This window comes from Xiphophorus hellerii, chromosome 2 (assembly GCF_003331165.1).
Source record: "Xiphophorus hellerii strain 12219 chromosome 2, Xiphophorus_hellerii-4.1, whole genome shotgun sequence".
Classification (NCBI taxonomy): Eukaryota; Metazoa; Chordata; class Actinopteri; order Cyprinodontiformes; family Poeciliidae; genus Xiphophorus; species Xiphophorus hellerii.
Genome location: NC_045673.1, coordinates 223851 through 463969, shown reverse-complemented (window position 1 = coordinate 463969; position 240119 = coordinate 223851). Strand labels below are relative to the sequence as shown.

At 44.2% G+C, this 240119-nt stretch overlaps 16 protein-coding genes and 2 long non-coding RNA genes across 30 annotated transcripts; 4 read left to right on the top strand and 14 right to left on the bottom strand.

Moving 5' to 3' along the window:
- Positions 1 to 2211: 2211 nt before the first annotated feature.
- LOC116708647 (fibroblast growth factor 23-like) lies at positions 2212 to 4603 on the bottom strand. The gene is made up of 3 exons (XM_032546577.1): positions 3540 to 4603; positions 3139 to 3242; positions 2212 to 3055 (listed from the first exon to the last, which is right to left on the bottom strand). The coding sequence occupies exons 1-3, from the start codon at positions 3703 to 3705 to the stop codon at positions 2681 to 2683; spliced, it is 645 nt and encodes a 214-aa protein (XP_032402468.1). The 5' UTR covers positions 3706 to 4603; the 3' UTR covers positions 2212 to 2680.
- Positions 4604 to 6994: 2391 nt separating this feature from the next.
- LOC116708651 (fibroblast growth factor 6-like) lies at positions 6995 to 13486 on the bottom strand. 3 transcript variants are annotated; one of them, XM_032546591.1, is made up of 4 exons: positions 12775 to 13486; positions 12246 to 12349; positions 7405 to 9169; positions 6995 to 7357 (listed from the first exon to the last, which is right to left on the bottom strand). In XM_032546591.1, the coding sequence occupies exons 1-3, from the start codon at positions 13088 to 13090 to the stop codon at positions 8993 to 8995; spliced, it is 597 nt and encodes a 198-aa protein (XP_032402482.1). In that variant the 5' UTR covers positions 13091 to 13486; the 3' UTR covers positions 6995 to 7357; positions 7405 to 8992. The 3 variants fall into 3 exon arrangements, with proteins under 3 accessions (XP_032402482.1, XP_032402491.1, XP_032402500.1); XM_032546600.1 differs by having other exon boundaries at positions 7608 to 9169; XM_032546609.1 differs by having other exon boundaries at positions 6995 to 7299; positions 7608 to 9169.
- Positions 13487 to 17112: 3626 nt separating this feature from the next.
- Positions 17113 to 32031, bottom strand: LOC116708501 (solute carrier family 45 member 3). The gene is made up of 6 exons (XM_032546369.1): positions 31863 to 32031; positions 24598 to 24889; positions 20823 to 21013; positions 20095 to 20752; positions 19194 to 19459; positions 17113 to 19092 (listed from the first exon to the last, which is right to left on the bottom strand). Exons 2-6 carry the CDS (start codon positions 24866 to 24868, stop codon positions 18700 to 18702), a joined length of 1779 nt encoding a protein of 592 aa, XP_032402260.1. The 5' UTR covers positions 24869 to 24889; positions 31863 to 32031; the 3' UTR covers positions 17113 to 18699.
- Positions 32032 to 36133: 4102 nt separating this feature from the next.
- Positions 36134 to 53689, bottom strand: ferry3 (FERRY endosomal RAB5 effector complex subunit 3). 4 transcript variants are annotated; one of them, XM_032546397.1, is made up of 15 exons: positions 53050 to 53676; positions 52731 to 52922; positions 51872 to 52017; positions 47374 to 47555; positions 46633 to 46732; positions 46444 to 46568; positions 46128 to 46234; positions 45845 to 46042; positions 44744 to 44872; positions 44033 to 44101; positions 43756 to 43958; positions 40325 to 40382; positions 39628 to 39695; positions 37062 to 37182; positions 36134 to 37019 (listed from the first exon to the last, which is right to left on the bottom strand). In XM_032546397.1, exons 2-14 carry the CDS (start codon positions 52909 to 52911, stop codon positions 37090 to 37092), a joined length of 1659 nt encoding a protein of 552 aa, XP_032402288.1. In that variant the 5' UTR covers positions 52912 to 52922; positions 53050 to 53676; the 3' UTR covers positions 36134 to 37019; positions 37062 to 37089. The 4 variants fall into 4 exon arrangements, with proteins under 4 accessions (XP_032402288.1, XP_032402296.1, XP_032402280.1 ...); XM_032546405.1 differs by having other exon boundaries at positions 36134 to 37182; positions 39538 to 39695; positions 53050 to 53689; XM_032546389.1 differs by having other exon boundaries at positions 36134 to 37182; positions 53050 to 53674.
- A 539-nt stretch (positions 53690 to 54228) lies between these two features.
- Positions 54229 to 66179, top strand: e2f4 (E2F transcription factor 4). The gene is made up of 11 exons (XM_032546454.1): positions 54229 to 54643; positions 61388 to 61497; positions 61914 to 62075; positions 62641 to 62684; positions 62755 to 62819; positions 62889 to 63074; positions 63644 to 63758; positions 64192 to 64323; positions 64408 to 64455; positions 64555 to 64599; positions 65402 to 66179. The coding sequence occupies exons 1-11, from the start codon at positions 54479 to 54481 to the stop codon at positions 65515 to 65517; spliced, it is 1188 nt and encodes a 395-aa protein (XP_032402345.1). The 5' UTR covers positions 54229 to 54478; the 3' UTR covers positions 65518 to 66179.
- A 56-nt stretch (positions 66180 to 66235) lies between these two features.
- On the bottom strand, positions 66236 to 70934 carry LOC116708706 (uncharacterized). The gene is made up of 3 exons (XR_004336745.1): positions 68810 to 70934; positions 66636 to 68023; positions 66236 to 66343 (listed from the first exon to the last, which is right to left on the bottom strand). It is a non-coding gene; the product is annotated as an uncharacterized LOC116708706 (long non-coding RNA).
- elmo3 (engulfment and cell motility 3) lies at positions 66261 to 82313 on the top strand. 3 transcript variants are annotated; one of them, XM_032546327.1, is made up of 21 exons: positions 66261 to 66366; positions 70941 to 71049; positions 71515 to 71555; positions 73368 to 73440; positions 73828 to 73878; positions 74360 to 74529; positions 75300 to 75399; positions 75466 to 75617; positions 75693 to 75771; positions 76342 to 76392; positions 76481 to 76603; positions 76800 to 76922; positions 76995 to 77099; positions 77191 to 77299; positions 77379 to 77515; positions 79897 to 80060; positions 80148 to 80260; positions 80337 to 80441; positions 81108 to 81187; positions 81263 to 81343; positions 81412 to 82313. In XM_032546327.1, exons 2-21 carry the CDS (start codon positions 70972 to 70974, stop codon positions 81622 to 81624), a joined length of 2148 nt encoding a protein of 715 aa, XP_032402218.1. In that variant the 5' UTR covers positions 66261 to 66366; positions 70941 to 70971; the 3' UTR covers positions 81625 to 82313. The 3 variants fall into 3 exon arrangements, with proteins under 3 accessions (XP_032402218.1, XP_032402216.1, XP_032402223.1); XM_032546325.1 differs by lacking the exon at positions 66261 to 66366 and adding an exon at positions 67845 to 67958; XM_032546332.1 differs by lacking the exon at positions 66261 to 66366 and having other exon boundaries at positions 70941 to 71397.
- Positions 82301 to 90134, bottom strand: fbxl9 (F-box and leucine rich repeat protein). 2 transcript variants are annotated; one of them, XM_032546341.1, is made up of 12 exons: positions 89825 to 90134; positions 88605 to 88706; positions 88402 to 88536; positions 87371 to 87550; positions 86126 to 86431; positions 85325 to 85541; positions 85089 to 85246; positions 84808 to 85023; positions 84505 to 84720; positions 83980 to 84197; positions 82884 to 83023; positions 82301 to 82670 (listed from the first exon to the last, which is right to left on the bottom strand). In XM_032546341.1, exons 1-12 carry the CDS (start codon positions 89870 to 89872, stop codon positions 82492 to 82494), a joined length of 2115 nt encoding a protein of 704 aa, XP_032402232.1. In that variant the 5' UTR covers positions 89873 to 90134; the 3' UTR covers positions 82301 to 82491. The 2 variants fall into 2 exon arrangements, with proteins under 2 accessions (XP_032402232.1, XP_032402239.1); XM_032546348.1 differs by lacking the exon at positions 87371 to 87550.
- A 1470-nt stretch (positions 90135 to 91604) lies between these two features.
- On the bottom strand, positions 91605 to 104486 carry LOC116708440 (cyclic nucleotide-gated cation channel beta-1). Its single transcript, XM_032546317.1, has 20 exons — positions 104124 to 104486; positions 102931 to 103165; positions 102690 to 102704; positions 102090 to 102125; positions 99604 to 99702; positions 98258 to 98421; positions 96501 to 96677; positions 96215 to 96423; positions 96029 to 96079; positions 95840 to 95926; positions 95678 to 95742; positions 95256 to 95378; positions 94363 to 94504; positions 94136 to 94295; positions 93961 to 94058; positions 93774 to 93857; positions 93579 to 93697; positions 92859 to 93005; positions 92585 to 92783; positions 91605 to 92264 (listed from the first exon to the last, which is right to left on the bottom strand). The coding sequence occupies exons 1-20, from the start codon at positions 104359 to 104361 to the stop codon at positions 92049 to 92051; spliced, it is 2664 nt and encodes an 887-aa protein (XP_032402208.1). The 5' UTR covers positions 104362 to 104486; the 3' UTR covers positions 91605 to 92048.
- Positions 104487 to 107425: 2939 nt separating this feature from the next.
- Positions 107426 to 119399, bottom strand: LOC116708570 (uncharacterized). The gene is made up of 15 exons (XM_032546446.1): positions 118911 to 119399; positions 117862 to 117919; positions 116484 to 116505; positions 116354 to 116399; positions 116170 to 116275; positions 115928 to 115947; positions 115737 to 115848; positions 114748 to 114772; positions 114568 to 114661; positions 113991 to 114097; positions 113826 to 113886; positions 112979 to 113054; positions 112861 to 112885; positions 108750 to 109059; positions 107426 to 108676 (listed from the first exon to the last, which is right to left on the bottom strand). The coding sequence occupies exons 2-15, from the start codon at positions 117916 to 117918 to the stop codon at positions 108469 to 108471; spliced, it is 1269 nt and encodes a 422-aa protein (XP_032402337.1). The 5' UTR covers position 117919; positions 118911 to 119399; the 3' UTR covers positions 107426 to 108468.
- A 2871-nt stretch (positions 119400 to 122270) lies between these two features.
- Positions 122271 to 131105, bottom strand: LOC116708494 (matrix metalloproteinase-15-like). Its single transcript, XM_032546358.1, has 10 exons — positions 130197 to 131105; positions 129640 to 129788; positions 129212 to 129334; positions 128832 to 129124; positions 128587 to 128748; positions 125386 to 125711; positions 125180 to 125318; positions 124642 to 124792; positions 124461 to 124576; positions 122271 to 123867 (listed from the first exon to the last, which is right to left on the bottom strand). Exons 1-10 carry the CDS (start codon positions 130350 to 130352, stop codon positions 123428 to 123430), a joined length of 2055 nt encoding a protein of 684 aa, XP_032402249.1. The 5' UTR covers positions 130353 to 131105; the 3' UTR covers positions 122271 to 123427.
- A 1527-nt stretch (positions 131106 to 132632) lies between these two features.
- Positions 132633 to 138961, bottom strand: zpd (zona pellucida glycoprotein d). Of its 4 annotated transcripts, XM_032546475.1 has the most exons (11): positions 138210 to 138961; positions 137817 to 137986; positions 137707 to 137743; positions 137527 to 137634; positions 135264 to 135472; positions 135033 to 135190; positions 134839 to 134953; positions 133345 to 133469; positions 133090 to 133273; positions 132912 to 133017; positions 132633 to 132843 (listed from the first exon to the last, which is right to left on the bottom strand). In XM_032546475.1, the coding sequence occupies exons 2-11, from the start codon at positions 137835 to 137837 to the stop codon at positions 132722 to 132724; spliced, it is 1185 nt and encodes a 394-aa protein (XP_032402366.1). In that variant the 5' UTR covers positions 137838 to 137986; positions 138210 to 138961; the 3' UTR covers positions 132633 to 132721. The 4 variants fall into 4 exon arrangements, with proteins under 4 accessions (XP_032402366.1, XP_032402376.1, XP_032402357.1 ...); XM_032546485.1 differs by lacking the exon at positions 138210 to 138961 and having other exon boundaries at positions 135033 to 135187; positions 137817 to 138203; XM_032546466.1 differs by lacking the exon at positions 138210 to 138961 and having other exon boundaries at positions 137817 to 138202.
- Positions 138962 to 138963: 2 nt separating this feature from the next.
- Positions 138964 to 140538, top strand: LOC116708701 (uncharacterized). Its single transcript, XR_004336742.1, has 2 exons — positions 138964 to 139684; positions 139783 to 140538. It is a non-coding gene; the product is annotated as an uncharacterized LOC116708701 (long non-coding RNA).
- Positions 140539 to 140671: 133 nt separating this feature from the next.
- Positions 140672 to 155585, bottom strand: nup93 (nucleoporin 93). 2 transcript variants are annotated; one of them, XM_032546321.1, is made up of 22 exons: positions 155440 to 155585; positions 154181 to 154380; positions 153921 to 154038; positions 152468 to 152530; positions 149951 to 150079; positions 149366 to 149440; positions 148186 to 148278; positions 146630 to 146769; positions 146424 to 146556; positions 146100 to 146257; positions 145864 to 146029; positions 145695 to 145788; positions 143833 to 144024; positions 143632 to 143758; positions 143478 to 143550; positions 142388 to 142432; positions 142147 to 142263; positions 141940 to 142058; positions 141715 to 141832; positions 141564 to 141647; positions 141063 to 141191; positions 140672 to 140962 (listed from the first exon to the last, which is right to left on the bottom strand). In XM_032546321.1, the coding sequence occupies exons 2-22, from the start codon at positions 154357 to 154359 to the stop codon at positions 140852 to 140854; spliced, it is 2463 nt and encodes an 820-aa protein (XP_032402212.1). In that variant the 5' UTR covers positions 154360 to 154380; positions 155440 to 155585; the 3' UTR covers positions 140672 to 140851. The 2 variants fall into 2 exon arrangements, with proteins under 2 accessions (XP_032402212.1, XP_032402215.1); XM_032546324.1 differs by having other exon boundaries at positions 140672 to 140959.
- A 1680-nt stretch (positions 155586 to 157265) lies between these two features.
- On the bottom strand, positions 157266 to 159158 carry steep1 (STING1 ER exit protein 1). Its single transcript, XM_032546567.1, has one exon. The coding sequence runs from the start codon at positions 159072 to 159074 to the stop codon at positions 158397 to 158399; it is 678 nt and encodes a 225-aa protein (XP_032402458.1). The 5' UTR covers positions 159075 to 159158; the 3' UTR covers positions 157266 to 158396.
- A 6604-nt stretch (positions 159159 to 165762) lies between these two features.
- On the bottom strand, positions 165763 to 166367 carry mt2 (metallothionein 2). Its single transcript, XM_032546647.1, has 3 exons — positions 166222 to 166367; positions 166085 to 166150; positions 165763 to 165964 (listed from the first exon to the last, which is right to left on the bottom strand). Exons 1-3 carry the CDS (start codon positions 166244 to 166246, stop codon positions 165873 to 165875), a joined length of 183 nt encoding a protein of 60 aa, XP_032402538.1. The 5' UTR covers positions 166247 to 166367; the 3' UTR covers positions 165763 to 165872.
- Positions 166368 to 177658: 11291 nt separating this feature from the next.
- On the bottom strand, positions 177659 to 180257 carry anapc13 (anaphase promoting complex subunit 13). Its single transcript, XM_032546634.1, has 2 exons — positions 180034 to 180257; positions 177659 to 177860 (listed from the first exon to the last, which is right to left on the bottom strand). Exons 1-2 carry the CDS (start codon positions 180130 to 180132, stop codon positions 177735 to 177737), a joined length of 225 nt encoding a protein of 74 aa, XP_032402525.1. The 5' UTR covers positions 180133 to 180257; the 3' UTR covers positions 177659 to 177734.
- Positions 180258 to 181044: 787 nt separating this feature from the next.
- pierce2 (piercer of microtubule wall 2) lies at positions 181045 to 182422 on the top strand. Its single transcript, XM_032546626.1, has 2 exons — positions 181045 to 181134; positions 181946 to 182422. Exon 2 carries the CDS (start codon positions 181957 to 181959, stop codon positions 182263 to 182265), a length of 309 nt encoding a protein of 102 aa, XP_032402517.1. The 5' UTR covers positions 181045 to 181134; positions 181946 to 181956; the 3' UTR covers positions 182266 to 182422.
- Positions 182423 to 240119: the final 57697 nt, after the last annotated feature.

The following is a 240119-nucleotide window of genomic DNA, read 5'->3' as shown; positions in this document are numbered from 1 at the left end:
ATTGCGTACTTTTACTCCGATACATTTTCAATGTGTGGTTTAGTTACTCGTTACAAAAAAGCGAGAGAGAGAAACGAAGTGTTTTGACCCCACCTACTGATTAGCAAGCAGGCTACCGAACAAAGTCGTAGCCTGCTTGCCTGGCTTGTTCATCACCTCCAATAGGATACACCTGTTTCGCTTCTCCCATTGTTGGGGAAATCAGAAATCGGAACACCTTGCATCGGGTGGGAGGGGGGTCGAACAGAGAAGAGTGCTGCCCGCACTGACGCGGCTCAGGGATTACGTGACACGCAGCGCCGTGCCCTATAATCCACTGTAAGCTATGTAATGTGTTTTGAGGCAATTGACCAAAATCCCGGACAATTTTTAAATTCCCCCCGGACATCTTTTTAGGTCTGAAAAGTAGGACATGTCCGGGAAAAAGAGGACGTCTGGTCACCCTAGTTCAATGGGGGACAGAAGCCATAGCGATAGCAATTTAGACTAAATTTAACGAATATAGGAAAGGCATGCAAGTTCAAAACCACAAACCATTAACATGTGCTACTCTTTAAAACTGGAACAATTTATTAGCAGGTTTCATTTTGCCTGCACTTGGTTGGGTACATTATTTTAAGTTTATTTGACAAGTTTACCAAGATATAAGAAATGTCATTCAAACTTGCCTTGTTTTACTTTTTACTTGTACTTTTCATTACATTACTTGAGTACATCCATTTTTACAGTAATTTCCATACTTAAGTACAAGAAGTTTCAGATACTTTAAGACTTTTACTCAAGTAACATTTCAGTCAGTGACTTCGACTTTTACCAAAGTCGTATTTTGGAGAGGTACTTGTACTTTTACTTGACTCTGAGATTCCAGTACTTTATACAACACTGGTATTAACACACACAGCTCATCACACCCCGTCAGTCTGGTTACATTTGATTTCATGGGAAATGTTTCCATATCAAACTCCTCTTTGTTAGCATGAAGCTCCTCAAGGACTAAAGCTTCAGCGACCTCCGCTAGCATCAAGACTCGTTTTCTCCCGTCTGTGGAAACCACCACAGCAAAACGCTAAGCTGCTAATAACGCTAAGATGACAACAAACTATCTTAGACATGAATTAGTTGTGTTGATAATCTTGTTTTTGTCATGTTTTGTGATTGTGGAATGGTGAGTTAGTAGAGAAAATGATGGTAACTCTGGTAACTCAGCTAGAAATAAAGACAACAGACGGCAGAAAGACGAGGACCCGACAAGAGACACAGGTGGATTTAAACACTCAGAGGGAAATCAGGGGAACGAGACACAGCTGAGATCAATCAAGGGGTAGACGGGACAACACAGAGACTCAACTGACACAGAAACCAAACTAAACACACAGAGAACTCAAATCCTCACAGTTTTTAGCCTTCTGCTGATGTTAGCGCTGTGTGCTAGCTGTTAGCTAGAGAACAGAACCTTACTTCGAGTTTTGAAAAGTTATTAGATAAACAGCTGGAACAGTTTTAGTCCTGGGGAACACATGATCCAGATGATCAGTACGTTCTTGGCGCTAGCGTTAGCTAACCTGTTAACCATGCTGAGGTTTTCCAGACGTGTTCGTTCACGTTGAGTCGTTTTCTGGCTCCAACGTGTCAGGCCGGATGGACGAGTCTACTGCTGGTCAGAAACGTTTCTGCACCGGCAGGTAATCATATCTCTGCTATCAAACTGCAAAAATGGCCGAACAGCAGGGGGCGGGGCGGAGCTACTTCATTTGCATTTAAAGAGACGGCACCAAAACGAGTTGCTCTCAGATGAACTTGGGGTCAGAGGTCAAAGAGGAATCTGAGGAGCTACAAGAACCAGGAAGTCAGCTTTAAATAGACCACAACTGGAGGGTTCAAATAAAGGACTGAAAGGAACATTTGTTCACTTTGAAGGATTTTTTGTAAAAAAAAAAAAAAAAATTGTCAAAAAAGCCTAAATTAGTTGATTATGATTTATTTGTAAAAGCAATAAAAGGGTAAAACATTCAAGGGGTTGAATATGTTTTGCAAACTGAACTATCTGCAACTTTTCAGGAGCAACGCAGCTAAAATCTTTGCAGTGGTGGACGGCGTTTGGAGGCGAGGAGACTTAGAAAAGGTGAAACTCCCGCGGCGATTCGCTCGTCTTCCTGGTCTGATTAAAGAAGCTGAAGAACTTTTCTGGTTTCATGCATTTTTTCTACTTTTTATTTTCTATCAGAAATATATAAATAAAAAACAGCTCACAATAAAAGAAGTTATTTTACACATCTCAATAAATAAATATCTTCATTGCTGAGACTGTTGGTGTCCAGCACCGGATCATTTCTGTTTCCTGTTCTATCATTCATGTCTCTTTCTTAGCATTTCAGTGAGAGTATTTAGAGTTTTTGTACATATGTGAAGAAAGCGTTGCCTCATCTGGCTCAAGGTTTAAAATTTAACAGACAAAAGAGGTTAAAGGTCAGCAGGAGCAGCTTATCCCTCATCTGCTGTTCAAACAGAGGCGCTGGAGCCTCAGTGATCAGATGAGACCTCAGAGAGCGTCTGATTGGAGCGCAGCAGGCCGGCGCCGCGGACAGGAAGCTGGTCCCACTTGGTCTCTGCGTGTTGCCCGTTGCTCTGCAGCGCCAGACTTTCTCCCTGTTGCTTCCTGAGAACCAGCAGCTGCAAGACGTCACTCCTGCTCTGCTCGCTCTGCGATGTTCGTCTTGACGGGACTGCCGTGTCCGTTGGGCCTCAGCACCCGCAGCGGGTCGTCACAGGAAGTGATGGTTTCCTTGGAAACGGCGCCCGCCTGGTTCGGCTCCACATCCTTCACAGGAGGAGACGGATGGGATTCTGTTCTCAGAGGATCGGACGGGTTCACCTCCTCGCTCCTCCTCTGCCTCTTCACTGACCGACCGTCCGGTGGCGCCCCCCGGACCGCTCCTGGCCCACCAACCCCCAGTTTGACCAACCAGTTCCTGCTCACAGAGGAAAACAGGTCATGGCGCTCAGCCCGCCTGAACCAAATATGTCGGAAGAGACAGTGTCCTCTGTCCTTCTGTCTCTGTCATGGAGACAAACAGACACGGTTACTGAGATCTGCTCTGTTAAGGTGGATCTGTTAAGGTGGAACTGGAAGATACTCACAGACTTGTAAAGTTGTCCCTTTATGTCCACACACAGGAAGCGTCTCCGTCTCAAGTCAAAGATCAGCACCCAGCTGTCGGGTGCTGCAGCTACCGGCAGAATGACTGAAAAATGATTCAACAACAGCAAATAATTCAGAAAAATAACTTGTAATTACCAGGAATATTGTTTGTTTAGAAGTCATGAAAATAATCAACAAGATCTGAAATTCCTTCAGAAAGATTACGTTTGTCTGAAATTGTGAAAAATATGTTTGTCTTTCCAAACATATTGCAGGAAAACTGAACATTTTGGGGAGTAAAATGTTGTGAATCTTGAAGACGCTTCAGTTTGGATCCGCTGGGAGCCGTTTGGGATCCTGGCAGCGATGAAGACGATCGTGGAGTCAGGAGCAGACTCACCCAGGTGAGGAGCGTTCGGTCTCAGATCCAGGCGGAGGCGTCCCAGACCGGCGGGGGCCGCGGCCTTCGCGCCGCCCGCCTGCGGCCGCCGCAGCCTCGCTCTGCTCTCCGCTCTGCCACAAACATGCAACACAATCAGGAAGAGTGTGAGGGGAGTCAGCTGCATGGTTCCTCTCCGAAGCTCCAATGTTCTGGATGGTGAGAGGGCAGCTTCTGCAGGAGGAGAAAGTCCAACAGGCTTATTTAAACAGAGGGTCAATAAACCGGCTAACTGATTTACCAAAATACCTCAGAGCCTCCCTGCCCTGCTGCAGCTGCTGCAGCTGCTGCAGCAGCTGTGGCCGCCCGCCGCACCGCCAGCCTCTCTCTGCATTTATACACTGAAAATATCAACATTTTACAGCATTTATTTGGACTTTTCTGCATTAAAATGAGATTAATTTATTATAGCATGAAATGAGTTGATACTTAAAGAGATTCTGCTCTAATGATGTTTCTCTGGAAGGAGCCGGGTCAGAACCAGAACCTGTTTGTTGTGGCGACGGGGTCGACCCAGAGGAACATCCAGAACCATCGCACCATGCTGAGTCACAGCATCAATGATTCACCCCCTGCTTATTAATTAACTGTACACACTTCCGCTGCGTAACGGAGAACGAGCTGTAACTCATTTTCTCACGCCGCCGTCTTTCGGTGACCTGCTGACCTCATCGCAGCTAGAAAACACTTTGACTCTCACAGCTAAACTCCACAGCTTCGTGTTGTAAAATGATCCTGACAAAGTTTAATCCCCAGTGAATTATGTTTCCCAAAAGGATAAAATACAAAACCTGGCAGAAATATTCACACCTCTCAACACTTTTCTTCTTTAGTTTAGTTTATTTAGTTCATTTTGTTCTGGGAGGACGAACCGGAACACAAAAATATCATTTTCAACTTTTACTTCCTAATTAAAAATAAGAAATGTGCATCTATTCAATCCCCTTTAGTCTGACACCTCTAAATAAAATCCAATCCATCATCTGGACAAGGAGACAAGATGGACCACCAGGATAAATATTTAGTTTTGTAACTAAATATTTAGTTTAAGGCTAATGTTTGATTAGCAAGCTAAATAGTTCGCTCAGATTTGAATATTTAATTATCAGGCTAAACATTTAGCTTGCTAATATTGTATTTACTTTGTAACTGATATTTTTAAAGTCATGGTAAGATAATGTACCCAAATTACTGAAGTTCATTTTTGACCGTGTAACTTTAGAAACGGCACTGGTCACATTCCATCAGGCAGGGTAGGGTCAGCCAGGCGGTTCCGGTTCCGGTTCCGGTGCGTCTCGGTACCGCTCCCAGAAGTAAACCCCGCACTGGCTGCTCTGGCAGGAAACACGGCGGCCATCTTGGAGCGGTCGTCTCTCCTACTTGGCTAAACCGAATCAGCAGCAGGAGCCTCAGCACCGCCGGATATTTTTGTTCATATCGACGAACTATTGTCGTGAGATCTCGGGGGATAACGTTTCACATATTAGTGTTTATATTTTGTGAATAGAATATTACTAAACTGTATTTATGTCCACCGGCAAAATACCAGCTAATATTAGCTACAGTGCTAACGGTGTAACACCGGATACAGCTATGAAGGCTAACTGAGATTTAGGAAATCTTAAAAAGTTTGAATTATTCCCTGACATTGATTCAGATTATGCGACACGAGGAGGCAAAGACTGTTATTAATGTGTAATTTTTTGACTCTGTCTACAGTAAAAAAGCTCCAGTTTTAGTTCTGAAGGTTTTATAAAGACAGAAATGTGTTTAAGGACAGACGGATTCACTGCTGATGGATCTCTGAAGCTGAAAAACATGAATAAAACATATATAGTGTAAAGAAAATAATTATTGTTTGGTGCTTAATATAGCTAATCCACGACATGTGTAAAGGTATAGCCAACACTTTAATTTGGAATAGTTTCTGTTGAGCAGTTGGGAATTCAGCAGACAAAGCAGGGCCTTTTTTCCTCCCCCTTTTGACAGACACAGCAATAAAATTTACAATTCCGAGAGAGCAGAACAGACTTCTTGGCGCCTCTCGGCCAGGTCGGACGGAGATGGGCACGAAGTGGTTAGATAAAAACCAGACATCGGAGCTGTAAAGAAGGGGAGTTTCCGGGAGTTTCTAAGTTTCTAATTGGTCAAAGAACGGAACGCCTTGACTGCATATATTAAATAGGGAAACACCTCTTTCATTAAAAAGTACAGGTCAGCAAGCCAGAGAGAGAGGTTTTTTCCATCTTTTCCTCCACATTTTGGGCGCCTTTGTCTGTCTTTTGTGTTTCGTGTTGTCTGTTCTCTTGTCTGTATAAAATGTATATCTCTGTACCTCTGCAGCTTTGTTGTCGATTGCTTTGTATGAGATTAAACTCCGTGATCTGTGACGTCAACACGTTTTGTTGTTGTTTCGTTTTAACAGCACGCGGTTGCGGGTCGCTCATGGAGAACGCCGCTCGATCCCGGGCAAAAGGAAAAGAGGAAGGATCCAAAGGTTTTGTCCAAAGCTAGCATTTAATGATCCTCATTTTTTAATAATAGATATTATGTATATACGCATGTGCATGTAAATATGTGTAGTAAGTATGTGTCCTGACCCGGTGCTGGTGGTACCGCTTGCTGCTGAGACGTAATGAATGCAGAAGGTCAAACAGTGCATGGCCTGCAGTGTGAAGATGTTGGATGGTAAATGTGTTTATGACATTTTCTACAGAATCACTCTTCTTCTCTGAAGAGGCTCCATATCAGCAGCACAATAGACGGGATGCAGACATTGGCAGGGCTCAAATCAAAATGCATCCCCTCCTGTATTAATAGACTGGACAGTTATTAAATGTTGATATTAAATGTTCTACACCTCTGTTTCCTCATCCGTTAAGCTATTGTGGTGTTAAAAGAAAAAACGGAGAACATGTTCAACAGACACTGACTGTAAAATATTGGACTCGTGTCTCATTAAAGGTGTCAAAACCGGATTTGTTTCAATTCATCTGCGACATAAAATCCACCTTTTTATGGCTTACATGGTTAGGAAACATGATAATGTTACGAATATCTTTCAACGTTTCCTCTTCGGTCATATTTCAGTCCGTTTTCTCATCAATATGCGAGTTTAGAGCGACAGGCCATGCGCTTCTCGGCATAACACCTGTTCATGTCAAAGTTCACCTGCAGAAGGTCACGGTGAGTCTGACATCCAATCAGAGAGCTGAGAAACTTAAACTCCATAACATTTATTATCAGAGTATCACGAAAAATCATGAAAACTTCGGAACTACTTTACATTTTTACTGTAAGCTGAACAATGCGCTTCCATCCTCTGACCAGCAGAGGGCGCTCCACACTCACCTTTAGTTTCTCCTCAGATCCAAAAATTACTGAACCGAAACAAAACCTGGAAGAAATTCAGTGGAAAAGATTTTACAAAACAATTTTTATTTTCATCACAGGAATACAAGTGACTGCTGTGCACAGCACAGACGTACAAAAATAAAAGGAAAACTATTTGTTATATAGTATTTTTCTCATTTATATTTCAGAAACTGGAGAAATCCGTTTTCAAACTAATTTACAATCATTTCAACAATCAGAACTAAGGCAGAAGGTGAGGTATTAAAAACAGGAGGAAGAACCAGGAGCTGAGCGCAGGAAGCTGAAACAAACAGGCTGCCGCTGGACCAGATACACAACTCTGACCTCTGGCTGACCTCCAGCTGACCTCCATCTGGCAGCTGACCTCTGGCTGACCTCCATCTGGCAGCTGACCTCTGGCTGACCTCCATCTGGCAACTGACCTCTGGCTGACCTCCATCTGGCAACTGACCTCTGGCTGACCTCCATCTGGCAGCTGACCTCTGGCTGACCTCCATCTGGCAACTGACCTCTGGCTGACCTCCATCTGGCAACTGACCTCTGGCTGACCTCCATCTGGCAGCTGACCTCTGGCTGACCTCCATCTGGCAACTGACCTCTGGCTGACCTCCATCTGGCAGCTGACCTCTGGCTGACCTCCATCTGGCAGCTGACCTCTGGCTCACTCAGATGCATCTGGAGGTTGAAGATGTTTTTTTTCTCTGTTTCTCATGAGTTTTCTCCAGACTTTCACTCTGAAACAAACCCAAAGCTGCCGACAGATTCCTCTGAGCCGCGAATAACAAACTGACAGAAGCTGCTGTCAGCTGTTTAGAGAAAGTTAGGAGGAAGAACGACCACCTCACCTCCTGCACAGAAACCTGCAGTGAGTGAAAATAAGAACATTAAATAGAAAAGTGCTGCACCTTCATTTGGAGATAAAGTTTAAAAAGCTACAGGTCATGTGTCTGCGCAGGCCTAAAGGTCATTCAGGATCGTCTCCATGACGACCTGGAGTCTGTCCTCATCACCTGGCTGGAAGAACCGGATCCAGTTTACTGAACCGACTGCTACAACAGAACCAGAACCGGGTCTGAACTCCTCTCTGCTACCAAACCCCTTTGTGACATCACTTCCTGTAACCAGCCAGAATGCTGTGGAAAAGTTTTCAACCCCCTTCAGATTTTGTTTTCTCCATCAAAATGTTTCAGGTCGTTGAAATCAGAGCAGAACTGAACGTTTGGTACAGCCAGCGATCGGGTCGGAACCAGAACTCTGGAGTTTTCCTGATGGATCAGGAGAAACGTGGAGGAGTGAATACTTTTGCACCAGCAGAAACAGGTTCAGAGCTGGGGGTCAAAGGTCACGGCGAGGTGGACAGCTGCCAGGAGGGGCAGCGCCCCCTGCTGGGCTCCTTCTGCTCTGAATTCAAGTAAATTATGCTGCATGAAAAAATGTGAATATTAAAACCAAACCAGCAGATTGAGCTGAAAACCCTGGGATTAATAATCCGGGATTAATAATCTGGGATTAATCATTTGCTGCTACCACAGCAACAACATTATTAGTAATAATAAATAAATCAGGATGAATTATGAAGAACCTCAATAATCTGTTGTCAGTAACCTGAACACTTCAAAATAAAAGCCCAGTCGTGGATCCTCAGGAACGTCAGACCCTCCAGGAATTGGGCTCTGGCTCAGGGCGGCATGACGCCGGGGTCGCTGCTATTTCTGACTCCAGATCAGCATTTCTGGTATGCGGGGGGGGGCTCAGCTCCTCCTGACACAGAAACAGGAACAGGAAGGAAACTGGAACAGGAAGGCCTGTCCCTAAAGTAACCCACCGACCCCCAGGAGGAAGTCCTCTCCCTCCTCTTCCTCATGATGAAGGTGCTGAAGCGTCGCACAGCTGGTAGTAAACATCAACCCGCTCCTCCTGCTGCAGTCCGGTCCAGGTTTTCAGGCCTGTCCAGGTGTTTCTCACCTGGGATAATAATAATAATCCACATGTGCAAATCAGTTTGTTATTGCTGCTTTCTGCCCTCTCTGTGTCCTGCCTCATATCCGGGGCAAGAAGTGGGTGACTGTCATGGCGGTGGTGGCCCTGTTGCCCCTCTTGACGCGGCCATGTTTGCTGAGCGCTATGAAACAGCCGCGGTGCGCCGCAGACTCGTAGGCGTTGTAGTTGTTGGCCAGAAGACTCTCCCTGAACTTACACTCATCATGGAAGACGGTCTGCAGGGACAGGAAGGCGAGGCAGAGATCAGACCTCACAGCCGCCATGTTCAAGATCAAAATGTCTTTCTGCAGCACAGAAACCATTTCAGCTCAGTTATAGATATTATCATTGATCCTCCTTATCAGCCAGTGCAGCACGCGCAATTAATTATTCAAATTAGTTTAAAAAGTTTTTTTATCCAAGAAAACCCAGCAGACAGAAACAGCATTCCTCATTTACTGATAATTACTGATAATTATTGAAGCTCTTGTGGAACAAAACATTGGAGAAAATGGAAAAAATGACATTTCCCATAAGTTTTGTGTTTAACATCATTAACAGCCCAGTTGCAAACAGTTATTTTAATAACTGGATGTTAAAGTTGATTTTTCCTGAAAGTGAATCAGGTGAAGCTGAACTAGAGCCGTTCTGGTAGATCAGGTTTACAGATAAAAAGTTTTTGTCTTAAATATTTTATATTAGAAGACTTTTGGCTTCATTATTTCTCTGTGTTGTTCTTTCAGTCTTTACGCTCCAATTAATAAATCACTAAATGAATAATTGATTCATTTTGATTAATGTAATAACAATGAAACATCTTCATCCCACCAAGAGGAAAGTTTAAATACATTTAATTAGGTCCAAATTCATTTACATGTTATTATTATTGAAATATCCATTTTCTAACACCTTGACCTCCAGAGGGGTCAGGAGGAGCTGCTGACTCCAGCGAACGTTCCGGGCGAGAGGCGGGGTCGCCTGGACAGGTGACCTGTCTGTCGCAGGGCAACACAGAGACAGGACAAACACACACACACACACACACACACACACACACACACACCTAGGGAGAATTTAGAGAGACCAATTAACCTGACAGTCATGTTGGGAGGAAGTCGGAGAACCGGACAGAACCCACCACCCACAGGGAGAACATGCAGACTCCGGGAATCGAACCCAGGACCTTCTTGCTGCAAAGCAACAGTTCTACCTACTGTGCAATTAGTTGACAATAATTGTCAACTAATTTAGTAATTGATTCATGTTAACTGGAGCAGAGACACTAAAAGCGGTTTTAGGCTGTTTTCTTGACTCCATCATTTTTCTTTATCATCTCCACTAAACATCAAATGAAACTTGAACTTTCAGTTTCACCTCCAAACCAGTTCCCATCTGGTTTTAATGGCTGTAACAATAAATAAATTTAAATACCCTAATATTTTCATTTCCTCTCTCTTGTCACCGAGACAGAGCAGAAATCCTCTGCAGCGCTGAGCGAGCATGTGGCCTAGTCCAATCACTTATCAGATGCTCAGGCTGCTCACTAGCCGACGCTTCATCACTCAGAGTCGGATGAGCAGCCGCATTCTCACACACTCACACACACACCCCGGGACATTCCTGTCCGTCCTCTGGACACGTCCCCCACCCACCAGCTGCTCCTGTCTGCACTAATATTATTATTATTGTTATTATTAATAACAAGCTGAAACCTCTAATGTGTTGCTTGGATTCAGTTTGCAGAAAAATCTTCCTGCAAAAGTATTCACACCCTGATTTATGATTTTTCATACCAAACCCGTCTGAAAAGTGTGGTGTGTATTTATATTCAGATTCCTCTGGGTTTGTCCATCTTCACAACTTTGCAGATTCTCCGGTGGAGTCAGATCTGGACTTTGACTAGACCACTCTAACCCATGAATCAGCTCTGATCTGTCTGCTCTGGTCGTCCTGCTGGAAGCTGAACTTTGACCCCACTCTCAGCTCTTCTGCAGGTTTTCTTCCAGGTTTGTCCTGATTCACCCTCCCACAGCATGATGCTGCCACCACCATGCTGTGCTTGAGTTCTGCTCTCCTCTGACCCGCCTGGTTCCTGGACCCGAGCCGCTCCATCAGGGCCGTTCCTGTTATTATATGATCACATGTTAAATCTACAGTAACGTTTCTGTAAAACCTCATAATTCTGTACTTTTCAGAAATAATTCCAGTTTGGTTCAGATTAAAGAACTACAGATTAATTACAGATTATTTGTAGATTAATTTCAACAGAACAATAACAACACATCAGAACCTATATTGGGATCAAGCGATCTTTCAGATATCCAAACCTTGAAAATCAAGAGTAAATAAAAGCATTAAATATCAAATAATAAAACAAATAAATGTTGCAACACATCATACTTTTATTATTTATTTATTACACTAATAATGTCTAAAGATATTCTAATTTCTCTCTCTGCTTCTGATGCTAAATCTCATTTTAAAATGATCATAAATATCCGTTTCCACGGAAACCTCTGATCGGCATCATCATTATATTAATATTAATAATCTTTATAATAATCTTTTATATTAATAATATTCCTTCACTCTGGCTGCTGACTGAACCGCCTCTTGTGACGTCACTCGTCCATTTTTACATCTGGCTGTTTCCGGTTTTATTCTTTCCATCTTTAAACGTGAGTTCACGTTCTGTTGTTGCAGAACCGAACCCTGCTCTGAACTGACCCAGAACCAGAACCTCCTCCCTGACCTCTACAGAACCGGAACCAGAACCGGACCTGCTCCATCGAGTGAGGAGGGCTGAAGACAAACGCCCACCACACTTTTTAGATCGTGTTGAGAAGCATGCAGGATGTTTCTGTTCTGATCAGTGAAATGCGATCCAGTGTGAAGACTTCTTTTTTTTTTTTTTTTTTTTTTTTTTCTCCGAAGAGTTTTTTTTTGCGGCGCTAGTGGCTCGTATTTTTTCCACAGTAGGCAGACAGGAAGGAGGGTGAGGAGAGGGGGGAAGACATGCGGCAAAGGTCGTCGGGACCGGGAGTCGAACCCGCGACGTCCGCGTCGAGGATTAAGGCCTCCAAACGTAGGGCGTGCTAACCCCCTGCGCCACCACAGCACGCCCCTAGTGTGAAGACTTCTGCAGGTACCACCACCCCCCACCCCACCCCGGGACCAGAACGGCCAGTTCCCTGTGAAATTAGCGCCGAGGCTTTAACGGGCCCCAGGGGGATTCCCACGCTGCACCTGCTAGCCTCATCAGCGGCCTTTAAATAGACCTTTCTGAGCTGGCGGAGCTGCGGGTTCACCTACCGTCCCGTACAGCCTGCCGCGGCTGTTCATGGCCACGAAGCGCCCGCTGCGCAGCCCGAACAGGCTCACCACGCCGCGCTCCACCGTGGAGATTTGGATCAGACCTGCAGCGGGACAGAGAGCGTGTTAGAGCGGACACAGAGGACACGCCGTCCCGCTGGGAACCCCGCAGGGAGCCGCGCAGCGTGCGGGGCCTTTGTTCCGCATGCTGCGCTGCATCAGGCAGGAACTGCAGCAGATGCATCAGCGCATGCACTGCGATGCATGGGGGCGCGCGCCATGGCTGCGTAAAAATAAGTTGGGTCTAAAAGCGTCCATACATTCATGACATGGCTGAGGAGGAGGAGGATGAAGATGGGCTGATGATGCTTGTTTTTAATAGCATCACATTCAGAAGAAATGTAATTCTCCCAGTGAAGAGCAGAGGTCACTCATGCATGTTAACGGGGGCCAGCGAGGGGCCAGCGAGGGGCCACCTGCTCCGCTCCAGCCTCCTGCCTCCCCGCTTCAGCCCGGAGGAGGAACTCACTGTACGGGTCCTCGCTGTGCGCCCCGCTGATGCCGCCGTCGGGGAGGACCTGCAGGTGGAACCCGATCCCCACGTTGCAGTAGAGCCTCCGGACCCGCTGGATGCCCAGCAGGTAGTCAGTCTCCCAGCTGAGCTCCGGTTTCTCCCCGGAGACCCACAGCACGGAGCGGGAGAACAGCGTCTCCCAGCGCCGGTCCAGCGGAGCCGCGTCCGGCGCTGGCGCCCCCGCCGCGGCTCCCAGCAGGACGCCCAGGAGCAGCGCCGCGGTCGGCGTCCAGCAGGACATTCTGCCGAGGAACCTTTGCGCAGCGGACATCCGGTTCGCCTCGGGGCCACGTGCTCCAAATTAATGAGCCTAAAAATAGCGCGCCCGGTGTCTCTGCTCAGGCATGGCGGCGGCGGCGGCGGCGGCGGCTGGCTGGCTGGCGAGCGGCGGAGCGGGGCTCCGGAGCCCCGGGGGTCGGGAGGAGACGAGACGGCGGAGGGCGCGCTGGAGCTGATGGAGATGCTGCTGCTGCTGCTGCCGCCGCTGGTGATTACCATGGTTCGCAGCTCCTCTGCGCCCCGCTCTCTCTCTCTCTCTCTCTCTCTCTCTCTCTCTCCCTTCCTCTCTCTCTCGCTGGCTCTGGTTCCGCCGATCCTCCGGGCCGCCTGTTGAGTCACCGAGCAGCCCTGGTTCTGGTTCTACCCGGGCCGGGCTCCCGCATCCCGGGCTGACATAGCGGCAGTCTGCGCCAGATTAGCGGCGGTCAGCGGCCTGGGTCGTGGTGGGGCGCTGCGGCTCCCAAATTGGGCCGGACGGGCGGTCATGTGTCCGTCCGGCAGCTTCCTTATTTAGAGTGAAGGAGTAAAAACAGGCCGGCTGTCACCGGAGAGCAATGACGGCGCTCTGGTGATCCTCAGCCGCGCAGCTCCGCAACTTTTCCCTGAAAAAAATAAAATAAAATAAAGGTTTTCTGCATGAATCGACGCGTCAGGTGCGCCGGAGAAGTCAGGTGGTGTTGGGGGAGGGGCGGGGGGTACAAGTCCCCCAAGACAGCCGGAACCAGAGCCGCCCAATCAGATCCGGTGTTCATCCAGACATTTCTCAGCTCAGGAGGAAAAGCAGCAGAAGAACCAGGAGGAGAACCTGATCGGCCCGCATTCCGGGGGAGGGGGGGAGAACAGCTTCTCCATGTAACAGGCAACAGGCGGGGGCGGGGGGAGGCCCGGTACCTGCAACACTTCCTCCACATCTCCAGCAGATGGCGCCATTTCCGGTTTAATTAAGTCCAAAATGTTCCATTATTTGTATAATTTAATTAGAACTGAAACGATTAATTGATTATTGAAATAATAGTCAATTAATTTAGTAACTGGAGCAGAGACACTAAAAAAGGCACTAGACTTTTTTTGACCGTCATTTTTCATTTTTCTTTTAATCCTCCATCATCAGGTCGCTGAACTCAGTGACACAGAAAACATTTTCCCTCCTTCTCTACTCTGCTGCGAACAACAGAAACAAGAAAATAAAAGTAGAAAAATACAACAGAAAAAAGAAGAACAGCTCACAATAAACACCACAACAATAATTATACAGCTGAAAGACCATAAAGGTGGACAAACATTCAAACAAGCAACGGAACCGAACCGAGTCAGGACATATTTAAAACTACACAGGTTGACAGTCACTATCAACGGCCGGACCGGTCCGGTCCGAGCCGAGCCGAGCCGGTCCGAGCCGAGCCGAGCCGAGCCGAGCCGAGCCGAGCCGAGCCGAGCCGAGCCGAGCCGAGCCGCAGGCACACAGCGGATTCCAAGTCTCATCAGAAATGTGTATTCCAAGTTCTTCTGACCATTCTGCTCTGATCTCATTGAGCTTTACTTTATTTAGTGATGAGATGCTACACTGCCTGGCCAAAACAAAAGTCGCCACCAAAAAATGGTCACACACTCTAATATTTTGTTGGACCGCCTTTTGCTTTGATTACAGCCTGCATTCGCTGTGGCATTGTTTCAATAAGCTTCTGCAGTGTCACAAGATTTATTTCCATCCAGTGTTGCATTAATCTTTCACCAAGATCTTGTATTGATGATGGGAGAGTCTGACCACTGCGCAAAGCCTTCTCCAGCACATCCCAAAGATTCTCAATGGGGTTAAGGTCTGGACTCTGTGGTGGCCAATCCATGTGTGAAAAAGATGTCTCATGCTCCCTGAACCACTCTTTCACAATGTGAGCCCCATGAATCCTGGCATTGTCATCTTGGAATATGCCCGTTCCATTAGGGAAGACAAAATCCATTGATGGAATAACCTGGTCATTCAGTATATTCAGGTAGTCAGCTGACCTCATTCTTTGGGCACACAATGTTGCTGAACCTAGACCTGACCAACTGCAGCAACCCCAGATCATAGCACTGCCCCCACAGGCTTGTACAGTAGGCACTAGGCATGATGGGTGCATCACTTCACCTGCCTCTCTTCTTACCCTGATGCGCCCATCACTCTGGAACAGGGTAAATCTGGACTCATCAGACCACATGACCCTCTTCCATTCCTCCAGAGTCCAATCTTTATGCTCCCTAGCAAACTGAAGCCTTTTTTTCTGGTTAGCCTTACTGATTAGAGGTTTTCTTACGGCTACACAGCTGTTCAATCCCAACCCCTTGAGTTCCCTTCGCATTGTGTGTGTGGAAATGCTTTTGCGTTCACAGTTAAACATACTCCTGAGTTCTGCTGTTGTTTTTCTTCGATTTGATTTGACCAAATGTTTAAGTAATTGCCGATCACGATCATTCAGGATTTTTTTCCGACCACATTTCTTCCTGGAAGACGATGGTTCCCCACCATCCTTCCAGTTTTTAATGATGCGTTGGACAGTTCTTAACCCAATTCTAGTAGTTTCTGCAATCTCCTTAGATGTTTTCTCTGCTTGATGCATGCCAATGATTTGACCCTTCTTAAACAGACTAACGTCTTTTCCACGACCACAGGATGTGTCTTTTGCCATGGTTGTTTAAGAAATGAGGAGTTACTCATTGCATCAGCTGGGGTTAAATAACTTGTTGCCAGCTGAAAGATAATCGCCTACGCAGCACTTATCCAATAGGAGGCTTGTACCTATTTGCTTAGTTAAATCCAGGTGGCGACTTTTTTTTGGCCAGGCAGTGTATTATACATTTTTGAGACGAGAACTCTACAGTTTGCAAAATAATGTCCATTGGGAAAGCAAAGACTGATGTTACGAACAAAGTCACGAATCTGGAGATATTGGAACAGGGAGGAGCTGTAAACTAAATTTAGAGGAATAAACATCAAAGGTAGTGAAAATAAAGGTCACTAAATTTACTTGAATCTGCTTTCTTGGGAAAAAACAGGATCTGATATGGATGGCAGGAAAACCTGGTTGTCACACATGGGACTGCAGACAGAGAAGTTTGTCATATTAAAGTGTCTAAATTGTGACCATATTTTTAGGGTTTAGTTCACCATCATTTTGACTGTGAAAAAAATCTTCATTTTATTTTTACCCTTCCATTTTTAGATAACACTGAGATATTCTGTTGCTTTTCATTTCTTTGGTCTTATTAACATTCAGTTAATCCAGATCCCGTCACACATCAAGCGGATGAACATTTAACTTTTACTCTGCAGGGATAAAAACACAGACTGATGTGAAATGAAACCGACTCACCTGCTGGTCTGAACGACCTGAATTCCCTCTGATTAGATTCACTATTTTAGTGATGATTTTCCTGCTTCCTTTCACCATTACAGTCCACAGAGTAACTTCTCCTCCTTCAGCTCCATGTTGTCTCTTCAGCAGCAAATGATCCTGGATGATGGATCCCGGATCTCTTGTTTGTTCTGGATGGATTTTTGCTCAACGCGCCACTTAAGCCAAAGTTTCTCCTGATTTCCTGTCAGTAACGCTGCGCGCTGTCATGTCAGAGGTCAGATTTAGAAGCGATTTATTGATTGATTGATTTCACTTGCCTCTGCTATGTACTCTGTGCATAAAGCTGAAAATATCTGTGCGGCTGCCAAAGTTAGGGGTGGAAATCGTAACTTTCAAAATTATGGACGGCCTCCAGATTTTGGTGTTTAAAAAAAAAAACAATCAAATATAGAAAATATTTGGTTAAGGAAACTCAGAGAAGCTCCAACAGCAGGAATGTGACGTCGTTCATATCAGTGGAATAACAAAACATGTCTGGATTGAAATAATTTTTATTAACCTATGTTTTCAAAGAGACTGAAATCTGGGTTTTTGTGAAAGAGCGTGGGAAGTGTATCACTGAAATAAACCAACTTTTGTATTATTTTTTCTTAAATGATCTTCAGACAGGAGACATAAGTGGATGATAAACGTTTTTATTATTCTGTATAAAATCTGTTTGGTAACAGCTGGTACAGAGTATAAAGAGGAGCAAAATGAATTCATATCAAAAATATCAGATTTGTCTTTAGTTTCAAACAGGATATTTGGTTTCCATCGACCCGGTCGGACATTCAGAGGTAAAGAAGGATGAAAACATGACGGATAATAAAACTGACTTCATATCGCCAGAGGTTGTGAGATGTTTATGAAATAAATTAGCTTTAAAGTTGTTTTCTATATAAATAATTTATCTTTCACAGAAAAGCTTTCAGCCCAGAAGTCTGTTTGTTTCAGCAGAATAAATAAATCCATATTTACATGTTTAATAAAGAGCAGGCACTTCTTCAGCCACCTTCCTCCTGACTGCTGCCACGGCAACAGAGTCCTGAGTTTCACCTCAAGGTGGCGCTAATGGGGGGGGGGGGGGGGCTTCTTACCACACACACACACACACAAACACGCACACACAAGTCTATCGGGCTCTGGGTTCAGCCTCTGTTTTTGGTCTTTTCAGGGACAGTTGCTATGGAGACGGTATCCATGCACTTCTCTGCAACAAGCCCATCTGGCGTCCTGCGTTATCGTCTGGATATGCAGTGAGATGCAAACCGTAACCAGGGCAACGCAGGAAACTAAGCAGGGCAGAGGTCAGTGTGTGCATGCTACCAGTACTCTGGACCAGTTTGAACTGGTTCCACAGCAGATCCACCAGCAGTGAACAGAGAGAGGCTCACCTGACCTGGAGCTGGAGGAAATATTCACTCCACTTTCCTGTCGCATTAAACGCCGCAGATCAAACTAACGGTCAAACAAGCCGAGAAATCTCTCCAACCCCCAGAGTCCAGAACCGCCTGGCAGCAGGAAGTAGGCCGAAACGCCAGTAACACCAACTTCATGTCTGCGTCTGGAACTACAGTCAGACACGGTGGTGGCAGTATGATGGCCTGGGCTGCTTTGCTCCTTCAGGGTCTGGAAATCGGCAGAACTTCTGGAGGAGACGATCCGGAACAGAAACGTCTCCAGATGGTCTGAAATGCCGCTAAATGGTTAAGTTAGCGTTAGCATTAGCGCTGACTTGGTCTTCCCCCTCTGTCAGACCTGGCCACGCCCCCAGCCTCTCCTGGCCCCGCCCACCTTGGTGGGATTTTTCAGACTGGTAGATGTTCCTTTTAATAAAACGAGATTTTGCTTTAAAATCTAATTTTCATATTTTTTCAGCCGATGAATGACCGATATTCATCAAATATTAATATTTATAACTGCATCAACGTGTTTGACCCTTAACCCTAATGCAGCCTGAAAACGGAGGACAAAACAGAAACAGGTGCTAATACTTTGCCTTTCCGGGCCTTAATGGGTCAGAACTTCATGTTTATGGATAAATATCGGGATCTGGACTCAGTGGAGACCTTAAGAACCAAATGGATCAGAACCAAAGCAGAACGGTTCTAAATGGTCCAGATGGAACCTGGAGATTATTCAAGTGGATGGTGTTGCTGCCGGTTCTACCTCAGGACGCCTCCCACCCCCAAAGGCATTGTGGGTAAAGCAGGACCTGACTGCCTCAGCTCTGGAGGTCCTTCTGGTCGAAGACGATGCGGGTCGACAGGTAGATGGCGACGGCGCCGAAGAGGGCAGAGCTAGCGATGTAGGCGGTGACGGATCCGGCCAGCTGGACGACGGCGCCCATGAAGAGCGTGGGGATGACCTGCGACAGGAGGAAGGTGCTGTCCAAGATGGCGAAGTCCAGCCCCACGCCGCGCTGCTCGCCGCCAGCCTCGCCCGCCTCGCCCTGCTGGAGGGGAAAGCATTCAGATTCGTCCTGCCTGTGGAGAGGCGGTTTGTGGTTCTGGACCCCCCCCTCCTCCTCTGCGGGGGTCAGGTAGACGGCGTCCCGCCCCGCCGCCACGCCGTTGCTGCTGTGCGAGGTTCTGGGTTTCCCCGGAGACAAGTAGACCTGCAACGAGACGCAGCGACAGAACGGTTAGCACCACCGTCTGGTCAGCACTGGGGGGCGCCAACACCTTCCCCTCAGCACTGGGGGGCGCCAACACGTACCTCCTTCTCCTTGTGGTAGTGGCAGGTCAGCGTGTACGGGACGGTCTGCAGCGTGGCGTAGGCGAAGCCGGTGAGCGCGGTCATGGCGGTCACCATGACGACGCTGCCGGACAGGCAGATGCCCAGGGCGGACAGCGTGAAGCTCACCATGCTGCCCAGGTAGACGCGGCGCGGACCGAAACGCCGCAGCAGACGGCTCATCGCCAGAGAAAACATGGTGGACGTGGCGCACTGCAGGAACAGGCCCAGGCTGCCCATGCGGATGCCTGAAACAGAGAGGACTGGGTCAGAACCAGACCTGGGTCAGAGCCGGGTCAGAACCCAACCTACCAGGCGGCCTGCCAGGTTTTTGTGTTAAAAATGTTAACAGGTCTCTAGCTAAAACATCCAGCAGAGGCTGAAAAAAGGCAAAATACAAATAAATATTAATATTTTTGCACTTCAGCTAGATTCTAATTAAAGGGGCAGTATCCCATATGTTCCAAGCACACAGAATCACTTTATAGATCCAGTAACTATATTACCTTCAGTTGTTATTAAAATGCTGTACATATCAAATATAACTTAAAATAATTTTGACTTTCTAACCCAACGGCTTCAAATTGGGCCTATGTCTCTTTAAGAAGCTCCTACTCTTCCTAAAACTCCGCCTTCAGGAAGTCATTCCAACATGGCCATCACATTTTAATAGTCCCAGCACTATTATTCATATAAACTTTATTACTTTGGGATTATTTAAAGAGTAGGAACACAGAGAAGGAAAGAGAGAAGGGAAGGATCAGGAGACATGATCTGGACCTGATCAACTGATGCTAACTGATGGATGCTATGCTAGATAACAGAGCAGGCTTATAGCTGCTGAGCCATTAGCCAATCAGAGAATGAGGAGAGAGAGTCTGACCTTCATCGTACCGCTGCCGTGCCACGCTCCCCAGCGCCGCGCTGGGGACGCCGCCGTAAAGCCCCTCCCCCACAAAGTCTGTGTAGAACAGCATGAAGGACATGACGGCCATCCAGCTGCAGAGCTGCGCCGCACACAGCTGCCTGATGACGCGTGGCACGCGGCAGTAGCTCCAGAAGATGGCGGGGATGGTGGTGCGGCAGGTGCGGAGCAGGCAGAGCAGAGGCCCCGCCCCCAGCAGCCGCAGCTTGCACCTGAGCTGGGAGAAGCAGGAGCGAGGGAGTCCGCAGCACCCCGCCTCCCTGGCGCCGCCGCCGGGCTCCGGCCGCGGGCCAGACCGGGCCAGCCCCGAACGGGACGGCTCCTCAGACACCTTCATGGTGACGATGACGCTGGTGACGAAGATGAGGATGAGGAGGGAGAAGAGGCACTCGGCCTGGCCGCCCAGGTAGGCGGCCAGCGGGCTGCGGCTCCAGTCCACGGCGGGCAGCAGGTAGCCCACGCAGCCGCCCACGCTGACCATAAAGGAGAACATGGCGAAGGCCCGGCCGCAGTCTTCCTCGTCCCGGTACAGGTCCGACAGCAGCGCCTCCAGCGGCGTGAAGCACACCTGGCCGCAGAAGTCCAGCAGGCCCACGCCCAGGATGAGGAAGCCCACCTGGAGAAAGGCAGCAGCAGTCAGAGGACGGTTTCCCAGCATGCTCCAGGGCCGACGGGATCCCGCCCACCTGCAGGGTCCGCTCCGCCCAGGGCAGACGGGCCGCCAGCAGGTCGGCGTTGGGGATGATGAAGAGCGCCAGCAGGACGCCCAGCGACAGCAGCCAGATGAAGGGCCGGCGGCGGCCGTAGCTGCTGTTGCACTGGTCGCTGGCCGAGCCGATCAGAGGGATGAAGAGCAGCCCCAGAACCGGGCCGATACCTGCCGACACACCGGGGAAACCACAAGCATCACAGGGACGGACTCCCTGCTAAAATCATCAGGTTTCTGAGCAGAACTGTTCCCAACATGATCCAGTGTCTGTTAGTCAGAATGTTCATAAGTAAGTGACCTGCAGGGAAGAATAAAGGTGATGCATTTTAACACCAGCACAGAACGACCTGTCCGTACAAAGAGACAGCCCATCTCATAACTGAGCAGTAATAGAAATGAGGAAACTCAAAGTGAAACTGACTGCTCGACCTACTTTCTGAATTATGTAGCTGATTATTATCTGAGCACTTGGGGCGCTTGGCAATAGCTGGTGAACCTTTGACATGGCAGATGTAAGGCAGGGCGTCCTGACGGAGCAGAAAGCTGAGTTTCACAGTAAACGTCCATCATTCAGGACCAGAGAACATCAAAATGACGCATATCATTCAAAAACATAATGGTTGACATATTCCATAATGCCCCTGCCTTTTCTCAGCCTCCATCTGCTCAACACGAGCTCTTCAGAACGCCAGCATGCAGGAACCAGCTCACTGAGATGTTCTGCTCTCCCTGCAGAACATCTGCAAGCAGAGGATCCATTCAGGCCAGCCGCCGTTCCTCCGTTCTGCCGTCATATCGGCTGCTGCTACAGAAGGACACCAGCCTGACGCTAGCTGCTTCTTCTCCATGTGTGCCTGAATCTGAATCTGGCTAGTTAGAAACCACCATACAAGAGTTAAAATCAGCAATCAGCTAGTAAGCCTGTTCTGGGATCACCTGGTATCCCTCCATCCTCCACTAGGGGGAAAGAAAAGAAAAGAACAGTAAATCCTACTGGTTATCCTACTGCTCAGTATTAGGGCCGTAGTATATGAAAAACAAAAAATAATCCAGTGAATTTATTCCAAAAACCGCAGAAATATTCAGATTAATCTCAGAAATGTTCTAGAAAAAACTCTGGAGGTTTGGGTTGAGGTTGGAGATGTGAGAGCAGCACGGAGGGAAGTGACGAGTTCGTTTGAAGAAGCTGGAGGAAGAGCTGGACAGCAACAGGACGATAACAGTAGTCAGGGTTTCCCCTGGTGCAATATAAGGCTGGCGGCCCGCCATGATTTAGCCGCTATTTATGTCTTTAGTAAAATAATAATAATAACTATAATAAAAAAAATTAAAAACACAATTTGTTTTTCTGTTTTTAAAATCCGGATTGCAAACATCTCTATTGCTGTGAGTGTTTCAGTGGCGGAGCGGATTAATTCCTGAAAGGTAAGTGTATAGAACATAGTTTTATAGTTTATGCATTTAAAGCAGGACCATTCACTCCGCTGGCGCCTCCCGCGCTGCTGCTGCTTCATCTCTAAAGTTTACCTCAGCGCGGATCGCGCTCCTCCTTTCACTCTAACTGGACTCAGGCTGACCTGTATGGATATTTACATCAACCCCCTGTGAGGAATTATGATTCTTTCCAGAGTTTTTGATCAAGTTAGGAGTGTAAACCCACCGTGTTAGCTCTGGTTGTGCAGCTCTACGTGAACCTTAGGATTAACTTGTAGTGGCTTTCAGAGGAGCGTTGAGCGAGAGGTGAGAATGATTTATAATTGTAGACAAAGAAATTTGCACAGCTTTTCCATCTCAGCGTGTGGCGCTGTCTGCCCTGTAAAGTTCATGTCTGTGTCCCGGTTGGTTAGCGGTTAACTAACCAGCGCTAACCTCATCATGCAGGTTCAGCCGGTGAGGAGTTTTCGCCTCGTAGTCACGCTTCACGCTGGTTTTATATTATTTTTAGTTTTATTTTTCCATTTACGCGATGCATCAAATCATACCAAATGCTTTGTCCACTTAGTCAGACAGAGTTAATGCGTCCAGCCGCGCAGAGATCTGAGAAACTCGTCCCATAAACTGGAGCAACCAAAACAGTTTCTGTGTCTCTTGTTAAAAACTCAACAGACAGAAATGTTAGAGCTGCTAAAGCCTCATTAGCAGCATTGAATTAAATCTCAGTTTGTTGCTCATCTCTGCTCAGTGCAGCAGATTGAACTCATCCTGCAGGGCCGGTCCCAGGCTGCATGAGGCCTGGGGCAGAATCTGACCTAGGGGCCCCTCGTGCTGCTAAAACCATCAGCACCTCTAACAGCTTCTGGGTTGGATTTAATCTGGGAGAGAGAGAGTAGATTAACTGGCCAAACCAAAAACAATCAGTTATAATTACAGTTTACTAATTTCTATTTGTGAACAAACAGCTTAAAGTCAAAGATTAAACTCACAGCATCAGATTGTTGCTATGGTAACACAGCAATTTAACTATGAATATTGTTCTTTGAACTTTTACAAAGTAAACTTGCCAGCTCCTTAAAATCTTACATATAAATGTTAAACAATTTAAAATATTTTAATTCATGTATACTGAAACCATTAAATCAAATTCAGCAGCATTGATAATCAAATGTTACATTTATTTATCTGCGGTCTGTGTAAAAAGTCTCATCCTGTAAAAACTACAGGAAGTCTTCATCTGCATTGGCTCCATTCCTGAACTGCTGTCAGGGGCCACACAAAATCATTCCAAAGCCCACAAATGGCCCCTGAGCCACACTTTGGACACCACCTACATAGACTCTATGATGCTGATGGTTTCTATTGAAGTTTGGGTCCCACAGTGAGAAAGTAAACAACAAAAGCAAGCGATGAAGAGTCTGTTAGGCCTCACTGTGGCCAGACTACCTGGAGCTTGTCACCAAAATAAAGAACTTTTAAAAAATCACAGGCTTTGAGTTCAGTGGAGGACAAAACAGAACTTCAACCACCAATAAATGTCCCGACTTTTAAGTTTCCTCGTACAAAAAGAAAGCGTCTGAACACAGAGACTGTTTATTGTAAATAAGATCGCTTTCACATCCAAGTATCAGCCGATCGCCGATCAGCCAACGGTGAGGATCGGAGCGGATCGATCGGTGCAGCTCTGATGGACCTTCTGCATCTTCCTGCTACTCTGAGCGCAGCAGACAAGTCCTGAGTGAAGCCCCGCCCACCACCCTAATATGGGCATAGACCATCACCTCAAACTGCGTTACCATGACAGCGATCAGCAGCTAACAGATTCAGCATCAGGACCGAGACGCTCAGATTTACTTTATCATCATGTTTCTGAAGCAACGGCTGCTGAATAAAAATGGCAGAATCAGGTTTTCTGTCCCTTCTCTAAACAAACAAATAATGATTAAAAAGAAGTTTTTAAAACTGAATCTCAGTCCTTTTTGACCAATCAGAGCCCAACAAACAGACTGATTGGTTCATCAGGAAAACACTGGCATTAAATGGGAACATAAAACTTCTGTTTGTAAACAGTTTGTGTTATTATGATGTTGATCTCTAAAGTAGAAATGCTCCTGATGGTGTTAAATGATATCATTTCTGCTCATCAATAACTTATTATTAATAAATTCAGAGACTTTGGTTTTAGATTCCTAATTTTTACATAAAGGTGTTGCTTTAGTCTAAATGTTTAAGCAGATTTATTCATGCTGATAAATCTTGTTGGTGTTTTTATTGCGGCTGTGTAACGGAGAGGTCAGAGGTCGATCTGAGAGTCTCACCCAGCACCATGGTCATGTAGCGCTCCTCCACCCCCGCCTCCAGCAGCAGCGGGGGGACGTAGGTGATCCCAGCCGCCACGCAGATCTCCAGGCCGCAGGTCAGCGAGTTCAGCAGCAGGAGGCGCCCCTGGGACCGCCATCCAGACATCGCCTTACCGCCCCCTACTGGGGACCGGGCGAAGGGAGGCGCTAAGGCGGGGTGAGGTCCGGGGGGGGTGGGAGGGACAGCAGCATAGACAGGAAGTTGTCCCAGACCGTCTGGAGGACTCATCTTCTTCTCCGCATCGTGGATCTGAGGAGCAGAAGAAGGAAATCAGAGAGGCTCAGATATCAAGATCAGATCTCTGGTTCTGGACGGCTGGACCAGAACCTGTCAGTCAGATCGATTGTTTTATTTCGCCTGATAGAATATTCCATAACTTCACTGCACAGCATTCTGGGAGATGTAGGCAGAGAAAAGGCTTTAGCCGCTCAACCTCTCTCAGCGAGCTAAGCTAGCTGGGCAGCATCAATTAACTCACTCACTCTCTCTGGTTGCCTAGCAACCCACTCACTCTCTAGTTGCCTAGCAACAACACATTGAGTAACTTGCGCAGCAGCAGTTTAATGTTTCGTCACCGCGCCACAAAACTGTATAAAAATAAAAAATTACAGTGTGGAGAGAAAACTGGATAAAACAGAAAAAAACAGGCTCTAGTTTAACAGAACTTCAGATATTAAAAAAACAACTACCGTATTTTTTGGACTATAAGCCGCTACTTTTTTCCCACGCTTTGAACCATGCGGCTTATACTGTATATGTACGTTTCCAGTTTTAAAAAAAACTTTGTGGATGGAGCTTATAGTGAGCTGCGCTCTATAGTCCGGAAAATACGGTAGTCAATAATTATCAATGTTGACTGATAAGAAACCCTTATATCTTGACAGTTAATCATCTGTTCTGGTTCTGAGATCCACTTCAGAGAACCAGGCAGAACATCCCACATGTTAGCACAGTACCGGGTCACAGCAGCTCCTACAGCCTCCATTAATAATTAGTATGGATTTTATTTAGAATAAAGAAATATCAAACATGGACCTTAAAATATTAGGGGTGAATAAATATCAGTCTAAGTTCAGCAACAAAAATATTTATAGTTTTGTTGGGTTGCAATCTGTTAAGTGTTTTTCTATCCATTCGTCTTTCCAGAGTTCCTCTGATCATTCGTGAAGCTCGTTTAGAAATCTGGACTGTGGACGCCAACATTAGCATCAGCTGCTACGTGTTTAGCATTTAAATGCTATTTTATGCTAGCGTAGCTTTGGATAGGCCAAGTCCTTTTAGCAGTCTTATCCACAATCAGTTCAGCAGCAGAAATGGAGCCGCTCCATGGCTGCTGTTAGAGGATGATTTATGAGCGGACCGCAGGGTTTCTCAAACTGTGGTTCCCGGACCACTGGTGGTCCTCAGCCTGAGACCACCGCATGTTTCTGGCGTAGCAGAAACACGCGGATACGAAGATTCCAGCTTGGGACTTTGGTATGAACTCTGCTGAACCCTGATGGACTCGGTCATGTGGCTGAACTTTGACCTTGTCTTCACTGGACTCTCTGTATCTCCATCATTCACTGAGGAGAAGGTTGATTCAAAGCCAGCAGACTGTGGAGCGTCTCCTGCCTCTTACCCCACAGCGTTACCCCCCTGCCCTCCTCCCAACATGTGGTTGCCTCCATCCTGGTTTGACGCTTTTTCCACTTCTTTCATAAAAATCTGCAGATATATTTTAATATAGAAACCTGCAGTTTTGGCTCTGCAATAGTTCACATAAATATCTGACTATCTGTTCAATTCAACTATTGCATTGAGTTCTTATTACATCGCATTTTTTGGAGCTCTGTGACCTTTGACCTGACAGTTTTGGCCCATGTGACAAAAGCATCAGGACAGCTCTGTGTTCAACGGAGGCTGATAGGCTGCAGTGTTTTGCATATCTGCAGCTTTTTACTGCCTATTGTTACCATGAGCGCAGCGCTGTGGACCGGCCGACCGCTCTGGTAGCCATGGTTACGCCCCCGTCAGGCCCAGCGTGTCCGTAAGAAGCTGCATGCAGAGAGCCAGTGGAGGCTGGAGGTCAGGAACCAGGGAGGAGAAGCCACCAGGAGGCGCTGCAGCAGACAAACCTGCCTGACCACCAGGACCCACAGGAACATGCTAATGTCCTGCAGACAGCGCCCCCCGTCTGCAGACAGGTTGTCCTGCTGTCCAGCTCCATCAATGAGTTCAAAATATTTCCTTCGACCAAGACCGATCTGAATTAATTGCTTTCATTTCTCTGGTTTCCGTTTGTTTTGGTCCTTTCTGATTACGTTCCAGTACTGTCTCCATGGCAACGTCAGGACATCCTGCATTGTTACAAAATGGAGGCCGACAGACAGCGAACGTGTTTTATTTTTTGTTTTACTGATTCTGAGTTGAAGTAAATCTGGATTCTTGTGATTTTTTCTCCTGTTAAACACAGAGATTCTGTTGGTCCATCAGGTCCAGACCCGAGTTCTGATCCAGGACCAACACCGCTGCTACACCGCCACTCAGGACTGAAGAGTCCATCGGCGTTCCTGATGTTTTCCCTTCCTTCATCGGGACTGAAGCGCGGTCTGCTGTGCCTCTGAATCCTCGGCTGCTTAGACGTGTAAACGCAGAAACTATAGAATACTTCATCTGATTATTATGTCATCCAAGTCTCCATATTTGTTTTTACTTCATTTTATGGGACGCAAGAAATAGTTTATGGTAAGAAATGAAGGAAAATTAGACATTTCTCTAAATAAAAGTCAATGTGTAACAACATGATCTTATTAATTTAATGGAGGCAATAAAGTCCAAAACTTGGAAGTAAAATCTCTAAAGTTGAGAGAAACCAGCAGCTCAGTTTAATAGATACTAATGAGGATTTTATTCCTTGTGTCCTTAAAACGACAGGGCACTAAGGCTGGGGCCCGGGGGGCCACGGCCCCTCACTTCTGGGGAAAACTAAATGAATAGAAATGAATATCCATCATCAGCAGAATAACAGAAACATGTAATCTGGAGGAATCCGTCCTTCCTGGTTTTAATCAAGTGGCCCAAACATTCAGTTTCCTGGGTGGAAACATTTACTGGAACATTCAGAACCTCATAAAATCTGTTTCATGATTTCCCAAATTCCACTTTTTCCGCCTTAACCATATTAATTAAGCCAGAAAGTGTTTAATTACGACATGAATCAGGAGCCAAATGTCCACATTTCCTATTAACGGCGCTGTGGATCAGCAGAAACGCTGAACTGGTTTGCTGGGTGTTTAAAAGGATTTCCCCTGAATTGTTTGAAACATTATGTGCAAAGCTGGAATCTCATTTTTCACATTTTAGAAAAGAAAATCAAACTTTTAAAATGTTAAGCGTTCAACTCATCACTAAATATTTGTCACATTAAAATCCCTGCACACAGTAACGGCTTGTGCTTCTTCTTGTTTAATTTTCTGACCCAGACGTCGCCATCATGTTGGTGTTTTGATGTTTAGCTGTCAGGTTGCTGCAGCGCTGCGACTTTAACCTGAACCCAAAGACGAGCCACGTTAGTTTCTCTTTCCATGAGAACATCTGAGAGCAGCAAACCTCCAATAAACGGATTTATTTAAACCATTCACAGCTAACAGCTACTGCTAGCTAGCTGGGACTCTTCTCCATTAGAGGTCGTCATGGATACGGGCGCCGCCAGCCGACCGACTGCTGACAGAACACAAAGAAACGTTCTGATTCAGTAAACCCGCTGCCAGAACCGGGACTGGACCTGAACCTGGACTGGATCAGGACTGGATCTGGACTGGACCTGAACCTGGACTGGATCAGGACTGGATCTGGACTGGACCTGAACCTGGACCTGGACTGGATCAGGACTGGACCTGGACCTGGACCTGAACTGGACCTGGACTGGATCAGGACTGGGTCTGGACTGGACCTGAACCTGGACTGGATCAGGACTGGATCTGGACCTGGACCTGGACTGGATCTGAAATGAATCAGAATGTTTCTTCCACTGAACTTTCCTCCAGATTTCAGACAAATGGACGTTTCTCCAGGAAAGTCTCTCCTGATTTCAAGCCACTTCCTGTCAGTCCAGAGTTTCCTCAGGCCTCCTGCTCTGCATGTTTTCGGTGTTTCACCTGGACTGAATCTGTGGTGATTATCAGCCTTCTGCAGATCTTGATGGTCATGCAATCATTTGGATCAGCTGTTCTGGAATAGAGGCTCATCTAAAACATGCAGAGCAGGACTGAGGACTGGAATTGAGAAGCTCTGTGTTAGACTGATGATGTCATGAGGAATTGGTTTGATTCCAGCTGTCTCCTGCCACATGTCCATGTGCCCCTAAGCAAGGCACCTAACCCCCAACCAGGCCTAAACTACTCAGCCAGACCGCAGCAAATGGACCAAATGAACAGCAATAATGAGCTGAAAACCCAATGACAGCAGCTACTATTGAACAAATATGAGACAAATCTGAACTTAATGATTTTTAGGGTCGAAAAATGAGATGATTAAATGCACATTTTTAATAATCAACCCTGAAAAGAAAGAGGTTATGAACAAAACAAATTCAAGACAGTAAATGAAACTGAAGTCCTGTTGAGATGTGAAGAATGAATATTTTTAATATTTAGTTTTATTCCTTCAGCTACCCTGTTGAAAAGAAATCATTTTAAATCTCCAGGTTGTCACAGAGCTGCAAAATGTCCCCAGAATGGACCCAACCGCCCCACTGACCTACACCTAAACTGACCCAACCACCCCACTGACCTACACCTAAACTGACCCAACCGCCCCACTGACCTACACCTAAACTGACCCAACCGCCCCACTGACCTACACCTAAACTGACCCAACCACCCCACTGACCTACACCTAAACTGACCCAGCCGCCCCACTGACCTACACCTAAACTGACCCAACCGCCCCACTGACCTACACCTAAACTGACCCAACCACCCCACTGACCTACACCTAAACTGACCCAACCGCCCCACTGACCTACACCTAAACTGACCCAACCGCCCCACTGACCTACACCTAAACTGACCCAACCACCCCACTGACCTACACCTAAACTGACCCAGCCGCCCCACTGACCTACACCTAAACTGACCCAGCCCTCCATTATTCTATCAAGAATTGATTCATCTGCAGTTTTTGTATTTAACCACTCAAGCTAATTTCATATAATATTAAAAATATGTAACAAAAATGAATATAAATAATTCAGTTTCATTTTCTAAACCAGACAAATCTGAATTTACTGCCGAAAATGCAGCAGCAGCACTTAGTTTATGCTGGGTCATGCAGTGTAATTAATTATAGTAAATAAAAACTTAAATAAGCCTGTTTGACAGTGTAGGATGGATTTGGTGACTATTTTGTCAATAAACTGATTACCAACTGGCTAGAGAAATGAGCTTAATAGGAGATTTTTCCATAATGTGAACTGGGTGAAGCTAAAACTGCCACTAGAGTTCTCCCCGCTGCCGTCAATATCACAGAGGGAAGGGTTAGGCCGCCGCCACACAGCCTGCAGAGCTCTGCTGCCAGACCCAGGAGTGGCGACAGCACCAGATGACCCGGCCCTGCAGACAGGCCAGGGATCGGCTGCAAGAGGGCTCCCTGTGCCTGCCAGGCAGCTATTGGGTTATACTGGAGTAATAATGGCTTAATAATGGTTTAATAGTGATATAATGATGTAATAATAGAGTAATAATGGTTTAATAATGGGTAATAATGATGTAATAATGGAGTAATAATAGTTTAATAATGTGTAATAATATGCAGGATTCTCCCCTCATGAAGTTTGGCTGCTGAAGGCCTGGGGGTTTGGGGGTCAATCTCTGCTCTGTTTTCAGCAGACGATGATCTGAAAACAGAGCAGATTTCAGCAGAGATCTGAAACTGCTGAATCTGTTGCTGTTGCAGATAGAAATGTGCAGATAAATAAAATAAAACTACTGAGAATGCTATATTTTGCTGTTCTAGTTAATAACAGAACTGTTATTAACTGTTATTAACAGATTACTGTTAAAGTGTAAGTCTGACAAAAACTCACCTGAAGATCAATTAATTCTTGAAATTCGATCTTATAATGTGTAGCTCATGCTTTCATCTTTTACATCCTAAAAAGCTGCTGGTATAAGCACTTCTTAATATTAATAACAAATCATTTATAATGTTTTATCTGAAAAAGAATTGAAAAGAAACTTTCTGGCTGACGTTCTTAATGAAATAACTTAGAAAAAACACTCATTAAAGATGGTTAAATATCTAAAACATCTTGACATTAAAAAACTACTTGTAATGTTTGTGTCAATTTCACATAAAAAAAATCAATTAAAAACCTGTCATTGCCTGATATCTGAGCAGCTTCTGTCAGCAGAATGAATCAGTGACTTTGATTCATCAACTTCCTCTGGACGTTTGAGCTTAATATCTATTCAATATACCAAATTAGATTTAAATTGGATTTACTGATGTCTTTTTGGCCCAACAAAGGCGTTATTGTGAGTTAATTAACTGATATTCATTCTAATTACCAATCAAAGATCGTTTTTAGGGATTTTAGGGATGGCTCACACGGACTAAACGTCTCACTGACCTCCTTCAGACCTGCTCTCGGTATCGATTCAAAGCTTCACACTTGCTTTTTTTTGGTGAAATACTCTAACAATCATAAATGTTCTGCCGGTCCGGTTCAGTACCAGTAGGATGGAGGGTCTGTTCATCGAAACAGCAGCGCTTTCAGTCCTAGAGGAGTTTGTAACTTTCCACGGGGGTCTCCTCTCCACGACCTCCCAGATAACACAGACAAGAACCCTTCCCCGGGTCCGGTTCGGATCACTTTCTGCCATCATGGCACTCAGAGGCGTCAGCGAGCACGGAGCCCGGTGTTCGGCGCCGCCGAGCGGACAAACTTTCAGAAAGCACCACGCTGAGGCGGCTGGAAGCGGGCTAACCGCTCACCTTTAGCCGCAGGCTCCACCGCGATCCCTCACGTCTACTGCGGGTCTCAGCCGAACCGGGTTTAAAGGAGAAGAAAGAAGGACGGCACCGAGCGACCATATATGGGTTAAATGATGAATCTGTAGCCTGCGGTTTGAAGGCGGCGGATGGTTGGAAAAAGACTCAATGAACAAGTTTCAACACTAACGGTTAAGTTAGAAAGTACCGAACAACGAGCAGCCCGGGGTTTAAATGAGACCGGTACCTTCACAGATGGGATTCGGAACCGTGGTGATGGACTTTCCTGAGCCGAACCTTCTCCGTGGATTCTGCGGGGCTCCTGGAAATCCACGCCGCGACTCGCTCGCTCCAGACGGCTGTTGCTCAACTTCCAGCGAGCCAACTACCCAGCTGTGACAACAGCCGTCAAGCTACTGTTGCTGTGGAAAGCGACATCCGGCGTGGATTTTCAAAATAAGGCCACAAAAATTAAACAACGCTTTATTCGCTGATTAATAAACAAACTGTTAAGCAGATGCGTCCGTGATTTTACATATGTGTAAGAAACCCTAATTTTCCACATTAAACAAGAGGCACTGCAGTAAATGTTAAATGATCTTACAACCGCCGTCAACAAGCTTTTCTTTTGTAAGCCAAAAAAATGTGGCCCCAACCGGAAGTGGTAACAAAAAGCTGATAGAAAATTACAGATATGAATGCAAACAAGTAAATCCCACCAGAACCTGGTTTACTCGTGCTGTAACATAATCCAGAACAACCAGGCAGATGTTGTTATTTTTAGAAATGAAATAATTAAAAAAGGAACCTAATATGTTATGATAATACGATTTTAATTTATAATTATAACTTTGAAAGTTTCTGTCTGTTAAATCTGCCTTTGCAAGTCAAACCATGACATAGCATCCCAAAATGGGCACTTTTAAAGTCAACATTTTGACTAGTCATAATTTTATGGCTCAATATTATGACTTTGAATCTCAAATTATGACTTTTCTCATAATTGATTTTAAGTCAAAGATTGCAGTCAAGCTTACTTTGAAACTCCTAATTATGATTTTTAATCTTAATTGTTATGATTTTTGTATGTTCTAAATAAAAATTTGAAGCACAAAATTAAGACTTAATTCTAATCTTGACTTTAAAACTCATTAATTTTACATCCAAAGTTGAAAAGTGAAATTAAAATATGGTGTCTCCTTCTACTCTCATAACTCTAAATAAAACTGTGTTGTTACCAAAACAGAAAACTAGCTCTGAATATCACCCACACATACCACTGACAACACAGAGGTGGCAGCATCATGCTGTGGGAAGCAGGTCAGAGGTGGTGGGGAGATGGATGGAGCTAATCAGGACGATCCTCGAGGAAAACCAGCAGAGGAACTGAGACGGGGTCAAAGTTCACTTTCAAACTCAACAACCAGCCTGAACACTCAGAGATACTGAGCTTGAGGCTGGAGAGAGTCCCCTGCGGTGGAAGACATCACATGTGGTTCCTGTTCCCAAGAAGCCAAGGCCATCCGACCCAGAGGACTACAGACCAGTTGCTCTCACATCTCATGTGATGAAGGTCATGGAGAGACTGGTCCTGGCCCAGCTGAGGCCTCAGGTGAGGATGTTTCTAGACCCCCTGCAATTTGCCTACCAGCCCCACTTAGGAGTGGACGATGCCGTCACCTTCCTGCTGCAACGAGCACTTTCGCACCTGGATGGTGGAGGAGACACTGTGAGAATCACATTCTTTGATTTCTCCAGTGCCTTCAACACCATCCAGCCTCTGCTGCTGGGTGAGAAGCTGCGGAGGATGGGTGTCGACGACTCAGTGATCTCCTGGGTTACTGACTACTTGACAGGCAGGCCACAGTTTGTCCGTCTGGGCAGTGTCCTGTCTGATGTGGTGGTCAGTGACGTAGGAGCTTCACAGGGAACTGTGCGTTCTCCCTTTCTCTTCACCCTGTACACCACTGATTTCCAGTACAACTCTGAGTCATGTCACCTACAGAAGTTTTCTGATGACTCAGCGGTTGTCGGGTGTATAGGGGATGGAGGGGAGGGGCAGTACAGGACACTGGTGGACAGCTTTGTGGAGTGGTCTGAGCAGAATCACCTGAGGCTCAACATTAGTAAGACCAGAGAGATGGTGATTGACTTCAGAAGGAAGAAGATACCTTCACGGCCACTAAAGGTCAAAGTGGAAGTGGTGGAGGAGGTGGAGGATTACAAATACCTGGGAGTTGTAATCGGCAACAGACTGGACTGGGCATCTAACACTGACGCTGTGTGCAGGAAGGGGATGAGCAGACTCTATTTTTTAAGGAAGCTGAGATCCTTCAAAGTGTGCAGCAAGATGTTGGAGACCTTTTATCACAGTGTTGTTGCCGGCGCCATCTTCTTTGCTGCTGTGTGTTGGGGAAGCAGAATCAGAGCCAGCGACTCTAATAGACTGGACAAAATCATCAGGAAAGCTGGCTCTGTACTGGGACTAAGGCTGGAGTCCCTGGAAACTGTGGTGGAGAGGAGGACACTGAAGAAGGTTCTGTCTATTATGGACAATAAACAGCACCCTCTCCACCACATAGTGGACAGACAGCGGAGCACCTTCTCACATAGGCTGCTCCAGCTCCGCTGTCGTAGGGACAGATACAGGAAATCCTTCCTGCCACATGCCATCTCACTGTACAATAAAAGCTAAATCATTGTTCTGCACTAATCAGTCCGATTTTGCACAACTGCACTGTGGCACACTTGCTGTACATATATTTACATATACAGTACAGACCAAAAGTTTGGACACAACTGTGTGTCCAAACTTTTGGTCTGTACTGTACATATCTGCATTTTTTTTTTAAATCTTTGCAAGGACTGCTCTTAAGTTGCTTTTTATATTAACAGCATTTCATATTTTTACAATTTATAGCATTTTATATTTTATTTTTAATTTTTATTTTATCTACAACTACTACTCAGTGGTAGTTGTTATTGTGTCTTGTCTCTATGCTGTAACTGCAAAGTAATTTCCCTCCTGGGATGAATAAAGTACTTCTATTCTATATGTTTAGACCAGAGCTGATCCAGGAATTAGAATGGCCTAGTCAAAGGCCATATCTGAATCTGACGGAGAATCTTTGGAAAGACTTGAAAGCTGATGTTCCCAGATGTTTTCCATCCATCTAGCAGAGCTGAAGTTGTTCAGAGCTGCAGCCAGAGGAGGCTCTACTGAGTTCTCTCACTCTATTAATTTCCTTTTTATTTTTTCTCTTTTCTCATATTTTGCCTTTAATAATTAGTAATTACTGTCACTTTTTTTAAATCATACTTTGACTTATTTTCCTCCAAATATTTCCTCTCTGCATTTTCTCCACTCCTGTTTTCTCCTTTGCATTTACAGATTTCTTTGTTCTTTTTCTCTCTGAATCTTTTTAAGAGCTGAAATAAAAACCGGCAGGAGATTCAGGGTCAGCTGCTCTCCTAGTGGTCAACGCTGGCCGACTCTGCAGGTTTTCCTTCCCACTTGTGGTCACAAAAGCTGACTCTGGATCGCCTCCCAACTTTTTCATTTTAACTCTTAAAAAGAGTCAGAAGGAAAAAGAAAAGAGAACATGAGAACAATTGTAAGTAAATGGAACGGAGAAAACAGGAGTGGAGAAAATGCAAAGAAAAAATATTAGGAGTAAAATAAGTTAATGTGTGATTTAAAAAAAGTGAGAGCAAACTAAACAAAAATAAAATCCTGAAAAATGGAAAAAATAATGTATTGAAATAATAAAAGGTGGCGATGAAATGGAAGATTCAACCAAAGCTAATGTTCGGTTACATCCAGAGAGTAAACCTCAGAAATGATTCTTATTGAAAGTCCTAGCAGATAAAAATAAAGACATAAAGTTCTGTCTCTCATGAAGAACCAGGCAGCAACACAAAAACAGAACCTTCCTGTAACTTTGGAACCGCTCCTCCTGAGAAAGCATGTGGTGACAGTGGAAGGAAACAACTCAGTTTAACAGGAGCAAACCTGGAGCAGAACCAGAGCCAGTGAGAACAGCAGGGATTTCACTACAGCCTGGAGCGATTTAATGTTTCACTCCCGTCTCCGCGGTGAAACAGAGCCAGGTTTTATTGGAAATGGTTGCTTCACGTTGATTTTGTTCTGGTCATTCAGGATCTTTTTCAGCCGGGTAAGAAAATGTTTGAATATTGAGAAACTCTGCAGTTCCTGGCGGCTCGGCGTTTCGCCGCTGTGAGCCACTCATGGATCCTCTGGCACCCAACCAAACATTAGAGCCTGGAAACAAACCTGCAGAACAACGACATCACTCTGTCGGCCATCTTGTTTACGGCCTGGCTGCCATCTTTAATTAGGCCCGAACTTAGCTGGGGTTTAGGGCCTCATGTGGATCATAACTTCAGCAGAATATTGATAAATAATCTTCATTATACCAGCAGAGAGGCTGAACAGGTCCGATCAGAACCAGAAACCTCCATCATCCAGTTTCCCTGCATCCATGAAGAACGCACAGCTGAGCTCTCCGACTTTATTATTATTAATAAAACATTAATTAGAAATACAGTAAATATCTTTATGGACTCACTGAGGGCAGAAGCAGAAAAATAATCCCAGGTGGATCGATGCTTGTTCAGATTATGAAAGTGGGGAGTCGTGTGTGTGTGTGTGTGTGTGTGTGTGTGGGGTCTCCAGTTTGTTCCTCCTCTGTATTTAGGAACAGTGCCACCTACTGTTGGAGGGAAGGAACATCTGAATCGTTGAATATTCCTAAAATAACGGACCAAATAATTTTTTGCAAATATAATTTTGGCTAAAAATGACTCGGTTCGTGATTTTAGGAAGGTGAAAATATGAAATGATTTGCTTAAGTAGTGCAGAAGTCTGGCTGGGGAGCGTCCCAGTTCGTGTTGATCCCCAGTGGAACCGGCTGCGTTCCTTTTAGATCAGCAGCCAGAATGAGATGAATCCAGGAAGCTCAAATCAAATTTCCCTGGAAAAAACAATCAGTTCATCCAAAAAACGTATCTTTCCAGAAGCTGGAAGAGATGAAAGCGGATCAGAACCAGAACCTCTCCGGTCCGGATCCGGTTCTGCAGGTTTCTGTTGAACCAGCGGGAGGAACTGTGGAGGAACCAAATGTTCTCCAGAAGGATTTATTCACCAAACGTCTGATGTAGAACCAAACCGGGTCAGGAACGAGGATGTCCTGGTTCTGATGATGTCTGGTGGACCATCAGCGATCCGTCAGGCAGAAAAACATTTTCATTCATTTCGTTTCAAAGCTTCCAGGTTTTCTGCTTCAACTCCAGAAATCTGGACGGATGAGAGTCTGACCGGGATCTCCGCTCTGCTGCGGCTGTGAAAACCATTCCTGATGACCTGGGCTCATCGGGTCGTGACCTGGGCTCATCGGGTCGAGACCTGGGCTCATCGGGTCGAGACCTGGGCTCATTGGGAATGGTTTTCCTCATCAGTGCTTTGAGGTGAGCGTCAGAGTGGAAGAGACACGGAAGATCTGAGGCAGCATGTTGCTCAGCTGGTAGAACATCTCCTCTGAAATGCTCTGCAACACAGAGAAAGATGGCAGCCGGTCAGAGGCGACCTTTAGGACCTCAACACTTTGACCTTTAGGACCTCAACACTTTGACCTTTCAGTCAGTTTGTTCACTTTAGTGAAGTGCAGCTAATTTCCCGTTAATCCTGCCTCTTATCCCACTCTCAGCTCTCCTTCATCCCAGTAATCACTGATCTGTAATCCAGAACTGGTCAAACACTCAGCTTCCTCCTCCTCCTCCTCCTCCTCCTCCTCCTCCTCCTCCTCCTCCTCAATCAGCTGAAGCCTCTCTGGCAGGCGGCCAATCAGAGAGCAGTCCAGCATCTTCTGCTGTAAAATAATTCAGACTGTCCGAGTGTCGCCTGCTGATAGAAAAATGCAGATTTATAGGAAAATATATTCAAATGTTGCTCTGAAAATACAGAGAATAACAACATGAACTCCCAGACTGCTGATGTCAGAAAGCAGCGTGGAACCGGAGAGGTCGCTCCTAAAGGTCGGCTCGGTTTTTCTGCTGCATCGTTTAGAACGCAGGCAGGTGTGTGTGTGTGTTGCATTGTGCGTGTTGGCCTTGAGAGAGTTAGTTGCGCCGTTCTGTGAGCCAGGTGCATCACACTTGCATGACTGTTTATGGAAAGCCAAAAGTGCCACTTTTGTCACACTTCAATTTAAAAAATTCTCAAAAATCACAGTTTGACTCCATCCATTTTCTTACACTCTTGTCCCTAGTGGGGTTGGGTTAGGAAGCTGCTGCCTCTCCAGCAAACGTTTCGGGCAAGAGGCGGGGTCACCTGGACAGGTCGCCAGTCTGTCGCAGGCAGTTTGACTCAAAACGCTCCAAAATAGAGAAAATTCAATCAAAACGCCAAAAATGACATTTATTCAGACGTGGGGTCAAAGTGGTGTTTTGTGGCACTGTTGGCTTTCCATATGTATCTATGTGTGGTTTTGTGTGGCCGGCCGATGAGGTGCGTTGAGGATGAGACTCTCCGTCTCTCTCGGGTCTTCCTCTGGACTTCGTAGCTCCTCTTCGTCACGCTGCAGTCCAGCTTCTCAAACCCAACAATCAGCCGCATAGTAGTGTTGGAAATAAGAAACAGCAGCTTCTAGTCTGGAAAGATGTAGCATCTGCATTCTGATGCAGCGACTGTCCTGCACATGTGAGCCCCAGAAATAGGAGATTATTTTCCAAATAACGTAGAAATATTTCATCGTTTTCCAGAGTAAATAAAACTACTCTAAATGTTGAGGTTCAAAATAAATTCAGAACAAATGCTTCCAAATACATTTAGTCTGCAGCATGATTATCATGCGGTGTGACGCTTCAGTGTATTTTGAACAGGCAGTAACTTGGGCAGCCTGGTGATGAAAAGGACCAGCATCTCTGGAGGAAAGCCAGCAGGTCACAGAGTTAACACTCTGACATCAACAGTAATTATTATTATTATTTACACCTGGTTTAAATATTTACTCATTCTGAAAACTCATTGCTGCCGTGTGGCTAAGTGTGAGCTAACTGCAGGCTAGCTGCTCCAGCTGGCTAACAGGGAGCTAATCTGATCAGATTAGAGCTAATCTGATCAGATTAGAGCTAATCTGATCTAAGAAGATCAGATTAGATCAACGTTACTGTCTGACGGGCGGCGCAGCACAAACACGCCACAGCCGACTAATCCAAGTATTCACACCTTGCTGATCCACGACGCCTGGCATTCAGGTCACTGGCTTCATGTTTGACCTCTGACCTCAGCGACAGGTTAAGTCCAATCAGCTGGACTCCGTTTGGTCTGGAGAAATGTCTCACTGGGATCAGTGGGAACAGATCAGCTCTTTATGGCAAAGGGTGGGATACTTATGAACGTCTTTTCTTAGTTTTCCATTTTGAATCCATTTGCCAAAGTAAAGTTGGTCCCACATTGTCAGAACGAGGCATCAGGAGTTAAGAAGATCTGGAAAAAGTCTGGAACGAAGCCAGATGTGGAGAAAGTGAAGCGGTGTGAATGTCGACTGTAAATAAACTGAATTAATCTAAAATATCTTGTGAGATTAAGAGTTATGTCATCCTGCGTTTGCTGTTTAGATAAATAAACCAATTTGTGCCACATTTACACTTAAAATTGTAACTTATTAAAGCCGTTGGGATTAAAAGGTTGGATAAAGTTTGAAATAAAACGAGAACTCCATGTTGTGTTTCTGATGCATCAAACGGATGAAAATAAATCATTTCAATCTAAAATGCAGATGAATGAGAGTTTGGGAAGGAAGAACATTAAAGCTCATCTATCAGCAGCTGCGACCTTTGCCCTGGAAGCAAATAAATCGCAGGTCAGCTGGTTAAACACGGAACCAAAGGTCAAAGGTCACCTAAAAATACCCAGAAGCTCCTGGCTGAGTGACGGTAAACGTAGCGCTGTCAGGTTGCCATGGTGACAGCAAACAGCCGCCCGGCCTCACCTTCGGCACCAGGAACTGAACGGTGCGGGAGATCCCTCCGTCCCACGAAGCCATTTCCATCATAAAACCTGGAAGCAGAAAACAAGAACAGAAGATTACGTTTACCTTCAAACATGATTAAACATCTGGAACATTACCCAGCATGCACTGCAGCCTGCAGGGTTACGCAACAATTCAAATTTATTCATATCTTCATATTTACTGACACACCTGGTGAAGATGCATGAACAACCTAACAATAAATTGATTTATTTTGCTTTGTTATCTCATTTAAATGTTTCAGAAATTTGACTTCAAACTTGACATCTTGAAATTTTGCCTCTGTCTCTTTAAGAAGCTCCGCTCTTAAGAGCTCTCTTTCTGAAGCTCCGCCTCCAGGAAGTCATCCAACATGGCTCCCCTATTAACCCAGCAGCTCCTATAACGAGCTCAGCAGCTGTTTGCTCATTTCTGCTGGCTAGTCTGAAGGAGCCGAGTGGGGAGGAGCTGCATTTGAAGGCGGAGCTAGGCCCACCCAGGCGTTTAACAGCTGTGATTAAAGGATTTCTAAAACATGACCGAATGAAAGCAACACTGCAGGGAAATACATGAAAACATGATGGAAAATAAAAAAATGCACTTTTCATAATCCTGTCATTCCTCCACCAGACAGCAAGGGGCAGCCCTGGTACAGACAGGGGTCAAAGGTCACGATTACCTTTGACACATTTGAAGACCAACTCTGCTCTCTTCAGGCACCAGGGGATGGTCATCTCCTGCAGGGAGGTGAGGAAGAGGAAGAGGAGAGGAGGAGGAAGAGGAGAGGAGGAGGAAGAGCAGAGGAAGAGGAGAGAAAGAGGAGGAGGAGGAGGAGGAAGAGGAAGAGCAGAGGAAGAGCAGAGTGTGACTAAACCAGGGCAGGGATCTGATTACGGTTCACAGTTACAGAAAAACTTCAGAGAAAGTTCTAGTTTTAAACTGAATCCTGAATAAATGAACTTTTTTGTGAAACACAAAGTGAGAGCTTCAAACAGGTGATGATGATGATGATGATGATGATGAGGAAGCAGCTGACCCGTCTGGTTCTGCCCTCTGAACAGCAGCCGGACTTTCGTCTCTAGAAATAGTTTCTCTGCTTTTCCCACATCCAAAGACAAAAACATCTAAAAATAATCAGCCGGCGGTTCTGTCTGCGCTGCGGTCCGGCTTCCTCTGAACGGACTCCAGAACCGGGCCGCTCAAACCAGTCGGATCCCTCCGACAGCAGGAGGAGCCAACAAGGAGCAGGGAGACGGAAAAACTGCAGCGAAGACAGAAGCTGCAGAGACTTTAGAGCCTAGAAGCTGCAGAGACTTTAGAGCCTAGAAGCTGCAGAGACTTTAGAGTCTAGAAGCTGCAGAGACTTTAGAGTCTAGAAGCTGCAGAGACTTTAGAGTCTAGAAGCTGCAGAGACTTTAGAGCCTAGAAGCTGCAGAGACTTTAGAGCCTAGAAGCTGCAGAGACTTTAGAGTCTAGAAGCTGCAGAGACTTTAGAGCCTAGAAGCTGCAGAGACTTTAGAGCCTAGAAGCTGCAGAGACTTTAGAGTCTAGAAGCTGCAGAGACTTTAGAGTCTAGAAGCTGCAGAGACTTTAGAGTCTAGAAGCTGCAGAGACTTTAGAGCCTAGAAGCTGCAGAGACTTTAGAGCCTAGAAGCTGCAGAGACTTTAGAGTCTAGAAGCTGCAGAGACTTTAGAGCCTAGAAGCTGCAGAGACTTTAGAGCCTAGAAGCTGCAGAGACTTTAGAGTCTAGAAGCTGCAGAGACTTTAGAGTCTAGAAGCTGCAGAGACTTTAGAGTCTAGAAGCTGCAGAGACTTTAGAGCCTAGAAGCTGCAGAGACTTTAGAGCCTAGAAGCTGCAGAGACTTTAGAGTCTAGAAGCTGCAGAGACTTTAGAGTCTAGAAGCTGCAGAGACTTTAGAGTCTAGAAGCTTCTCTGATCCAGTCTGATCCATGCTGCCTGTAAACTGAAGCTGGTTCCTTTAGTTCCTCTGCAGAACCTGCTGCTGCAGAGACTCAGATTTAAAAGAGAAAAATTAAATTTGGCTTAAAGTCTAAACATGGCAGAAGGAGTGCGTCCAAAAGAAGATTTAAGATTATTTTCTTTGAAGTGTGATTTTATCAGACGATGTTTTCGGATAGAATCAGTAGTTTACGAACTACTAGTTACTAGTAGTTACTAACCCTAACCCTCCTGACTTTCATAAAACTTCAAATGTCTTTAGGGAAACTAAATATGTTGGTCTGAATCATATTTTCAATGTGGAAGACTGAATTTAGCCTGCAGAGTCAGCGTTTTCAGCTGCTTCCTCTCTGACATGCAGCGGCGTTTCGGTGCAGCCGCCTGGAGTCCTGACTAAACACGTCATCAGAGCAAATCCCTCTGAAACCCGTCTGACCTGCAGCGGCTCGCGTCTGAAGCTTCTGGAAACTCTGGAAATATTTACGTCAACATGTCAGAGGAAGCAAATCTGGGTTTTCTCATCTTTCATTTCATATTTCTTTTTATCTTTGAGTTTGTGGAACAAAGAGGTGGAATAACTGATGATTTCTGCGCTACAGAAAGTCAGTAAATTAGAACCTGGTTCTGATGAAACTCGTTTATCAGACCAAAGGAAAACAAACCGCAGTATTCAGACTTTTTATTGATCTAATATCACACATACAGTTATTATTGCTCCAATCAAAAATTGTTTTCATCTCTGCTGGTATTTTGACATCTTCCACTGTTTTCTACTGGTTTTTATTAACATTTCTGCTGTTTTTGACTTTCTGCACTTCTGGGACTTTTTGTGCGAACCTGTTCACCTGAATGTCCCTCTGTGAGACAATAAAGGCCGTTTCTATTCTTCTATTTTATTTGATTTTATTTGCAGGAAGCAGAAACTCATCTGAACAAAATCAAAGGCCTGAGAAATGGAATAAAATCTTTTTTTTTTTTTCAGCATTGATTGAATCTGACAGGAAATGAATTGAAACTGACTCAAACAATTCCCAAAGTTCATATTTGTAACTGATGAGAAAAGCTGAAATGTCTGTGGTTCTGAAAACCCAAAGCACCGGTTCTGATGCGTTGTGCTAGGTGTGTCTTGCTGCCGTGACAAGCAGCTGACATGCGATGGCGGTGAACCCGATTCCTGTCCTTCCTGTTCTCTGTAAAGGTTCAATACTTCGCTGCTGTTGTGACTCATGAGAGGCTTTGTCTGAAACAATCTCTGGAATCTGTTGCTCAGTAAAAAGCTCATATTTGCAAAGAACCACAGTTAAATTTTAATGATCTGAATCATCGTTCACAGCCTCACCTTTAGCAGGTGACGCCATGAACCTGAGGTTTAATCAGCATCCACTGGGAATTTTCCTCACATGTAGTTACAGTAAATTAGTTTCTTTGTGCCTGATATCATGTTCAGGTTTATTCATATAAATATTTCTAAAAACTGCAATAACAGATAAAACATGAATAAAACACAAATAGTGGATAAAACAGTTTAAAATCAGCAGTAAGCAGATTGTGTGTTTGTAGCTCTCTAAAGTTATTCTAATTAATTAATATTAAAGGAAATAATGTGGTAAATGCTTTTAAAGTGAGCAGATCTGGACTAGTGAGGAAATAACAGAGGTCAGAGGTCACAATGAATGCATCCCAGAAAAACCTTTAGGATTAAACATTTCATCTGAAACCAGAGGACTTATTGTTGCTAACTGGCAGGCAACAAATGATGTTTAGCTACAATAATTAGCTTCAGATTTTGAGCCAAATGACAGAGAGTTTCACTGCAGTCAGTATCTTACCTAACCTGCCATCCACCGTGCGCTAATGGACTAGCGCTGCTACCATCGGGCTTAGCGCGTTCTCTGGGGGAAACCCTGATTAGCAATGCCATTAGTGTGGCCTAGTTAAAGTTCCATGTGCAAAACCAATAAATACGTATGTGGCGAAAAATAAGAACTGCACAACCGATGGATGGCTCTGACCCACTGCTGCTGCTGATCACGTTAAGGCCATGATGCTGGTCAGAACGGGAGCATAGCTGACCCAGCCAATCAGAGATCGGGTCAGGCTGCTGCTTCCTGTGTGTGTGGATCCGGACCTGGACCGGGGCGGTCAGTACCTCGGACATGTCGTGGACCAGCAGCAGCGGCACGGTGACGGTGGTGACGTCGTGCGTGCAGCAGACCTTCAGGATGTTCCTCAGGCCCATGATGGCCGGGTCGCGGGCCGTGATGCTTCCCGACCGCAGGTTGTCGTCCACACACAGGTGGAAGACGACGTGGACCTCCGACAGGTTGGAGTGTCTGGAGATGTAGAACTCACCTGAAGGAAAACACGGAGCGATTCAGAAGAACCGACTCAAACTGAGAGCATCTCCATGTGTCCAACATCAATACCTGGGAGGATATTTGAGGGATTTCTTTCAGCTGCTTTGCTCTTATCATCTCCTCCATTCTTCTGATTTTCTGTAGAAAAACAGAAACAAAACTGAGCAATAAATCATCCAACGGATGCAGAAGTTGGAGCGACGAGCATTTCCGGAAGGATCCAGAGGAGAAAAACTGTTTCCGTTTCTGTTCTTCCTCTTTCCATTCACCGCTGAGGCGGAGGAAATGCCGCTCTGCGGCGCAGCAGAGAAATAAACGACAAAGTCCGATACTGAGGAGAAAACACCTGGCAGAGAAGATGCTAAACACGTCACAGTTACACCATTCAAATAAAACAATAAGGACTTTTAGTTTATTATTTAAAAATCCTTCAACCTGGTCAGCTGAAAAACATGAAGGGACTTCAAGTCGTTCATTTGGATTAATTACAGAGATTTCAACGCATTGAAAATTTTAACAGGACAAATCACACTTGTTGTCTTTTTACATGTAAAAGTCCAGAGTCTTAGCATTCATGTGTTTCTGGTACAGCAGTAAATCACAATGTGATGAAGTAATGACAGACCCTCAACTTAATTTGAATAAACATTTTAATAAGAAATAATTTAAAAACCAAATTCTTCAAATAAATATGGAAAAATTAAGCAGCTCAGTGAGAACACAGTTTAAACTAAGCAGAGTTGGTGGTCAGAGTGCCGCCGTGTGATCAGAGGGACTAACCTGCCGGCTGCTTCTGCTTGCTGCAGCGCTGCGCCCGGGCATACAGCACCGCCTGCTGCACCTCCTCCAGCTGCTGCTCCAGGCTCAGGAAGTGGAAGTCGGTGCATTCCTTCGCCACCGTGGCAAAGTCTGGAGGTCAGCAGAGAAAAAGCCTGAACCCGACTGTGAGCCGCTGCCGCGTCGCATGCTGCCGGACAGGAGCTGCAGCAGCAGGAAGAGCAGCTGTGATGCTCATCAGCTGCTTTCATTCATCAACTTCAGTTTATTATCAAAACAAGGCAGAGAAACGAAAAGATTAATCAGCAGCTGCTGCCCGTCAAGCCGGCAGTCAGTCTCCACCGCCCTGCAGCTTCTGGATGCATTACTGCTGCTGCAGCAGCTACAACACACCTGCTGCTGCTGCAACACACCTGCTGCTGCATTCATCTGATGCTGCAGCAGCATCAGATGAATGCTGCTTGCAGTGGGCCTAGCGTTCTGCCAGGTGTGAAACAACCTGAATGTCTGAGAGGAATCATGTTTAGTCTGATGGTCGATTCTCCAGCATCTGCATCACCGACTTCCTCCATCCCCAGAACCAGAGCACGTCTGGGTCAGAGGTCAGAGGTCACATGAGGGCCTGCAGGTCCTCCCATCCGGTTTGTTTTATAGATCAGGATCTTTGTGATGGCGGTTTCAGTTTCCTTCAGAAACCAGACCAAGAGCTGCAGGACGGGAGCCCCCTGCTGTGCCTTTGTTTTGCAGGAACAGCTTTAATCTTTACAGAAAGAAGAAACCTATTAAACCCCATTTAGCTTCTTTAAATTTGTAGTCCCTGACCAGGTCATAATTTAAATGATCCAGTTAAAGAAACGAGAATGAATCATGTAACAAACTCTCTAAATATTTCATTTCAAATGAATTCTTTCAGCTGAATCAATCCCGCTTCATCCCTTCACTTTTTAAATCGCTGAATGATTTCTGGCTTCACTAATAAATGAAAACCTTCCTGTAAAATGATCCAAAAGGTTCTAATAAGTACAAGATGTTCAGCTTGTGGGAGAAATCCTGCCAGGAGGTGAAATGATGAGAGTACACAGTAACGTGGCTAAGATGGCCGACCTCTCTTGATGCCGCTGTAGGAGTTGACCCGGTTGTCCACCAGCAGCACCAGGCCGCAGAGCGAGGACGAGTAGAGCGACAGTGCCGTCTGCAGGCGCCGCAGCTTGGCGCCGCTGCTGCTGTGGCGCCGGTGCTTGCAGAAGTCCAACACGTCGGCGCGGACCAGCCGCAGGTTGTGCATCGTCTTGAGCTGCGCTCCTGCGTGAACAGAGTACAGCTTGAGGAGACGCCATGCTTTCCACCTGTAGGGGGCGCCATCAGGCTGCAGGAGGAGCAGAGGCACCTAGGTGGATGGTGAAGCTCTCCTCCAGCAGCGGCTGCTCCTCAAACGGCCTGCAGCCGCCGTCTGCAGCCTCCGCCAGCCGGCCCGGCTGCACCTTGATCTCCTCGCTGCAAAACACCAATCAGAGCAAATCCAGCTTCAACGTCGCTCGCCCATCTGCTCAGAACCAGCTGGGTTCTACAGAAGGATCAGGATCCAAGATGGAGGAGAAACGTTTTCTCACATTCCGTCCTGTCCTGCTGCAGGCCTCGGCTTGTTTCACCAGAGAGCAGCCGGACGGCGAAGCGGAACAAAATCCTGGTGTTGACAGACTCACTTGATTTTGCTGCTGTTGTTGGATTTCTGCAGATCCTGGTGCAGCTTGATGACCCAGTCCTGGTACTCCTGCTTCTGGATGGCCGTCACCTGCTTCAGCTCGCTCGCCCACCTGTTCTCCAGCACCTGCAGAGAGAGAGAGGGCAGGACAACGTGTCCTCAGAGTTGATGTGTCTCTCCTGCTGTTTACCTGCTGAGCATCAAAGTGTTGTGAAGCCACGGCGTTGACATCGTGGTCGCTCAGCGTGTTTCCCAGCTCATGCATCACTTTGTCCATCTCTGCTGCCTGCCTGGAGACGGAGGACAGACGGAGAACAGACGGAGGACAGACGGAGGACAGACGGAGGACAGACGGAGGACAGACGGAGGACAGAAGGAGCAGTCAGTCATTGCCTCAGGAGGAAACTAGTTGCTGCCAGTTGGAAGGAAAACCTTCAGAATTTTATTTTTATCAGCAAAATGGGGGATTTATCAGCTCACGGAAAATAAAAATAACATGGAAATAATGAAACTAAGAAGAAACAGTTGAATTAATTTACACTAAATCTGATGATCATTATGTATGAACTGATTAATAACTGGATGTTGATTGATTAGAGAATCTTACAGAGGTGAACCAGATGAAGCTGGATTCAGCCCAAAGAAGCGTTTAGAAGAGGAAACTGTTGATGTTTGCTTTGCTGCAAATGATCCAACATTCACTGAAGGAATGCTGCTATCGACTTTGAGGCAAGAAAATGGTTATTTTTTTAATTTAAAAAAAGATTTGAATTATTTGGTTATTTGCATCTTTTAATACATTTCTAATATTGCATAAAAACGATTAAAATGATTGAATGAAAAATCAGCAGGATGTGATTTTTTTAATGTGACTAATGGTCAAAACAATGGACTGTTGACCTGCTCGGCGGTGGCGGCGTGACGGCGCTACCTCTCTTGCAGCTTGCTGAGCTCCACGTCTCGCTCGCTGATCAGCTCCGACACGCTGACGAAGTAACTGTGCTCCAGGTTCAGCAGCGTGTCGGAGGCGGGCGAGTGGATCAGCTCGTGGTAAACGTCGGCGAAGTCTTCGTCCCAGCTGGGCTCTTCGGGCCGAGCGTGCTCCAGGCTGGTCTGAGGAACACAAACAGTGACCCCTGCTGGAGGGTTGGGGAATCACAACCACATCAATCCGAAAACAGTAACTCAGTTTTAACAGATTAGGATTCAAACACATTTAAATAACTTTTTTTCCCCCATCAGCTATTTTTCTTTTCATGAACATGAAATTCTCCTGGATCAGAATAATAATTAAAGCTGCAAGAAGCCTCAAGCGGCCCTCGAAGCTCAGCGCCGCTCCGGCCTATTGGCCACCGCGGGGGTTCCGGCCACCGCAGAAGCTCTCGCACAGTTTCCAGAGCCGCAGCCCGCTCGCCACCGCAGAAGCTCTGTCGCAGTTTCCAGCACCGCCGCTCGCCAGCCACCGCAGAAGCTGTCGCGCATTTTCCCCGCCCGTCCACCGGGCGACACGCATGAATGCGTTCGGCAGCGCTCCCCGACAACTGTCAAAAAATCTGGTGCAGATCGGTCCATGCATCGAGGAGATACAGCCGATGTATCTCCGATGGATCAACTTAGGGGGCGCAGTGGAGTAAAATTACATTTCAAATCCGTTGGGCTCTTTAGAGGTGAACAAAGGTCATACATATCCAGTTTGGCGCCAATCGGATGATCCATGTGTGATTTATAGCCAAACGTATGCATATGGCGAGGGACTGATATTCGCCATTTGGCCACGCCCACAAGGTTCAGCCAGCAGTGAGCATTGACAGAGTTCATCATCCGAATCATCTTGATTAGGTCAAGAGAGCCATAGATGGAACTTTCCAAAGAAAAAAACAGCACTTCCTGTTGTGAGGGGGCGGGGCTTAGATGACGTCATAATATGATGACATAGGAATGTCAGGCATCCCACCAGGATCACTCATGCCAAGTTTGGTGCAGCTCGGTCAAAATATGTGGAATCTAGAGGCAAACGTATACGAACGGCGTTGCCGCCATTGAAAACTCTTGGCACTTTAAAGCAAGTGAGACCAACTTCCTGTCTGTCATCCAACACAGAATCACCTTGATTAGGTCAAGAGAGCCATAGACTGAACTTTATAAAGAAAAAAATAGCACTTCCTGTTCTGGTGGGGCGGGGCTTAGATGACGTCATACTGTGATGACATAGGAACGTCAGGCATCCCACCAGGATCACTCAGGCCAAGTTTGATGCAGCTCCGTCAAAACATTTGGAATCTAAAAGCAAACGTATACCAACGGCGTTGCCGCCATTAAAAACTCTGGGCACTTTAAAGCAAGCGAGACCAACTTCCTATCTGTCATCCAACACAGAATCACCTTGATTAGGTCAAGAGAGCCATAGATGGAACTTTCCAAGGAAAAAAATAGCACTTCCTGTTGTGAGGGGGCGGGGCTTAGATAACATCATAATATGATGACATAGGATCGTCAGGCATCACACCAGGATCACTCAGGCCAAGTTTGGTGCAGCTCGGTTGAAACCTGTGGAATCTAGAGTCAAACGTATGGCAACGGCATTACAGGTCACTTTGCCACGCCGCCACGCCCACCTGCTTCATCGCAGCCAGTCAGGGCTTGAATCCACAACACACCAACATGTCTTCTGTCTCTGGACACAGTTTCATGTTGATTAGGTCAAAGGGCTAAGATAGCAACCATTCACAGTAAAACATGACACTTCCTGTTCTCAGGGGGCGTGGCCTAAGCGATGTCATTATTTGACCATTGGGTATTTTAGGACACCCGATGACGATCAATCACTGAAAGTTTGGTGTCTCTGTGAGTTTCTGTGCAGGAGATATAACAGTTTCGTGTTTCATGGCGAGTAGGTGAACTTTGACCCCTGGTAACCCCCCTCCAGCATGCTCAAAAACTCACTGTTTTGATAACTTTGAATTGGCCATGCCTTTTGATCAGACTGACCGAGTTTGAAGCCGATCAATCGAAATCCCTAGGAGGAGTTCGATCAAATACGAAGGCTGTAAACGTCAAAATCACAGTCAAAATCTGAACTTCAATCCAAAATGGCCGACTTCCTGTTGGGTTTCGACCATGGCTGTAGGAGACTTTTTTGTACATCCTGACAAGATACACATGTGTACCAAGTTTGGTAATTCTAGGTTAAAGCATGGCTTGGGGCTGATCATTTAAAATCTCCTAGGGGGCGCTATAGAGAAATTAGGCCACGCCCTCGAAATTTCGCTATGGATTCCTGTTCGGGGATGGATAAGGATGCATCCTAGTGAGTTTGGAGCAGCTCACCCTGAAACTGGAATTCAGAGCCAAACGAAATTCGACGGCGTTCGCAACGCCGCCACGCCCACCTGCTTCATTGCAGCTGGTCGGGCTTGGAATCTACAACACACCAACATGTCTTCTGTCTCTGGACACAGTTTCATGTTGATTAGGTCAAAGGGCTAAGATAGCGACCGTTCACAGTAAAACATTACACTTCCTGCTCTCAGGGGGCGTGGCCTACGTAAAAAAAAAATTTTACCACAGGGTATTTTAGGACACCCGATGACGATCAATCACTGAAAGTTTGGTCCCTCTATGTGTTTTTGTATAGGAAATATAAGAGTTTTTTGTTTCATGGCGAGTAGGTGAACTTTGACCCCTGGTAACCCCCCTTCAACATGCTCAAAAACTCACCATTTTGATAACTTTTAATTGGCCATGCCTTATGATCAGACTGACCGAGTTTGAAGCCAATCAATCGAAATCCCTAGGAGGAGTTCGATCAAATACGAAGGCTGCAAACAGCCAAAATAGGGTCCAAAATGGACCTTCAATCCAACATGGCTGACTTCCTGCGATACTTGCACTATGACATTACTTGTAAATTCTGAGCGTCTTAGTGAGCTCTACAACTGTACCGAATTTCAAGTCTCTACGATGAAGCAAGTGAATAGCAATGGGTCTTTTGAAAATTGCTAGGTGGCGCCGCTGAGCCATTTTTTTTGCGATTTTTGCGGCGACCTTAAAAGTCAAAATTTTTAAAGCGCCTAGTCGCGACCGCCAAGTTTGGTGAGTTTTTGAATATGATAAAGCCCCCAAAAAGGCGCGCGAAGAGGGTGGCAGAATCGTAAGAATAAGAAGAAACAGTACAGATACAATAGGCCTTCGCAGCGCTTTGCTGCTCGGGCCTAATAATCATTATTAATCTTTGAAGAAATCTGGCATTTTCCACATAGACGAGTGATTGAATATTTATTTTGTCAACTGTTTCAGAGGGATTTTTAAATGTGGCCCGGTACCGGGTCAGAACCCAGCTGTGTGACTGCAGGTTCAGTGTGAATGTTTGAACTGGACCCTGAAGACAGGAGAGGAACTCAGAGAAAGTCTCAGCAGCTCTGATTGTTGGTTCGTTGTGACGTTTGTGTGCAGAGCGCCAAAATAATCGCAGAGAACAATCAAAGTCCAGGGGCCTCATGTACAAAGCGGCGCATGCACAAAAAATGTGCAGCGCCATATTTTACGCACAAGTCGGCGTGTATAAAGTTTAACTTTGCGTCAAAGTTTGCGTAAATATACGCACACGTTTTCGCTGGCATAAAAATGTGCGGCAGCAAACTTTTTCTGTGGACAATATCAAACTACAAAGCATCAAAACTCACTAAATACACTGAAACCTGATGACATTCAGTTATTTAGAAGCATCAAACCTGATGATTTAGCTTGTTTTTCATGATTTCAATATTTTATTGTTTAAAGTAAACAATGAAACTGAACCGCATTTATCCTCAGACAATAACGTACACACACAAAATAAAGAAAGCAAAAATAAAAGGATGCGAAAACCTCACTAGAATGTAAAAAATACATTTGCCACTACCTGAGGAGCTTTGGCTCTGATGGAGAACATGGAGCCATTGATCAGAGATCAGATTGATCTGCTGGTTTCTGAGCGTTTAGATTCATCCAGACTGATCATCCTGGAGCTCTGAGCAGAACTTAAAGCTGGGTTGGCCTTATGTGACCTGAAAGCACCTTTTAAATAAACTATATTATTATTATTATTATTATAGATCCTTGTACTGGTACAAACAAGGACATTGCCATGGTTACTGCTTCACGTGGCGGCAGACTTCCGGGTATTTATACTAATTTACATTAAGATGTTTTTATGGAGGCGATGGCGGAGCAGCAGCTGCTCTGCTTCCTGTAAATCAGGATGTATAAAGGAAAGGTGAGCAGGTATCTGCAAGACTTCATACATCCAGATTTTTTTGTGCGCCGCACTTTTCTAAATTTGTCCTACGCCAAGTTTTAGTGTGAAACTGCTTAGTGTTTTAAACATGAGGCCCCAGAGCTGCAGCAGTCAGAGCCGTTCACGCAGCAGCAGCAGCTGCAGGTGTTTGTACCTGAGCGTAGGATGCGGCCCACGCGCTGGTCAGCTGGTTGACGTCCACGGCGCCGCAGGCCAGGCGCTGCAGGCCCAGCTCTGCCTCCCGGTCGAAGTCCAGGCCGCTCTGCTCCTCCATGAAGGCGGAGAGGGCGGCTTTCAGCTCTGCACAGACACACAGAGCTCAGTCACACTGATGGCGCATTTCAGGTTAGAGGTCATGTTTTCATTACATGCAGCTGGAAAAATCATCACAATCAGCAGAAATAGAGACTTTTAAACCGACTGCAGTTTTCTGGCCGATCGCCAATCTTTAAAATGTCCGACCTGCCGATTCTGATTTTGGTCGATACTGAATTATTTTGTCTGAAATGTTGCTGAATAAACCCAGAAAGTGGCTGAGATGGAGACAGTTCGGTGACGACGGTGACCTGGTGGGCGGGGCTAACCTGGTGGGCGGGGCTAACAGTCAAACCTCCCACAGCGACAGAGGACAGAGGCTGATGTCTGCTGAGGAAGAGAAGATCTCTGGATGAGATCGGCTGATCGGCCTGATTTATCGCTGCAGCTCTAATAATGTGTTTCACTCTGTGATTCAATAATACTGTAAACATTTAATTTATTGTGTGGGTCTAGATATTTATATTTTTCCTGTAGTGTCTGGCCACTCCTAGGAGAGATTTCTGGGAACGTCACTGCAGGTGAAGGACTGAAACTCAGACTTCTGTCCTCAACCAGACAGCAGACGGAGGGATAAAGTTAGCGCACCCGGATGCAGCCTGGAAACAGGCCGCTTCCTCCGCGGCTATCGGCTCCAGCAGTGGGCCGACTGAAGCTGCGTTATGAACCGTTTACAAAGCTCAGAGCTGTAGCCTCACCATCTTCTATGTAGCAGGGGATTTTGTGCAGCAGCATGAGCCTCCCGTGCAGATCCCTGATGTTCAGCTGGACCGGAAGCTGCAGAGGAACTCTGAGCACGCAGGTGTTCTTCCCGGCCTTGAACTCGAACACGAACTCCCTGTCGGTGGTTCCGCTCGCTTTGCTTCTGCTTCTCTTCATGGTGTCCGGAGCTGGAAACGGAGAGGAGGCTTCAGGGTTCAGAAACAGCCGAAGCGACATGGCGGCGCCCGCCGGAGCCTCCGTGAAGCTCCTGAGGTTCAGAGTCAGACACAAAATCACAACATTCCTGAAGTTTACCTGAGAATAAATGAACAGAGACGTCAATTCTGCTGTTGGAGCAGATCAGCTGACCGGTTCACCATTGTGCGTCTTCTGCTTCTTCCACTTCGTTGTTTATTGCGGTTTACAGCGAATTGGTGCAATAGCGCCACCTACTGGTACGGAGTGTGAACCGGGACTTCACTGAAGGATTATATTCTGTTATAAAACTGTTAATTTGAGATAAAATATTATCTGACAACTATTGCTTTTTGAGTTATATTTAACAAATCAACCAAATCTAGTTTTACTTTCATTTTATTTAACTATTGGATCAGCTGTTGTCTTTCTTCCTAGTTATTTTGACGGTATAACATGTTTTATTATCTCATCAACTCCACAGTATTCAAACTTTTCTGAATGCACGAACTTTTCTTTGCTATGAATTCCTTAATTCATACAGGTTTTGCATGATATGCCCCTGGTTTTGAAGACCTGCGACTAATATTTACCCTATTATGTTTTTACTTAAGTGCTTATTTAGAAACATAAATGTAATTCTAAGGGTAATTTTAAATTAAAAGAGAGTACATTTCAGATAAAATAATAAACACACTCAATTTCCTTCACGGGACAGTATTATCTATTTTCCAGGCACATTGTATAATTTATAATCCAATCAAGTAGCTACCTTCAACTGTCACGGAAAATCGGAATAATTGCGAGTGGGATTAATAAAGTATTGTTTAAACTGAATTGAATTTGTGGAAAAAGGAAAAAAAAGTGTAACAATGAATCATTTCCCTGCGCTTCACAAGTATGCAGTACTTTGTGCTGCTGTCATATAAAATATGTACATTTAGTGTCTGGAAGGAAGAACATGTTTATGTTACCATAAAAATGCTCGTTTTATATTCTATAAATAGCCCTGCCAGTCTGACATAATTTTGCATATTTGCGCATGCGTGCTTTTTCATAAGTTGTGCGTTCCAACTGGAGTTTCTTCAAGTTTTGGTGAATAAGGGTTCGCGGTAAACTCTACAACTCTATCAGGGCGAAGAATGAATTTCTCACTCATAAAAAACTAATCTTCAAAACTGTTCAGTTTCATGGGTATTTTATGTCATAAAAACATATTTTTTAGGGAAGCGTTTTATATGTATTCCGCAATTTCCCGTTGTTTAGTTCCACGCTTTTAGCTCGGGGGAAGTATTGGCAGTCGGCCCCCAGCGGATTGAACCGTCCCGTCATTCCTCGCGTGGCCAACGGCTTTCTACCGACTGCTCATTGAATTACAGTCCGCAGCTTGTTCGGCTCGGTTTTACGGAGTGATCCGCGGAGATCCGGGCCATACCGACCCAACAAACACCGCCACACCGTCCGGGCTTCTGCTTGTCGTCCGGCGTGCCGCTCCTGGACTCGCTGGCTGAATATTGTCGGGGAAGAACGGCAGAGCTAGTACCCAGCGATGATGGAGCTGGAGTCGGCCTGTAGCCGAGGCGACCCGGGGACTCCCGGGGACTCGCTTCAGCCGCAGACACCGAGCCGGCACGAGAAGAGCCTGGGCCTGCTCACCACCAAGTTTGTGACCCTGCTGCAGGAGGCGAAGGACGGGGTCCTGGACCTGAAGGCGGTGGGTCTTTGTCAGTTAGCACATGTCACAACCTTAGCATTAGCTCCAGCTAGCTGCAGGCTGCTTTCAATGAATTATACACTTTAGCTCATAGCTTTCAACTTTAGCTGCGGTTTTTTTGTTTCTCGTTTGAGCCAAACCGGCGCGGTTCCGCGGGACTGTCGGAGCTTTCCGGGCCGGAATCCCGGTGTTAGCCCGGAGTGACGTTTGAAAACACCGGGTAACTTGTCAGGCTCTGCCCCCTGCAGATTCAAAGTGTGGAAAGTGGGTCAGCTTTTGTCTCCTCAGCCGAAGCTGCAGCAGCAATTTTCCTCTTCCTCAGGGATGAAGGCTTTGTCTCTGGAGGACACGTCTTCAGTCGTTATTCTTCACTAATTACTCAAAAGCATAGAAACTAAGAGAGTTAAAACCCTGAAAGCTCTGGTTGGTGCTGATCAGACTCCGGGATAAAGCAGGTAGCTGCTCCTGTCAGGCTGTGGGGTTTAAGAACAAAATACTCACTTTTTAACCTTCAAGTAACATTTAGCTGTTGGCCAGAGACCTTCTTCCTGTTCATATGCAGTCTGCAGGTTGATGTGAAGCTATAACTTCCAGGAAATATACAGTTTTAGTTGTTTGTTTATACATGATTAAATCTCACTTAAAAAATAACTTCTCACTTTCATACAAACATGTTCACTGGGATAAAACGGCAAAATGAACTGATTATTACAGTTACGCTATTCTGCAAACTGTGACCCTTTAACAACTTTGACTAAAGCATTTTGAATGAACCGTTTTTAAATATAGATTAATTTATGACCATCACTTTTTCCAGCAGTCTCTGTAAGTCTGCCACTGTTTTATTTGTAAATAATCTGCTGTTTATATATTCATGTATGTCTTGCAAACTTTTACTTTCCAAATTATTCCACTCTGTAGCTAGGCCTGTCGCGATAAACGATAAATCGATCAATCGTACGATAAATTAAAACTATCGACGTCATTTTAATTATCGGCATTATCGTCTCTTCCGGCCTTTTTCTCTTTCTGTTAATGACACTGAATGAAAAAAGGCTCAACTCCGGTTCTCTCCACTGACTCCTCCCTTCCTCATTTCCTTAGTGTAAAGCCCAGCGCAGACTACAGGATCTTAGAGCTGTCGGCCGATTATCGGCCCATTTTCAAAACCTGACAGACCCACACATTAGCCGACAGGTTCGATCGGATTCGTTCCTGCCGTGTGGTGTCCAACAATGGGCACAAAATAATGGCTACAAGTCCAGTGAACTAATTTTAAAACCAGGCATTAATCAATGCTTTACTACAATCTACCTGCAATGCATGTGGCTAGTGTCAGCGTAAAGTCCTGACTGAATGAAAATCATTAGAACCTATTTACGTCACGTTAACGAAGAACAGCTGAAAAGCAGAGGTGTGACCAAGTCACTGTGTTGCAAGTCTCAAGTAAGTCTCAAGTCTCTGTCCTCAAGTCCGAGTCAAGTCTCAAGTAAAGACAGGCAAAAGTCGAGTCAAGTCTCAAGTCAGGAACCTTTAATTTCAAGTCATTTCGAGTCGTTTTTATTTTATTTTTTTTTATATAATTTGCAATTATACATAAAATTCAAATATTAGACCATTTGTTCTTTTTAAAATATGTATTTGAGGTTCATTTGTGATCCTCTTATTCATCTGGTATTCTTCAAATCTGTCAGAAGTAAACAGATGTCAGAAAATAAATTACCGCCTTTCATGAATTACATTTGACTTCAGTTTACTCCTTCTATTCATAAATAAACATCAACACTACAACAATCATAGTTTTCAAAAAATGAAATAAGTATAAATGAAGTTATCACAAGTAAACTCAGGAAGGTCTGGTGCATTTATTTTTCTGCTTTTATTTCTAAGTATGTTAGTTTCAGTCCTCCGTAAATATGGGACAGATATTCTAAACACAAAATTTATTTGGGACAGTCACTGTATTTGGTCTTTTTTTTTTTTCCCAGCAAAGCTATACTACTTGGAAATGGGTTCTGTGCGACATGTGACAGTCACGCCGGTCAGTGCATTAAGTCAAAAACAGTTGACTTAATGCACTGACTGCAGTAAACAATATATTGTCAATATAATTTTCCAACGTAGATGTCTTCAAATACACCAACCATCCTTAGATGATACTAGACCCGGCTCATCATCATGATGGGACAGAGAGACTCTGTTCCCTGTGTTCAGGTCCAGAATCTGCTTTCTGTTCCGGAGCCCCGCTCACTATCCACCGGCTTCCTGAGCTAACACGGTGCACATTATTTGTGGAGGCATTTGAAGGACCGGATTTATGGTAAATCATCACCAATTTAACCCGGAGTACACATGCTAACACGAAGTTAGCTATAGTCAACTATCTTACAGCAAAAGAAAAGTGCCACCTACCGATCTTTGTGAAGCTTCAAATGCCGGACAAAGTTGGACGTCGTGGCATCTCCATCCGATATTCTCTTCTTGCATGTTTTACAAGTTGCAGTTCGTTTTTTAGTCGAAAGTTCATAACCTACGTAGCCTAAAGAAATTACTCGCGGAAGCATATTCGAGCGGTTATTTCGTATTTCGTTCCCTGAGCTCTGTAGCTTTGCCGCGGTTTTTTAAACGTCCAAATCCTGTTAATTTGATTGGTTGTGCTGCAGCTACGTACACATACATACATAAGGAGAGAGGAAAAACATAGTGACGGTCTGCGCATATTGATACGGAATGAGTGAAATTAATTAATGACGCCACTTTATAAATAATGTGTTTTAAATTTTAAGACTTTGAGTAAAAAATATCAAGTCTTTTCAAGTAAACAGCTTCAAGTCGAGTCAAGTCCCAAGTCAATGGCATGAAAGTCAAAGTCAAGTCCGAGTCTTTGAGCATTTTTTCAAGTCAAGTCTCAAGTCGTGATTTTAACGACTCGAGTCTGACTCGAGTCCAAGTCATGTGACTCGAGTCCCCACCTCTGCTGAAAAGTTACCGGGTTTATCAACTGCGGTAGTAATTTCGCTCCAACTCCTCCTCTTGTCATTTCTATATTCTTTGCATGTTGAATAAACATTAATGTTGTTTCCAGTGTTGTATAGTAACGAAGTAAAAATACTTCACTACTTTACTTAAGTATATTTTGGAGTACTTCATACTTTCCTTGAGTATGAAAATTTTTGATGACTTTCACTTTTACTTCACTATATTTCCGAACTTAATTGCGTACTTTTACTCCGATACATTTTCAATGTGTGGTTTAGTTACTCGTTACAAAAAAGCGAGAGAGAGAAACGCAAGTGTTTTGATCCCACCTACTGATTAGCAAGTAGCAAGTAGGCTACCGAACAAAGTCCGTAGCCTGCTTGCCTGGGCTTGTTCATCACCACCAATAGGATACACCTTCTTCTTCTTCTTCTTTTCTATTATGGCGGATCACAAGCAACTTTAAGGTGCATACCGCCACCTACTGTACATGAGTGTGTAGAAGCATTACTTCATATCTATTAAATTCTACTTTTTAATTTTGTATTCTTAAGATAAATAAACAATGCTTTCCTTAATTTGTGAATATCTGTTATGTTTCCTTCATTTCCTAATATACCTTTAAGATTCCATTCATGCCCCATATTTCTAACTATTCTCTTTAATTCTTCCCTTTCGAGTTCATTTGACTTACAGTTCATCAATATGTGTTCTACATTTTCTTTCTCTCCACATCTCTCACATTTATCATTATTTTTCCTCCCTATTTTATAAAGCATGTCATTTAAGTAGGTATGACCTACTCTTAATCTACTAATTATTATTTCTTCTCTTCTGTTTCGTTCATTAATGCTTCGAATTCAAACTGACTTTTGTACTTCATATAATCTTCTTCCTTTCTTATCTTCATTCCACATTTTTTGCCATTTCTTGATTTCTTTACTTTTAATTAGGATACACCTGTTTCGCTTCTCCCATTAAACACAAAGCAAGTCTCGCAATCAGTAGCAGTCACATGGAAATTCTATCTTACAAAAACTCCCCGTCCAACTTGAAGAAACACATCGAGGTAACTTCTTATGAAATGGTTATAATCCTCCTGTGTCAGTAACTATAGTTTGGTCACTAGGCATTATTGTGAAATCTTGACCATAAATGAACTTTGTTTGGCATTGTTTCAGTTCCACACGTGGTGTATTTAGCTTAGGCCTAATGGTGACTGTAGCAGGCTACCTAGACTCCTCTGTTCAAGGGGGGACAGAAGCCATAGCGATAGCAATTTAGACTAAATTTAACGAATATAGGAAAGGCATGCAAGTTCAAAACCAGGTTTACAGATGCCAATAAGCTGCATTTCCCTCCCAATTCTTTTTTTCTTTTGCATAATGACCAGTTGTGTGCACCACCTACTGACTGTAGCATTGACTGATTCACTGATTTGTGAAGTAGAGTAATCGTAACAGCTCTTTTTCTTCATGTTGGCCGCATTTTCTGTACTATTTATTTTTCTCATTTTCAGCACTGACCTTACTTGAAGGGAAAACTTAAGGCTTACAAAAACTTTGTATTTTCTGTCCTGGAGGGTTTACTAAGAAGCTGGTTCAGTTGTAAAGCAGGTTAAGTTAACCTTGTGCTATAGGTAAAGCACCTAATTTTCTTAACTAAATGATGCCTGCAGGTATATCTATTAGCAGGTTTAATTTTGCCTGCACTTGGTTGGGTACATTATTTTAAGTGTATTTGACAAGTTTACCAAAATATAAAAAATGTCATTCAAACTGCATTTGCTTTGTTTTACTTTTTACTTGTACTTTTCATTACATTACTTGAGTACATCCATTTTTACAGTAATTTCCATACTTAAGTACAAGAAGTTTCAAATACTTTAAGACTTTTACTCAAGTAACATTTCAGTCAGTGACTTCGACTTTTACCAAAGTCATATTTTGGAGAGGTACTTATACTTTTACTTGACTCTGAGATTTCAGTACTTTATACAACACTGGTTGTTTCCACATATCTCCAATGTCCGCTGGACTTCGGGTTGCGCCGTTTCAGCTGTTTGGGATTCCCCTCCGTAATTTCCCCTCAGAAAGCAGGAGGAGAATCCGCGCTTTCTGATTGGCTGCCTGTCACATTCAACAGGCTGCGTTAAGATCCCAGTCGGGGAAAACCCTGATTTAGATCGGAGCGGCAACGACGATCTACCGTAACACACCACACAATCTTAGAAAGACCAACGATCTAAGATTGTTGTAAGGGGAAAAATAGGAGCAAAAAATCATGTAGTGTGAATTATTGCATCAGGTAGTCGATGTGCCCATCTTCTCTATTTAAATCTAATTATTACTGAAGGGCAACATAATATACAGACTTCATAATCTTTTGGTTGAATGCAGTATTTATTTCCACTTTGGCTTTATGTTGTTTAGTTTTTATTCAAGTACGTTTTTTGTTAATGGAGACTGAGAATCCATTTTATTTTTGTTTTTGGTTGTTTTGTTTATTTTGTTTATTAGCTCAAGTGTTAAATGTTCCTTTGAAAATAAAGTGTATCTATCTTTGGCAGGAAATCGCATGCATTATTATATCATTTCCATTAAATCAGTGTAAAAAGGTCTTCAAACAATATTATCGTTTATCGCAATAATTTTTGAGACAATTAATCGCTCAGCAAAATTTGCTATCGTGACAGGCCTACCTGTAGCACATTTCTTTGAATCAGTTGCTATTTTTTAATAATTACATACTTATTTTTCTTATGCTGTAAATGTGTCCTTACTGGTCAGCCTCTTATTATTATTGTTTGTTATTATTATTATTATTACTATTTGCATATTTCTAGCTGTCTTGTGAACATTCACGTTCCCACTGACCTTTGCACTGTGACACCTGGATTTTCCAGCAGAAAGAAACTTTATTTTCAATATAACAACACATCCAGGCGTTATCAGTTTTTAATGGAATAATTTCATTAAATTTACACATCAGAATGACACTAAAAGTATTAATAATATTTTAGATCAATGTTTCTTATCAGGTTGTGCCTTTTATTTATTTTTTTTACTAAATATTTCTTCCAAAATATCTTCAATTCGTACAAGAAGATATTTCTGTCTTCCTTTTGGATTTTTTCCCCCTTTCTTTTAAAATAATATATTTATAATAATATATTTCCTATAGTTGATATCAATGAATATGCTAATTTGACTGAGAAATGGCTTCTTGGATTGGAAACATTGCATTTAGAATAAAATTATATTTATTTATTGTTGGTTTGATTTTCACACTCTGATCTAGACAAACATGTAGATTAATCATTAACTAAACATTATTGTTTTTAAATACTTATTATTTTATGAAATGATGAAATTTCCCCCGACTGCCCCCTGAATATAAGTGAAGGAGAGATGTAGCCAGCTGACTGGCAGTGCACAGCAGTGCTCTCTCACTTTCAGCAGAAATCTCTCCTCAGCTGAATGCTTTATGCGGAAACTGTGAATTAGCAGAAAAGAACTTTCACTTCTGGCTTCTGAAAGATGGAGGAAGAGAAACATGAGGCTGTAATTGTAACGTTTGAAATAAACCTGGTTTGGTCTCAGGGTCCCGGTTCAGGAAACGATTGGGTCGGTCTGCTGGTTCTGGTCGATTCAGAACAGAAACATGTGAAACTCTGCAGCGGCACAGGCTCGTCGTCTCTATCTGTGAAGGAAAGAAGCGGGAGCCCCAGCATGATGCTGCCTTTACAGCCCGTTTTCTCCGCAGGCTGCAGACACTCTGGCCGTACGGCAGAAACGACGCATCTATGACATCACTAACGTCCTGGAGGGAATCGGTCTGATCGAGAAGAAGTCCAAGAACAGCATCCAGTGGAAGTAAGTTTCCCTCATTTCTCCTGGATGAATCTGCAGCGCCCCCTGGAACTGAACAACTATATTACATCAAGTCATATAAAAGAATAAAATGTTTCAGTTAACAACATGGCTGCCTACAGGGAACATGGTTTATGTTTTTATGGCTTCTCAAGGGAAAAGTTGGACCAAGATTAAAATGAATTAAAGCATTGCCGTGAAAACATCAATGATTTCATGTAATTATTATTATTTATTCTTCTACTCGTACTGTAATAAACAATAAAAACTTAGATCAGAACTAATGCTGACAAATAAGAAAACGATGTTAAAGCAGAAATACATAACGTTATTAATAACATTTATAGATTAGATGGTAAAGTTTGACGCTGATGTCTCTGTGTGTCTCTGCATGACCGCGCTCTGATGGTGCGTTTAAGGGGCGTGGGACCAGGCTGCAACACCAGGGAGATTGCAGACAAGCTGATGGAGCTGAAGGCCGAGCTGGACGATCTGGCGCTGCGGGAGAACGAGCTGGACCAGCAGAAGGTCTGGGTCCAGCAGAGCATCAAGAACGTCACCGACGACTCCGGGAACAGCCCATATCCTTCTGGACCCGAACAGAACCACCGGAACCGGCCTTACCGAGTTTAACTAAACCTCCAATCAGCTGGTTTTGCTGATAAACTGTCTGAAAACGACATTTAGAGTTTTATCTTTCTTTCTGACGGAGTTTTTATATTTTAGTTTAAATTTTTGTTCTGTACACTAAAACTGTCTCAGTGCTGCCCTCTGTGCTGATTGGTGGTACTGCAGTGTCTCAGTGCTGCCCTCTGTGTTGATCGGTGGTACTGCAGTGTCTCAGTGCTGCCCACTGTGCTGATCGGTGGTACTGCAGTGTCTCAGTGCTGCCCTCTGTGCTGATCGGTGGTACTGCAGTGTCTCAGTGCTGCCCTCTGTGTTGATCGGTGGTACTGCAGTTGGATTCTGCTGCAGAGCAGAATCATCAGCCTCCAAATGTCCTGATGACGACTACATTCCGCTCTGCTTCCTCAGATTAGAATTAATAATAATAAATATGAACATCCTGAGCAGGAAGCCTTTCAGAATAAAAGCTGTCAGTGTATTATCTGCTTGTTGCTCGGACTGACCTTAACACTCTCATACGATGGCCTACGTAAAGCACGAAGACCTCTGTGGAGCGTTTAAAGGTAAAACTGTCGGAGAACATTTAGGTTCATTGTCCCTGCTGGCTGTCTCTCATGACCTTTGACCCTGCAGGGGACACTCTGCTGGCCATCCGGGCCCCCATTGGGACGCAGCTGGAGGTTCCTGTACCAGAACTCGTAAGTAGCTATGATTATGACCCAGTCGGGTCAGAGCCAGGGTAACCGTGTGTGCGTGTGTGTGCGCAGGTCCTTAATGGACAGAGGAAGTACCAGATCCGTCTGAAGAGTACCTCTGGACCCATCGAGGTTCTCCTGGTCAATAAGGACCCGTCCAGCGCCACTCCGGTGGTTCTGCCCGTCCCGCCTCCTGATGACATCCTGCACAGCCTGCCGGCGCCGACGGCGACCCAGACGACCCCCCAGGCTCCAAAGGTCCTCACCTCACACTGGACAGGAAATACATTAGAAAAAGTCTTTATGGTCCCTCGGTGGACCGATCCGGGTCGGCCTTCCCCTCTCTGGGTCCAGAACCACAGCTCTCTCCCAGACCGACCCAGCACCCTGTGCAGCAATAAACCCGATCGGTTCGGCTTCCAGGGAAATCGGATCGTTCTCAGGCTGCAGGCCGAACGTCGCATTTTATCTGACTGACATACGAATGAAAGAGTCAGTGAATGCATCACATCCCAACCCCACCTCTCCGGGTCAGAACTGGGTCAGAAGCTGCAGTCGATGCTCCACTAAGGGCCGCTGCTGTTGGCTGTTAGCTTTGCTCTTGTAAATGATTATTTTAATAATGTATTGATAATTGTGACGGTTTATCGAATAAATCGGTAAAATAAATGTCTGGTGGAGGATCTGCTGGTGAATCATGCTGCGGGAAACATGGCGCCATGTTGGACTCCAAGCTGCTTCTGGTTCAGAGGCAAAATGATGGAAACGTTTCTGTTGCATCTGATCCGTCTGCAGCAGCATGACATGACATTTCCTCTCGCCTGCAGCTCTGCAAGCCGCATCCAGCCATAAAACCAGCCACAGCAACGCCGGGCGCCGCAGCAACGCCGGGCGCCGCAGCAACGCCGGGCGCCGCAGCAACGCCGGGCGCCGCAGCTGCAGGTAACCAAAACTTGAACTGGAGTGTTTGCATGTTTGCCTCATTTAGAGAAAGTCTGTCATTAGAAACTGGATTTGGGTCATCAGCTTTAATAAAATAATGAAATGCAGGTTTGGGTGAATTAAAACTGCTTTATAGTCAGTTATTATGATATTAAAAATGCATACAGGGTGGCCATTAAAAGATGAATGTTTTGTTTTGTGTCTCTTATTTGTCTTTTGAAATGTTGAGCTTTTAATAAAACTTCGGTCGTCATCAGCCACTTCATGCAGCCGTGCCTCATGTGTCTCCTTCTTGAATCAAAGTTGGGGCCAGAAATGGCCCCCCAACCGCACTTTGGACACCGCTGGCTTAAAGTACAACTAACACCACTGAGAAACATGTTTTAGATTTCATGTGTTTTCCATATTTCTCCCTCTGTGTGTTTGGCCTCAGATGCAAGCGCTCAGCTCAGCGCTGCGGCAGACTGTGCTGCACCGGTTCCGCAGCAGCTGCAGTCCTCCGCCTCCCTGGACGGTTCTGCTTCCTCGGCCGGGTTTCAGCCCGTCAAGTCGGATCCATCTGAGCGTGAGTCTCTGGGATAATTATTCATAATAACGCTGATTAATGTGCTGAAATGTGCGGCTGACGTGAGCTCTGATGTTTCTCCAGTTTTGGATTTTCCCAAAGAGCTTTCTGAAATGTTTGACCCGACTAAAGGCGAGTTCAGCTCTGCTGCCAGATAACCTGAATGTCTGATCTTGATAGCCATTTCTAAATGTTTGATATTAATAACCATCTGCTGTTTTCTGCCTGCAGAGATGATGCCTGGAGACCTGCTGGAGGACCTGATGTCGTCAGAAGGTATCCTGACGTCCCGACGCTCCATGAAGCTCTTTGTTCTTTCTCACCAACTAAACGCTTTCAGTCGTGAAACGGAAACTAGAAATCGGGTCGTGTTTTCCTTCATCGACAGGAAAATGATTATTAAAACAGACGTTTCGGTAGCAGGTTGCCATGGTAACGGCTGTGTCAGTTTGGCGGCTTAATCTTTCGCAGCCTGAACCCAACAGGAAACGTTTTTCAAAATAAAATGAAAGCTGGAAGAATTTCAAACGTCAGGAGACAAAATTTGATCCAAACAAAAGAATTTATAATATTCTGCATCAAGATGAACTTTGACCTCTGTTCAGGCCCAATTAGAAACACATTCAGCTGGGAGAAGATCAGGAGCGGCTGCTGGCGCATGGAGGCACTGGGAATACTGGGAAACATCCCACTGGGAACACAGGTGGGGCCCTTTGGGTCGGGTCCGGCTGCGTGCTCTGGACGCTGCTCCCCTGAACGGACCGGTCCAGACCTGCAGAACCTGAACCACCAGGAAGGATCCAGCTGCCGGAAACCTGCAGCAGTGGAACCAGAACCCGGATGTGCGGACGCCTACGGGCGGTTCTCAGACGATGCGTCGCCATGGCAACTTGGCCCGTGCAGCAGAACTCTGATTTTCTGTTTGTCTCCTGAACGTTTTCCAGGTTTCATTTCCTTCTAAAGAACGTTTCGGGATTCTGGATGTAAAAACGTTTTCGCTTCGCTGTGAGACGCTGTGTTCTGATTTTAGATGGTTCTGACCTCTGGCTCCTTTAACCATTCTGCCGTTCCCCCTCAGTGTTCTCGCCTCTCCTCCGCCTGTCACCTCCGCCCAGCGACCACGACTACATCTACAACCTGGACGAGACCGAGGGCCTCTGTGACCTGTTCGACGTCCCCATCCTTAACCTCTGACCCCGTCTGGCCCGCCTTCAGCCTTCAGTCCTGCGGCGCTGCTGCGGCCTCCATCAGCGCCTCCTTCAGCTCCATGTACAGAAAACAGCCGGAAACTTTGAGCTTTTTCAAGGAAAAAGAGTCAAAACTATATTTTTTGCATTGTTGTGTACAAAGACTGATGTGTGTGTGTGTGTGTGTGTGTGTGTGTGTGTGTGTGTGTGTGTGTGTGTGTGTGTGTGTGGACCTTTTGTACTGAAGAATCTCAGAGCGTCTCCTGGGAACCAGAAGATCCGGGTTCTGGGCCCGAACCGGCCTGGTCCTCCTTGTACATAGAGAATATATATTTTGTGATAGCGGCGAACGATGCTTTATCATTTCTGCAGTTGGAACATAGAAAGTGACAAACTGTTCCCAGGAATCATGCAGCTTGGTCTCAGTCCAGTCCTCCCAGTCTTCCCATTTTAACCAGTCAAATGTTAGTTGCAAGTCAAACAGAAGAAATTCATGTAAAAATGTGATCAGATTAAAATGACTGGGTTTTAAGGTTCTGTAAGGGATTTTAAAATGATTTTTGAAGCCTCCAGGGTAATGTTGAGCAGAATAATGATAAATATAAAGTTTTAACGCTGACCTTTCATCTCTGTATGTTTCTGTCTCGTCCATAAACTCTTTTAAATCTGGCCTCTGGTTCTTCTCAAATGATTCGGATCAAGTTTCTGATGGCTCCGGTAATTCTCCAGTGAAGATCCGTTTTCCCGGACTGCTGGATGAAAGTATCCTTCTGGAGACGTTCTTCTGTTCTGGCCGGGTTCTGGGTTGGAACGGACCCGGGTTCTGGCCACTGCTGGGTAGAGAGCATGAAAACGAGTAAGTATACAGACTGATCAAAACATCAAGATTTAAATCATCAGATGGACCAAAATATAAAGTTGTGTAAAATTTTTGGTATTTTAACAATTCATATAAATAATTACCAAAGAAAGTTTTCAAAATAATTTTTAAAAATATGCAACTAATACAAACTGCAGGTCTGGTGACTTTTTGTGAAAACAAGTTTATTCTGGCAGTGAAGCTACAGGTAGTAAAAATGCTCCTAAAAGTAACTACGGTACTTTCCAAAAGTTACTCATTACTACCTCACTCTGGTTCTGATTCTGGGTTGTAATGGATCCGGGTTCTGATCATCAGCGGTATCGGTGAGTGGATCTGACCAGGAACAGAACCGGAAGTGTTTACACCAACTGATCCCATTGAAACAGCTGGACTGTTTTACTTTATTGACGGAATAAAGTTCATATAAACATTAAGAAACGTGTCAGGACACGCAGCACCGTCTGACTGAATAAGAACAAAACGCAGCGAGGTTTCTATGGAAACCCGATTATTGAAAACACCATTAAGCTTTTTCTTCTCTTGCATCGTTTTTTTAAAACTCGGATTATATTTTTTTCTTGATTTTTTAAAAAAGAAATAAATACCAGCAGGGGGCAGCAGTGATCAAGCTCGCTATAAACTAAATCTGTTGTCAAAGTTTCTTACAAAGTAAAGCTGCTTTCTAAATGTGCGTTAGAATATCAGCATAAATGACTAGAATAATGTTTTATTACTTGGTTCTTTTTCCTCTCCTCAAAAACTACTTTATACATTTTAATAAGGACAGCACAATATATTTATGTGAACCGCATATCTGTTGCATTTTTACCATATCAATATTCTAATAAACCTCTAGTGATTTAAATGCATTTTATGCAGAGGTCGGTAGAAATGAGTTACATTTATTGTATAAATGTAAGTTATTTAATCAAAAGCCCGTCTTAGTCTTAAAAATACTTTTAAAAATACTTTTAAGACTAATATAATATTAGTAATAACTCTGATCAGTCGCCTTTTTGCCAAATACTTTTTGTTTTCACTTTTACTGGAGTAAAATCTGATGAAGTAGTAATACTCTAACGGGTGCAGTATTTGGCTTCTCTGATTTTTTTATTTCTGATTTTATTATTGAACTTCAACATTAAAGAGTGAAGAAATATTAAAAACACTTTATTGTTATAAACTGAGAGAATCAAACCATGCAGGCCTTGTTCAGTGAGTCTGTTTCTATTGCAGTAAAATAATCGGACCAATCATCCTGTTTTTATTCAGATTTAGATCCTGAGTTAGTCCACTTTTATTGTGAAAACCCTAAACCGGAAACGGCACCGTAATCCTGCAGTTAACACCCAGACCGAGCCAAAGTGAAGTGCTCGACTGCTGCCAACCCGGAACTTTTTGACCCGTTAGTAATCCCAGAAGACGGGGGTTCTGGAGCTTCCCCGTCGGTTCCGTGTTGGTTCGGTTGGCAGGTCCAGCTTTCCAGACCCGTCTGGTTCCGCCCGGAGGAGAAGCCAAGGAGCGGCTCCGATGTTCTCCGAGTGACCGCGGCGGTTCCCGTAGGACAGCAGAAGTTTTCAGAGCAGGTAAGAGGAGCCGAACCGAGCCGCCAGAACCCGGTTCTGCTCGCTGCTGGATGGACAATAAAGTTCTGGACAGAAACACGGAGGAGGGCAGGGGGGCAGAGAGGTGAAAGGTCACAATCTGGTAACTTTCAGCTGAGTTTGGTTCTTCCAGCTCCTGTCTGAGTGAAGTGCTCTGGTTAGAGTGTGTGTGTGTCAGGGTGTGTGTGTGTGTCAGGGTGTGTGTGTGTGTGTGTGTGTGTGTCAGGTTAGGAATGTCAGGCAGCTCCAACCCTCCTGCTCCTCCTGGGTTTAATGAAGCAGAACCTCCCCGTTTAAACTGAGATCCAGTTTAGTTCGTCAGTCCAGTTCATCCCAGTTCATTGGTCTGGTTCGTTTCTCCTCAGCAAGCATGTGGCCACAGTGGAAAGGAAGACCTTGAAACCCATCAGAACCAGAACCTGGATCAGGTGTCATAGAGGAGAACCCGGGGAACCTGACATCTGATCACATTCCGACTGAAACGTGATTATGTCAAGAAACGACTTGATGTTTTTTACAAAAATCTGCTGGTGGGACACTTTGAACATTTCCCCCCCAGGCTACACCTGTGGCTAGCCCCCATGTGTAGCTAAAGGCGGGGCGTGGCTACACATGGGGGCGTGGCTACACATGGGGGCGTGGCTACACATGGGGGCGTGGCTATGCCTCCAAAGAAGACCATGGCCTTCTTTAATAAATATAGTAAAAGTTTTCTTCTTCAATCAAGATATGAACATAAAACCCAGCAAATTATTACATAAACAAATAATAAATATATTATACATATCAAATGTTGTAGAGTTCACTCTGATTTGACCCAAAACATAATTTACCTGAACCAGAAACGGAGAGAAACTGATCAGAGTCCTAATATTTCCACCTGGTGCCAGAAAGACCCAAGATCCTTTGTGCAGTCGGGCCGAGTTCAGAATCATCTGGTTAATGATCTGCTTGGCGGAAGTTGAGCTTCTGTTTGGACTCTGACTCCAGCAGGAGGCGGAGCTTCAGCTGCTGCTCTGCTGCAGGTTTCAGCAACATGGAGGACAAGCCCGGACCTGCGGCGGCACGCCGAGAAACACGCTGCAGAGCCATTGGTTCCGGTCCTGGTCCTGGTTCTGCTACTGGTCCTGGTCTTGGTTTTGGACTCTAAACGGATCAGATTCTAGTGGATGAATTGTCTCCTCTTCAGAGGACTGGAGTTTCCAGAGGTTCTGTTCACAGATCAGAACCGGGCCGTCTGGGTAGAATGGTTCTCACAACAACAGCAAGCTCACACACAGAGCGGTCCGGTTGGTTCAGTCTGAGCAGATCCAGCGATGATGGACCGGGTCAGGTCCACAGATACCCAGCCAGAGTTCCCTCCTACAGCCGGGTCAGAACCAGAACCTTTTGGACCCGCCTGTTGATGGGGGACAACGGCTCCCTCTGTGTGTGAGAGAGAGGCCGTGTTTAGGCTTTCTCAGTTTTACTCACAGAACCAGAAATAGAGAAAAACAGGAACTGGTTCTGATGGGTTCATTCTGAAAGTGATAGCCGCCTCTGCTGAGGCGCTACCGGGTCGGTTCTGACTGCTGAGTCGGTCCCAATAGAACCAGCAGAACCAGTGGCTTACTCTGTGAGTTGGATCAGTGCACAGCGGGTCCAGTTAGTTCCTGTGTGGTTCACAGTCAGATGGTTCTGGTTCTGCCCGACCTCCCAGAGTGAAGTGTGTGTGTGTGTGTGTTTTCTTGTAATTGCTAACTCTAGAGGACCACGTTCACAACATTTACCAACAAAGTGAGGTCATGTATGGAAAGTGAGGACGTTTCCTGGTCCTCACTACTTTTCCAGTTCTACTGGTTTCATTTAGAAGTCTGGGTAAGTTAAGTTCTGGTTCTGGTTCTTGTTAGGGAAAATTGTCTGGGTTAGGCATTCAGTTACTAAAATGAATGGAAGTCAATATAAAGTCCAGAAGTGCATCAATCTAATATCAATAGGGCTGCGCCGATTGCAGTTTTCTAGTTGATCATCGATCTTTAAAACGCCTGACCTGCCAATCCTGATTTTGGCTGATACCATTTTTTTTGTCTGAAATGTCGCTAAATATAGCAAGAAAGTTGCTGAGTTGGCAACAGTGGGGTTACTATGGTTACTGCAAACATGCAGATATGACCTGGGGCTGAAATGGTTCTAATTGCACTGATTGAACAGATTAAAGTTGTTCTTCTATGTTTGACCAAATCTGTGAAACTGTAGGAGTATTTAATAAATGAAATAAATTAATAGAGTTATTAAATAAATGAATAATTCTGTACATTTATGTCTGCAAAAAGAAAGTAATTTCTACTGTTTTGGATTGATATCGATACTAATCGTCAGATATCGGAAGTGAAAGCAGTGGATCGGTGCATCACTAACAGAGTCCTCTCTTTGGTTAGAAGTAGGGGTGCACCAATTGCAGTTTTCTGGCTGATACCAATTTTTCTTGTCTTAAATGTTGCTCAACAACAAGAAAGTTGTTGAGTTGACAACGGTGTGGTCACTATTGTTAATTGCAAATGTGCAGACATAACTTGGAGCGCCGGTCTGTCAGTCAAACCTTCTTCACCGGAGAGCAAAAGAGGTCAGTGGTTGATTCTTAGACCTTTGCCAAGCTAGATAGGATCAGTGGACAAGATCAGCTTCACATGTAGAAATCGGCTGATCACCGATCTCCCAAAATTAAGGAAATTGGCACCGATAAATCGGTGCACCCCTAGTTAGAAGTCCAAGCCAGAAATGGTCCTCACAACAACAGCAAGCTCATACACACAGAGTGGTCCGGTTCAGTCTGAGCAGACCCAGGGTTGATGGATCGGGTCGGGTCCACACACACACACAGCCAGCTGGAACTCCTCCGGCAGGCTGTGTGTGTGTGTTGCGGTGTGTGTATAGGCCTGTGTTGTCTCGTCTCATCATGTCGTACCGTCTCCGTTTCTCCTCCAGGTTGCGAGGCGTGCAGAGCGTAGCGGCCATCATGCCGCAGCAGAAGGACATCGTGAGGATCGCCATCCAGATGCCCGGGGCGTACCCGCAGCTCATCCAGCTGGACCAGGTAGCCTCCGTCCGCCATGTTGGCGTCTCACCAAGCCCAGTCAAGTTCACAGGGTGTGAATACTTTCTGCTGTAGAGCTTTGACCAGCAGGTCAGAGTCTCCCGTCTCCTGATTGGCTGCTAGACCCGGACTCACTTCCAGGCCTCTAGGCCTCATGATGTCATCAGTCAGGTCATGATGTCATCAGTCTTCCTGAGGAGATTGAACTGTTTGGTTCTGCTGTGTTGGACCAGTCGACATGTCAAGAACCTGCAGGGGAGGTGGAGAACCGCCGGTCCAGATGAGGTCCGATTCAGCTCTAATCCAGAATAATCTGGATGGGCCGGAATGAGCAGCAGCTCAGTCTGGGTTTGTTTGCATCCGAGCTGGTTCTGATTAGAACGGGTCGGGCCGTGTGAGGTTCTCCTCCGGTGGTGGTGAAGTTTTACATGCTGAAGGTTCTGACTGGTTCTGTTGTGCTTGCAGAAAAAGCCTCTGTCTGCGGTCATCAAGGAGGTCTGTGACGGGTAAGTTCTGTTCTGGTCCGGTTCTAACCTCTTTGAATAATAATAATAAAAATCCAGATATTCTAAAGCAGATGTCACCCGACTGAAACCTGCATCTAGTTTTTACCTGGATAACGTCGAAACAACGTGAGACAGACGGACGGTTCAGATTGACTAAACTCTGACCACAGTAATCTGCATGTGCAGATCTAGATATATCTAGATTTATATCTAAATATAAAGTTTAACCTACTTACCTTATATCTTGTTAAACCAAGAAAACTTTCTTGTTTATAAAGCAAAAAACGCTTTAATAAGCAGGGTTTCCCCCAGTGTAACATAAGCCTGGCGGGCCGCCATGCTTTACTAGCTGCATTAGCTCTGGTTGTGCAGCTCTACGTGAACCTTAGGATTAACTTGTAGTGGCTTTCAGAGGAGCGTTGAGCGAGAGGTGAGAATGATTTATAATTGTAGACAAAGAAATTTGCACAGCTTTTCCATCTCAGCGTGTGGCGCTGTCTGCCCTGTAAAGTTCATGTCTGTGTCCCGGTTGGTTAGCGGTTAACTAACCAGCGCTAACCTCATCATGCAGGTTCAGCCGGTGAGGAGTTTTCGCCTCGTAGTCACGCTTCACGCTGGTTTTATATTATTTTTAGTTTTATTTTTCCATTTACGCGATGCATCAAATCATACCAAATGCTTTGTCCACTTAGTCAGACAGAGTTAATGCGTCCAGCCGCGCAGAGATCTGAGAAACTCGTCCCATAAACTGGAGCAACCAAAACAGTTTCTGTGTCTCTTGTTAAAAACTCAACAGACAGAAATGTTAGAGCTGCTAAAGCCTCATTAGCAGCATTGAATTAAATCTCAGTTTGTTGCTCATCTCTGCTCAGTGCAGCAGATTGAACTCATCCTGCAGGGCCGGTCCCAGGCTGCATGAGGCCTGGGGCAGAATCTGACCTAGGGGCCCCTCGTGCTGCTAAAACCATCAGCACCTCTAACAGCTTCTGGGTTGGATTTAATCTGGGAGAGAGAGAGTAGATTAACTGGCCAAACCAAAAACAATCAGTTATAATTACAGTTTACTAATTTCTATTTGTGAACAAACAGCTTAAAGTCAAAGATTAAACTCACAGCATCAGATTGTTGCTATGGTAACACAGCAATTTAACTATGAATATTGTTCTTTGAACTTTTACAAAGTAAACTTGCCAGCTCCTTAAAATCTTACATATAAATGTTAAACAATTTAAAATATTTTAATTCATGTATACTGAAACCATTAAATCAAATTCAGCAGCATTGATAATCAAATGTTACATTTATTTATCTGTGTTAAAATATGATCATTTATGGCCCCTGAAGCCCTGATGGAGTCGCTGACTTAATTTGGATTAAACAGAAGTGGAAATAATTGATATTCATCTTAATTTTATTTTTCAATTTGTTGTTTTTAAGACTAGTTGTGGGTTTAAATAGTTTCACTGACGCTGTTTTCCTGTAGCATACTATAACCCAGTAATATTTCGACATTTCCTGTCTACTTAACATCTTTCAATACAAAAACATGGCGGACGCCCCGACCGCCTGCCAGGCTGAGCAGGTTTTCTGGGGGAAATTTGTCATTATAACGTAAAAGTTTCAGGTTAATGATTCATCCAGTTTTATTCAGTCTTTTCTTGCTCTAACACGTTACAGCAAAACCTAATAACAGGAAAATTTCTCATTAAAATGAGAAACTTGTTTTATGCTGTTGTGAGATGCAGAACTGTTCTTGTTTGAATGGTTTCTGGTCTCTGTAGCTGGAGGCGCTGACATTGTGTTCGTCCTCAGCTGGAACCTTCCGGGTCCCGATAACTACGCCCTGCAGTACGCCGATGGAGTCCAGATGTACATCACAGAGTCGGTCAGTCTCACCGCAGCTCCAACATGGCCGCTTCCTCTCACCGACCAAGGTCTCCTCCTCCTCATCATCGTCATCAGACCAGCTGACTCTAACAGCATGAGATGATGATGATGATGATGCTGCAGCTGGAGGAAGAAGCGGGTTTCTGCTGGCAGATGTTACTGGTTCTGGGCTGAATATGTGGATCCGACCAGATGTTTCGGTTCTGGGGCCGCTGCAACATCTGCAGCGAAGAAACTTCCCGACTTCTCTCTGCTGAGACTTTTGCTTTTATTTCATTCTAAAAGTTATTTTAGTGATTTAATGAAGTGATGTGGACGGATGTCCGGCTGCAGCTGCACTAAACTCATGTAGGTTGTGGTTAAACGCGGCGCTTTGTGCTTCCAGAACCGCCTGGACATCAAGAACGGCTGCATCCTGCGTCTGACCAAAGCCCCGGTGAGTCTGCCGGACCCGACTTTCTGAACTAATTCTGGAGAATCTGACCAATAATCTGGAAAGGTGATCTGTGATCTGAAGAACCAGATAGGTTCCGTCACCACTGGTCCTGTTCTAGTGGTTCTGGAGGTTCTGATGGTCCTGTTTGGTTCTGGTGGTTCTGTTGGTCCCGGTTGGGTCTCGTGGTTCTTATGGTCCTGGATGGTTCTGGTGGTACTGTTGGTCCCGGTTGGGCCTGGTGGTTCTGTTCTCCTCTCAGAACTCTGCGAACAGTTTTGGTCGGATTTTCTATTCAGTTTAATCCGATGTCAGAATCCGGTCCAGAGTTCGACCCAGATCCTCCAAGAATACTGACGGATTAGGAGGCCCGGCATTCAGAACCTCCCATGAACGGATCGGATCAGAACCATAGCTGCATAGCGTTAGAACCGGAACCTGGCAGGCGCTGACCTCTAACCCGGTGTCCTGTGTTTGACCTCAGGGTCGCTGTGCCGACGACCTTCACAAGGGCATCCAGAGCGCGGACGGCGGCGTGCGCTGCGACTCGCTGAAGGAGCTGGCCGGCGTCTCGCGGGACGTGACCTTCGCTCAGGAGTTCATCAACCTGGACGGACACAACCTGCTGGTCCAGATCGTGGAGGACTCCAGAGAGTGAGTATGGACGTAATCTCGCCCCGTTCACCCTCAGGTCCGGAACCAGGATCCTCACCTGGACCAGAACCGCTCCAATAGAACACCGACGGGTGGTCCAGAAGAACCAGAACCAGGCCAGAGGTCGGGGTTCAAGACAGGAACCGCCGCTGACCCAGAGGAAAACAAAACCCACCTCAGACTGACCACAAGCTTCCTGATGATCCCAAAGACTTCTGGGAAATATTCTGAGGACTGATGAGACAGAACTGGACCTGATGGACGGTTCTGAACCCGTTCCATCTGGTTCTGACCATCAATTATACCTCACTGGACTGAACAGCGCCTGTTAGCCGCTATAGCTAGCTTGTTAGCCACTATAGCTAGCTTGTTATCCACTATAGTTAGCCTGTTAGCCGCTATAGCTAGCCTGTTAGCCACTATAGTTAGCCTGTTAGCCACTTTAGCTAGCTTGTTAGCCACTATTGCTAGCCTGTTAGCCGCTATAGCTAGCATGTTAGCCACTATAGCTAGCTTGTTAGCCACTATAGCTAGCCTGTTAGCCACTATAGCTAGCCTGTTAGCCATCATGACCAAAGGTTCTGCAGCAGGATGGGATCCAACAATGGCATAATGTTGTGGATGTCCTAGTCAAAGTTGGGACTTTCCTGATGAAAAACTCTCTGATGAAATCAGCTCAGCAGGTCAAAGGTCATCCACAGTGTCCTTAGAGACTCATGAAGTCCTGATATCACAGGAAGTGATGTCATCGGTAGCTGTTTGTGTTGCAGGAGCAACCAGATCATGACTCACACGCTGACCGGCTTCATGGAGCTGATGGATCATGGCATCGTTTCCTGGGAGAATCTCTCCGCCGTCTTCATCAAGAAGGTTCTTCTTCCTCCTCTTCCTCTTCCTCCTCCTCCTGCTCCTCCTGATTGTCTCTCCTCCTGTCAGATTGCCGGTTTCGTCAACTCCTCGTCCACAGACGTGTCGATGCAGCAGGTGTCCCTGGACATCCTGGAGAACATGGTTCTGAGCAGCCGCCAGCTGTTCCTGCAGGTCAAGCAGGAGGTCACCATGGAGCGGCTGGTCGCCCACCTGCAGGTGTAAGTGGAACCGGGCCGGTTCTGACCCGGCAGGAAGTCCTGCCCCTGACTCTCTCTCTCTCGCTGGTGTTTCAGGGCGAACCAGCAGATCCAGACCAAAGCCATGGCTCTGCTCATGGCCTTACTGCAGGCGGCTGAGGACGCAGACAGACAGGTACTGGTACCGGTGTCGATGTGTGACCCGGATCAGAGCGGAGTTTATGCAGATTAATAATCCAAGTGACGTTCATGTAAACATTAACTATACATTCGGATGATTTAATATGAATACGTTTCTTCCTACCCCATGTTTTCCCTCCACTCAACTTTCCGTTAATATGCTGGGTGGAGGCAGCCAGGCGGTGAGAGCAGAACATTCCTCTATGGGAAACGCAGTGATCATGTCTGATTTTCAGGTTTTTAATTGAATTTCTGAAGTAAAAAAACTTTAATTGTTGAAATGAAAAGCGTTGATGGACTTCCTGGTTCTGACCCGTTTGACGCTGCAGTAAATGCTGCTGATTGGCTGGATGGTTTCCCTCCAGGCTGACTCAGGTTTTCTGCTGAGAAACGGAGCGGTTTGGATCCGGTCGGCCCGTCTCTGCCGGCCTTCTGTCCCCCGTTGTCCTCAGGCAACAGTTGCTCCTTTCATTCCTCTGGTTCTCTCTGTTCAGAGGCTGCTGCCCCCTGCTGGCAGGAGGTGTCTCTGCGCCGCAGTCACACGTCTCTTCTTCTTCTGTTCCAGGAAATGTTCGCCTTCCTGAACAAGAAGAACGTCCGTCAGTACATCTATAAGGTGAGACGCTCCGCCGTCCTCAGCGTCCCTCACATGAGGACACTAAAGGACGGTGGACCCTCGGCGTCCTGTCTGTGTTTGTGTCCAGGACATCATCCTGAGCTCCAGTCCGGTCCAGGATGAAATGGCCCACTACCTCTACGTCCTGCAGTCGGTCACACTGAACCACCTGGAGGCGCGCATGAGGACGCCGCTGGACTGCTACAGCCAGGTGGGACGCCGCCGTCTGTCTGTCCATAAATTCATGCTGAACGTCTTCATTTTTGTTTTGACAAAAAGACCCAAAATTGGCACAAAAAGTGAGTTTATGACCCTTTTCTTGTTTAGAACTGAAACTTTGTTTTAAAGTCTCCATGCAGAACTTTTCAGAACCGGTTCCGCTTCCTGTTTCTGTGGTGTGTCTTCAGGATCAGCGGGACGCGCTGCACGGCCTGCGGCAGGCGGCGTTCGAGACCGACAGCGAGAACAGCCTGAGCCACGAGCGCCGCCGCTCACTCTGCGCCAAGGAGTTCAAGAAGCTGGGCTTCTCTGTAAGGACCCACTTCTGGTCTGACCTGGTTCTGACCCGGTTCTGTTATCTCATTACTTCCTGTTTGTTCCAGAACAACAGCAACCCGGGTCAGGACCTGGTGCGGACGCCGCCTGGTCTGCTGGCTCTGGACACCATGTTTTACTTTGCGACTCGCTATCCGGACGCCTACAGCAGGGTGAGGCCTGGCCCGCTGAGGATGATGATGATGATGAAGATGATGATGTCATAGCTGATAATTTGCTGCGTTTGTTCCTGATGTGTTGCAGTTCGTCCTGGAGAACAGCAGCAGGGAGGACAAACACGAGTGTCCCTTTGCCCGCAGCAGCATCCAGCTCACACTCATCCTCTGTGAGATCCTGCGTATCGGAGACCCCCGTAAGCTGCAGCGCGCTGCGACTAGCTACGACCCGCTGCGGCTCTGTCCGTCCTAACCTCCGGCCCGTTGTGTCCGCAGCCTCGGAGACGGGCTCCAGCTTCCACCCCATCTTCTTCAGCCAGGATCGGCTGCTGGAGGAGCTGTTCTGCGTCTGCATCCAGCTGCTCAACAAGACCTGGAAGGAGATGCGCGCCACGCAGGAAGACTTCGACAAGGTCAGACACGCAGCTGCACCAGAGGCTGCAGACCTGATATCCAACTCCAGTCCGTCTGCCTAGAAACTCCGGTTTGTGTGTTGAGGTGTAAATGCTAAGCTAACTCTGGTCCTCCAAACCTGGTCAGTGTTTGGTTGAAGTGAACTCTGGTTCAGTTTGAATGTGAACGCCAAGCGGACCAGAGATCGCTCCAAAAACAGGATGTAGTCTACAGCGTGTAACAGTTGTGAAAAGGATCACACAGGAATCAGGATCTGCGTTGGTTTATTCCCACAAGACGGTGAGGGACACACTCAGCCTCCGGGTTTTTACACACACTGAGCCTCCGGGTTTTTACACACACTGAGCCTCCGGATTTTTACACACACTGAGCCTCCGGGTTTTTACACACTGAGCCTCCGGGTTTTTACACACACTGAGCCTCCGGGTTTTTACACACACTCAGTCCTGCGGCCCAACAAACACATTTTGGAGGGAAAACTCTAGACAAACTTTATAAGCGTAACAATTTAATTTTAACCAACCCCAAAGGTTTTTAAAACACTTACACAGTTAACATTATATTTTTATGCAGCACAAAAACTGTGAGAACTATTTTTAACGATATAAATATTATTAAGAGTAAGAGGTAGCATTAGCAACCATCTTACCAGCAGCTCAGTTAGGCAGCTTCTGCCTGGCTGCTGCAGCTACGTCACTGAACCTAACTTTGTGCAACACTAATAACCGTCCTCCCAGAACAATATTTACAGTAGGAACCAAAAATAAAAGCAGTATAAAACAGAAATAGCCTGCAGCAGTGCAAAAGTGATAACAGACATGTCAATTGTTTTGAAAAGGTTCATAATAAAAAAAAAAAAAATTAACTCAGCTACAAGCGCAGGGCATTCTGGGTAAATACAACCAAAGCTAACGTGCTAGCCTAGCGCTAGCAGCAGAAATGGCTCCTGGTCTTTAGCCAAAGACTAAAGAGAAATCCTCCAACACTAAAATCTGACGCCTCCATCTTGTTTCCATCTGGTGAAGAAGGAAGTTGCTCTCAGCGTCTTCAGAGGTTTTTGTGTCGGTTCTTTCAGTGGTTCTTGGTGCAGCGCCCCCACAGGCCAGGAGGGGAACAGGTTGGTTTGGCTCAGAGAACCACAGCAGCTGGAGGTGAGAGGATAAAGCAGCTTTAGGCCGGACAAATGGAAACATGCAGAGGGGCAGAAAGAATCTGGGAATCAGCAGGAACACAATAAACCAGGAGGTCACAGCTGGAAGAGCATCATGTTTATGTATCTTCAGATCTGGAGAAGAAAATAGATAAAGGACAAAATGATGATCTTCAGAGTTTATTCCCGTCTGAAACCTTCATCCGTTCGTCCAGGTTCTGAACCTCTACAAAGTTCTTCCACACATCAGTAATAAACTTCCGACCCTCAGGATGAACTGAAACAGAAAAATGTGTTGGAACCAAGAGATTGTAGTGAAAACCAGAACAAAAAATCATTTCATTAACTGAACTAAAAATAGAAACAAGACTTTATATTTAAAAAAACGTTTGAAATCAGCATTTACACAATGAAATAGCTGGAATGAACTGCTCAGTGGATCCAGACCGCTCAGGTCCGGTCCGGTACTCCGCCCCTTCTGGAGGTCAGATCAGATCTGACCTGTGATCAGACTGGGCCGCTCCAGCCTGATCGGTTCTGGTTCTGGGTCGGGTTCTGATGAGCAGACTGGGGATGATTGATTCTGATCTGAGTTCAGCTGATGGTTAGAGATTTGAAATGTCAGAACCAGAACCAGAACCTGACCAAAAAGGATTTTTTTTATCTGGATGTTATATTTTCGCCGAATGTTCAGGAAACGCCTGAAAACTGGTTTCCATCAACTTTTTATTAATTTGAAGATTCGTATTAGGAAAGTTTGATTTAAACAATAAAATTCAAAAATAATGATGTTATGTTGAGGTGATTTCTGGCTTTTCAAATGGAAACATATTTACTGAAGTTCTGACTGCTGGTCGGATCCTTACCAGAGGCACCAAACTCTACTTCCTGTTTGTTACTTCCTGTTTATCGCAGCCATGCGAAGCAGCAACGTCCTTCTGGTTTATTGGCTCCGACTGGACCGGTTCCAGTCGGTCCATCACTGACTGGAGATTTTAAAGAGAAGAGGTTTTCAGGGCCAGAATTATTCATACCCCTGGGAAATTTATTTAAAATCAACCAAGATATTTGTTTCTGAAATCAGATGGATTTTTCTCTAAAGATAATAAAACAACATAAAATTATTATTATTAGTAATAATAATAATAATTTCAGAACTAATTTGCTGTGCGCAGGTCTGTACTTTAACTGGACCGCTCCAGAACATCGTGTGCCCGTTTGTCTGTCCAGGTGATGCAGGTGGTGAAGGAGCAGATCACCCGGACGCTGGGCAGCAAGCCCACGTCGCTGGAGCTGTTCAAGAACAAAGTCAACGCGCTGAACTACAGCGAGATCCTGAAGCTGCGGCAGACGGAGCGGCTGCACCAGGAGGAGACGCTGGCGCCGCCCGTCCTGTGAGTCCCTGCAGCATCACACCGGCGCGTCACACTGCAGCGTCACACCTCAACGCTACACTGTGTTAAAGCTGTTTTGTGCTGCAGAGAGCTGAAGGAGCGCCTGAAGCCGGAGCTGCTGGAGTTGATCCGCCAGCAGAGACTCAACCGGCTCTGCCAGGGAACCATGTTCAGGAAGATCAGCAGCCGGCGGCGGCAGGGTGGGTGGAGCTTGCTGCGGCGCCTCATGGCCTTCCGTAGATTAGTACTAATGATCGTTTCCTCTGCTGCGCTCAGACAAACTGTGGTACTGCCGCCTGTCGCCCAATCACAAGATGCTGCACTACGGCGACGTGGAGGAAGACGCGGAGAACCCGGCCATCGAGACGCTGCAGGACAAGAGTGAGTCCAGCTGCTGCTGTGAGCGGCGGCAGCTGCTGGTTTCTGGCAGAGCTACACGCAAAATACAGACCGAGCCAGAAGTTTACATACACCGGCCTGAAGTTAAAACACAACCAAACTTCTCACCAAATGATTCGTATCTGATGAAACGTCAGTGATGATTCCTGCCTCTGTGGCGACTCTCGCATCATAATAAGGTCCAAAAAACAAAACTCGTCTTTTCTCAGGAGATGTTCGACGCACTCGCAGTAAAAAGCAGAAAGTTTTCTTTACCTATAAAAATAACAGAAATATTCTCCGAGCTGACTTCATACAAAAATTTAAAGATAAACGTTAATTTTATGGTAGAAAAACTGTTTCACTCCTTCACCAACCAATCAGATCAACCAGCAGGAGCCACTCAGAAAAAAATAATAGCTCTACAATTAGCATAACCTCAGATCAATAACATTAATTATTTAGCAGATAATAAATTAATCTAATTCTTAATAGTCTACAACACTCCCTGTTTAACCAATGAGGGACAGCCTACATGATGATGTCACAGCATTGGAGGCTTCTGGACCCATTTACTGGATTGAATTGATCAGTTTGTGCTGATTGCAGCGCGTCATGTGACGCCCTGCGGGCCGTTTCATTGGCCGTTTCCTCTGATTCTCCCTCCAGTCCCCGTGGCAGATATCAAAGGTTTGCTGACCGGGAAGGACTGTCCCCACATGAAGGAGAACAAGGGCAAGCAGACCAAGGTCAGTCTGCTTCTTCTTCTCTGGTTTCCCTGCTGTCAGACGGTGAGTTAAAGCCGTCGTCTTCTTCTGCTGCAGGAAGTCCTGGATTTGGCCTTCAGCATCACCTACGATGTGGAGGAGTGCAGCCTGAACTTCATCGCCCCCTCCAGGACAGACGTGAGTATGACCGACCCTCGTTGCGCCGCCTGCGCCCCCTGCTGGTCCTGACGTGTCCGTCCCGTCAGTTCTGCCTGTGGACGGATGGACTGAGCGTCCTGCTGGGCCGGGACATGAGCAGCGAGTCGATGCGCAGTGAGCTGGAGATCCTGCTGTCCATGGAGATTAAGCTCCGCCTCCTGGACCTGGAGAACGTCGCCATCCCGGACAGCGCCCCCGCCGTGCCCAAACCGCCCAGCAACTACAACTTCTGCTACGACTTCAGCCAGACGGAGCAGTAGGCCATCTCTGGACAGGTTCTGGTTCTGGACGGGTTCTGGCCCGTCCGTCCCGGCTCTTCTTCTTATCTGACAGATTTTAGCTCTTTATTGAGGGCGGTTCCGTTGAACCGATCCAGATCTTCCTGCAGAACCAGGTTTAATTCCGAAAGCAGCAGCTGACCCGTTTCCAGCTGCCAGGAGACTCTGGTACTTCCTGGTACTAACTGGTTCTTCCCGGTTTTCCTGGCTCTTCCCGGTTTTCCTGGTTCTTCCCGGTTTTCCTGGTTCTTCCCGGTTTTCCTGGCTCTTCCCGGTTTTCCTGGTTCTTCCCGGTTTTCCTGGCTCTTCCTGCTTCAGCATTGCGGCTGCTTGTGTGACGATGCATTTAAAGTGTCTTTACATTCGAAGAATCGTTGCGTTGCTCCAGTTCGGCCCAAACGCTCCAGACTTTTAGAAAACGGTTCTGGTGCCGCAGCGAATGAAACTGTTATATTTCTGTGTGGTTCAGAAACTGTGGAGCTTTTTTGCATCAGTTTCAACAGATTTTGTACCGAATGAGATTTTTCCTGTATGATGCTGACGACGTGTTGTGACTCTAAGCGAGGCGGTTTTTCGGTACGTGTGCCTGAAACCTTCGGTCGGTTCATTTCAACTGATTTCACTTTAATGCTTTTTATGAATTTACACCAATAAACAGTTTGAATTAGAAACCTACTTTATTTTTCATCTTTTAGTCTGAACATTAGTAAAGCTGAAGAAACAAACAGCAAAGTAGAAAAAGCATCAAAGTTTTACTGGATTTTCTTCTTTTCACCAAAAGTTTATCAATGAAACTGAAACCATGTTCCAGCTGATTCCTGCAGACGGATCAGAACCAGAACGTTTCCTTCATTTATCCAGCGATTCATGATCAACTGAGTTCCTGGGTTTTTCCTGAGCTGACGGGAAGTACAGAGTCGGAACAGGAAGTGGAGGAAGTGGAATGATCCAGGAGGAGCGTCGGGATCCTGAGCTGTCACGGCCAGAACCGGCTGCCAGCTGGGTCAAAGGTCGACAGAAACACCGATCTGATTAACAGAATCAGAAAATAATTCATAAACTTTAAGTTAAGATTCGAAGCAGATCCTGCTGCTCTGAGTTTCTACATTCATTCATAGAAATCATTTTAAATAAATCTTCACATCATTTCCTCTCTGGTTTTAAATGAGCAATAAAAACTCATCAGTGCGTCTAAAAGCTCCAGTTGCAGCTTCAGTCAGTCAGCATCAGGTCTGCCGCACCAATCAGCTTGTGATGGACGTTTTCCAGAAACGGCAGCTGTGATTGGAGGAGGTCCACCGTCGTCATGGAGATGTTTTTACATCTGGACACGTCGAGCGTCTTCAGGCGTCCGCAGTGCCGCATGAGCAGGTGCAGCGTCCTGCAGACGACAGGATGTACGGCAGGCCAGTTTAGCATAAAATCAGCTTCAGGACTTTTACATTCTGAAACCGGTTCACATCGGACCTTATATTCTGACAGGTATGAATGACATCAGATTTACATACGGAGGCTTTAATTCATCACATCTGCAACTAATTACTGAAACATATTTCAGATAAATTATGACTAGTAAGGAAGTAAATTTTTGTTCTGACTAGTCATAATCTCAATTATGACTAGTTAATGTATTTTTAGACAGCAGATAAGATTCAACTGGAGCAAAAATAAATGGTAAATGTTACATTTATATTCACTGCACAAGACTCCACTGCTGAAGGAAAATCATGATGAACTAGAACTTTGACTTTCTCCAAATGAATTCGATATTTAATTTCTATTTCTGCATTTGAATTGACAATCTGACTGGTCAGGATTACATCACTGACATGTGGAATAATTATTCTTTCAAAACGTTACAGATTTATTTAACATTTGAAATTGAGATGAAAGGATTTTTGGATTGCTTCGTTTTCAGCTGGTTGATGTGTCGTCAGGTTTTACCTCTTCAAGACTTTGTTACGGTTATGTTTGTCAGAAGAGAAGAAACAAGAAATTGTTTCCAGATTTCTGAAGGATTTTCTCAACATTTTGTTCAGGAAACCCAAAATTCTGCAGGCAGATGTTTGGGCAGCTCAGTGGCAGCACAAGGGGGCCTGACGATAAAATTCCTAATTCCTAATCTAAAAATCATAATTAATTTCTCATAATTACATTCTAGATATTTTGATGTAATTACAGATGTGTAACACTTCAGAGAATCTGGTGGCGTGATTTCTTCTTCTCTGAAATCATCGTTCAGAATGATGATGTCATTTTCAGATAGCTGGAACTGGCCTGCCATAGAGGCAGAGCCTGCAGGAGGTCAGGGGTCACGTGAGGAGGACTGCCCCCTACCTGTCGGTGATGTTGCTGCAGCAGGCGAGCTGCAGGTGCTGCAGGCGCTGCAGGAAGGGCGCGGCCTGCGCCACGCCGCCGTCACTGATGCTGGGACAGTGGCTGAGCGCCAGGCTGGTGAGGCTGCGGCAGCTGCGGCCGACCGCCGCCAGGCCGGCGTCGCTGAGCTCCGGCAGCATGCACAGCGACAGACGCTGCAGCTCCGGGAAGCAGACCACCTGGGACAGGAAACAGGAAGTACCAACTGAAGGTCATAGGTCACAGATCTAACTTTGTAACTGTTTGTAGAAAACAGGAATATTCCAAGGAAAAACTCACAGTCTGGCCAGAGCTCTGGAGAAACCGTTTTTTCATTTCACTGGGATTTTAAATCAGATTAAATGTCGAGTGCAGACGATTTGTTTTGGAGATTTTAAAGTTTAAACTAAACCGATCGATTCTGGATCAGTTTAGTCTCCAGACGGGTTCCTGTGATCATGTGACCATGCTAGCCTGCTCATGCTAACCTTCCTGCTCTCCTCTCACCTGTGTGATGCTGCAGTCAGTGAGCCTGGCGCAGGCCGACAGGTCCAGCTCCTGTAGCCTCTGCAGCTGCAGCAGCGACGCTCCGGCCTGCTGCTGCTGCAGCTGCTGCAGCTGGTTCAGTGTCGCCAGCTTGGGGCGCTCCTCAAACGGCATGCGGGGCGGCTGGAAGAAGCCCATGTTTCCGAATGTCCGGGTGAAGCTGGGGCCACCGTCTCCCTGAGAAACACACAGCAGCAGCGATCAGAGGCGCAGCGAGCTGCTGCTGCTGCAGCTGCTGCTGCGTGGCTGCAGGCGGGGTCTCACCGTCCCGTCGTGCGGCTCACTTCGGCTCTCCTGCGCCACGCCCAGCAGACCCCAGTCGCTGACCTCCTTGCACCAACCCAACCGCAGCACCTGCAGCCGCCGCAGGTAGGTGGCGATGGCGCACACCGACAGGTCCGTCACGTTGACGCAGGACGTCAGGTCCAGCTCCAGCAGGGAGTCGGCCAGGAGCTGCGAGAGCGACAACACCGCTGCGTCCTGCAGAGAGAGCGGCTGATTGGTGGGTTCCCCGCAGAAGGAAGCAGAACCTTTGACCCACTGACCCTGAGGTAGGTGCAGCTCCTCAGGTTGAGAACCCTGAGCCGGGCCCGGGCGGCGCTGGGCGGAGTCAGGCCACTGATAAGCTCCGCCCCGCTGACCTGGAGACACTCGGACAGATCCAGAGACTGGAGGGAGGGCAGAGACAACAGCTCGGCCAGACCTGATCAGAACCAATCAGAACCCATAAAGGCCGGATCAGAACCGAACCAGGCGTTCCTGGGTGGCGACCTTGCCTGACCTCTCTCGGTGATCCTCCAGTCCCGGGACAAGGACAGCTGCGACAGCGCCCGCAGGCCGCGTGCCACCGCCTGCACCGAGCGGCCGCTGAGCTCCGTGCAGCCGCTGAGGTCCAGCCGCCGCAGGCTGCGCTGCTGCTGCAGCAGAACCTCCACGGAGCGGTCCGTCAGCTCCCTGCAGCCCTGCAGCCGCAGCTCCTCCAGAACCAAACCGTCCACCTGCAACACAGTCTGACCAGTGAGCGTACTGGTTCTGTTCCAGTGAGCGTACTGGTTCTGTTCCAGTGAGTGTACTGGAGCATTCCTGACAGATAAACGTCACTTTAAGAAACAACACTGAACATTCCTCTACAGAAGAAACTAAACTTATTTTATACATTAGAAACAGAAAATAATTTCACTTGTTTTTGTAATTCAGAAAAATCAACATTTTTTGCCTAAAAGTCCAAAACATAATTTCTTTAGTGAACTCCGATCATTAAGGATGATGAAACAATTATTGATTAACTGACTAATATCTGGATGCTAAAGGTGATTAATGTGAGAATCTTGATTTTTTAGGTTTCTATCATTTCTGCTCTTATTTCATCTTTTTCTGTGCTTCAATGATTGATTGATGATTGATTGATGATTGATTGCTACATGAGTTGACGATTAGTTCGGTAATTAGTCCATCTGGATCGATCGCTTCAGTTTAACAGGATTAGTTTAGTCTCTGGATCGGAACCCTCGTTAGTAACGGGCCTGAAGAACTGGGCCTCTTCAGAGCTGACCTCTGACCTGCAGCCTGACCCCCGGCTCACCTGAGCGATGACGCGCAGAGACTCGGGTGTGACGGCGGTCCTGCTGAGGTCCAGCTCCCGCAGCGTGGCGCGCTGCTGCGCCAGCAGGCGCCGCAGGTTGCGCAGTGACAGCAGGGCGGACGAATCCTCCCCGGCGCCGGTGGGCCGGCCGCCGTACGGGTCGAACTCAAAGGCGATGTGGCAGCCGGCCAGCGCCAGGCGGCGCAGGCGCGGCGTGCAGCCGGTCAGCCGGGTGAAGGTGAGGTCGGACAGGTAGCGCAGATCGGACAGGTCCAGCTCCTCCAGGCCGCTCAGAGCCGAGCGGACCTGCAGCAGAACCGGGACAGGAAACCCGAACGTCAAGAGTCTGAAAACCTTTCAGATGAGTTTGAAATGTTCCAGCTGCTTTATTTGTATTTATTCTGACTGCAGAAACATCTGCTGTGCATTTTTATGAAGTTTTTAATCTGTAAAATGATGAAGAGCTGCAGGTAAGGGCTCCAGCCAGCAGGGGCGCCACAGAGCCGACAGCCTCAAGTCTTCAAACCAGAAGAAAAATTTATTTCTCAAAGCATAGAGGAATATTTAAATATGAACTATGGAGCAGAGACGATAAAACCAGCCTGATGCTGAGATTGAGAGAATGAAAAAGAAATATTGACATTTATTTTAACATATTAAATATAAATAACATATATTATATATGTTTATAAAATATTTTAATATGTTGCTGTTACGTCTGAATTCAAAAATGTGAGGAAAAACTGCATTTAATACACTCGACATAAATGTATAAAAGTATAAAATTTAGCCTTCATGTTGTGGAGAAACAGTCGGCTTTACCACTTATCAATCAATCACTAATGATTGATCAGATCGATCAGTTTAGATTAACTCATAATCAATAACTTGGATTCCTGCTTTGATTTTAGGATGAATTATTAAAACTGCTGCTCAGAGGCGACACATGGAAACTTTAATATTTTATTTTTTTAACTCATGCATTTAGTTTTCCTGTAAAATGTTTTTATATTTGCATAAACGTGTCGTGTTATCAGACGAAGGAAACTTCCTTTCTCATTTAAAATCATCTTTAGGGAAAATTTCTCCATCTTATCAAGTTTATTCAGATCTTGTATCTTTTTAAACTGCATAAGGCTCAGCAGCTGGAACTTTTTGGTTTTCCAGGCCACCAGAAGGCGTCGGGGGCGTGGCCAGCCGGCTTCCAACATGGCCGCCGTACCCCGTCCAACATGGCTGCCGTACCTGCCGCCGGTGCTCCTCCCTGGACAGGAAGGCTCCGGACATGAAGAGGCTGTCCAGGCCGCGCAGGTCGAGGCGGCGCAGCGCGGTGAGGCGCGGCAGCAGCGCCAGCAGCGAGGCCTCCGTGATGCTGCTGCCGGGCAGCGCCAGGCCCTCCAGCCGCGGGCCGAGACACTCGCCCACCTGAGGAAGAACGACACCTTCACTCACAGGAGGATTGGACTGTTCCACAGAGCCCAGAAAAACAGGTCAGAGGTCAAAGGAAGGCGGCAGAGCTGAGCATGCTGACTCGGATATTATGGGATGGTGCAGGCCAGGGGGCCCAACATGCGGCCAGGGGGCCCAACATGCGGCCAGGGGGCCCAACATGGGGCCAGGGGGCCCAACATGGGGCCAGGGGGCCCAGCGGTTGTGGCCCTTCCACTCCAGTCTAGATTGATGCAAGCTTCCGTCCAGCTCAGTGATGCAGATGGAGGTTTTCTATTTTGAATGGAAGATGTTAAATACGAGTATTTTGTGTTTTCATAACCAAACCTTAATAATAAAGTCGACTTTGCTGCAGCCAAATCAGCTTTTATCTAATTTATTGAACCTGGATGAATGTAGAAAATTCAGTTTTATAAATGTGTTCAGTTGAGCCCAAAAACAATGAAAGCAGATTTATTTTCTACCAGGAATAAAAAACTTTGGGGTTTTTGTTTTCTCACTTTTGTTTTGACTCGATGATTTTTCCCCATGTGGTTTAGATCAAAGCTGATTCACAGGATAGAATGGCCTAATCAAAGTCCAGCTGTTTCCATGTTCACATTTCTGTCAGAAACAAACCATTTTCAGTTTCCACGAGTTTTATTCTAACTGAGGGAATACAACGCCTGTCATGGTTTCCTTTCCGGCCGCCATGATGATGATGTCATCATTAGTACATTGAACTTTAACCTCATCAGTCCAAACTGCAGGTTTTACATCTCAACAGCAGGTAGATCGTACCAGCCTGGGGTCAGAGGTCGTCTGGCAGTGAGACCAGCAGGTCTTACCTGCAGCAGCAGCGACCTGGAGACGCCGAAGCCGTCCAGCTGGCTGATCCTCAGGCTGCAGCGCCGCCGCCGGGCCAGGCCACCCACCAGCGCCAGCGCCGCCGCCGAGGCCGGGAAGCTGAAGGTCACGTCCTTCTGCACACAGACAGCGGCGGTTAGAGGAGGCCGCAGCTTCCCGCTTGACCTGCAGGGGGCGGGGTCACCTGGAAGCGCAGGTCCTGGCTGGCGGCGTACCAGCTGCGGCACACCAGCGATGCTTCCTTCCTGTCTGCGAAGTGGAGAAAACTCAGGACGTAAACTAGAACCTGCAGCGACAGAAAGATGGATTTATTGATATAGCCTTCAGACCAGGAAGCTAAATTAGCTCCAGTGCTAACCTGGAAGCTAAATCAGCTCCTGTGCTAACCTGGAAGCTAAATCAGCTCCAGTGCTAACCTGGAAGGTAAATTAGCTCCAGTGCTAACCTGGAAGCTAAATTAGCTCCAATGCTAACCAGGAAGCTAAATTAGCTCCAGTGCTAACTTGGAAGCTAAATTAGCTCCAGTGCTAACCTGGAAGCTAAATTAGCTCCAGTGCTAATCAGGAAGCTAAATTAGCTCCAGTGCTAATCAGGAAGCTAAATTAGCTCCAGTGCTAACCTGGAGCCTTGGTCCTGGAGGACAGGAAGCAACAACAGCAATAAAACAACTGAGAAGGAATCTCCTGCCATGGTGCAGAAGAAGCTGCTCTGGTCCCAAAAACGTAAACAAACATTGAGAACATCATGTTGCCTGAACACATCATCCTGTGGTGAAACATGGTGGCGGCAGCGTCATGCTGTGGGCATGCCTTTCTTTCTTCCCTCTGGTTCTGGATGCTGAGCTGCCGGAAGGAGTTTTACTCCTTTACTTTAGGACAGTTGTCATAATGTGTAACCGTGGCAACAAGGTATGGTTTTACAACTGGGAGCAGCTGATTAGCGTCTCAAAAGCTCAAATAGAACATGAACTTCGACCCCAAATCCGGGAGGAGTAGAAAAGGAGGCTCCACGTCCAACGAGTCTCTAGAGGTTTAAAGGGCAGCAGCTAAAGCAAAGGAGCTGGATTAGCAGATGTGCTAATAGCTGATGATGTCATCACGTTGCCGTGGAATGTCGTCTCTGCTGCCTGGGTGCAGAGTTGTTAGCATGTTAGCATGAGACTGTCCAGCAGCAGCAGCTTTCAGTCAGAGGCTTATTCAGATTCGCTGGAAGACTGACTGCTACTGGAGCTCCTTTCTGCACACAGCATCACTATCCACAACGACTCTTTGATGATATGAGTGATTAAAACGTTACATTTCTTTAATTTAGGATGAATGAATGATTTCTGAACTGACGCTGAACCCCGCAGGTGGAACCGATCACCTGTTACCTGTTGCTGAATGAAGTGGAACATGAACTCACCTCCAGCGGAAGCTCCGGTGTAACATCTTCTCCGTCGCTGTCCTCCATCGCCTCGATGTTAGCAAACTCAGATCATCTCCGCTCTTCTCTAACTTTAGCTAACTGGAGCTAGTTTCCTCAGAGAGAAGGAAACATGGCGGCTCCTCTCATGTTTTAATAAATCCTGTTGATTTCCGCTCAGGAGACGTTAATGAAGTGCAGCTTTACCTCCTGACATCACAATAAAACCTTAAACGCCGCGGAGCCGCAGCGACTCTCCACAAGAAGCTGCTTCGCCTCACTTTGGTCAGCTGACCACAAAGAGGCGGGGCTTCGCGCCACGCTGAGGGAATCTCTTCTGTGATTGGCGGTTGCGTTGTTAGGCAACAGCTGACGCTCCGGCGTCACGATATGGCAAGGTTATAGCAGGCCGTTTTATCATAAAATCTAAGTGTAACTTCTTCTCTGATATACAGAAACGTGTGAGTAACTATTTTCATATTTTTGAGTGTAATTAAATGTAGATTTCTGTACAGGGTTACTTTAGCTGAGGAACTTTTCACAGAGAACTTTATTTTATTTCATTGTAAGATTCATAATAACAGAAATGAAAAGAAACTGGTTGTCAGTGCAATACTTTATATGCAGTTTGTTTATTATAGATATATATATATATAGAGAGAGATCTATATATATACAGTATATATATATATATATATAATAAATTCCCTTCTCACCCACCGCGGGTGGTTCTTATCCTCTGAGCTCGGGTCCTCTACCAGAGGCCTGGGAGCTTGAGGGTTCTGCGCAGTATCTTGGCTGTGCCAAGGATTGCACATTTCTGGACTGAGATGTCTGATGTTGTTCCTGGGATCTGTTGTAGCCATTGGTCCAGTTTGGGGGTGACTGCCCCGAGGGCCCCGATGACCACAGGCACCACTGTGGTCTTCACCTTCCAGGCCCTCTCCAGTTCCTCCCTGAGGCCCTGGTATTTCTCTAGTTTCTCGTGCTCCTTTTTCCTGATGTTGCAGTCGCTTGGTATTGCTACATCTATCACAACGGCTTTCCTCTGTTGTTTATCCACTACGACAATGTCTGGTTGGTTCGCCATTACCATTTTGTCTGTCTGGATCTGACAAAATGGCTGATCCAGACAGCCATTTTGTCTGCTGGCTGGATAGCTCAATAGATAAGGCATCGGTATATCACCCGAGAGGGCAGGGTTCGAATCCAGTCCTTAGGCAAGACCCTTCAAGCTACTGCCTACCTCATACCATGAGAGACACAAAAATGCATAACATGCCGGCTCAGACGTCGCCCGGCCAAACAAGGTCTGCGTCAGGTGTTGGGGAACCAGAGACAAATGGGCTACTGGAACAAGACGGAAATGGGCGAGAGATGAAAATGTGGATCTGTTGGAATGCTACTACTCAAGTAACCCTAATCAGAGAGGTTACATGCAAAGACTGGTGAAGGAATGGTTACTTCGACATCCCCAGTCAACACTAAGCGCTAAACAACTAGTAGCTCAGTGTTCCAACATCCGCAAACGGCAACCGGCCCCATTGAGCGAATCAGAGCTGAACGAGACGGCTGCTGACCTGAGAGAGATAATCATGACCCGAATGACAACCAGACCTCCTCGGCGCCAATTACAACGGCTGAGTGAAGTACCATCAGAGATCATTGAGAATGTGAATGCAGCATTGAGAACAATCCCTACCAACACCATATATATATATATACTGTATATACTATATATATAATAAACAGTTCTTACATCACATAAAACATAAACATATTGACAGCAGCAATATCAGGATGCTTTAATATCTCAGGACATGCAGCTTATTGTATAATAAGTAAATATGTTTCATCTAAAATTCAGAGTAAAACATTTATACAAAATGAGCATAAAGCATTCAAAGTAAAACGTAGATAAAATATTGAGACAATAATCAGAAAGATTGATGATAGTTATTTTACATTCACAGATAATTTTACAGAATAAAATGCAACGTTGACATCATTGATATTAATATTGTTCTAGTTAAAAATCAATAGAGGGGTGTCTCAGGTTGAGCTAAAGCTGCAGCAGTGATTCCACTTATTATAAGGCCAGTTATTATTTTAGTAAACTTGTACTAAACAATAACAAAACAAAGACCAGACTTTCATTTCTGGAGAACCAGGAGGGTCTGACCCAACTATGAAATGAGCTTCATCACCTCTTCATCTCCTCCAATCACTTCCCTCTTCCTCCTTCATCCCACTCATCCTCACTCTCATCCCATCCCACAGCGCCGCGCTGCAGCTGCAGCTGCACAGGAGGAAAATCTGCAGGGTTGCAGCTCCGAGAAGCTGAGCAAAGCGTCGTGGAGCTGGCAGAGAGGGACGTGTCCGGGTCCGGTCCGGGGCTGAGGACGGGGTCCGGAGGTCGCAGCGAGGCGGAGAGGGACCGCTGGAGGAGACGGAGGACAGGAAGTCCATCACTAACATGCTTCATGCTCGTTTCCAGCAGCTCTGAACGTCTGCAGACTGAAACCTTCATGAAACAACTTTCCTCACACGTTCTCTGCTGAATTCAAGTCTGGGCTTTGACTAGGCCATTCTAATCCATGAATCTGCTCTAATATGAACCATACATCGTAGCTCTGGCTGTAAAACTTCCCAGCTCTGCTCTACTTTGTGTTCCTTGTTTCATAAATCCCAATGAAACAGTTAAACATGGACCTAACGGGATAGCTTGCTAGCTAGCAGCTGAATCTCTGAGGTGTTTACCTGCAGTGAGATGCTGGACTTGCTGCTCCTCTCTTTGACCCGAGCCAGAGCTCCTTTCAGTCCAGACGACCTCTCCGTCATCTCCAGAGCCGCTCGCAGCAGTCTGGGCGTCTCGGGCCTGAGAGAAGCCACCGGTACCGGAGCCGGTTCCTTAGGTTCCACTTTGGGTTCAGGCTTTTTTCCCTTATTAAGCATCTTCCTGTGGTGAAAAGGTGTTACAGAAAGAGGTGAAGGAGGAATGCAGCAGGCGTCGGAAGATAATCTGGATGCTAACCTGGCCTTCTTGCGCAGCAGCTTCTTGGACTCGGGGTAGTGGACAAGGATCTCGTTCAGGTCTTTCTTGTCCAGGATGAACAGGTTGGCAAACCCATGAGCGATCACGTTGGCCGTGCGCCGGTTGACTCCGCCCACCGCTAGCAAACTGAGAACCAGACAGCTTGATCATGACGACGGCCCATCAGAAACACAGGAAGCCGGTCCAAACAGGAGGAAGTGAAGGAGATTTGGTGGAACATCCAGCCTGTCAGACTTTGCTGCCTGTCAGATTTTGCTGCCCGTCAGACTTTGCTGCCTGTCAGACTTTGCTGCCTGTCAGACTTTGCTGCCTGTCAGACTTTGCTGCCCGTCAGGCTGCGTTCAGAGTAACACGACACAAACCCGAATGGACGAAAAACAATCTGAACTGTGCCACATCTGGCAAGTTAATCCGACTCTCTACAGGTTGTTTCCTATTTCTTATTATTGAAGGTTTTTCACTTTTCCACTTGTCCTTATTAGGAAGCTCAGGTGAAAATGAAGAATCAGAGGAATTAAAGATATAAACTAAAATAATAAAATAACTGCTCAGAGAGCAGGAGCTCCAACTCCCCAAGCAGAACCGGGTCAGGCAGAACGTCTTCAGCTTCAGTCCAACTCCAGGCAGAAACATCCATCTGAGTCACTCTAACTACATGTCTGATTTTACGGTATCATGAAACCTTGCAGTTTTCTGTACCTTATCTCTCCAAACACGGATCCTGCTCTCAGCGTAGCGAACACCGTCCTCTCATCCGGACCTCCAACCACCTGCACCTCCCCTGCTTTGATGATGTACATCTCCCGACCCACTTCGCCCTGGGGGGGCAGGAAGCAAGCACACGGTCAGGCATGACGCTAGCTGCTCATGTTAGCTTTCAGAGGGGAGGTTTACCTTTTTGCAGACGTAATCTCCAGGCAGGTAGACGACTGAGCGCAGACTCTTCAGCATGTCAAAGATCATCTGCCTGTCACAGCCCTGGGATGCAGGAAGACACTTTGGTTCTTCACACCAGCAGCCATGACACCAGCATGAGCAGACCCAGGTTAACACCCGGCAGGTGACTTTAGCGCTTCCTCACCTGGAACAGAGGGACTTTACTCACGATGGAGTAGTTGACGTCTACAGCGATGTCCAGACGCATTTTATCTGGCAGCTGGGTCAGAAGCTCCTGTTCATCTGGAGACAAACATCCAGATGTGAAGCATTAACAGCAGCTCAGGTCACCAACCACCAACAGGTGGCGCTCTCCTTACCCAGCATGCCTTGTGACTGCCAGGTGTAGTTGTACCAGGTCTTGACGCGGTTCTGGACGTCTTTGGGTATGCGGTAGGATGTCATGTATTTGATAGTGTTGTCCATGCAGGTGCGGTAGTAGGTCTGAGCCGCGGTGGCTGCACCGACAACATCACGCATCTGACACACAAGCAAGGCAGCGGTTGCTGGTTTGACACCTGGAGTGCAGCTAAGCGACCACACCTACCTGACCAATCATGATGGAGAAGGCAAAGACTCCAACGAAGTAGTTGATGAGCTGGAAGACGATCTCAAACAGGGAGGTGGGATCCGGCAGACCGCCGATGGTGATCAGAGTTTTCACCGCAAAGTAGTAACAGCGAATATAACTGAGGGAAGAAGACGAAGAAGAAGAAGAAGAAGAGCGGTCAGAAGGGGAAGCGCTGGGACCTCTGGTGAGGATGAGTAAATATTTACGGGCTGCCGTTTGTAAAGTTAACGGTCAAAACCTAACAGCAATGATCTGGTCTGTTAAAGGAGGAAAATATGGGAGCAATTTTTCAGTGTCATGTTTTCACCATATCATTCATTCATTTATAAATGTCATAGTTTCAAAGTAAATATTTATTTAGCAAGCAAAATATTTACTAGCTAGATATTTAGCTCCAATTTGTAGCGAGGAGCTAGCTAAATATTGTGTTTGTAAACTATGTATTTAGCTAACTCAGAGCTAACTAGTTTGGAGCTAAATCATTAGCCTACTGACTAAATATTATGTAACTAAAAATTTAGTTTACCATCTAGTTTAAATATTTAGCTTTATGCTAAATATTTAATTAGTAAGCTAAACATTTACCTACTAAATATTTAGTCCCAATCAAAAATACTTAGTTAGCAAGCCAGTTAAATATTTAATATGTCAACTAAGTATTTAGCTTGCTAAGAGCTAACTAATTTGGAGCTAAATAGTTAGCTATATCAATACATATTTATGGAGCTAATTATTTAGTTTACCAACTTATTTAAACATTTAGCTCAAAAGATTTAGTTAGCAAGCTAACTGTTTAGCTCCAGTCCAAACTACATGTTGATCTCTGAGCTAGCTCAACATTTAGGTTGCAAAGTGTGACCTTCCCCAACCTGTTGCCGACCCCGTTGTAGACCCACTGCGTGGCCCCCAGTCCGATGTAGGAGGACGCCCAGTGGTAGAGGCAGGCGTTGCAGTGAAGACAGTAGAGAAGATAAGTTGTGGTTCGGATCACCCTGAAACACAGAACCGCCTTCCATTTTACTAACGCACTCATCAAACTGCATCTCCCAGCATGCATTGTCCCAGACGTCGTGACTGTGTTTGTGAGGAGTTTTCTGCTGCCTTGATGAGAGACAGAGATATTTATGGGTGTTGACCCGATTCATGTGAAGAGACCCTAACTTTATCAATAATAAATCATTATTATTAAGTAGATTAACCAAATTTTGATGCCAGTTTTGCTTCACAGCAGCGGGATGCATCTAATGAGCTGGTACTTTGTTCTGTCTGAGAGCGTTTCCCAGAGGCTGACCTGTAGATGTAGGCTTTGGTCAGGATGGCCTCCAGTCGCTCATTAAACTCAAAGAACGAGTTGATCTGCAGAGGAGCCGACAGACAACAGAAACCTCTCAGCTTCCTTTCTAATGTTTAGAGAAGAGGAGAATCTCCGCGTCTTTTCAGTTCAGCAGCCAACCTTCAGCAGGCGAGGTAACCGTAGCAGAGGGTTGATGCCCGTCTTAAAGTACAGCAGCTCCAAAGGAAGGAGGCTGGCCACGTCGAACTGCAAAACAAATCAGGAGTCAGGAAGCATTCACGGAAAAATCCACTGAAAAATTAATGAAAAATCCATGGAATATTTCCCTTCTAGTCCTGATCCGTTTACCTTGAAGCGTTTGGTTTTCATGTAATTCTTTCTCATTTCCTTCTTGTCACACTGTCACAATAAAACAAAACGAGGAATCAGAGAAATGAGACATTGCTCATTATGGAACTGCACAGTAATCATATAATCTCAGATTATTTTCAAATTATTCCCAGATTATCTCAGATTATTCTGAGGTTGCCTCACCACGATGTCTCCTCCACGGATGAACTGCAGGCGCGGCTGAAACACGGCGATGTCCAGGATGTAGATGAGGTCGCAGGCGTAGTCAGCCAGCAGCCAGTAGGGGGCGTTTTGGGGCGTCTGGTAGGGGAACGCCCAGCGGACGGGGATCAGCCACACGTTCCAGTTCCAGGCCGCAGAAACCAGGAACATCCACAGAACGTACAGGATGTCTGGGGACAGATTACAGAGGCGCACGATGAAGAGGAGGAGAAGCAGGCGGTGGCAGCAGGTACTGCGGGATTCTCACTGGTGAAAGGGTCGATGCTGGCGGGGAATCGGATCGGCCAGCAGGCCCGGATCCACCGAGTCTCCTTTCCTCTAGGCGCCTCCGACCCGCTTCCTGCCCCGCCGACACACTGACCTTCTGACCTGCCTTCCTCCTCCTCTTCCTCATCCTGGGGGGCGGCTGGAGGCTGAGGGGGAGCTGAGGAAGAAACAACAGAGAAACACGATCAGACAGAGAAACGGAACCGACCAGAACTGACTGGAACCGACTGGACCCGACCAGAACCAACCCGACCGGAACTGGGTTCTATTGGTAGGAATATGGCAGTCAGTGGAGGTTCTGGTTCTGGTTCGGTGTGGACCAGAACTTCCCTGCAGTCTGATATGAGATGCTGCTGCTGACCTTTGACCTCTGCGCCTGATCATCATCAGAATGCCCGGCGGCATGGCGAGCATTGGGGGGCACTGGCTGCCCACAGAGTCAGCCGTTTCCCCTGGAAGCTGTTGGCTGTTTTACCTCAGAGTGACCAGATTTATGTTATTCTTGTATCGATTTGATACAGTAGGAGCTTCCGCACTTCCATATCTGTGACTTCTGTCACTTTTTTCAGCAGTTAAAACTTTTTAATTGTTGTTAACACGTCGTAACGCCTTTAAACGCAACATGAGCGCTAAGACGCTAGCGCTGAGTTTACGGACGAAGACCTGCTGCTGCTGTGCAGAACTGCACAGGTGTGTTAGAATCAGGGAAGCAAACCCATAAAACGCAAAGAACTTTGCACACTTTCCCCCCAAACTAACCGACTGAGTTGAGTTAAGCTGTTGGATGCAAGTAATGTTAGCTAAAAGATGACTAGCTAATACCAGTATAGGACCTTAAGCTAGTTAACTAGTAGCCTGTAGGCTACTGATGGTGTTGTTTATGTTCAAAAGTGGGTAGCATTCAGTTGAGTAACTTTTTTGGAAAAAATGGTATTTATAAGAGTAGTTTTACTGCGCTGTACCTTTTTCTTTTACTTGACTAATATTGCTACGTAGATTAATTTCGCCCCCCCCCCCCCCCCCCCCCCCCAGAATAAGCTGATGCCATCCCTGTTAAATTCGTCTGGAGCCGGCTGACCAGAAGGACCATATAAGGGCGGAGCTTCCTGCTGCACGCCCCCCGCCCTAGGGGAACACCTTCACTGCTCATCTGTCTGCCCCCCCATCCTCATCTACCCCACTGGATTTGGACTTCTTGGCTTTTGACCCCAGGAAACCCAGGGGTCAAAAGCTCAGGGTCAGAAATCTGGATCCACCGACCCGGCCTGATCTGATCCGATCCGACCCGGCAGGCTGAGAAAAGCTGATCTCCAACAAACACGAACCTGTTCTGAATCTACTGCTCAGTTCAGCTGGGCCTGAAACGCTGCAGCAGAGGAACCTGCAGACTTTCCAGGACTTTCCAGATGTCTGAACGTCTGGTGTGTGTGCGTGTGCGTTTGTTTCTAATACCTTGTGGGGATCATTTTCCTGACATATACTACGTTTTGGGGACACACTGCTCCTTGTGGGGACCGAAGCCTGGGCCCCACAAGGGGAAAAGCTGTTTTTGGGTCAGGGGTCAGATTTAGGACTAAGGTGTGAATTGAGTTTTGGTTAGGGTTAGGTATGTAATGGCTAGTGATAGGGTTAGGATAAGGGTAAAGGTAAGGTTTAGGCTGTAGAAATGAATGGAAGTCAATGGAAAGTCCCCGCAAAGATAGGTGCGCAAACATGTGTGTGTGGAGGAAGACTCACCGGTAATGACGCTCTCTTCGTCGGAGCTGTCTGGGTCAATCAGCTTCTCTTTGGCTTTCTCCGTTCTCTCTTTGAACATCCTGACCAGTTCCTGGAGTCGCTCACTGACCACAGCACTGGTCTGACTGGTCTGACTTGCAGCAGACGCTGGGCGCTCCCTCAGCCTGGAGGACAAGAGGAAAACCAGCACGGGATGGAGGGATAGATGGATAGATGGATGAAGGGATGGCCTGTGACTCTCGCCCAGCCTTGCGCGGCGTTAGCTCCGGTTGTTCCCAGCAGAGGAACACCAAGCTCGCTGCTCCTTGTTGCTGTGACTGTATTTAGGAATAATTCCTGAATTCCTGATCCCGGTTTTATTCAGAATTCTGCAGAACTAAATTCCTCCTCATTTCCCGCCAGAAACTCACCAGCAGCTAACTGTTCGCTGCACAGGCTAGCTGGTGGCGCGAAGCTAACCTTGTCCAGTAGGAGGTTGTTTCTAGGCAGAGATAAAACGCCTAGAAACAACTTAGGTGTTATGTTTATTATGCAATAGTTTATTAGTTTAATCATTCTTTCTTCTTTTTCTCACTGACTTAACAAGTGTGTTGAATAAAGTATTTAACTGAATTCTTGTGGTTAATAAATAAAATGCGTTTATTCCAAACACATGTAGCATCTAGATCACATGTTAAACTCAAGGCCCAGGGGCCAAATCTGGCCCGCCGTAGCTTTTTATGTGGCCCTTTAGACTCCAAGTTACATCAATAAATCCCTCCAGTTTTTCACGAATCTGCAAAATCAACAGACCCCACATTTTTTTTCTGATTTTACTGCAGATTTGTCTCAATTGACCAGAAACTTTGGGCGATTAAAGAAATGTCACATTTAACATTATGTAACTTAACACTGCAAAAACTGGATGGACTGATCAGTGTGAAAATATGTTTAATATCATTTCATTTTAAGAGGGAAACAGATGTTTATTGATATTTTAACAGTCTAACGGGTTTTATCAATAGATTCTGGCACAAGCGTCCCTTTAAGGACATTCAGATTTTTAATGTGGCCCAAAATGAAAATGAGTTGATGCTCCTGATCCAGATGTTCAAATGACGCCAAAGTGCTGGGCTGAGGCCTTCATTTTCATAAACCCTAAATCTCGCAGGCTGAGAAACGATAACTCAGACTCAACTGTCAGATATTGATTATCAGGTGGAGCCCAGTCATTTAAAATGACTATTTTTATTGATAACTGCTCTCAGCAATTATTTATAGTTATTCATAGCCAAACCTCTGCTGCATGATGGATGTGCAGGCGGTTGGATGTGTGGTTGGATGAACCGGCGGTTGAATGCTCTTACATGCCGTTGGCGCTGGGCAGACAGGACTCACTGGGCCAGGCTCGGACCGGTATGCTGACTTCTTCATCATCATCTTCGCTCTGGACCTGCAGGTTTCTGCTGGTGACGTTCAGGATAAAACAGGTGAGTCCTGGTCCTCACCTCACGGCTCAGGTAAGTGTGTGGAACAGCCTTAGATTAGCCTGTTGCTATTGGCAATGTAATTACATTGATATTAAGGAAGGAAAATTCCTCCTAAATAAACTGCTGACAGCTCTAGTGTGATGCTTCCATCAAAACAGAACATGGGTCATGTTTCAGCAGAACCAGAACATCTGGATTAGAGCCGGGACTTTAACACATTACATTAGATTAATTAGGTTAAAGATTTCAAAACAACTGGGCGTGCCATGGTGGCGTAGCGGTTAGCGCGACCCGTATTTGGAGGCCTTGAGTCCTCGACGCGGGCGTCGCGGGTTCGACTCCCGGACCCGACGACATTTGCCGCATGTCTTCCCCCCTCTCCTTCCCCGTTTCCTGTCAGCCTGCTGTCATATAAGGGACACTAGAGCCCACAAAAAGACCCCCTGGAGGGGTAAAAAAAAAAAATTTCAACACAATTAATCGTGTCTTTTACAGAAGTCCTGACTAAACGTTTGTATTGTGTTTCTAGTACGCCAATAAATCTGAAGCTCAGCTACATCCGCTAACAGCTAACAGCTAACAGCAGCCGCTGCTATCGACCCACTGGCTTCATTTCTGCTGCAGAAGAATCTGGTGCTGGAAAAGACTGCTGTACTGTTCAAGTTGTGCTAAAAGGAGTTAGCCTATCAGAAGCTAAGCTAGCCTAAAATAGCATCTCAATGCTAAACATGTAGCAGCTAACGCTAATGTTAGCTTCCACAGTCCAGATTCGTAAAGAAGATCCACAATCAGAGAATCTCTGGAAAGATGAACTTTGGTCCAATCTGATGAAGATTAAAAACTATAAATAATCTGCTGCTGAGCTCAGATTGACATTTATTCAATAATTTAGCAGCAAAAAGTGTTTTTAAATTGAAAACGCTGCTTGTTTCGTTTGCATTTGATGAAAATGTGATTAGCCTCAGCGTTAATCTGGACCATCAACAGATTAAATCTGCCTCCTTCCGTCAACGTCTTAGAGCAAACCCTGCGTAGCGAAAGGCTAAAGGTCGCTGCATGCTCCAACACTGACAAGGTCCTGGAGGACGTACAGACCACTGGCAACAATACAATGCTATCTCAGTAGGAGTTTCTGCCCTCTGTGAATTAATTGAGTTTAATAATAATAATAATAATACATTTTATTTCAAAGGCGCCTTTCTGGCACTCAAGGACACCGTACAAAGAGCAAAAAGTAACAAAACAATAAAATGTAGCAATTAAAAATAGATAGAATAAATACACAACAATGTATCTATATGAAATCTATATATAAATCTATGTAAAAAAAAATCTATATAAAAATCAAGCAAACCAATTGTGTCATATTGAAAAGGCAGATCTAAAAAGGTGTGTTTTAAGTTCGGTTTTAAATTTAGGGAATGACTTTATGTTTCTAAGGTGAGGTGGTAGGGAGTTCCAGAGTTGGGGGGCAGAGCGACTGAAAGCTCTGCTCCCCATGGTAGGAAGACGGACAGAGGGGACAGACAAATGGATAGAGGAGGATGATCTGAGGGAACGAGAGGGAGTGGCAATATGAATAAGATTGGAAAGATATAGTGGGGAAAGATTGTAAAGAGCCTTAAAAGTATACAGAAGAATTTTGTATTCTATGCGGAACTTGGTAGGCAGCCAATGAAGTCTTTGCAAGGTAGGAGTGATGTGGTGCATGGATGGGGTTTTAGTAATGATACGGGCAGCTGAGTTCTGGACCAGTTGAAGCTTATGAAGAGATTTCTGGGTGAGACCAAACAGAAGGGAGTTGCAATAGTCCAGGTGTGATGTCACAAGACAGTGAACAAGAATGGCAGCGGAATGGGAAGTAAGGGAGGGGCGAAGACGGTTGATGTTGCGTAGATGAAAATAAGCTGAGCGGGTAATATTGTTAATATGAGACTGGAAAGAAAGGGTGCTGTCAAGAATAACACCCAGACTCTTTACCTGAGGGGAGGGGAAAACAGAACAGTTATCAATTTCAAGACTAAAGTTTTTGATTTTGGCCAGATTAGATTTAGTATCAATGAGAAGGACCTCCGTTTTATCACTATTAAGCTTAAGTAGATTAGAGGAGAACCAGGATTTAATTTCAGTCAAACAGTCAGTAAGCGAGGATGGTGGAAGGTTGGAGGCGGGCTTACTGGAAACATAAAGCTGGGTGTCATCCGCATAACAGCGAAAATCAATGTTATATTTACGAAAAATATAAAGGATTTATTTTCTAAAAACCTTGAGTGAGAACAGAATCCCAACCAGGATGAATTAACTAAATTAATTCACAACTTAATTCAAATACAAACAGCACAGGAAGTGGCTGTTGGGCTTACGTCTTGGTCCAGACGGTCGGGCGTTTCCTCCCACCGCTGTGGACGAACAAGGGTCAAAGGTCAGAGGTCAGAGTGGATCAGAGGTCAGAGTGAGGGCAGAAAACATGGAGTTAACACTCAGAGCCATGCACCAAGCAGATCATGCATCAGACAGAGAGGATCCACAGCGTGCCATGCAGGTTTTATTGATGATGATGAAGATGAGCTTACAGGAGGAAGAAGCAGAAAGCCGTACAGAGAAGTTGCCGCAGCAACAAGCATCAGTTCTGCATCAACTCGGCCCAACGCTGCTTGTGCGCATCGTTTCGTCCAGATTAGATCAGATGAAATCAAAACGTTTGGATTGTTTCTACAGAACAAAACCGCAGAGCCAGAAGACGGACAGCAGGGGGCAGTGCAGGAGGCAACAGCATGAAACGTCTCTGTCCAAAATCACACATTTTATTTTTATCAGAGAATCCTTTAGAGGTGGTTTTCTGGAATAAACTCATCGCCTTTTGGATCAAAACGTTTCACTTCCATTCACCGATTCTGTGAATTTATGCAACGTTGATGGAAATCTAACAGCTGACAGAGTGAGCTCCCATGCAGCTTCCTTACTCTTTATCTCCTCTACTGTGAGCGCAAGCATGCGAGGAGAGAAAGAACACAATGTTTCAGTGAAGATCCAGATTCAGCTTCAGATCGTTTTATCAGCACAGCTGCATAGAAAACAGATGAAACTGATCAGAAAAACTGATCCAAAGTCCTCTGTTAAACTCCAGAAGAGGAAGAGCGGCTTTCTTTCAAATCTAGAACTGAACGAGTCAAACCCGGGGAAATCCGTCTGCAGGCGCCTCACCTCTGGCGGCCTCCTGCCGGGGCCACGGGGACCGTCAGGGTGCTGAGCTTTGGGTCCAGGGCCGGGCTGCTGCTCTCATCGCCTCCTCCTCCTGCACCTCCTGCTGCTCCTCCTCCTGCTGCTCCTCCTCCTCCTTCTCCTTCTCCTCCTCCTCCTGCTGCTCCTCCTCCTGCTGCTCCTCCCTCCTGGTCGACATCCTCCACGCTCACCGCGGGCCGGAGGCTGAGGCTCGGCTCTGTTGGACCACAGAAACGTTCAGGTGAAACTGAAATATTGTTGGAAAATAACAAATTTATTTCTGTCTGCTGATATAAAGTTTCACTTTTTAGTCTGAATGAATGAATGAATGAATGAATGAATGAATGAATGAACTTTGTAATGAGTGATCTCACTCAGGTGCTCCTGCTTCATGTCTTCCTGATGAACACATGAAGGATTTGTGCAGCTGCAGCTCAGAGACCCGGTTCTGCCGGGTCATCCAGGCTGAGCCGACCAACATGGTTCTGGTTCCATACAGAGAGTCGGCACCTGACCCAGACCCGGTTCTGGTCGGGTTTTTAACAAACCCAAACAAACAAACATTTCAGACTGAAAATATATTCCTAGGCTCATCTAATCCAGGCGGCATCAAAACGAAGCTTATTTGAAGTTTTCAGTTAAAATGTGATGCACCGACTGCAGGAAGCGTTTTAATCCCGTTAATAATCCCGTTAATCCTGAACTGACCTGAAGCTGCTTTAGTTTATCATGAAGGCCAAACTTCTGCTGCGTCTCTGCAGAACGACTAAAAAGAAATAATATCTGTAACTTTTTTCGAAAAATGTTTCTGCTTCGTTTTTCTACTTCAGGGTGTCCAAACTGTGGGCCGAGGGCCATTGGTGGACCATGAAATCATTTTGTTTGTCCAACAAAATAGAGAATAAATGATGACATAAAAATAGTTTTTCTTTTTAATAAGGCAGCAGCCCTGTTTATATTTTGGATCTTTAATGATATTCTGATTAATTTGAAGGATTTTTCGACCTGCCAATAGTTTAAATTTGCCGGTTTGGACATCCTGCTGTAGTTTCTGACATTTTGAAAGGTTTTCAGTTGATTTGCTGCTTTGCTCCTCAGTTTGTTTCAGCAGGAGCCGGGCCGGCCTCCAACCCTAACCTGCTGCAGTTACACCTGGACCCCTGAGGCGGCTTCACCTGCAGGACCGTCTGAGTCTTCCTCGATGAAGAAGGCGGGGTTAGCGAGGCCGGAGATCAGGAGCGGCGGGCTGGCGATGGGCGGCAGGTGGGGGTAGGACGGCACGTTGGGCAGGGTGGGGGGGGAGGGACAGGGGGAGGTCGGCTGAGGATGAGGAGGGGGCACCGGGGGGTGCCGCAGGAAGTGGGTGAGTTCTAAGTCCGGCTGCTTCCTGTTCTGGTTCCGGTTCTTAGGCATCTTGTGGCATGAGGCTGTTGAGGCGGTTCCAGATGTTCAGGAAGCTCTGCTGGGTTCTGCTGGGCAGCTGGGTCAGCTTCTCCGGGACGGAGGACAGGCTGTGGGCCAGGCCGGAGAGGCCGGGGCCCCCTGGGGCCTCCGGGTCCCCTGAGCCCCCGCCGGGCAACAGCTGGGTGAGGCTCTGGGCGACGCTCCGCGGGACCCGGGTCAGCCGGATCTGGGAGAACTCGTGGCGCAGCTCCGGGGGCAGAGAGGGCAGCGGGGGCAGGTAGCTGGTGAGGTCAGAGAGCCGGGTGGGGGGGCGGGGCATGTGGGGCAGCTGGGGGGGGGAGATGCCGTTCTCCTTGAAGAACGCGTTGATGTTGCCAAAGCACTCAGAGGTCGGCGGGAAACGCATCAGACAGTTCTTAAACGCATCACAGCTGTCTGGCGCTGCAGGGAGACAGGAAGAGCCAATCAGAGCACAGAGAGACAGGAAGAGCCAATCAGAGCACAGAGAGACAGGAAGAGCCAATCAGAGCACAGAGAGACAGGAAGAGCCAATCAGAGCAGAGCATTGGGTTCTGGTTCTGGTTCTACTCTTGATCTTCTATGTACCAAAATGCTGTTTACCTCCACAACCGTCTCCAGAAGCATCTTCATCCTGCAGGAAGCAGGACGATCCAGCAGGAAGTGGAAATAATAAATAAAACATCAGAGCAGTTCTAGATTAGACATTGTTTGGAATCAAACCAGGAACGATCCCAGTTAACCAGGAACGATCCCAGTTAACCAGGAACGATCCCAGTTAGATGAGCTAAACCATGGAGAGAAAATCACGTTACCTTTTCTGTGTTAGGAGTCGGAGCGTCGTTTGCTTTCTGCGGCTGCTCCGTCACAGCTGCTGCACACACTTCCTGCTTCTCTGGTTCCAGTTCTGGTTCTGGTTCTGGTTCCTCCTGCTGCTCTTCAGCTGCGTCTCTACCTGCTACCTGGACTGCCAGTTCCTCGGCTTTCTGCTCGTCGTTCAGCCCGGACCCATCCTTTCTGCAGAACAGAACCGCAGACTGAGGTTTCAGTGAACGGCTGGACATACTGGAACACAGGGGGTCCAAAGTGCGGCCCGGGGCCCCTTGTGGTCCTTGGACTGATTTGTTTGAGTCCCCAACTGCAGTTCAAGAATGATGCAGAAATCTGGTTGATGCAGACTTTTTATTTTTAATCAGGTTAAAACTATTACACAGAATTTTGTTGTAACTGAAAATATTAAAAACATTATTCATGTTTTTATAACCAAGATTTCATAATAAGAAGAACTTTGTTTATCCAGAGGTTTTTACTGAAAAGTCGACTTTGCTTTTATTTAATTTATGAAACTTGGATAAAGTGTTTTGAACAAAACGAATCCAAATCCTGTTTTTATAGCTGACAATATAAAAGTTTAATCGAATCCAAAACAATTTGAAAACTAGAAGCTTTTCTCTTAAAATAGCAGATGTCCAACTTTAAAGCTGCAGGATGTAACTTTTTTGAGAAATATTTTTTTCCATATTTCTTGAAACTGTCTCCATGTTGAGACAGATAATAACTGCCTTCTCTCAGCGCTAGCTAGAAACAACCAATCAGAGCCGGGAGGCGGGTCTAAGCGCTGTCAATCACCCTGTCTTCCCACATGCCTCCACTCCTTCTCACAGCTCTTCCCATGAATGTTAAGGCTAGTTAGCCTGATCAAAAGTCACAGTAGATAAATGGCTTTCCTGTAACGGTAAGCTTTTTTCTGCCATTAACACTTTGAGCAGCGAGTACATGAGGATGATTGGCAGCAATAAGCCCCGCCTCCTGCATCTGAATGGTTCATTTCTCCAGGCAGCAGCTCAGGGAGGAGATCAATCGGTTCAGATCATCTGTCTCGTAACAAACGGTTTGAACTGATATGTAAAAGACATTTTTTATAAAAGTTACAAACTGAAGCTTTACAGATTTTTAATGTTCCAACGTCTGAACCGAGAATCCAGAACAGTTTCTGAGTCCAAACTCACCTCCACCACTTCAAATAATATTCACATGATCAGTTTTATTGAATTCATAACTTTATGAATTCAATTATTATTGAATTCATAATTATTCAATTATTATTGTTACCTGGTCTTTGATGTGAACTCAAGTAGTTGCAAGATCCAGGAAGTTCACTTCAAAATAATTCCTTGAATGTATCCAACAAACCCATTTATAAAAGAATGTAGGAATAAATTGGACCGATTTTTTGTAAAACAGATACAGAAACTATTTCACATCTTTTTCTGCTGTTTTGGGACTTAAAGGAAATACTTAATAAACAATACTGTGGCATTAAAATTAAGCTAAAATATTATAATCTCATTTTTGATTATTTGAAACTTTTTGATTCTATTTTATATTCAATCGATCATAAGGAAACTCAAAACATTTTCAGGACAAAAGCCATAAAGACTTTAGTTTAACTTAATGAAATATCTGACATGTTGACCTCGATGTTTTTCTTTCTTATTTCAGTTCTTATTCTCATCAGTCAGTTCGTACTCATATTTTATTCTCTATCGTATTTAGTCGATAATGAAAACCATCGGTTCCGATGGCATCAGTCGGAACCGTTTAGGTTTGTTCCGGCTGGAAGAACCGCTCATTTCATCTCTGATTAGTTTCAGTTTTAGAGCCTGGAGGGAAATCATCGGTTCTCAGTACTCACTTCCTCCGACGGAGCTGTTAGTATTCCCGCCTCAAAATGTCCCCCAGCATCAGAACCACCAACTGGACCGGGGAGCGGGTCAGAACCTGCTCGGTTCGCTGTTGTTGACCAGACAGCAGCTGCAGGAGCGGCCGTTACCGGGGCAACCGAGGGGAGGGCGGGCGAGGGGGACGGTTGCTAGGGGAAGCTGTGGTTGCTATGGCGAGGTGTTATGACGCTGCTGAGGCAAACCTCGCGGGATTTCAAAATCTGCTTGGAGACCTCCTGAGAAATCGAGAAATCTGCTTCAGAGCGGCGGCGTAATAATAATAATAATAATAATAATAATAATAATAATAATAATAATAATAATAGTAATAATAATATTATTAATTCATTTGTCCTAGTATTTGGGTAAACTTTAAGATAAAAAATTATCACAAAGAAATGGGTTTTATTTTGAAATCATCTGTAAATGAGAAAACCTTGACCAACCATTAGTTAAATCAGTTAATAGCCGATTTAGAACAACAAAATATTCTTAAAAAGGCATTTAAAGTTGACATTAGATATTTATATAGACTGTAGAAAAAGTGTAAGTGTCTGACTTTAAGTTTGACTAAATGTTTCCAATTTTCTACCGACTTTTTACCAGAATAATGAGACAGAGGACGAACTAGCTTGATGAAATATAAGTTCAGAAGAAGATATCTCGAGGATCCTATCCTGGCCGTCGCTTTTCTGTGCAATTCCACTCAAATAAAAATCTCAGTCTGGGCTTCCTTCCATTCACTTGGTTTCTCTCCGATAGCAGGCCAATCAGTGAACAGAAAGAGTTTTAGTTTTAGAGGCGGAGCAAAACCGTTCAGTCTGTGTTGGCCACGCCCCCAAATATTGCATTAACGTTCGGTCAACTCTTCTCTCTTTGCAGTGGAGGACGGTTTACAGTGCAGCTAAGCGTCGTAGCGTCGAGCCGACGCATTACATAGTGACTGGGTAGAATGTAGAACCTCAGCTCGGTTCTCGCCTCCCAGCTGGGAGCCCAGAGCCTCTGGACGCAGGAAACGCAGAACAAGCAGCTGCAGAGAGCAGAGACGATGGAGACGTTTAATAAACCAGCTGATACTCACTCTGCATCTGCATCGGCTCCTGGCTGCAGCTTGATGACTTCTTCTGGTGCGGCTGGCAATCTGGCAGCAGAAAACAGTCAGTCAAGTTAAAACAGTCAGGTTAAAACAGTCAGTCAGTCAGGTTAAAACAGTCAGTCAGGTTAAAACAGCCAGTCAAGTTAAAACAGTCAGTCAGGTTAAAACAGTCAGTCAAGTTAAAACAGTCAGTCAGTCAGGTTAAAACAGTCAGTCAGGTTAAAACAGTCAGTCAGGTTCCTCATAATGTTGGTCCCAGATGAAATCCTGAAGACGTTCTCACTCGGCCTCCGGTTCCTCTGGTTCCTCTGGTTCCTCTGGTTCCTCCGGCTCCTCTGGTTCCTCCGGTTCCTCCAGCAGCTCCTGGCTCTCCAGGGAGAGTTTGATGGAGGTTCCCTCGCTGGCCATCTGCCTCACCGCCATCTCTGCCGTCTGCCGGGCCACCTCTTCGGCCAGGCGGGCCATCTCCATGCGCTCCAGCAGCAGGCTGCAGCAGATACACTGGGTTACAGGGATGCTGTGTGCTGCAGAGGAATCCTCCTGAACCAGCGCCGGCTCACCGTTCCTCCATGGAGGCCAGCGCCACGCCTTCAGCCTCCTTCTTAATGCTTTCGATGAACGGCGTCCAGCGGCCCGTCTGGGTCTCTGCGTCTTCCTGAGATGTTTTTGTCCCGCTGTCTGAAGCCAGGTCCTGCGGGGCCACCTGGGTGGCGCATTTCCCCAGAGCCTGCGCAGAGCCGGACCTCCCCCTCTCCTGCTGGGCCGGGTCACCCGCTGGACCCTGGGATCCTGCAGCTTTGGGGCGGTTCTGGCCCTCGTTGTCCGACTCCATGTCCTCCAGAACCATGTCGGGCTTCAGTTTGGAGGAAGCTGCAGCAGGAGGAGGAGTCAGAGGTCAACGTTAGGCTTTGTGTCTGGTTAGAAGCGTGTTACAGTGTTGATGCTTTAATCTCCTCCAGGCTGCAGAAACACAATCAAAAGGTTATTGGTTTTTAATTCACTAAGTTAATTAATGAAATATTACTTTTTGAAAACATTTCTGCCTTGCATTGTCAACTGGTTGAACACGTCAACATGTCAAATATGTGTGTGTGTGTGTGTGTGTGTTTGTCCTGTCTGTCTCTGTGTTGTCCTGCCGACCTGTCCAGGTGACCCTTTGACCTCTGGAGCAAGGCGACCCACAGGGATCAGAACCTGGTTTCTCAACTTTCACACTGAACTTCGACATCAGTCACCATTTTCTTGTTGTTTGTTTTATTCTCATTTGTTCGTCTTTTCCAGTTTTATTAGTTTTCATTATTCTTTCATTTTTACTCAAGAGTTTAGCTGAACGTCATTAGCTTAGTGAGTTTGTTTTTCTGTTTGCGTTTGGACCGAAGCAGTAGAGATGCAAATAGAAGAACAAAAACATGCAAAAACTGAATTTTCTATAATACATTGTAATTGAAGGCTGAATTGTTTTGTTGATAAATTCTTGCATGTTGGAGAAAAGTTGTCTAACTATGCATACAGAGTTAGCTGGTCAAGAACGTAAACAGTAACTGAGGCTGAACTATTTGGCTCTTAGTTCCTGATAATCTTTTTACTCATTTTGTTAATAAAAGTCATTTATAACCAGCCAGTGAATTTATGAACCGGATTTTTTCGTTCTGGTCCAACGTTAAGGTGGTCCAACGTTAAGGTGGACCAGGACCGGTTCGGTCCACAGGTCAAAGGTCAAATCACTGAAATAATGGACCAATGCCAGTCTTCCTCTGCATTCATGTGTATTTAGTGGAACTGTATATAAATGTGTGGAGAAACTTGTAAGTAATGTCCTGAGATGTTGGTATTTTAAAAAGTTCCTCATGAACTTTGTCATAAAAATCCTATATTGTAATTCTGACCATTTGAATCTCGATTAATTATTCCCACAGGGAATAATGTTTCTAGATGTTTCACAGTCATGTTTCTGGACTGTGGGAGGAAACCGGAGAACCGGACAAAACCCACCACGCACAGGGAGAACATGCAGACTCCGGGAATCGAACCCAGGACCTTCTTGTTGCAAAGCAACAGAGTTACCAACTGCGCCACTGTGCACCCTATCCCACTTCATAAGACATTAACTCTTACATCTCTGAATGCAAATGATTCTCCAGGAATACGCCTTAAGGTTCAAACTTTAATGCATTTATCTACAATAAATCAAGTACAAATACAGAGAAATGCATTCTGCTTCATCACACATCGTAGCTGCCGTTCAACAATTCAAGATGTGTCAAAGTTGACACATATTAACTAATATATGTGTTCAAGAAATCTACAATAATTTCAGAAAAACAGTAAATTACTAAATTTTTCTGTTGGACAGAAAATGTGCAAATTTAAAATACAAACAACTGCGAGCAAAAATAAATCTGATGCTAAACGTATTCCAGTTCCATCTTCAACTAGAAGACAGAAAGGAGAGTCAAACAGCTGCCTCAATAGTCTGGGCTGAGCAGCTCCCAGTGAGGTCCCAGTGAGATCCCAGTGAGGTCCCAGTGAGGTCCCAGTGAGATCCCAGTGAGATCCCAGTGAGGTCCCAGTGAGATCCCAGTGAGATCCCAGTGAGGTCCCAGTGAGATCCCAGTGAGATCCCAGTGAGATCCCAGTGAGCTCCCAGTGAGGTCCCAGTGAGCTCCCAGTGAGCTCCCAGTGAGCTCCTAGTGAGATCCCAGTGAGATCCCAGTGAGATCCCAGTGAGCTCCCAGTGAGGTCCCAGTGAGCTCCCAGTGAGGTCCCAGTGAGCTCCTAGTGAGATCCCAGTGAGATCCCAGTGAGCTCCCAGTGAGCTCCCAGTGAGATCCCAGTGAGCTCCCAGTGAGGTCCCAGTGAGCTAACAGTGAGATCCCAGTGAGATCCCAGTGAGCTCTCAGTGAGATCCCAGTGAGATCCCAGTGAGCTCTCAGTGAGATCCCAGTGAGATCCCAGTGAGATCCCAGTGAGCTAACAGTGAGCTCCCAGTGAGCTCTCAGTGAGATCCCAGTGAGATCCCAGTGAGATCCCAGTGAGCTAACAGTGAGCTCCCAGTGAGATCCCAGTGAGCGCAGCGCCCTGCCAGCATGTGAGCTGGTTCTATGTGCTGGTCGGAGCGTCCCAGCCGTCTCCTCCTGCTGTTCAAGGGGCTCGCAGCGCCTTCCCCCCTGAAACAGAAGGAGAAGAGGGACTGAGTTAGGCTCCGGCCGTCCGACCAAAACAGCGCCTTTAAAACTCAAGAAGAAGAACAGGAAGAACCAGACAGGAAGTGGACCTTTACAAACCCCATATGGAAAACCAAGTCACTCGGCCCGCTAACACTGAGGAAACGCCTGGCTTCAGTCCGTCCACAATTTCCTAAACTACTGACCGCCTGTTTCCTAAACTATTGACCGCCAGTTTCCTAAACTACTGACCGCCTGTTTCCTAAACTACTGACCGCCTGTTTATGAATATACTGACCGCCTGTTTCCTAAACTATTGACCGCCTGTTTCCTAAACTACTGACCGTCTGTTTCCTAAACTATTGACCGCCTGTTTCCTAAACTACTGACCGCCTGTTTCCTAAACTACTGACCGCCTGTTTATGAATATACTGACCGCCTGTTTCCTAAACTATTGACCGCCTGTTTCCTAAACTACCGACCGTCTGTTTCCTAAACTATTGACCGCCTGTTTCCGAATATACTGACCGCCTGTTTCCTAAAGTACTGACCGCCTGTTTCCGAATATACTGACCGCCTGTTTCCTAAACTATTGACCGCCTGTTTCCGAATATACTGACCGCCTGTTTCCTAAAGTACTGACCGCCTGTTTCCTAAACTATTGACCGTCTGTTTCCTAAACTATTGACTGCCTGTTTCCGAATATACTGACCGCCTGTTTCCTAAAGTACTGACCGCCTGTTTCCTAAACTACTGACCGTCTGTTTCCTAAACTACTGACCGTCTGTTTCCTAAACTATTGACTGCCTGTTTCCTAAACTACAGACTGCCTGTTTCCGAATATACTGACCGCTTGTTTCCTAATCTACAGACCGCCTGTTTCCTAAACTACTGACCCCTGTTTCTTAAATTACTGACTGCCTGTTTCCTAAACTATTGACTGCCTGTTTCCTAAACTACAGACTGCCTGTTTCCGAATATACTGACCGCTTGTTTCCTAATCTACAGACCGCCTGTTTCCTAAACTACTGACCGCCTGTTTCCTAAACTATTGACTGCCTGTTTCCGAATATACTGACCGCCTGTTTCCTAAAGTACTGACCGCCTGTTTCCTAAACTACTGACCGTCTGTTTCCTAAACTACTGACCGTCTGTTTCCTAAACTACTGACCGCCTGTTTCCTAAACTACTGACCGTCTGTTTCCTAAACTACAGACCGCCTGTTTCCTAAACTACTGACCGCCTGTTTCCTAAACTACAGACTGCCTGTTTCTTAAATTACTGACCGCCTGTTTCCTAAACTACTGACCGCCTGTCTCCTAAACTACAGACTGCCTGTTTCTTAAATTACTGACCGCCTGTTTCCTAATCTACAGACCGCCTGTTTCCTAAACTACTGACCCCCTGTTTCTTAAATTACTGACCGCCTGTTTCCTAAACTACTGACCGCCTGTCTCCTAAACTACAGACTGACTGACTACAGCAGACCCAGTGGACCTGGACTCACCTTTCTGCAGCACTTCAGTCGCTCCCTGGCGCAGCATTAGGAAAGAAACACAGAGTGAGTCTGAACGGTCTGAGTGAGGAAGGAAATGATGTTGATGGTGATGATGATGATGAAGAACCTCAGCTTCGTCTTTGGGCGGCATTACGAGCTGCGGCATCTTCAGACCCAGGCCGGACACGAACCAGTCCACCACTCTGGAAGCAGACAGGATTTGGTCATGAAACGTTTCGATCGGCTGACTCCTCCTCCGCTCGACGCTTCGGGAGTCACTGAGTTGTCACTTCATGTTTCCGTTCTGACTTTACAAAGAGACACCATGTTTACTCTAAGCTGTCACATGTTGTTCAGAAATATGTTCAGAAGTGAGACTTTCAGCTGCTTCCATTCACTGATGCTCTGTTTCTGCAGCCGCTCTGTAAAATGAGACTACTGGCCAGATTATTAGCATAGCCAGGTTATGCTATACTAATAATCTGGTTACAGATTATTAGTATAGCATTGCTCACATTAAGATAATAAATCTTCTACTGGAAAAGACATTCAGAGGAAATAAAGAGAATCATATAAAAACATGAAACACGTCAAAACAACAAAAAGAGAAATGCAACCATCACTGAACTAGAAATAAGATTGAGAAGTTTAAGACATAATATATTCTCTGTTTGGAGTACTATCAAAATAAAGTCTGATGCATTAACAAGGGGGTGGGGGCACCATCAGGTCACTCAGAATATTTCCCAGAAGTCTTTGGGGTCTGAGGTGGGTTTTCTCTTCAGCGTTTGGTTTATTTGTTGCTTCAGAGCCAACAGATCAGACTCTGCAGCTGGGAAGCCATGTTGTTCCTGCACCGCTTCCCGGCGCGCTACAAGGTCAGTGCAGGTCAGCGAGGCCTTGTGTGGTTTTTTTGGGCGGGGTCACCAGGAGTTTACAGGAAGCTGAGTCGTTGCCGCGGTAAATAAACCCACCCAGCTCTGCTGTCGGTGTCCAGTGAAATCCCACTGAGAGACTCTGGTGGAGGCGACAGCACTGGAGGCAGAAACAGAGAACGTCGCATTAAAGGGTGGAAACCATCCGCAGCGCAGCGCAGCGCAGCGCAGCGCAGCGCAGCGTAGCGTCTGGAGCTGCTCTACCTTTGTCTAGAGAGGAGCGGGAGACTTTTGGTGGCGCTTCCACAGGTACGCCACCAGAGGGCAGAATCACTGGCTGAGGGACTATCTGCTTTATCCAGTTCACCACCCTGCAGGACAGAAGAAGATCTGTCACCTGCTGCTGCAGATAGAGGTCAGGGGTCAGGAGACCCACCGCTTCTGATCGGGTCAGCTCTGGACCCACCGGCTCGGCTGCATCAGGCCGGCCTGACCTTACCTGGATTAACAGAGCAGATCTCATTCTGAGCTCCAGCATGTCTCACTTTACATCATTTAAGATATAAATATAAATAAATAAAAAAAACTCGGCAGTCAGGAACCAGAAACCTGTTTAATTATCACAGGAAATTGATCAAAACCATGTAAAATGTTGAAGAATTTTCAAATTGGAGATTTTTATTTCTTTTAAATTTGATGTTGAAATGTCGTAAAAGTGTAAATATTCTTGATAAACACAACCACAAATGTGAAGTAAGACTTGGGGGCGGGGCCACTGGCCTGCAGTAGCTTGGTTTCCTGATGCCTTGGGCCGGCTCTGACTGTAGTGACCTGTACTCACTTTGGACGGAACTGAGGAGCCAAACTCTCCACTTCAGAAACGTCCTCCTCCGACACCACCTCCACCACGGGGATGTGAGGAAGCGGGTCATAATCTGGATTATACAACATCCGATCATCTGGAAGAACGGCATCATTTCTGCTTGACTGAACAGGAAGAGGCGGGGTTTAGAAAGCCTACCTGGCATTGTCGCCGCCTCGAACACCTGGAACAACAACAAGCATTAGAACATAAAGTTATTAAATTGTTTTGATTTATTTCAGCAAACTAAGAAATTACTTTATGCTAATTTTTAATATGAAGCTGAATATTTAGCTAGCAAACCAGATATATTGTTGTAGTTAGCTCTGAGCTAAATATTTAGCTAACATGCAAATTCACATGCTGATAACAGGAAGAGGACTATCAAAATAAAAGCTGTGTCTTCCGAACTTCATAATCTCCTTTCGAATCGCTTCATGTCTCTCTCATCGTTTCTTTTCCTCACATTTCATCTTAAAGCAGAGGAAGAACCGTTTTAAAGGAAACAGAGACATCCAGCAGCAGGAGTGATCAAAATCCAGCTTTTATTTTCATGATCTACTTATCTACATGTTTAGCTCCGTAGCTAACTAAACAATTAGCCAGATCAGAGCTAAACATTTAGTATATTTGGTTAAATATTTAGACTGTTAACTAAATATTTAACCAAAAATTAAATATTTATTGGAGCTAAATATTTAGCTGGTTTACGTTTTAGCTTGGTGAGAATTTGGCTTTGAAAATTTTTTTCTTCTTCTAAGTCTCCATAACTTTTTTCTCTTCATTAGCCTAAATAATTGTTCAATTTGGAATTGATAACTTTAATCTTATTATGTACATTTAAATTTACTCATATTTATTCATGATTAAATGTTTATTTTTATTGTTTTGAACCTAATTTATTATTTATTTATGTTGAAAAGAAAAACATCTAGGATGAAAAAATGAGTCAAGAACTAGTTTTCTTTTCTTGACGCTTTTCAGATATTGAGATAAAAGACATAAAATAACAAAACTCAAACACATCTGTATGCCTTTGAGAAGTCAAACTGATCTTGATGTAAATGTCTGGCGGTACCGAACCAGGTCTGGGTCCGAACCGGTTCTCCAGGCCCAGCATGTCCTCCCGGCTGAGGGCGGAGCCTCACCTCGGTGTGCTCCTCGGCGGCGTTCTGGGTCTCAGCCGCTTCTCGGTACTTCTCATCCGGCTGAGGCAGAACCTTGGTCAGACCCTGAGCGACCCAGCCCATCACGCCGGTCCTGACAGAGACACAGCCGTGAATTTTACCTGTTAAACCATCAGGAGTTTATTGAGCTTTAAATGATCAGTAGTTTATACCGATCTCCATCCTCTCCTGGCTGGACAGCAGAAGAAAACAGAAAGCAAATCATGTGATAAAATATCTGCTGAAATGAATCACATCTAAAGAGTTTAAACAGACAGAGCTGATTCCAGCTTTTAGAAATGGAAATCAGTTTGGATCCTCTGATCGGGTCAGAACCTCTCCATGTCCAGGTGACAGGACTCCTGGCTGTTTTACCAGCGAAGGCACCAGGAGAGGTTCTGGTTCTGGTACTGACCCTGCAGTCTGCGTTGGACCCCTTGAGCAGAGGTGACCCCGGCGGCTGCGGCAGCACGCTGACGAAGCCGTTGGACAGCCAGCCCATCACTCCCCCGTTGCTCTGGCTGCAGAGGAAGTTCCTCACAGGTCAGAGGTCAAACCTCTGAGGTGCATGAAGTTCACGCCATGCAGGAATACTTTACCCGTCCTCTGAGGCTTCCTCAGGGCTCGTTGCTGAAGCATTCTTGGCTGCAAAGCGTCAAATAATGATAAACATGCGGCTCTCTCTACCAATCAGGGAACAGCTTACATCAGCAGGTGGAGCGACCTCACCTTCATTCTTCTTCACCGACTCCTCCAGGAGCAGAGAGAGCGAGAGAGAGACACAGACTGGTGTAACTTCACTCATCTTCAGTCCAGACTAACTAACTAACTAACTAACTAACTAACTAACTAACTAACTAACTAACTAACTAACTAACTAACTAACTAACTAACTAACTAACTAACTAACTAACTAACTAACTAACTCTACAGCTCCCGGCGGTCTCTCCCCTTCTCTTCTGCAGCTGTTTTTCCAGGAGGATTTTCTTTCTCCCTCCTCAGAAAAACATTCGGTTTGGTTTAAATGTCTTAGTTGCTTTTTGTTTGGGTTGTTTTGGCTTTTGCTTATTTTTGGTTATTTATGGGTTTTGCATTAATCTAATTTGGTTTTTCATTTCAGTTATTCCCTTTTCAGGTTTCATTTCTTTAGTATAATTTAATAAAATCATTTTTCTTGAAGTCAGAAAGTCCTTGTGTGGTTTCCTGTAATCGAACCAAAAGAGCCTCATGGATGGAACTGTGACTGACTTTAGGAGCAGCGCCACCTGCCTTCACAAATAGGTGGATCAGACCGGACCGCAGGGCAGCCAGGGTCACTGCAAGGTCACTGCAAGGTCACTGCAAGGTCTGCCTCCTGCTCCTCCCCTCACACCTGTAACCTGTTAACTCATCAGCTCAGGTCTTTTGTTCACATTCATCCTCCTCAGTATTTAAGCCTCTCGTTCCCATTCACTCCCTGCAGGATCTTCCCGTCGTTCTTCCTGTGAGCTCTCTATCGTCTCCCAGATTCATGGTTCATGTTCCTTTTTATTTACTCTGTAAGTTTGTTCATTTTTTTCATTAAAGAAATCACAAAACAAACGTTTTAATCTCGCTGCATTTGGCCAACTCCCACCGTGACGGTTTCTGCTGGCAGACGCTTCATCTCCTGGTAGAATCAGGGAATTATTTCTCTGTTTTACTTCATGAAATATTTATGACATGAAAATGAGTGTAACTGATTACAGCATAACATTTTTAAACCATTACTAGTTTGTGTTGTTTTATTTCTGCTTCATAAATTGTTTGCTGTGAAATTTGTTGGACAGGAATCTAAAGGACTCCTCCTTCTGCCTGAGGCGATCTACTTCCTGTACGAACTCCAGCGTAGAGTAGAGTAGCGTAGCGTAGCGATCAAACGATGCGGACTTGAGGACAGAAAACCAGAAACATTTAAAAAGAGACCTTCAGGAATCCTGAAAAACATCCAAATCATTCCAGAACTCGGAACTGTTTCTGCAGTAGAACCAGTCCGGGAACAGACTGGTTCTACTGGACCCCAGTAGAACCAGTCCAGAAAAATAGCCAGGCCTGGTTTAAAACTTTTGCACAGTGAGTGTTGTCTTACAGCAGCAGCCGGAGCTTCAGCAGGCTGAGGAACGACCTTCACCACCCAGGAGAACATCCTGCAACAGACGCACCAGTCAGCAGGGCTACTGGTTCTACTGGTGGCTGTACTGTTTCTAGTACTGAGCATAGTGTGAATGAATGAATGAATGAATGAATGAATGAATGAATGAATGAAAGGTAGACATCAAAACAGTAAATATCTTTACACAGGCTGATAAAACAACATTTAAAAATAGAAACTGATAAATTTCATGGTGACTTAATGACTTTATTAACCTGAATTCTTCTATATTTATGCAAAACCTTTTATTATTTAACATTTTAATATTTCCTTGACCTATTGGCCATTAAATATCATCTTAGATCAATATTGACCCAATGCCACCAAACGCCATGATCACTAACTGAACACAAAGTGATCTTTGCAGTGTCCTAGTTAAAGTACACCCTTCACCTGTGCAGCAGAGCTCTCAAGGTTTGAATGAAGAACGTAGTTTTTATGTTTAGCGAGACATCCAGAAAAATGACGTGACAATTTTCATATTTTTAACTTGTGGGGCAGAAACGTCAGAACGGCCAGCAGGCGGTGCCAAAGCTGCACTACCAGGAAACTCCACAGGGGGGAGACAGTCCCACTGCCTCAGGTCGGGGTCAGAGGTCACTGACCCTCCGGATCTCTTATTAACTCAGCAGATCAGCCGGTCCAACAGAACCAGAGAAACGACAGGAAGTCACTTCGTCCAGTTGTTTATGATTGGTGACCGGACCAGAACCAGAACCAAACCAGAACTGGACCAGAACCAAACCGGTCGAGAACCAAACTTGAACCAAACCAAACCAGAACAAAATGCAAACTGGACCAGAACCATGCCAGAACCGGACCAGAGCCAAACTGGACCAGAACCAAACCAGATCCAAATCAGAACCAGAACCAAACCGGATCAGAACCAGGCCTTTCCTCAGCAGCTCTTAGCGACGCTTCATCCCTCAGAGAACTAAATTCTGGGATTGAACTGCGGACGGTTTTTCATGCAGCGGCCGTCTTACCTGCGACTCTACGGGAGGCTGAGCATGCCGAACGCACAGAGACCCAGAGAGCGGTGCAGCCGGCGCAGATCTGCGGGGATTTCCTCTGCGGCAGCCTGGAGGGAGCTGACAGGATTAACCTGAAGGTCAGGCCTCAATCCCTCAGATTATTAACGTCAGAGGAGCAACATGGACAAACTACAGTGGCCTGACAAACTACCAGGAACCCATTTGATGCCTTTCTGAATGGAAAACTCCTTCAACTTCTGAGAGCTGAGTGTGTTTCTACAGACAGCTGGGAGGAAACGGGCCCTGAACAGGGATCAACTGGTTAGAGACGTGAGAATGCAGATTATTCCTGGTCTGGGCTGCAGGAGGAGTACCCAGAGAGAACCCACCCAGGCAAACGGAGAACATGCAAACTCCATGCAGAAAGCCCCAGGCTGGGATTCAAACCCACAACCGCTGCTTCCCGCAGCAGAGCTCACGGCGCCCCCAGCGGGTCGATCTGAGGCGACGCACTTTGAAAAGCAAAAGTGTCAATAATTTTTTTTTACCCCTCCAGGGGGTCTTTGTGGGCTCTAGAGTCCCTTATATGATAGTAGGCTGACAGGAAACGGGGAAGGCATGCGGCAAATGTCGTTGGGTCCGGGAGTCGAACCCGCGACGGCCACGTCGAGGACTCAAGGCCTCCAAATACGGGTCGCGCTAACCGCTACGCCACCACGGCACGCCCCAAAAGTGTCAATAATAATAAAACTCCGTCGCACCATATTGGACAATAACAAGATGTTCATGTTTAACTTTCTTTACTCAAACTGTCGTTTTGAGTTTTGTTCTATAACCAACTGCGATTCTTTTTCAGGCTCCAGGCGCTTCGGGTCGGCTCCCGTCTCTAAGCAGCAGAGTTTAAAATCAAACAGAACATGCTGTAATCTATTATTCCTTTTTCTGGCTAAATGAATATTTAAAGTTCACCCATGTGGGAAGTCTGTGACTCACAAAAGGTGTTTCTGTTTGCATCTAAAGCTGCTTCAGTTTTTCTCCTCCTGGTCTGTTGGCAGGACGATCCGATCACCGTCTGTAAAATGTTCCTATTAAAACAAAACAAAACAATGTTGCAGGCGGCTGTATTTAATCCTTTCAGACGATTTGTGTAGCTAACCTGAGCTCTGAGCTTTAGCTCCCAGAGGGACAAGGATGGAGTCTGTAAAGTTATGCTAAAATATTAGCAGCAATATTTGGGGTTATTTAGAGAAATCTTTCATAGTCATATTTTCAGTGTTATTCCTGCATTTATGAGTGTCATGGTTAGTAACTAAATATTTAGCTTGCAAATTAAATATTGAATTAGCAAGCTAAATATTTAGTGTATTAACTAAATACCTAGTTAGCAAGCTAGCCTGCTAGCTAAATATTTAGTTTTCAAGTTATGATATTTACAAATGAATGAAAATGAACCTGAGTATTTTTTTTTACTATAAAAGGCTGAATAAACCAAATTCTTGCTGCTAATATCTGACTTAGTAAGTTTCCAAACAGCGGTCATGTAAAAGGAGGATGAGGAGGAGAGAAAGCGAGAGATGATGTCAGAGATGATTAAGGAGGATTCAGGTTGAGCAACAGGTAAACAACTCTTCAGGTAAATCTGCGGCTCGTTTCCAGGTGAGTCTGAGGATGAAAACATTTTAATCTTCCCTCTGGAACAACCTGAGCAGGAAGACGGTCAGGTCCAGAAACAGTCCAGCGTTCCCGTCTCAGCCTGATTGTTTCCATGGAAGCGTTCCTGCTGGAGCGACAGGAGGCGCCGGCAGATCCCATTATCAGCTCAGGATTAGCTGGAGCAGGACAGCGCCATGACACACAGCCATGACACACAGCCATGACCGTCCAGGTCCCGGCTCAAAGACAGCCGCGCAGGGGTCCATCCTGACGGGACGTCTGGATGAGAGCCGGGGACGGACGCAGGTCAGAGGTCGTCTCTGGGGTTCAGGGTGGAGCTGAGCTGCTCAGAGCCGAATATGATCAATAACCGAGAGCAGCTGCAGATGATCTGTGATGGAGGCTAATCCTGATTAGCTCTGACACAAAGAGCAGCAGGACGAGGACAAGACAAAGACACAGAGGACAAAGACGTCCATCTCATCTCACACCTTCACCATGATGTTTGATGCTTTCACAAAACGATCCTAGTTCACTTCTGGACAAAGAGTGGTCACATGTCTATATAATAAAGGTCTGTTTATTTAAATGTACCAGTAATAATAATGATTTAGAAAATGAATGTTAGAGCTCCAGCATTTCCTGAATCAGATGAAAACATCTGGTTTGGGCCATCTCTCTGTTTTCTCTCAAATCGTTCTGGTTTCCATCTTAAAGACTCTCAGATCATTTTCTGCACGTTTTCTTATTATTCCCGCCTGACTGAGAAATAAGCCTCCGGTCACCAGGTGGCAGCACACCTCCAAATAATCAACAGGCTGCCCGTTGAAATCAGTAGAAGTAGAAGCCGACCAACGGAGGGACAAGTCAGCCAAGTCCTTCTCAAGTGGGCGGGAATTAAAAAAAAATGGCTGCAGAGCAAGTGAAGCAAATACAATGTTAGGGTCAGGCTAAGATATTTTATTACAAAAATAAAGTAATAATAATCGCAGACTATAGGCACAAAGTTGTAAGATTTAATGAGGAAAAATCTTTGATGGTTATGAATATGTGACTTGATCCACTCAGCAAATCCACGTGGTTCTTTCTTCCACATAGATTCTGTTGTTGCTCAGAGTACTGGGCTTGATAGTAGAGCTGATCTCTACTGAACAGGTTGAATTTAAAACTCTATTTTTCCCCATTTAAATCTGCAATTTATTTCCCTGCAGCAGCAGCGCCCTCTTGTGGTGAAAAGTTGAATCAGGAACAGAAAAGAAGCCAGAAAGACATCTTTGTCTTTCAGCTGTGATTTTATTGTGAAACCTCAGATCTTCTAGTGCACAGGTGTCAAACTCCAGTCCTCCAGTCGCTGTCCTGCAGTTTTTAGATGAGCCACAGGTACAAAACACTGGAATGAAACGGCTTCATGACCTCCTCCTGGTGTAGATCAGTTCTCCAGCTTCTTGCTAATTTTTTCTGTTCAGGTGGTGCAGCAGAGCCACATCTAAAAGTTGCAGGACAGCGGCCCTTGAGGACTGGAGTTTGACATCCCAGCTCTAGTGAGTCCACAGGCCTTTCAGAACATGACCTGATTACAGCAACGTTGTCACAATCTACCGCTGCAGAAAAACTACAAAATAAAAGCTCCCAAAGGGGCTATTTGTCTTCATAGCAAAATAACGATTTCTCTCCTCTCACACCTTTTAAACTTTCCCCTCATCTTGATCCAGACACAAACTGATTGAACTGTTTTATTGGGACTTTATGAGACGAACCTTCAAGAAGCAGAGTTGGAAGAAAAATGATCCTTGGTTTTTAGATTCCTTTATTCTGAAACCTTAAATCAGAGCTGTGTGGGACTTAAAGGGGCAGCATCATGAAAAACCAACAGTTGTCATGTTTCTCCCTGCAGTGTTGCTCTGACTCTTTCATGTTTTAGAAATCCTTTAATCTCCATGGCAACCATTCAGCTGCAAAACGCCTGGGTGGACTTAGCCCCGCCTTCGAGGCGCAGCTCCTCCCCATTCAGCTCCTTCAGACTAGCCAGCAGCAATTAGCAGACAGCAGGTGGAGCTGCTGAGCTGCTGCTCAGAGCAGCGCTGGTAAAAATGTTAAAAGGTTAATAGAGGAGCCATGTTGGGACAACTTCCTGGAGGCGGAGCTTCAGGAAGAGCGGGAGCTTTTAAAGAGCCAGAGGCCCAATTTAAAGGCGTTAAATCAGGAAGTACTATGTAGAGCATTATTATAACAACAGAAGGTAACACAGTTAGTTGATTGTTACCTAGGACAACACATGATCCAACTGGAGCGGTTCTGGTTCTGGTCTCAGAGGTTCCAGAGGTCCAGCAGCAGAACTGGAAGGTTCTGGTTCTGTTTACAGCCAGGTTCGGATCTGCGACAACATCCCAGCTATGAACAGCTCCAAGAGCTCAAAATCCAACAGCCTGAACTCTCCACCTCCAGGCTAAAGCATGGTGGTGGCAGCATGATGCTGTGGAACCTTCTGGTCTTCTCCACGTCCTAATTGATTGTCAGATAAAATCAGAGTTTTAAGTTGAATAAACAACATAAGGAGTTTGGTATTCAGTGACGCCGTGGTGTCGGGTTGCAGTGTCTCTGATCTCTGAGCTCTAATGTCTTCGTCTGCATTTCTGCTGCAGCCGGATCCGCCTGGAGCTGATCCGAAGCTCGCTGGCGTCCAGATGAGGCTGCCGTCCAGCAGCAGCCTCATCGTCCAGCCAAAGGCACAGAGAGCAGACTGGAGCTGCGACACTTTTAAACAAATCTGAGATAGAAGAAGGAGGGCAGAGGGTGACAGCGTGGTGGTGAGGGATCAGGGCGGTGGTACCGGTGGTACCGGTGGTACCGGCGGTCCAGTCGGCCCCTGGACTGGGTCAGACCCAGTCCTGCAGAGAGCGCTTGCAGTGCACCAGGGCCCGGGGCGGCTCCTTGTTCTGCAGAGTCCGGAGGATGGTGTAGACCAGAACCAGGATGCACAGGATGAGCAGCAGCGGTGCCGTCACCATGACCAGGGTCATGACCTTTGACTCGCTGTCGGTCACCGTCACCACCACGTTCACTTCCTGGTCTGGGTCGTCTTCTGTGCTGCCGGGCCTGAGCTCCCGGTCCGGCCCGCGGCCCGGTTTGGTCGGCCGCGGGGGTCGGACCAGTTCCGTCCCCGGGTTCCGCTCGGTTTCCGGGTCCGGGTCCGGGTCGGGGACTCCAACGCAGCCCATGAAGTCCTTCAGGATGGAGCGGGGGTAGCCGCGGTCCGCCTCCGTCCGGCGGTTGTCGAACCTCCAGTAACTGGAGCCTTTGTAGATGTAGGTGGAGGCTGGAGGACAGCAGAAGAAGAAGAAGAACATCAGAACCACGAGCCGCGGGGCCGTCAGGATGTCGCAGTTAAAAAAGCAAACAGAGAAGAAGAGAATTAAACGTCTTTTCATCTGCTGCATGGGAACGAATCAACCAGGTGACACAGAAAGGCTGACGCTACGTAAGACTGCAATAAACAGGAAGTAGAGGTTGGAACTAGCAGAGAGAACTTCCTGCTGGAGGTCTGGACTGGGAAAGTTGGCTACGTCAGTAAACCTGTTTCCATCCACCTCAAGCGAGCATCAAAACGTTTTTGTGGCATTTAGTAAATTATTTCTAATTAACCTTTCGATTTCTAATGTGACGTGAACAGCTGCTGATGGTGGCAGGGCCACAAGGGGGCGCTGTTCACAACAACCAGCAGCGGTCCTGGTTTATCAACGGCCAGGAGACTCAAGTCCCAAACGTTCGTCGGGTCCAGCTCTGCAGTCAGAACCGACCTGAAGGAGTCCAATCAGAACCGTTCTGACCAGACTCTGCTCCTCTACTGGTTCTGGTTTCCAGCTTCCTTCTGTGGTGGTTGAGGGCGGAGCTACAAACAGGAAGCAGTACCTCCGTCTTCGCTGAGGAAGGCTCCCCTGGGCGAGGCCGGGATCTTGCCCCACCTGCTGATGGGTTTGGGGAAGTCGCGGTCGGCGCTGCGCGTCTCCTCGTTGTAGCGCCAGTACCTGCAGACAAGCAGCAGCTGATGACTCAGGGCGGCAGAAGCATCTGTGGGCGCCGCGGGGCGTACCTGTCGCCGCTGAAGAAGTAGGTGAACTCATTGGGCTCCCACCAGATGGCGGTGTCGATCCGATGGACGGGGATTCCTCGGCCGTACTGGTGCAACGGCTGAGGATAGCCGGGCAGAACGTCGGCCTCCCGGAACAACCAGAACCTGTCGCCTGGAGGACCAGAGGACAGAGAGGATCTTACAGCCAGCCAGAAAAAAGGGATAAAGGGCTCCGCCTACTGGCCCCGCCCACCGGCCCATTTCTGCCAGTGATGACGTGCCGCTGCTGGTCATGTGACTCGTGACCAAAGCGTCTCCATTCCCATTTTTCTTGAGTTTTTTAAATCGCTGTGTTTCCATTAAGCAAATTTATTATTGTAATTTTAATTTGCTCATTTCTGCGGTTAATGCAGCAGAGAAAACTCTAACTCCGTGTTTTCCTCCTGCAGCTCAGCTCCTCGGAGTCCCAACACACCGGAGCCACACTGGGTCCCTCTCCTCATGTTGAGAAACCTTTCCACTACGGCGTCGGTGAAAGGAAGCAGCAGGAAGTCTCTACCTTTAAAGAAGACAAATTTCCCGTCGTGTCGTTCGTAGGCGGCGTTGATGTCGTCAGGGAGGCCGTTCCAAAAGACGGAGATGGGCATGGGGTAGTTCTCCAGGACCCGGTTCCTCCGGACCCGCCAGAACCAGCGGCCCTGCAAACAGCCACAGCTTACCGCTCAGGTTCCGGAAGCCGGGTCGGGTTTTAGGGTCGGCTCTCACCTTGAAGACGAACATTTCGCCTCGCAGCAACGTCACCGTGTCAAAGTCTCCGTCACAGATGCTGGGCGGGCCGTCTGTCCTGACCGCCGGCGTGACCGGGTCCGGGTCCGGCCCGGTCCAGGTGGTGAGGGGCGAAACCAGATGAGAGGTAGGCGTGGCCAGAGGGGGGCTGAGGCTCGGATCCGGCTGGGCTTGGGGATCCGGGTCGGTTTGGGTCGGGTCGGGGGGATCAGGTGAGGAGGGTGTGGAGAGGGGCGTGGTGATGATGATGTCATCACGATGCGTGGGAGGAGAAGAGGGCGGAGCATCAGAGGCTACAGGAGGACCTGTAGAGCAAAACAGAACCTGAGGGAAAGACAGACAGAACCCGACCCAACAGAACCGAATGGGACGCCTGCAGAACATGCAGCTGTCCAGACACGCGGCCTCTCTGAGCAGCTGGTTGCTAAGCGACCAGCTGGCGTCCTGCAGCTTCTGCTCCCTTTATTTCTGGCCGGCTGTAAACATGTCGGATCATACAAGCCAACAGAACCGGGTCGCCTCAGCAGCGTGAGGAGGAAAACAGGAAAAATGCACTTCCTGTTTGGGACGCTGGTGTGGATTTTCTCAGATTCCTTAAATTCTCTGAATCTGTCGCCACGTTCAGAATCACGTGAACATGCGGTTCTGATCCGAGTCATCTGTCGTCTCCCTCGGTTCCTAATGGATCTCTGATGAAGACTCCTGAGTGGTTCTGTGGTCTTTAGCTTCTCTGGATCCGGTTCCGGTCCAGGAATATTGTCTGAGCAGAGGAAGCTGAATCTGCTGTCGTTCACTAGCGAATGGATTCCTTTGAACGGTTCTATGCTGTCAGAACTGTTCTTTGTTTTTATGGCTTGTAATCGATGATGTTCTGCTTTCAGGTCGACAGCTATTATTATTTTTATTTAATTAAAAATGATTAAATTAAATTAATACAATTGATAGAAATGGATTTATTATTTGTATATTTAATGGTGCAGAAAATGATTTTTTGTTTCTGCTAAAGCAACTCAAGTCTATTTTCCTTTAATTGTGCTTTTACTAAATCACAAATAGACATAAATGTTATTAATGCACATAACAGTAAAGAACAACTTGTTTTTAATTTCCATGACTTCATTAGGAAGCTCAGACACTTTCAGAACCGGTAGAAGTGGACCTGATCATGGCTGTCGTCACATTTACCAAACAGCAACACACCAGCTAAGAGAATAATGTTTTCATTTCAGGTTGACTTATATACTGAACAAACATCTAAAGGCCTCATGTCAGATATTGTTGCCATGTGGAGTTAACAACTGTAAATGAGCATTGCTGACATTTTATTGTACAAAACAAATATTTCTCTTGATCTGTGTATAATTTTTAATCCAACTTCCTGTCAGTGAGCGTTACTCAGTGAGTTGTTGTTTTACTCGGTGCATTGTGGGACATGTCCACTGGCTGGTCAAACGAAATGAGCAACAGCTGGACAATCCTTGGCCTGGACAATAAAAGGCCCAAAATGTCACATTATGTCAGAAGTCAGAAAGCCTCAGATGTTATGTTGGAGCCGTTGGCATGTTGGATGCAGGACGTCGTACCGACGGTCCGATAATGGTCCGTTATCGGACCGTTGGCCCTTTAAGAGTTGGTTTCCAACAGACCGGCTCTACTGCAGATCCTCCTCATCCTCGTCTGACCGCTCAGCACCAGACGGCCACGTCGGCTCGTCCGTCTGAGGATCGGCTCAGACCAGCGACACTCAGCTGATGAGACTATTGGTCTGAACAACAGACACATCAAACCTCAGACTGTCTGTAACCGCCTACGGGAAGCCAACTGGGTCAGAATCGGATTCCTCAGCCTGACCCCGATCAGGACTGTCGATCCGCTACAAACGGCCGAACCACGATGCCATCGATGCCGATATGAAGATCAGTAATTACTGAAAATGTATTTTGAGTTTCTCTATCTATTGCGTAACCCAATTGTTCATAAAACTCTTATATTTGACACGGGGCTTTATATTTTTTTCAGTGTATGTTTAGATGTGTTATTGCGGGGTCGATTTCAGGTTAGCTGGTCTGTGGCTGTTTGTGTTCCTCAGCCTGAAAAGGTTTGAGAAACACTGCAGTAGACTGTAGTACCCATAGTGAGAGCCAGGGGGCGCAGCTCCAGACGGAGCCTTGAGGAACTCCACATCTGATTTATAACAAAAGAAACATTTATTGATCAAAACTTTAGCAACAGGACAGAATCCCAGAGAAGGACCTAGCTGCAGCAAACAGGAAGGGCGGGACGGACCGCTGTCAGTCTCAGACCTTATTTGAAAACGGGACCGGAAGTGAAGGGGGCGCTATTACCTATATTATCCATTTCTCCCGTTTTTATTTTCATTTGAAATCTGTGATATATCTTCACCGTTAGGAAGGATTTTTATTCTCAGCTTGTATTTGAACTTCTCTCTTTTATTTACTTCAGTGCAGCTCACAGTTTTTAACAAGTTCTGTAGCTTCTGTGAACTTCTAAATCTGCTCCTTAGTCGCATCTTTTCGGGCCTGATACTGCCTCTAGTGGCGTGGGGGTGGTAACACAACTAATATAATTACATTACTAAATCAGAATACCACATAGTCTTTATTATTTTTTATTAATTTTTCATTCTCTTAAAGATGTAGAGCTAATTTAATGACATAACACCTGAAAGTGATTCCAGTTTCACTCCTTGGCCAACTTGTTAAAACTGGTAAATTTTAAATTCCTCGGGTCGTTCCTGGACAGTCAGCTCAACTTTGCTGAAAACACTGGTTACATTTTTAAGAACTGTTCTCAGAGACTCTATATTTTAAGAAGACTTAGTGATCTTGGGGTTTCCCAACTTGAAGTTGTTGAGTTAAAATGTTAAAACTTAACATTCTAACTTGAGTTTTAACTTTTCTTCTTCTCAGCTGGTTTGGTCACCTGAGCTGCAGACTAACAGACAATCTTTTAACAATACTTTCAACGGCAACACTTCCGGAGTGCAATGGTCCCGTTTCCAAATAAGGTCTGAGACTGACAGCGGTCCGTCCCGCCCTTCCTGTTTGCTGCAGCGAGGTGGACTTGGAATGCCAAGCAGATCGTTAGGAAAACCATCCAGACCTAACTGAAGGAGGACCCGCTGACCTCCTGACCTCCTCCCTGCCTGCAGTGCCTCACCATACATGCGCTGGACCCCTGCGATGTCGTCGCCATGCAGGCTGAAGTTTTGCGCGTCGCTCCACTGGTAGAAAGGAGCCATGATGGCGGCGGGGTTCTCTGAATGCTCCAGGCCCAGAGCGTGGCCTAGTTCATGCACCGCCACCAGGAAGAGGTCGATACCTGCAGCACAGGTGACGGAAAAAAATGTCGTCATGGAAACATTACAGGATGGGCAGCCCAACCGCAACCGCCCAGAATCGGACCTTCCTGGTTCTGGGCGTCCAGCGTCCACGGCTCGTCGGCGTCGAAGTGCGTATCTCCGCCCGTTCCCGGCCCGGGGTAGAAGGCGTGGGCCAGCGACCCGCCCTCGCCGTCGAACGGGGACATGTCTCCATGGAAACCAGAGGCAAAGAGGAGCAGGATGTCGGCGGCGCCCCCCGCAGGTTGCTCCTGGAAGGACAGCGGCGTCACGCGGCTCCACACGCCAAAGGCCCGGCGGATTGCGTCGGAGGTCCGGTTCAGACCCAGCGAGGGCGGGATCCGCCGGTACAGGATGCTGGCAGAGCGGGACAGACGCCATCAGAACCGGAACCATCAGAACCAGAACCTTTGGGCTGAAACGTGGCTTCGCTTCAGACTCAACCTGAAGGAGAGCCGCTCCTTATCCCAGCGCTGACCCGTCAGGGCGAAGCGCCTCATCCTGACCCCGCCGACCCCGGCCTCAGGCGTCCTGTCAGGGAGGGCGCAGCGAGGCCGCTGCATCGCCCTGCAGCACACACAGCTCAGCTCACATGTTTACATACACACCGCAGGCTGATTTGCTAACAGACTGACTTTAAAATGAAAAGTTTCACTTATTCAAACACACACCGCCTCTAATATTCATGAATATAAAAGCACACCACACTTTTCAGATTTTCTTTGTATCTGTACCTTCAACCTCAAAGCTTTCCTCGGCTCTCTGCTGCTCGGACCCCAATTAAACAGAATCAGTTACAGTTTGCAGTCAGAACAAAGAAATGTTTAAAAGGTTGAAGGCCTGTAGATGGTTGCCACGGTAACAGAGCTTACGCCAGCGTGGCGGCGTCCAGGCGTCCGGTCGGCGCCAGGCCGTAGACGCGCTGCATGTCGCTGACGGCTCTGGACAGAATCTGGGCCGAAAGCGGGCCGGACATCTGGAGACCGGACCGGGACAGGTAGCCGAAACGACGGAGCCACTCCTACCAGAACACACACACACACAGGGACACACACACACACACACACAGAGACCCACACACACACACACACAGAGACACACACCCCCCCACACACACACAGAGAGACACACAGGTTTTCAGGTCTCAGGCCGAACTGGACCCGGTATCAGCAGCAGATGGTTCACATCAACATTCCTGCTCTGACAGACGAGGAGAAAAATGAAGTCAGCAATGGACGCCTTCAGAACCGAACCGGACCTGGAGGACCGGGTCAGGAGCTCCTGAGGGAGAAAATCCTCAGCAGCAGATCAACCAGATGTTCATGACTTCAGGACGGAACTGGACTGGAAACGGTTCGGACTGGACTGGATCATTCTGTATTAAACTGTAAGAAACTTTGGGCCGGAAGTGGAAACCTGCTGCTGTTACCTCCGGGTTCAGGTTTTCCTCATCAGGCGTCTCTGCGCTGCAGGAGACCAGCGGAACCAGCGGAACCAGACAGACCGACATGATGATGATGATGATGCTCATCTTCCTCTCTGGCCGCAGCTGATGTGATGATGATGATGAAGGAACTTTGTCCATTAGACAGAGAGCGCTTCCTCTTCCTCCGCAGCCCGTCCGGATTCCGAACTCTGGAGTTCTGACCTGAAGTTGGACCGCAGAACGGTTCGGAGCCTCCGGCCCGGTCCAATCCAGGGATCAGCTGAAGCAGGACTCACATACCCGAACTGAACCGAGCTCAGAGGAACCGGATCCTGGAAAGTTCAACAGTTCCTTTCTTCACCGCGTAGAAGTGGACCCGAAAGATCAGAACCAATCAGAACCCATCTGAGGTTCTGCTCCCACCGTCAGGTCACATTATTTCAACATCTAAAGCTCCGTAAAAAACGACGGAAATACCCGAATAAAGTCGATCCGTGATTTCAGAGTAGGTCTCCTCCCGGTATGGCAAGTCATTATATCACATAATAAAGGCCCAGTCTTTCTGAAACTGCTTGGATTTTAAATGTACCCTCACCGGCCACTTTATTAGGTACAACTGGTCACAGAGTCATCGTTAACCTGACATCTCCATCCCTTCACCGAGGCGGTTCTGGTTCTGATGGTTCCTCCTCCGGTCTCAGTCCTACAAAAAGTCCAAATGTGCAAAATTGCATTCTTTATTCCCAAATAAATGTCATAATGTGAACAAACAGCAGCAAAGATCCGGTTCTATTTATTTCATGTTCCATAAAACAGTGCGGTACCAACAATCCAGTTACTCTGTCGGTTCTGAACTTCAGTTTGACCATCATCACCACCTTCAGAGCTGCTGCTCTGTGATTGGCTGAGTCCATAAACGGTTCTAAACGCGGGCCAGTGGAGGCCCGACGGGGCCGGTGCCCTAGAACCGGTACTGGTTGATCACTGACGGTTTTAAACTGCAGGTAACCGAGCCCTTTAAGGCAGTGGTCCCCAAAACCCGGGCTGCGGACCGGTACCAGTCGTGGACCAATTGGTACCGGGCCGCGCAAGAAATAATTAAATATTTCCGTTTTATGAATTATTTGAGTGTGGAGGATCTTTTATTTTGAAAGTCCTTTAACCGGATTCTCTCGGTTCCGTCTTGCCGCCAACATGGAGCCACAAGCAGCAAAATGAGTCAGAAACGGATCAGATTGTTTGGAAAGTTTCTTTGTGAAGGGAAAAGGCCCAGAGAAGAGACAGGAGGATGGATTTATCCCGGCAGGTGATTCCCACAGTCCAAGCTCTGCATGATATGGTGACCGGATGTTAATGAGGCAATGAAGCTTCAAGCTGCTTCTCCACTAGAGACCAAGAACCCTGAGCATCAGCAACACTTCCGGTCTCATCGTCTCTCGTCTCTCCCAGATGGACCGTCTGGTTGCAGAGAAACAAGCTCAGGGCTCCATTAGTCGTTATCCTGAGTTAAAGTTTTCACCAAAGTAAAATGTTTGTTTTTGTGGCGCATCTGTATCTTATTTTGAAGGGATATGTAAACGTTACCATAGCGACCAGAGTCAGAGAGCGTTAGGGCAGTGGAGAGACGAGAGGAGTTTGTGAGTTTTAGGTCTGGTTCACACCATTTAAGGATTGTGGGATTTAACATTTTTAACTGAATAAACATCCATGTTTATTAAATAGATAGTTTCCACATATCTCCGATATCCACTGGATTCTGGGTTGCGCCACGTCAGCTGTTTGGGTTTCCCCTGCGTGCTTACGTCAGCACGTTTTCTGATTGGCTACCTGTCACAGGTTGCGTTCTCGCTCCCAGTTAGGGATACCAGGGCAAAAAATGTAAAATTGTGCCATGTGAACTAGTCTTTAGTTTACACACCAACATGCAGAAATCTTATCTGGACCCCCCCCCCTCCAGTAAAACAGCTAAATCTTGACCCGTCTGCGGTGATAAAAAGGTTGGGGACCACCACTGCTTTAAGGGACCTCCAAGCAGTTGAATCTGGGCCTGTTCTGAATGGAAAGAACTTGATTCTCTGGTAAAACGGCTTGCCATACCTTCTGAAGTTGACCTACATCCATAAGCGAAACCCGAGGCCGCCACCTGCTGTTCTTGTTGTAGAATTGCAGCTGCACAAACTTAACTAAAAAACTGGAAGAGTTTCTTTCAACCTTAATATTTTGTAAGTTAATCAGTTTTCTGTTGGCAAAATTAACAAAACCTTTTTGACCATTTAAATGATGACTTAACATGTCCGCCTCATGAGCCCCCAGCTCTGGTCCGGTTCCTCCATCACAACCGATTTAAAGTTTATTTTGGGGGTTTTCTGCATCATAAACATTATTATTATTTTGGGTTTTCTGCATCAGTTTCTGGCTGGAATGAATCACATCTAGAACTTGAAAGTATTTTGAGTTTTATAAAAAGCTGCTGTGAACAGGAGGAAAACAGGAAGTGATGAAAGAGGGTTTATTGGAGCTTCCTGCCGTCAGGGGCCGTCGGGTTCGGGGACCCGCCTCCTGCCGGCCTTGGCCACAATGATGAGGAGGGTGAGGAAGAAGCCCAGCGTCCAGACTGCGGCCACAGGAAGAACCGCCGCCGTCAGAACATCTGGAACAAAGCAGACATGAAGAACAGAACCTGGAGATGATGACGGAGGAGGAGGAGGAGGAGCTCACTGGACACGGGCCGGTCCGGAACCTCGACCCGGATCGGTCCGTAGGACAGCAGACCGCGGCTGGGAAGCGGCCTGACGGCTTCCCGCTTCCTGATGGCGCCACAGCTCTGAGGAGAAAAACTTTAAGTTCTGGGAGGACCAGAGGAACTGGGCCGGGTCAGAACCGGGCCGATGCTCACCGGCAGGCAGGACGGCTGGTCGTCCGGCTCGCACAGCTGCACGCTGCAGTGCAGGTAGAACTCGGCGGGTCCAGCGGTGAAGCGGAACATCTGGAAGCGGAACCGGACCCCGGAGCTTCGGCCGTTGGGCCCGGCCCGGTCCTCAGCCAGCGGGAGGAAGGTCACGGTGGGGTCGGCCACGCAGCTGAGGAAGAAGAGGAGGAAGGGTGAGGAGCCGCTTCCTTCAGCAAAGAGAGGAGCGGAACCGGTTCTGACCCGTTCTGGACGAGGCTGTGAAGCAGTCCGGTGGCGTTGGGCTGCGGGGACCGGCTGGCCCAGCAGTCATCGACCCGGAGGAGGAAGAAGTCCGCAGGCTCGGCCACAGAGACCTCCACATGCACCTGCAACACGAGGGCCGGGGGTCAAAGGTCAAAGGAAAGGGTTAAACTGCAACACGGATAATGTTTCACAGCGTGTTGGATTCATGTCAAAGCGTTAAAACCGTAGATATGGTCGCTGTGTTGTAGTTCTCCAGACCGGGTTAAAAGAAACGTTTTAATGGTCTCGGGATTTTATTTCTAGACCGCAGCTGCAGAAATATCACCAAATTTACAGCACAAATTTATTAACATCTTTGTTTTCACTGGATGCAAAACATTCCGATTCAAATCCAAGCAATAACGCGACTTGCTAATTACGCGTTTCTGTCGTCGCCTCCCCTTTAACTTCTACAGTCACTTAGAAAAGAAGCTCAAGGAAAGCTAAGCTCTGTGGACGTGATGCTAGCAAAACTAGCTGTTCAGGGACAAACTGTACAAAACGGCGTCACTCACTGCGCTGAATTATTGTGCGCAGGTGTTGACTGACATGTCGCATGTATGGGACAACGCTGCGACCACAGTCTGACATTCATGAACGATCCGATTCTTCTGAACGGCTCTTTACTAAGAATGATAGGACTGGAGCCTCAGCGACAGCTGTTCTTTGTTCTTGCAATGCTCTAACTATTATTTTATTTAATTATACACATTGATTTTTATTTAATCAGCGAATAAATAAAACACCAGAACATAAGAGCAGCAGAGCATGCTCGTTGCTCGGACCGTGTTGGTCTCCTGTCATGTTCCAGATGTTCCAGCTCTGAGCTGCCGGGCTTCATGCAGCAGAGAGAGAGAAAGTCAGTCGCCTTGTTGCTCCTTGGTCAGCGTTCATAGTTGAGCGTTGTTTACTGTTGGTGCATTACATTAATTACTGTTTAATGCTGCAGACAGTGGTGGTTTCTGACATGGGCAGTATGGGCAACCGCCCAGGGCGTTATCATTTTAAGGAGGGCAGGAGAACTCCAGATTGTGGCACAGAGATGAAGCAAAGTAGAATGAAGAGTTTGAATTGATAATGATACTGGTTAAATATATTTCAGCTCCAAGTCTTTAATATCTGGATGTTTTGAATCTTTCAGATCAATTTGAGAAGCAATTTTGATCATATTTCACATTTATTGAGTCATGTAGCGCGAGGCGCCGGTCTTGGTCTCGACTGGGTCTCGGGTTGGGTGGTCTTGACTACTAGAGATCGGTGATCGGTATGGTAGAAAAAAATCCCTAGAAATTTAGTAAGTCAATTAATCGGAAAACCCTGAATCAAACATTTTGCATTGAGATAAAACCTTTAAGTTGTAGATTTTTTAAATTAGTCATCTTTTTCCATCCAGACATTAATCGGTTAATCTAAATTAATCGGACCGGAACCGGGTCAGCTGTGTCTCCTTACCGGGTCCCGCAGCTCTATGGTCGGCGTGCCGCTGAAGGCCCGGCTGAAGCTGCTGTCGGCGAACAGCAACATCTGGATGGTGGCGTCCGTCTCCTCCACCTGCATCACCATCTGGCTGATCAGCCAGGAGACCTACGTTACCGCCGGAGGTCCAAACTGTGGCAGGATCACCAGAATCGGTCCGGTTTTCTCACCTGGAGATGGGCCGGACCGGGAACGGCAGGCTGACCCTGCGCAGGTTCGGGTAGACGCAGGTGAAGTCCATTTTAATGGCCGGGTCTCTGATAATGTTCCCGCTGACCTGAGGTTCTGATTGGACCGTGAGGGAGTACAGGAGGTGGGTCGAGTTCTTCTGCAACAGAACAGAAGGAGTCGGTTTGGATCACAGGTGAGGAAGGTCTGAAGCAGTGGGACCGGACCGGTACCTGCAGCGGTTTCCCTCCGCAGGCCAGGTATTTCTCCCTGGAGGTCCGGAACATGAAGAACGGCGTCCCGGCGATCACCTCCCTCTGGGCCCGGCACGACCGGTTCGGCAGGTGCAGCGACTCCAGCGGGACCTTCAGGTAGGAGAAGAAATCCTCTGCGGCCCGGATGCTCATGAAGTCTCTGCCGCACAGGACCTTCAGCTGCGCGCCTGCAGGAGGACAGACAGCGTCACGGCGACAGAAACTGGCAAAAAGCCGCAGAGCGTGAAAAAGAAAGAAAAAGGAAACTTTAAGCAAACAGAAGCGCCGCTCCACGACTGACGGGTTAACCAGATTTATCCAAAATTAAAACTCATTTCCTTGGAAACAGCAGAAACATCTCTGCCGCAAACAAAATAATCTGCGGGACTTTCTCTGGATTTAGACTCATAGCGGAACAAGTCGGCGTCGGGCCGGGGGGCGGGGCTAATGACCGGCCCTTTATACCCAAATAATATAATTATTATGATCATTTTACTTTACAACACAGACATGACCGCAACAGCGGAGCTTACAAGTTTCACCACCACAGAGAGAAACTGTGTCTGAAATCCATCTGACTTGAAGTTCAACAAACCAGGAGACCAGAAACATCCGGCTGCTGGTCACTAATGACGGAACAAATTCAATTCAGTTCAGAACCGCGGATGGGTTCGGACCATTTTAACACTTTATCAATCTCAACTCAGAGCCTGGAGCAGCTAGCAACTGCTGAAGCTAAAAGCTAGGTTTATTGTTGACGTGTTGAACAGAGCACGCAGCAGCGCGTTGAAGCGGGAACACAGAGGCTCGCGGCGCATGCGCAGCGTGTCACAGAAGCTCGTGCTCCTCTGGATGTTTGTAACTCGGCGCGGATCGCGCGCGCGCCGCCGTTCACACAAACTGGACGATCTGGAAGATTCTCCAATGGAAACCTGAACTATAGACGCCATGCTGCTGTCTTGGCTCAAAACCGCTGAACCCGACCAGAACTCAGCCTTCAGTCCCTGACGTCACTGCTGGACCACCGACAGAGAGAAAAGGGGATGTAAACTAGACGGCTGGGCTGATCCAGTTTACAATCAGTCTACAGTTAACTCACTCTGTGAATAATGTCACAGTTGCTACCTGTAACCAGTCCGGCTCCTTCGCTGGGCTGCCAGTTTTGGCGGGTCTGAATCGCTGCCAGCAAAAAAGTCCGGTTCATCTCCAAGACCAGGAACAAATTATGCGTCCAGTTTTTGGCTTTTCCTTGCTCTCTGTTTCCATCCTTTTCACTTTGCCGCTCCATGGAGCTCCACTCATGTTAACTTAGTCTGTAGAAATGCTCTAGCTAGTTTGCCATCTGTTGCCAAGTGACTGATGACGTCAGTCCACTTGTCATTTTGTGCCAAAGTTAAATGTAAATAAAGTCAGTCATGCAACAACATTTTATTCCATATTTTACACTACGTCACTAAAATCAGTCAGTCTTGTAAAGTTTTTAGCAACCATGAGTCAACAATGACTGGGGCAGCCTGCTACATAATCTACTACATGACCCGCTACATGACCTGCTACATGACCTGCTACATGACCCGCTACATGACCCGCTACATGACCCGCTACATGACCCGCTACATGACCCGCTACATGACCCGCTACATAATCTACTACATGACCCGCTACATGACCCGCTACATGACCTGCTACATAATCTACTATATGACCTGCTACATGACCCGCTACATGACCTGCTACATGACCCGCTACATGACCCGCTACATGACCCGCTATATAATCCTACATGCACCATATTCAACAGGAGGCCCTCAGCCTTCTCCAGCTCTCATCAGACGTGATAAAGGCTTGGATCCCTGCAGTCATATTTTGCCTCCCCTCTGGGCCCCTCTGGGCTCCTCCGGGCTCCTCCGGGCCCCTCCGCTCCTGCTCAACACCGGCAAAACCTGAGAACATGTCTCAGCCATTTGATCATTAAACGAGCGGCCATGTTTTCTGTCAAACCGCGGCCGCTGGTTGGTCACTTGCTGACCAATCCACTGACAGGTGACGTCATTTCTACTAGCCTTACTGGACCGAGAAATTCATCCAGAATCGAACCAGAATCTGAGTCAGCGGGTCCAGACGAGTCTGAAACTGCTGGTTCTGCTGCTGAATAAGAACCGACATGATTTTAAGGGGTAGGGCCTTCGGAACCAGACCTGAGGTCCGGAGGCACCAGAACCGCCGGGAGAGGAGCACGTACTGTGTCCGCAGTTCGAGCCGTAGAGTCCCGCGGCGCAGCGGCAACTCCTCCGGTCCGCGGATAGGACGCAGGTCCGGGGGTCGCGGCAGTTCTCCACGCTGCAGCTTCCTGCTCACACGGAGGACGGGATGAGTCCATCCGAACCGGAAACCACACAGGAAAAACTTCTTCTGTCCTTACCTTCAACTCTGAGACACATGAAGCCGATGAGGATCAGCTGAGGAAGACAGAGCAACATTTAGTTCTTCACACTGAACAAATCCGCCGGTTCTGACGGTCCAAACACCCACCTTCAAACCCAGCGGCGCCATGTTCTGGGAATCAGTAGGTTCGACTCTGTTTCTCTGCGCTGACAGAGGATCCGGACGCCTCTTCTTCTCCGCTCGTTTTCAGCAACTGCAATCAAATTCACCTGGTTCACACCTGCAGGCCGCGCATGCGCCTTAAACACCCGTTTGGCCTGTTAATTAGATTAATTCATGCGCACTAAGAAAGAAATTAAAATAACATAGTTTGAGTTAAATAAAATGAAGGAAAGTAAAACAAGGTACACATTATTCATATATAACCGCCAACAAGATTTTGAAATCAATATTTTATGATTATTTTTTTATATATAAAAAAAACAACAACAAAAACCCCCAAAAGTTTGGACTTTTTCAAATTAAAGTGAACTGTTGGACCTCATTCATTTTTGTCTCTGTGCTCCACCAGGTCCGGTAACCAGTTCCAGAACCCGACCAGAACCCCTCAATACATACCTTGAGAAATAATGAGATTTGGTTATAAAAACAGGCTTTAATGCTAAAAAATGATCACATGTTACAAGCCATACATGTCATCCAGACGGATCAGAACCAGAGTGACATGCACCGTCCAGCACCGGCCCACTGAGCTGATAGACGGAACCAGATGAGGCAAAGACTGGAGAGTTTAGCGTTTTATTCCTCTCTGCAGTCTGTTCCTCCCTAAAGGCTCCAATCAGGTTCAGTCTAATCCGTTTCAGGCTGTTTACATATGACTGCCGGCAGTCTCACGTAAACATGGTTATGTAAGCTGCAGGGTGTGTGTAAGCAGATAAAAGAGATGGAGGGAAAGACAGAATTCATAACAATAATTTTCCTCTAATCAGTCAAATATTAAAAATAAATCATAAGTTGAGTTTATTTCTGATTTTTTTTAACGATATGTACAACTAATCTAGATGAGCTTCAAAGTTTCTGACCTCAGTGAGAGTGGTGTAGTCAAAGCTCAGATTAATGGAAACGTTGTTTTCAGGTCAGACAGGAAATCTGCAGGGAAGAGACTAAAGTGGGTCAGAAATATTAAAACCAGCCAACAGCCACAGGACAGAACCAGAGCCATCTGCTATCTGGGTCAGAACCAGAACCATCTGCTGGTACTGGGCGGAGCTGCGGTCTAAACCGGTCCAGTTAACCAGAACCAGAAGTTCGGTTGTAACTTGGTGGATTTCTGGGCACCTTTTCTAAAGTGACACAGTAAAAAATGAACAGCAATAATTTTCTTTCTTTAACCTTTCATAAAGAAAAATGAGGCTGTTAATTTTCACCATATTGTTCATACATGAATAAATATCAGAGTTCCAACATTCGCCAGCTTTACTGTACAAACTGAATATTGAAATTAAGTATTTAGTTAGGAATTTAAATATTTAATTTGATAGCTAAATATTATGACGTAATTTCTCCCTCTGACCAGAACCGAACCACGAACCCAGTCGCCTCCTCTGTTCCTGGAGAGTTTCATTGTTAGAGCGCCTCATGCTGGCCAGGTTCTGTTACTACAGCACGTCGGGTCTTCATGGGTTTGCATGAAAACATTTTCAGAAAAAACGTCATGTTCACCAGGAACCTAAAAAAAACACACAAACAAAAAGTGGAGAAAACTTTCAGGTTTGACCAGCCGACTGGACGGCGGCCGCGTGTGGCCCCCGAGCCGCGTGTTGAGCCCCTCGGTGACGTGGTGAGTGATGCGCGGCCGCCCTGGTGTTGAGAAATGGCCGGATTCTGGCAGCGCTGCCATCGGCCTGATTCACAACACCAGCTGCAGCAGCACGTCAGAGAGGAGGTTCGGCTGTCGGTCCGGTTCCGATGCGCCTGCAGCAGACAGAACTGCAGGGAGGATGATGAGGACGAAGGTCTGGACGGGTTCTGATGGATCCAACGGTTCTGCTTCCTGTTGAAATGATTTCTGATCCGATTGTACATGAAATATTTCTGCCTTTGCTTCCCTCAGGCCCCGAACCGGAACCGGCAGCCATCTGCCAACAGGCAACACGCCGCAGATCACCGCGCCTGCAGCAACTTGTCCTCAGACATTCTGGATGATTTACTGTCAAAAACAAAACCATGAAGAATGAAATGATGATCTGAAGGTTTTTCTTCCATTTTCAGGAAATGCTGACAAATGATTCGTCCGACACTGAACAGTTTTTTAAATGATCAGCCAATCAGCGAGCAGATCTAAATCTGCTGCTTGAATCCAGAAAAATGACTAAAATCTGATTTAATTAGCAACCAGTTGATGAGATGGTCCTAAAGCTCAAGCTACATCTGCGATCAGAGACTTCCTGTCGGAAGTGGATTGGGTCAGAGGATGATTAAGGGTCAGGTGTTTCATCTCCATGGAGACAGTCCAACAGAACCAGCGTCCCCTTCTGCACATTTAGAACAAACTTCAGTTTTTCATGATTTTTTGAGTCAAAAAAACTTTTTAGACGAAGGAAATAAAGATCAACATCTGGAACACGACGTGTTCATTTACAGTAAATCATTTCTGACCCGCAGCCCTGAACGCATCCTGCTGGTTGAGCACCTACCACTTTTTTCTTCCACTCAACTTTCCATTAATACACTTGGATGCAAAAATGAATATGGAGATAACTGAACAGGCCCGCTTTATCATTCTTTATGATTATTGTAACTATAAACTGGATTCGGGGTTTTAATTGCTGGAAGCCGTAAAATAAACTTCTGAAATATTTTTGCTCCATCTGGACTGAAACGTTTTCTGTTGAAAAACTGGAATAAATGAATTTTCTACATCAGCCTGAGGCAGAAAGATGTTTTAGTTATGGAGGACAAACAGCAGCAAACATGAGGAAAGTGACCAACAAAACACGGACTACTGAAAAGCTTTTATTTTGAAGGTACAAACAAAAAGAAAAAGACCTGACAGGAAGTGGAAAAAATGAGACATCAGAAAACAGAAGGTGGGGAGGTTCAGGTTCTGTATCTGGTCCTGTCTGGTTCTGGTTCTGTCTGGTTCTGTATCTGTATCTGGTTCTGGTCCTGGTTCTGCCGGGTCAGTTCATCAGCAGCTCCATCTGGACCAGCCTGGCGTTGGTGTCCCCGGCCATGTTGTAGGGAATCGTCCCGGCGAAGGTGATGAGAGCTCGGGCCTGAAGGCGCAGCTGCTGTTTGACCAACCGACCAATCGGATCAGTTTCAGCTGTTAATGTTTGCTGGCACCAAATAAGCTTTTATTCTGAAAGCGTCGGCGGCATTTCCTCTCACCGTGCCTCGGTCCTCCGCGGTTCTGGGTGAGCGGCCCGGTGTGCCCGCTGGCGCCCCCTTCAGGCGTTTGTACTGGGTGAACAGGATGTTCATGGTGGCCAGCAGAACTTCAGACAGGTTGTGACGCACCTGAGGTCAGAAAGGTCAAACTGTTTACTGACCTGGGACAGTTCAAAGGTCAAACTGTTTACTGATGGACTGGAAGAATAAAATCTGTTCAGCCAAGATGGAACCGAGTCGGCAGATTTGGTGTTTGAACTTTAGAAACATGAAGTGTTTAGTTTCAGGGGGTTGAAGTCAACCCACCAGCTGGAGGATTAAACTATGAAATCATTTAAATCTGTAGAACCGACCAACCACCGGGTCAGAACATCGAAGTCATCCGCCATGATTCTGAGACAGATTGTCTGTCGCCCCCTGTTGGCCTGCCTCTGCTGCGCAGGAACTCAACCTCTACCCGGGATTAATCAGTGGGCGGAGTCAGAAATAAGCCCCTCCCACCTCATCGCTGAAGTTCCTGAAGGCCGCCACTCGTTCTTCCACGCTGTCCTGGCTAAGAGGAAGCAGCTTCAGACGCTCCATTACCTGCAGGCAGACAGATGGACCGTCAACACTGGCAGCAGCCTCTGGGGTCAGAGGTCATTTCACTCACGTCGTAGGCTCGGTCCACGTGACCCGCGTGGTATTCGTCGAAGAAGGTCATGAGGTCCAGCAGCAGGTAGAAGGTGCTGCTGATGGACTTCTCAGCAGCTGTGCCCTGAGAGCGATACCTGCACAGGGAGCAGAACCGGGGTCAAGAGTCAAACCGACGCCTTGGACGTTAGCGTCGGTTTCGGATCAGGTGTCGGCATCATGATGCGAGTGTTGCCATGGTTACCTCTCGGCGATCACCACGGCCGTGTTCTTCAGCCTCTCCTTGTTGGACTGGGGAGCGCTGACCTGAGCGATGACCGGACTCAGCAACCTGTTCATCAGTTCCAGAACCTTATCTGGGTTCTGCAAGGCGTACAGTCAGCAGAACCACGTCAGCAGGTCCAGATGGACCCGATACAAACAGGTTCTGCTGTTCTGAGGTTCTGCTCACCTTGGCCAGCTCGTACAGCCTCACCGCCTCCTCAAACAGACCCTTGTTCTCGGCCTCCAGAGCCACTTTGCTGATGATGGTTCTGGTGTCGCCTGCAAACTTATCGATGATCCCGGGCTGAAGAGGAGAGCACGCAGTCAGAACCTGCAGCTCAGGCTAAACGGGTCGGAACCGTCTCAACATCGTCAGGAAGCGGCAAAGCTTCAGCAGCCTGACGGTGAGGAAGAGGAGGACATCTTACCTTCCTGCTGCCATCTTTCTCCAGCTTTCCTAGCAGCATGTCGAACTGCAGGTAGAAACACAAAGACCAGAACCACACAGAAACATTTCAGTCACATATGAGGAGCAGTGATCGCTGCCTGATTTACTCCTTAAAAAAGTTACTTGTAATATCAAGTAATCAGTAAAGTAACAATGTTAGATTGCAAGTTACTTTATGAGATCCATTCAGCAGCAGCTGCCTCAACAGAAAAACAACAACAGCGTCTAAAAATAGCTGTTTCTGCAGATACTGATATTATTATTATTATTATTATTACCCCCAGCACGGAACTAAAAGACTTTATGCAGCTGTTATATGTTGATTCATCTTAGTTTATACAAGTTATTTTTCATGTATTAATGTTTGTGTCAGTTTTTGTGTCTGTCAGCAATCGGCTGGTCCGCCTGTTCTGGGATCGATTGGTAATGCCTCCATCCTCCTCTAGGGGTCGGGTTAGCAACATCACCCACAGGAACATTTTCAAAATGTACTCAAAAATAAAGCTGGACAATAAATCGATAATATATTTCAAGATGGACATGTGATCAATATTGACAGATAATACCTGATCGAATGTTCAATCATTCTACTGAACTCTGATCCAGAACCACACAGCATTCTGGGAGATGTAGGCAGAGGAAAGGCTTTAGCTGCTCAGCCGCACAGCAAGCTAAGCTAGCTGGTAGCAGCTAACTCACTGGCCCTGTGGTTGCCTAGCAACAACCTGTTAAGCTACCTGCACAGCAGCAGCTTCAGGTTTCACCATCGTGCTTCAAAACTGCTTAAAAATAAAACTCAGCAGGAATGAAAACTGGATAAACTGAAAGACCAGACCAGCAGTTTGGCAGAAATTCAGATATTCAAAACAAAACTAATCAATGGTCAATATCAATTGATATCAAACGATGATATTGTGATTCTTTTTTCAGCCATATGGTCTAGTCCTGCTGATGAGTTTGAGTGATTTTGTCAAATAAAAACTGCTTCGGTTCTGTGTTGTCAGTAGCAGATCCTGAAGCAAACCTCAGGACGGGAAAATTCCCGGAGCTTCCTGATCCGAGTCGCTCACCTCTCGACTCTCGATGACCAGCTCGCTGACGCAGCGCATGAACATGTTTTCCCCCTGGCTGTCCTTCTCGTTGCTGCAGGACAGACAGACAGACAGGCAGCGGCAGTTAGAGACAGAGACTCGCCCAGCAGCAGAGGCCAGATGGAGGACGTACCGCAGGAAGTAGAAGTACTGCAGGGCCTCCCGCGGGTCGGTGGACTCAAACTTGCGCGTGTAGAGCATCAGCAGGCGGATGAAGTTGAGGCGGCGGACCATGGGCGGGTCTCCAGGCTCCTGGCTCACTGCAGGGACACGTAGATGCTGTGACCACGTTCCCTGCAGCGCGGATCGCTGCAGTAGCAGGAAAACCACTCACGCAGCTGGGCGCTCTGACCCGACGACTTCAGCAGCAGCCGCAACTCGTACAACACCAGGGCAACGTGCACGGCGTGGCTGCGCAGCCGCTCCACCCGAAACAGGAAGGCCACGGCCGCCTCGAACTGAGCCGTCAGGAACAACACCTGGAAGTACAGGAAGGGCTGCTGGCTGGCCGAGAAATGGGACTCTCCTATTGGACGAGAAGACGGGGAGGCGGAGACGTCAGCGTAGGGATAAGAACATCCAGGATAAAAATAAACTTCATCTTAAACCAGAGAGCTGGAGCTGAGCCGACAACCTCTACAAGCTTCAGGCTGCTCAGAGGAAACGTTTCCTCCTGAGGTCAGAGCAACAACATCCCAACGACAGACGGATGGAATTAAAACTTCATATCATTTATAATAAAATCTGTTTTTCAATCATTAAATAAGTTAAGAAATGATGTTTGCCATGTTCTCAAATTCATCAAGCTGCAAACAGAAAATGGAAAAGTTTGTGACCAGAAACCAAAGAAGCCATGAAACTGAAAACACAGAAAACTCCTGGCCACTGAAATCAGGAGGTCTGAGGTAAAAACTCTTCATCCAAACAGGCTGGACCCTCGGCTTCTACGGCTCCACCATGAAGGAAGCTACATTACAAAGCTAACGGGTAAAGAGCAGTCCCCCACTGCAAAGAGAGAAGAGCTGAACTGAACATCTTTGCCAGCAATAAAATGTCTGAAACATTCTGACTTTAACTGTTCCATATCTGGAAGGAAAACACGTTCACTTCCTCTGCTGCCAAAGAAATCAGAAATCAACTTCATCATTCACAACTTCTTCTGTTTGCAGATTGGCCTGATTGAAAATCTACTGGAGTAATCCAGGTCAATGGGAGAAATCCCTGACTGAGCACCAAAGGCAGATGAGAATCAAGAACGACCAGGCTAGATTTATGCTAAATGCAATAATTACATACTGAATTAAAGAGAGAATCATCATTCTAAAAGATCATCAACAGTAAATATGGAGTCAGAACCCAAAGGTCCAAGACTGTGGTCTGCAAGATGAGACTCTGTCGCAAGTCCAGAGACAAAGGTCAGAGGTCATTCTGGGACGTGCCTGAGAGGAAAAAAGGAGTCCTCCATGTGGAAAGCAGAAAATCCTGTCTGAGGTGTCAGAGGTCACCAGAACATGACTTCATAAATATTGATGGCTGTAGTTTCCTGCGGGCCCTGAACGCCTCATCAACTCCTTCAGAAGAAACTAGAAACGCTGAGCTAAGGCTCATCGGCTTGACGTTTTAATTAGAAATATTTGAATCCTCTTGTTGGCTGAGAGTCTGAGGAGCCGAGCAGGGCGCAGCGCTTCGACGCTTTATAGCTCACTCGCAGCATTTCAGCTCTAAACGCAGCATCGCATGGCAGGAGGACGAAGGAGGGAGAGAGAGAGAGAGACAGGGAGAGAGAGAAGGCTAACAACAGATGACAAAGAACACGTGGAGAGCAAAAGGAGAGCTTTACAGGACAGAACGCCTGAAGGGTGAAGGTGTGCAGGAGAGGATGAGGAGGCAGCCAATCAGAAGTGATGAAGCAGCAGAGAGCCGACAGGATGGGAGAGGAGTGAAGAAGTTCCTGGGCTTCTAGTCGGATTTTATGTAAAAGTTTCCAGCAGCAGACAAACAGCTGAACTGTTACAGCGGCCATCTTTATGATGATTGTGAAGATTAGAGTCAGGAAGATGATGAAGAAAGAAGAACAGTCTTCCTCCAGGTGACCTCAGAGCAGCTCCTCTGGTCTTTTCCTACGGATTCACTGTAAACTGATTCACCGTAGAGAATAGAGCTGCGTTAGCGTTAGCGAGGGATGAAGGTGTGTACCATAGTCTTCCAGCAGCTGCTTCTGCAACTGCGGCAGCGTCAGCCGGTCCTGAGGAGAGCTGCTGCTGTCATCGTCGAAGCAGACCTGGTTCAGCTGCAGGAGAAGCACAGAGGCGTTAGAGAAGAAGAGCCACTCCACCGCTCCTCCCCCTTGGGACCACAGCGCCACCTTCAGCCACAGGTAGTCGTCCGTCTTGTCCGCCACCTCCCCATGGCTGTCGTTGACGTCGCACTTGCCGATCAGGCAGTAGACTGCCCGCTTGTAAGGGTCGGCGCTGTTCCTCAGAGCTCTGCGGTAGTGGAGGCGGAGCTTGTTCTCCGACGCTGGAGACAGGCTGAGAGCGGGAGAGGTGAAAGGTCAGCTTCATGTCCGGGTCCAAAGCGACCTCCTGGACCGGGTCCTACCGTTTGTCTGGGCTGCTCATGTACTCCTGGAACCAGGACTTGAAGTCTCCCAGCTGATGCTGCGCCCGGCTCACCACCGTCATGGCGGCGTTCAGGTCGCCGCAACGCAGGCAGTAGTAGATGACGGCCCAGACCGGCTGGCCCTCCACCTCGCCGTCCTGCAGGAAGTGACACAGAGCCATCAGCTGAACGCACTGTCACTGGTTTCTTTACCACTTCCTGCTGGCAGAATGTTTTCTGGGGTGAACTGTGGCGTCGCTCCCCCCCCCTGTGTGTGTGTGTGTGTGGGTGGGTGTGTGTGTGTGTGTGTGTGTGTGTGTGTACCTGCATGCCCGGCAGCGGCCCTGGCAGCTTGATGTTGAGGAAGCTTCGGACCAGCTGGTAGGTGCCGGGCACGCCGCCCAGCTGTGCCTGATGCAGGTTGCCGAACACGGTTCCCATGGTGAAGCTCTTGTACCTGCAGACCAGGAGAAGTGCTCAGCTGAGACCAAAGATCAGAACCGGAGGCGTAAGTGTTTCCGGGTCGGTACCGGTTCTCCAGGAAGCCGAGCGCCTGCCGTACGAAGGCCATCTGCATCTCCACGGCGGTGCGACTTTTCAGCGCGTCTCTGGCCGGAACCAGCAGCACGTCGGCCATCTGCTTGACCATCAGCCAGAGGTCCGACACGTTCTGCAGGAACCAGCCACAAATACTGCTCAGAGACAAACATCTGCTGTTTTAGCAGGTTTTCCCCAGCGTATTATAAGCCTGGCAGCCCGCCATGCTTTACTCGCCCCCCACCAGGCCAATCGTTGCTTGTTTTTGTTATTAGGAAAATTACATTTTCAATTTAATCTGTATTGCAAACGTCTCTGTTGCTGTGAATGTTTCAGTGGCGGAGCGGATTAATTCCTAAAAGGTAAGTTTATAGAACATAGTTTTATAGTTTATGCATTTAAAGCAGGACCATTCACTCCGCTGGCGCCTCCCGCGCTGCTGCTGCTTCATCTCTAAAGTTTACCTCAGCGCGGATCGCGCTCCTCCTTTCACTCTAACTGGACTCAGGCTGACCTGTATGGATATTTACATCAACCCCCTGTGAGGAATTATGATTCTTTCCAGAGTTTTTGATCAAGTTAGGAGTGTAAACCCACCGTGTTAGCTCTGGTTGTGCAGCTCTACGTGAACCTTAGGATTAACTTGTAGTGGCTTTCAGAGGAGCGTTGAGCGAGAGGTGAGAATGATTTATAATTGTAGACAAAGAAATTTGCACAGCTTTTCCATCTCAGCGTGTGGCGCTGTCTGCCCTGTAAAGTTCATGTCTGTGTCCCGGTTGGTTAGCGGTTAACTAACCAGCGCTAACCTCATCATGCAGGTTCAGCCGGTGAGGAGTTTTCGCCTCGTAGTCACGCTTCACGCTGGTTTTATATTATTTTTAGTTTTATTTTTCCATTTACGCGATGCATCAAATCATACCAAATGCTTTGTCCACTTAGTCAGACAGAGTTAATGCGTCCAGCCGCGCAGAGATCTGAGAAACTCGTCCCATAAACTGGAGCAACCAAAACAGTTTCTGTGTCTCTTGTTAAAAACTCAACAGACAGAAATGTTAGAGCTGCTAAAGAGCCGCTGACTTAACTTGGATTAAACAGAAGTGCAAATAATTTATATTTATCTTATTTGTATTTTTTTAAGACTAGTTGTGGGTTTAAATAGTTTCACTGACAATGTTTTCCCATAACATATAATTACCCAGTAATATTTTTACATTTCCTGTCTACTTAACATCTTTTAATACTAAAACATGGCGGACCCCTCGGCGCCCCGACCGCCGGGCTGAGCAGGTCCTCTGGGGGAAACTCTGTGTAGGATCTCTGTCGCTGTATGGATTGTAAAGTTATCCGGGTTATTGGCGCTTCAGTTTCAGTCTGAGCTCCGGATTTATCACGTAGCCAAAAAACATTTTATATCAATAACTGCTGTCCTGATTGTTTTGGCCCAATAATAAACCAACTGAAACATTTATGGTTTAAATATAGAAAGCTTGCATGAACTAAAGGTCAAAGGTTAGGGAGAGTGAACAGGAAGAGGAGGAGGTGGCCCTACCTTGTCGTCCATGGCGGCGGCGGCGGCAGCGCACAGATCCCCCAGGCTGGGCTGGATGTGTCCGCTGACGATCTTCTCATTGAAAACGTAGATCTGAAAGCGAAATGTTACGGCCGGCTGAAATGATTGACGGTGAGAAACAGCAGCAGGAGAATCAAAATGTTGAAGAGGTCTTCAAACAGGACGATGAAGATGAGGCAGACGACGCCGCATGCGATGTGGCGACACATCTTCTGATGAAGTCCTGCGTCACCCAGCGGATCGGGACAGGAAGCGCCCGCTGCCCGATCGATCAATAGGTTCGATCAATCGGCCCGCTCCCGGCTTCGTGCGACCCGGTTTCAGTCAAAGGCGGGCCAGCTGCTTTAACACGGCTGCCATGGCAACGCCACCAACTATTAGCTCGTTAGTTTGGGCTGTTTCCTCCAGAGGCTGATTTCATTCCTGCTCAACAGGAACCAGAGGAGAATACAGACGCACTTTTACCAGAACAACATCTTTAAGTCATGAGATGAAAGTCGTTTTAATGAGAGCAAAGCTTCAATCTACTTACTAAGACCTGAGCAGTTCGGTCCATCTGGTTCTTACAAATTGGCTGGAAAACTGATCAAATATAACTTCACAAGATGTCCAACATCCCTCATTTTAATTTCTGATTGTTTGTGTTGGAGTCCTCATAAAATTACACATTTATTCCATTACCATTATGAATTTATTGCGGTGATATGACGACGTTATTTTGGTAACATTATGAATTGGTTTTGGTAAAACAGAAGTGGCTCCAGGTACGCAGAGCGCTGGGCGGCTGATAAACTCAACGAGAACTAGCAGAAAATAAATCTCGATTTTCTAAAAGTTCAAACTTTAAAAAACAAAATTTTAAAGCATGTGCAAAAACAGGCCATTTTGATTAATAAATGAACGGGTACATTTTATTTTTTATGCTAATTTTGGAGCCATGTGTTTCTCAGGACTCCAGCCATAGCCACCTTCAAAATAAAAGCCTCCACCATTTCTGAGCTCCTGGCGGCTCTGAGGATGATGATGATGATGAACATCTGCTAGCACCAAGCTGTGTGGATCTAAACTATAACAAAACTTCTACAGAACCTCTATTAACACTGAGCAGAAAGTTCTGGAGCAGAAACCCAAAAGTTCCGTTTGGTTCTGATGGACTCACCTGGCGTCCGTAAGCGACCTCCACGCTGTTCAGGGCGCTGCGGCCCGGAGCCGCCGCCTCGCTCACAAAGCTGGGCTGCAACAGAAGAGCAGGAGTCACATGCAACGTCACGGAGAACCGACCCAGATGTCTAACCCGAACCAGCCCTCTGGAGCTCCAGTTCGCTCCAGTGAACTGCCTGCATGTCATTTCTGATCAGATTGTCTGACTTCCTGCTGTTTCCAGATGCTGCATGCTCCATCAGATTATGTTACAAAAATACTCCATCTAATAACTCTGACTGTTTTCCTTCGTGGCGGAAGGATGGAAGTAGCGGAACCAGTCTGGATGGCAAAACACGAGCTGCATGGAGGAAGAGCGACGGCTAACAGTGTGGAGGAAAGATCACACAAGTGATCATCGACTTCTGGAGGGAGTCTCAGGAAAACGTGATAATTTGGGGGAAGTTATGATGATGATTCGATTTCTGATCGGTAACACAGAGTTCAGGGAAACAGTCATCCATCCAGATACTGATGGACTGCGATGGTGATGATAAACGTGCGGCGCTCAGTTAACCGAAGCTGCAGCGTCTGCATGCCGTACCTCCACATCCTGGCTGAAGTCCAGCGCGTCTTCTCCGGCCCCCAGCAGCGTGTGCAGCACCCTCTGCTTCACCTGCTCCCACTGGACCAGCATGGACTCCCGGTGGTACTCCTCAGCCAACAGGAAGGTCTGGGGACAGACGGAGGTAGAGATGTCACGTTATTATGGACAGGTTAACCTTCATGACAGCTCCAGGTTTCACCAGGAGGCCCCCAGCACCACTACTGAATGTGGAAACCCTTTGCATCGTTCAGGCTTCAGCGTCTACACCAGGACCGGCTGCTCTACTTTAACCGTCCACAGAGACACCGAGACGCAGAGACCATGGGGACAGGAGAATTGAGTCTCCTGCTGAGGGAGACAGAAATTTGGAGCACATCGCCACCTCTCCTCTAACCTGCAGTCAGATTAAACCCAAATACAGGCTAATCACCTGCTACTTCCTGTTAGCGCCTACAGCGGGACACGGGCTAATCACCTGCTACTTCCTGTTAGCGCCTACAGCGGGACACGGGCTAATCACCTGCTACTTCCTGTTAGCGCCTACAGCGGGACACAGGCTAATCACCTGCTACTTTGTGTTAGCACCTTCCTGTTAGCACCTTCAGCAGCATGTCCTAACTGTCCCTCAGTCAACAGGACTCTCAGGCCAGAATAACAAGTGGGACAAGGAAAAACTAAATGCTCCGATTTGTTTTTCGTCCCTCAAAGCCTCTACAAAACGTAGAGAGGGTTTTGCAGGTTTGTCTCATTACTCACTTTGCATATTTTTAAACATCTCCACTGCAGATTATACCATTAATTTTTGTTCATTCTGAGCAATAAAACCAAAATTTAAGTAACTTTTACTGAAAAGTATATAGCCAAGTTTAATAAATTCATTAAAAGCAATAACATCCATCCATCCATCCATCTTCTTCCCTTTATCCGCGGTCGGGTCGCGGGGGTAGCAGCTTCAGAAGGGAGGCCCAGACTTCCCTCTCCAGCCTCTTGTTCCAGCTCCTCCGGGGGAATCCCAAGGCGTTCCCAGGCCAGCCGAGAAACATCGTCCTTCCAGTGTGTCCTGGGTTTTCCCCTCCTCCTGGTGGGACCTGAACTCCTCACCACGGAGGCGTTCAGGAGGCATCCTGACCAGATGCTCCTCTCGATGTGAAGGAGCAGCGGCTCTACTCTCAGTCCCTCCCGGATGGCTGAGCTTCTCTCTCTAAGGGAGAGCCCAGACACCCTGCAGAGAAAACCCATTTCGGTCGCTTGTATCCGCGATCTCATTCTAGATCAACCGGTAAATCGAGAGCTTCGCTTTTTGGCTCAGCTCTCTCTTCACCACGACGGACCGGTACAGCGCCCGCTTCACGGCAGAAGCTGCGCCAATCCGCCTGTCGATCTCCCGCTTCCTTCTTCCCTCATTCGTGAACAAGATCCTGAGATACTTGAACTCCTCCACTTGGGGCAGGACACCCCCCCTGACCCGGAGAAGGCACTCTACCCTTTTCCGGCTCAAGACCATGGCCTCGGATTTGGAGGCACTGATCTCCATCCCGGCCGCTTCACACTCGGCTGCGAACCGCTCCAGCGAGAGCTGCAGATCACGACCTGTTGAAGCCAGAAGGACCACATCATCCGCAAAAAGCAGAGATGAGATCCTAAGGCCACCAAATCGGATCCCCTCAACACCTTGGCTGTGCCTAGAAATTCTGTCCATGAAAGTGATAAACAGAATCGGTGACAAAGGGCAGCCCTGGCGGAGTCCAACTCTCACCGGAAACGAGCCCGACTTACTGCCGGCAATGCGGACCAGACTCTGACACCGGTCATACAGGGACCTGACAGCCCGTATCAAAGGGCCCGGTTCCCCATACTCCCGGAGAACCCACCACCCCAGTCTGCCAATCCAGGGGAACTGCCCCCGATGTCCATGCGATATTGCAGAGTCGCGTCAGCCAACACAACCCTACAACATCCAGAGCCTTAAGGAACTCCGGGCGGATCTCATCCACCCCTGGAGCCTTGCCACCGAGGAGCTTCTCAACCACCTCGGCGACCTCGTCCCCAGAGATCGGAGAGCCCAACCCAGAGTCCCCAGGCTCAGCTTCCTCAATGGGAGGCATGTTGGTGGGATTGAGAAGATCTTTGAAGTACTCTGCCCACCGGCCCACAACGTCCCGAGTAGAGGTCAGCAGCACTCCATCCCCAATATAAACAGTGTTGATGCTGCACTGCTTCCCCCTCCTGAGACGCCGGATGGTGGACCAGAATCGAACAGAAAGCAATAACAATAAGCTGGATATTGAATACTTTGTGCTATAGTCGACGTTTTCTACTGGAAGATTTTAATTTGTTATAAATCATTAAAAGTCTCGACAATTGGCCTCACTTTGGAAACCCTTGACCTTCAGTTCACCTTCATTAACCAGCTAGAACGAGTTCAAAGGTCAGCATCAAAATCAGCAACGAGAGAAACCAGCAACTTCTCCTCCACTAATCCCCTCTCTGGCCCGGTTCTGGCAGTGTACTGACCCTGCGGCGGGACTCCTCGATGGCGGCCAGCAGAGCGTTGTCCCTCTCGTTCTTCAGGAAGCCCTGAGGAGAAACAGAAGGGCTGAGAAACGAGATGGATAAAAACTAGAACAGAAACGGGAGGAAATGGAGAGGACTTCTAGAATAGAGCTAGAACAGAAAAACAGAGATAAATCAAATAGACTGGACGAACCGCAGATTATATATCTGAAGCCAATAAAATAGAATGAATAATAGAAGCAAAGCAAATAGAGCGGCATCTTTTCTAGATGAAGGCAGCAGCCGACCAGATCAGTACGGTCCGAACCCGTCAGAACCCGACCGGTACCCACAACAGACCCAGTAATACTTCCCAACTCAACCCAAGGGCTGAGGCTGATTTATGCTCCATGATAATAATAATAACATTAATAGTAGGAAATAAACATCATGTTTCATCGAACCAGAGTTACAAAATCGGGCCAGGCCTCAGAACCAGAACCGGCCGGACTCTAACAGGAAGTCATGGAGCAGAGCTCAGTCTGCAAGTCATCATCAGAGACGAAGTAACTACAGAAAAACTACTGAGCTGATCCAGACACCCCTCACCAGAACCAGACCTCCCTCCTCCCAGCACAGAGGAAACTCTTCATCAGTGTGAGGAAGACTCACGCATGCTGAGGCGTCCAGAGGGTCCGAAGAGACGGGAAGAGACGGAGGACGGCGGAGCGGCAGCAGGAGGATTTATGGTGAACGGACTGAACCACGTAAGATTTGAGACGGGGGTTCAGGAGAAACCATTCACTCTGTCACATATTAACCCTCCATCAGCTGTTACTCTCTCACTTCCTTCACCTCATAAGCCTGCATTCTTCCTGCCATTACCCCCCCAACGCAATTACAGAAACAGATTTTTACCCTCAGTCGATGGCGTCCGACGTCCTGTCTTGAAATTAGGCTAATTATGCTCTTAAGGGTCATGTTGATTTAATGAAGGGGTTTCATTATTTCCTCCCCCATTACTTGCCCCCGGTGGGGTGGACTAATGGGGGAGGATGGGGTAGCAGCGGGAGGAGGAAGATACAGCAGAGAGATCTCCAACTAAAGTTACCAAAGTTCAGCAACAACCTCAGAACTAACAGCAATCTGCAGACGGAAGCTGAGTGCTCTTCCTGTCAGCCGGCTGTAAAAGCCTCCAGGCCAGCAGAAATCAGCTGAAAGAAACATCAGGCTGCAGAGAGGAAAGGTCAAAGTTCAACCTTTACTGGCCAAATCCACCATCTGATTATTAAAATGGAAAATGCTTGAAAACATGAAAACATGTCTCTCTGTTTCATACTGGCAGTCCAGTTGACATTTAAAGGGAGTGTTACTGCGTCCCCTACAGAGAACTAGCGTAGGTCTGGGATTCTGAAATTAGCAAGTTGGACCCGGCCCGGCGCTCTGGACCCGGCCCGGTGCTCTGGGACTCTACCTGAATGTCGGTGTCTTTGACCGGCTCCAGCGGCTCGAAGGTGGTGGCAGCACTCAGACTCTCCAGTCTCTGGGAGATGTGGAAGATGTCCAGGCCTCTGGACCCAAGCAGGATAGAGCTAAAGAGGAACACACACACACCGTGAGACGCAGAGGCTGCTGACGGCCACTAGAGGGCAGACCAGCCCACCACAGCATTCCAGTACCACCAACAGCCAAATGGGTCTGTCCAGGTCTGACCGGGAGCGATGAATAACATACGCTTTAACGTCAGCTGCATCCTGGGAGGTCCGTGTCAGGGTTCTGGTCCGGAGCCGCTCTCCAGCCTGCTGGATCTCCTGGAGGTTCCTTTCAACGTGCGGCAGCTCAGACACAGCTTCGGTTTCTGCAGCCAGCTGCTCGGCCTGCTGCAGCAGCTCCCCAAAGCCTTCTGCGTCCATGGCTCCACAGAGCAGGAAGACCTTCAGAACCACAAACACAGGTCGGATTTATGGAGGATAAACGCCGACGTGGTTCAGGCCGGGAAAATGAAACGCTTCCAACATCCTTTCAGTCCTGACAGAAGCAGAAATCATGTCCATTTCTGTATTCTCTCCTTAGGCAGCCCACATGTCTCACGATGAACATTTCATCTCTAAATAAGCATCTACTGCATGAAACCACATCGCTTTATTTCATTTCAGCTCAGTTAGAATAAATTAAATTATTTATCTTTGCTAGATGTCAAAATATATATAGAGAGATAAAGGTTTTAGGATGTATCAATTTCACTATAATATTTGCTTTGAAAAATAAAATATGCCGTGTATTTTCTGTTTTTATTGATAAAAAATATAATGTCCTTCTAACCATTTACAAGGAGCTTCAGCATTAAATATCTTGTAGAAAAATGCTGCCTTGGCAACTGAAAAAACAAAACATGATGAATGAATTTTTGTTTTTCTGCTCTGTTCTTCATCTGTCTCTCTTAATTCTATTCAGATTTATATACTTCACAATTCAACAATATATGTTCCACGTTGTATTTCCTTCCACATCTCTCACATCATGTTTTTCCTCCTAGTTAAATATTTGTCATGTCTGACCAAGACGCAGTCTCATTATTGTTTCTCTTTCACTCACTAACAGACTTAATACCGATTTTTGTATCAATTCTTTCTTCATTTCATCCTTTCTGCCATATTTTCAACAACATTAAGTATTTATTGTGCAAATTGTTAAATGAATGAACTTTGAGACGTAAACATGAAAGCTGAGCAACTGCTTCTGCGCACATGGAGCTGTTCTGACAGCTTTTGGCGTTAAAAATAAAAACTAAGAAGTCAGTTAAAAACACAATTCACAAAAGAAAACATAGAAATATCAAATTGAGACTTTATTTGCTGACTTTAGTCATTTAAAAAATCACGTGTTTGAAGTATTCAGAGCTAGCAGTGTTAGCATGCTAACAGTCAGCTAGCAGGCTAACGGTGGTGCTAACTGTTTTGCTGGTTGCTGCTGAAGATGAAGCAGCTTCTTACCTGGACAGAGAAGCGGGGGCAGCAAAGGTCTCCTCCGGGCTTCACCGGCAGCTGAAGATCCTCAGTTAGAAAATAGTTTCCTTCAGAAGAAACTGGAATCCAACTTCCGCCCGGTATTTCTGAAGCTTGATTGTGATTGGTCGAGAGCTAGTCCCTACCGGAAGAACTTCTTCTTCTTCTTGGTTTAAAAGATGTTATGCCGAGAATTGCTTTCCCTTTCGCGGGAGCGCGCATCGCTCTAAACTCTCGCATATTGATGAGAAAACGGACTGAAATCTAGCTGAGTGAAGCTGACACCCCACGCAGAACCGGATTTGATGATTTTCTACAGCAGAGCGCAAAACAGTCAGCGTGGAATTTCCCCTCGTATTTATAGGCAACCAGTAGGGGGCGCCAAACACCACTCATCACAAGGCAATTATGAAATACATACAAAAGATATTTACAAAACAACTTTTACCAAGAATTTCACCCGTATATCTAATATCCGTTGTGTGTGTATATATATATATATATCTGCCTGTCTGCCTACTATATATATATATATATAAATTTATATTTTATATATTTCTATATATATAAATTTCAAACTCTCTCCTCATGTATCTTCTCTCTTTTTCATATTTATGACATTCTAATATAATATGTTCTTTGTTTCATATTTTCCACAGTTATCACATTTGTCAGTATTATGCTTTTGAATTTTTAAAAGTGTATAGTTAAGTCAATACTTTCAGAACATCTTCTGTAGTTCCCTTCAGATCAAAAATCTATTTTAAAAGAGCGTCCTGAGGGGCGTGCTAACTCCCTGCGCCACCACAGCACGTTTGGAGGCCTTAGTCCTCGACGCGGACGTCGCGGGTTCGACTCCCGGTCCCGACGACCTTTGCCGCATGTCTTCCCGCCTCTCCTCGCCCTCCTTCCTGTCTCCCTACTGTCGAAAAAATACGAGCCGCTAGCGCCGCAAAAACTCTTCGGATAAAAAAAATAAAAAGAGTGTCCTGACAACAATAATTAAAACAATTAGTTACAAAAATGGTTTAAGATTCAAATACAAAAAAGTAAAATTTAACATGATCACGTGATAAAGATCAATGCTTCAAAACAAAAATCAAACCGTGTAAAAAGAGTAGAAATTATTACAAGAGAACTTTCACGTTTTAAAGTAAATCATCAATAAACTGGGATAATATTTGGCATTTTGTGTTGCAACAATTTAGTGCTTCCTTAAATAAAATTATTTCATTTATAACATGTTGAAAATGAGTGTTTTTTAAAATTATACTTATGAATAAAAAATCGTCAGAATGATAATTTCTTTATTGCCGTAGTTTGATTCTTCCACTTTATTAGAAGACCAACTTTTATCACATCAGAACTTAAAAGTGGAACAGATTTTCAATGCAAAATCCAGTTTTGAAAACCTTCCAAAAGCATTTATAACATTGTAATAAAAAAGGAGTAGTCTGAGTTTAAGGAGTCGCAAAACACACAGGGAGTAATATTTATGCTAGGTTTCTATTGCAAAAAGTCACTAGAAGGTCAAACCTAAAACACAACTTTAAAACTAATTTTTTATTAATTTTTTGTAAGAAAATAATTGGTTCTGATTTTCTTCAGATAAAATTTATAAACATGATTTACAAATTATGAAGTCAAAGTGTTTCCTATGAATTTATTTCTACATTTTTTGTCCATAAAGTCATAATATTGATAATCAAAGATGGTTCATTTAGGTTCATGCTGAAAATGTTATGGAGGAAATGCTTTTTAACTCTTGTTTATATTAATGTGCATTTTTAATAAAAAGTCACCATTTTTTACTGTTCATTCTCCAACCATTTCTTTATTAAAGAGCGTTTTATGTTTTGTACTGTGTGCTGCACAGAAAGGTCACATATAAAGTTGAACATTTTCTACTTTCTTTTCAAGACTTTTATCAACTTTGTATTTTTTCTGTTGGTCCTTCTGTTTTTCTCCAGCAGAGGCGAGAAGCCGGTCGGAGCCAATCAGGAAAACCTGCAGGCAGCTGAGGCCGGGGTCAAAGTTCAGCTTCCAGTAGGAGAACCAGCCTGAACACACAGCCAGAGATATAATAGAATGGTCTTGATCGCAGCATGGGTTGGAACGGCCTAGTCAAAGTACAGCCCTAAATCTAACAGACTGACATTCTCCATCCAGTTTGCCTGAGCTGCAGCTGTTTCTGGAAGGTTCTGACCCGATGAGGCTCTGCAGAGCAGATGCTTCATCTTTCAGGCCCATAAAAACGGGTCTGGTTCTGGAACACTGAACACCTGAGGAAGCGCCGCCTGGTTAGCGTCCCGTGACGGCTTCAGGCTCATCGGACCGTCCAGCGCTCTCTTCTTTATTTCCAAGGTCAAAGGTCAGATGGCTATTGCTGCATTAATCTCCTCTGCTCCAGTTTTCACTCACATTTTTCTCCTGATGGTCTCCAGTTGGTCCAAATCTGAAGAAAGCAGGCAGAACTTCCTGTTGAGCGGAACGACCTTTGACCTCGCCTCATCTCGTTTCTCTACAGTCTGACTTTTGATGAGATTTTTCTTCTTGTGAAACATTTCCTAAAATGACTTTGATGCTAAATAAACAGCATCAGTTCTGAAACCAACAGAATCGATTCTACCACTTTATTAGGTACAGCTTTGTTAGGTTCTGCTGGACTCAGGTCCCCGACCAGAACCGCTATCTGCTTCAGGAAAAACAGCAAGTTTTTAAAATTAACTTTATTGTAGAAAACAAAAACTAGTGAAGCAACAGTTAGTCAGAAATCTATAACAATCCCATTTCCCCCCTTTCATCAAACGCATCGCAGCAGGTTTCAGTGTGAGGCTGGTCTGCGAGCTCCAAGAGTCCATCATCACCATCATCATCATCACCATCATCACCACATCCAGGCTTAGTAGACCCACAGTGAAACCTCCCAGTTCTCCCCCTCAATCCTACTTGAACTGGTTGTCGATGAGCGTGCCCTTCATCTTGGCCTTCTTGGCCTCCAGCTCGGCCAGCTCCTGCAGCCTCCTCTTGCTCATGCCCTTCCTCTCCAGCTGCTTCTCGATCACTTTGGCGTTCTGGGCGTAGGAGTCGGCCACCTCCCGGGCCTCGATCTCCTCCTCCTCCTCGTCGATGGTGGACACGGTGACGGAGCTGAACTTGCCCATGTCTTTGGTCCGCTTGGTCATCATCACCCGGACCTTCTTGGGGGCCTCCGGCGGCTTCTGGCTGTACACGCTGGTGTTGCCGAAGCCCTGGCCGAACTTCACCACGGCTCCGTCCACGATGAAGGTGGCCGGGCTGTTCTTGTCCTGGTGCTGGTAGAACAGCAGCAGCCCGCACTTCCCGCACTTCTTGCGGTGCTGCCGCTCGATGCCCTCCGCCCTCTTGATGAAGGCCTGCTCCTCTTCCTCCACGTTGCAGAACTTGTGTGCGTGTTTGGCGGCGTCGATGACCCTGGCCCGGTCCCGGGGCCGCATGGGCAGCTTCTCCAGCTGGCAGTCCAGAACCAGAACCATCTGGCCGCAGAGGCAGTAGTAGACGTGGAGCGGCTTCTCGCCGTCGTCGTACTCCTCCCGGTCCCGGGTGTCGGAGCACACCACGCTCCTGGAGACCACCTTAGGCATCTTCTCAGGCCGCCAGGACCCTAGAGCAGCAGCGGCGTTATGGAGGAAACGACTCTCTGCTTCCGGTGGCCGCCACTTCCGCCGCTCCTGAAGGAAACCAGCGTCCTGACATTAGTTCCGCGTAGTTCCCCTTCTTTTATTTGGAAAACAGTTTCGGCAGCAATATTAATACAAAGTAATATTTGGGTCTTACAGTTTGAAATTCATACAACAAGTTTCTATCTAAACAAAGTTGTTAATCAAAGAATAAGTGAAGTTGTTCAGCAGATTTACTTTTATCCAAACATAGAGATTTACAAAAACATTTTAGGATTTTTTTCCCAGTTATATACATTTGGATGAACTTTTAAAAAAAAGTATTAAAAAAACTTTCCCAGTAAAACTACATTATTAATAAAAAATTTGGAGCATTGAAATTAAACACTAAATGTATTTATTGTTAGACTCAGTTGGATTCCCTGAGCCTGGAGCAAACCCCACATATGGCTCCAAGTCTTCAGTGACACTGGAAGAAAAGATCATCTAATTCCTCTTCATGACAGAATGAGCATCCAGCAGGTTCACATCTAAATTTAGTCTGTATAAAAGGATTGGTGGGCTAGATGCGACACAGAATATTTTAGAAGAAAAGTTCTAATTTCAGAAATTATATCTGATCCAAAACCTTTAAGAATATACGTTATGCCATTTAACCAGACCTGCTAATATCTTCTGTAAAACTAAGAGAGAAATTGTCTTTTTTTTATCTTTAAAGTCTGTCTTCTATTGTAATGAAGGTCTTCATTACTTAGCTGGAAACACTTAAAATGTGTGTTGAATGATAAAAGAAACAAATACAAACAGATTGAAGTATTTTATTGATTGTGTGTTTTTATGCAGTGGCATCTCAGCTGGAACTGATGGTGTCCTGTCAAAATTAAACAAACAAATGGATATTAGTATTGAGACTGTTGAGATGCACTAAGATGTTTGGGGGTTTGTGTAGATGTGGCTTACCTCTGATGGGGGTGGGGGGGGGGGCAATAGAACTACGCACTTTAGAAGTTTAATGTTGGATTTATATGTATAGAAATGTCTTTTTAGAAATGAAATGTCTGCTTAAAAAATAATAGTATTTGCTAACATTTATTATTCTGAAGATTTGGTTGTTTTTGTCAAGTTTGTTTGTGTATGTATTTTGTTTTACCTTGTTTCTTTGTGGGTTGGTTAATTGGAGCAGCCATGGACAATAAAAGGCTGCATGGTGGTCACATTGCCTGGTGGTCACATTGCATGGTGGTCACATTGCATGGTGGTCACATTGCCTGGTGGTCACATTGCCTGATGGTCACATTGCCTGGTGGTCACATTGCCTGGTGGTCACATTGCCTGATGGTCACATTGCATGGTGGTCACATTGCCTGGTGGTCACATTGCCTGGTGGTCACATTGCATGGTGGTCACATTGCCTGATGGTTGCTGCCGAGGCTCAATAACCCAACATGTTGAAAGAGCCATTTTGGACCAAAAAAACAAAAAACAAATCTGTTTGGAGCCGAAAAAAATAAAAGCCTTAAATAAGGCTTATAATGAAGGCAAAACAGGCTTTAAATGTTCATATTAGCTAAATTAGCCCATTATCAAAACGACTAAGTGTATACATAATTAGTATTCATGATTAAATATTTATTTTCCCTGTTGTGCGTCCTGGACGGAATGACGCACCATGTGAGTCTGTTGTATGATGGTGCTTTAAGTTTACCTTCAGTTACAATATTAATGTTTTATGTTTTGGTGCATTGATAAAATTAAAGAAATGCAATAAAGAAATCAGATTTTTGATGTCATTTTTATTATGAAGGTCGACAGGGAAAGGGTCAGTTTTTTTCCTTCTGAAACTCCCCTTACAAAAAAATCATGCGACTCACATGAAAACCACACATGTGGTTCACACAACTTTTTACATGTGAATGATGTGTGAAAGATGTGAGTCACATGTGAAAGCACATGTATACATGTGATTTTGGAACGTTTGGTGGTAAACTCACATGTGATTCCCATGTTATTCACATGTGGTACACACATTTCCACATGTAGAAATATGTGATACACATGTGATATACAGGGGTTGGACAATGAAACTGAAACACCTCTCATTTTAGTGTGGGAGGTTTCATGGCTAAATTGGACCAGCCTGGTGGCCAATCTTCATTAATTGCACATTGAACCAATAAGAGCAGAGTGTGAAGGTCCAATTAGCAGGGTAAGAGCCCAGTTTTGCTCAAAATATTGCAATGCACACAACATTATGGGTGACATACCAGAGTTCAAAAGAGGACAAATTGTTGGTGCACGTCTTGCTGGCGCATCTGTGACCAAGACAGCAAGTCTTTGTGATGTATCAAGAGCCACGGTATCCAGGGTAATGTCATCATACCACCAAGAAGGACGAACCACATCCAACAGGATTAACTGTGGACGCAAGAGGAAGCTGTCTGAAAGGGATGTTCGGGTGTGATGTGGAAAAATTACAGTTAGGTTACACCTGCTAGTTGTATTGCTATATGTTTATTCTAAGTTCTGTATATTCCCACCAAGTTAAAGCTGTTTGGGCTACATGCACAAGGTTGGACGTTATTTTTCCCCAGCTGCATGGGAACCAGTCTGATTCCCAGGCTTTGGATCCCTTATCCCTTTGTACAAAACTCATGTGTTGTCTCTGCCTGGCAGAGCTTTCCGTTTCAGACTTGCTTCATTATTGATTGTCCTGTGAGCTCTCTGAGTTTTGCACAATTCATGAATAAACCTGATTGAGTGATTTTACCTGAACAGTGCTTGGAAATAGTTTTTTTTCCCACGACAGGGTGCTAACCCGGATTGTATCCAAAAAACATAAAACCACGGCTGCCCAAATCACGGCAGAATTAAATGTGCACCTTAACTCTCCTGTTTCCACCAAAACAGTCCGTCGGGAGCTCCACAGGGTCAATATACACGGCCGGGCTGCTATAGCCAAACCTTTGGTCACTCTTGCCAATGCCAAACGTCGGTTTCAATGGTGCAAGGAGCGCAAATCTTGGGCTGTGGACAATGTGAAACATGTATTGTTCTCTGATGAGTCCACCTTTACTGTTTTCCCCACATCCGGGAGAGTTACGGTGTGGAGAAGCCCCAAAGAAGCGTACCACCCAGACTGTTGCATGCCCAGAGTGAAGCATGGGGGTGGATCAGTGATGGTTTGGGCTGCCATATCATGGCATTCCCTTGGCCCCATACTTGTGCTAGATGGGCGCGTCACTGCCAAGGACTACCGAACCATTCTGGTTCAAGCATTGTATCCTGAAGGAGGTGCCGTGTATCAGGATGACAATGCACCAATACACACAGCAAGACTGGTGAAAGATTGGTTTGATGAACATGAAAGTGAAGTTGAACATCTCCCATGGCCTGCACAGTCACCAGATCTAAATATTATTGAGCCACTTTGGGGTGTTTTGGAGGAGCGAGTCAGGAAACATTTTCCTCCACCAGCATCACGTCGTGACCTGGCCACTATCCTGCAAGAAGAATGGCTTAAAATCCCTCTGACCACTGTGCAGGACTTGTATATGTCATTCCCAAGACGAATTGACGCTGTATTGGCCGCAAAAGGAGGCCCTACACCATACTAATAAGTTATTGTGGTCTAAAACCAGGTGTTTCAGTTTCATTGTCCAACCCCTGTACATATATACAAGTATAAAATAATGGCACCACCTTTTTTACCATGAAAATGTAAAATCATGTGAAATAAAAGGACAATTTGAATTATTCCAAAAAAAATAAATGAACAAACAAAACATGCAATGTAGAGAAAACAAACTAGTAAATCAAAAGAAAGCAAACTCATTAGTAATTTCAATAATAAGCAAACAAACTATAAAAGAAAAAAACACAAACGCTTTCAAACGGTGGAACAAATCGTCGTTGTCCAATTTCAGTGCCTTTCAAATGGGCCAGAGGAGTCGGTCCCGCTCGCTCAGCCGGTCCAATCAGCAACAGGTTGCCTTCAGAGCGGCCCAAACAAACACCGGCAAGACAAGACAGCAGAGCGTCCAAGCGCTGCAACTCCAAGACAATCCTAAATCAAAAAACTCATTAGAAAACCTGTGGATTCAGGTAAACTAAATTAGAATCTAAACAGGTAGCTTACCCAGGAGTGGTAGCACAGCCGACCCAGGGAGAGAGAGGATCAGCAGGCGAGGGCTAGATGGAAGCCGCACGCCGCAACAACCTCCAGCTGCAGCCGCTAACGCCAGCAGAGCAACGCTGCAGAAACGCACGGCAGGTATAGCACCAAAACCCAACCACAATCCCAGCCACAGATGGTACAAATGGCACTTACGATTCAGATGGGCGGACCTAGCACACCAGCCACTTGGGCAGCCGACATGTAGTAGGGGAAACAAAGACACACACACCTCGCAGCGGCCTGCTCAGCTATAAAGTGTTGAGGAAAAATGATTATTTTTAGTGCTTAATATAGTTAATTTTACGGCATGTGTAAAAGGTATATTCAACACTCTTATTTTGAACAAACTTCTTTATTTTGAACAGGTTTGTGTTAAGCATTCAGACAAACAGGGGCCAAATGCAGATCACTCAATGGGGCCTCCCGCTGTGCGGCCAGAGCACACGAAGCCATAAAATTAGCATAGCCTGCAGGGCAGAAGCACTGGAGCTTGGGGGAGAGACATCTGGTCTGTCCACAGCAGATCAAAAGTCTTCCAGGAACCAACATCTGGGGTGGTGGGAAATCTTATCTCATGTTTTTCTCTCTACCCAGAATGACCGTAGAATCACAGGGGGTCAGGACGTAGCGGTTCGCTCTTTTGTTTTACCAGAGACCAGATGGCCCTTTGATCTTTGCCGTAAATTAAGGGGAGTTCCTAAGTTTTCTCTGAGTGCCTAAGGGAGTTTCCAGTTGGTCAACTAGAGGAACGCCTTAAGTGCATATATTAAGAAACAAAGACACACCTTTGGTATAAGACTTGGTGCACACCACTAAAAATTCAGAAAGCTGCCATTTTGCTTTTTTGCATCAGCTATCTCCAAAGACACGTCTTTGCCTTTTCTTTGTTTTTTCTTTCTCTATTTTTCCTGTCTCAAGGTAATGAATGTATATCTCTGTTCCTCTGCAGTTTTGTTGTTAATTAATGCGTTGCTTTGTATGGGATTAAACTCTGTGATTCTGTGACGTCAACGCGTAGCGTTGTTGTTTCCCTGCTCGCTGCACGCCGCCCGCTGAGGACCCGGAAGATTAAGGAAGAGAGAGCCAAACGTTTTGTCCAAAGTTAATTTTAAATTATTCTTCCTTAATAAAAGCTATTTGCCCCGCCCACCAATCAACTGCGCGCTACTTGATACACCTGGTGCACATAGTTGGAAGGGTGGAACACCATCCCACCACAAAGACATAACTGCAAACTAAAGTAAACTTGTAGCTATGAATCAAGACTTCTTAGACACTAAACAACAATTTATTTAATTTTGTTTGAAACTGTTGAGAACCAGAAACAACTTTTAACATCTGAGCATGACACCATAAAGATTTGCCCCAAATTAGGCCCAGACAATAAACGTGTCGAAACCAGAAACGGGTTTAATACCATCAGTCCCGGTCCAGAGAGGGAAAACAGAACCTCAGGTAAAACCTGACTGGTCCTTCACGTTGTTTCAGGAGAGGCTGTAGCATTCAGAGTCTCCTTAATGTCTTCATGGATGGTTAGAACACACACACACACACATGTTGGCATTGGTGGCTTGTATAGGGGTCTTCTTATATGTGCCAGTAACCACAGCTGAAGGTGCTGTGGGTGCTGATGCTCAGGTGGGGAGTTTTCCTTCGTGACGTTGTTTGGTGATTATCCTGTCAGGCTAAAAAACACTTCAGTTGATAAAACTATGACTCTCTTAGCAATTAAAAGAGAAATCACACAGTGTTAAAAACAGTAACAGGTCAATTTATATTTTTCAACTGGAAGAATGTCATAATAGCAGCTCACACATCTGCACGCGCTCCAGACATGGAGGGAGAAATGGCCCTTTTATTATAACAGTCCTCAACTTTCATTTTGACTGAAAAAGCAGCTGCTGTCTGTTGTTCCCTTTTTAGCACTTTGAACTGCAGTTAACAGTCAAAGTCAGACCTCTTGTTCATACAGCAGCTGAACTTGATGAGATACTTGAAGATCCAAAAGTCATGACACTGCATTTGGTTACTGGACTTCACCCGTCTACCACAAGACTTACTGGAAGTACTGGTTTCATGTTGAATTTCTTTGAAACGGCAGAGTTCCCACATTACCATTTTTGGTCCGTTAGTTTCTTGGACATTTACATTAGCTGACATGTATTGAGTTTTCTGCCCATAGTTCCCATTTTAACCCTTTCAGAACAGTTACCCAGGTTTCAAGTTGCTTTTCAGCCAGCTGACTGGCAGTGTTTCCTGCCCCCTCTGTTGCCTCAATCAGGTCATGAACGTGTCGGAGCAGCGAGCGGATCATCAGGACTGGACCGGTCTTCTCCAGGCCAAGCAGGTCAGACTGGGCTCTGGGTTACTGGTTCTGTTCCAGTCCGCAGCTTAAAGACCTCAGACCAGGAGTTCAAGGCTGGAGCACCTTGCAATATTTCCAGCTCAGCATGAAGAAACCAACCATGGAAAACGTCACAATATTGACACATTTTTATTTCAAGATGAGTACAAAACATTTTCTACACCATGGAAACAAGGAAAGACTTTTCTCCTCAGCAGCAGGTGGGGGAGGGGGGTCAGGCTCCTCACTGACAGCAGCTCTTGTCGCAGGTCTTCCCTTTGCACACGCAGCCAGAGGCGCATTTACTGCAGCCTGATGGGCAGCAAGAGCAGCAGCCTGCAAGCAAAGAGCAGCAAAGATCAGGACCAGCAGCTGGACACCAGTTCCACCAGTTCGACCATTACTGAGAGAAACTGGAGCTTCCAGCTGGAGAGAGGAAGATGAAGATGTTCTTACTTTTCTTGCAGGATTTGCAGGAGCAGTTCGCGCAGGTGCAGGAACCTCCGCAGTTACATTTTCCAGCTGAAGGAGAAAAAAATCAGATCAGCCTCCAAGCTACAGAACCGGAACCAGAACCGGAACGAGATACTCACTCTTGGCGCAGTCGCAGGGATCCATGTCTGAGCAGAGGCGGTGCGGGTCTTCAGAGGTGAATCAGCTGATGTGGCTCCTGGTTGGAGGCGCTTCTTTTATAGCGCAGCGCAGCCAGCCGAGCCGGGCGCAAACACACGCACTGCGCACGCGCACAGCGCTCTGCACACGGCTGGGACAGAGACACTGATGAGAGGACAGCCTGGTCCCTGAACGTTACATAACAGCACCGAGTGTCCCGGTTCTGACCCGGACCAGGAGAACCGCGGAGTTCTTCACATAAGGAGAGTATTTACACTGATGGTAATAATAATAATAATAATAATAATAATAATAATAATAATAATAGGATTTTACTGTGAAAACAACAACAACAAAACATCTGGAGGTTTTTTTTAACTGTTGACGTCCCAGCATGCATCTCTATGAAGAGTTTCCTGTTGCTTTATTGTGAACATTAATAAAACTCTTCAGATATTTCATTTGAACTGATTTAATAAATCTTTTTGTCTTTTCCTCCAGCTTAAACTTTTTATTTGCTAAATTGAATGAAAACATGTTTATTTTTTATGAAAAACGCCTAATAAAGGCATTTTAAAATGTCCATCATCCATCACCCTCTTCCCTGACTCTCAGCGGGGTCACCAGGTGACGCTTCATATCTCCAGGGGTCAGCGGGGTCACCTGGACAGGTCGCCAGTCCATCCCAGGTTTTTAAATCTCATATTTTATTCAAAACGAGCCTAATATGCGAGTCATCGTGTGTTTGCGGCTCTGCACACGGCGCTGACCGGCGTCGTCTGTCTCGACTGCAAACAGCTCGTTGTTCCGTGCTGCGTTTACGGACCGTGTGTTGTGGGAAACGGAACCACCAGAAAGCGTCGAGCGCAAACGAGACGTGGGAATCCACTCCACTGTTCAACATCATCACTCAAATCTTTGCGCATCTTATTATTCTGTCTAATCCAGTGTTTCCCAACCCTGGTCCTCCAGGCCCGCTGTCCTCCATGTTTTAGAGGTTTCCCTGCTTTAATGTTCCTGATTCAACTGACTGCAGTTCAACAAACGCCTGTTAATAATCAGTCATCAATTGAAATCAGCTGGACTGAAGCAAGAAAACACCTGTAGAAGGTGGCGGTAATGCACCTGTAAATTGTTTGCCAACCGCCATAAAACAAGAAGAAGAAGAAGAAGAAGAAGAAGAAGAAGAAGAAGATTTTTTTTTTGATTTTTAACAAAACATTTATTATACAATAATCCAACAATACATTACGTAATCAGGTCAAGAATACTAAAAAAACCCCACAATAAATAGTTACAATAACAACTGGTTATATTTTAGTTCTCCCTGATTAGAAATGGTGCACAACACATTGTTAAAACCCCACAGTTCTAAAAAACCCTTCAAATCCCCGGTGGCTCTGTGGAAACAAAACTCCAACTTCAACCTGGCCTTGATGTTAACCTTCCACAGAGCCACCACGTCGAGTCGAGGTCCAGCCTGCATTTTGTCCCGTCGAGTCAAATAAATAGCCATCTTGGCTTCGGCTATTAAAAAATTTAAAAGCCGGGATTTAAAACTAGTGGATCGGCTGTAATGTACACCATTGATAAAAACAGAATTGGTAAAAACCACGCTAAAAAGGCTAAAAATGCTCGTTAAAAAATTTAAAAAGCCAGTTAACCGTACACAATCTATAAAAACGTGAAAAACACTCTCGGACAAACTACAAAAAGGACACTCGTTTAAAACCCCAGGACTGATGACCGATAAAAATGAGTTGGTGGCGATGGCGCCGTGAAGAATCCGCCACTGTAAATCACCAGTCCGTTTTTTTATCGGAGGTTTGTACAGAGTCCTCCACTGAGGTTTCTGACTTTTGAGTCTGTCGCTCCACACACTGATAGTTCTTTTATGGAGAGTTCTTTTGTTCAGGATTTTTACACAATAGTTGTACAGTATTTTTGGCCCCGTTTTGCACAAGTCCAGTCCTTCGTCCGGACTTTGAAGTAGAGGACCACCGTCCTCTCCGAAATCCGGAATTATAAACAGGTCCGGGAATGGGTCAGTCGGATCGGGCAGGCAGTCTTTTGTGGAGTGCAGCTGCAGGAGCCGCCTCTCCCCAGCCGTCATCTTTACCTTCACCCGGTCCATGAAGCGCTGTGTGAACCTGGCGGACCGGATCCCCAGCAGTGAGCCAACTCCCTGAATGTTCTTAAAATCCGGTCCAGCCACTCGCACCAACCGTCCCAGGGTCACCGTACCGGACCTGATCAGCGCCTCGGCAAGTCCTGGTGTGGCGCCGTCACGGACATCTAGTCGCGCTCCATACACTAGTGGTTCTTCTAAAAGCCAATGTAGAGAAATTTGCGTCCTTGATCTGTGCTGTTTAAAAAGAGCACACGATTTAAAAACACTTTGATAAAACTGAGGCAACCCTTTTAACTTTAAAAGACTAAAATCGGTTAAAAACAGAGCAGCGGGCGTGCCGTGGTGGCGTAGGGGTTAGCGCGACCCACATTTGGAGGCCTCAAGTCCTCGACGCGGCTGTCGCGGGTTCGACTCCCGGACCCGGCGACATTTACCGCATGTCTTCCCCCCTCTCCCTCCCCCTTTCCTGTCAGCCTACTTCATGAAAAGGGACTCTAGAGCCCACAAAAAGACCCCCTGGAGGGGTTACAAAAAAAAAAAAAAAAAAAAAAAAAAAAAAAAAAAAAAACAGAGCAGCATCCAGCCCCAGACAATTAACACGTCTGAGAATGCAGCTGGCCACATCTTTCCATACAGGGGAACCTGTCAAGTACTTCTGGAGGAACTGTAATCTAAAAGTAGCTGTTCTACTGGCCAGGTGGACAAGGCCCTGGCCCCCCTCCTCTCTCGATAAAAACAAAACAGACTGTGGCACCCAGTGTAGACCGTTCCAGAAGAAGTTGACCATCTCTGATTGGACCTTTGCCAGTAGGCCAGATGGTGGGTCTAACACAACAAGTTTATGCCACAATTGCGAAGCAACGAGGTTGTTTAAAACCAGCACTCTGCCCCGGTATGACATCTGTGAGTGCAGCCACTTCCATTTTGACACCTTATTTTGTATTTTTTGTTCAATGTTTTCCCAGTTCTTACACACAGTAGTTTTATTGCCTAAAAACACACCCAAATACTTAAAACCATCTTTCTTCCATAAAAGACCCTGAGGGAGAACTGGGAGCCCGTCGGGCCACTCGCCGACAGCCAGTGCTTCGCTTTTCCCCCAGTTCACCCTCGCAGCGGACAAAGTGGAAAACCTTTCCGTGATCTCGGTTAAAATACTGACATCTCGCTGATCTTTAATAAAAACAACAACATCGTCAGCATAGGCAGATAAAACCACATTGTTTTTAAAACCAGGTAAAACCAGACCATAAACACTCGAGCGTATTTTCTGGAGGAGAGGTTCCAGGGAGAGTGCGTAGAGCATCCCCGAGAGCGCGCAGCCCTGTCGAACGCCTCTACACACCCTAAAAGGAGCACACAAGCTACCGTTGATCTTCAGCACACTCTCAATTTCACTGTACAGAACCTGGATCTTGGCAATAAGACCCTCGCTGAACCCAAACCCCCTCATGGTTTTCCATAGGAAGCCGTGTTCAACGCGGTCGAATGCCTTTTCTTGATCTAGTGAAATCAAGCCAGTCTGCAAACCCAATGAACCAGAGACCTCCAAAACGTCCCGAATGAGGTAGATGTTATCTACCATGGACCTGCTGGGGACGCAATAGGTCTGATCCCGGTGGATGACCTGCTCCATAGCTTTCCCCAGCCTCGTGGCCAGAGCTTTGGAGAGGATCTTGTAATCTGTGCAGAGGAGGGACACAGGGCGCCAGTTCTTCATGTCCTGCAGATTTCCCTTCTTGGGCAGCAAAGTGATAACTGCCCTGCGGCAGGACAAAGGGAGTGAACCAGTAAGCAGGCTCTCATTGTGGACATCGAGCATGTCTTGGGCCAGAAGATCCCAGTAGGCCTTGTAAAACTCAACAGTGAGCCCGTCAATGCCCGGGGACTTCTGGCCCTGCATGCTGAGGAGGGCTGTGTGGAGTTCTTGAAGCCCCAGGGGGCGCTCCAGGTCAGTGTTGGTCTCCTCGGAGACCTGAGGCAGTTCACTGCAGAACTCCTCGAACAGTTCCTCGTTTTCCTCATATTCACTCTGGAACAGAGACCGGTAAAACTCCACAGCCCTCCTCCTGATCTGCCCTGGTTCACTCAGTTGCTGCCCTGTGTCCGACAGCAAAGAGTGGATCTGCTTCCTCTGCCCGTGTTTCCTCTCCAAGCTGAAGAAAAAGCCAGAGGGAGCATCCATCTCTGTGATGTTCTGGATCCGGGACCTGACCAATGCGCCTTGGACTTTATTCTCCAGCAGGTTTGCTAAAACTAGCCTTTTAGATTTGAGAGCTTCAATGTGCTCTCGATTTCCTGTGGATTCACTAAGTTGTTCCAATTCCACGATGTTCATCTCCAGATCTCTGATAGATCCGGTAATGTCACGGGTGACACTAAGAGTGTGCTGCTGACTCAGCAGTTTTATCTGAACTTTGCCATGGTCCCACCACTGTCTCAGACAAGTAAAATCAGACTTTCTCTGTCTAAAACCAGTCCAAAAATAACCTAAAATCTCCTTAAAACCCTGATCATAAGTTAAAGCTGAGTTAAAATGCCAGTAAGCGCTCCTAGGTAAAATGTTTCTAATAAAAACACTACCTAAAAGCAACGAGTGATCGGTAAAAGCCACCGGTAAAATCTGGCATGTTTTAAACACGTTAAAATGGTGTTTAAAACAATAAAAACGATCAAGTCGAGCTAAAGAGATTCGGTGTTCCTTAATGTGGGACCATGTGTACTGCCTGGAGCCTGCGTGCATCCTCCTCCATACGTCCACCAGGCCGTGAGACGAGACCAGCTGCCGCAGAGCATGTTGGGCTGCTGGATGCGGCTCTGCATGATTGCGATCTAAAAACTCGTTTTCTGTACAATTAAAATCCCCGCCTCTAAAAACATAATCCTCAGACCCACAATCACCCAACCTTTCCCCAATTTGTTCAAAAAAACGCTTCTTCTCTGCATTGGTAATGGGAGCATAAATATTAATAAAAACCATGCTAAAATGATCAAACTGTGTTTTGACTAAAAGACACCTCCCCTGAACGACATGTTCCACTTCTATTGAGTTTGGGGTGAAAGCTTTGGAGAACAGGAAGCCCACCCCTGCACTCTGGGAGGTGCCGTGGCTTAAAATGACCTCCCCCCTCCACTCTCTGCCCCAGTCTGTTTCAATTAAAAGATCACTGTGAGTTTCTTGTAAATAAATAACGTCAATTCTCTTTTGATTTAGTGTTTGATAAATTAAAGCCCGTTTCTCAGCTTCCCTCGCCCCGTTAAGATTCAAAGATGCTATTTTAAAAGAATCCATGTTGAGTAAGAAGCTAAAAACAACACACCAAAAAACTATCAAAAATAAAAATAATAAAATGTTACTGTGCATCATTTTAATCAGAGCTGTTTCCTGACTTTGGACATTATTTTCTTCAACCTAAAAACTTCTTGATCTGATAACCCTGATGCTTCTTTGTTCCTAATGTAGTGCCTTGCTGAGAAATAAAAACATCTTAAATTAGGAAAATAGCTTTCGATTTTTACTCCCCTAAAACCTTTAGTTTGTTCTAAAAAGGTTTTAAAAGATTCTGCAGGGTACCTTGGTTCTTTAAGACCAGATTGTGACACAGATGCCTCACTTGTGTCAGAGAACCAGCTCTCAGCGTCGCTGCTGTCTGATACCTCCTTCCTCTCAGCAACCAGCTTGCTGACCTGCCTGCTGGCCTGCACAGCAGCCACCACATTCTTTCTCTTACTGCGCCTCTTTAACGGGGCAGGAGCTTCCAGCTCCATCTCCTCCTCTGCCTCACCTGTCTCTCCCTCCACTCCAGCTCTAAAAACCAACTCCACACTGTTCTTTCTTTCATTCTGTCCACCTACCTCCACGTCTCCTTTCCCTCCCAGATCTCCACACACTAACTGCTCCTCACTGCCCTTCACCTCCTCCTGCTCTCCCTGCACACCGTCCCTCTCTCCCTCTACACTTTCACCCTCACCACCATTCACCCCATCACTACACACCACCGTGCACCCCTCCGTTCCCACACACACACTCATCCCACTGTCCACCACTGACACCTCTACAATACCCTCTGCTGGTTCTTCTGTAGCGGGTTCTTCCGCCGCCACCGCGGGGTCCCCCGCCGCAGCAGCGGGTTCCTCCGCCGCAGCCGCGGGTTCCCCCGCAGCAACCGCAGGTTCCTCCGCAGCGGCAGCGGGTTCCCCCGCAGCAGCCGCGGGTTCCCCCGCCGCACTAACCTCACGAGGTGAGGCCCCCTCCTGCTCAGCAGCAGCGGGCTGCTGCTTCGCCGAACCCGGCGGGGCCGGCCCGGCCTTGTCTGGACACATTTTTATAATGTGTCCCTCTTGTCCACAACCAAAACATTTCATGTTGGAAGAAGTGGCAAACAACATATAATCAAAATCATCTATTTTAACATGAAACCTCAAATTTAGTTCTTCGTCCCGACGGTTTAATATCATGAACAGTTGTCTTCTGTGCGATACAACGTGTTTCAGTAAAGGTGACTTACAGCCAGATAAAACTTTCCTTATCGGCGACACCACTTTACCGTGTCGTGACAACTCTTTTATCAGAAACTCATCGCTAATAAAAGGAGGAACGTTTGATAACATTACCTTAGTTGCAGGTAAAGTTAAAGGCGAAACATGTAAAAACAAGCCGTTGACAGACACGCCCGCTTCCACCAAACGCTGAGCCTGCTCCACTGTCTCAACAAACAACACCACCGCTCCATTCATTCGTGCCGCCGACCTAATATTCCCGTGCCCAATCACCTCACCCACAGCCAAACAAACTTCCTCCACGCTGCACGGAGAACCAGCACCCACCTTGATGCCGTTCTTCCGTGTCAGCGTGGAGAAAGACCCACCACCAACAACCACCATGGCGTCCTAAGACGCCGGCCTGACGGCCACACCCGAACCCACAAAAACCCCTTAAAACGTGACGAAACTAAACCGAAATTACAATTAAACAAGTAACACAAACACCCAGTGAAAAACAGTAAGAAAAAACAAAGATAGAAAAGATTCAATCACTCGCTCTCTCACTCTTCTTCCGCTCTTCCGCAAACACCCTCCTCTCACACGAAGAAGAAGAAGAAGAAGAAAACACCTAAACCAGGCATGTCCAAAGTCCGGCCCGGGGGCCAATCATGGCCCGCGGTCAGATTTCATACGGCCCGCAGCTTCGGTTTTATAATGTATTATTTATGGCCCGCCTGCACTGTGAAACAGAATAAATAAATCATAAAACTTGAAACTGTAATTCCTCCTTTCACCAAATGGTGGCAGCACCACTTTAATACTATCAGTCTCTGCCTTCGTGCAGCGAACCCCTCTCCACTCATTTCTGCCACTGCAAAGAAAACAAGTTAACAGTGAGGGCCGCCGCTTTCAAGAGAGATGGGAATTACAATACTTCTTTTCTGAAAATCAAGGCAATTGTGCTTGTCTAATTTGTGAGACGGTTGCCTTGTTTAAGGATTTCAACGTAAAGAGACACTACCAGACTAAACATGCTGACACATACAACAAGCTAACAGGAAGTGACCGTGCTGAAAAAGTGAAGCAGCTCCAAGCTGCACTGGCATCACAACAGCAATTCTTCACGCAGGCCTGAGTCAAAAGAAAATACCACCAAAGCAAGCTACGAAGTGGCCATGTTAATAGCTAAACATGGCAAACCTTTTACTGAAGGTACATTTATCAAAGACTGTGTTATGAAAATGGTGGAGAACATTTTGCCCTGAGAAGAAGCAAGAATTTGCGAATGTTTGCCTGGCACGTAACAGTGTGGCACTGAGAGTTGAGGACATGAAACTGAATGTTTTGAACGGTAACATCTGTCACTATCAGCAGCGAAAAGCCAAAAGAACATTTATGCACTTGGATTTATGGCACTTATTTTTATTAAACTCTTGAGTAAGATTTGGTTATGAACCTGTAGATATTGTAAATGACGAGCAAAATTCACTTGTTTTAAGATTTAATAATAACAGACAACTTCGCATTACTTATAACTCCTGTTTAAAATGTTCTTGAGGCAAAGATATTTTTAAACTCATGTAAATGTAAGGTATTTCATACAGTTTGTTCAATGTTATCTGACTCTCCAGATATGAAAGAATTGCAGAATTTGTGTTTTTAGAGTTGTTCTCATCTGCCTGAGTGGCTTATATTTGTTTTTTTTTGTCATTTGAAAAATAAAGTTAATTGTGACAATGAAAATAGTTTTATAACAGAGTGTATTTGCATGAAACTTTTGTAGTTAAAAAATGTCCGAACAAACTATTGGCCCCCGGGCATCTTCACTTGATCAAATCTGGCCCTCTTTGCAAAAAGTTTGGACACCCCTGACCTAAACCATGCAGGCAGTGAGTCTGGAGGACCAGGTTGGGAACTACTGGTCTAAATGTTGTTGTTTTTTTTACAGTAAATATATAGTTTGTTGTAACCAAACAGTTTATACTTTAAAAATGTATCTTTCTGCCTTCCAAATAGAAAAATATTTTAAATAAACAAATCTCTAGTTTTCTAGAAGGTGTGACTGAGCATATTTTTCATTGTTTCCATATGTTTATCTCATATTTCTTTAGTTTCAGTTAGCTTTCCATCCTTTCACAGGTTGTCAGAGTTCCCACGCCCCGTCATGCCCCTGAACGCACCACCGCCTGGTTTTGCACCCGCCACTGTGCCGGGGAGCCCTTACTGGTCCCAGTTCGGGAGATTCTAGGTCGTGTTTGTTCGCCCGAACAAGCTGAGTCATTGAACCGTGACTCAGCGTAAAAGCAGAGAAATGACAAACATGAAAAAACACGAAACCCAGGAAGTTCTGGAAAGTTCTGGACTGTTGATAAACTGGACCTATCCGGATACCGTTTCATGCCAGGATTTAGGTTTTATCTGAAAGTCAGATTCTTCCATTGTTGTTGGTTTCAGTTCATATCTAAACTTTTGTCAGTCTGTAACGTGTGATCACGTGAGGTCGGTTCTGGTAAAGTGCAAGAGAACCGGCCCACAAAAGAGACATTGAGTTCAAAAAGCTGGTTTCATTTCTGGACTCCAGATGCGTTAGCAGACATACCGCCACTGACCCGAGCATGCAGACCGAGGCAGGGGCGCTGCCAGGAATCTGGGGCCCCATGACAAAAAATTAAATTGGCCCCCCACGCAGCTGCTGTTACAATGTTTTGAGTCTATCTGACCCATCAAAAGTGTAACAATTTTAAAGGCTTGCAACTGCCTTGTTTTCTTTGGTCCAGTACTGATAACTAACACAATATTTACTGCTCATGAATTTTACATCCAACGGTCCACATACGTACAGTTTGCAGTAGGTTGCTTAAAGTTTTTCTGTTAGTTTTAGATACTGAAATGTTTCCCCACCAGCAACAGTCAGAGGCAACGTGTAAAATATACATGAAGCATCCAGACTTCTCAATAAATGCTATGTAGTTGCATTTTATTCAATCTGTAGTTTATAACTTTAATAAAACATCTCCATATTTGTTAAAGCTGTCATCATGTCATGACAGTTTGTTATGAGACAGATAATCTGTGAGAACAATCAATCTCCTCCACCTGCTCCCTGAGCTGCTATTGCTAGCTAAAGTAATGCAACGTTCCGACCAAAACAACCAATCAGAACCAGGAGGAGGGTCTTAGCGCTGTCAATCAACTCATTCACTCGCTGCTAAATATGCTAATGGTGGAAAAACAACTTACCATTACAGGAAAAATGTTTATCTGCTGTCACTGGTAGCTATGCTAACTAGACTGAGGATTCACAACAGGCTGCGCTAGCTACAGCATAGGGATGAGCAGCACCACGAGATTGTGATTGACAGCACTAAAACACTCCTGTCTCTGATTGGTTGTTTCTAGAGAGAACTGGGAGAAAGCAGAGGAAATAGATTTTTCACAGATTATCTCTCAGGAGAGGAGAGAGGACGGGTCAGGAGGTCAGAGCTGCTGCTGACTGACTCACCTGTTGTTAAGTGGTAAAAGGTTCAAGTTAAATATATGAATATGTTTGTAACCTTTTTCCTTAATTCATTAAATGTTAGTGAAATGGAGGCAAACAGTCTGTAGCTAAGCTAACTATGCTAAATGGTTGATAATCTCAGTCTACCCACCTCTCAGAGAAAAACTGGGTTATAAATTTACACTTTTACATTTTTCTCTCTCTGTCTCTATTTTTTGAAAACCTGACTTTATTATTTTTCTTAGCAGCATAGAAACAGCCACAGCCGTTCTTGTTTTCTACTGTCTGCTGCTGAACATCGTCACAGTCAAGCAGGAAGGAACCATTTCCTGCAGATCCAGGAGGTTCAGGGCAAATGTGTGTTTTTTTGGTCTGGGAAGGGGAACATTTCATTTTTACTGCTAAAAACAATCTGAGAAAATACACTATGATAAATTTTGCAATTCACAGGGCCCCATTTTTTTTTATTTCTATGAACAATAAAAAAATAAATAGTGGAGGGCCCCATGTTGGTCAGGGGCCCCTGGAATTGTCCTAACTTTCTCCCCTACAAGGCGCCCCTGTTTTGAGGAGAGAGTGTTGACCAGAACCCTAGAAACGGGGGGATTTCACTGTGATTGGGTCAACATTTCCTGGCAGGTCGGTCGTTTCGACTTCGGCTGCAGAGTTGTAAGAAAACGTTGCTGTTCAGCGTCTTTTTCTTGCAACATCAAGAGGAGACTGACAGAACACTCCACTAGTCTTTAATTAAAATAAAATGCTATTCTTGAGCCACAGTCACTCAGTTCTGGTTCTTGTGGACCTGCTGTGGTTCTGCTGGGTCGGCCTCAGGTTCTGGTCCGGGTCATGGTTCTGCTGAGGTTCTTTGAAGTCCAGAATTAAGACATTTTATCATTGAGGGAACTTTGAATATTCAGTTGGCCTAAAATAAGAGAGCCATCAGGAAACGGACAGATTATTTAGCTGAGAAATAATAAAGAAAATGTTTAATAATTATTCCCAGCAGCGCTCCACCGGACCGCATTTACTGCTTAGTTTGGGTTTCTGTGTTAGTAACTGCTGCTGCTTTTCAGTTCTACACAACCGACGGAGATAGTCCCTCAAAGATGGTGAGCCGACCTCTGACCTCACTGGGTCAGAACTGGATCCAACCGCTGCCATCGGATCAGACGTTTTTGATTTTTTTTCAACTGATCAGAATCAGTTTGTGTTTTTCAGCCTGAATGACGTCACCAGCGTTTCTGCTGGACGCCCCCACAGTGACCCCTGGTGGTTAGAACCAGGAAGGACATGAAGCAGCAGCTGAAGATGCACAACATCTAGATTTATTAGTTGTTACAAAGCAAGCAGATGAACCCGGTCCGGTTCTGGACGGCTCCTCAGCTTCCAGAACTCGGTGTGTTTTCATGCAGGCTCTGCAGGGCCAGGTCGGTCCACTTCATCTCCTGCTCTTTCACCGACTCTGTGGATCCGCCGTTGTCCTGCTCGGCCTCCGGCAGCTCGCTCTGCGACACAAACCGCCGATCAGAAGGAGTAAAAATAGAATATATTATTATTACTAGCAATAGTATTGTAACCCTGGAGGAGTAAAATATCCTGATAGGTGAGAGTGAAGGTTTTCTGGATCAGAATCGGGACGCCCTAAAACGGGTGGGCCACTCCAGGCCTGGAGGGCCGGAGGGCCTAAAAGTCTCCTGCAACTTTTAGATGTGTCTCTACTTCAACACACCTGAGTCAAATAATGAGGTCATTAGCAGGACTCTGGAGAACCTGACCGCACTGAGGAGGTGATTCTCCTAACCCCTACACCACACCCAAGTGTGTTGGACCAGAGAGACGTCTAAGAGACACCGGCCCTCCAGGACCAGGATTGCCCACCCTGCCCTAAAAGCTTTGGGGCGTCTGACTTTATGTCAGTGTCTTGGAAATCTAACTGATAGAAACTGGTTTTAATGTTTTGCAGAACATTTATAGAACCAGAGGCAAAATTTACAGTCTGTACACTATTAGGAAAACCTGATATTTATTATTATTACCATTATTTGAATTAAATATTGTGATGATAACATTGATTCACTCACACTTCCCCTCCACTAATCATTCTTTTCTATAATTTTTTATTTTTACAATTTTCATTCTATTGAATGAGAAGATCCCAGTAACTGTCAACAAACTGGTGATCAATAAAGTACTTCTAACTCTGATCAGGATGGTCAGATGACCCCTGACCTCTCTGACCCGGACACACCAGTTGTGTGTGAAATTCTGCCCCCTGTGTCAGGAGCGCGCACTGCAGCCAGAGAGGATCGTTCATTTCCACGGTGCTTCTGATCGATTTCTCGGTAAAACATTAGAATCATGTCAAGGTTGTAACTTTCACTTTAATCGGCAGCTAATAAAATTGAAAATTAAATAAATAAACGAGGTCTTCTTACACTGTGTTGTTTTTTAATCGTCAAGAGAATCGGTCTTTTTCAAACTTTAGTCACTCAAGCCTGACAAATAAAAGTCAGTCACCAAACATGGTTTTCCAACACATTGTGTGTATTTATGATTTTTCATTGCTGATATAAGAGGAGGGAAGCTGCTGACAGCAGGACACAAAGATTAGCCTTCCTGAAAAGATGGGAGTGTTTCTGGAAAATCCCGTTGTAATGTAAAATGTGACAGATTGCTGGATAAAAGAAATTTCTAGTTGTTAATTTTTGGTGGCTCGATCATACTATCACACATAACTACCATTGAGAATGTGAAAACATTTGTTCTCTATTTGACAAAGTTATGAGGAAGGAACCAAATATTTCAACTGCCTGAAACAATCCGTTCCCCTCCATAAAATGGGAACTAATTAATTTACTAGCAAGTCTTTAACTGTGCTTAATCCTCTCATCATCAACAATAAATCCTGTAAGTTTTAAAACATTAGATTTTTATTTCCCAAAGCTATGATGGGGGAAACAAATATTTTAGCTGCCTGAAATAACCTGTTCTCCGATTCAATGCTCTTTGATTATTTCAGATTATTTCAGGCAGCTGAAGTATTTGGTTCCCTCCTCATAACGTTGGCAAATAGAGAACAAATGCGTTCAAATTCTCAATTATTGTTATGTGTGATAGTATGATTGAGCCCCCAAAGATTAACAACTAGAAATTTCTTTTATCCAGCAATCTGTCACATTTTACATTACAACGGGATTTTCCAGAAAACCTACACTCTCATCTTTTCGTGGCAGCTTGCTTCCTGTTATATCAGCTATAAAAACACAACGTGTTGGAAACCTGTGTTTGGTGACTTACTTTAATTGTCAGGTTTAAGTGAAAAAGCTGGAAAAAGACCGATTAAAAACAAAACTAAACGCTGTAAGAAGGCCTCCACAGATGACCTGGTTTATTTATTTTACAATTTTGTTAGCTGCCGATTAAAGTGAAAGTTACAACCTTGACATGATTATTTGAGTTGTTTTACCGAGAAATCGATCAGATGAAATGAACGGATCCTCTCTGGCTGCAGTTCGCGCTCCCGACACAAGGGGGCAGAATGTCACACAACACCGGTTCTCTAAAGAGAACCCAAAGTATCATTCACCAGGTGGTCATAATGTTCTGCTAATCCATTAGTAATAATAACAGTGCGTCACCCTGGGTTCGGTAGTTTGGACCGGAACCAGCAGCCCGTACCAGAGGGATGGAGACGTCCTCGTAGGGCAGCCGGTCCTCCCTCCACGCGTCGTCGGTCAGGTCCAGGACTCTGCCGTCCCGCTGGATCTCACTGTCCATCCCGGGTCCAGAACCGGATCCAGAAACGGTTCCGATAAAGTCCCACTAAAAGCCCAGAGAGCAGCGGGGCTTCAGTGCTGTAACCTGTAGCTTCTCCTTCTGGTGTAATGGCAGCTGGCAGCCTGCTGGTTAGAGCTCTACCGCCCCTTCTGGTCTGGAGGGTAAATCTTCTTCTTCTTTTTCTTCTTGTCACGTTTTCATTAGTTGTAAGAGAAAAATCATCACAATTATCACAAATAAAGGCCTTCTGCGCGTTTCACTGAGTGATCAAGTTCCCAAAATTAACGAACTTTTCAATAATACTCTAATTTATTGAATGGGTCTTTAAAAATCTGACTAGGTTACAAACATTGTCTGTAGTTTGTCATTAACGACTCTGGCCCTAAAAAATCATATTTGTCCCAAATGTCAGCAACGACTGCTCCTGTTGTCAGCGTGAGGGTGAAATGCTGAACATTATTTTGTTATCATATTGTAACATTTTGGTTGGATTTGAAAAGTCCAGAAAAAGTTAGAAAGAACATTGAATCATCAAAATTGTAAACATTGCTGATCTTTAACAATTTGACATCATAGCAAAATATTAAGTTCACAAGATAAAATGGAGTAAAAGAATACTAAACCTTAAAGAGGCTGGCTTAAAAACCTACATTGCCTCAGTTGAAAAACTTAGTTTAAATAATCAGAAACGTGTAAAAACAATAACTCTACTTTAACCTGAGCACCTTTGCTGTTTCTTTAGGGTTTGGAGAGTTAGCGCTTTTATTATATTGTGCTTCCACATAATAATAATAATAATAATAATAATAATAATAATAATAATAATAATAATAATAATAATAATATCCTTAACCCTTTAAATTAAACATATACATTTAAAAAAAAAGACTGGTCCGGATTGGCTGTCTTCTGTTTCCATGGAAACCAGACGCCTTGCTTTCTCAAGCGGCTGAAAGACGCAAACGAAGTCCAGACGACGCGGCTGTCCAGCAGGACTCAGAGGTAACTGGTGAACTGGTTAGACTGGAGGCTTTTACTGGAGTTATCATGGAAAATGTTCCAGTTTCGGCCGACAGGAAGTTAGCTTACCAGCACTTCCTGTTCTGTTTTACACTGAAGAGCTTTTGCAAGAAGAGAATAGAAACTGAATAGATCTAAAATCTGTAAGAAAACAGGACCAACAAACTTTGAACTGCTGCTGATTGAGTTAAATGGCCGGAGATGTTCACCGCCTTAACATTTACGGTCAGAAAGCCGAGCAGAAAGACGCTGGAGTCGGGGAAGAGATGGTTTCAACTTCCTTCTCTCTCTGCTCTGCATCCACGAAGCCTTTTCAACTCCCCTGGGATTTGGAGTCAAAGTTCAGGGATTACTTGAGATTTTCAGACGCTAACCAGTAAAAACAAAACGTTGTTTCCACGGTTCGCATCATAGCAACTATCTGAACCTTAGAACTGATTCAGCACTCAGATTTTCTGTATTGACAGTTCAAGAAACTTTCTTTTCTAGAAGCCGAAACTTCAAATATCTTAACATTTATCTGAGATGCAAAAAAGAGAAAACATTTTCTCCACCTTTAGTTATTATTCAGATGCCAACAGTCAGACCTCCAGCTGTACAGGACTGGTCTGGATTGTTCAATTAAGCTTTTAAAAATATTTCCTTCTGGATTATTTTTATTCTACCAGAGAAGCTAAAAATAGTTTGGGTCAAAGGGTGAACATTTTACCAAAAGTTTAATAAGATGAAGATAAAAACTGATTAACAAAGACACTGGCAAGGTTTTAAAGCAGAGTTTGTGAATGATTTCCAGGCTCAGCAGTGATGTCACTTCCTCAGGAAGCAGAACATGTAAGGTCATGCAGCAACCCTGGAAACCCGGTTTTCTCCTGCATCATCAGCTCGAAGGTGAAGGAAGGGTCCCTGGGGAAGATCCATCCCCAGAGCGTCCTGTACAGAACCACGTCAGGCGACTACGGCCGGCTTCCTCCCAGCTTTGAGAGCGCCCCCTGCAGCTACCACCCCAAGACCCAGAGCTTCACCCGCCGGATGCGGCTGGGAGGAATGTTTCACGGCTGCTCCATGAACACGGCACTCGATAAAACCCAGACCTGTCTGCCAAACACCATCTGAGCATGCTCAGATGACCAGCCTTCAGGCCACAGCGGCAGCTCCTCTTCCTCACTGACAATAACTTCAGACAGTAGCGACTGCTTTGTTGGTGTGACAACATTTGATATGTAATTCCTGAGTTAGATATGTATTATATCATTAAAGTGAAACCAGCTTGGCTCTGACTCATTGGAGGATTTCATTCTGCAGATTAACAGAAAAGTCCCTGGAAAACAGAATTCCAGGTGGGAAAATTTAAATCCAACATGGCTGCATGTTTATGAAACACCCTGAAAAATAAACAACAAAAACATATGTCCAATAAGACTTGGAAGAAATGTGACTTTCATCATATTTGTATGTGACGCCTTGAAGGATCCAGAATGATCCTGAGGAAGAAGCTGCATCAGCAGCCATGTTGCTCATAAATCCTGCATGATTTCTGGCACTTTGTGTTGCAAATGTCTGATTTTAAAATCTGACAAAAGGTCTCACTTTTAACATGTATTTACTTGTACTGTTAATCAGAGAATCTTTTTTTTTCTTGCGAATTTTACAACTTTTTGACAGAGAACACCCAAGGTTTTTCTTATCAAAATGTTAAATAAATCTCAGAATCAGAGTTTTGGTAAAAATGTGTTTTATTTGATCTCCTGGCCCTCACTACTCCCTGTGAGTTTTACTGGTTTCCATTAGAGCCAAATCTCAGAATAGTAACAATATTTATGGAAGAATAGCAGGTCGACCGGAAATAAATAAAATAATGTTAGTATTTTTACAATTCTGAGTTTTGCTCCCAAATAATCATAATTCAGTGGCCACCTGCAGTCACACAACCAGAAGGCTCCAGTTCCTGCGTGGCCCCCGGCCTGTGGGAGCCACAGGTCCCTTCACCTGGATCATCAACGTGACTTCCTGCTAGCGCTGCGTGTGACGGCTCCACCCGCTCTGCTCCCTCACACCACTAACAACTTCTCCTCCTGCAGGAAACTGTTCATGTCTCAGGAACAATCACGCCTTTGTCTTCATCTTGCTGCTCGTCCAGTGATAACGTCACATCTGGGGCCGATGCCAGCATCTTCATGCTGTTGCTGATCCGTTCTGGTATTACGGTGAGAACACATTGTTCGGTTATCAGACGCGCCCGTGACCCGGCTTGGACACTAGAGCCAAAAGATTCTTTAGAATTGAGTGAAAAAAAAAGATTTCTGGAGTCACAGTTAATTAGGGGAGCCTTCTTTTTATTTAATTTATTCCATTACCACAGCCTGTTGAGTTTTTGTTGCTGTTGTGTGTTTTCCTCTTATCTGCTTACATGCACACTGCAGCTGACATTACCATGTTTGGTGTGACTGGCAACTAGCCTTAGCATTCATGGCAGGCTATGCTAGCTGCAGCTTAGCAGAGAGCAGGGGGGGAGGGGATTGAGCAGCGCCACAGGGAGGGATGACCAACAGCACTAGGATCCACCTGATTGTTTGCTTCTGACTGAGTGAAGTCTTTCTGCACTTAGCACTGAGGAGATGGATCTGTTCACAGATTGTACCATATTAAACTGTCTCAACAGTGACAGTTTTAACAAATATGTAAAAGCTTCTCTTTTGGGGAATCTATAATTAGTCCGATTTTTCTGCAGGATTTCAAATAAGCCAGATCAAGGCTTGTGTGAGTCATAAAACATCCTGATTACCAGACGGTAGGCTGAATATTTGCTTTGCGTGTCTTTGCAGATGCAGTCCTGTTCTCTGGACTCTTTCAGTTTTATTCTCTCCAGGAGAATCCTTGCTGTGGCACATCTCCTCCTCCAGACTGGAGGCGGGTGAATGCAGTGCATTCTGGGATTGATACGAGTGAGATCAGTGTGAGAGCATCAGCTCACATGTTTCCTGAGATTCCTTCATGTTGCTGTGTTTCCTGTGGTGTGGTTGTTAGACATGTTCTGATTCTGGCCCGTCTGCCTGCTCTGTTTCCCAGTCATGCCCATCTGGTCCATCTGCATGTTGCTGCACTGCAGTGCAATCAGGTTCATGCCATCCACCTGTTCACCAGCAGTTATATTCAGCACTCAGAAGGTGCTGGCTTTTTGAAAGCCTTTCTTGTGAGTAGATATCCAGCGTTACCTCCTTTGACCTTTGATCTGGTGAATTATGCTCTGAAAGACATGGCCCATTTTCTGGTTCTGCTTGTAAAGGTGGAAGAGTAAAGGCATGTCGCTTGTACTGGGTCTTTAAGGGCAGTTATGATTTAATGGCTTTAGCATCGGAGCTGATTTTTAAGGATTCTATATAGATATTAGTAGAAGATAATAAAATCTGGAAATTAGGGTTTTGTTGTAAATGTTAGGAGGTGTGAATATGATATTTACCATATATAATAAAAAAGTTAACATAAAAATTCTGTTTTGACAAGTTCACATTTCTCCATCCCAAACAAAACATCCTGATCTGTTAAAGTAATATTGAGATTTCTTTCTCAATATAATATCTCTCCAGAATATTTTGCTATAATTACAATCACAAAAAAGATAAACAAGCTTTTCCTCATTATTTTTTACAAAAAGTACACAAAGGGTCCAAATCCCATTTATATCTTTTTATCAAAAATGCTTTAACATGATAAACATTATGAATAATTGTATAAGAAATTTCTCTTACTTTATTGTTTAAGTATTTTTAGGAGCAACCAAGTCCACTTCCAATTTATATTTTCAAAAATGTTGGACCAATAAAATATACAAGCTGGTGAAAAAACAAGATCTGGTAAAAGAATCTTTTTTAACATTTTGTTGGTTTTCTTACTTAAAGGCATAATCATAATCAACATAAATGGAGTTTGGATCATAATTTGGCACTGAGTGAATTTGATCTGAAGATGATAAAAGCTTTAATGAGCCACTGGGGATTGTTTCAAACATTTTCTTTAGAAAAGTCATAAAATCAGAATAAGACAATAAATAACCATTTGGATTTAATAATTGGCTTACAAGTAATATTCCCCTATCAAACCATTTTCTACAAAAGATTGTCTTATTTTTGTTTTTAATGTCTTCATTATTCCAGAAATAATATTTATGAGGAGAAAAGTGACCAGCTTTACAGCATTTGTTTATGAAACGTAGATCATTTGAACTATAATTGCATCTAAGAAGAAAAGGTCAAATCCTGCAATTTTGTCAAAGTTGTAAATGGGAATATCATTAAATATAGAGTTTTTGTTTTTTAGATTTTTTAAATATTTAATTTTAAATGAATTGTTTAAAGATGTGAAATCAATGGCTTCAATTCCACCTTTTTCAACTTTATTCATTAGAATATTTTTCTTGATGAGATGGCATTTGATTTTCCATATAAAGTTAAAGTTTATTTTATTAATGTAAAGGGCTGGATAAACGAGTCTAGATAAACCTTCAGCTTTGATTAATAATGAACGTCCTAAACGAGAGAGATCTCACTGGAGCCACAGATTAAATCTTTGTTCAACTATTTTAATTATGGGGTTAAAATTTTCTATTGATCTTATATTTTGATCTTTAATTATTGTGATTCCAAGATATTTAACTTTGTCTTTTATAGGAATGTTGAGGAATGTGCCTTTAAATGAGATTTAATGGAAAGTAATTCACATTTATTTAGATTTAGAGTTAAACCAGAAGCTCTGGAGAAGGTGTTGATGATTTCAATAGTTTTTTATTTCACATTTATTCTTTTAAAAAAGTGCAAATTACTGGGAAATTACAATATTTCTGTTTGCAACATTAATCCCTGTGATTTTTTCCTTGATTTTAACTGAAAGAATTTGCATGGCCAGAATGAATAGATGTGTGGAGACTGGACACCCTTATCTTTTCAAATCAAATCTTTTAGAGCAGCCAGGTGATCATTTTACAGATGCAGTACAATTCCTATATAACATTTGACAACTTTTAATTAAGATTTGTCCGTATCTGAATACTTCTAATGCTTTAAATAAAAATGTATGTTCAACTGTGTCAAAATCTAGAAACGAGATCATCCCTCTATTAAATCTGAGTAATCTAGCAGATCCAAGATAATATTATTAGTTATATGTCTACCTGGTATGAATCCAGACTGAGTTTCATCAATAACTTCTTCAAGAGTATTCTGAATTTTTGTAGCAATACAACCTGCAATAATTGTAGTCATTGTGTAGTAATGTAATTGGTCAGGGTCAGGGTTGGGTTCAACCTGTGGTTTAGGGGTCAGTGTAATCAGACTTTGGGTCATTGTTGGAGGAACTGACCCAGAATCCAAACTTTCAAGATAAACTTGATGTAAAAATGGTGATAGCTGTTCTGAAAACTTTTTATAAAATTCTGCATTGAGGCCATCAGTACCTGGTGACTTATTTAGTTTTAATTTATTGATGGACTTTTGGACGTCTTCAAGTGTAATCAAGGAATCACATTGTTTTTATTATTTTTACTAATTTGTTGCATTTTATTCAGAGTTAATAAATTGTGAGACAGTTTCATCAGAACATCTTGACTGATAAAGTTCTTGGAAAAAAGTTTCACAGTAAGAAGAGATTTGAACTTCACAGATATTATTATTGATTTGAAGTTTCATAATACTGTTAGATATTTGGTGTTTTTTTCTAATCTAAAAAATAAGAAGAGTTTTTTCCTCCTAACCATTCCTGCCTCGATCTGATGTACGCTCCTTTAGCTTTGGAAATGTAAATATTGTCCAGGTTCAGTTGTAAATGGTTTAATCTGATCTTTTGTTCTTCAGATACATTTTCTGGCAGAACATTGTTCAATAAGATAATTTCTTTTATTACTTCTGATTCTACTTTCCTTTTTCTTTTAGAATCTCAGCTCCAGTTTTCAGAAACATTTTTTGAAGTTCATATTTTAGGAGTTCCCAATTTTTACTAAATTCCTTCTGACTGCAAACTGTATTACAAAACTTTATAATTATTTCTTTAATGTTTTCTTCCACTGTTTTATTTTCTAACAGTGAAGAGTTGTGTTTCCAGTAAGCTGTAACTGTATTTTTTCCATACTGGTTTAATTGAGTTTTTCCAGTTAAAATAAGTTTGTGGTCTGATAACGGAGCTGGAAGAATCTCTGACTTCATTTCATCAGTTATTAAATCAGACAGCAGCCAGAAATCAGTTCTTGATTTAAAGGAGCCTGTTTTGTTTTGCACATAAATTTAACTTTGGAGTTATTTTTTTGTCTCCATTCATCAATCAGGCCAAAGGTTGACATAAAGTTTTCTAGAACTGTGTTTGGATTTGTATTAGCCTTTGGAGGAAATCTATCTAATGCTTCGTTAAGAGTCCCTACCAATAGTAATAATATTCATATGATATTTTCCACATAAGTAATTCACCCTGTTACTCCATCTATCATAAAGTTGCATATTTTCTGCTTTGGTATTGTACCCATATATAGAACCCAACAAAAAAAATTCTTCATTTATTGATACAACTAATAAGACAAAATGTCCATATGTGTGGACATAATCCATCTCCACTGAAGTTGTTTGGTAATGTTGCCTCCTGCTGACTGAGTGGAGCCATTTGCCAGCCATAGTTCGTCCCCCACTGACTTTTCCAGAACTTGGTATCATTTGCAGTTGAATGAGTTTCTTGGATAAAACAGAAATCTGCTTTAAAAATTTTAATATATTGTAATGACGCCAACACCGGAGATGTAGTCCCGCCAAACAGGGTTTATTAGAAATAGGTACAAGCTGCTATTCCTGAGGCTGCAGCTCACGCCTCATAACTCCCTGAACTCTCCCCCACTTCCGGTCCTGGTACTCCCGCTCCCCCCATCCCCCGCCCACAGCCTATCACATGAGAGTGGGAGCCCAGAACCCTCCAACAGAAAGGATCACAATGCAACTTATAACAAATACAAATAACCGTATGGACCCCAGCAGAACTAAAACACAGAATCGTTACAATATAAAAAAGTTGCCTTTCTTTTAATGTTGTTCCTTAACCCTCGAGCACTGAGTGAAATAACTTTAAAAAAAGAAATGCTACTAAGAGTTGTAGCTTCTAACCCTGAAAATTGAGTTACAGAAAAATCTAACAAACTTTTCCAACAGAGAAATTATATAATAAACGGAGCTTTTTCAATATTTAATGTCATTACTTAACTGTTAGTTCTGATTCTCAAGATGTCTGCCAGTCATTAGCAGGTTCAAGTTTTTCCTTTTTCCTCCTTTGTCAGTAACAAAGTAAAAGGTTGTTTTCTCTTCTTCGCGTGTTTTTCTCACCAGCGGCCAGTTTCTTCTCTGACGGTCCTCTGGGCAGAAGAAGCTGCTTGACTTCAGAAAAGATGCCCGTTTGGCCGTTTCCCTGTAGGGTCTCATGGAGGACTGGATGATCACTGGATGAGTTTTTCTTTGCATCCTGGCTCTGTCTTCTGGCAAATGGTAACAGCCTGGCTACGAACATCTTCTTCTTCATTTATTCCCGAAAGCCTTCTTCTTCTTCTTCTTTAGATTTTAACGGCAGCTTGCATCCATTTACGTTGCACTACTGCCCTCTATTGCCTCCTACCATCTACACCTCAAATTCTCTTAAAAATCCCAGTGTTTTTTAAAAAACGAAAAATCTTCTTTTTCCCCTCAATACTATTCAGCTGATCGATCACCTTCTCAAATTTCAATTCCCTACTAACACCTAGTTCTGTTTTTAATAAACTTCTTTGACTTGCGTATTTCCTACATTTAATCAAAACATGTTCCACTGTTTCTACTTCATCACATCATCTACATAAACCAGTAAGATGTTTCCCCATCTTAAAAAGAGTTCCGTTTAGGAAACTATGCCCAGTTCTTATTCTATTTATAATTATCTCTTCCCTCCTGTTTAATCCTCTGATCCTTTCTACATCGACTGTATTTTGTATTCTAAATAAATGTCTTCCATTTATTTCATTTACCCACCTATCTTCCCATATCATCTTGCTTTCTTTCCAAATTATACTTTTGCCTTCAGATTTAGATAACTTTATTTGCATATCAATATCATCTTTTTTAATTGTCTCCTTAGCCAGCCTGTCCGCTCTTTCATTCCCCATAATACCTACATGAGCAGGAGTCCAGAATAATACAACTTTTTTATTTTGTTCACATATCCTATGATGAACCGCCATAATCTCATATAAAATATTTTGATGATTTTTTGTACGTCCCTTTCCGATACTCATCAACGCAGATAGAGAGTCACTACAAACTATTATTTTATTCCTATCAGTTTCCTCCACCCATTCTAAAGCTACTAAAATAGCACCTAGTTCTACCGCGAATACACTCAAATAATCAGATGTTCTTTTTGAAATACTAATCTTTAATTCAGGAATCACTACGGCTATACTGGTTGCTTCACTTTTAGGGTCTTTCGACCCATCCGTATAAATTTGCAAATATTCATTATATTTATTCTGCATTTGATTATAAAATTCTTGGCAAGTATCTAATGTTTCCTTTTCCTAATATTTGTTAGTGTTCTGTCTACATTAATATATTTCCAAGTCCATGTCGGTCTCAAAGGCCACAATACAGTTGGACTAAATTCCTTATAATATACATTAAAAATTTTCACTCTATCATCCCCAACCCACCCAAAGCTATCCATTTGTTTCTTTCCTCTTTCCCAACACTCTCCTAATAATTTCTTAACCGGGTGATCTTCATTATGTCCTTTTAAACTTATCCAATAATTGACCATTAGCTGCTGTCTTCTAATGCATAATGGCATTTCTCCTGACTCTGTCAGGATCTGTGTTTTCTGTGTTCATTTAGAGTTTTTTGTGTCCTTGCGTCTCTTCGTTGTCCTGTCCTCCCCTTGATTGTTCCCAGGTGTGTCTCGTTCTGTCATTACCCTCCCATGTATTTAACTCCACCTGTGTTCCTTGTTCCTCGTCAGGTCCTCGTCAATGTCTAGTCTGTTCGTCGTCGGTGTGTCTCTGTGCGAGCTGCCGTGTTTCTGGACTTATTTTCTATTAAACATCCATTATTCATCTCATCTGGGTCAATAGCGTCTGCCTCACCACCAACCCGCACCACACCTCATGACAGAAGGACCCGACCATACCGATCGGTGAGGCTGCTATAATGGACCCAGCTGGAGCGAGGTTCCGACTAAAGGAGCAGAGCGGAAGGAGGCGGAGATCCGGCAGGGAGGAGAGGGAGCTAGTGGAAGCCCTCGCCGACTTGCAGCGGGAGCTTTTCCGGGGGACAAGACTGGTGTTGGCACCCCCCGGATACGGCCCCCGTCGATACCTCCGTCCGGGAAGCCAGCGACCTGAGCCGCCGGTGGAGCCGGCCCCTCGTCGCTTTCCGGAGCCGCCACCTCGGCTGTCTGCCCGAAGACAGCGACGTGAGCCGCCGGCAGACCCGGCCCCTCGTCGCTTTCCGGAGCCAGCACCTCCGCTGTCTGCCCGGAGACAGCGACGTGAGCCGCCGGCAGACCCGGCCCCTCGTCGCTTTCCGGAGCCGCCACCTCCACGGTCAGCCCGGAGACAGCGACGTGAGCCGCCGGTGGACCCGGCCCCTCGTCGCCTTCCGGAGCTGTCACCTCCGCTGCCGGTTCCCAGGCTCCGCTCCGGCCCGCCCCTGCAGCCGGTTCCCAGGCTTCGCTGCGGCTCGCCCCCGCAGCCGTTTCCAAGGCTTCGCTGCGGCTCGCCCCCGCAGCCGTTTCCAAGGCTTCGCTGCGGCTCGCCCCCGCAGCCGTTTCCAAGGCTTCGCTGCGGCTCGCCCCCGCAGCCGTTTCCCAGGCTCCGCTCCGGCTCGCCCCCGCAACCGGCCCCGAGGCTCCGCTCCGGCTCGCCCCCGCAACCGGCCCCGAGGCTCCGCTCCGGCTCGCCCCCGCAACCGGCCCCGAGGCTCTGCTCCGGCTCACCTCCAGCCGGCGCACCCGAGGCCGAATCAGCCGGCGTTCCAGCCGGCGCACCCGAGGCCGAATCAGCCGGCGTTCCAGCCGGCGCACCCGAGGCCGAATCAGCCGGCGTTCCAGCCGGCGCACCTTCCGAGACTCCCAGTGTTCCTTCCGAGACTCCCAGTGTTCCTTCCGAGACCCAGACCCCCAGCGTTCCTTCCGAGACTCCCTGCGTTCCGACTCAGACTCCCTGCGTTCCTCCAGAGACTCCCTGCGTTCCTCCAGAGACTCCCTGCGTTCCGACTCTGACTCCCTGCGTTCCGACTCTGACTCCCTGCGTTCCGACTCTGACTCCCTGCGTTCCGACTCTGACTCCCTGTGTTCCGACTCTGACTCCCTGCGTTACTCCAGAGACTCCCTGCGTTCCGACCCTGACCCCCAGTGTTCCTCCTGAGACCGAGACCCCCAGTGTTCCTCCTGAGACCGAGACCCCCAGTGTTCCTCCTGAGACCGAGACCCCCAGCGTTCCTCCTGAGACCCTGACCCTCTGCGTTCCTTCGGAGACCCCGACTCCCGAGACCCTCTACGTTCCTTCCGAGACCCCGACGACCAAGACCCCCTGCGTTCCTCATAAGACTCCCAGTGTTCCGATTCAGACTCCTGGCGTTCCCACTGAGACCCCCTGTGCTCCACCAGAGACCCTGCCTCGGGGGGCTCGTCATCGCCGTCTGAGGGCGGCCCCCGGGACTCCCCATTGCCACCTCCTGCGCCGCGGACGGCCGCTGGACCGCCTCCGTGGTTCCTGCCTCCAGCGCCGCGGACGGCCGCTGGACCGCCTCCTGGGGTCCCGCCTCCGAGGTTCCCGCCTCCAGCGCCGCGGACGGCCGCCGGACCGCCTCCGTGGTTCCCGCCTCCGTGGTTCCCGCCTCCAGCGCCGCGGACGGCCGCCGGACCGCCTCCGTGGTTCCCGCCTCCAGCGCCGCGGACGGCCGCCGGACCGCCTCCGGGGTTCCCGCCTCCAGCGCTGCGGACGGCCGCCGGACCGCCTCCGTGGTTCCCGCCGCCGCGGACGACCGCCAGACCACCTCCGTGGTTCCCGCCTCCTTTGCCTCCGCCCACCCTGTGGGTAGTTTTTTGTTGTTTTTGGACTCTTGGCCCTCCCTGTGTTTCCGCCCGCAATGGTGGGTTGTTTTTTGTTTTTTCTGGACTCTGGCCCCCCGTCCAGCGCCCCTCCGCCCACCCTTGTTGGGTTTTTGTTTTGTGGGCGTCTGGTAGCCGCCCTTGAGGGGGGGGTACTGTCAGGATCTGTGTTTTCTGTGTTCATTTAGAGTTTTTTGTGTCCTTGCGTCTCTTCGTTGTCCTGTCCTCCCCTTGATTGTTCCCAGGTGTGTCTCGTTCTGTCATTACCCTCCCATGTATTTAACTCCACCTGTGTTCCTTGTTCCTCGTCAGGTCCTCGTCAATGTCTAGTCTGTTCGTCGTCGGTGTGTCTCTGTGCGAGCTGCCGTGTTTCTGGACTTATTTTCTATTAAACATCCATTATTCATCTCATCTGGGTCAATAGCGTCTGCCTCACCACCAACCCGCACCACACCTCATGACAGACTCTACTTGTAATGCACATATTGGTGTTGATTTAACTGCCCCTAAACATATTCTCAGTGCTCTGGCTTGAATAACATCTAACTTTTTTAACCTAGTTTTAGCTGCTGATCCATACACCACACTCCCATAATCTATTCTTGATCTAATTAGAGACACATATATATTTTTAAGGGAATCGAAATTTGCACCCCATGTCAACCCAGCTAAACACCTCATAATGTTTAGAACCTTTTTATTCTTCTCCATAATATGTTCTATATGATTTCCCCAAGTTAGTTTCTTATCAAAAACTACTCCCAAAAAACGAAACCAATCAACCCTTTCTAACTCTTTCCCATATAAACACAACTTTTTTTCAACCCCTATTTTTTTATTTGTGAAAAACATTACTTTTGTCTTTTCAATTGAAAATTTAAAGCCCCACTTTACTCCCCACTTACCCACTTTATCTATACCTTCCTGTATTTTAACAATAAGATGGTCCACATTTCTTCCCCTTTTCCATAATGCTCCATCATCAGCAAAAAGTGACTTACCAAAACCGATGGATAATTCTTTAAAAATATCGTTGATCATAACTGAAAATAATGTTGGACTTACCACACTTCCTTGAGGGGTTCCATTTTCTATTTTACATATTTCCGAAAACTGACATCCTATTTTAACTTGAATATTTCTATCCCGTAAAAAATCCCATAACCAATTAAACATATTACCTCCTATACCTATCTGATGTAATTTAATCATTAACCCTTCCCTAACATATCATATGCTTTCTCCACATCAAAAAACACAGCAACAACAGTTTCCTTATTAATCTGAGCTTTTCTAATATCATCCTCTAAACATAAAATAGGATCCATTGTTCCTCTCCCTCTACGAAAACCACTCTGATAAGGAGCAATTAAATGTTTTGACTCCAAATATTGTGTCAATCTCTCATTCACCATCCTTTCCACCAGTTTACACAGATTAGATGTTAAAGCTATTGGTCTGTAATTTACAGGGTTACTCTGATCTTTCCCAGGTTTCTTCAACGGAATAATAATAGCTTCTTTCCACTTACAAGGCAGTCTCCCCTCCTTCCAAATCTTATTGAATAAAATTAATAATTTATTTAAAACTTCCTCACTTACATGTTTTAACATAATATAACACACCTCATCCTTACCTGGAGCACTATTCCTAGTTCTATCCAAAGCTGTTTTTAGCTCTCCAATAGATAAAGGATAATTCATCAGATCATTATTATTCTCCTTTCTTCTTAAGATTCCATCATATTCCTTTTTAGTTCTCTCTCTTCCCTCCATTTCATTACCTAATAAATTTTTACCACTATGTATCTCCACAAATGTTCTCACTAACATATCAGCCTTTTCCTTGTCAGTTACAGCTACTATATCATTTTTATTTAGTATAGGATAACTCCATTCCCTTCTATCTCCTCCCATTTTTTTGATCATCCCCCAAACATCCCCCAGTTTTGTACTACTGCCAATTGTGTCACAGAAACCTCTCCAGTATTCTCTTTTTGTGCTCCTTATTGTTCTCCTGACTTTGGCTTGTGACTTTTTATATTCAATTAAATGTTGAAAATTATGAGACCTTTTAACCAATTTAAATGCTTTATTTCTTTCTCTAACTGCTTTCCTACACTCTTCATTCCACCATGGAACTAACTTTCTCCTATTTTTCCCTGATGTTTTTGGAATAGCCTCCTCTGCAGCAACTAAAATACCCTGACTAATCACTCGGTTCATACTTTCAATACTCTGATCATTTTGAACATTTAAAATTTTCCTATCACATAGGTTATAAAATTCCTCCCAATTTGCTTTCTCAAATATCCACTTTCCTCCTATCATTTCAGGCCTATGCACCTGGCCCATCCTTATTTTGCTGATTATAATGTAGTGATCACTACCAAATGACTTATATTTAACTTGCCAATCACATAGTGGAGCTAAACAGCTAGAAACAAATGTCAGATCTAGTACAGATTCCTTACCTGAATTTATATCAATTCTTGTCTTCTTTCCATTATTCAAGCAAACCAAATTATTACTATCTAGAAATTCTTCTAAAATGTTCCCATTATAATCTACTTTTCCACTACCCCATAATGAATGATGTGCATTAAAATCTCCACACCAAATAACATTTCCTTTCATATCCATCTCTTCAAGTTTACTTACCTCAAGCTTTTTACAAGGATTGTAAAAATTTAGAACCAACAGTACCTTCTCTTCCACCCATATTTCAGTTGCAACATACTCCAAATCACCTTTTCTTCCAATAACTTTATACGGAATACCTTCTTTAATCAGAGAAAGACACCCTCCCCCATTTCCTTCTTCTCTATCATATCTAACTGCAATATATCCATCCAATTTGAAATCCAAAAAAGGCCTCAGCCAAGTTTCCTGTATACAAATTACATCAGGTTTTTCTTTTAATTCGTAAATAAACTGTTTAAAATCTTGCCCATTTGACAGAAGACTCCTCGCATCCCATTGTAATATTGAGACTATCCTTCTTGACTTGCCTGACTACACAGTTCTCCCCTTATGTCCTCCCACCGAATATTCTTTAAGTCTAAACTATGGCACGCTGCCTTTACAATAATCTGAATCCTTTCCGTTTTTGATTTCACATCCGATGTTGCATTTATAACTCCTGCAATAAAAGTCACCATTTTCTTTTTTTCCTCTTCAATTTTCTTTTCAACCATTTCCATAATTTTTGAAATTACTTACTTTTCTCCTGTTAGAGATTTCCCAGTTTGTTTCTCTTTCTCAACTACTCTGCATACGTTACTTTCTGCGTAACTTTTGTTTTCTGTATCATTGATTGTCGTTTCATTACCTCGCATCCCCAAAAAGTGACACTATGCTCTCCTCCACAACTACAGCACTTTGGTTTAACTCCAACTCCACATTTACCATATTCATGGTCTCCAGAACAACGGGCACATCTCCTTTTTCCTTTACACATTTTTGCAATATGGCCAAATTCCTGACAGTTGAAGCACCTCACTGGTTTGGGCACATATTCCCTGACACTAAATCTTATCAAGCCAAAGAAAACCTCCCTTGGCATTTCTTTTGTTTCAAACTCCAGCAACACAGTTTCTGTTTCAATCTTCTCTGTACCCCTTTTCATTCTTCGTGCTCCTTTTACTTCCTTGTTTCTTTCTTTCAGATTTTCAACTAATTCCTTCATGTCAACACTTAACGGCACTCCTGTTATGATTCCTTTGCTTTCATTATTTTTTTTCACCCACTTTAACAACTGCTCTAATTTTGACTTTACACACCCATCCAAGCTTTTTTGCCTTTTCAACCTGACCTTCAGAATTACAGCCAATCAAAAGATTTCCATCTCTCAGTACTTTAGCATGTTTAATTTCCCCAACATGTGTCTTAGGTGCTTTTGTTAGTTTAAGTGGATCAATCTTCTTGACTCCTTCTCCTTCATCAAATCTTATTATAATGTTCAGATTTTCTCTTTTTGGTGCTTCTTTTCCTTCCTCAATTCCTTCATTATCAGTGTCTTCAGTGCTTTCCTCATTGGGGCCTGCCATGCAAAGCAATGGCAGGAACCTATTACTATTGTCGGAGAGAAGCGTCTCTTTAATATTCTTTATTCTTCCGTAACCGTTAATGCGGCTCATACCGCTTGGTGCACACCTACAAATGAGGTATCAAAACGTGCAGAAAATTCACGCCATTGGAGCTATTACTTGTGGTGGGATTTGGGCTTAACGTGGCGACATAATTCGCAAAACACTACGAAAAAAACCCCATTATAAGTCAATGGGAAAAATCCTAGAAATACCCTATTTTTGAGGATTTTCTGTGTCGTCACAAATTCACCTAGAAATGCCATTCAAATTTCATTTTGTAGATACGTCTGTGATCTCTTCGAAAGTGAAGACGGCTCGTCGATACCAGTTACGGTTTGTCCACAATTTGCCTCTAAGCGACCCAAAGTTTCTCATTTTTCTTCAAATTAGAGTGACAGCCCATCTCGGTTCAGATCTGGGCACAACATTTCTTTCTCTCATCGCTGTAAATGCTCTGAGTGAGGTACAGATATGAATCTCGGGACTATCGCAGAAGACACATTGAACTGTCATACGCTACAAACGCTTTTTGAATATGTATTACGGTTCCTGAACAGGAAGGATTTGTTTCCAATGCTTCTTTTCAGTAAAACGTGTTTGCTCAAACACACAATTGTGTGTTTGACAGCTCAGAGCTCAGAGCTCACACCCTGCTGAGACCATTATTTGCCATAGCAACGGAACTCAAGAGGCTATTGGCTGCTGATTTGTACTACAAATACGCATCGCTGTAGTTCTATCTATCCTCAGTTGAAACAGATCAGGACTGAGAACTGGCCTTTAGAACTACCTGCTGCTATGGGCTGTATATAACTGATTTAACTCAGTAACTGTTACACATGGGATTAGTTTGGAACTTTAAAATTAAGCATACTGAAAATTTCAAAATAAAAGCCTTGAATATTTTACATGACGTAATTGCTCTTTTTGGCCGTATATGACTTTTTCATCCAAAGCAATGTTACACATGGGATTAGTTTGGAACTTTAAAATTAAGCATACTGAAAATTTCAAAATAAAAGCCTTGAATATTTTACATGACGTAATTGCTCTTTTTGGCCGTATATGACTTTTTCATCCACAGCACTGTTACACATGGGATTAGTTCGGAACTTTAAAATGGAGCATAATAATAATTTCAAAATAAAAGCCTTGAATATTTTTACATCAGGCAATTGCTGTTTTTGGCTTTATGTGACTTTTTCATCCAAAGCACTGTTACACATGGTATTAGTTCAGAACTTTAAAATGAAGCGTAATGAAAATTTCAAAATAAAAGCCTTGAATATTTTTAAATCATGTAATTGCTGTTTTTGGCTTTGTGTGACTTTTTCATCCAAAGCACTGTTACACATGGGATTAGTTTGGCCCTCTGAAATGAAGCATACTGAAAATTTCAAAATAAAAGCCTTGAATATTTTTACATCATGTAATTGCTCTTTTTGGCTTTATTTGACTTTTTCATCCAAAGCACTGTTACACATGGTATTAGTTTGGCCCTTTGAAATGAAGCATACTGAAAATTTCAAAATAAAAGCCTTGAATATTTTTACATGACGTAATTGCTCTTTTTGGCTTTATATAACTGATTTAACCCAGCAATTGTTACACATGGGATTAGTGTGGCAATTTAAAATTAAGCTTGATGAAAATTTCAAAATAAAAGCCTTGAATATTATTACATCAGGTAATTGCTGTTTTTGGCTTTATTTGACTTTTTCATCCAAAGCACTGTTACACATGGTATTAGTTTGGCCCTTTGAAATGAAGCTTAACAAAAATTTCAAAATAAAAGCCTTGAATATTTTTACATCAACTACTTGCGTTTTCAGCATTATATAACTGATTTAACCCAATGACTATTACACATGGGATTAAAATAGACTGTTTTGCATGAGCAGCAGATAGATCCTCTATTGCACATGTGTCAAACTCAAGGCCCGCGGGCCACATGTTGCCCGCTACGTCATTTTATGTGGCCCTCTCCCCCCTACCACCGTTTTACAGCCCCATTGATTGACTTAAAATAGGTTTTGAGGACGAATTGACTACAAACTACATATCCCATAATGCCTTCCGATTCTTACCAACCAACATTACGGCTTCTCGCCACTAGAGTGCAGCAGAGTCACCTCAAGCTGATTATTAATTTTCCCAGCGAATAAAACTGAAACATCGACAAGCTAACAAGCTAAAGAGCGAAGTCCCGTGATGTTTCAATCGAGGACTTTTACCGTCTACTGCCCCCTGATTTGATGCCACAGCTTCGACTCCATGCAGCTCGTGTTTTGTCCACGTTTGGAAGCACCTATCTGTGCGAACAGATGTTTTCAATAATGACTTTAAACAAGACCAAGCACAGATCGCGCATTACTGACGAAAACCTACACGCCGTTTTGCGGATTGCCACAGAATAGAACTAAAACCAGACATCGACGAACTGACCAGGGGAAAACGGTGCCTGACATCCGGCCAGAAAACATTGGTAAGCACAAACAAACTACATTTAAATAGAATGAATGTAAAACCAAAACTCAGTATACTGGAATATGCATATAGTTTATTGATTTTGCTAACATTAGCGTTTCTGCTGATTTTAGCTGATATACTTACTTTATAATACTGAATGGTGCACGTCCGCCTCGCTTAACGTTCTTGCGGTTCTCCGCGTGCCACTGATTACGTTGCGGCGTTCTTTAGCGTCGACGCCGATTTGTGGCGTGACGACGCCGGGCCCATGCCCGACGGGCGCGCCTTGGCAGGCCCCGGCTAAATTTCTTCCGAAATTTTCTAGTTGGGGCCTGCCATGCAAAGCAATGGCAGGAACCTATTACTCTACACCCAACAAGCGTCTCTTTATTGGGGCCTGCCATGCAAAGCAATGGCAGGAACCTATTGTTATTGTCGGAGAAAGTGTTTCTTTATTGGGGCCTGCCATGCAAAGCAATGGCAGGAACCTATTACTCTACACCCAACAAGCGTCTCTTTATTATTATTGGGGCCTGCCATGCAAAGCAATGGCAGGAACCTATTACTCTACACCCAACAAGCGTCTCTTTATTGGGGCCTGCCATGCAAAGCAATGGCAGGAACCTATTACTCTACACCCAACAAAGTGTCTCTTTAATATTATTGGGGCCTGCCATGCAAAGCAATGGCAGGAACCTATTACTCTACACCCAACAAGCGTCTCTTTATTATAATTCTTTATTTTTCTTCCGTCACCGTTAATGCGGCTCATACCGCTGGGTGCACACCTACAAATGAGGTATCAAAACGTGCAGAAAATTCACGCCATTGGAGCTATTATTTTTGGTGGGATTTGGGGTTAACGTGGCGACATAATTCGCAAAAAACTACGAAAAAAACCCCATTATAAGTCAATGGGAAAAATCCTGGAAATACCCTATTTTTGAGGATTTTCTGTGTCGTCACAAATTCACCTAGAAATGCCATTCAAATTTCATTTTGTAGATACGTCTGTGATCTCTTCGAAAGTGAAGACGGCTCGTCGATACCAGTTACGGTTTGTCCACAATTTGCCTCTAAGCGACCCAAAGTTTCTCATTTTTCCGAAAATTACAGTGCTTCTCTCGCTGATTAGAGTGAGAGATGAAGACAACTTTTTCAACCCAAATCATTTTTGAAATCGCCATCACGCCCACAAATATCGCACGATTAGTATCAAAATCGGTCCTGACATTGATACGCCTGTCTGCTCCGGTAAAATGTTTTCGAAATTTATCTAGACCGTACGGTTTTCTGTCACGGTGCTTCAGAGCAAAGTCATGCGACAGGATTTTCTGAGGCTGTCTGAGGCTCTCTCCCATGTATTTGAATAGAATTTCAGATCTGGGCACAACATTTCTTTCTCTCATCACTGTAAATGTTCTGAGTGAGGTACAGATATGAATCTCGGGACTATCGCAGAAGACACATAGGCCTGTCATACGCTCCAAACGCTTTTCGAATATGTATTACGGTTCCCGAACAGGAAGGATTTGTTTCCAATGCTTCTTTTCAGTAAAATGTGTTTGCTCAAACACACAATTGTGTGTTTGACAGCTCAGAGCTCAGAGCTCACACCCTGCTGAGACCATTATTTGCCATAGCAACGGATCTCAAGAGGCTATTGGCTGCTGGTTTGGACTACAGATACGCATCATTGTAGTTCTATCTATAGTGGAACCCTCAGTTGAAACAGATCAGGACTGAACTGGCCTTTAGAACTATTTGCTGCTATGGGCTGTATATAACTGATTTAACTCAGGAACTGTTACACATGGTATTAGTTTGGAACTTTAAAATTAAGCATAATAATAATTTCAAAATAAAAGCCTTGAATATTTTTACATCAGGTAATTGCTGTTTTTGGCTTTATTTGACTTTTTCATCCAAAGCACTGTTACACATGGTATTAGTTTGGCCCTTTGAAATGAAGCTTAACAAAAATTTCAAAATAAAAGCTTTGAATATTTTTACATCATGTAATTGCTATTTTTGGCTTTATATGACTTTTTCATCCAAAGCACTGTTACACATGGGATTAGTTCGGAACTTTAAAATGGAGCATAATAATAATTTCAAAATAAAAGCCTTGAATATTTTTACATCAGGTAATTGCGCTTTTTGGCTTTATGTGACTTTTTTATCCAAAGCACTGTTACACAATGGAATAGTTTGGCCCTCTGAAATGAAGCATACTGAAAATTTCAAAATAAAAGCCTTGAATATTTTTACGTCATGTAATTGCTCTTTTTGGCCGTATATGACTTTTTCATCCAAAGCACTGTTACACATGGGATTTGTTAGGAACTTTAAAATGGAGCATAATAATAATTTCAAAATAAAAGCCTTGAATATTTTTACGTCATGCAATTGCTCTTTTTGGCCGTATATGACTTTTTCATCCAAAGCACTGTTACACATGGGATTAGTTCGGAACTTTAAAATGGAGCATAATAATAATTTCAAAATAAAAGCCTTGCATATTTTTACATCAGGTAATTGCGCTTTTTGGCTTTATGTGACTTTTTTATCCAAAGCACTGTTACACATGGGATTCGTTCAGAACTTTAAAATGGAGCATACTGAAAATTTCAAAATAAAAGCCTTGAGAATTCTTACATGAGATTATTGCTGTTTTGAGCACTATATAACTGATTTTATCCAATGACTGTTATTCATGGGATTAGGTTGGCCCTTTGAAATGAAGTTTAACAAAACTTCCAAAATAAAAGCCTTGACAAAAATTTTAAATCGTACCGAATGGTGCACGTCCGCCTCGCTTAACGTTCTTGCGGTTCTCCGCGTGCCATTGATTACGTCGCGGCGTCCTTTAGCGTCGACGCCGATTTGTGGCGTGACGACGCCGGGCCCGAGCCCGACGGGCGCGCCTTGGCAGGCCCCGGCTAAATTTCTTCCGAAATTTTCTAGTTGCTGTTTTTGGCCTTCCGTCACCGTTAATGCGGCTCATACCGCTGGGTGCACACCTACAAATGAGGTATCAAAACGTGCAGAAAATTCACGCCATTGGAGCTATTATTTGTGGTGGGATTTGGGCTTAACGTGGCGACATAATTCGCAAAAAACTACGAAAAAAAACCCATTATAAATCCAAAGCACTGTTACACATGGTATTAGTTTGGCCCTTTGAAATGAAGCATACTGAAAATTTCAAAATAAAAGCCTTGAATATTTTTACATGACGTAATTGCTCTTTTTGGCTTTATTTGACTTTTTCATCCAAAGCACTCTTACACGTGGTATTAGTTCAGAACTTTAAAATGAAGCATACTGAAAATTTCAAAATAAAAGCCTTGAATATTTTTACATCATGTAATTGCTCTTTTTGGCTTTATTTGACTTTTTCATCCAAAGCACTGTTACACATGGTATTAGTTTGTCCCTTTGAAATGAAGCATACTGAAAATTTCAAAATAAAAGCCTTGAATATTTTTACATCATGTAATTGCTGTTTTTGGCTTTATTTGACTTTTTCATCCAAAGCACTGTTACACATGGTATTAGTTTGTCCCTTTGAAATGAAGCATACTGAAAATTTCAAAATAAAAGCCTTGAATATTTTTACATCATGTAATTGCTCTTTTTGGCTTTATTTGACTTTTTCATCCAAAGCACTGTTACACATGGTATTAGTTTGTCCCTTTGAAATGAAGCATACTGAAAATTTCAAAATAAAAGCCTTGAATATTTTTACATGACGTAATTGCTCTTTTTGGCTTTATTTGACTTTTTCATCCAAAGCACTCTTACACGTGGTATTACTTCAGAACTTTAAAATGAAGCATACTGAAAATTTCAAAATAAAAGCCTTGAATATTTTTACATCAGCTACTTGTGTTTTGAGCATTATATAACTATTTTAACCCAAGGACTATTACGCATGGGATTAGCTTGGCCCTTTGAAATGAAGTTTAACAAAACTTCCAAAATAAAAGCCTTGACAACATTTTAAATCGTACTGAACGGTGCACGTCCGCCTCGCTTAACGTTCTTGCGGTTCTCCGCGTGCCACTGATTACGTCGCGGCGTTCTTTAGCGTCGATGCCGATTTGTAGCGTGACGACGCCGGGCCCAAACCCCACGGGCGCGCCTTGGCAGGCCCCGGCTAAATTTCTTCCGAAATTTTCTAGTATTCTTTATTTTTCTTCCGTCACCGTTAATGCGGCTCATACCGCTGGGTGCACACCTACAAATGAGGTATCAAAACGTGCAGAAAATTCACGCCATTGGAGCTATTACTTGTGGTGGGATTTGGGGTTAACGTGGCGACATAATTCGCAAAAAACTACGAAAAAAAACCCATTATAAGTCAATGGGAAAAATCCTAGAAATACCCTATTTTTGAGGATTTTCTGTGTCGTCACAAATTCACCTAGAAATGCCATTCAAATTTCATTTTGTAGATACGTCTGTGATCTCTTCGAAAGTGAAGACGGCTCGTCGATACCAGTTACGGTTTGTCCACAATTTGCCTCTAAGCGACCCAAACTTTCTCATTTTTCCTAAAGTTAGAGTGCTTCTCTCGCTGATTAGAGTGGGAGATCAAGACAACTTTTTCAGCCCAAATCATTTTTGAAATCGCCATCACGCCCACAAATATCGCACGATTAGTATCAAAATCGGTCCTGACATTGATACGCCTGTCTGCTCCGGTAAAATGTTTTCGAAATTTATCTAGACCGTACGGTTTTCTGTCACGGTGCTTTAGAGCAAAGTGATGCGACAGGATTTTCTGAGGCTCTCAGGCTCTTTCACTAACACTTCACACCTTGGTGTGAAACTTATTTAACATAGCAACGGAACTCAAGAGGCTATTGGCTGCTGATTTGGACTACAAATACGCATCGCTGTAGTTCTATCTATCCTCAGTTGAAACAGATCAGGACTGAGAACTGGCCTTTAGAACTACTTGCTGCTATGGGCTGTATATAACTGATTTAACTCAGTAACTGTTACACATGGGATTAGTTTGGCCCTTTGAAATGAAGCTTAACAAAAATTTCAAAATAAAAGCCTTGAATATTTTTACATCATGTAATTGCTCTTTTTGGCTTTATTTGACTTTTTCATCCAAAGCACTGTTACACATGGTATTAGTTTGGCCCTTTGAAATGAAGCATAGTGAAAATTTCAAAATAAAAGCCTTGAATATTTTTACATGACGTAATTGCTCTTTTTGGCTTTATATGACTTTTTCATCCAAAGCACTGTTACACATGGGATTACTTCGGAACTTTCAAATGGAGCATAATAATAATTTCAAAATAAAAGCCTTGAATATTTTTACATCAGGTAATTGCGCTTTTTGGCTTTATGTGACTTTTTTATCCAAAGCACTGTTACACAATGGAATAGTTTGGCCCTCTGAAATGAATCATACTGAAAATTTCAAAATAAAAGCCTTGAATATTTTTACATCATGTAATTGCTCTTTTTGGCCGTATATGACTTTTTCATCCAAAGCACTGTTACACATGGGATTACTTCGGAACTTTAAAATGGAGCATAATAATAATTTCAAAATAAAAGCCTTGAATATTTTTACATGACGTAATTGCTCTGTTTTGCCTTTATTTGACTTTTTCATCCAAAGCACTCTTACACGTGGTATTAGTTCAGAACTTTAAAATGAAGCATACTGAAAATTTCAAAATAAAAGCCTTGAATATTTTTACATCAGCTACTTGTGTTTTGAGCATTATATAACTATTTTAACCCAAGGACTATTACGCATGGGATTAGTTTGGCCCTTTGAAATGAAGTTTAACAAAACTTCCAAAATAAAAGCCTTGACAACATTTTAAATCGTACCGAATTGTGCACGTCCGCCTCGCTTAACGTTCTTGCGGTTCTCCGCGTGCCACTGATTACGTCGCGGCGTTCTTTAGCGTCGACGCCGATTTGTGGCGCGACGACGCCGGGCCCGAGCCCGACGGGCGCGCCTTGGCAGGCCCCGGCTAAATTTCTTCCGAAATTTTCTAGTTATAATTCTTTATTTTTCTTCCGTAACCGTTAATGCGGCTCATACCGCTGGGTGCACACCTACAAATGAGGTATCAAAACGTGCAGAAAATTCACGCCATTGGAGCTATTACTTCTGGTGGGATTTGGGCTTAACGTGGCGACATAATTCGCAAAAAACTACGAAAAAAACCCCATTATAACTCAATGGGAAAAATCCTAGAAATACCCTATTTTTGAGGATTTGCTGTGTCGTCACAAATTCACCTAGAAATGCCATTCAAATTTCATTTTGTAGATACGTCTGTGATCTCTTCGAAAGTGAAGACGGCTCGTCGATACCAGTTACGGTTTGTCCACAATTTGCCTCTAAGCGACCCAAAGTTTCTCATTTTTCCTAAAGTTAGAGGGCTTCTCTCGCTGATTAGAGTGAGAGATCAAGACAACTTTTTCAACCCAAATCATTTTTGAAATCGCCATCACGGCCACAAATATCGCACGATTAGTATCAAAATCGGTCCTGACATTGATACGCCTGTCTGCTCCGGTTAAATGTTTTCGAAATTTATCTAGACCGTACGGTTTTCTGTCACGGTGCTTCAGAGCAAAGTCATGCGACAGGATTTTCTGAGGCTCTCAGGCTGTCTCACTGACACTTCACACCTTGGTGTGAAACTTATTTAACATAGCAACGGATCTCAAGAGGCTATTGGCTGCTGATTTGGACTACAAATACGCATCATTGTAGTTCTATCTATCCTCAGTTGAAACAGATCAGGACTTAACTGGCCTTTATAACTACTTGCTGCTATGGGCTGTATATAACTGATTTAACTCAGTAACTGTTACACATGGGATTAGTTTGGCCCTTTGAAATGAAGCTTAACAAAAATTTCAAAATAAAAGCCTTGAATATTTTTACATCAGAAAATTGCTCTTTTGAGCTGTATATAACTGATTTAACCCAGCAATTGTTACACATGGGATTAGTGTGGCAATTTAAAATTAAGCTTGATGAAAATTTCAAAATAAAAGCCTTGAATATTTTTACATGACGTAATTGCTCTTTTTGGCTTTATTTGACTTTTTCATCCAAAGCACTGTTACACATGGTATTAGTTTGGCCCTTTGAAATGAAGCATACTGAAAATTTCAAAATAAAAGCCTTGAATATTTTTACATGACGTAATTGCTCTTTTTGGCTTTATTTGACTTTTTCATCCAAAGCACTGTTACACATGGTATTAGTTTGGCCCTTTGAAATGAAGCATACTGAAAATTTCAAAATAAAAGCCTTGAATATTTTTACATGACGTAACTGCTCTTTTTGGCTTTATTTGACGTTTTCATCCAAAGCACTGATAAACATAGGATTAGTTTGGCGCTTTGAAATGAAGCTTAACAAACATTTCAAAATAAAAGCCTTGAATATTTTTACATCAGCTACTTGTGTTTTGAGCATTATATAACTATTTTAACCCAATGACTGTTACGCATGGGATTAGTTTGGCCCTTTGAAATGAAGTTTAACAAAACTTCCAAAATAAAAGCCTTGACAACATTTTAAATCGTACTGAATGGTGCACGTCCGCCTCGCTTAACGTTCTTGCGGTTCTCCGCGTGCCACTGATTACGTCGCGGCGTTCTTTAGCGTCGACGCCGATTTGTGGCGTGACGACGCCGGGCCCAAGCCCGACGGGCGCGCCTTGGCAGGCCCCGGCTAAATTTCTTCCGAAATTTTCTAGTTATAATTCTTTATTTTTCTTCCGTCACCGTTAATGCGGCTCATACCGCTGGGTGCACACCTACAAATGAGGTATCAAAACGTGCAGAAAATTCACGCCATTGGAGCTATTATTTTTGGTGGGATTTGGGGTTAACGTGGCGACATAATTCGCAAAAAACTACGAAAAAAACCCCATTATAAGTCAATGGGAAAAATCCTGGAAATACCCTATTTTTGAGGATTTTCTGTGTCGTCACAAATTCACCTAGAAATGCCATTCAAATTTCATTTTGTAGATACGTCTGTGATCTCTTCGAAAGTGAAGACGGCTCGTCGATACCAGTTACGGTTTGTCCACAATTTGCCTCTAAGCGACCCAAAGTTTCTCATTTTTCCTAAAGTTAGAGGGCTTCTCTCGCTGATTAGAGTGAGAGATCAAGACAACTTTTTCAACCCAAATCATTTTTGAAATCGCCATCACGGCCACAAATATCGCACGATTAGTATCAAAATCGGTCCTGACATTGATACGCCTGTCTGCTCCGGTTAAATGTTTTCGAAATTTATCTAGACCGTACGGTTTTCTGTCACGGTGCTTCAGAGCAAAGTCATGCGACAGGATTTTCTGAGGCTCTCAGGCTGTCTCACTGACACTTCACACCTTGGTGTGAAACTTATTTAACATAGCAACGGATCTCAAGAGGCTATTGGCTGCTGATTTGGACTACAAATACGCATCATTGTAGTTCTATCTATCCTCAGTTGAAACAGATCAGGACTTAACTGGCCTTTATAACTACTTGCTGCTATGGGCTGTATATAACTGATTTAACTCAGTAACTGTTACACATGGGATTAGTTTGGCCCTTTGAAATGAAGCTTAACAAAAATTTCAAAATAAAAGCCTTGAATATTTTTACATCAGAAAATTGCTCTTTTGAGCTGTATATAACTGATTTAACCCAGCAATTGTTACACATGGGATTAGTGTGGCAATTTAAAATTAAGCTTGATGAAAATTTCAAAATAAAAGCCTTGAATATTTTTACATCAGGTCATTGCTCTTTTTGGCTTTATTTGACTTTTTCATCCAAAGCACTGTTACACATGGTATTAGTTTGGCCCTTTGAAATGAAGCATACTGAAAATTTCAAAATAAAAGCCTTGAATATTTTTACATCAGGTCATTGCTCTTTTTGGCTTTATTTGACTTTTTCATCCAAAGCACTGTTACACATGGTATTAGTTTGGCCCTTTGAAATGAAGCATACTGAAAATTTCAAAATAAAAGCCTTGAATATTTTTACATGACGTAATTGCTCTTTTTGGCTTTATTTGACTTTTTCATCCAAAGCACTGTTACACATGGTATTAGTTTGGCCCTTTGAAATGAAGCATACTGAAAATTTCAAAATAAAAGCCTTGAATATTTTTACATGACGTAATTGCTCTTTTTGGCTTTATTTGACTTTTTCATCCAAAGCACTGTTACACATGGTATTAGTTTGGCCCTTTGAAATGAAGCATACTGAAAATTTCAAAATAAAAGCCTTGAATATTTTTACATGACGTAATTGCTCTTTTTGGCTTTATTTGACTTTTTCATCCAAAGCACTGTTACACATGGTATTAGTTTGGCCCTTTGAAATGAAGCATACTGAAAATTTCAAAATAAAAGCCTTGAATATTTTTACATGACGTAACTGCTCTTTTTGGCTTTATTTGACGTTTTCATCCAAAGCACTGATAAACATAGGATTAGTTTGGCGCTTTGAAATGAAGCTTAACAAACATTTCAAAATAAAAGCCTTGCATATTTTTACATCAGCTACTTGTGTTTTGAGCATTATATAACTATTTTAACCCAATGACTGTTACGCATGGGATTAGTTTGGCCCTTTGAAATGAAGTTTAACAAAACTTCCAAAATAAAAGCCTTGACAACATTTTAAATCGTACTGAATGGTGCACGTCCGCCTCGCTTAACGTTCTTGCGGTTCTCCGCGTGCCACTGATTACGTCGCGGCGTTCTTTAGCGTCGACGCCGATTTGTGGCGTGACGACGCCGGGCCCAAGCCCGACGGGCGCGCCTTGGCAGGCCCCGGCTAAATTTCTTCCGAAATTTTCTAGTTATAATTCTTTATTTTTCTTCCGTCACCGTTAATGCGGCTCATACCGCTGGGTGCACACCTACAAATGAGGTATCAAAACGTGCAGAAAATTCACGCCATTGGAGCTATTATTTTTGGTGGGATTTGGGGTTAACGTGGCGACATAATTCGCAAAAAACTACGAAAAAAACCCCATTATAAGTCAATGGGAAAAATCCTGGAAATACCCTATTTTTGAGGATTTTCTGTGTCGTCACAAATTCACCTAGAAATGCCATTCAAATTTCATTTTGTAGATACGTCTGTGATCTCTTCGAAAGTGAAGACGGCTCGTCGATACCAGTTACGGTTTGTCCACAATTTGCCTCTAAGCGACCCAAAGTTTCTCATTTTTGCTCAAATTACAGTGAGAGCCGATCTCGGTTCAGATCTGGGCACAACATTTCTTTCTCTCATCACTGTAAATGTTCTGAGTGAGGTACAGATATGAATCTCGGGACTATCGCAGAAGACACATTGAACTGTCATACGCTCCAAACGCTTTTCGAATATGTATTACGGTACCCGAACAGGAAGGATTTGGTTCCAATGCTTTTTGTCAGTAAAACGTGTTTGCTCAAACACACAATTGTGTGTTTGACAGCTCAGAGCTCAGAGCTCACACCCTGCTGAGACCATTATTTGCCATAGCAACGGATCTCAAGAGGCTATTGGCTGCTGGTTTGGACTACAAATACGCATCATTGTAGTTCTATCTATCCTCAGTTGAAACAGATCAGGACTGAGAACTGGCCTTTAGAACTAATTGCTGCTATGGGCTGTATATAACTGATTTAACTCAGTAACTGTTACACATGGGATTAGTTTGGAACTTTAAAATTAAGCATATTGAAAATTTCAAAATAAAAGCCCTGAATATTTTTACATGACGTAATTGCTCTTTTTGGCTTTATTTGACTTTTCCATCCAAAGCACTGTTACACATGGGATTAGTTTGGAACTTTAAAATTAAGCATACTGAAAATTTCAAAATAAAAGCCTTGAATATTTTACATGACGTAATTGCTCTTTTTGGCCGTATATGACTTTTTCATCCAAAGCAATGTTACACATGGGATTAGTTCGGAACTTTAAAATGGAGCATAATAATAATTTCAAAATAAAAGCCTTGAATATTTTTACATCAGGTAATTGCGCTTTTTGGCTTTATGTGACTTTTTTATCCAAAGCACTGTTACACAATGGAATAGTTTGGCCCTCTGAAATGAATCATACTGAAAATTTCAAAATAAAAGCCTTGAATATTTTTACATCATGTAATTGCTCTTTTTGGCCGTATATGACTTTTTCATCCAAAGCACTGTTACACATGGGATTACTTCGGAACTTTAAAATGGAGCATAATAATAATTTCAAAATAAAAGCCTTGAATATTTTTACATGACGTAATTGCTCTGTTTTGCCTTTATTTGACTTTTTCATCCAAAGCACTGTTACACATGGGATTACTTCGGAACTTTCAAATGGAGCATAATAATAATTTCAAAATAAAAGCCTTGAATATTTTTACATCAGGTAATTGCGCTTTTTGGCTTTATGTGACTTTTTTATCCAAAGAACTGTTACACAATGGAATAGTTTGGCCCTCTGAAGTGAATCATACTGAAAATTTCAAAATAAAAGCCTTGAATATTTTTACATCATGTAATTGCTCTTTTTGGCCGTATATGACTTTTTCATCCAAAGCACTGTTACACATGGGATTACTTCGGAACTTTAAAATGGAGCATAATAATAATTTCAAAATAAAAGCCTTGAATATTTTTACATGACGTAATTGCTCTGTTTTGCCTTTATTTGACTTTTTCATCCAAAGCACTCTTACACGTGGTATCAGTTCAGAACTTTAAAATGAAGCATACTGAAAATTTCAAAATAAAAGCCTTGAATATTTTTACATCAGCTACTTGTGTTTTGAGCATTATATAACTATTTTAACCCAAGGACTATTACGCATGGGATTAGTTTGGCCCTTTGAAATGAAGTTTAACAAAACTTCCAAAATAAAAGCCTTGACAACATTTTAAATCGTACCGAATTGTGCACGTCCGCCTCGCTTAACGTTCTTGCGGTTCTCCGCGTGCCACTGATTACGTCGCGGCGTTCTTTAGCGTCGACGCCAACTTGTGGCGCGACGACGCCGTGCCCGAGCCCGACGGGCGCGCCTTGGCAGGCCCCGGCTAAATTTCTTCCGAAATTTTCTAGTTGGGGCCTGCCATGCAAAGCAATGGCAGGAACCTATTACTCTACACCCAACAAGCGTCTCTTTATTATTGGGGCCTGCCATGCAAAGCAATGGCAGGAACCTATTACTCTACACCCAACAAAGTGTCTCTTTAATATTATTATAATTCTTTATTTTTCTTCCGTAACCGTTAATGCGGCTCATACCGCTGGGTGCACACCTACAAATGAGGTATCAAAACGTGCAGAAAATTCACGCCATTGGAGCTATTACTTCTGGTGGGATTTGGGCTTAACGTGGCGACATAATTCGCAAAAAACTACGAAAAAAAACCCATTATAACTCAATGGGAAAAATCCTAGAAATACCCTATTTTTGAGGATTTGCTGTGTCGTCACAAATTCACCTAGAAATGCCATTCAAATTTCATTTTGTAGATACGTCTGTGATCTCTTCGAAAGTGAAGACGGCTCGTCGATACCAGTTACGGTTTGTCCACAATTTGCCTCTAAGCGACCCAAAGTTTCTCATTTTTCCTAAAGTTAGAGGGCTTCTCTCGCTGATTAGAGTGAGAGATCAAGACAACTTTTTCAACCCAAATCATTTTTGAAATCGCCATCACGGCCACAAATATCGCACGATTAGTATCAAAATCGGTCCTGACATTGATACGCCTGTCTGCTCCGGTAAAATGTTTTCGAAATTTATCTAGACCGTACGGTTTTCTGTCACGGTGCTTCAGAGCAAAGTCATGCGACAGGATTTTCTGAGGCTCTCAGGCTGTCTCACTGACACTTCACACCTTGGTGTGAAACTTATTTAACATAGCAACGGATCTCAAGAGGCTATTGGCTGCTGATTTGGACTACAAATACGCATCATTGTAGTTCTATCTATCCTCAGTTGAAACAGATCAGGACTTAACTGGCCTTTATAACTACTTGCTGCTATGGGCTGTATATAACTGATTTAACTCAGTAACTGTTACACATGGGATTAGTTTGGCCCTTTGAAATGAAGCTTAACAAAAATTTCAAAATAAAAGCCTTGAATATTTTTACATCAGAAAATTGCTCTTTTGAGCTGTATATAACTGATTTAACCCAGCAATTGTTACACATGGGATTAGTGTGGCAATTTAAAATTAAGCTTGATGAAAATTTCAAAATAAAAGCCTTGAATATTTTTACATCAGGTCATTGCTCTTTTTGGCTTTATTTGACTTTTTCATCCAAAGCACTGTTACACATGGTATTAGTTTGGCCCTTTGAAATGAAGCATACTGAAAATTTCAAAATAAAAGCCTTGAATATTTTTACATGACGTAATTGCTCTTTTTGGCTTTATTTGACTTTTTCATCCAAAGCACTGTTACACATGGTATTAGTTTGGCCCTTTGAAATGAAGCATACTGAAAATTTCAAAATAAAAGCCTTGAATATTTTTACATGACGTAATTGCTCTTTTTGGCTTTATTTGACTTTTTCATCCAAAGCACTGTTACACATGGTATTAGTTTGGCCCTTTGAAATGAAGCATACTGAAAATTTCAAAATAAAAGCCTTGAATATTTTTACATGACGTAATTGCTCTTTTTGGCTTTATTTGACTTTTTCATCCAAAGCACTGTTACACATGGTATTAGTTTGGCCCTTTGAAATGAAGCATACTGAAAATTTCAAAATAAAAGCCTTGAATATTTTTACATGACGTAACTGCTCTTTTTGGCTTTATTTGACGTTTTCATCCAAAGCACTGATAAACATAGGATTAGTTTGGCGCTTTGAAATGAAGCTTAACAAACATTTCAAAATAAAAGCCTTGAATATTTTTACATCAGCTACTTGTGTTTTGAGCATTATATAACTATTTTAACCCAATGACTGTTACGCATGGGATTAGTTTGGCCCTTTGAAATGAAGTTTAACAAAACTTCCAAAATAAAAGCCTTGACAACATTTTAAATCGTACTGAATGGTGCACGTCCGCCTCGCTTAACGTTCTTGCGGTTCTCCGCGTGCCACTGATTACGTCGCGGCGTTCTTTAGCGTCGACGCCGATTTGTGGCGTGACGACGCCGGGCCCAAGCCCGACGGGCGCGCCTTGGCAGGCCCCGGCTAAATTTCTTCCGAAATTTTCTAGTTATAATTCTTTATTTTTCTTCCGTCACCGTTAATGCGGCTCATACCGCTGGGTGCACACCTACAAATGAGGTATCAAAACGTGCAGAAAATTCACGCCATTGGAGCTATTATTTTTGGTGGGATTTGGGGTTAACGTGGCGACATAATTCGCAAAAAACTACGAAAAAAACCCCATTATAAGTCAATGGGAAAAATCCTGGAAATACCCTATTTTTGAGGATTTTCTGTGTCGTCACAAATTCACCTAGAAATGCCATTCAAATTTCATTTTGTAGATACGTCTGTGATCTCTTCGAAAGTGAAGACGGCTCGTCGATACCAGTTACGGTTTGTCCACAATTTGCCTCTAAGCGACCCAAAGTTTCTCATTTTTCCTAAAGTTAGAGGGCTTCTCTCGCTGATTAGAGTGAGAGATCAAGACAACTTTTTCAACCCAAATCATTTTTGAAATCGCCATCACGGCCACAAATATCGCACGATTAGTATCAAAATCGGTCCTGACATTGATACGCCTGTCTGCTCCGGTTAAATGTTTTCGAAATTTATCTAGACCGTACGGTTTTCTGTCACGGTGCTTCAGAGCAAAGTCATGCGACAGGATTTTCTGAGGCTCTCAGGCTGTCTCACTGACACTTCACACCTTGGTGTGAAACTTATTTAACATAGCAACGGATCTCAAGAGGCTATTGGCTGCTGATTTGGACTACAAATACGCATCATTGTAGTTCTATCTATCCTCAGTTGAAACAGATCAGGACTTAACTGGCCTTTATAACTACTTGCTGCTATGGGCTGTATATAACTGATTTAACTCAGTAACTGTTACACATGGGATTAGTTTGGCCCTTTGAAATGAAGCTTAACAAAAATTTCAAAATAAAAGCCTTGAATATTTTTACATCAGAAAATTGCTCTTTTGAGCTGTATATAACTGATTTAACCCAGCAATTGTTACACATGGGATTAGTGTGGCAATTTAAAATTAAGCTTGATGAAAATTTCAAAATAAAAGCCTTGAATATTTTTACATCAGGTCATTGCTCTTTTTGGCTTTATTTGACTTTTTCATCCAAAGCACTGTTACACATGGTATTAGTTTGGCCCTTTGAAATGAAGCATACTGAAAATTTCAAAATAAAAGCCTTGAATATTTTTACATCAGGTCATTGCTCTTTTTGGCTTTATTTGACTTTTTCATCCAAAGCACTGTTACACATGGTATTAGTTTGGCCCTTTGAAATGAAGCATACTGAAAATTTCAAAATAAAAGCCTTGAATATTTTTACATGACGTAATTGCTCTTTTTGGCTTTATTTGACTTTTTCATCCAAAGCACTGTTACACATGGTATTAGTTTGGCCCTTTGAAATGAAGCATACTGAAAATTTCAAAATAAAAGCCTTGAATATTTTTACATGACGTAATTGCTCTTTTTGGCTTTATTTGACTTTTTCATCCAAAGCACTGTTACACATGGTATTAGTTTGGCCCTTTGAAATGAAGCATACTGAAAATTTCAAAATAAAAGCCTTGAATATTTTTACATGACGTAATTGCTCTTTTTGGCTTTATTTGACTTTTTCATCCAAAGCACTGTTACACATGGTATTAGTTTGGCCCTTTGAAATGAAGCATACTGAAAATTTCAAAATAAAAGCCTTGAATATTTTTACATGACGTAACTGCTCTTTTTGGCTTTATTTGACGTTTTCATCCAAAGCACTGATAAACATAGGATTAGTTTGGCGCTTTGAAATGAAGCTTAACAAACATTTCAAAATAAAAGCCTTGCATATTTTTACATCAGCTACTTGTGTTTTGAGCATTATATAACTATTTTAACCCAATGACTGTTACGCATGGGATTAGTTTGGCCCTTTGAAATGAAGTTTAACAAAACTTCCAAAATAAAAGCCTTGACAACATTTTAAATCGTACTGAATGGTGCACGTCCGCCTCGCTTAACGTTCTTGCGGTTCTCCGCGTGCCACTGATTACGTCGCGGCGTTCTTTAGCGTCGACGCCGATTTGTGGCGTGACGACGCCGGGCCCAAGCCCGACGGGCGCGCCTTGGCAGGCCCCGGCTAAATTTCTTCCGAAATTTTCTAGTTATAATTCTTTATTTTTCTTCCGTCACCGTTAATGCGGCTCATACCGCTGGGTGCACACCTACAAATGAGGTATCAAAACGTGCAGAAAATTCACGCCATTGGAGCTATTATTTTTGGTGGGATTTGGGGTTAACGTGGCGACATAATTCGCAAAAAACTACGAAAAAAACCCCATTATAAGTCAATGGGAAAAATCCTGGAAATACCCTATTTTTGAGGATTTTCTGTGTCGTCACAAATTCACCTAGAAATGCCATTCAAATTTCATTTTGTAGATACGTCTGTGATCTCTTCGAAAGTGAAGACGGCTCGTCGATACCAGTTACGGTTTGTCCACAATTTGCCTCTAAGCGACCCAAAGTTTCTCATTTTTGCTCAAATTACAGTGAGAGCCGATCTCGGTTCAGATCTGGGCACAACATTTCTTTCTCTCATCGCTGTAAATGCTCTGAGTGAGGTACAGATATGAATCTCGGGACTATCGCAGAAGACACATTGAACTGTCATACGCTCCAAACGCTTTTCGAATATGTATTACGGTACCCGAACAGGAAGGATTTGGTTCCAATGCTTTTTGTCAGTAAAACGTGTTTGCTCAAACACACAATTGTGTGTTTGACAGCTCAGAGCTCAGAGCTCACACCCTGCTGAGACCATTATTTGCCATAGCAACGGATCTCAAGAGGCTATTGGCTGCTGGTTTGGACTACAAATACGCATCATTGTAGTTCTATCTATCCTCAGTTGAAACAGATCAGGACTGAGAACTGGCCTTTAGAACTAATTGCTGCTATGGGCTGTATATAACTGATTTAACTCAGTAACTGTTACACATGGGATTAGTTTGGAACTTTAAAATTAAGCATATTGAAAATTTCAAAATAAAAGCCCTGAATATTTTTACATGACGTAATTGCTCTTTTTGGCTTTATTTGACTTTTCCATCCAAAGCACTGTTACACATGGGATTAGTTTGGAACTTTAAAATTAAGCATACTGAAAATTTCAAAATAAAAGCCTTGAATATTTTACATGACGTAATTGCTCTTTTTGGCCGTATATGACTTTTTCATCCAAAGCAATGTTACACATGGGATTAGTTCGGAACTTTAAAATGGAGCATAATAATAATTTCAAAATAAAAGCCTTGAATATTTTTACATCAGGTAATTGCGCTTTTTGGCTTTATGTGACTTTTTTATCCAAAGCACTGTTACACAATGGAATAGTTTGGCCCTCTGAAATGAATCATACTGAAAATTTCAAAATAAAAGCCTTGAATATTTTTACATCATGTAATTGCTCTTTTTGGCCGTATATGACTTTTTCATCCAAAGCACTGTTACACATGGGATTACTTCGGAACTTTAAAATGGAGCATAATAATAATTTCAAAATAAAAGCCTTGAATATTTTTACATGACGTAATTGCTCTGTTTTGCCTTTATTTGACTTTTTCATCCAAAGCACTGTTACACATGGGATTACTTCGGAACTTTCAAATGGAGCATAATAATAATTTCAAAATAAAAGCCTTGAATATTTTTACATCAGGTAATTGCGCTTTTTGGCTTTATGTGACTTTTTTATCCAAAGAACTGTTACACAATGGAATAGTTTGGCCCTCTGAAGTGAATCATACTGAAAATTTCAAAATAAAAGCCTTGAATATTTTTACATCATGTAATTGCTCTTTTTGGCCGTATATGACTTTTTCATCCAAAGCACTGTTACACATGGGATTACTTCGGAACTTTAAAATGGAGCATAATAATAATTTCAAAATAAAAGCCTTGAATATTTTTACATGACGTAATTGCTCTGTTTTGCCTTTATTTGACTTTTTCATCCAAAGCACTCTTACACGTGGTATCAGTTCAGAACTTTAAAATGAAGCATACTGAAAATTTCAAAATAAAAGCCTTGAATATTTTTACATCAGCTACTTGTGTTTTGAGCATTATATAACTATTTTAACCCAAGGACTATTACGCATGGGATTAGTTTGGCCCTTTGAAATGAAGTTTAACAAAACTTCCAAAATAAAAGCCTTGACAACATTTTAAATCGTACCGAATTGTGCACGTCTGCCTCGCTTAACGTTCTTGCGGTTCTCCGCGTGCCACTGATTACGTCGCGGCGTTCTTTAGCGTCGACGCCAACTTGTGGCGCGACGACGCCGTGCCCGAGCCCGACGGGCGCGCCTTGGCAGGCCCCGGCTAAATTTCTTCCGAAATTTTCTAGTTGGGGCCTGCCATGCAAAGCAATGGCAGGAACCTATTACTCTACACCCAACAAGCGTCTCTTTATTATTATAATTCTTTATTTTTCTTCCGTCACCGTTAATGCGGCTCATACCGCTGGGTGCACACCTACAAATGAGGTATCAAAACGTGCAGAAAATTCACGCCATTGGAGCTATTATTTTTGGTGGGATTTGGGGTTAACGTGGCGACATAATTCGCAAAAAACTACGAAAAAAACCCCATTATAAGTCAATGGGAAAAATCCTGGAAATACCCTATTTTTGAGGATTTTCTGTGTCGTCACAAATTCACCTAGAAATGCCATTCAAATTTCATTTTGTAGATACGTCTGTGATCTCTTCGAAAGTGAAGACGGCTCGTCGATACCAGTTACGGTTTGTCCACAATTTGCCTCTAAGCGACCCAAAGTTTCTCATTTTTCTTCAAATTAGAGTGACAGCCCATCTCGGTTCATATCTGGGCACAACATTTCTTTCTCTCATCACTGTAAATGCTCTGAGTGAGGTACAGATATGAATCTCGGGACTATCGCAGAAGACACATTGAACTGTCATACGCTTAAAACGCTTTTCCAATATGTATTACGGTTCCCGAACAAGAAGGATTTGTTTCCAATGCTTTTTTTCAGTAAAGTGTGTTTGCTCAAACACACTTGTGTGTTTGAGAGCTCAGAGCTCACAGCTCACACCTGCTGAGACCATTATTTGCCATAGCAACGGATCTCAAGAGGCTATTGGCTGCTGGTTAGGACTACGAATACGCATCACTGTAGTTCTATCTACCCTCAGTTGAAACAGATCAGGACTGAGAACTGGCCTTTTGAACTACCTGCTGCTATCGGCTGTATATAACTGATTTAACTCAGTAACTGTTACACATGGGATTAGTTTTAAACTTTAAAATGAAGCATACTGAAAATTTCAAAATAAAAGCCTTGAATATTTTACATGACGTAATTGCTCTTTTTGGCCGTATATGACTTTTTCATCCAAAGCACTGTTACACATGGGATTAGTTTGGAACTTTAAAATGGAGCATAATAATAATTTCAAAATAAAAGCCTTGAATATTTTTACATGAGGTAATAGCTCTTTTTGGCTTTTTTTGACTTTTTCATCCAAAGCACTCTTACACGTGGTATTAGTTCGGAACTTAAAAATGAAGCATACTGAAAATTTCAAAATAAAAGCCTTGCATTTTTTTACATCAGCTACTTGTGTTTTGAGCATTATATAACTATTTTAACCCAAGGACTATTACGCATGGGATTAGTTTGGCCCTTTGAAATGAAGTTTAACAAAACTTCCAAAATAAAAGCCTTGACAACATTTTAAATCGTACCGAATGGTGCACGTCCGCCTCACTTAACGTTCTTGCGGTTCTCCGCGTGCCACTGATTACGTCACGGCGTTCTTTAGCGTCGACGCCGATTTGTGGCGCGACAACGCCGGGCCCAAACCCCACGGGCGCGCCTTGGCAGGCCCCGGCTAAATTTCTTCCGAAATTTTCTAGTATTATTATTTATTATTATTATAGAACTTTATTTTTCTTCCGTAACCGTTAATGTGGCTCATACCGCTGGGTGCACACCTACAAATGAGGTATCAAAACGTGCAGAAAATTCACGCCATTGGAGCTATTACTTGTGGTGGGATTTGGGCTTAACGTGGCGACATAATTCGCAAAAAACTGGGAAAAAAACCCCATTATAACTCAATGGGAAAAATCCTAGAAATACCCTATTTTTGAGGATTTGCTGTGTCGTCACAAATTCACCTAGAAATGCCATTCAAATTTCATTTTGTAGATACGTCTGTGATCTCTTCGAAAGTGAAGACGGCTCGTCGATACCAGTTACGGTTTGTCCACAATTTGCCTCTAAGCGACCCAAACTTTCTCATTTTTGCTCAAATTAGAGTGACAACCGATGTAGGTTCAGACCTGGGCACAACATTTCTTTCTCTCATCGCTGTAAATGTTCTGAGTGAGGTACAGATATGAATCTCGGGACTATCGCAGAAGACACATTGAACTGTCATACGCTGCAAACGCTTTTCGAATATGTATTACGGTTCCCGAACAAGAAGGATTTGTTTACAATGCTTTTTTGTCAGTAAAATGTGTTTGCTCAAACACACAATTGTGTGTTTGACAGCTCAGCGCTCAGAGCTCACACCTGCTGAGACCATTATTTGCCATAGCAACGGAACTCAAGAGGCTATTGGCTGCTGATTTGGACTACAGATACGCATCATTGTAGTTCTATCTATCCTCAGTTGAAACAGATCAGGACTGAGAACTGGCCTTTAGAACTACCTGCTGCTATGGGCTGTATATAACTGATTTAACTCAGTAACTGTTACACATGGGATTAGTTTGGAACTTTAAAATTAAGCATACTGAAAATTTCAAAATAAAAGCCTTGAATATTTTACATGACGTAATTGCTCTTTTTGGCCGTATATGACTTTTTCATCCAAAGCACTGTTACACGTGGTATTAGTTTGGCCCTCTGAAATGAAGCATATTGAAAATTTCAAAATAAAAGCCTTGAATATTTTTACATCATGTAATTGCTTTTTTTGGCCGTATATGACTTTTTCATCCAAAGCACTGTTACACATGGGATTAGTTTGGAACTTTAAAATGGAGCATAATAATAATTTCAAAATAAAAGCCTTGAATATTTTTACATCATGCAATTGCTGTTTTTGGCTTTGTGTGACTTTTTCATCCAAAGCACTGTTACACATGGGATTAGTTTTGAACTTTAAAATTAAGCATATTGAACATTTCACAATAAAAGCCCTGAATATTTTTACATGACGTAATTGCTCTTTTTGGCTTTATTTGACTTTTTCATCCAAAGCACTGTTACACATGGTATTAGTTCAGAACTTTAAAATGAAGCGTAATGAAAATTTCAAAATAAAAGCCTTGAATATTTTTAAATCATGTAATTGCTGTTTTTGGCTTTGTATGACTTTTTCATCCAAAGCACTGTTACACATGGGATTAGTTTGTTACACATGGGATTAGCTTAACAAAAATTTCAAAATAAAAGCCTTGAATATTTTTACATGACGTAATTGCTCTTTTTGGCTTTATTTGACTTTTTCATCCAAAGCACTGTTACACATGGTATTAGTTTGGCCCTTTGAAATGAAGCATCCTGCAAATTTCAAAATAAAAGCCTTGAATATTTTTACATGACGTAATTGCTCTTTTTGGCCGTATATGACTTTTTCATCCAAAGCAATGTTACACATGGGATTAGTTCGGAACTTTGAAAATGGAGCATAATAATAATTTCAAAATAAAAGCCTTGAATATTTTTACATCATGTAATTGCTCTTTTTGGCTTTATTTGACTTTTTCATCCAAAGCACTGTTACACATGGTATTAGTTCAGAACTTTAAAATGAAGCGTAATGAAAATTTCAAAATAAAAGCCTTGAATATTTTTAAATCATGTAATTGCTGTTTTTGGCTTTGTATGACTTTTTCATCCAAAGCACTGTTACACATGGGATTAGTTTGTTACACATGGGATTAGCTTAACAAAAATTTCAAAATAAAAGCCTTGAATATTTTTACATCATGTAATTGCTCTTTTTGGCTTTATTTGACTTTTTCATCCAAAGCACTGTTACACATGGTATTAGTTTGGCCCTTTGAAATGAAGCTTAACAAAAATTTCAAAATAAAAGCCTTGAATATTTTTACATCAACTACTTGCGTTTTCAGCATTATATAACTGATTTAACCCAATGACCATTACACATGGGATTAAAATAGACTGTTTTGCATGAGCAGCAGATAGATCCTCTATTGCACATGTGTCAAACTCAAGGCCCGCGGGCCACATGTGGCCGGCTACGTCATTTTATGTGGCCCTCTCCCCCCTACCACCGTTTTACAGCCCCATTGATTGACTTAAAATAGGTTTTGAGCACGAATTGACTACAAACTACATATCCCATAATGCCTTCCGATTCTTACCAACCAACATTACGGCTTCTCGCCACTAGAGTGCAGCAGAGTCACCTCAAGCTGATTATTAATTTTCCCAGCGAATAAAACTGAAACATCGACAAGCTAAGAAGCTAAAGAGCGAAGTCCCGTGATGTTTCAATCGAGGACTTTTACCGTCTACTGCCCCCTGATTTGATGCCACAGCTTCGACTCCATGCAGCTCGTGTTTTGTCCACGTTTGGAAGCACCTATCTGTGCGAACAGATGTTTTCAATAATGACTTTAAACAAGACCAAGCACAGATCGCGCATTACTGACGAAAACCTACACGCCGTTTTGCGGATTGCCACAGCACCAGAACTAAAACCAGACATCGACGAACTGACCAGGGGAAAACGGTGCCAGACATCCGGCCAGAAAACATTGGTAAGCACAAACAAACTACATTTAAATAGAATGAATGTAAAACCAAAACTCAGTATACTGGAATATGCATATAGTTTATTGATTTTGCTTGTGTTTTGTTTATTTACAGAACACAACACAATGAGGATGTGTGTGAGTTGGTGACAGGGTGAAGAGGGATCAGCGTTGTGTTCAAGGACAGGCAACGTCACCTCATTGTTTTGTTCTTATGTGAAATGCATGTTCGTTGTGTAATAAATAACGAAAAAGTTTTGTGAATGAAGTTGAGAGTTTATATCAAAACTTGTTTTTTATTATTTGTCTGCTTATCTTCAAAGCAGACAAAGAATAATTTTCCCAGCGAATAAAACTGAAACATCGACAAGCTAACGAGCTAAAGAGCGAAGTTTAGCTGAGCAGTTTAAAAATACTGAGCATATTTTTAAACTGCTCAGTTTAAAGATACTGTAATTTTTAAACTGAGCAGTAATTTTACATCCATGCAAACTCAAATGTAATATTTAAAACTTGAATACATAAAATCAGTTATTTAACAATATGAGGTGTTGTTTAAAAATAAAAAAGATAGCAATTTCTTTTTATTGCAGAGACATTAGATTCTTAAATTTATGGTATTCTTTAAATGTTGTAATTTTGGTTCATTGTAAACTTTACCTGTAAAACGTTTGTAGAAATCTTTAACATAAGGTCAATATATATTTTTAAACTGTAATATGTTGTGTGTGTGTGCGTTATTGAAAATTTATATTTGTGACAATCATTAGGTAAATGCTAATGAACTGCCTTCCTGCAGTTTATGAGCATTGAACTGTTACTAAACAGTTCAATGCAAGGTTCATTAGCGTTAGCATTTTAGCTTCAATAAGCTATTAGCTATTTATTTTACTTTTTAGCAATGTTTAGTATACTGAATGGAGTAAATCAATTATAGAAAATATCCTAGTGATTTCCCACATACTGATGAAAGCAATGACGCTAACATTAGCGTTTCTGCTGATTTTAGCTGATATACTTACTTTATAATACTGAATGGTGCACGTCCGCCTTACTTAACGTTCTTGCGATTCTCCGCGTGCCACTGATTACGTTGCGGCGTTCTTTAGCATCGATGCCGATTTGTAGCGTGACGACGCCGGGCCCAGAGCCACGGGCGCGCCTTGGCAGGCCCCGGCTAAATTTCTTCCGAAATTTTCTAGTATTCTTTATTCTTCCGTAACCGTTAATGCGGCTCATACCGCTTGGTGCACACCTACAAATGAGGTATCAAAACGTGCAGAAAATTCACGCCATTGGAGCTATTACTTGTGGTGGGATTTGGGCTTAACGTGGCGACATAATTCGCAAAAAACTACGAAAAAAACCCCATTATAAGTCAATGGGAAAAATCCTAGAAATACCCTATTTTTGAGGATTTTCTGTGTCGTCACAAATTCACCTAGAAATGCCATTCAAATTTCATTTTGTAGATATGTCTGTGATCTCTTCGAAAGTGAAGACGGCTCGTCGATACCAGTTACGGTTTGTCCACAATTTGCCTCTAAGCGACCCAAAGTTTCTCATTTTTCTTCAAATTAGAGTGACAGCCCATCTCGGTTCAGATCTGGGCACAACATTTCTTTCTCTCATCGCTGTAAATGCTCTGAGTGAGGTACAGATATGAATCTCGGGACTATCGCAGAAGACACATTGAACTGTCATACGCTACAAACGCTTTTCGAATATGTATTACGGTTCCCGAACAGGAAGGATTTGTTTCCAATGCTTCTTTTCAGTAAAACGTGTTTGCTCAAACACACAATTGTGTGTTTGACAGCTCAGAGCTCAGAGCTCACACCCTGCTGAGACCATTATTTGCCATAGCAACGGAACTCAAGAGGCTATTGGCTGCTGATTTGTACTACAAATACGCATCATTGTAGTTCTATCTATCCTCAGTTGAAACAGATCAGGACTGAGAACTGGCCTTTAGAACTACGTGCTGCTATGGGCTGTATATAACTGATTTAACTCAGTAACTGTTACACATGGGATTAGTTTGGAACTTTAAAATTAAGCATATTGAAAATTTCAAAATAAAAGCCGAAATGAAGCATACTGAAAATTTCAAAATAAAAGCCTTGAATATTTTTACATCATGTAATTGCTGTTTTTGGCTTTGTATGACTTTTTCATCCAAAGCACTGTTACACATGGGATTAGTTTTGAACTTTAAAATGAAGCTTAACAAAAATTTCACAATAAAAGCCTTGAATATTTTTACATCATGTAATTGCTCTTTTTGGCTTTATTTGACTTTTTCATCCAAAGCACTGTTACACATGGTATTAGTTTGGCCCTTTGAAATGAAGCTTAACAAAAATTTCAAAATAAAAGCCTTGAATATTTTCACATCAGAAAATTGCTCTTTTGAGCTTTATATAACTGATTTAACCCAGCAATTGTTACACATGGGATTAGTGTGGCAATTTAAAATTAAGCTTGATGAAAATTTCAAAATAAAAGCTTTGAATATTTTTACATCAGGTAATTGCTGTTTTTGGCTTTATTTGACTTTTTCATCCAAAGCACTGTTACACATGGTATTAGTTTGGCCCTTTGAAATGAAGCTTAACAAAAATTTCAAAATAAAAGCCTTGAATATTTTTACATCATGTAATTGCTCTTTTTGGCTTTATTTCACTTTTTCATCCAAAGCACTGTTACACATGGTATTAGTTTGGCCCTTTGAAATGAAGCATACTGAAAATTTCAAAATAAAAGCCTTGAATATTTTTACATCATGTAATTGCTCTTTTTGGCTTTATTTGACTTTTTCATCCAAAGCACATGGTATTAGTTTGGCCCTTTGAAATGAAGCATACTGAAAATTTCAAAATAAAAGCCTTGAATATTTTTACATCAACTACTTGCGTTTTCAGCATTATATAACTGATTTAACCCAATGACTATTACACATGGGATTAAAATAGACTGTTTTGCATGAGCAGCAGATAGATCCTCTATTGCACATGTGTCAAACTCAAGGCCCGCGGGCCACATGTGGCCCGCTACGTCATTTTATGTGGCCCTCTCCCCCCTACCACCGTTTTACAGCCCCATTGATTGACTTAAAATAGGTTTTGAGCACGAATGGACTACAAACTACATATCCCATAATGCCTTCCGATTCTTACCAACCAACATTACGGCTTCTCGCCACTAGAGTGCAGCAGAGTCACCTCAAGCTGATTATTAATTGTTTTGAGCACGAATGGACTACAAACTACATATCCCATAATGCCTTCCGATTCTTACCAACCAACATTATGGCTTCTCGCCACTAGAGTGCAGCAGAGTCACCTCAAGCTGATTATTAATTTTCCCAGCGAATAAAACTGAAACATCGACAAGCTAAGAAGCTAAAGAGCGAAGTTCCGTGATGTTTCAATCGAGGACTTTTACTTTTACCGTCTACTGCCCCTGATTTAATGCCGCAGCTTCGACTCCACGCAGCTCGTGTTTTGTCCACGTTTGGAAGCACCTATCTGTGCGAAGAGATGTTTTCAATAATGACTTTAAACAAGACCAAGCACAGATCGCGCATTACTGACGAAAACCTACACGCCGTTTTGCGGATTGCCACAGAATAGAACAAAAAACCAGACATCGACGAACTGACCAGGGGAAAACGGTGCCTGACATCCGGCCAGAAAACATTGGTAAGCACGAACAAACTAAATTTAAATAGAATGAATGTAAAACCAAAACTCAGTATACTGGAATATGCATATAGTTTATTGATTTTGCTTGTGTTTTGTTTATTTACAGAACACAACACAATGAGGATGTGTGTGAGTTGGTGACAGGGTGAAGAGGGATCAGCGTTGTGTTCAAGGACAGGCAACATCACCTCATTGTTTTGTTCTTATGTGAAATGCATGTTCGTTGTGTAATAAATAACGAAAAAGTTTTGTGAATGAAGTTGAGAGTTAATATCAAAACTTGTTTTTTATTATTTGTCTGCTTATCTTCAAAGCAGACAAAGAATAATTTTCCCAGCGAATAAAACTGAAACATCGACAAGCTAACGAGCTAAAGAGCGAAGTTTAGCTGAGCAGCTTAAAAATACTGAGCATATTTTTAAACTGCTCAGTTTAAAAATACTGTAATTTTTAAACTGAGCAGTAATTTTACATCCATGCAAACTCAAATGTAATATTTAAAACTTGAATACATAAAATCAGTTATTTAACAATATGAGGTGTTGTTTAAAAATAAAAAAGATAGCAATTTCTTTTTATTGCAGAGACATTAGATTCTTAAATTTATGGTATTCTTTAAATGTTGTAATTTTGGTTCATTGTAAACTTTACCTGTAAAAAGTTTGTAGAAATCTTTAACATAAGGTCAATATATATTTTTAAACTGTGATATGTTGTGTGTGTGTGCGTTATTGAAAATTTATATTTGTGACAATCATTAGGTAAATGCTAATGAACTGCCTTCCTGCAGTTTATGAGCATTGAACTGTTACTAAACAGTTCAATGCAAGGTTCATTAGCGTTAGCATTTTAGCTTCAATAAGCTATTAGCTATTTATTTTACTTTTTAGCAATGTTTAGTATACTGAATGGAGTAAATCAATTACAGAAAATATCCTAGTGATTTCCCACATGCTGATGAAAGGAATGACGCTAACATTAGCGTTTCTGCTGATTTTAGCTGATATACTTACTTTATAATACTGAACGGTGCACGTCCGCCTCGCTTAACGTTCTTGCGGTTCTCCGCGTGCCACTGATTACGTCGCGGCGTTCTTTAGCGTCGATGCCGATTTGTGGCGTGACGACGCCGGGCCCAGAGCCACGGGCGCGCCTTGGCAGGCCCCGGCTAAATTTCTTCCGAAATTTTCTAGTTGGGGCCTGCCATGCAAAGCAATGGCAGGAACCTATTACTCTACACCCAACAAGGTGTCTCTTTATTCTTTATTTTTCTTCCGTAACCGTTAATGCGGCTCATACCGCTGGGTGCACACCTACAAATGAGGTATCAAAACGTGCAGAAAATTCACGCCATTGGAGCTATTATTTTTGGTGGGATTTGGGCTTAACGTGGCGACATAATTCGCAAAAAACTGCGAAAAAAAACCCATTATAAGTCAATGGGAAAAATCCTGGAAATACCCTATTTTTGAGGATTTTCTGTGTCGTCACAAATTCACCTAGAAATGCCATTCAAATTTCATTTTGTAGATACGTCTGTGATCTCTTCGAAAGTGAAGACGGCTCGTCGATACCAGTTACGGTTTGTCCACAATTTGCCTCTAAGCGACCCAAAGTTTCTCATTTTTCCTAAAGTTAGAGGGCTTCTCTCGCTGATTAGAGTGAGAGATCAAGACAACTTTTTCAACCCAAATCATTTTTGAAATCGCCATCACGGCCACAAATATCGCACGATTAGTATCAAAATCGGTCCTGACATTGATACGCCTGTCTGCTCCGGTAAAATGTTTTCGAAATTTATCTAGACCGTACGGTTTTCTGTCACGGTGCTTCAGAGCAAAGTCATGCGACAAGATTTTCTGAGGCTCTCAGGCTGTCTCACTGACATTTCACACCTTGGTGTGAAACTTATTTAACATAGCAACGGATCTCAAGAGGCTATTGGCTGCTGATTTGGACTACAAATACGCATCATTGTAGTTCTATCTATCCTCAGTTGAAACAGATCAGGACTGAACTGGCCTTTATAACTAATTGCTGCTATGGGCTGTATATAACTGATTTAACTCAGTAACTGTTACACATGGGATTAGTTTTGAACTTTAAAATGAAGCTTAACAAAAATTTCACAATAAAAGCCTTGAATATTTTTACATCAGAAAATTGCTCTTTTGAGCTGTATATAACTGATTTAACCCAGCAATTGTTACACATGGGATTAGTGTGGCAATTTAAAATTAAGCTTGATGAAAATTTCAAAATAAAAGCCTTGAATATTTTTACATCAGGTAATTGCTGTTTTTGGCTTTATTTGACTTTTTCATCCAAAGCACTGTTACACATGGTATTAGTTTGGCCCTTTGAAATGAAGCTTAACAAAAATTTCAAAATAAAAGCCTTGACTATTTTTACATCATGTAATTGCTCTTTTTGGCTTTATTTGACTTTTTCATCCAAAGCACTGTTACACATGGTATTAGTTTGGCCCTTTGAAATGAAGCATACTGAAAATTTCAAAATAAAAGCCTTGAATATTTTTACATCAACTACTTGCATTTTCAGCATTATATAACTGATTTAACCCAATGACTATTACACATGGGATTAAAATAGACTGTTTTGCATGAGCAGCAGATAGATCCTCTATTGCACATGTGTCAAACTCAAGGCCCGCGGGCCACATGTGGCCCGCTACGTCATTTTATGTGGCCCTCTCCCCCCTACCACCGTTTTACAGCCCCATTGATTGACTTAAAATAGGTTTTGAGCACGAATTGACTACAAACTACATATCCCATAATGCCTTCCGATTCTTACCAACCAACATTACGGCTTCTCGCCACTAGAGTGCAGCAGAGTCACCTCAAGCTGATTATTAATTTTCCCAGCGAATAAAACTGAAACATCGACAAGCTAAGAAGCTAAAGAGCGAAGTTCCGTGATGTTTCAATCGAGGACTTTTACTTTTACCGTCTACTGCCCCCTGATTTGATGCCACAGCTTCGACTCCATGCAGCTCGTGTTTTGTCCACGTTTGGAAGCACCTATCTGTGCGAAGAGATGTTTTCAATAATGACTTTAAACAAGACCAAGCACAGATCGCGCATTACTGACGAAAACCTACACGCCGTTTTGCGGATTGCCACAGAATAGAACTAAAACCAGACATCGACAAACTGACCAGGGGAAAACGGTGCCTGACATCCGGCCAGAAAACATTGGTAAGCACAAACAAACTACATTTAAATAGAATGAATGTAAAACCAAAACTCAGTATACTGGAATATGCATATAGTTTATTGATTTTGCTTGTGTTTTGTTTATTTACAGAACACAACACAATGAGGATGTGTGTGAGTTATTGACAGGGTGAAGAGGGATCAGCGTTGTGTTCAAGGACAGGCAACGTCACCTCATTGTTTTGTTCTTATGTGAAATGCATGTTCGTTGCGTAATAAATAACGAAAAAGTTTTGTGAATGAAGTTGAGAGTTAATATCAAAACTTGTTTTTTATTATTTGTCTGCTTATCTTCAAAGCAGACAAAGAATAATTTTCCCAGCGAATAAAACTGAAACATCGACAAGCTAACGAGCTAAAGAGCGAAGTTTAGCTGAGCAGTTTAAAAATACTGAGCATATTTTTAAACTGCTCAGTTTAAAAATACTGTAATTTTTAAACTGAGCAGTAATTTTACATCCATGCAAACTCAAATGTAATATTTAAAACTTGAATACATAAAATCAGTTATTTAACAATATGAGGTGTTGTTTAAAAATAAAAAAGATAGCAATTTCTTTTTATTGCAGAGACATTAGATTCTTAAATTTATGGTATTCTTTAAATGTTGTAATTTTGGTTCATTGTAAACTTTACCTGTAAAACGTTTGTAGAAATCTTTAACATAAGGTCAATATATATTTTTAAACTGTAATATGTTGTGTGTGTGTGCGTTATTGAAAATTTATATTTGTGACAATCATTAGGTAAATGCTAATGAACTGCCTTCCTGCAGTTTATGAGCATTGAACTGTTACTAAACAGTTCAATGCAAGGTTCATTAGCGTTAGCATTTTAGCTTCAATAAGCTATTAGCTATTTATTTTACTTTTTAGCAATGTTTAGTATACTGAATGGAGTAAATCAATTACAGAAAATATCCTAGTGATTTCCCACATACTGATGAAAGCAATGACGCTAACATTAGCGTTTCTGCTGATTTTAGCTGATATACTTACTTTATAATACTGAACGGTGCACGTCCGCCTCGCTTAACGTTCTTGCGATTCTCCGCGTGCCACTGATTACGTCGCGGCGTTCTTTAGCGTCGACGCCGATTTGTGGCGTGACGACGCCGGGCCCATGCCCGACGGGCGCGCCTTGGCAGGCCCCGGCTAAATTTCTTCCGAAATTTTCTAGTTGGGGCCTGCCATGCAAAGCAATGGCAGGAACCTATTACTCTACACCCAACAAGCGTCTCTTTATTATAATTCTTTATTTTTCTTCCGTCACCGTTAATGCGGCTCATACCGCTGGGTGCACACCTACAAATGAGGTATCAAAACGTGCAGAAAATTCACGCCATTGGAGCTATTATTTTTGGTGGGATTTGGGGTTAACGTGGCGACATAATTCGCAAAAAACTACGAAAAAACCCCCATTATAAGTCAATGGGAAAAATCCTGGAAATACCCTATTTTTGAGGATTTTCTGTGTCGTCACAAATTCACCTAGAAATGCCATTCAAATTTCATTTTGTAGATACGTCTGTGATCTCTTCGAAAGTGAAGACGGCTCGTCGATACCAGTTACGGTTTGTCCACAATTTGCCTCTAAGCGACCCAAAGTTTCTCATTTTTCCGAAAATTACAGTGCTTCTCTCGCTGATTAGAGTGAGAGATGAAGACAACTTTTTCAACCCAAATCATTTTTGAAATCGCCATCACGCCCACAAATATCGCACGATTAGTATCAAAATCGGTCCTGACATTGATACGCCTGTCTGCTCCGGTAAAATGTTTTCGAAATTTATCTAGACCGTACGGTTTTCTGTCACGGTGCTTCAGAGCAAAGTCATGCGACAGGATTTTCTGAGGCTGTCTGAGGCTCTCTCCCATGTATTTGAATAGAATTTCAGATCTGGGCACAACATTTCTTTCTCTCATCACTGTAAATGTTCTGAGTGAGGTACAGATATGAATCTCGGGACTATCGCAGAAGACACATAGGCCTGTCATACGCTCCAAACGCTTTTCGAATATGTATTACGGTTCCCGAACAGGAAGGATTTGTTTCCAATGCTTCTTTTCAGTAAAATGTGTTTGCTCAAACACACAATTGTGTGTTTGACAGCTCAGAGCTCAGAGCTCACACCCTGCTGAGACCATTATTTGCCATAGCAACGGATCTCAAGAGGCTATTGGCTGCTGGTTTGGACTACAGATACGCATCATTGTAGTTCTATCTATAGTGGAACCCTCAGTTGAAACAGATCAGGACTGAACTGGCCTTTAGAACTATTTGCTGCTATGGGCTGTATATAACTGATTTAACTCAGGAACTGTTACACATGGTATTAGTTTGGAACTTTAAAATTAAGCATAATAATAATTTCAAAATAAAAGCCTTGAATATTTTTACATCAGGTAATTGCTGTTTTTGGCTTTATTTGACTTTTTCATCCAAAGCACTGTTACACATGGTATTAGTTTGGCCCTTTGAAATGAAGCTTAACAAAAATTTCAAAATAAAAGCTTTGAATATTTTTACATCATGTAATTGCTCTTTTTGGCTTTATATGACTTTTTCATCCAAAGCACTGTTACACATGGGATTAGTTCGGAACTTTAAAATGGAGCATAATAATAATTTCAAAATAAAAGCCTTGAATATTTTTACATCAGGTAATTGCGCTTTTTGGCTTTATGTGACTTTTTTATCCAAAGCACTGTTACACAATGGAATAGTTTGGCCCTCTGAAATGAAGCATACTGAAAATTTCAAAATAAAAGCCTTGAATATTTTTACGTCATGTAATTGCTCTTTTTGGCCGTATATGACTTTTTCATCCAAAGCACTGTTACACATGGGATTTGTTAGGAACTTTAAAATGGAGCATAATAATAATTTCAAAATAAAAGCCTTGAATATTTTTACGTCATGCAATTGCTCTTTTTGGCCGTATATGACTTTTTCATCCAAAGCACTGTTACACATGGGATTAGTTCGGAACTTTAAAATGGAGCATAATAATAATTTCAAAATAAAAGCCTTGCATATTTTTACATCAGGTAATTGCGCTTTTTGGCTTTATGTGACTTTTTTATCCAAAGCACTGTTACACATGGGATTCGTTCAGAACTTTAAAATGGAGCATACTGAAAATTTCAAAATAAAAGCCTTGAGAATTCTTACATGAGATTATTGCTGTTTTGAGCACTATATAACTGATTTTATCCAATGACTGTTATTCATGGGATTAGGTTGGCCCTTTGAAATGAAGTTTAACAAAACTTCCAAAATAAAAGCCTTGACAAAAATTTTAAATCGTACCGAATGGTGCACGTCCGCCTTGCTTAACGTTCTTGCGGTTCTCCGCGTGCCATTGATTATGTTGCGGCGTCCTTTAGCGTCGACGCCGATTTGTGGCGTGACGACGCCGGGCCCGAGCCCGACGGGCGCGCCTCGGCAGGCCCCGGCTAAATTTCTTCCGAAATTTTCTAGTTCTTCTTTATTTTTCTTCCGTAACCGTTAATGCGGCTCATACCGCTTGGTGCACACCTACAAATGAGGTATCAAAACCTGCAGAAAATTCACGCCATTCCAGCTATTACTTCTGGTGGGATTTGGGCTTAACGTGGCGACATAATTCGCAAAAAACTACGAAAAAAACCCCATTATAAGTCAATGGGAAAAATCCTAGAAATACCCTATTTTTGAGGATTTTCTGTGTCGTCACAAATTCACCTAGAAATGCCATTCAAATTTCATTTTGTAGATACGTCTGTGATCTCTTCGAAAGTGAAGACGGCTCGTCGATACCAGTTACGGTTTGTCCACAATTTGCCTCTAAGCGACCCAAAGTTTCTCATTTTTCCTAAAGTTAGAGTGCGTCTCTGGCTGCTTAGAGTGAGAGATGAAGACAACTTTTTCAGCCCAAATCATTTTTGAAATCGCCATCACGCCCACAAATATCGCACGATTTGTATCAAAATCGGTCCTGACATTGATACGCCTGTCTGCTCCGGTAAAATGTTTTCGAAATTTATCTAGACCGTACGGTTTTCTGTCACGGTGCTTCAGAGCAAAGTCATGCGACAGGATTTTCTGAGGCTGTCTGAGGCTCTCTCCCATGTATTTGAATAGAATTTCAGATCTGGGCACAACATTTCTTTCTCTCATCACTGTAAATACTCTGAGTGAGGTACAGATATGAATCTCGGGACTATCGCAGAAGACACATAGGCCTCTCATACGCTCGAAACGCTTTTCGAATATGTATTACGGTTCCCGAACAAGAAGGATTTGTTTCCAATGCTTTTTTTCAGTAAACCGTGTTGGCTCAAACACACAATTGTGTGTTTGAGCATGTATGACTCACAGCTCACACCTGCTGAGACCATTATTTACCATGGCAACGGAACTCAAGAGGCTGTTGGCTGCTGATTTGGACTACAAATACGCATCATTGTAGTTCTATCTATCCTCAGTTGAAACAGATCAGGACTGAGAACTGGCCTTTAGAACTACCAGCTGCTATGGGCTGTGTATAACTGATTTAACTCAGTAACTGTTACACATGGGATTATTTTGGAACTTTAAAATTAAGCATACTGAAAATTTCAAAATAAAAGCCTTGAATATTTTACATGACGTAATTGCTCTTTTTGGTCGTATATGACTTTTTCATCCAAAGCAATGTTACACATGGGATTAGTTCGGAACTTTAAAATGGAGCATAATAATAATTTCAAAATAAAAGCCTTGAATATTTTTACATCAGGTAATTGCTGTTTTTGGCTTTATGTGACTTTTTCATCCAAAGCACTGTTACACATGGGATTAGTTTGGAACTTTAAAATTAAGCATAATGAAAATTTCAAAATAAAAGCCTTGAATATTTTACATGACGTAATTGCTTTTTTTGGCCGTATATGACTTTTTCATCCAAAGCACTGTTACACATGGGATTAGTTCGGAACTTTAAAATGGAGCATAATGAAAATTTCAAAATAAAAGCCTTGAATATTTTTACATCAGCTACTTGTGTTTTGAGCATTATATAACTATTTTAACCCAAGGACTATTACGCATGGGATTAGTTTGGCCCTTTGAAATGAAGTTTAACAAAACTTCCAAAATAAAAGCCTTGACAACATTTTAAATCGTACTGAATGGTGCACGTCCGCCTCGCTTAACGTTCTTGTGGTTCTCCGCGTGCCACTGATTACGTTGCGGCGTTCTTTAGCGTCGACGCCAATTTGTGGCGTGACGACGCCGGGCCCAAGCCCGACGGGCGCGCCTTGGCAGGCCCCGGCTAAATTTCTTCAGAAATTTTGTTTTTCTAGTTATAATTCTTTATTTTTCTTCCGTCACCGTTAATGCGGCTCATACCGCTGGGTGCACACCTACAAATGAGGTATCAAAACGTGCAGAAAATTCACGCCATTGGAGCTATTATTTTTGGTGGGATTTGGGGTTAACGTGGCGACATAATTCGCAAAAAACTACGAAAAAAACCCCATTATAAGTCAATGGGAAAAATCCTGGAAATACCCTATTTTTGAGGATTTTCTGTGTCATCACAAATTCACCTAGAAATGCCATTCAAATTTCATTTTGTAGATACGTCTGTGATCTCTTCGAAAGTGAAGACGGCTCGTCGATACCAGTTACGGTTTGTCCACAATTTGCCTCTAAGCGACCCAAAGTTTCTCATTTTTCCGAAAATTACAGTGCTTCTCTCGCTGATTAGAGTGAGAGATGAAGACAACTTTTTCAACCCAAATCATTTTTGAAATCGCCATCACGCCCACAAATATCGCACGATTAGTATCAAAATCGGTCCTGACATTGATACGCCTGTCTGCTCCGGTAAAATGTTTTCGAAATTTATCTAGACCGTACGGTTTTCTGTCACGGTGCTTCAGAGCAAAGTCATGCGACAGGATTTTCTGAGGCTGTCTGAGGCTCTCTCCCATGTATTTGAATAGAATTTCAGATCTGGGCACAACATTTCTTTCTCTCATCGCTGTAAATGTTCTGAGTGAGGTACAGATATGAATCTCGGGACTATCGCAGAAGACACATAGGCCTGTCATACGCTCCAAACGCTTTTCGAATATGTATTACGGTTCCCGAACAGGAAGGATTTGTTTCCAATGCTTCTTTTCAGTAAAATGTGTTTGCTCAAACACACAATTGTGTGTTTGACAGCTCAGAGCTCAGAGCTCACACCTGCTGAGACCATTATTTGCCATAGCAACGGATCTCAAGAGGCTATTGGCTGCTGGTTTGGACTACAGATACGCATCATTGTAGTTCTATCTATAGTGGAACCCTCAGTTGAAACAGATCAGGACTGAACTGGCCTTTAGAACTATTTGCTGCTATGGGCTGTATATAACTGATTTAACTCAGGAACTGTTACACATGGTATTAGTTTGGAACTTTAAAATTAAGCATAATAATAATTTCAAAATAAAAGCCTTGAATATTTTTACATCAGGTAATTGCTGTTTTTGGCTTTATTTGACTTTTTCATCCAAAGCACTGTTACACATGGTATTAGTTTGGCCCTTTGAAATGAAGCTTAACAAAAATTTCAAAATAAAAGCTTTGAATATTTTTACATCATGTAATTGCTCTTTTTGGCTTTATATGACTTTTTCATCCAAAGCACTGTTACACATGGGATTAGTTCGGAACTTTAAAATGGAGCATAATAATAATTTCAAAATAAAAGCCTTGAATATTTTTACATCAGGTAATTGCGCTTTTTGGCTTTATGTGACTTTTTTATCCAAAGCACTGTTACACAATGGAATAGTTTGGCCCTCTGAAATGAAGCATGCTGAAAATTTCAAAATAAAAGCCTTGAATATTTTTACATCATGTAATTGCTCTTTTTGGCTTTATATGACTTTTTCATCCAAAGCACTGTTACACATGGGATTAGTTCGGAACTTTAAAATGGAGCATAATAATAATTTCAAAATAAAAGCCTTGAATATTTTTACATCAGGTAATTGCGCTTTTTGGCTTTATGTGACTTTTTTATCCAAAGCACTGTTACACAATGGAATAGTTTGGCCCTCTGAAATGAAGCATGCTGAAAATTTCAAAATTAAAGCCTTGAATATTTTTACGTCATGTAATTGCTCTTTTTGGCCGTATATGACTTTTTCATCCAAAGCACTGTTACACATGGGATTTGTTAGGAACTTTAAAATGGAGCATAATAATAATTTCAAAATAAAAGCCTTGAATATTTTTACGTCATGTAATTGCTCTTTTTGGCCGTATATGACTTTTTCATCCAAAGCACTGTTACACATGGGATTAGTTCGGAACTTTAAAATGGAGCATAATAATAATTTCAAAATAAAAGCCTTGCATATTTTTACATCAGGTAATTGCGCTTTTTGGCTTTATGTGACTTTTTTATCCAAAGCACTGTTACACATGGGATTCGTTCAGAACTTTAAAATGGAGCATACTGAAAATTTCAAAATAAAAGCCTTGAGAATTCTTACATGAGATTATTGCTGTTTTGAGCACTATATAACTGATTTTATCCAATGACTGTTATTCATGGGATTAGGTTGGCCCTTTGAAATGAAGTTTAACAAAACTTCCAAAATAAAAGCCTTGACAAAAATTTTAAATCGTACCGAATGGTGCACGTCCGCCTCGCTTAACGTTCTTGCGGTTCTCCGCGTGCCACTGATTACGTCGCGGCGTCCTTTGGCGTCGACGCCGATTTGTGGCGCGACGACGCCGGGCCCAAGCCCGACGGGCGCGCCTTGGCAGGCCCCGGCTAAATTTCTTCAGAAATTTTGTTTTTCTAGTTGGGGCCTGCCATGCAAAGCAATGGCAGGAACCTATTACTCTACACCCAACAAAGTGTCTCTTTAATATTATTATAATTCTTTATTTTTCTTCCGTAACCGTTAATGCGGCTCATACCGCTGGGTGCACACCTACAAATGAGGTATCAAAACGTGCAGAAAATTCACGCCATTGGAGCTATTACTTCTGGTGGGATTTGGGCTTAACGTGGCGACATAATTCGCAAAAAACTACGAAAAAAACCCCATTATAACTCAATGGGAAAAATCCTAGAAATACCCTATTTTTGAGGATTTGCTGTGTCGTCACAAATTCACCTAGAAATGCCATTCAAATTTCATTTTGTAGATACGTCTGTGATCTCTTCGAAAGTGAAGACGGCTCGTCGATACCAGTTACGGTTTGTCCACAATTTGCCTCTAAGCGACCCAAAGTTTCTCATTTTTCCTAAAGTTAGAGGGCTTCTCTCGCTGATTAGAGTGAGAGATCAAGACAACTTTTTCAACCCAAATCATTTTTGAAATCGCCATCACGGCCACAAATATCGCACGATTAGTATCAAAATCGGTCCTGACATTGATACGCCTGTCTGCTCCGGTAAAATGTTTTCGAAATTTATCTAGACCGTACGGTTTTCTGTCACGGTGCTTCAGAGCAAAGTCATGCGACAGGATTTTCTGAGGCTCTCAGGCTGTCTCACTGACACTTCACACCTTGGTGTGAAACTTATTTAACATAGCAACGGATCTCAAGAGGCTATTGGCTGCTGATTTGGACTACAAATACGCATCATTGTAGTTCTATCTATCCTCAGTTGAAACAGATCAGGACTTAACTGGCCTTTATAACTACTTGCTGCTATGGGCTGTATATAACTGATTTAACTCAGTAACTGTTACACATGGGATTAGTTTGGCCCTTTGAAATGAAGCTTAACAAAAATTTCAAAATAAAAGCCTTGAATATTTTTACATCAGAAAATTGCTCTTTTGAGCTGTATATAACTGATTTAACCCAGCAATTGTTACACATGGGATTAGTGTGGCAATTTAAAATTAAGCTTGATGAAAATTTCAAAATAAAAGCCTTGAATATTTTTACATCAGGTCATTGCTCTTTTTGGCTTTATTTGACTTTTTCATCCAAAGCACTGTTACACATGGTATTAGTTTGGCCCTTTGAAATGAAGCATACTGAAAATTTCAAAATAAAAGCCTTGAATATTTTTACATCATGTAATTGCTCTTTTTGGCTTTATTTGACTTTTTCATCCAAAGCACTCTTACACGTGGTATTAGTTCGGCCCTTTGAAATGAAGTTTAACAAAACTTCCAAAATAAAAGCCTTGACAACATTTTAAATCGTACCGAATGGTGCACGTCCGCCTCGCTTAACGTTCTTGCGGTTCTCCGCGTGCCGCTGATCACGTCGCGGCGTTCTTCGGCGTCGACGCCGATTTGTGGCGCGACCACGCCGGGCCCGAACCCCACGGGCGCGCCTTGGCAGGCCCCGGCTAAATTTCTTCCGAAATTTTCTAGTTATTCTTTATTTTTCTTCCGTAACCGTTAATGCGGCTCATACCGCTGGGTGCACACCTACAAATGAGGTATCAAAACGTGCAGAAAATTCACGCCATTGGAGCTATTATTTTTGGTGGGATTTGGCCTTAACGTGGCGACATAATTCGCAAAAAACTACGAAAAAAAACCCATTATAAGTCAATGGGAAAAATCCTAGAAATACCCTATTTTTGAGGATTTTCTGTGTCGTCACAAATTCACCTAGAAATGCCATTCAAATTTCATTTTGTAGATACGTCTGTGATCTCTTCGAAAGTGAAGACGGCTCGTCGATACCAGTTACGGTTTGTCCACAATTTGCCTCTAAGCGACCCAAAGTTTCTCATTTTTCTTCAAATTAGAGTGACAGCCCATCTCGGTTCATATCTGGGCACAACATTTCTTTCTCTCATCGCTGTAAATGTTCTGAGTGAGGTACAGATATGAATCTCGGGACTATCGCAGAAGACACATTGAACTGTCATACGCTTAAAACGCTTTTCGAATATGTATTACGGTTCCCGAACAAGAAGGATTTGTTTCCAATGCTTTTTTTCAGTAAAGTGTGTTTGCTCAAACACACTTGTGTGTTTGAGACCTCAGAGCTCAGAGCTCACACCTGCTGAGACCATTATTTACCATAGCAACGGAACTCAAGAGGCTATTGGCTGCTGGTTAGGACTACGAATACGCATCACTGTAGTTCTATCTATAGTGGAATACTCAGTTGAAACAGATCAGGACTGAACTGGCCTTTACAACTAATTGCTGCTTTGGGCTGTATATAACTGATTTAACTCAGTAACTGTTACACATGGGATTAGTTTTACACTTTAAAATTAAGCATATTGAAAATTTCACAATAAAAGCCCTGAATATTTTTACATGACGTAATTGCTCTTTTTTGGCTTTATTTGACTTTTTCATCCAAAGCACTGTTACACATGGGATTAGTTTGGCCCTTTAAAATGAGGCTTAACAAAAATTTCAAAATAAAAGCCCTGAATATTTTTACATGACGTAATTGCTCTTTTTTGGCTTTATTTGACTTTTTCATCCAAAGCACTGTTACACATGGTATTAGTTCAGAACTTTAAAATGAAGCATACTGAAAATTTCAAAATAAAAGCCTTGAATATTTTTACATCATGTAATTGCTCTTTTTGGCTTTATATGACTTTTTCATCCAAAGCACTGTTACACATGGGATTAGTTTGGAACTTTAAAATGAAGCATACTGAAAATTTCAAAATAAAAGCCTTGAATATTTTTACATCATGTAATTGCTCTTTTTGGCTTTATTTGACTTTTTCATCCAAAGCACTGTTACACATGGTATTAGTTTGGAACTTTAAAATGGAGCATAATAATAATTTTAAAATAAAAGCCTTGAATATTTTTACATCATGTAATTGCTGTTTTTGGCTTTGTATGACTTTTTCATCCAAAGCACTGTTACACATGGGATTAGTTCGGAACTTTAAAATGAAACATACTGAAAATTTCAAAATAAAAGCCTTGAATATTTTTACATCATGTAATTGCTCTTTTTGGCTTTATTTGACTTTTTCATCCAAAGCACTGTTACACATGGGATTAGTTTGGCCCTTTGAAATGAAGCATACTGAAAATTTTAAAATAAAAGCCTTGAATATTTTTACATGACGTAATTGCTGTTTGTGGCTTTATGTGACTTTTTCATCCAAAGCACTGTTACACATGGGATTAGTTTGGAACTTTAAAATTAAGCATACTGAAAATTTCAAAATAAAAGCCTTGAATATTTTACATGACGTAATTGCTTTTTTTGGCCGTATATGACTTTTTCATCCAAAGCACTGTTACACATGGGATTAGTTCGGAACTTTAAAATGGAGCATACTGAAAATTTCAAAATAAAAGCCTTGAATATTTTTACATCAGCTACTTGTGTTTTGAGCATTATATAACTATTTTAACCCA

What these genes read in the sequence shown, in the direction of transcription:
- LOC116708647 (XM_032546577.1), bottom strand. Translation starts at nt 3,705, where the DNA reads ATGCAGCTGACTCCCCTCACACTCTTCCTGATTGTGTTGCATGTTTGT. An exon ending in ACCGAACGCTCCTCACCTGG is followed by an intron (nt 3,243 to 3,539) that starts GTGAGTCTGCTC and finishes ATCATTTTTCAG; the next exon opens with TCATTCTGCCGGTAGCTGCA. An exon ending in AGGGACAACTTTACAAGTCT is followed by an intron (nt 3,056 to 3,138) that starts GTGAGTATCTTC and finishes TCTCCATGACAG; the next exon opens with AGACAGAAGGACAGAGGACA.
- LOC116708651 (XM_032546591.1), bottom strand. Translation starts at nt 13,090, where the DNA reads ATGTCCGCTGCGCAAAGGTTCCTCGGCAGAATGTCCTGCTGGACGCCG. An exon ending in GCACAGCGAGGACCCGTACA is followed by an intron (nt 12,350 to 12,774) that starts GTGAGTTCCTCC and finishes GTCCCGCTGCAG; the next exon opens with GTCTGATCCAAATCTCCACG. An exon ending in GCGGCAGGCTGTACGGGACG is followed by an intron (nt 9,170 to 12,245) that starts GTAGGTGAACCC and finishes CTGTCCCTGCAG; the next exon opens with ACCGTCTTCCATGATGAGTG.
- LOC116708501 (XM_032546369.1), bottom strand. Translation starts at nt 24,868, where the DNA reads ATGAGTCCTCCAGACGGTCTGGGACAACTTCCTGTCTATGCTGCTGTC. An exon ending in CTACATGACCATGGTGCTGG is followed by an intron (nt 21,014 to 24,597) that starts GTGAGACTCTCA and finishes GTGTGTCGGCAG; the next exon opens with GTATCGGCCCGGTTCTGGGG. An exon ending in ACTACCACAAGGAGAAGGAG is followed by an intron (nt 19,093 to 19,193) that starts GTACGTGTTGGC and finishes GTCTCGTTGCAG; the next exon opens with GTCTACTTGTCTCCGGGGAA.
- ferry3 (XM_032546397.1), bottom strand. Translation starts at nt 52,911, where the DNA reads ATGAAGAGAAGCAGAAGCAAAGCGAGCGGAACCACCGACAGGGAGTTC. An exon ending in CCCCTGCTACATAGAAGATG is followed by an intron (nt 52,018 to 52,730) that starts GTGAGGCTACAG and finishes GTGTCTGTGCAG; the next exon opens with AGCTGAAAGCCGCCCTCTCC. An exon ending in CAAGCAGAAGCAGCCGGCAG is followed by an intron (nt 44,102 to 44,743) that starts GTTAGTCCCTCT and finishes GTTTTTCTACAG; the next exon opens with AAAATCAGAAGAATGGAGGA.
- e2f4 (XM_032546454.1), top strand. Translation starts at nt 54,479, where the DNA reads ATGATGGAGCTGGAGTCGGCCTGTAGCCGAGGCGACCCGGGGACTCCC. An exon ending in GCCGGGCGCCGCAGCTGCAG is followed by an intron (nt 63,759 to 64,191) that starts GTAACCAAAACT and finishes GTTTGGCCTCAG; the next exon opens with ATGCAAGCGCTCAGCTCAGC. An exon ending in CAAGTCGGATCCATCTGAGC is followed by an intron (nt 64,324 to 64,407) that starts GTGAGTCTCTGG and finishes ATGTTTCTCCAG; the next exon opens with TTTTGGATTTTCCCAAAGAG.
- elmo3 (XM_032546327.1), top strand. Translation starts at nt 70,972, where the DNA reads ATGCCGCAGCAGAAGGACATCGTGAGGATCGCCATCCAGATGCCCGGG. An exon ending in TGCGTCTGACCAAAGCCCCG is followed by an intron (nt 73,879 to 74,359) that starts GTGAGTCTGCCG and finishes GTTTGACCTCAG; the next exon opens with GGTCGCTGTGCCGACGACCT. An exon ending in CGAGACGCTGCAGGACAAGA is followed by an intron (nt 80,442 to 81,107) that starts GTGAGTCCAGCT and finishes TTCTCCCTCCAG; the next exon opens with TCCCCGTGGCAGATATCAAA.
- fbxl9 (XM_032546341.1), bottom strand. Translation starts at nt 89,872, where the DNA reads ATGGAGGACAGCGACGGAGAAGATGTTACACCGGAGCTTCCGCTGGAG. An exon ending in CTCTGCGCGTCATCGCTCAG is followed by an intron (nt 85,542 to 86,125) that starts GTGAGCCGGGGG and finishes ACTGTGTTGCAG; the next exon opens with GTGGACGGTTTGGTTCTGGA. An exon ending in CTGACTGCAGCATCACACAG is followed by an intron (nt 84,198 to 84,504) that starts GTGAGAGGAGAG and finishes TTCCTGTCCCAG; the next exon opens with GTGGTCTGCTTCCCGGAGCT.
- LOC116708440 (XM_032546317.1), bottom strand. Translation starts at nt 104,361, where the DNA reads ATGCCTAAGAACCGGAACCAGAACAGGAAGCAGCCGGACTTAGAACTC. An exon ending in GGTTACCTCGCCTGCTGAAG is followed by an intron (nt 95,743 to 95,839) that starts GTTGGCTGCTGA and finishes GCTCCTCTGCAG; the next exon opens with ATCAACTCGTTCTTTGAGTT. An exon ending in GTAAAGTCCCTCTGTTCCAG is followed by an intron (nt 93,858 to 93,960) that starts GTGAGGAAGCGC and finishes CCTGCATCCCAG; the next exon opens with GGCTGTGACAGGCAGATGAT.
- LOC116708570 (XM_032546446.1), bottom strand. Translation starts at nt 117,918, where the DNA reads ATGTTCTCCTGGGTGGTGAAGGTCGTTCCTCAGCCTGCTGAAGCTCCG. An exon ending in GTCGGTGAAGAAGAATGAAG is followed by an intron (nt 116,400 to 116,483) that starts GTGAGGTCGCTC and finishes GACGCTTTGCAG; the next exon opens with CCAAGAATGCTTCAGCAACG. An exon ending in CCAGGAGAGGATGGAGATCG is followed by an intron (nt 115,849 to 115,927) that starts GTATAAACTACT and finishes TGTCTCTGTCAG; the next exon opens with GACCGGCGTGATGGGCTGGG.
- LOC116708494 (XM_032546358.1), bottom strand. Translation starts at nt 130,352, where the DNA reads ATGGACAAAGTTCCTTCATCATCATCATCACATCAGCTGCGGCCAGAG. An exon ending in AAGGAGCGGCTCTCCTTCAG is followed by an intron (nt 129,125 to 129,211) that starts GTTGAGTCTGAA and finishes CCGCTCTGCCAG; the next exon opens with CATCCTGTACCGGCGGATCC. An exon ending in GGACGCCCAGAACCAGGAAG is followed by an intron (nt 128,749 to 128,831) that starts GTCCGATTCTGG and finishes CCTGTGCTGCAG; the next exon opens with GTATCGACCTCTTCCTGGTG.
- zpd (XM_032546475.1), bottom strand. Translation starts at nt 137,837, where the DNA reads ATGGCGCCGCTGGGTTTGAAG. An exon ending in CCGGTCCGGCCCATCTCCAG is followed by an intron (nt 134,954 to 135,032) that starts GTGAGAAAACCG and finishes CTGGCTGATCAG; the next exon opens with CCAGATGGTGATGCAGGTGG. An exon ending in TCCGGACCGGCCCGTGTCCA is followed by an intron (nt 132,844 to 132,911) that starts GTGAGCTCCTCC and finishes GCTTTGTTCCAG; the next exon opens with ATGTTCTGACGGCGGCGGTT.
- nup93 (XM_032546321.1), bottom strand. Translation starts at nt 154,359, where the DNA reads ATGGACGCAGAAGGCTTTGGGGAGCTGCTGCAGCAGGCCGAGCAGCTG. An exon ending in ACGACTACCTGTGGCTGAAG is followed by an intron (nt 145,789 to 145,863) that starts GTGGCGCTGTGG and finishes CTTCTCCTGCAG; the next exon opens with CTGAACCAGGTCTGCTTCGA. An exon ending in CCGCGGAGGACCGAGGCACG is followed by an intron (nt 140,963 to 141,062) that starts GTGAGAGGAAAT and finishes TTGGTCAAACAG; the next exon opens with CAGCTGCGCCTTCAGGCCCG.
- steep1 (XM_032546567.1), bottom strand. Translation starts at nt 159,074, where the DNA reads ATGCCTAAGGTGGTCTCCAGGAGCGTGGTGTGCTCCGACACCCGGGAC.
- mt2 (XM_032546647.1), bottom strand. Translation starts at nt 166,246, where the DNA reads ATGGATCCCTGCGACTGCGCCAAGA. An exon ending in TCCCTGCGACTGCGCCAAGA is followed by an intron (nt 166,151 to 166,221) that starts GTGAGTATCTCG and finishes TTTCTCCTTCAG; the next exon opens with CTGGAAAATGTAACTGCGGA. An exon ending in CTGCAAATCCTGCAAGAAAA is followed by an intron (nt 165,965 to 166,084) that starts GTAAGAACATCT and finishes CTTTGCTTGCAG; the next exon opens with GCTGCTGCTCTTGCTGCCCA.
- anapc13 (XM_032546634.1), bottom strand. Translation starts at nt 180,132, where the DNA reads ATGGACAGTGAGATCCAGCGGGACGGCAGAGTCCTGGACCTGACCGAC. An exon ending in AGGACGTCTCCATCCCTCTG is followed by an intron (nt 177,861 to 180,033) that starts GTACGGGCTGCT and finishes TTTGTGTCGCAG; the next exon opens with AGCGAGCTGCCGGAGGCCGA.
- pierce2 (XM_032546626.1), top strand. Translation starts at nt 181,957, where the DNA reads ATGTCACTTCCTCAGGAAGCAGAACATGTAAGGTCATGCAGCAACCCT.